Raw genomic sequence first — 285,698 nt, forward strand, 5'->3', positions numbered from 1 at the left:
GACCATAAAGGGATTTATTTAATTTGCATACCAAACCTTCAGCGGCGTCTATGCCTTCAGGGACACGCATAAAAATTTGTTCTTTTAAATCTGCAAACAAATTGCAGTTTTTATATCTAGGTGATAAACGGAATGTCCACGTTGTGATGCATCTTTTAACAAAAGCTTAACTGTTTCATATTTTACACTTGGTGAACAACACAAATCATAATCTTCGCCTGGAATTTGTTGAAAACCCTTAGCAACTAATCTTGCTTTGTACCTTACAACTTCATTTTTGTCATTCATTTTAACTCTATAAACCCATTTTGAATCAATAAGTCTCATATCTGGGGTTTGTGGTACAAGAGACCAAGTGTTATGCTCTTTTAAAGAAGCTATCTCAGAGTTCATAGCTTTATACCAATTTACAGCTTGGTGCTTAGGTAAATTCCGAACATCATTGTAGCTTTTTGGCTCAAAAACTGCCTTATTGGCATACAGAGTATTAAAATGTTCATCTGCAAAACGTTGTGGCTTCTGCCTCTTTCTATCTGAACGTCTCAGTCCAGAAGGAGAATCAGACTCCTCAGACTTAATGGGACTAAGTGAACTACTAGTTTCAGGTTGTAAATCATCATTGTCAGACTGAAGAGGTGCCTGTAGGCTAAGCTCATGGTCAGAAAAATCAAGAGAATCTAACCTCCCCTTGGGTACCTGTGACTTTAAATCATCAAGCAAATTATCAGATTCAACAGGCTTTTTGTCTTTTTCCATTAATTCAGAAGCACCATTTCCGGCTGCTGCTGCTGCTTCCTCTTCATCCTCAGTACTATCTATACCGTCAGTATCTTGGAAAACAGCAACTCCATTCCAATTTACAGTTTGTATCATGCTTCTGGTAATATGAAATTTGCCAGTTGCTGGTATGTAAATTCTGTACGCCCCCTGCTGGTAGCCCATTAATTTTTCCTGAACACTACGCTCACCCAATTTTTGCTTAGCGGGATAATGCATAATTACATCTGAACCCCAAAATGCGTAGGTATTTCAGATTAGGACGTTTTTTAAACAGCTTCTCATAGGGGGTGACATCTAAACCAGAATGATAACTGCGATTTCTAACATAACAAAACGCATTAAGCGCTTCAGCTCAAAAGTCTTTGGGCAGATTAGCATCATGCAGATACGTTTTAACCCCTGCCTGTAAGTCACGCTGCACAACTTCAACAAGCCCATTTTGCCAGGGACTTCGGGGGCAAGATAACTCATGAGTAGTCCCCTGCGCTTCCAGGAATTTCTCAAAATCCTCAGAAACAAATTCTCTGCCCCGGTCAGAAAACAGGTTCTTAATTGGTTTGTTAAAGTGCGTTTTTACCCAGTTGCAAAAAACTTTGTACTTCTCAAATGCTTGGGACTTCTCAGCTATTGTATAAGTCCAACAATATCTACTATACTGGTCTATGAGGGTGAGCCAGTACTTTGAACCTCCTAATGATGGTGGGAGTGGCCCAACTAAGTCACAATGTACGCGCTCAAATGGCTCAGTTACTTTCCTATCTGAGCACCTACCCTTGCGTGCAACCTTAATCTTATTCTTGCAACAAGATAGACATTGCATAAAGAATTTACATGGTTTTAAGTTGAGGCCATTAACAATATTCTTTGTCTTAATTACATCAGCAAAATTCAGGTGTCCTAGAATTCTGTGCGCCTCGTGGACACACCCGGAATGAGGCCTTACATTCCTCAACCCCTGGCTTGACTGTGCTGCTCTGCAATTTATAGGCGATTGGGAGTAGGTGCGAAAATACAGTCTATATAAACCATCAGAGTCCCGGGCATACAATAGACGTTTGTTCCCCTCAAAAAACTCACACATTGAATTTAAGAAACGCACACTTATGCCTTGACGAGCAAAACACCTTACTGATAATAAATTGTCCACTGATGGGCAGTATATGCAGTTTGCTATTTTAATGTTTAAAGAGTCAAGTTTAACAGTACCCCTGCCAAGTGACTGCAAGACTTGTGAATTGGCTAAATGTACATTACGAATTTCCTCTTCGAAATAAACAAGCTTCAATCATTGCAAATATGCTGAGATGCTCCTGAGTCCACAATAAAAGACTTCCACTTGGCACCTTTAATTCTTTTATGATCTGCAGTCCGAGCGTGAAAAGCTCGTGGCTTGTTTCTGTCTTTACGGTACGATGTCGACTGCTGGGCTGACAACCGTGACTGACGAACAGAAACAGGCTTAGGAGTACTTTGCTTTCTTTTGGATCTGCAGTCCTTTGCAAAATGTCCTTGCTTATTGCAGAACCAACAACGCTTGGCAGCTTTAAATGCAGTTGTATCACCACAAGTTTGCATATGGCGTTCCTCATTCTTTCTGGAAATAGGAGTGCTTATGGCACAAGCCTCCCTTCTATCCAACTCGCCCATTAATCTTGCCGTTACCCCTTCCACAGTTAATTGTGCTGGTGGAACGGCAGATATCTGGCTAGCTATACCATCAAAGTCCTCGTTAAGGGAACAAAGAATGATAAAAACATACTGAATATCAGGTATGTCCATGTCCCTTCGAATTAATTTGCCGCGTATTCCCTCCAGACGTCTCAAGTGTGCTGCCAAATCACCACCAGGCTGCAACTTCGTCTGGTACAACTGCTTGAAAAACGTCAATGCAGACGCTGACTCTTTTCTAACATGCACTGCTGCAAGACTGTCCCACATTTCTTTGGCAGTTTTCTTATTCCTTAGGTAGACTACTTGCTGGTCGCTGACTGGCAAATTAATTATCGCCCTGGCTTTCGCATCTCCTTTCGACCAAGCATTTGTTACAGAGTCAGGAGGGTCATCAGTTACATAGGTCCATACTTCTCTAGAGGTCAAAAGTGCCTCCACCCAAAAAGACCATAAACTATAGTTCTCATCTGTTAGCTGTGGAAAGACCAGAGCCTTCTCAGCTTCTGGATCCCGGTCAACCATTCTGGAACTCTTCCAGACCCACAGAACTACACTAACAGGAGAAGGAGTTTTCAAACCTTTCTCAGAGTCCAAAAATATGCAGTCATCCACTCAGCAGCTGGGCCCATAACCAAAGATGTTGGCTTTTTGCAGTATAGTAGTGCTGCAGAGAGCTTGCTGGGGAGACCATGCATTAAAAAGGGACTCAAAAATAACTTAAACAAGGTTTTAATTACAAAAACAAAAACTCCTTATACACTAAATACATCAACAACAAACCAGACCCAACCACCAACCCAACCCCCAGGGTCATGGGAGAGCTAGGTGCTGCTCCTTATATACTACACCCAAATGCTGACACACCTTAATCAGTACAACTCAGCAGCACCTGCTATGTTTCACAGCTGTAAAGCTGGGTCTCGTTATCTTGCTCTGGCCCTTGCTCTGGCCCCTTAAAGACATACACATCGAGTGGAACAATGATGAACCTTTACATTTAAAGAAACCATTCAACAATTGTAAGGAGTCTATTGTATGGGAGTATATTGTATTTAATAATGGGGTATCAGAGTTTTTAGGGCTAACCAGGCTGGGATAGCTGGCTTGTTGGTTTTTGAATGTCTTGTGCAGATTTTTCAATTTCGTTGTTCTGTATGGGACAATGACAATAAAGATTATTGTATCGTATCGTATGTACAAACTGATGGGGTCGGAATGCCTCCTTCTGCCTGTTGAAGTGAGGTTGGACAGCTATCTGCCAGAGGTTCTTTAGCTGTGGTTCCTGCATTGCCAGGATGTGACTCAATTGATACCTGGGTCCCTTCCAACTCTACAGTTATATGAATCTATTATTCTAACTCCTACTGGACACTAAATGGCTTATCACATCTTCTCACTCCTTCTCCTGTTGCATGTAGGACTTCGGAATATAATAGAATGTAATACAGAACAGAGATAATAGTGATATATGAATGATGCTAAACTCACTGCTTTTCTTTTCAGATGCAGACCACTGCACCAAATGTCCAGAAGATCAGCATCCAAACAAAGATCAAGATCAATGTGTCCCTAAGATTATCACCTTCCTGTCCTATGAAGAGTCTTTGGGGACCCTCCTGACCTCCTTCACCCTATTCTTGTCCTTAACCACAGGGATTGTGTTAGGAATCTTCATTAAATTCCTAGACACTCCCATAGTCAAAGCAAACAACCAGGACCTCACCTATATCCTTCTTGTCTCCCTCCTGTTTTCCTTTTTGTCCTCCTTCCTGTTCATTGGGCGGCCAAGGAAGATGACCTGCCTTCTCCGACAATCTGCCTTCAGTGTCATCTTCTCAGTTGCCGTCTCTTCCGTGTTGGCCAAAACCATCACAGTGGTCTTGGCTTTCCTAGCCACAAAGCCAGGGAACAGGATGAGGAGATGGCTGGGGAAGAGTTTGGCCAACTCCATTGTCATTTCCTGTTCCACTGTCCAAGTTCTCATCTGCACCATCTGGCTTGGAATGTTTCCACCATTCCCAGATTCCGACATGCACTCCCAGCCTGGAGAGATCACCCTGCAATGCAACGAAGGGTCTGTTGCCATGTTTTACATTGCCCTTGGCTACATGGGCTTCCTGGCTGCCATCAGCTTCACAGTAGCTTTTTTTGCCAGGAATCTGCCTGGGGCCTTCAATGAAGCCAAGCTGATCACCTTCAGCATGCTGGTCTTCTGCAGTGTTTGGGTGTCCTTTGTGCCCACCTACCTGAGCACCAAGGGGAAATACATGGTGGCCGTGCAGATCTTCTCTATCTTCGCTTCCAGTGCCGGGCTCCTGGGCTGCATCTTCATGCCCAAATGCTACATTATTGTATTCAGACCTGAACTGAATACAAAAGAACATCTAATGATGCAAACATCTGACAATAGGAACTAGAAATGGAAACCAGTTCTGTCCCCACTGATATCTAGACTAGAACCATAGCTTCTGATAAGGCCAAATCTTTATCCAGGATGGTTCCAAGACGATATTCCTTTTGTGAAATTAACAAGGCTTTGGTGTAGGGTCTCCTCTGCAGTGGCTCCAGTGTTATGGAATATCTTCTGCAAGGAGGTCCACTAGAACTCAATGTTCCAGTGAATCTATTAAAACCTGCCTCACTCACACTGAAGCTCCTTCCACACTCCGTGCATTTATATGGTTTCTCCCCTGTGTGGATTCTGCAATGACTATTTAATTCTGATGTGTCTAAATGTGTGTTTTAAAAAATATTTTTATTAAGAATTTAAACAAAAATACTATCTTAAAACATATCATCCTTGATTTCCCCACACTTCCCCCTCCCCTCCATAAAATGACCCACCCTCCCCTCCCCCCCAACTTCCCTCAGCTCCAGTCTCTGATTTCTCTACAAATGCATGTTACAGAATTGTATGAATCCTTAATTTATCTGACTGGTTATTGTCAATAAAAAGTTTGTGAGTGCTTATTCAAAACCTGCCAAGGAGTCCGATTCACTTTGTTGTTTCTTTAAGTACTTTGTAAAAGGTTCCCATTCATCTTTAAAGTCACAGTTGTCCTTGTCCCGTACTTTATGTGTCAATTTTGCCAATTCTGCGTAGTCCATCAGTTTCTCTTTAGTCGGGGTTGTGTCTGAGTGTTTTAATATACACTGGACTCATTTTTGTTCTGTTTCTGTCATCCGCACCCTGAGAAGTAGAGGATTTCTTCTGCCCATTCTTTGACTGTTTCCTCTCATGCCTGCCTGGTTTTTTTTGATTTCCAAACATCTTTCTTCCTGCTTCCTTCTTGCCTGTTTCTGACGACATCATCAGATGCTTCATATAATCCGCATTGTTCTTCCCATCATCTCCTGGAGAGGGTGGACCAGGAGAAGAAAATCTATAATGCTCAGGTCCTGCTTGTGGGTTTCCTAGAGGCGTCTGGTTGCCCACTGTGAGATCAGGATGCTGGACTATAAGGGCCATGGGCCTGATCCACCAGGATTCTTCTTATGTTCTTTCATCTGCTCCATCTGAAGCTACACACACACACACACACACACACACACACACACACACACCGCATGCACCCTTCAGCAGCAACCTGCTTTATGAGTTTGCTGCTAAACTGGCTGCTCAACCCTAATGCTGTTTGATTTTGGCCAGTTGGGAAACTAAAATGCATCAGAGAATATAAAACACCAAAAATAAATGGTTGGATTTGCACCACATCCCACCCCAGAAATGCCCGCAGAGATATGCTTGAGACATGACTGGAATCAAAAATAGAGTTCTCTTTTATTTTATCCTGTAGAGGGAAATTGAAGCCACACAGAAGGATCTCAAAATGAAAACAAAAAACAACAAAGGAGGTGCTGAGTTTGTAGTGATCCCCTCTTCTTCCTTTTGTTATTCCGGGTCTTGCCAGAGCAGGTTGCAGTTCAGACCTTTGGGACTATCAAGGGGTGGAATAAGCAAATTGGGCCACACACTTCTGCTTGTCCCGTTCTTAGAAAAAAATTCCTTTACTATTTCCCTTGGACAACCCTCTCTTGAGCGCTAAATCAGAGCAAACCTCAATATGGAGAAAACCCAATCAATGTTTGCTCCGACTCAGCGGTAGAAAGTGGCTTTTTCCCAGGGGAAAGCAGAGATGTGGATGAGCCTTGCATTTGTAGAAATCTTTCTTCCCTCTTCACAGCCACTGCTCTGTCCCAGCTGCTCTGTCCCCCCTCCTTATCCAGTGGAAGGAAGATAATACTAATAATAATAATAATTTTTTATTTATACCCCGCCCTTCCCGGTTCAGAAAACTAGGCTCAGGGCAGCTAACAACAAATTTAAAACACTTAACTGATGCAACAAAAAACAGCATAAAATGCAGTATAAAACGTGGGTAACAATAAATTCAGAATTAAAAAATCAATTTGGGGGGAAATCCATCCAGTACACATTAGACGATCACCAGGGCTAGCTGGCTAAATTAGCCCTATTTGGGTCAGCGATGAGACCAGATGCCAGCGGAGTCCGCCTGAGAAGCGATGGGCTGCATTCTTCATCATTCATTCCCCTGTTTAGTTTCGGCTGCAGTGGAGGAAAGAGCATAAGAATCTCCTTTGGCCAAGCATTCACCCACAAGTGTCCCAATATGCTCTGGGGAAACAGAGGCAGGAGATCCGGATGGCAACCCCCTCCAACCCCCCCCCCCATGCCCAACTACTGCCATTTCATGCCCTTCCCCAAACCTAGCAGCCCAGGTGGGGCCCCTCAACCTGCCCAACAGGAGGCCTGGCCTCCATTTAAGTTGCTATAATCCAGGACGCTAAATCAGTGGTTCCCAAAATGGGCAGTACCATGCCCTGGGGGGCAGTGGGATTACTTGGGGCAGTGCTAAGAGGCAAGTGGGCAGCGGGGGTGGTGGTGGTGCTGGAAGTGTAAATGACTATCAGGCTTTAAAAATCTGGCAGCACTGCATCAAACTCATCCGTTTTGTTGAGTCAATTAAAGAGCTGAATTGGGTTTTGAATTAACATGCAATTAATTGCCACTGTTTTGAATTTTATTGTGTTATTGCCTTCATTCGTGGGTCGTGAAAACTGCTGTTTTGAATAATGCTTTTTATAGGGTAGGGTAGGACATAGCTGTCAACTTTTCTTGTGAGGAATCCTATTCGGAATAAGGGAATTTTCCTTTTAAAAAGGGAAACATTGACAACTATGAGGGGAGGATGATTTTTGGGGAGCCAAGGGGGCAGAGGCCCTAAAAGGTTTGGAAACCACTCCCCTATATCATGTCCTGCCCCCCGAAGAAAGCTGGATTATGGTCTGGGATGGCCTTTGGTACTTTTGAGCCACTTCAGATTTGCACAAGGCAATCTCTGTTCATACTCTACCTGTACTGCAGGGGGCGCTGTACTCTGCATCAGCACCATCATCTGGAAAGAGAGGGAAGCAAGAGAGAAAGGTGGTCAGGCCAGACTCTGCCCCCCCCCCCCGAGCTTTCTCCATCACCACTTTTAGACTAGTGGGTGGTTTTTAAGGGGGTTGGTTGCAGAATGCTGATAAATGCATCTACTGCATGGTGGTTCTAAATTTTGCTTTGGGAGTTAACTAAGAAGTGGGATATGTGAACCTTAATGGTCTTCATTTGTGGGGGCCTTTCTTACCTGTTTCATAGTAATCATAGACTCTTGCCACAGCCGGCTTTAAGTTCTGGACAGGCACGTCCTGCTCCACAGTGAAGGTGTAGCTCTGGGTCATGTTGGTCACCTGTGGACAAGCAGGTGGGATCATCACTTGAGATACAGAATCACAAGACGGCTGAGATTCTGTGTCCAGGGCAGCTGTCTACTCGTTCCATCTGGTGCGCAGGCTGAGACCCTCCTTGCCCACAGACTGACTCGCCAGAGTGGTGCATGCTCTGGTTATCTCCCACTTGGACTACTGCAATGCGCTCTATGTGGGGCTACCTTTTAGGTGATCCAGAAACTACAACTAATCCAGAACGTGGCAGCTAGACTGGTGACTGGGAGTGGCCGCGGAGACCATATAACACCAGTCCTGGAAAACCTTCCTTGGCTCCCAGTACGTTTCCGAGCACAATTCAAAGTGTTGGTGCTGACCTTTAGAGCTAACCGGCCTTGGCCCAGTATACCTGAAGGAGCTGGACCTCAGTGTCTGGGCGGAACGATGGGGGTGGAGATGCTCCTTCAGATATACTGGACCAAAGGAGAGATTCTCCTGCCTCCTGTCTCTGCCCTCTTTTGTCAGGGACTGGACAGACGAGGAGGGCTAGGGATCGCCTCCTCTTTCTCCTCTGCATCCATTGGAGGAGGAGGGGGTGGGGGGTTGCCCCCCCTTTCTCCAGCAGTTTCAGGAGAAGAGAGAAACAGGATTGAATTACAGCAGAACGCAGAGCTGCCAAGTTATGAGGTGTTAGGAGAAGGAGGGGGAGAACTCGCAACAGAGTCATCCTTGGAGAGCACAGAAGCACCACCATCCCCCTGGACTCTCCGCTCAATTAGAATTCAAGAGCAAAGGGCTCAACGACAGTTGTCTTCTGAGGCCCTCCATGGAGCCAGGTACTGTTGTGGGGGAAAGATGGGGAGGAGCTCAAAGTGAGCAACGTCACAGTGGAGTTCAGGGCTGGGTTCTCTGTCTTGCAACACAATGACTGAATAAAACCATAAATATGAACTTTCTTGTTTCTTCCTTGGTGCTACTGGGGGAGGAGAGAATTGTGCAAGCCTGACATCTTTGCTCACCTTCTCCAAATACAGCAGGACGTGACTGGTGCTCACTTCCGTGCGCTGGACCAGATTGTGCCTTTCCAGCTGGTGGGCGCAAAATGAAGATTGTTGTTGTTTCTTTCTTTCATAAAATTCGTACACTTATTGACTGTAAAAAAGCAACCTCAAAGTGGTTCGTGAAAAAAATTAAATTATAAATCTCTGAATAAGAAACATCAACAACAATAATTTGAAACTTTCAAAAAATTAATATAGCAGTAGACTGCTATAACAGATTAAAACAGATTAAAGCTAAAACAGATTAAAACTCGCATTAGCTTCCTAAGCACCTGGGTTGGCTTGTCAAAACAAGAATGTTTTTAACAGTTGCCTGGTGTCAAGAGGCAGGGAGTTCCACAGTGCAGGTGCTGCCACACTAGAAGATCAAGTTCTTACAAATGCAGAACGGGTATTATGCAGCAAATGTAACAATGCCAGTTCCACCAATTGAAGGGGTCGAGTGGGCATATATGGAGAAAGGCGATCTCTGAAGCCTCAGGGAGTGCAGCATAGTCTACCTTAAGGTGAGGGCAAGGAGAGGCTTCTCTGTAGTCCTGGCAGATGAGGTTGAGCTGTGTGGTGTCCTTGGCTTATATTCATTCATTCATTCATTCATTCATTCATTCATTCATTCATTCGACTTATTAGTCACTTGTCACCAGAAGGTCTCCAAGTGACTTAACTAGTGGCTAGTGGACATTGCAAGCTAGTACAACATTCGCAGCCCCAAGATATGATTATGCCCGTTAGGTCACCTGACTTTAAAACCAAGACGGGATTGGACAATCCCATGGCCAATTACTGTATCCATCAGCTGCGAAAGCTCACTGGCGCCTCTGTGAACAAAGGTTGCAGGCCTCAGAGTAGCAAAATTTGGAGACAGACTAACAAACACAAGGAGAAGTCCCGCTTGTGAGACACCCAGAGGGATCCTCGTGGCTGTTTTTGGAGAGAGGATGCCTGGGGTAGGTAGGCAAAATGGCAAAGGCAGCTCTTTTCTTCTCAAGTCTCATACAGCCAACAAAGTAGGCTGTGGCGGGGCCTTCACACACAAATGAAGCTCTTACCCGCTTTACGGATGATTTCACCGGGATGAATCCCGAGAGCATCTTAACATCGACGATGGCCATGTTGGAGGCCGGTCGGTTGCCGGTGTAACTGAGAAGCCAAAGAGAGAGGGGAAATAATCGCACCACTCTTCTCCCCTGACAGCCCACCCCGTAACCATCTATCCATCTTCTAATACAGCCTTTGTGGATCCCCCACAACTCCCATCACCCCTAGCTAGCAAGGCCAGAGCTCAGGGGTGATGGGAGTTGTAGTCCAACAACTGGGGACCCACAGGATGAGAACTGCTGTTCTAATACATCCTGATTGTGGGATGGTCCAGATTCCCAAATAGCTTTGGCCAATGAAGGGGACTACCTGACATTGATGGCAACGTCAAAGGTTTGGTGGGCTTTGGGTCCAGCGCAGGCCTCTGGAACTGTGCGCACCTCCAGCATGAACGGCGCCTCTTCCTGGTGTGGCTGCACGTTGTATTTCAAAGTGGTCTGGAAAAGAAACAAGGCTCTAATAATAACTAGTAATTTTATTATTTATACCCCACCCACCAGGCTGGGCTTCCCCATCCACTCTGGGTGGCTTCCAGCACATATAAAACCATAGTAAAACATCAAACATTTAAAAATTTCCTGATACAGGGCTGCCTTCAGATGTCTTCTAAAAGTTGTGTAGTTCTTTTATCTCCTTGACATCTGATGGGAGGGTCTCTCTCTCTCTCTCTCTCTCTGTGCATCAGGCATGTCCTTGGTTTCCAACAGTGACTTAGACACCAACTCAGAGGGTAAGCGGCCTCTGGAACCAGGAGGGCAGTAGGACAGCCAACCAAGGTGTCAGGTGTGCGTTCAAGAGCCAGGCCCTGTGACCAATAGGACTTTGCAGGACTTGTTCTGAAGAGGCAAGGCGCGGCCGCACAGGTGAGGCCGACTGGTAACTCACAGCACCTGGTGGCAAGAGCTGGGAAGGGATATAAGGTCAACATTTCCCTTCGGCTCTTTGCCACAGTGACACGCTTCCTGCCTTGCTGCGTTTGGCTTTTTGCTTCCTGATCCTTGAACCATGGCTTCTTGACTTCCTGCTTCTTGATCCTCGGACCCTTGACTTCGTGTCTCCTGGTTCTCTGACCCTCGGACTCTTGGCTTCCTGGCTCCTGGCTTCTGGACTCCCGTTCCTGCTCCCACCCCGCCACCTTGCCCCTGGTCCTGATGTCCCCTGCCAGGATTTCGATCACCTGTGAACCGGACTGTGACACAAGGGGCTAATATGGATCTTGACATCACTGAGCTCATCAGCCAATGCAGCCCCCTAGCCAATGCTGGCCCCCTGGGCCAGAATCCTCACACCTGAGGGCTGTATGAGAGTTAGCAGAGAGAGGACACAGGCCCCAGCTTCAGGCTGGAGGTCTGCCCCTTTAAGGTCTTAGTGTCTTAGAGGCAATATAATGGTTCAGTTAGCATCTAGCCTTTGCTGGAACAACTTATCCCTTCCTTGGCACATCTCTGGGATTCTGAATGACCTATTTCCACTCCCTGGCTTGCTAGGTTGCCATACAGCCCTTGGTTACTGGTCATAGAACCATAGTAGAGTTGGAAGGGATCCCAAGTAGAGTTGATCCTCCCAAGGATCATTTGTCCAACCCCATGAAATGCAGGAATCCTAGCTAAATAATCCCTTACGGATGGCCATCCCACCTCCGTTTAAAATCTCCAGTGAAGGATTGCCCACTACCCTCCAAACAGCTCTTACTGTCAGAAAGTTCTTCCCAATGATTAGTTGGAATCTCTTTTATTGTATTTTGAACCCATTGGTCCTCCCACTGGAGCAGCAGAAAACAAGCTTGCTCCATCCTCCATGTGACAGCCCTTCAGTTTGTTTGAAGTTGACTATCATGTCACCCCTCAGTCTTCTCTTCTCCAGACCAAACATACCCAACTCCCTCAATTGTTCCTCATAAGGCTTGGTCTCCAGACCCTTGATCATCTTGGTGGCCCTCCTCTGCACACATTCCAGCTTTTCAATACCTTTCTTAAACTTTGGTGCCCATAATTAGACACAATACTCCAGGCAGTGGTACTATTACTTTTCTTGATCTGGACACAATACTTCCACTGATGCAGTCTAGAACTGCATTAGCTTCTTGGCTAACACAATGTTGACCCCTAGATCATTTCCAAACATACTGCTGCCCAGACCGGGGTCCCCCTATCCTTTTGTTCTTGCTACCTGCTCGGGGCCACTGCCCCAACTTGGTTTCTCCATACTCCACCAGAAGGAGCTGATCATTTTTAGGGAAGGGCAATGTCTTCCAAAGCAAAGCTGCCACCACCTTGTGCAACCTCAACAGTCTCGTGGGCCACCCGATCTTTGCGCCAGGCAGTTGTGTTGCTGGGATCCAGAACACCACACGTCACACTTTCTCTTTCCCAGGCACCCATCCTGGGTGGGACACTCACTCACCTGGACGTGGACACAGCCTTCCCCCGTGGCCGTGCTGTCATAGTCCCCTGGCACTCTGGGCAGAGCCTGGCACTGGAGAAGCAGGCGGTTGGTGCTGTCCACCTGGAACTGCCTCAGGATGCCCCCTGTGGAGCTCAGGGTCACTTCTGTGCCCGTGCTCCTCTTGGAGTAGGTAAAGGCACCGTAGAGGGAGAGGGCCTGGAGGGCAACCACAGTGTCCTGCAACACAGACCAAGGAGAAGGTGGGCATGGACCTTGTTGTAGAGAGGATAGTCCTCAGTTTGAAGTTGTCCCCTGGTTGAAGTCCAATTATCATAGACTAGTAGAACTGCAGAGTTGGAAGGGCCCCCTAATTGTCATCCATCTAGTCATAAATTCTACTCCTTTTGATCCAGAGCAGATTCCAATGTATAGTTAGCAACTTAAACACGTTGCCACTTTTGCCATCTAGGCCGCGTCGCTGGGCAGGGCCCCGCCCAGGGGTAGCTCCACCGACCAATTAGTGTCAGCAGGAGGCATGGCCATGGGAAATTTAAATCGTGGCGTGGCCAGAGAGCCCTCCTCTCGCGCCCTTCACACCAGCCATTTGGTATACACCTACCTTGTAGCAATCGTCACAACTTTGTGAGGTTAGGCATTGAGTAAGCCTTTGTTTGGATGGAGGGAGGTTACTATCCCCTAGGGAACTGCGGGTCACCGGGCCTTGGCACACAAGAGTTGCCCATCGGGACAGCATAGGCAGGCACAAAGGTCACAGTCCTCCTTGCTCTAGTCTTGCATTTCTATACATTACAGCAATCATTTCCACATTTCCATCTCTTTCTCTGCACAAGTCTGTTGTCCTCTTTTGTTGGGAATGCATTTCCACTTTGTGGAGTAATAATAATAATAATAATAATAATAATAATTATTATTATTATTATTATTTATACCCTGCCCATCTGACTGGGTCTCCCCAGCCTTTCTGGGCGGCTTCCAACCAAATATCAAAAACAATACAGAGTCAGACATTAAAAACCTCCCTAAGCAGGGCCGCCTTTGGGTGTCTTTTAAAAGTAAAATAGTTGTTTGTTGCTTTGACATCTGCTGGGAGGGCGTTCCACAGGGCAGGCGCCACTACTGAGAAGGCTCTCTGTCTGGTTCCCTGTAACCTCACAGCAAGGGAACTGCCAGGAGGCCCTCGGAACTGGACCTCAGTGTCCAGGCAGAACGATGGGGGTAGAGATGCTCCTTCTGGTATACAGGACTGAGGCCATTTAGGACTTTAAAGGTCAGCACCAACAATTTGAATTGTGCTCGGAAACGTACTGGGAGCCAATGAAGATCTTTCAGGACCGGTGTTATATGGTCTTGGTGGCCACTCCCAGTCACCAGTCTAGCTGCCGCATTCTGGATTAATTGCAGTTTCTGAGTCACCTTCAAAGGTAGCCCCACATGGAGGATGTATAAGTGGCCCCAATGAGCAAGGGAGTTTTCCCTAGGGATGTGGACATCATATGGTATACCCCAGTCTGCCAGGGAAGAAGCTGACCGAGGGGGACATCAATGGTCACCTCAAAGTTACTGTGAGAATTTGGGTTCCTTGGGGTTTGCATTCTCAGCCAAGGTATCCAAACTTTGGCAACATCCTCAACGGGCCCTGGACTTTCCATTACCATACCCCAATTTCCTATGATTGAGAGATCTTTTTTTTTATTGACTTTAAATATATATATATACAGACAGCAAAACAAAGAAGTCTAAATTAACATTGCCTTCTACCGATAAGAAATAATAATAACTATTACAATAATGAAAAAACAAAAAGTACATTTACTTCCACTTTTAAACTTCTATTCTGGTTACAATATATTACTATTCTATAAGAATCTATTATATCCTTTGCTGTCCCATATATTATTTTATTCCCCAATTTCAACCTAACCCTCCCCTCCTCCCCACTGCTTCCCTTCACCTGTGTGAGATCTTCCCATCATAATATATTTTTTTCTAGTTGCTTTGATAAAATAGAGTAACTTGAAACTGTTAAATTATAATTACTTCTCTTGTCCTTACTCGCTTAACAATTGCCTATTAAGAGTTCTGCTTTAACACCATGTTTCTTCGTGTATTCTCCTATGCATTCCCATTCTGTATAGAATTTTTGATTGGAATTTTTGATTGGATTTCAGGGGTTTGCAGCAGCCCTGACAGCTGGCTGTGCCTTCCCTTCACTCCTAGCAAACTTGGGTCTGGATCTCAGGAAGGAGAGAATGGCAGGGAAGGAAGGAAGGAAGGAAGGAAGGAAGGAAGGAAGGAAGGAAGGAAGGAAGGAAGGAAGGAAGGAAGGAGAGAATGGCAGGGAAGGAAGGAAGGAAGGAAGGAAGGAAGGAGGCTTACCTGAGTGGAGGAGAAGCCCCCAGTGGGGTTCTGTTGCCGGCTGAGCCACTTGACAACGCGGGTGGCTGTCTCCAGCTCTTCCTGGGATGGGGCTGGCTGTTTGGTCAGGTAACTCAGGAGGATGTAGGCTGTCATCTCCACCTCCGCAGACGGAGCCCGGGGAGGACCAAAGAATGAAAGGTACGTGTCCACCTCTTTCTTTCCAGGCCGCTGCCAGTGAAGGGAGCCATCCTCTTCAGGGAGGGAGGGAGGGAGTCGTTAATGTTTGGGTCGAGCAACCCAGGCACCCCTAACAATGTCGGTGCTGTGGAATGTGGGAAGAGGGCCAGCAAACTGTTTGGATCCTGAGAAGAAGGCGGATCTTTGGACTGGTGGTTTTGTCTGCATTGCCAACTATTCATTCCCACCAGGGAATGAGGAGCCAGATATTCAAGGGGAGAATAATAATAATAATAGTAATAATAATAATAATAATTATGGGCAGCTCCTAATCGAGTGTTAAAAACAATACAGCATTAAATATTAAAAACTTCCCTAAACAGGGCTGCCTTCAGATGTCTTTTAAGGATAGGATAGCTACTTATTTCCTTCACATCTGGTGGGAGGGCGTTCCACAGGGCGGGCGCCACCACTGAGAAGGCCCTCTGTCTGGTTCCCTGTAACCTTACTTCACTGTTTGGATCCTGAGAAGAAGGTGGATCTTTGGACTGGTGGTTTTGTCTGCATTGCCAACTATTCATTCCCACTAGGGAATGAGGAGCCAGATTTTCAAGGGGAGAATAATAATAATAATAATAATAATAATAATAATAATAATAATAATTTATTATTTATCCCATCTGGCTGTTTCCCCAGCCACTCTGGGCATCTCCCGATCGAGTGTTACAAACAATACAGCATTAAATATGAAAAACTTCCCTAAACAGGGCTGCCTTCAGATGTCTTTTAAAGATAAGATAGCTGCTTATTTCCTTCACATCTGAAGGATGTTCCACAGGGCGGGCGCCACCACCGAGAAGGCCCTCTGTCTGGTTCCCTGTAACCTCGCTTCTCGCAATGAGGGAACCGCCAGAAGGCCCTCGGAGCTGAAGAAGGGTTGAGTACTACACCCTTCCCTTCCACCCAGAGATCCGTTCTCACCTTCTTGCACGGCTTCCTCGTGGAGTAACTGCAGCATTTTCTGCCTCTGCTCCTCCTTCCCTGCCAGGGCAAAGGAATAAGCCAGCAAGGCCAGGCTGTAAACGTGGATCTCTTTCGCCTGAGCCGCCGTCTCCAGGCAGAACAGGGCATTACGCACGGTGGGATGCTGTGGAGAGAAGGGAGGGAGGAGAGGCTTATCCCAAGCCATTGTAGCTGTTTCAGAAGGCCTGGGGGGAACCCCTAAGTGGTGGCTGGAATAGCAGAGTCAGGACCACGCGCTGCAGGAAGCTGGGCAGGGCAAAGACACAAGAACATCACAAGAGCGCCTTAGATCACACAAAGGGCCCATCTAGTCTGGCACCCTGTTCTCACAACCAGGTGCCTCTGGAAAACCCCTTTCATTTTTATTCATTTATTAAATTTCTTTACCTTTTCTATGCTTTCCCAGCGGCACTGGCTCCCGGTGGAGTACGGGGTCAGACTTAAGGTGCTGCTTTTGACCTTTAAAGCCCTTCACAGCCTAGGACCCTCGTACCTACGGGACCGCCTCTCCCGGTATGCCCCACAGAGAGCCTCAAGGTCCATAAATAGCAACACCCTAGTGGTCCCAGGCCCTAAGGAAGTTAGATTAGCCTCAACCAGAGCCAGGGCCTTTTCAACACTGGCTCCGGCCTGGTGGAACGCTCTGCCTCATGAGACCAGGGCCCGGCAGGATCTGACTTCTTTCCGCAGGGCCTGTAAGACAGACTTGTTCCGCCTGGCCTTGGGCTTGGAATCTGTGAATGGTTTCAGAACTCACAGGGTTAAAGAGTTCTGGGTGACGTCTCTCCATTCCTGAGGCGGACTTCCCTATTTGGGGACTTCCCTGGCTTTTTTCTGGCCCACGTAGGACCAGTCTGGAAAGTTAGCCTTGGTGAAGACTTGATTTTTCATCCCCCCAAAAGTTTTTGATTTGAGTTTCCATTGAAAGGAGGCTGTATTTTAATGTTTTAATGTTGTATTTTAATCTTGTTTTTAAGCTGTATTTCAATCAATTTGTTTTTACATCGGGTGTTAGCCGCCCTGATCCTGGTCTTGGCTGGGGAGGGTGGGGTATAAATAAAAATTATGATGATGATGATGATGATGATGATGATTACCACCTTTCATCCACTGGAATGAAGAAAACCCATCTTAATCAAACCAGGAAAATTCTCAGCTCTGCCAGGATAGTGGAACAAATTCCCGCCACAGAACGCATGAAGGCCACTTGCTAGACTTGAGTTAGAGAACATCTGTGGTTGACTACGTAGCCCGTCATCCCTGAGCATTAGCCATGTTGGCTGGGGCTGGAAGTTGTAGTCCGACAAGATCTGGAGGGTCATGGGTTCTCCTGCCCTCTGCACGAGAAAGAAGGCTGGTTGCTTTGCTTGAGAAGGAAACAGGGACCCCACTTGTTTGTTGATTTGGAATTTGCCGAGAGACATTCAGCTGTGATTGTGGGGGGCACCTCCTGCCTGCCCTGCATGGCTGTTTGTTCCACAATGGGCTTTGGGAAGGAGAAGACAGACACTTACATCGAGAGGCAGATGGCTCTCCAGCAAAGCAGCAGTGATGTAGGCAGAGAGACTGATCTCGTCATCCACCCCACCCTGTAGGAAAGAAAGCGGAAAAGGCAGCGCCATGGGGTATGTGAAGGTCCTTCTCCATCTCCCAAGATCCACCTTCTCCAAAACCCACCTGATACTAGGATGCACTTCTTCTGGCTGTCCACCATACTTAGAGCTCCGGTCCACATGGGTCTCCTATCATGGATGGTTTCCATGCAAATGGTCCCAGTCTTACTCTCCACTCCAGTTCTGCACTGCTTCCCGCCCAGGTGCACTGGGTTCCGCCCCACATTGGGGGTGCCTGTCGTGTATGTATGATGTCACACATTGCTGGGCCTTCCAGAGAGTGTTATGGTCCTCCCACAGCTGTGATGAACCCCATTGGGCCTCGTCACACCATGTGATGTCACATGTGCAATGCATTGGGTCACCCGGCCGGGCACCCCAACTGTAATGTGCTCTACGTGGGGCTACCTTTAAAGGCCTAAATGGCTTTGGCCCAGTATACCTGAAGGAGCATCTCCACCCCATCGTCCAGCCCGGACACTGAGGTCCAGCGCTGAGGGCCTTCTGGCGGTTCCCTCACTGAAGGAAGTGCGATTACAAGGAACCAGGCAGAGGGCCTTCTTAGTAGTGGTGCCCGCCCTATGGAACACCCTTCCATCAGATGTCAGGGAGATAAAGGACTATCTGACTTTTAGAAGGCATCTGAAGGCAGCCCTGTTTTTAATGCTTGATGTTTTGTCGTGTTTTTAATATTCTGTTGGGAGCCGCCCAGAGTGGCTGGGGAAACCCAACCAGATGGGTGGGGTATAAATAATAAATTATTATTATTATTATTATTATTATTATTATTATTATTATTATTATTATGGCACCCCAGAGATGGGATCTATGTTCCCACCTATCTTCTCTTTTCATGGTATCTTCCACACTACAATTTCCTCAGTCTAGAGGCCTCAGAAAGAGCTCAAGAGAACAGCATAATATAATCACACCATGACCATTTCCAACTTAATTCAGCCCAAAAGGCCAACACAAACCACACTGGTGAATTTTTGTTTCTGAGGTTTCCCCAGCATCTGGTTCTGACTGCATTCTCTCCCTCTCTCTGTACCTTCAGAGCGTTGTTCCACAGGGTCCCAACACTTCTGAAGCAGCCATTCTCTCTCTGCCTATAAGCCAGATACGCCTGAGCGTCCTGGATGTGTTTTTCTTCCACAAAGATGTAGGGTCTGGCTCGGGAAAAGGACTTGAGCGTAAACGCCGTCAGCCTGCAAGAAAGCCACCGAGCACAGCAGAGTCAGGCACCAGTGCCAATGCATTTGGGGAAATTTGAAAGGTAGAAGCCCAGAAATGTGCCCTTTGATAGGACCTCAGAATGAATAATATTGGATGCAACACCAGGAAAGCATTTTCAGGTATGAGACAAAAAATTGACAGCTTAAGCTAAGGAATACAGAATTGTATTAAGATAGAATATATCCTGGGGTAGGGATTGTGGAAATTACAGGCTGGTTAGCTTAACATCTGTCCCAGGAAAGAATTGTCAAGGATAAAATTACCAAGCATATAGAAGAACAAGCCTTGCTGACGTAGAACCAGCATGGCTTCTGCAAGGACAAGTCTTGTCCCACAAACCTATAGAGCCCTATGAGAGTGTCAACAAGCATATAGATAAGGGTGAGCCAGCTGACATAGTGTATTTGGACTCTCAAGGCAATTCAACCAGGTAACCTCCCCCTGCTCAACATGTATGTATATGCCTTGCATAAATGAGGCAGCCTCTGTCAATCTCACCAGGTGTTCCCTGGGCTCCGGTTATCTTGTCCAAAGGTGCTATAGGAGCCATCAGAGTGCTTGTAGTTCAGTTGCCTCTGGTAGCCTGAAATGGAAGGAGAATCGGGGTGGGGGGTTTTGCCCTTTTTTAATCTTCTTGATAAAATTTGCAACTGACCCAAAACTCAACAGAGGCATCTTCTATGGAAAGAAGCAGTAATGCAACAAAAAAGCACAAGGTTGAATATTTTCTTGAGACTTACAATTCTGAAACCTGATAAACAAGGACTAGTTTTCTATTTTGCACCTATCATTTTGTGAATTATGTCTGTTGTTGTTTAGTCGTGTCCGACTCTTCGTGACCCCATGGACCAGAGCACGCCAGGCACTCCTGTCTTCCACTGCCTCCCGCAGTTTGGTCAAACCCATGCTGGTAACTTCGACAACACTGTTTCACCATCTCGTCCTCTGTCGTCCCCTTCTCTTCTCATGACGTGGCCAAAGTATTAGTCTCAGCTTCAGGATCTGTCCTTCCAGTGAGCACTCAGGGCTGATTTCCTTAAGAATGGAGAATAATTCCTCCATTCTTAAGGAAATCCATTCTTAAGGAATTATGTCTACTTCTGCAATAATAGGAGAGGAGCGTGCTCCTTATGGCAATGCTACATTCAGTGTTTTCCTAAATGCTACCCCAAACTCGTCAGATATGCCATTTTGGGGAAAGGAAGTAGTAAGATAGCATATCATTTAACATTTATTTTTTTCTTGCAAGAAGCCCAGGGCAAGAAGCCCAGAATAAAATTTAAAATACTTACTGATGCAAAGGACAGAGGTGGATTTGCCCTGCCGGACTTTAAGTTGTATTATGAATCAGCAGCTTTTTGCTGGCTGAAAGAATGGCTGCTTCTTGAGAACACAGACATTTTGGACCTAGAAGGTTTTGACAATGCTTTTGGGTGGCATGCATATCTGTGGTATGACAAGGTTAAAGTGCATAAGGCTTTTAAAAATCATATTGTCAGAAGAACATTGTTTAATGTCTGGACAAGATATAAAGACTTACTTGAAAATAAAACCCCAAGGTGGTTATTGCCTATGGAAGTGAAGGCTCTGAAAAAACTCAATATGGAGGCCAATTGGCCAAAATATTGGGAGATTTTGGAACAGGAAGGTGACAAATTGAAATTGCAGAGTTTTGAGAAATTAAAGGATAAAGTGCGAGATTGGCTTCACTATTTTCAAATAAGGGAGGCTTATAATCTAGATAAAAAAATTGGTTTCCAGGTGGAAAAATCAAAACTAGAAACAGAATTGTTAGAACCCAAAGCTAAGACATTATCAAAAATGTACAACCTGCTGCTGAAATGGAATACTGAGGATGAAACGGTAAAATCTGCTATGATAAAATGGGCACAAGATATTGGTCATAACATTATGTTTACTGACTGGGAAAAGTTGTGGACCACAGGTATGAAATTCACGGCATGTAATGCCTTAAGAGAGAATATTATGAAAATGATATACAGGTGGTACATGACCCCAGTCAAGCTTGCAAAAATCTATCATCTGCCCGATAATAAATGTTGGAAATGTAAAGAGACTGAAGGTACATTCTTTCACCTCTGGTGGACGTGCCCAAGGATTAAGGCTTTCTGGGAAATGATCTATAATGAATTGAAAAAGGTATTTAAATATACCTTCTTGAAGAAACCAGAGGCCTTTCTCCTGGGTATGGTGGCCAAGTGGTGCCAAAGAAGGACAGAACTTTTTTTATGTATGCTACAGCAGCAGCAAGAATACTCATTGCAAAGCATTGGAAGACACAAGACCTACCCAGCCTGGAAGAATGGCAGATGCAAGTAATGGACTATATGGAATTGGCTGAAATGACCGGCGGAATCCGAGACCAGGGAGAAGAGTCGGTGGAAGAAGATTGGAAGAAATTTAAAATCTATCTACAGAAACACTGTAAAATTATTGAATGTTAAAGACGTTGGAATAAAATGAAGTGGTTCTAGTAATAAGGTAAAATAAGAATATGCAAGAAGGGATGGATACCAGATGAAAATTTGAAGCTAGAATATGTGAAGATAAATAATTAAGGGTAAAATATGAGGTTATGAATTTGCTGAATAAATTTTTAAATGGAATACAAAAAAGGGAGGTGTGAGGAAGTCACGAAAATAAGTAAATGAATGTAAGATATTATAAAAGAGGGATTTTTAGTTTTTTTTTACTTTTTTCTCTTTATGTTAAATTTTTGGTTTTTGTATCTTTATATTTTTTTTCTCTTGCGTGTTATTATTTTGTAACTCTTTTTTGTTAAAAATCTAATAAATATTATTTTAAAAAACCATTTATTTTTTATCCATTTTTTTAAAAAATAAATTTGTATACCGCCCTTCACCCAAAGATCCCTTGGCTGCTCCCTCGGCCAATAAAGCGGGATGAGCGCCGCAACCCCAGAGTCGTCTGTGACTGGACCTAACGGTCAGGGGTCCCTTTACCTTTACCTTTACTTTTCAGGGGAGGAAAGGTTACTCAGCCACACAACCAAGGGGGCGGTGATGGATGCTCAGAGGCTATGTGGGCATCAAGAGAAGACACGCCACCCTCAGTTTCTCAATAGTTTCAAAGTGTGTCCTGAACTCAAAGCCCCTGTGATTAAAATTGGTCGCTACTAGCAATCCAACAACTAGTGTGGTAGTTAATTAATGTATTGATTTCAGTCCAGTAAAGCCATGCTTATAAATATGTTCTGAGTGAATCCACATTGTTCCTCCCGCCCTGCAGGAAACAACAAATGTAGAATTCTCCCCGTACATCCTCTCCTCACAAGTTTTTCTCACCAGCCACTAAGTATCCGATGGCCTTGGACTTCACCTCCTCAGTCAGCTGCTCAGTCTTATTCAGGTACTCCAGGATATAGATGTTGGGGGCAAAGAGGGCCAAGTTCTGCTCCCCACAGCCGTAGGGCATCTGAAGAAGCTGGTGGAGGTTCTCTATAGCTGTTCCGAGGATGTCCCCTGGGATGTGGGAAGAGGAGGGGAGGGAAAAGATTGGTTGGAATACGAGGGGATGGTGCAGAGCCACCAAGTGAAATGCATGACAAAAGAAAACATCAAAGCAATGCAAATTTCCATAAGGAATAATAATAACAATAATAATTTATTTATACCCCGCCCATCTGGCTGGGTTTCCCCAGCCACTCTGGGCGGCTCCCAATTGAGTGTTAAAAACAATACAGCATTAAATATTAAAAACTTCCATAAACACAGATCAGGAAATCACAGATCAGGGAGGGGGAGGGGGAAATAGTTCAGGTGGAAATGTACATAATGAAAATGCTGTGGAGGAGAGAATGGCCAGATGGAAGCAGATAAATATTAAGTGCTAATAAGATACAAATCTATGCAATGTGTATTAGCAACATAACACCTGCCTGCCTTGTATGTTTAATCTAACAAGTGCAAGTACAGCCGTACCTCAGAAGTCGAACAGAATCCATTCCGGAAGTCCGTTTGACTTCCCAAATGTTCGACTTCCAAAGCGCAGCTTCTGTTTAGCTGCAGTCAATCTGAAACCGCGGACGCCCCATTGGACATTCCGCTTCCGAAAGAACATTTGAAAACCGGACCACTTACTTCCGGTTTTCAATCATTTGGGAGCCAGAATGTTTGACTCCCAAGGCATTCGGGAGCCGAGGTACGATTGTACACTGATTAAAAGCTATTTGTTATTTAAACTTTAAAAAGAGAGTGTGTTTTGCGTAATTTTTATAGAACGGAAAAGGGAACTAGTTAAAGGGTTAAACAACCCAGTCTCCTCCCTTCACATAGTTCTGTAAATGGGAACTAGAGTCTAATTCCCACATATTATCAGTGCCAGATTACATGAGAAATGACTGGGCTCAGATGGAGGCATAATTAAGGAGGCAAGGAGAGGCCAGGCCAAGAAAGAATGTGCTAGAATAAGGGAAAAGACAAGAAGAAAATAAGCGCAAATATTTACAGCATGTAGCACTGAGTTCCAGAAAGATACATTCTTTTCCAGCATACTCCATTTCATTACCCCTGCCACTTGATTTCCCTTCCCAAAAGTTTGCTAGCATCCCATGTCAATGGTGCATGCTCAATCCTCATTGAGCTGTTCCATTCCACCCCAGCTCTAGCCTTTAGCTCTCCTTCCACAACTTTGTTTGCTACTTCTGCAAATCTTGGGTCTCCTCCAAGCCTGCTGACTGCCGGAGCCTCTATACGACCCAGCTGTAAAGGCTACTCCTTCGGCTCTCCTCTGACGGTGATTAACGACCTAAGCCTTTGAATGAGACTTCAGGCATGCTCCCCTTTAAGCAGAGTACCCAGACAGCAGCAGAAGGAGACATGAAGTGTGTGCTACATTGCTGCTTTATTTCTGACTACGCAGGACAGAAAAGAATATGCATCTGCTCTCTGTGAGAGACAGAAAACAACAGGAACAAAGAAACAGGAAACCAGTAACTTCAACATCCGTCTCCCGTGAGACTTCCAACAGTCTGGAATGTCAACAGAGTCTTGTGACTCCAAGAACTGCACAGTGGCATAACAGAAACCTAACACTGACATCTATGTGGTCGGTGCTGTCTTGACTTCATAAGCGACTGCACTCAGCCCAGGACGTTGGAACTGGAGAGAGCTATTCACATGCGGAAGGGTGAAGACTGGGCCAGATGGTGTGGAATAGAGAGCATTTACGCAGGGTCTCTGAGAAGCCCGAGTCCCGGGAAGTTTTCATGACTTACCCAGCACACAGAAGGAGGCCCTGGCCGAGCCCTCCACCACATTGCCTGGCAGCTTTAAAGAAACAGGTCCTGATGACTTCGACTTCTCTGCAAGCAGAACAGAGGGAGTTTTGATCATTCCTGTTGCCTGATATTACAGCCTCTCTTCCAGTTAGCGGGAACATTTGCACGCCTACTCTTTGTTCCCTTCCAGGTTTGAGGAGCTATGGGCTGATAATTTATGGTCGGCTTCAAAGGAGTTTTGGAAGCAAGAAACAAGAAGACCCTCTCTTGGGCTCAAGGGAGAGGGATGCATTGTATTTGACCTGATACGCATAAATATTATTGCTTGTAATAGTTGCCATCCTGCAAGTAAAGAGTCGTCTTCAAAATCTTGTGTGTGGAGTCTACTTCATCACTAGGGCTTTGAGGGTGAAAGCACTGAATCACTCTACATGACTCAGAAAAATAGCTAACAAAGGGTGTGTAATTACTACTATAAATAATAATAATAATAATAATAATAATCACTTTGCTTCACTCTGTGAGAAAAGCAACTACTTTGTTTTTTTTTTAATATTTATTAAGGTTTTTTTATAAAAGAAATGCACAAATAGACAACATTAGTTATGTCATAACAAAATCTCATAACTTCTTTGGACTTCCTCACGTCTCCTGCTCCCACTTACATCGTTGAATAATTAGCAACTACTTTGTTAACATTTTTTTTTACCAACGAATGGAAATGGTTTATTGAATATTTACAGATAAATTATAAAACAGATAAAAACATTGCCAAGATTATTGTAATAACCTGCAGTTTTATAAGAGTATATATTTAAAGAAGATGAATAAATGAGTAAATTAAGTTAATTTGGACATGCAGAAGTTATTAAAAACTAATTTAATTTAAGGAACCGCAGAAAGAGGGGGAAGGAAGTCAAGTTTTGAAGTGTCAAAATGATTGTAAAATCAGTGAAATGTATAAATAGAAAAGTATAAATAAATAAGAGAAAAGCAACTGATGATGATGATGATGTTTCTGTTGTGCCCTTTCCAGTTCTGTGAGATTCATACAGAGAAATGGGTAGGGAGGCCTCCATTAGCAGACACTTACCAGCTGCACATAGCAGGTTGCTGAAGACCACATCCTTCTCAACGCCTTCCGGCTTCATGAGAGGAGAGAAAAGAAAAGGAGAAAAGGAGAATGAAATAAATTCTGCATTCCAGCAGTGTGCAGAAAGAAATACAGTCATACCTCGGGTTGAATGTGCTTCGGGTTGAGCGCTTCCGGGTTGCGCTCCACAGCAATCTGGAAGTAACGGAGCACGTTACTTCCGGGTTATGCCACTTGCGCATGCGCAGACGCTCAAAATGACATCGCGCGCATGCGTGGAAGCAGCAAAACGCGACCCGCGCACATGCAGACACACAGTCACATCTTACGTTCTATTCAGGATGCGAACGGGGCTCTGGAACTGATCCCATTCGCATCCCGAGGTACCACTGTAGTCTGGTTGGAAGGATAAAGAAAACATAATGTGTATTCCTCATGGCAAACAAAGCCATTCTAAATGTTATTTGGTTATTACAAACCCTAAGGTCCCTGTATATGAATTTTACATGCAGCCAAGATGGAGCCAATAAGTCAATACACTGGCACATGCTAGCTCACATTGACTGAAACTTGGAAAAGAAGCAGGAAACAGACCCTGAAAGGAAATAGTTTACCTTACTATTAAGAAATCAATATTTTAAACATCAAACAGAACAACTCTGAGCTTTTTTTGAGGGAAGCTGACCAAAGTTATTGAGCTTTTTTGGGTTGCCTTATTTCAAGAGCCCAAGCCAAGTGTATAAAACGACCCCAAATTTTGGACTACTTTTTTTTTTTTTAGTAAAATCATTGTCTTATACACAGGAGAGTACAGTAAATGATGAAAGAGAAGGAACCAATAAGGAGGAAGAGCAAGTTCCCGTTCTCTCTTTATTCCCCAATGATTCAGGCAATTTATTGCAAAAGATGTTGCTCTGCCCATGCCCTCCAGCATTCCTCCAATAACAATGGGAGGGAGTGGAACAGGACATTCCAGAATCAAATCAGAAACCGGGACTGCTTCTGTAAATCCAGGACTGTCCTTGGAAAATAGGGACACTTGGAGGGTCTGCTTTACTCCCCACAAAATCACACTTATGCAACCCCAAATCAAGATTAAAGCAGCCCTCGTACCCAGGGGCACAGGAAGGGGGTGGACTGCCCTGGGTGCCTTGACTGAGGGGGGTGACATTCGGCGTGCGGCCTGCCTGTGACTCCCAAGCCTACCCTGAGCAGTTGGGGTAAGGGGGGAGTTGCGCCGCTTTGCCGGTGGTGTTTCCCCCTTCCCCCTTTGTTTTGACAACTTGGGGGAGGCTTGGGAATCACGGGTGGGTGGAATGCCAAATGTCCACCATGAGTGGCTTGGTCTGCACCCAACTGCAGGGCACACACGCTGTTCCAGGCACCCGAGCAGCGATCCTGTCCCTGGGAGGGCATCCTCCGCACCACGCCCCCCTCGGGAGCGCCCCCACCCTGGGCAGTGCAGGCATATGCTCTGCCATCATTTATACCTCGACCAAAAGGGATTTGATCACAGTGTCCTTCTGCCCTTTGTGGGGCATCTCCACTATTTCGTTCCCACAGAGCTGTTCAGAGTTCAGGGCTTCAGCGCTCACTGTGAAGTTTATTTCCCCTAGAAGAGAAAAAAGGGCCGCCCTCATTCTATTTTGTTAATAGCATGATTCACTTGCAATCCTTTCCATTGTTATCATAGAGCCAGTGTGGTGTAGTGGTTAAGAGCGGTGGACTCGTAATCTGGTGAACCGGGTTCGCGTCTCCGCTCCTCCACATGCAGCTGCTGGGTGACCTTGGGCTAGTCACACTTCTCTGAAGTCTCTCAGCCCCACTCACCTCACAGAGTGTTTGTTGTGGGGGAGGAAGGGAAAGGAGAATGTTAGCTGCTTTGAGACTCCTTAAAGGTAAAGGGACCCCTGACCATTAGGTCCAGTCGTGACCGCCTCTGGGGTTGTGGTGCTCATCTCGCTTTACTGGCCGAGGGAGCTGGCGTACAGCTTCTGGGTCATGTGGCCAGCATGACAAAGCTGCTTCTGGCGAACCAGAGCAGCGCATGGAAACGCCGTTTACCTTCCCGACAGAGTGGTACCTATTTATCTACTTGCACTTTGATGTGCTTTCGAACTGCTAGGTTAGCAGGAGCAGGGACCGAGCAACGGGAGCTCACGCCGTCACGGGGATTCGAACCGCCAACCTTCTGATTGGCAAGTCCTAGGCTCTGTGGTTTAACCCACAGCGCCACCCGCATCCCTTTGAGACTCCTTAGGGTAGTGATAAAGTGGGATATCAAATCCAAACTCTTCTTCTTCTATCAGGCTATTTAAAGTTGGGAGAGAAATCTATGCATACCCAAAATGTAGGCAGTAGCCAAATTTGCTACAGTACAGTCATACCTCGAGTTGCGTTTGCTACACGTTGCATTTTTTCTGGTTACGAACGCAGCAAACCCGGAAGTGTTTACTTCCAGGTTCACCGCTTCGGACATGCACAGAAGCGATCTGCACACTTTGCGCATGCGCACTCTATCGCATCACATGCACGTGCAGCACTCTACTTATGGACTTTTTGGGGTGCAAACGGCACCCCGGAATGGATCACGTCTGTAAGTAGAGGTACCACTGTATTTGATCAAGTTGATGGACTATGCCGAAATGGCTAAAATGACTAAAAAAATCAGAAATCAGGAAGACCAAAATTCTAACAAGGAATGGGGGAAATTTATAGTTTATCTTAAAAACCGTTGTAAATAGTTAAAATCGTTAGTAGGATTGGAATAACACTTGTAGTTTAATGGTGAATTTTGGACACAATGGAGATGTAAAAGATTTGGATTATCATAAAAGATGCAGGAGGAAATGATTAACAATAGGACCGACAAAGGGGAGGAGGGAAGTCCAGGAGATTCTTTGGAATCTTGTTTCTATGTTGTATGTATGTTGGATATCTGACTGTAAATATTTAATCTGAGAAATATATATATTGTATTTACATGCCGGAAGTGCACACACACACTTTCACTGCAGACTAAGGGAGATAACTCTGTAGGAGGAATCAGGACTCCTTGCATTTATACATACCCCTGATCTAAGAGTTTGGTCAAGGACCCCTAGACAGTTAAGTCCAGTCAAAGGCAACTATGTGGTTGCGGCGCTCATCTCGCTTTCAGGCAGTGGTGATTACGCAGTTCCTAGTATTGCTGCTTACCCAGAGATTTGGGAGTTACCGTCCAAGAGACCGTTTTCCTTTCACTGGCACACAGGCAGTAAGATCCCTCCTCCTTCTCCACAGGGGAAGCCACAAACTCAGCAGAGGGGGCCAGCGAGATACTGACCTGTCCGTGAACAGAAAGGTGTTAGCAGGGAGGAAACAAAAGTCTCTTGCCGCTCAAGAGACTGGGGTGCTGGCAGAAATATGATTCTGTGCTTAGGCGATCCAAATTCTACGCCAAGGAAAAGAGGGCGAGGAGTTTTCGGGAATCGGGAGCCAAGCTAGGGCGTTCCTCACCCTGACGCAGCGCTGCATGTAGGTGAAGACGGTGGCCTTCAGGGTGAACGCTTCGCCCCGCACCACAGAGTAGGGCAAGGTCAGATCCAGGAAGAATGGCTGGAAGGCCTTGAGGGAGGCAGTCTGGGCCAGGCCAAAGCCCACATCCGGGGACAAGCAGAAAGCTCCAGCCTTCCACTCGGTGATGGTGTCCGGAATGGTCACGGGGATGTCAATCTCGCCTTGGGACTCGCTGCTGAGGGACAGAGAAGAACAGGAATCAAAGAATCATAGAGTTTGAAGGGGTCCCAAGGGTTTTATATATATGTATATACATATACATATACATATCTTTTCAGATATACACATTCCATTGATTTTACAGTCATTTTGACATTTTAAAACTTGACTTCCTTCCCCCTCTTTCTGCGGTTCCTTAACTTTGTTTTTAATACCTTTTGCATATCCAAATTAACTTAACTTATTTATTTCTCTTACTCTTACGTACCGTAACTGCAGGTTATTACAATAACCCTGCCAGTGTTTTTATCTGTTTACAATTTGTCTGTAAATGTTCAATAAACCATTTCCATTCTTTTATTAAAAGTTTGTTATCTTGATTTCTTATTCTTCCGGTAAGTTTTGCCTTTTTTGCATATTCCATACAGTTTCATATCCATTCTTCCTTTGCTGGGACTTCTGCTTCTTTCCATTTTGGGGCAAGTACCACTCTTGCTGCTGTAGTCGTATACATGAATAAATTTCTATACAATTTAAGTAGTTCTGTCCCTATAATTCCCAAGAGAAAGGCTTCTGGTATTTTTTTACAAACGTTATTTTAAACATCCTTTTCATTTCATTGTATATCATTTCCCAGTAAGGTAAGTAAGGTTACCACATGAGTTTGGATTTGATATCCCACATTATCCCTACCCTAAAGAGTCTCAAAGCGGCTAACAATCTCCTTTCCCTTCCTCCCCGACAACAAACACTCTGTGAGGTGCATGTGGAGGAGCGGAGACGCGAACTCGGTTCACCAGATTACGAGTCTACTGCTCTTAACCACTGCAGCACACTGGCTTTTGCTTTCCCCCCTTCTCTCTGAGACAACATGAGAGACGACATGTTTCTTTGTCCTGATTTATGATTAATAGATCTGTAGTTGTAGTATGACTTCACAAGCCTCACGCCTATTCTGTGTGTGCAGTTCTATCTGCTGATAGCGTGCCCTGGTTCTGAAGCCCGGGTCGCTGATTTACATCAGAGCAGAGGTCGATGGAAGGAGTCGGCTGAGCTGAGGATTGCCAGCTGGCCTCGCGGCCCTCTGCATGTCGACAAAGCCCCAGCAATGTTTGATCCATCTTCAATGTGACAGGCCTTTATTTTTCTGAAGATGGTCGTGCAGGGTGAGGAACATTTTCATAGCTCCCTTCATTTCCCATCACCAGGGAAATCCTGTAAAATGCACACCACTTCCAAGTATTCAAGGTGCTATCAAGAGCCTTGTCCTTCATTAATTTGCCTAATTCTCCCTAGGGTTATGGCTCGTAATAGGGCAGAGATTTTGTGGGGTGGGGGCTGTGTGGCCTTCCCATTGTTGTTGGGCTCCAACTCCCATCACCCCCGGGCTGGATGGCCTGTGAACAGGTATGATGGAGGTTGTATGGCAGTAACACCTGGAAGGCCACAGGTTCTCAGCATTTCTTTCAAGGGATTTTCGCTACGGACTCCCCCAGCACCACCACTGCCCTATTGATTATAATGGTTTTAATTGACACCGAAATGGGAATGCTTATGTGTAATGGTGAAAGGGTTTAATGCTGGAAAATTCCACTGCCGTACTCTAAGGGACTCTGAGCCTTAACTGAGTTGATAATGGAATGTTGTTTTCTGCAATCTAACATATGAGTGTTTAACCTTAGATCACATGAGAGGTATTGAATTGAATTGCAACTTCGCCATCTTGGAAGGGTGATGGCTGGAGTCCTTTGTTCCTGGGCTCTGTGAGAGTGAGGATGTAGATGAAGCTTTCCAGATAAACAGCCCCAGGCAGGATGCAGGTTGTGGGGAGAGACAGACCTCTGTTTCTAGGTCTGTTGAAATTGCTTGACATTTTGTAAGATGCTGAGCCTATGCCTTGGACTGGCATATGTCTTATGGAGTTGTTTGGATGTTTTTGTTTTGTTTTGAAGAAAGTTCCGCAAGCAAAGCTTTCGGTAAACAGTGCTTCATTTCCAAAGGAGCCCGTTTTTATGCATCCACTCGCTTCAAACTGCATAATATTAATATCTGCAATATGCGCACCCCACAAAGTCTGAAAACCACTACAGTGGTACCTCGCAAGACGAAATTAATTCGTTCTGCGAGTTTTTTTGTCTTGCGATTTTTTCGTCTTGCGAAGCACGGACTTTGGAAAAGCTTCAAAAATCACCAAAGTCTTCAAAAACCTCAAAAAAGGCTACCACACCGCGTGCTATGAGTTGCTCCTCGAAGTCAAGTCGCAACTGCACCCCCTGAATGCACGGTTTTAAGAAAAAGGAAACAAACTTGCAAGACAAAGGAAACAAACTTGCAAGACGTTTTCGTCTTGCGAAGCAAGCCCATAGGGAAATTCGTCTTGCAAAGCAACTCAAAAAATGAAAAACTCTTTCGTCTTGCGAGTTTTTCGTCTTACAAGGCATTCGTCTTGAGAGGTACCACTGTACTTACTTCACTATCCACGTGTTCCAGAGCCACGTCTCGGGAAAGTAGCTCCTAACAGTCTCCTGCTGTCTTCCTGTTCTTGCAGCTTCTCGTGCAGGAATGCTTGGAGCTCCTGGCAGTCCACTCTCAGTTTGAATCCGTTGCTCAACTTGAAGGAAGACAGAGCATAGATGATGGCCATTGTTATTCGGACTCAATGAACAGAAAGCCCTCTTGATTTCAGTAGGTACACTCTGAGTGGGACTGTTGGATATTGCCCTAAATTATGTACTTTATTTCCACAGTGGTGACCAGAGGAGAAATGACCACTGGGAGGAGAGCAGAGATAAGTAACACCACAGGGCATCTGTAACAGCAAAACCGAGACCTTCCTCTGCTCCAGCTGCAATTAAACATGTCTCTCCCATACAGCCACAGCAAGTGCTCTAACTCACCAACGGTTTGACTTTACCCCTAAGGCCGCACTCTTACATTATCTCTTGAGACAGATGCCAACTAATTTATTTATTTAATTTCATTTTGTTTTTCTTTGTACTTTCTATCTCTCTCTCTTTGTGTATGTGCGTGTGTGTCATAAATTGTGTTTCATACACAGCTGTCTTGTGTGTATGTGTCTGTGTTTACAATCTAACCCCCAACCTGCATTGAAGAACCCAATTTCTATTTGGTTCCACTTAACTTTTAAGCCATTTCACTTTTTAAAACAAAAGTTAGAATTCTGCAAATCACCATGTGGTACCTCAGGTTAAGTACTTAATTCGTTCCGGAGGTCTGTACTTAACCTGAAACTGTTCTTAACCTGAAGCACCACTTTAGCTAATGGGGCCTCCTGCTGCCGCCGCGCTGCCAGAATCCGATTTCTGTTCTTATCCTGAAGCAAAGTTCTTAACCTGAAGCACTATTTCTGGCTTAGTGGAGTGTGTAACCTGAAGTGTATGTAACCCGAGGTACCACTGTAACCATGTTCTATTGCTGCTGACTGACTAATTAATCTATGCCATTTAAATAGCACGATATTTTACCATAACGATAACGGTGGCAAATTCATAAGCACGCAATAGAACAAAATACACTCTGAATCTATCTTTGGGCAAATACTGGTACATTGGACCCTCGGTTCCCAAATGCCTCTGTTCTTGTATGTTTTGGTTCCCGAATGCTGAAAACCCAGAAGTAAATGCTTCCATTAACTTGAACGACACGACTTCTGCGGATTGCAAGAAGCTCTTGCAACCAATGGGAAGCCATGCCTCGGTTTTCGAACATTTCGCAGGCTGAATGGGCTTCCGGAATGGATTTCGTTCTGGAACCGAGGTTCCACTGTAAACTTTCTATTTACAGCATGCAATTGCCGGAAGGGATGAGGCAAGTGAAACTCTTCCTGAAAACCCTTCTGCCAAGTATCTTAATATTTTTTTAAAAAATATAGGGCTGTAGAACTAGGCACTCAGCAAAAGTTTTAGTCAAGGCCCTTAGAGACGTAGAGCGTAGCTGGATGTACATTTTCTGGTTTCCCACAAGCAACCCTTCAGCCAATGTGAGAACAGGATGCTAGAGAATATTTGCCATTGGCTCTTCTTAAGCTGTTATCGTTCCTCTTAAATTTGCAGAGCTTATAAATCTTGTGATTTTGAGGGCATTATGAAGATGGAAGATCCAACCTCTCCATCCTTAAGGAAATCAGCCCTGAGTGGTCACTGGAAGGACAGATCGTGAAGCTGAGGCTCCAATACTTTGGCCACCTCATGAGAAGAGAAGACACCCTGGAAAAGACCCTGATGCTGGGAAAGATGGAGGGCACAAGGAGAAGGGGATGACAGAGGACGAGATGGTTGGACAGTGTTGTCGAAGCTACAAACATGAGTCTGACCAAACTGCGGGAGGCAGTGGAAGACAGGAGTGCCTGGTGTGCTTTGGTCCATGGGGTCACGAAGAGTAGGACACGACTAAATGACTAAACAACAACATGAAGATGGAACGAAGGCTAACTGGAGGAAATCCCACCCCTACTCCCACAATTGCCACCAACATTGCCACCAGGTTCTTACTGGCAATTGCTGGTGTCTCTTCTCTGCAAAGGTTAGGCTTCTGTATCTTGGTGCTGGTAAAAACTTTCAAGCCAAAGTCCTGCAAAATGAGAAAATGAGCCAGTATGAAGCCTTCTCCAGAGCGTTATGCCTTCCCAAACAGCATATGTGTCTCTGTTCCCGAATACCTGACCAGGAGAGTCTCTACCTAGTCTGGATTAACCCTTCAGGAGCTGAACATCCTCCTCTGCCCACTGCCGGGTGGTCTGGAAGGATACAGGGGGATAGAGAAACATTTTTCTCCCTCTCTCATAGAATCAAAGAATTGCAGAGTTGTAAGGGTGTGCGGTGTGCGACAGGGTGAGCTCCTGTTGCTCGGTCCCTGCTCCTGCCAGCCTAGCAGTTCGAAAGCACGTCAAAGTGCAAGTAGATAAATAGGTTCCCCTCCAGCAGGAAGGTAAACGGCATTTCCGTGCGCTTCTCTGGTTCGCCAGAAGCGGCTTAGTCATGCTGGCCACATGACCCGGAAGCTGTCTGCAGACAAACGCCGGCTCCCTTGGCCTAAAGAGCAAGATGAGCACTGCAACCCCAGTTGTCCATGACTGGACCTAATGGTCAGGGGTCCCTTTACCTTTACCTAAGGGAACCCAAGGATAATCAAGTGGCCATCCAACCGCCTGCAACACAGGAATCTCAGCTAAAGCGTCCAGGACAGGTGGCTACCCAAACTTTGCTTAAAAACCTCCAAGGAAGAAGAGTCTACCACCTCTCATGGGAGTCCGTTCCACTGCCAAACAACTCTTACTGTCAGAAAGTTCTTCCTAATGATTAGTCGGAATCTCCTTTCTTGAAGCCATTGGTCCAGTCCCTACGCTCCAGAGGAGGAGAAAACAAGCTTGTTCCCTCTTTCATGTGACAGCCCTTGAAATATTTGAAGGTCAGCCTCTTTTCCAGGCTAAACATGCCCAGCTCCTTCAACCGTTCCTCATAAGGCTTGGCTTCCAGACCCTTGAAATATAGTTTAAAAATAAAATAAAAAAATAGTCCAGTAGCACCTTAGAGACCAACTAAGTTTGTTCTTGGTATAAGCTTTCATGTGCATGCACACTTCTTCAGATACACTGAAACAGAAGTCACCAGACCCTTATATATAGTGGGAGGGTGGGGAGGGGCTTTTCTCAGGAGGGTAGTAGGAGATGGGTGACTGACTCAATGGGTATGGTAAACCTGGTGTGTGTGTGTGTGTGTGTGTGTGTGTGTGTGTGTGTGTGTGTGTATTTCGACTGCTTTAGACCAACATGGCTACCTACCTGTTTCTAGACCCTTGATCATCTTGGTTGCCCTCCTCTGTACATGTTCCAGCTTGTTGACATCTCCTTAAATTGTGGTGCCCAGAACTGGACACAGTACTCTCATGACATTAGAACTCATGGGCATCCAGTGAAACTGAATGTTGAAAGATTCAGGGCGGATTCAAAAAGCAGTTATTCACATGGTGCCTAGCTCAACTGTAAGGATGCAGGTGGCGCTGTGGTCTAAACCACAGAGCCTCTTGGGCTTGCCGATCAGAATGTCGGTGGTTTGAATCCCCGCGACGGGGTGAGCTCCCGTTGCTGTGTCCCAGCTCCTGCCCACCTAGCAGTTCGAAAGCACGCCAGTGCAAGCAGATAAATAGGTACCAGTCCGGTGGGAAGGAAAACAGCATTTCCATGTGCTCTGGCCTCCATCTCATTGTGCCAGAAGTGGTTTAGTCCTGCTGGCCACATGACCTGGAAAGCTTTCTGTGGACAAACGCCATCTCCCTCGGCCTGAAAGCAAGATGAGCGCCACAACCCCATAATCACCTTTGACTGGACTTAACCATCCAGGGGTCCTTTACCTTTACCTTTTATCTAGTTCAACACTGAAACTCGCTTCCACAGGAGGGAGTGATGGCCACGAATGTGGATGGCTCAGAGGATCAGACAAATTAGGGGGAAAGGCTATCAGTGGCTACGAGCCATGATGGTGATGGTTTGCCTCCCCAGTTGGAGGCAGTGATGCTTCTGAATACCAGTCGCTGAAAACCACAGGAGGGGGAAAAGGGCTCTTGCGCTCGGATCCTGTTTGCAGGCTTCCCACAGGCATTTGGTTGAGCAATGTGAGAACACTGGACTGAACGCATTGGCCTGAGCCAGCAGGCTCTTCTTAAGGCTACATAATCTCTCTGCAGAGGACAATAGCTTTTGGTGGAAAACGAACTGCAGGGGAATGGAAACATTGCTGCGTGCGACGTATGCGGGGTGGAATGCAACACCGTGCTTCCTTACAGCCCTAGATTTTGGCTGGCTGAGCTGCCACTGTCACGCGGTGGGTCCCTACAATGTGCCCTCCTCTTCCTGGCAGACATTTCACTCCCCGACAAATCACAGAATCATAGAATTGCAGAGTTGGTGTGGACCACAAGGAACACCTAGCCCAAACTCCTGCAATGAAGGACTCTCTCGCCCACATGGGGCTCATACCCATGACCCTGAGATTAAGGGTCTCATGCCAATGCAGTGGGTCCTTTGGCACTCACCTTGAGAATGTCATAGGCATCACCTTCACTCTGCTGAAAAGATTCATATCTGTAGCTGATGCCTCCCACAACAATATTTTTCCTAACTGTGCAGCGACCAAGGGACGGGTCAAGCAGGTAGTGGTGCCTGTAGACGTAACCTCGGAGGTCCTTCACAGGGAGCAGATCATAAATCTGACCACAAAAGTAGCCACAGTTAAGCATGTCCTAAAATGCCCCTGCTATTTTTTATTTTTTCTATATATTTTTTACAAAGTAATAATCATAAATAAGTAAGAATAAAAATGTGCACCTCGCCACGGAGACCATTCCATTGTTACTGTCCAACCACACACAATTTCAACACCTCTTGCGATGGTTTGACCCCTTTCCGTTTTAACAGTACAAATTCTACAAACGCCTTCCATATCTCCTCTAAATCACCTCTCCTCTAAAATGTCCCTGCATGGCCACTGCAGAACAGCTCTGACCACCAGAAAGTTATTCCCAATATTTAGTTGGAATCTCTTTCCTTGTAATTTGACTCGGGTCCCACCCTCTGGCACAGCAGAAAACAAGCTTGCCCTGTCTTCAGCCTTGAAGGTAGCCATCAGATCACCTCTCAGCCTTCTCTTTCCCCCAGGCTAAACATACTCAACTGTGCCTCACGAGACTTGGTTTCCAGGACACAGTTTGGACAGAAAGGAATGAGTCCATTCAACACTTTGCCAAACCGTTTCAAAAGTGGATACAGATGTTCTATGCATCCCTGGTCCTCAGTTTATCAGTCCGGCATATAACTGGAATGAAACTTAGTTTTTTAAAATTGTTGTATGCACCCCAGTCTCTGAAAAATGAGAGACTCCAGAGGTTCTAGTGGTTATCCAGAGTCTGGCTTCCTTGAGAAAGGAAGTGTTTTGGAGATATATGGCCTTGCCCCTGAGATTGAGGGGGCCAGGGCCATACAACGTCAATGTTAAGATAGTCCGTTCCACCTTAAGAGGAACAGGCTGTTGTGTGTCACATGTCTGTTTACTTTCCAGCACAGCTTGCTGGGAACTTCCATTTGTGTATAGCTTTTGCTTATGCTGTTTGCTTGGACACGAAGGGGAGCAGACATGTTTTTCCTTTTGTCCTGATGCTGAATAAAATGCCTGTAAATATGTTTTACACAGCCTCTAATCTGCCCTTCTGTTGCGAAGAGTTCTTATCTCTGCTGAGTTGCGTGCCCCGCTTCTGAAGCTCTGGGTCGCAGATTCATGCTGCACCAAGGACCGGAGATCGCCCGGCTGCCGGCCAGTGGGCTGGAGCCAGCTGGGGGCCTGCCAATTGCCCCCGTTCCCTTGGATGCATCCCAACAGTCAGCACACCGGACATACATGCCACCTGGCTCGTGTACATGACATCAGCACACCCCATGGCACAGAAGCGCAAAAGTGGCTCTAGGAATGTTACACTTGAAGACAGCTCCAAAAGCAGATTTGACTCACAGTCTTAGGGGACATCTCAACTTCGGGCTTCAAGAGAAAGACACTCTTATCGACAGCATGGACAGCACAAAGGGAGCCTTTGGAGGCAGCAAGATGGAGGTGAGTTTTGCTGGTAGGGAGGCCTTCAGCATCAGAGAACCACAGATTCACCTGGAGGCATAAAGGGCATTTGAAAAAACTGTGAAAACAGGTTATTTATTGGGACGGAGTGATTTTTGAAGCTGTTGTTAAAGTTGCAAAACAGCAAAGCACGGGACGGAGCAATGCATAATTTCTGAAACAACAAGGGGATATCAACCCCGCCCAAGGCATGGTGGAGAACAGCAACAACTGGGAAAAGGCAGACATAACATTTTACAAGGACAGGAAGAAACACCACAGAATAATTGCCACACACAGAAAGAACAAGGGTATAGTCAGGGGGCCTCACTTGTAGATCTATAAATCATTTACTGTGTCACCACAAATGGAAGTTATTAATATTGCAGTTGATGAATAAGGGATTATTATTTTGACCGGAATGTAATTGAAATTAATAAGATTTTGGAACACAGAAGTAAAGAAAATCATCAAACCATCAAATCTTGCACGCAGGGGGCCACCTAAATTATATAATTACTATTATTGCTTTTAGTAATTGTATTGCAATTTGGTATTGTTATAATGAGGCTATTATTGGATTGTAATTAAAAAATTAATAAAAATTATTATAGAAAGGGCATTTGAAGAGTTCATTCTATTACATGACAGCACAGAGATAATCCCTTCTGGGATTTGTTTTCTCATCTTGGGTTGCCCTCCTCAGCTGCCAACAAGTTAATATTCTGCTGGTCCAGCTGGAAAAAATGGTGCTCTATGGACTACCAAGTGAGAACTTTGGCAAAGATTTATGCCAGAGAGGGAACAGAGAGCCTCATGGCCATGTCTGCCCTGGGCCTCAGAGAGTCCCCACAACCTTACCTTGTTTGCGAAGCAGTTCTCCACGGTGAATTCTGCTGAATGGACCACTAGTTCTTTATTGGGCAAAATCGTGTAGAGAAGCAAACGGGCCAATGGAGCAGTGTCCATGTCAACAGAGAGGTCCAGAGAAAACACCCCTTTGGCTGGTAGATAACGAAATGTTAGTGGAAGTCTAAAAACAGACTTGAAATGATCCTTGCATAGTTTTGCCCCAAACAACAAATCTGCCCCTAGCAACAAGCTTTCTGCTAGCAACAGGTCTTCCCCACAACAGGGTTTCCTTAGCAACAGACTTCTTTATTAGACAGGCTCTGAAGGAGGAGGTGTCGTTGCTACTCTGCTCAGATGGCTGCAGAGCAGGGAGGAGGAATGATTCTCTGTACAGTGGTACCGCGGGTTAAGTACTTAATTCATTCCGGGGGGTCCGTACTTAACCTGAAACTGTTCTTAACCTGAAGACCACTTTAGCTAATGGGGCCTCCTGCTGCTGCCGCGCCACCGGAGCATGATTTCTGTTCTCATCCTGAAGCAAAATTCTTAACCTGAAGCACTATTTCTGGGTTAGCGGAGTCTATAACCTGAAGCATACGTAACGTGAAGCGTATGTAACCCGGGGTACCACTGTACGTAGTTTTACTTTATTTTCCTTAGGCCAGCAGTTGTATAAGTTGTAATGTTAATTCTTCCATCAATACTTAAAGCAGAACTGGAATGTGTTTATTCCCACAGGTGAGCTGAACTGAGGAAGTATATTCTGGGAGACTTTCTGAGTGACATTGCTGACTGAAAAGGGAACCCCAAATGATTGGCATAGCACACTGACACAAAATTCCCAAGGAGGAAGAGAGGGAGGAAGAGAACGATTACAATTCATGAGTGTAAAATTATATTGTCTATGAGTATAAAATTGAGGAAACTCTGAAACATGCCATGCAGGAACCGCAAGGGCACATGGACGCATATGTGGTGGCACTGTACTAAGGTGTGGGTTTACATCATGGGTAGGCAAACTAAGGCCCAGGGGCCGGATCCGGCCCAATCACCTTCTAAATCTGGCCCGTGGATGGTCCAGGAATCAGCATGCTTTTACAAGAGTAGAATGTGTCCTTTTATTTAAATTGCATCTCTGGGTTATTTGTGGGGCATAGGAATTCGTTCATTATTTTTTTCCAAAATATGGTCCGTCCCCCCACAAGATCTGAGGGACAGTGGAGTGACCCCCTGCTGAAAAATTTTGCTGACCCCTGGTTTACGTTATCACCTGGGTTTATAAAAAATTGGAAAGGTCACCAAGAATCAAGGGAGGAATGGAGTGCCACTTACCGGTACCTCCTCTGTGCTCCACAGGCAGAACATGGGTCCCTGATCGCACAATGACCCCCTTAGCCATCACCTGCGTGGAAGGCAGAAAATGCCTGATAAAAGCATAAGAACACAACAGCCTGCTAGGTCAGGCCAGTGGTCCATCTAGTTCAGCATCCTTCTCTCACTGTGGCCACCCATTTGCCTATAAGCTGGAGGAGGATGGAGGGGGCAAAATATATGGTTACACTGATAGGCCAGCAGTTCTTACACACAGGGAGTGTTCTGGCGTCCAGAAACAATCTCTCTCCTGGTAGTACAACATGAATTGCCATTACGCTTGAGCCTATCTTTGCAATTAGAAATCAAACATAGTTTGGCAGCTGAAAATGGACTATTCAAAGTCCTTTCCTTAAAAAAAACAAGAAACAGTCAGTTCACAAAGGCCTGTCAGAATAAAACAGCTGGCAGACAGATGACAAGGGAGCCAGTCTAACTTCTCTATGAAGAGTAATAATAATAATAATAACTGTCAGGTGCGGGTGGTGGTTGCTCGTGAGTAACCAGGCAGGACTCCGACCTGTCTTTTACAGGTTTTATTGTGCAAACTATTTACAATGCAGATCCACAAAGTTCATGTCCGTCTTAGTCACTTGCAGAAGCCGGGAGTGGCCCCTTCTGGCTTCTCCCCCAGCATAAGAACTTTGGTACCCCAAGCCTCCGCCTCCCCTCTTTGCGTTTCACCCCTCTGTGCAAGCTGGGCGACGGAAGGGGCGTGCGTCCCTCCTGCCCAGCCTGGCTAGGTGAGGTGCTGGGGCTCTCAGCAGCATCCTCAAGCCCTTTCCTCGCTTGGCTGGCCCCTTCCCCTTGTTCTCCACTGGAGGTGTGGCTTTTCCCACCACTGAAGGAGGAACTGCTCCTCAGGAGTTTCGGAAGCTCTCTGTATCCCTGCGGCCTCCCGGCTTCCCTCCCCTGTTCCGATGGCAGTCCCCTGATGATGATGATGATGATAATAGTAATAATAATAATATTCATACCCTGCCCAACTGGCTGGGTTTCCCCAGCCACTCTGGGTGACTTCCAACAGAATATTAAAAATACGATAAAACATCAAACATTAAAAACTTCCCTAAACAGGGTTCCAAAGTTTGGGAGCAGCCACTGAGAAGGCCCACTCCCAAGTCCCTACCAAAGAAAGGCCACTCTGTCCAGGCTTACCAAATAGTAAAAGACCATTTCCTCCTCTTTTACGACAGCTGAATTCAGAATATAATGGACCCGGAGCGTCTGAGTCTGACCACAGCTTAAGGTCCCAGGAACACGCTCAATGTGGAGGTAGCTTTGGCTTGGTGAGTAAAAACGCCCCGCTGAATAAGATGCGCCCTGGTGTTGGGGACTGATCCAGCCTTGTTCACACGCAGAGTTCGATTTATAAGTTGCCTGGCAAACAGAAAGAAAGAAGAAAATGGCAGGTGCTCAGGGACTGGAGAAAATAAATCCTTGTTGTTCCTGTATTAGGGAATCATTGGTGCCTTGGTGACTATGAGATCAACTTTGTGATATTACACCAGTTCGAGATTCATCTCAGACCTATTTGCATGCCCAGCAACCAACACACACCTTTAGGAGACAATAAGAGTCAGACATATCAACCCAACAGCCATTTCTGCTATCACATACACAGTCCCAGCCCTTGGGGGTCTTTTTCTAGTCCCAATACATTTCCTGGATTCAGAAATGGAATTGAAATTAACGGGAAATGACAAACCCAGAAAAGGTGATGAAGGAGAAAGAGAAAAGAAAAAAGTAGGAGCCACAGGAAACTGAATCTCAAAGCATTTTTTAAAATTTCAACCGATCCAATTGATATTGGAGATTCCTGCATTGCAGGGGGTTGGACTAGATGACCCCTGGGTCCCTTCCAACTTTAAGACTCTTACGATTCTATGATATTCCCATGTTTTGTGCTTGCAAAGAATAAATTGCCTTATTTAGTTCTCAATCCCCTTGAACACTCACATGGATCCGGAGTTCAGGAGCTGTGAAGTTATCAGTGTCTATGGAAAACTGGGCTCGTCCCTGGTCATCAGTTACGTATTTGGTGCTGGTTCCAGTTAGATGTACCCTAATCTGAATTGTTTCATTGGCAATTGGCACTTTGGCAGCATCCAAAAGCTTCACCTAGCAGGGCAAAAACAATACATATAGCAGTTTGGTCTGATGATGATGATGATGATGATGATGATGAAGATGATGTTGATGATTACAGTGGGACCTCTGGTTGCGAACAGGATCCGTTCCAGAGCCCCATTCGCAACATGAGCAGAACGCAACCCGCGTCTGCACGTGCACGGGTTGTGATTCTCCGCTTCCACGCATGCGCATGATGTCATTTTGAGCGCCTGCGCATGCGCTAACAGCGAAACCCGGGAGTAACCCTTTCCAGTACTTCCGGGTCGCTATGGGGCGCAACCTGAAAAGACATAACCTGAACCGAATGTAAGAAGAGGTAAGGTAATGGTAAAGGGACCGCTGACCATTAGGTCCAGTCGTGACCGACTCTGGGATTGCGGCGCTCATCTCGCTTTATTGGCTGAGGGAGCCGGAGTATGGCTAAGCCGCTTCTGGCGAACCAGAGCAGCGCACGGAAACGCCGTTTACCTTCCCGCTGAAGCGGTACCTATTTATCTACTTGCACTTTGACGTGCTTTCAAACTGCTAGGTTGGCAGGAGCAGGGACAGAGCAACGGGAGCTCACCCCGTCGCAGGGATTTGAACCGCCCACCTTCTGATTGGCAAGTCCTAGGCTCTGTGGTTTAACCCACAGTGCCACCCGCATCCCAAGAAGAGGTATGACTGTATAAAAGTTTATTTATACCCCGCCCTCCCTGGCCAGGGCCGGGCTCAGAGCAGCTAACACCAAATATGAATTTCAATAAAACATAACAGAAAAAAATACAACAACAAACAGTTAATTAAAATACGGCTTAAAATACAGCTTAAAATGCAGCCTCATTTTAGCAGTAGCCCATATGAATTGGGAGGGAGATGAGTGGCGGAGCTAGCTGCCCAGAGTGGTGTGCACATGGGGGCGGGGCTACCCGCCCATGTGGGTGAGGTAAATGTCCCGGGGGATGACTGTCTGTAGGGGGCGTTCTATAAGTTCAGGTGGGTGAGGATGGAGAAGGTTGAGGACACACAAATTGCATCAGGATTCCAGAGGTGGCACCTCAGAGGTCGGAACTGGAGCTGAGGGGTGGGGGGTGAATTGCTAACCACCCTGGCCCATCCATCCTCCTCTTCCAGTGCGTACAGGGAACATTTGTCTTTAAAACAAACATTCAGCTGTGGGGTCATGCGCAGTGGGGATCTCTCAGCCTGCCTTACCTGCCCAGTAAAGGGGATCCCAGGCTTGTAGTAAGAGTCCACATTCTCAAAGGTGATTGTGCTGAGAGTCGTAATGATCATGGTGGAAGCCGTGCCTGTCAATTCCACCCCTGCCAAATAGGCAAAGAGAGGTAGGTACATATAAGCACACATGGTGGGACTGCTCAAAGGTGGCTGAATTGTGGAATAAGGCATTTGCTGAGAACTCTTTGGTAAAAAACAAACAAACTGTTACTCTATCTTTCCACCTGGCAATTTTGAACCTATATGGAAACAGAATGGGATTTGAAAAGTAAATAACTTATTTCTCATCTCTTAAGAGCAGCTCAGGGCTGTGTTGCCAAATCCTAGAATATCCTTAATCTTAATATTTGGGATTGCTGGTGTTCAAGGGTTTCACAAATTGCCCATCTTGAAAAAGTACCCAAAGGGCAGAGCTTGAATCAATAATTTCTTTCCGAATTTCTTTTCAATATGTGGCATGATTTTCTTATGCAAATATTCTTATACAAATATTGAGGCACATGGTTGGTGCCGTTTGCATATGCAAATGTCTGGTCTATATGGAACCTTTATTCTCAGTAAAGATGGAACTCACAGGTGGAGAATACTTTTATTTTTATAAATCTTTATTATTGTAAAGGGTATCCGTATAGGAGATAAAACTTTGTTATCCTTTTTGGAGATGTGCTGTATCTTTGCATTTCACCCTTCTAGGCTGTGACGCTTCATGGTTTGCGTTACCAATTCTTAGTTTTCTTTCTTTTTGTTATGTTTGCACTCATTTTGTTAACAAATCAATAAAAAAGTAAAAGGGGGGGGGGAAGGAAGGTGGGTAAACGAGGGAATGTTCTGTCCCTCCTGTCTGCCCTCACAAGCTCCATTGCCGGCTTCTGCTTTGCTTAAAATGCTGCCCTTCTTTTGTCAGGCTAGACAATTTCTCCCTTTCGGCCAGTAGCATTGTCTACCCATAGTGGCAGGAGCCTGATCCTTTCAATGGGAGAGGCCAGGGACCATAATAAGCCCCTGGACCTAGGTCCTTCCTTGGTTCACACATACCTGTGCCTAAAAGTACATGAAAGAGCACCTTTCCCAATATCAACCATCTCGGGCCCTACTTATGAGCAGAAGAGGCCCTCCTGATTAGGCCGAACGCTGAGGGTGTCTGTTTTTTGGTGACTCGTGACAGGGTCCACTCTGTGGTGGCTCCCTGATGATGAAATGCCTTCCTAGGGAGGTGTATCAGTCTCCTTCATTAGTAACTTATAGGCAGTGCTTTTTTTCTTTAAAAAAAATGTTTAGGGGTACTCTCATTTTGGCTGCTCCCCCTCACCCCGTCGCCTCCACCACTGTGATGGTCACGTGGGGTTGCTATGAGGAATTATGAAAAAATGAAGCAAGCCATTGTGTCAGCCATTGTTTTGACTGGGTTTGAGTCATGAGACATGATTTCTGATCAATCCAAGCCTCTGCCTCTCTGCCCCGTTTTCTCTATGCCTGCCAGTCACATACACAGACCAGGCATCCTGAGTACATAAAGATAGGAGGTAGCTTTGATGTAACTTTTGTTAAGCTTAGGGTCAGGAAACAGAGTTCACATGGAGGTGATAAAAATGCCTGTCTTTCCTGTTTACTGCCTGTTTATGACCTACGGGGTTTGCTAAATGCATTCCTCCTTGGTTCCTGTTTTATGTAGCCTAAACATGTGTGCATGCTCAAGTAGTTCTTTGTAGTTAAGAAGCTTCCTCTGATCTGTTTTTTTAAATGATTTGGTATTTTTATTTTCTTATTATTATTATAAATTTTATTAGTATTTTCCACACAACAACAACAACAAGAAAAATATCGAAAAATAACAATACACAAAACACAAAAACTGACATTCAAAAAACAACAACAAAAAACACAAATCCATATCTTACAAGTTAATAATATAAACACTAAAAAGAAAAACAAACATTAATTTCCACCGATCCCACAGCACCTCCTTTACCTCTCATTGCCTCTTTCTGTTTTCCTTTTCAGCTTCCTCTGATCTGACTTTGTTCCCACATGGGGATTTTTTGAAATGCTCAGAGGAAAGCTGATTGCTTCTTACAAATGCTGTGTTAAAGTTCTTTTGTTAATAAAAACGGCCTGGGCCAGGGAGTGGCTATCGCATTTGCTCCCAGAGTCTTGCTGGTCAAGTCTAGTGTCTATTGAATTAATCAGGGTCCAGTCCTTCCTTTACCTTCAGAACGCAACCTACTATGGCCGCCCCAGACTCCCCTCCCTGGGCACCAGCAGGGAGAATGACAGAGCTCCAGTCTGCCCTGCTACCGCAAAGACAGCTGGCATGTCGGTTGGTCCATCGGTCGGTCAGGGCAACACAAAATGTTTAGGGGCATGCGTCCTGCTGCATCCCCGCAGCTTATTAGAGACATTGCAAAACCAACCCTGTTTTTCCTAAGCATTTGATGGCTGAAAGACCTTCCCCTGAAATTGTTAGGTTTTCAGAGCGGGTGTGAAATATACTCTGAATCGAGACTGGATTTCATGCTCTTTATTCAGCTCATAGTGGTGAGGAGGAATGGAAGTTCCCCCAGAATGTCTGCTTTATATACATTGTTTACACAATGGGCCCCACGTGTTTGGCTAATTCCGGGATTCACCTGTAGGCCAATCAGGTTGCGGATTCACTTCCACCTGGAGATGGATTGGGTGGCTCCTGTGGACCAATCAGACTGCTGCATTCTGGACTCTATTGTTCTAGGACCAATCAGACTGCTGCATTCTGAATCCTATTGTTCTAGGACCAATCAGACTGCTACATTCTGAATCCTATTGTTCTAGGACCAATCAGACTGCTACATTCTGAATCCTATTGTTCTAGGGCCAATCAGACTGCTGCCTTTTGGATCCTATTCCACTCAGTACATAACAGGGTGATTGCTTTTAGGAGTTTTGAAACGTTTCCAGAAGGTTTTTCTTAGCTGAATGGTTTTAAAACTGACATGCTGGGCTCCTTTGGAGGACTGGTGGGAGATTAATTTAATAAATAAAATAAAATACCTGTGCCTTCCTCTTCGATCTTGCCTTCCACCTTGAGGTTCATCGCATATCCCTCCCGCTTCAGATGAAAAATCTTGGTTTTCACCACCTGAGAGAAGCAGCCATGTCCATTTGCCTGCACCGGAAGACAGAGAGTTGTAGCAGCTACCAATGAGAATTGCGTCATTACACAAAACAAGGTGTTTGAGGTCAAGACAGTCAGGTTCACACAATAGCCACTGATCTCGGCACACTCATTCATTTATATCTGTCCGTTTATACAAGGCTGGCAATATTTCAAGAGGAAAAATCCAGACATTGGTTGAGCTTTCCTTGGTGATCGCCAAAAAAGTTGACAATCACTCGCTCCCCCCCCAGTTATCCACCATCACCAAGCAGCCCATGGCAGATCGAAAGCCATTGATGAAGATGATTATCCAAATGCCATAGACCAAATGGAGCAAACAGCACGCAGACCTAGTGGTGGGAGGAAAAAATCCTTAAATAAGAGACACGGGGGAATGATTAATGGACTCAGTGTCTGTACACTAATGCGCAAAGCATGGGAAATAAACAAGATGAGCTTGAGCTCTTGGTACAGCAAACTAAATATGACATAATAGGTCACTGACCGTATTAAAGATATTATATTATGACATAATAGGCATCACTGAAACCTGGTGCGATAAGTCCCACGATTGGAATGTAATAATGGAGGGATACAATCTATTTCAGAGAGATCCAAGATTTAGAACCTCAAAGCCAAAGTGAGAGCATTTGGGTCAAAATTAAGGGAGAGAAGAATAACAGAGACCTTGTTGTGGGAGTTTACTATAGATCCCCAAGCCAAACGGAGGACATAGATGATGCCTTCCTGGAACAGATGGCCAAGCATGCAAAGGGAAGGGAGATAGTAGTAATGGGGGACTTCAATTACCCAGATATTTGTTGGATGTCAAACTCAGCCAAGAGCATAAGCTCAAACAGATTCCTCACTGGCCTTGCAGACAACTTCATTGTCCAGAAAGTGGGAGAAGCAACAAGAGGAACAGCCATTTTAGATCTGGTCCTAACCAATGTTGATGACCTGGTTAGTGGGGTAGAAGTGGAAGGATCATTAGGCGCGAGTGATCATGCTCTTCAGAAGTTTACTACACAGAGGAAAGGAGCAGCCAAGCATACTAGGACTCAATTTCTTGACTTTAAGAAAGCCGACTTCATAAAACTTAGGGAAGTGCTGGGTGAGATCCCATGGACAGTAATACTAAAAGGAAAGGGAGTTCATGATGGCTGGGAGTTTGTTAAGAGGGAGATAGTAAAAGCACAACTTCAGGCAATACCAATGAGAAGGAAACATGGAAGGTGCCTAAAGAAGCCAGGGTGGCTATCTAAAGAACTTTTAACTGAGTTAAGATTAAAAAAGGATGTGTACAAAAAATGGAAAAAGGGGGAAACCACCAAAGAGGAATTCAAACAAATAGCCAGCACGTGTAGACACAAAGTCAGAAAAGCTAAAGCACAGAATGAACTCAGGCTTGCTAGAGAGGTTAAAAGCAACAAAAAAGGCTTTCATGGGTATGTTCGTAGCAAAAGGAAGAACAAAGAAACAGTGGGGTCACTCAGAGGAGAAGATGGTGAAATGCAAATAGGGGACACAGAAAGGGCTGAACTCCTCAATGCCTTCTTTGCCTCAGTCTTCTCCGATAAAGAAAACAATGCCCGACCTGAAGAATTTGGAGCAAATGATTCAGCAGAGGAAACACAGCCCAGAATAACTAAGGAGATAGTACAAGAATACTTGGCTAGTTTAGATGTATTCAAGTCTCCAGGGCCAGATGAACTGCATCCAAGAGTATTAAAAGAACTGGCAGATGTGATCTCAGAACCACTGGCAGTCATCTTCGAGAATTCCTGGAGAACAGGCGAAGTCCCGGCAGACTGGAGGAGGGCAAATGTCCCTATTTTCAAAAAGGGGAAAAGAGAGGACCCAAATAATTATCGGCCAGTCAGTCTGACATCAATACCAGGGAAGATTCTGGAGCAGATCGTTAAGCAAACAGTCTGTGAGCACCTAGAAAGGAATGCTGTGATCACCAATAGTCAGCATGGATTTCTGAAAAATAAGTCATGTCAGACTAACCTGATCTCGTTTTTTGACAGAATTTCAAGCCTGGTAGATGAAGGGAATGCAGTGGATGTAGCCTACCTTGATTTCAGCAAGGCATTTGACAAGGTGCCCCATGATATTCTTGTAAAGAAGCTGGTAAAATGCGGTCTTGACTATGTTACCACTCAGTGGATTTGTAACTGGCTGACTGACCGAACCCAAAGGGTGCTCATCACTGGTTCCTCTTCATCCTGGAGAAGAGTGACTAGTGGGGTGCCACAGGGTTCTGTCTTGGGCCCGGTCTTATTCAACATCTTTATCAACGACTTGGATGATGGACTCAAGGGCATCCTGATCAAATTTGCAGATGACACCAAACTGGGAGGGGTGGCTAACACCCCAGAGGACAGGATCACACTTCAAAACGACCTTGACAGATTAGAGTACTGGGCCAAAACAAACAAGATGAACTTTAACAGGGAGAAATGTAAAGTATTGCACTTGGGCAAAAAAATGAGAGGCACAAATACAAGATGGGTGACACCTGGCTTGAGAGCAGTACATGTGAAAAGGATCTAGGAGTCTTGGTTGACCACAAACTTGACATGAGCCAACAGTGTGACGCGGCAGCTAAAAAAGCCAATGCAATTCTGGGCTGCATCAATAGGAGTATGGCATCTAGATCAAGGAAAGTAATAGTGCCACTGTATTCTGCTCTGGTCAGACCTCACCTGGAGTACTGTGTCCAGTTCTGGGCACCACAGTTCAAGAAGGACACTGACAAACTGGAACGTGTCCAGAGGAGGGCAACCAAAATGGTCAAAGGACTGGAAACGATGCCTTATGAGGAACGGCTAAGGGAGCTGGGCATGTTTAGCCTGGAGAAGAGGAGGTTAAGGGGTGATATGATAGCCATGTTCAAAGATATAAAAGGATGTCACATAGAGGAGGGAGAAAGGTTGTTTTCTGCTGCTCCAGAGAAGCGGACACGGAGCAATGGATCCAAACTACAAGAAAGAAGATTCCACCTAAACATTAGGAAGAACTTCCTGACAGTAAGAGCTGTTTGACAGTGGAATTTGCTGCCAAGGAGTGTGGTGGAGTCTCCTTCTTTGGAGGTCTTTAAGCAGAGGCTTGACAACCATATGTCAAGAGTGCTCTGATGGTGTTTCCTGCTTGGCAGGGGGTTGGACTCGATGGCCCTTGTGGTCTCTTCCAACTCTATGATTCTATGATTCTTTGAGTACACGAAAAAATTTGTAAAAATTTAACCCCCCCCCAAACTAGGACATTTGCTTTTATTTATTTTTAAATCCCCCCAGATGGGCATGTAGGCCCCCCAGATACTTTCTGGACAAAGGGATCAAATGTTCCTCAGGTTTTTGAAGAGACTTCAGTGAGGAACAACAGGCACCAACAAAATGAGCAAATATATATTCCTGCAGCCATATCCACCATTTCAATCATTTTGGCTTGTCTGATGGGATGACGCTTCCCTCGTTTCCTGCTGAATGCCATTCTGGGGTTTCTCCCAGAGCCTTGGGACTCCCCTTGAGTAAATCAGGATGAATGTCCAATTATAACAGGTCACCCGGGAGGGCCGGCTCCCCAGCAGTGCTTTACATTTCATTTTCAGCTTCCGCTTTGGGTCTCACCTCTCCACTGAACTCTTCACATATTCCTTCCAACGCTTCTCTGTTACAGCCCCCTCCGGAACTGGAATAAACATGCCAGCCTCTGTGTTCATTATATTTCCGGCAAACACGGACCTTCACCTGCCCAGCCACAGGCTTCCCGTACGTGTACCTGTAGTCAGGAAACAGCCACAGCATCGCTTGAAAGATGACATCATTATACAGTGGTACCTTGGAAGTTAAACGGAATCTGTTCTGGAAGTCAAATGGAATCTGTTCTGGAAGTCCGTTTGACTTCCAAAACTGATCTCGTTTTTTGACAGAATTTCAAGCCTGGTAGATAAAGGGAACGGAGTGGATGTAGCCTACCTTGATTTCAGCAAGGCATTTGACAAGGTGCCCCATGATATTCTTGTAAAGAAGCTGGTAAAATGCGGTCTTGACTATGCTACCACTCAGTGGATTTGTAACTGGCTGACTGACCGAACCCAAAGGGTGCTCATCACTGGTTCCTCTTCATCCTGGAGAAGAGTGACTAGTGGGGTGCCACAGGGTTCTGTCTTGGGCCCGGTCTTATTCAACATCTTTATCAACAACTTGGATGATGGACTCAAGGGCATCCTGATCAAATTTGCAGATGACATCAAACTGGGAGGGGTGGCTAACACCCCAGAGGACAGGATCACACTTCAAAACGACCTTGACAGATTAGAGAACTGGGCCAAAACAAACAAGATGAATTTTAACAGGGAGAAATGTAAAGTATTGCACTTGGGCAAAAAAAAATGAGAGGCACAAATACAAGATGGGTGACACCTGGCTTGAGAGCAGTACATGTGAAAAGGATCTAGGAGTCTTGGTTGACCACAAACTTGACATGAGCCAACAGTGTGACGCGGCAGCTAAAAAAGCCAATGCAATTCTGGGCTGCATCAATAGGAGTATGGCATCTAGATCAAGGAAAGTAATAGTGCCACTGTATTCTGCTCTGGTCAGACCTCACCTGGAGTACTGTGTCCAGTTCTGGGCACCACAGTTCAAGAAGGACACTGACAAACTGGAACGTGTCCAGAGGAGGGCAACCAAAATGGTCAAAGGCCTGGAAACGATGCCTTATGAGGAACGGCTAAGGGAGCTGGGCATGTTTAGCCTGGAGAAGAGGAGGTTAAGGGGTGATATGATAGCCATGTTCAAATATATAAAAGGATGTCACATAGAGGAGGGAGGAAGGTTGTTTTCTGCTGCTCCAGAGAAGTGGACACGGAGCAATGGATCCAAACTACAAGAAAGAAGATTCCACCTAAACATTAGGAAGAACTTCCTGACAGTAAGAGCTGTTTGACAGTGGAATTTGCTGCCAAGGAGTGTGGTGGAGTCTCCTTCTTTGGAGGTCTTTAAGCAGAGGCTTGACAACCATATGTCAAGAGTGCTCTGATGGTGTTTCCTGCTTGGCAGGGGGTTGGACTCGATGGCCCTTGTGGTCTCTTCCAACTCTATGATTCTATGAGTACACGAAAAAATTTGTAAAAATTTAACCCCCCCCAAACTAGGACATTTGCTTTTATTTATTTTTAAATCCCCCCAGATGGGCATGTAGGCCCCCCAGATACTTTCTGGACAAAGGGATCAAATGTTCCTCAGGTTTTTGAAGAGACCACAGTGTGGTCTCTTCCAACTCTATGATTCTATGAGTTCTAAGTAGCAAAAACAGTACAAAAATGTCTGGAAACCAAGGTTCTCTTATGGTGGCAATGGTGCCCACCTGAGAGGTTCTGGAATGGAGTTCAAGTGAGTTCTGGGTGAAATAAGCCCTGAATAAGTGGCCCAACATTGTGAGGAATTCAGTGCAGCTATGACAATCATTCCATCAGAGCTAGGGTGGTGCGGCCAAGGCTGGATTGGAGGCCTAGCTGTCAAGCATCCCTTATTTGGAGGGACAGTCCCTTATCCCAGCGCCATGTCCCGCTGCTGTCCCTTATTGATGGATGTCCCTTAAATTTCACAGGTTTCAAAGGAAGCAGCTCCTCTCCCTCCCTCCCTGCCAGCCAGGGAGGAGGGAGGCTCCAAGTGTGTTGCTTGGCTGCCCGGTCCGCCCCCCTCTGGCCTCCTCTCAGCAGCCTCGGCCCCTGGGAGCCCCTCCCCGCTGGGACTGGTGGGAGCCTCAGGCCCTTCCGCCGCCATCCTCCTCGTGGCCGCCGAACTGAGCGTCTCTGCCTGGGGCCTCCCCTCTGCCCGTCACCGCCGCTCCTGCTAGGCCGTACTGCGGCTGTGCCGCCGAAGGACCCGAATGAGATGGGCAGCCTGGCATGGCCTATGAATTGATGAGGAGCCTTGAGAGGAGAGCGAGGGCAACCATAGAGAAAGCAGTTCAGAGAGAGGAGGAAGAGGAGGAGGCGGAGGCGCGGGCAGGTGTTCCAAGGGCTAGAAAGGAAGGACCGCAAGTGCTTCTCCCATAGATTTGAATTGGTAGACTAGCATAGATGGTCTGATCTGCGGGTTTACTTTGGGCGCTATTCCCCCCCCCTTCCTCCCGCCCCGCCTGATGGAACTGAGAGCTGCAGATGGAGCACGAGAGAAAAGATACAGAACTGCCACAGCATCTTCGTAGCTTGGACTTCGTTTTACGTGAAAAGTGGTTGCTGCTGGTAGTTATTTAATTGCAGTGTTTCATCGGCTGGTGTCTTGAGCAGCAACCTCTGGAAACGAAGGGCTCTCCAAAATTATCTGGTCCCTTTTAACTGGTTGACTAAAATCCCTTATTTTGGCTGCTGGTCCCTTATTTTCAAGGCTGCTGGTCCCTTATTTTCAAATCTGTAAGTTGACAGCTATGATTGGAGGAGAGGTTAGCTGGTGCTAGCAACATCACCCAAGTTCTCAATTCACGTGGTCCCACATCTCTGGGAGAGAAGTCCAGGTTGCTCTCACTTACAGGCCACACACGGTCACTTCGAGTTCCTCAGCCACAAATGTTATCTCCTTGGGTGCCTTCACCAAAACTTCGAACCTGGGCAGCACTGTAAGAAGGAAAGGAACATGGGGATGAAAGACAACATAATCAGCCTGAGCACAGAAAGGAGGCAAATGCGTGCAGCATTAACACCCCACAACAGATTTTTTTTCCCCATTAGGTTTCCAGGGAAGCCCCCAAATCAGAGGTGGCATTTTCTCAAGATTGGGGGGCCCAACGCGACATTCTGACATCAAGCGGGCGATGTCACAAGGAGCCAGGGGCAGAGCCAAACACCCTCTGAACACCGAGGGAGTTCGCCCCCCTCAAAAAATCCCACACATCTGGGGGGGGGGCGACGAAAGTGCCTCAGTCCCTAGGAGCTGGCGCATGTGCCCCGAACTAAGTTTTGGATCCAGCACAGAGCAAGACCTGTTCCTGTCTCCAGCCTCCAGGATCCGCCCTACTCACACAGGCAACTCTCCCATACCCAGCCACCATGCGAACCAGTGTGCCAGTGTGCAAGAAAACACCCCCTTCCACATGCTGTCCTTGACACCACATTCCCCAGACCAAGCGATTCCTCTCCTTCCTTCCTCACCGTATTCCTTCACTTCAAAGAGACGTTCCGCCTTGCTCCCGGAGGCTTTTTGCACCACCACTTTGTAGGGGCCTTGCGGGGGCTCAGAGGAAAGGGGGAAAGAGAGCTGGACCAGGCCCATTGACTGCTCCACGTTGGTCCACTGCAGCAAGCGGTTCCTCTTGGGGTCCTGGGAGCCACAAGAGAAGAGGGGGGTCACGGAAGAAGCAGTTTGTCAGGGAATGGTCTGAAGCAGAGTATGGGGGAGTGCATTCGCAGGCAGATCAGCTTTCCTCAGAAGAGGAGCTGGAGTGGGAAGATTCACGTGCCCCCCCCCCTTGTTTCCAGCGGGCTCAGAAGCAGGGAGAAGAAGAAGAAGAAGAAGAAGAAGAAGAAGAAGAAGAAGAAGAAGAAGAAGGAGGAGGAGGATTTGATATCCCACTTTATCACTACCCTAAGGAGTCTCAAAGCAGCTGACATTCTCCTTTCCCTTCCTCCCCCACAACAAACGCTCTGTGAGGTGAGTGGGGCTGAGAGACTTCAGAGAAGTGTGACTAATCCAAGGTCACCCAGCAGCTGCATGTGGAGGAGCAGAGACGCGAACCCAGTTCACCAGATTAACCACTACACCACACTGGCTCTCACTGGGAGAAATACAGAGCAGCTTTGGCAGGAGTTACCTAGCTACAAGATAACAGCCAGAGAAACAGAAGGGAGGGGATAGATAGCAGAGACATCATTAGAGATTGTGGGGGGCCCTCCCTCCCCACGAACTAGGAGATCCAAACGTATTTGAGAACAAAGGATGCAGAGAGGAGGATGAGGAACTTCCTGTTGGCGCCTATTTCGGGAGACAGAAGGGAGAAGATTTAGAGTAGCCAACTGCCCTTCTTGGAGAGGGATGTGGGTTTTTGCTTACAACCTGATGCCTGAATAAAAAGGACTATAAAATATTAAGTGCTCATTAATTATTATCTGTGAAGTTACCGAAGGGTGAGGCGGACTCTCCATGCATGACACTGCTCAGGTTGAAAGCAGGGACGGGGTCTAAGCTGCAGCTGCCCCAAAATGGGACCGTGCTGAGCCATATCAGTGTTGATATTTTCACCCCTCCCACTGACAGAATCTCCTGATCTGATGTTTTGAGAAAGGAGGGGGTGGAAACTGCTCTTCACTTCTTCCACTCCTGACTGCCAGACTCTGTGTGTGGAGAGAGTCTTATCTACATAGTGACCAGATGGCTGAGTGGGAGATGTAACACTTAGGCAAGCCAGTAGTTCGTTAGTTTGTAGTAGCTATTAGAAATAAAGGGACGCTGGTGGCGCTGTGGGTTAAACCACAGAGCCTAGGACTTGCCGATCAGAAGGTTGGCGGTTCAAATCCCTGCAACGGGGTGAGCTCCCGTTGCTCGGTCCCAGCTCCTGCTAACCTAGCAGTCTGAAAGCACGTCAAAGTGCAAGTAGATAAATAGGTACCCCTCCAGCGGGAAGGTAAACAGTGTTTCTGTGCGCTGCTCTGGTTCGCCAGAAGCGGCTTAGTCATGCTGGCCATATGACCCGGAACCTGTACGCCGGCTCCCTCGGCCAATAAAGCGAGATGAGCGCCACAACCCCAGAGTCGGCCACGACTGGACCTAATGGTCAGGAGTCCCTTTACCTTTATTAGAAATAAAAGGGGTTATGCTTCACAGCTAGCTTCCGCATTATTTATACTCTGCATGAGTCTGGTGCTCACAATGCACCGCTGGGACCTGTTTTCCAGGATTGGAAGGTCTCTGAAAGTGCTCCAGTCCAGTCGGGCCGGAACCAGTTATTGAGCCAAGTCGCTGACATCTGTTGAAAGGCGTTCTGACAATCAGTGGTCAAGAAAACCTGTGGCTCCTGCAAAGGCTTCCTGGGCTATTGGTATCTGGATGGATGTTTAAACACTCTTAAGGGGGTGGGGGCATTGCTAACCAAGGATGGCAACAGACTGAGGTCTATTTGAGGAGCCATGAAAACTAATTAATTCCCCGGGAGAGGGGGAAATGGGCAGGAAAAGATGCTCTTCTAATGTCTTCTAAGCAGTTTGCAAGTACAAAATCAATTTTAAAAGTATACAATCAATTCCAAAAGCCACACATAATTTAAAATACACGCTAAAGCAGTTCCATCAACAGCACTAACAATATCCATCAGGGTTACACCCCAGAGATTATAGTTCCATGTTTTAGTCTCATAAATCTGTTATGGGGTGTTAACGCATCCACAGGAAACAGTAGCAGGAGACCCTTTCAGGTTCGCAATCTAACGGAACCACCTTCACCATCAGAGCCTGGTAAGGAACCCAAGATCTCCTGCAATGATTTTGCAAAGTTGCTCAGATTCGGAAAGAGGTAGACTCCACCGTGGGAACAGGGCCGGGGCAGGAGAGTGCTAGAGTCCTGTCTAGCCAATTTGCATGGGTTCAATTCCAATCTGTGACCTCCGAGGATGTCGACAGGCTGCTTGGATGAGTGAAATATTTAAAAAAAAAAAAAAAAAGAGGAGGAGGAGGAGGAGGAGGAGGAGGAGGCACAGGAGAAGGTCGTAGCTATTTCCCTCATGGGCCAAATAGTCTTTTCAGCCACACTTAATGGTCCCCCCAAAACTGTAGCCTCGTTTTTTCTTTTGAAGAACCCCACAAAGGGGTTGCAGGAAGGGATGAACTTAGGCACGTAACACTTGTTAGAGATGGCAAAATTAAAACCCTCGGGAGATGTGAGCGGCTTATGAGGAAGCTAGGGAATGAAGCAGCCTCTGGATATTAGGAAAGGTGGTCTGAGTGGGGCAATGTAACAGCCGCTCTGGTGTGATGATGAGAGGTGGTGGAGCAGAGGCGGGGAATTAGACACTTACCTGGATGTAAACCAAAGGAAACTGTGGAGTAAAAAAAAGAGGGGGGGTTCAGAGACAGCAATGAATGGTGTTACCCCTCCCAGCACCACACAAACCTGCTCCCACCTTGATTTGTTTGTTTCTAATATCTCTAAGATGGGATGCGGGTGGCGCTGTGGGTAAAACCTCAGTGCCTAGGACTTGCCGATCGTATGGTCGGCGGTTCAAATCCCCGCGGCGGGGTGAGCTCCCGTCTTTCGGTCCCAGCTCCTGCCCACCTAGCAGTTCGAAAGCACCCCTAAGTGCAAGCAGATAAATAGGTACCGCTTTATAGCGGGAAGGTAAACGGCGTCTCCGTGTGCTGCGCTGGTGCCGGCTCGCCAGAGCAGCTTCGTCACGCTGACCACGTGACCCGGAAGTGTCTTCGGACAGTGCTGGCTCCCGGCCTCTTAAGTGAGATGAGCGCACAACCCTAGAGTCGGACACGACTGGCCCGTACGGGCAGGGGTACCTTTACTTTTAATATCTCTAAGCTCCTTCACCATAATGGTCCCAGTTAATAATGCAGGATACCCAGCTGAAGTCTAGTTTATGCACAAAGGGGTTAATGTCATAGAGTAAACTGTCCTGCCAGGCCTAGGTAAGTCACTCCACTTCACTTTGGGAGGAAGTCTTTCTGTCCTATTGTTTCCTTCAGTCTACCATGTGAATCCTGGCCTGTAAAAAGGTCTGAGCTGGTTGCTCCAAGCGCACACTGAATGACTTTTTTTAAAAAAAAACAAAGCCATCCTTGTATTCCTATACAAATAATTTAGGAATTTTCATCACTTTGGAACTAGCCTGTAATAATAACAATAATTTTATTATTTGTACCCCGCCCATCTGACTGGGTTGCCCCTGCCACTCTGGGCGGCTTCCAACATATATAAAAACACAATAAAACATTGCACGTTAAAAGGTAAGTCCTACTGTCTATGTTTTCTGAAAGCTGTATGGAAAAACACATGAACCAGACCTTTGAAGAGTTTGTAAGTAAACCATTTCTAAATGACCAAAAGCGTTGTCTTTTTCTACACTAGGGGAAGTGGAAAACTTTGGAAGGAACTTAGAAGGGCATATTTAAAGCTCTAGCAGCTTATATTTCCATGCCTTGAATTGTGTTGTGATTTTAAATCTCTGCAGGGGTTCCCTCATCAAAGAGTACTTGCTCCTAACCTGGATCTTTGCATAAAGGAATTCTCCTGCTTGTACTCATTTTTCCTTGCCAATCAACAAATAAAACAACTCATCAATAAAAACAGCATAGTGCTTAAAAGAAACAAAGGCCACAGGTCAGAGCATATACATTCCCATCAGGTAGGCAAGTCCAGTAGAGAAGGTCTTGCTCTCCCCAACTGGGGAAGAGTAAAATGCCCCCCTGGGGTATGTCAAGCAATCTCTACCCTCCAGCCCTGATGCTGCCAGGCCTGGTTCTGGCAAGAACCCTACAGAAGGGGTTCGTGTGAGATGGGTGGGGAGGAAAGATGGAAATAAGCCCAAGCATCCTTGCATTACGAAAGTCCTTCCTCTGCAAACATGCAATGTTCCATAACAGCAGCCACCCCATCCCAACCTTATGATTCAGTTCTTGGAGATGTGATAGACTTCTCCAAACCTTGAAGTTCCTCATAAGCTGCTAGTCGCCACCCCTTCCTGCGCATGCATGTTGCTGTTTCGAGCTTTATGAAGATCAGCACTTGCAGCTTGAACATCAGAAACAGAGAGGTGGATACGGGGGGTGCCATGTTTGTCTGTCTGTTTGTCTGTTTAACTAACTGAAGGGCAAAGTGTCCCATCCCTCTTTGTAGGCCCCAAAAGTGTGCATGGATCGAAAGAGGTTCCAGAGAACAGCATGGCGCACGTGATGACGAAACTCACCGTCTCGTTCAAGGGTCGGAAATCTTCGTCCACAGACATGATGCGGAACCGAACTGTGAAAGGAAGAGGGAGGGGAAGGATTTCCATGTGACTCTGCTACTCTGTGTGTCACAGCTCAGGAGCAGAGCACATGGAGATGGTACTCGGTTCAAACCCCCTGAAAATCTCTGGTCAAAAGAGGAATGTTTGGCAGCTGATGCCCTGCAAAGTGTGGGATGTATCATCGCTGAAGCAGTCAAACACAACATTTCCTGTTGCCTAGAGTGGACACACAGGGGAATGTTGCTTCAGACAGGGAGGACTTCCTGTCATACCTGCTCTGGAGCATCCTCCCCCTGTGTGTGAACAAGTATAGAATCATAGAATAGAATAGAATAGAATAGAATAGAATAGAATAGAATAGAATAGAATAGAATAGAGTTGGAATGGACCACAAGGGCCATCGAGTCCAACCCCCTGCCAAGCAGGAAACACCATCAGAGCACTCCTGACATATGGTTGTCAAGCCTCTGCTTAAAGACCCCCAAAGAAGGAGACTCCACCACACTCCTTGGCAGCAAATTCCACTGTCGAACAGCTCTTACTGTCAGGAAGTTCTTCCTAATGTTTAGGTGGAATCTTGTTTCTTGTAGTTTGGAACCATTGCTCCGGGTCCACTTCTCTGGAGCAGCAGAAAACAACCTTTCTCCCTCCTCTATGTGACATCCTTTTATATATTTGAACATGGCTATCATATCACCCCTTAACCTCCTCTTCTCCAGGCTAAACATGCCCAGCTCCCTTAGCCGTTCCTCATAAGGCATCGTTTCCAGGCCTTTGACCATTTTGGTTGCCCTCCTCTGGACACGTTCCAGTTTGTCAGTGTCTTTCTTGAACTGGGGTGCCCAGAACTGGACACAGTACTCCAGGTGAGGTCTGACCAGAGCAGAATACAGTGGCACTATTACTTCCCTTGATCTAGATGCTATGCTCCTATTGATAGCATGGGTAGATGGGTGTGACCCTAGCAGACCCTATAAAAGGGCCAGCCACGCAGCCATCTTTGGCTTTTTGGCTCTTTTGCCATCTTCCTCTCTGTTGGCTCTTTTGCCATCTTCCTCTCTGTTGGCTCTTTTGCCATCTTTCTCTCTGCTGGCTCTTGGCCAGCAGCACACGGCTCATCCTTACAAAGGATGGAAGCCACGAGGTAGAAAGTCTGAGGCCTAGCTCAGAGACTTCTTTTCTCTACAAATGTAACTGTAACCACAAGATAAAGCCTGCCTTCAGATTACTGCTGTGAACTGAATGTAAGTACAGTCATACCTCAGGTTACAAACACTTCATGTTGCGCGTTTTCGGGTTTCGCACCATGCTGAACCCGGAAGTACCGGAACGGGTTTCTTCTGGGTTTCAGCGCTCAAGCATGCGCAGAAACACTAAATTGCACTTTGCGCATGTGCTGCGGGTTGCGAACGTGCCTCCCACACCAATCACGTTCGCAACCCGAGTGTCCACTGTAAACCTTACTCTTACTTTTAAAGAAGACTGCCGTGTTATTATTATTTTAAGAGGGGAAACTTACCAGGAGCCATTCAGACCGGATTGCTTAACTAATGAATCCATCAACTTGCTTCCAACAATCTGCAAGGGAATGTGCTTTGCTGCTTGGCCACTAGTGTGAGTCAGGATGGGTACTATTTAATCAATATATCCTCTCCTACTTTCTTCAACATTCCCACAGCAAGAAGGGTCCGCTAAATAAAAAGTATTTGGAAAAGGGAAGCGTGATCTGTAGGGGATTCTCCCACTGTCACTGCTGCCACTGCAGCCTCTCACTTACCTTCCTGCCCTGGCTTGTAGATGGGCTTGTCTGTCTGGACGAAGACCAGGCTCTCTGGGTTCCTGACCAGCACCTGTTTCCGGTCGTGGCCTATCATCAGCATCGTCTCCACCTCCACCGCCACCTCCACGGTGAGGGTGGCCTCAGAAGCACCGGAAGAGTTACTCAATCTGGGGACCTTGAAGAAGAGGGAGAAGGGGGAAGGCAGCAGCATTAGAGAAGAAAAGTCACTCGATCCAGGGACAGTCCACATACATATTGGCCTATTCCGACCTCTTTTTACTGAATGGTGACACAGACCATTCAGAATGTACGAAGATTCTTCACAACCGTGAGCAGGGCAGTGGGGTAGGGCAGAGGTCAGCAAACTTTTTCAGCAGGGGGCCGGTCCACTGTCCCTCAGACCTTGTGGGGGGCCGGACTATATTTTGAAAAATAATAATGAACAAGTTCCTATGCCCCACAAATAACCCAGAGATGCATTTTAAACAAAAGCACACATTCTACTCATGTAAAAACATGCTGATTCCCAGACCGTCCGTGGGCCGGATTTAGAAGGCGAATGGGCCAGATCCGGCCCCCGGGCCTTAGTTTGCCTACCCATGGGTAACAGTAACATTGTTCACGCTCTTGCTCAGGCTGCACAGAAAAAGCATATTGCTTCCTGAAATTCATTCTGATTGTACAGATAAAATATAACGGATAGAATTCTACAGGATGTGTTGCTCGTGTGTGAAGTCAGCCACAATCCAAGGATCCCCATGTTGGTGCGTGAGCTCATGGGTTTTCTTTTCTTTCTGCAGCAGAGTTCCTTTTACAGAAAAATTTTCCTGCATCTTTTACTTAGTGGAATTCCCATTACAGGAATACTGTCATACCTCAGGTTAAAGACGCTTCGGGTTACGCGATTTCAGGTTGTGCACTGCACCGAACCCAGAAGTACCGGAACTGGTTACTTCCAGGTTTTGGGGCTTGCGCCTGCACAGAAGCACTAAATCGTGCTTTGCACATGCGCAGAAGCGCCAAATCGCGGGTTGCGAACGCTGCGGGTTGCACACATGCTTCCCGCACGGATCACGTTCGCAACCCGAGCGTCCACCATACACACCATTTGGTTCTGTTTCTCAGAGCCTTTATTATTTACAAAACTTTACACCGGTCAAAAACAAATAAAACAACATGATCCTTTTCTCTTTTACCCATCCGGCCAGAGACCTAACGCTGACTCATTCACATACCCATTTACACTGACCCAGACTTAGTTGATCACATGCCCTAATAAGGACACCTGTTGCTGGGGAAATATTCCGTTGCCTAGCAACTTGTTCAAGACCATTTTCAAGTTTCTTCTAGAACATTCCAACACCCCAGGCATGCACCTCCAGGTGGTGGAGATGTCAGGCGCCATTGTGGCCCCCAGGCATCTTCATTTGGTCGTGAGGGGCCAACAGCCTGGCTAACTTCCAACACCGGCCCAACTCCAATGGGAGTTGCAGTCCAAAGCCTGGTGGAAATCTGCTAAATTCCTATGCCCCACAAATAACCCAGAGATGCGTTTTAAATAAAAGGACACATTCTACTCATGTAAAAACCCTTAGATTCCTGGACCGTCTGCGGGCCGGATTTAGAAGGCGATTGGGCCAGATCCGGTCCCCGGGCCTTAGTTTGCCTACCCATGGCATAGATCAGTGGGTTAGTGCATCCAGCTGTCAACCAGAAGGTTGGTTGTTCGAGCCCACCTTGGGGCGGCTGTGGGCGGGAGAAGAGGACTGCAGCATTGATTTACAGCAGGGGGTTGAGGGAGGTCACAGTTCAGAGATAGATGAACGAAAGAGTTGGGAAGTATTAGAAGAAGGGGGAGAGGAGGCAGAGGCAGAGGCAGAGCTGACACGTTGTCACTGGAGAGTATTTCTGACCCTCCCCCTTCTTCCAGAACGCAGCATTCATTAAGAGCGCAGGAACAACAGAATCAGAGACATTTGGCCACATGCGGCCACCGTAAAGGGAGATGCTGTTGCTCAGAAGGAGGAGCCCAGTTGGAGCAACGCCATTGTCAGGGCTTGTTGCATTCTTTTGTCTCTCGCTATTATGAATGAATAAACTCATTTAAAAAGTCTATGCATTTGTTTTCTTTGGCAAGTCTTGTCCTACAATGCCTCTGGGTTGTTGTTTTTTTACAAATGTCAAATTTATTCATGTATGCCACAACAGCGGCAAGAGTCTTGATAGCACAAAGATGGAAGAATGAGGAAACCCCGACAAAGGAACAGTGGCAAGAGAAATTGATGAACTATGCAGAACTGGCGAAGTTGACATCCAAATTGCGAGACAAGGACAACTGTGACTTTAAAGAAGAATGGGAACTTTATGCAAAGGATTTAAAAAGACAACAAAACGAATTGGACTCCTTGGCAGGTTTTCAATAAACATACACAAATTTATTGATTGACAACATGGTAGATAGGTAATATAAGGACTGATATAATTTTATAACATGCAGAGAATAACATGTGCTGAGAAATCAGAGAGAGGAGCTGAGGGAAGTCTTGGGGGAGAGGGAGGGTTTGATGGGGAGTGGGGAAAAAGGGGGGAAATAATGAATATGATATGTTTTGATATGTTGTTATGTTGAAATTGTGTGTGTGTGTGTGTGTGTGTATATATATATATATATATATATATATATATGCAGGTTTTGGTGTCCTCGGGTGTCTTCCCGTGTAAAAGTTGGGGTGTCTAGGCGACGTTTCGACGAGGTCTCACTCGTCATCTTCAGGCTGGTGCTTTCGGCTTCTTGTTACTGGAACAGAGCAGGATCTCAGTGTTTGAGTTCCTATAAATACTGTAGAGGGGGTGTGGTGTATAGCCTCCAATGTTCTGGGCAGAGAGGAAGTTCCCAGGCTAGTGTGCCTTTTCTTCTTTTGTTCCTTAATTACTTGAGAGATATCTTGAGTGATTTCTTGAGTGATATCCTGAGTACCACTTAGGTGGGTCATTAGGTGTGGATTAGTTGTTAAAGTCTTTGTGTCTTGACCTCTTGAACTTTGTGAAGAGTTTTCCTGAGAAGATGGCTGAACTGTACTTAGTTGTGCTCTGGCTTGGCTTCGTGTATAGGGGCGAGCTGTGGTTTTGTGGCTTGTGTCAGCCAGATCTGTGTAGGGATTGCAGGGGGGTGCAGCATCCGGAGGTGCCACCATGGATTGGCTACTGGATGGTGTCTGTAATTCATCTGTGGAGAGGGTCTTGGTTTGGGTCCAGTTGGAAAACCAAGGGATCTATGAAATACCCTGCAAAGTCTGCCCAGCCACGTACATTGGACAAACAAACAGACGAATAAATGCACGTATCGCAGAACACAAGAATGCCGTCAAAAAAGAAGAAAAAACTTCCTCTCTTTTCCAACACATGAAAGAAACAGGACACGAAATTAATTTTGCAGATTCCAAATTGCTCTTTAACACGGAACATCACCACAAGAGAATAATCATGGAAGCCATCGAGATAGAGAAACACCCTCACAACATGAACAAGCGTGACGACACATCCCGCTTGCCAGACATCTGGAAATTAGCCCTCCCCACAAAAACTGACACCAGATCCAGAGGCACACAGAACGCCAACACCAATCAACCACACCAGACCCAAACCAAGACCCTCTCCACAGATGAATTACAGACACCATCCAGTAGCCAATCCATGGTGGCACCTCCGGATGCTGCACCCCCCTGCAATCCCTACACAGATCTGGCTGACACAAGCCACAAAACCACAGCTCGCCCCTATACACGAAGCCAAGCCAGAGCACAACTAAGTACAGTTCAGCCATCTTCTCAGGAAAACTCTTCACAAAGTTCAAGAGGTCAAGACACAAAGACTTTAACAACTAATCCACACCTAATGACCCACCTAAGTGGTACTCAGGATATCACTCAAGAAATCACTCAAGATATCTCTCAAGTAATTAAGGAACAAAAGAAGAAAAGGCACACTAGCCTGGGAACTTCCTCTCTGCCCAGAACATTGGAGGCTATACACCACACCCCCTCTACAGTATTTATAGGAACTCAAACACTGAGATCCTGCTCTGTTCCAGTAACAAGAAGCCGAAAGCACCAGCCTGAAGATGACGAGTGAGACCTCGTCGAAACGTCGCCTAGACACCCCAACTTTTACACGGGAAGACACCCGAGGACACCAAAACCTGCATTCCTGTACCCGTGAAAATCTACGAAAGCAAATATATATATATATATATATATGAGAGACTCTGCCTTGTTTTCTCTGCTCTTGCTGCAGCTGAGGGAGGAATAGCTTTCCTTTTTTTAAAAAATAATTTTTATTAACAGGCCAATCACATCACATTATTCAAATCACATTAGTTCCAGATTATACGGCCAAATTTTAAATTTTGTTAAGGGTACCCATACATCAAGCTCGGCACGAGTCCAAAATTCCGGATAGCTCCAGGCATCACATATTTTACTGCTTTAAATTAGACAGTTCTATCCAGTTCGATCTGGATAGTCCTTTATTACTTTCTTTCTCATCTTGTTGTTATCATATATTCCTTTCTTTGCGATCTCGGATGGTTCTCACAAGCAGACTGGAAACTGGCATCTCTGTGTGGGTTTTGTACTCTTCAAAAACTATCTCACTCAGGGACAGCCTCTGTTCGTCTCTTCCATAAACAAAGTTAACCTTCGGTCTGTCCTTTATTTTTCCTCAGGCTAGCCAGATATATCAAACAGATCGGGGGGCTCTGTCAGGTCAAATTTGCATTCCAACACTCCTTCTCTTTCAAACGATCCTGATTCTCCTCCCCCCTGTTCTTCTTTCTCCGGCAAGCCTGTCTTGGCGAGACGCCATTTTTTAACTGCGTCATAAAATTTTTCCTCTTCCTCACCGTTCACCAGTCTTCTCTTCTGTTGTAATCCATCCCCACACAGTTCTTAAAATCTTGCTTATGATTGATAAAAACGCGACGATCTTATTTCTTTCTGGGGTGAAGGGTTATTAATATCACATCGTGTAAAGAAAAAAAGGTTTTTTCCTCCACCCACCCCCTTCGTTCCAAACATACAGTCTCCTAGTGGTGATTCATCAAAAGATTTCCTTATCCATCCGTCACTCCCGGTCACAGAGATCCATTAATCAGCAGCCTTATCTCGAGCTTTACTTGATGTATGTGCTTCAGCTTCCTTTCCAATCGTATGTTTCCAATTATAATTCCGAGCTGAAGCAACCAGCACGCGCTAATTGGAATCGACGTCAGGAAGAGCTGACTTCACCGAGGGCTCGTGCCAAGTGTTCGACACCCCCATCTCTTGGATCAGGGGGTGCATTGTGAACACCGCTGGCAAGACAGGGTCCCCCACATCCTGGGGGGGGGAGGGAAGGCTGCATACTTCCCATAGCAGCCCCTTAATTACCTTGTATGGGTCAGAGAGATGTTATTGTCGGCCATCTTCCAACGCGCCACCTAGTGGCCCCCGGGAGGAATAGCTTTCCTGAAGCCTTGACACCCAGCTAGTTTGGGACTGAATTCAGGGAGGGATAGGTAATCCTTGGGTTGACCAAGAGCAGGGCAACCAGGTTGGAGGGCTTCGGATCAAAGGCCACAGGTGGGGATGGGCATGGTCCTCCTTAGGATGGAGTCCAAAATCCTGGAGAGCTGCTGCTAAGTCAGTTCCGAGCTGGACAGGCCCGTGTTCTGACTTGGGATAAGGCAGCTTCCTACGAGACCACAACAATCCTGCTTTTCCTTGGGAAAATGCCCAGACATCTTGATCAGTAACAGAAAACAAAATGGTTGCGCCTCGAGGTCCCCAAGCCACCCCTAAATAAATTCACACTTCACACCATAATTTTTGTTTAAGGTTTTTGTTTTTGTTTTTGTTTTTATTTTTATAATTTTTTTATTAAGGTTTTTACATTACAAAAAATAAAAAGAGAAAAGAGAAAAAAGAGAAAAAGAAAAAATACAAATTAAAAATTGTTAAAAACAGTCAATCTTTCCATCACATTATTTTTCATTAACATGTTTCTCAGACCTCCTCATACCTCCCTTTTTTGTATTCCAAATCAAATTATTAATTCAACAATTTCTTTCCCTCTTTACGCTACCCAAATCTTATTTTTAAATTATTACAATCTTGAATTTTTACTTGTATAAACTCATTTTTTCATATTCTTTTAACCCATTACAGCTAGAAACCACTTAGTTCCAATCCAACATTGTTCTAACATTCATTAATTTTGTAATGTCTCTGTAAGTAGTCTTTAAATTTCTTCCAGTCTTCTTCCACTGACTCTTCTCCCTGATCTCGAATCCTGCCAGTCATTTCCGCTAATTCCATGTAGTCTGTCACCTTCATCTGCCATTCTTCCAAAGTGGGTAGATCTTGTGTCTTCCAATATTTTGCGATAAGTATTCTTGCTGCTGTTGTGGCATACATAAAGAAAGTTCTATCCTTCTTTAACACCGATTGGTCGACTATGCCCAGAAGAAAGGCCTCTGGTTTCTTCAAAGGGGTATATTTAAATACCTTTTCCGGTTCATTATATATCACCTCCCAGAAAGACCTTAATCCTTGGGCACGTCCACCAAAGGTGAAAAAATGTGCCTTCATTTTCTCTACATTTCCAACATTTATTATCGGGCCAATGATAAATTTTTGCAAGCTTGACTGGGGTCATGTACCACCTATAGATCATTTTCATAATATTCTCTCTTAGGGCATTACATGCCGTAAATTTCAAGCCAGTGTTCCACAACTGTTCCCAGTCAGCAAACATAATATTATGTCCAACATCTTGTGCCCATTTAATCATAGCGGATTTAACCGTTTCATCCTGAGTGTTCCATTTCAACAGCAAGTTATACATCCTTGACAAATTCTTAGTTTTGGGTTCTAACAATTCTGTTTCTAATTTTGATTTTTCCACCTGGAAGCCAATTTTCTTATCCAAATTATATGCCTCCATTATCTGATAATAGTGAAACCAGTCTCGCACTTTATCTTTTAATTTCTCAAAACTCTGCAATTTCAATTTATCTCCTTCTTGTTCCAAAATTTCCCAATATTTCGGCCACTTGGCCTCCATATTGAGCCTTTTCAGAGCTTTCGCTTCCATCGGTGACAGCCACTTTGGGGTTTTGTTTTCCAATAAATCCTTATATCTAATCCAAACATTAAACAATGCTTTCCTAACAATATGGTTTTTAAATGCTTTATGCGCTTTGATCTTATCATACCACAGATATGCATGCCATCCAAATACATTGTTAAAACCTTCCAAATCCAAAGTGTCTGTGTTTTCAAAAAGTAGCCAATCCTTCAGCCAGCAGAAAGCTGCTGATTCATAATAAAGTTTAAAGTCTGGCAGGGCAAACCCACCTCTTTCCTTTGCATCCGTTAATATTTTAAATTTTATTTGCCCTGCCAGACAAATCTTGAAATATCTCCGTGCCACTTCTTGAAACAATCCATCTTGTCCACAATTTGCAATGCCTGAAACAAAAACAACATTCTAGGCAATACATTCATTTTTATAGCAGCAATACGGCCCAACAAAGAAAGCTTCAAATTTGACCATATTTCTAAATCTTTTTTCACTTCACCCCAGCATTTTTCATAGTTATCTTTAAATAAGTTCCCATTTTTTGCTGTCATATTGATTCCCAAGTATTTAACTTTCTTAACCACTTTTAAATCTGTCATATTCTGAAACCTCTCTCTCTCAATTTGTGTTAATTTTTTCTCTAAAACCTTGGTTTTGGACTTATTCAATTTAAACCCAGCGACCTGACCAAATTCTTGAATCAGTTCTAAAACCCTTTTAGTACTAGATTCTGGCTCCTGTAACGTCAATACTAAGTCATCTGCAAATGCTCTCAGTTTGTACTGTCTAGCTCCGACCTGTATACCTTTAACCAACTGGTCCCTTCTAATCATGTTCAGCAAAACCTCCAGAACTGATATAAAAAGCAATGGGGAAATTGGGCAACCTTGTCGTGTCCCTTTTTCTATTTTAAATTCTTCCGTCACCACATTGTTCACAATTAATTTTGCCTTTTGTTCTGAATATATTGCATTTATACCATTTTCAAAACCTTGGCCTACCCCCATACCCTGTAAATTCTTTTTCATAAAAGTCCAAGAAATGTTGTCAAAGGCTTTCTCCGCATCCACAAATATCAAAACTGCCTTTGTATTTATATCCTCTTGCAATTTCTCTAGGATATTAATTATATTTCTCACATTATCAGAAAGGTGTCTTCCTGGGAGAAAGCCCGCTTGGTCTTTATGTATCTCTTCCACTAATACTCTTTTTAGTCTTTTAGCTAAAATGTCCGCAAAAAATTTGTAATCCACATTAAGCAGTGATATGGGGCGATAGTTCTTAAGCTGAGTCTTTTCAGTCTCTGTTTTCGGTACAAGTGTAATGTATGCTTCCTTCCACGACTCTGGTGCCAATCTCCCCTGCATTATTTCATTACAGACTTCTTTCAAGGGTTGCACTAACCATTCCTTCAAAGATCTGTAATATCTAGAAGTCAGTCCATCCGGTCCTGGAGATTTACCCAATTGCATATTCTGGATGGCACCTTCTATCTCCTGTTCAATTATTTTATCACTCAGCATTAATTTATTTCCTTGAGAGATTTTTTGTAATCCGTTTTTCTTCAAAAATCGGTCTAAGTCAATTTCTCTCTGTGGCCCTTGTGTATATAGTTGTTTAAAGTACCTCTGGAAACAATTTCTGATCTCGGCTGGGTTCTGTATATTCCTTCCTTCCACTTCTAAATTTATAATTGTATTTTGTTTTTGTCTTTTTTTCATTTGCCAAGCCAACAGTTTCCCACATTTGTTAGCTGACTCAAATGTCTTTTGTCTCATTTGTTTAATTTTCCATTCAGTCTCTTGGTTTGTCATTTTCATGAGTTCCACTTGATATAACTTTATTTCTCTCAAAATCTCCTGCGACTTGGGTTTTGCTCTCAATTTTTTTTCACCTTCCTTTATTTTCTCCAAATTTTTTTCCTTCTTCTCATTCTGGATTCTCTTTTTTAGTGCATTCTGTTGTATCAAGAACCCTCTCATAACCGCCTTGCTAGCATCCCAGATTAATTTTTGTTTAAGGTTTTTGGCATAATTTTAGCCACAACTTTATTAAAATGCAAACAATGTGAGTGGTTGCTTAGGCATTGGTTACGACTACCTGTCCCTGCCCAGGGACAGAACTGACATCCGCGAGCCTGCAAAGTCAGTAAGGGGAAACATTTTATGGGGAGTAGACGGAGTTGGGTGCCAGACCCCCCACCTCTCCCCAAATGCTCCCAGGGGCTCTTGCGTGGCCCTATCCCCCTTGACAGGGGTGCGGACAAAAGCGTGGTGAGCCCCTGGATTCCTTTAATGGAAACCCTTGCAGCAACAGCACTGGAGGGGCAGGCACAGCCAATCCATACCCCTTCACCAACCAGTTTTTCCTAAAACCAATGCCTAACCGCAACCTTGCAAGTTGTGACAATTTGCTACGCAGTAGGCAAAAACCAAACGGCACCAGCCAATCAGCCAAATGGACAAAATTCCTACCAGGCCCCTGCCCCAAAAGCAGACGACCCATGACAGGCATAGCCCTATACGGCCTAGGACCCTCGTACCTACGGGACCGCCTCTCCTGGTATGCCCTACAGAGAAACCTACGGTCTGCAAATAATAACATCCTCAAGGTCCCAGGCCTCAGAGAGGTTAGGCTGGCCTCAACTAGAGCCAGGGCCTTCTCGGCTGCGGCTCCAATCTGGTGGAACGCTCTGTCACAAGAGACTAGGGCCCTGCGGGACCTGACATCCTTCCGCAGGGCCTGCAAGACAGAGTTGTTCCACCAGGCCTTTGGTCAGGGCGCAGCCTGACTCCCTCCTCTGGCAACCTGCTTAGAATCTTGCTTAATTAGTTGCCATTAATTTGATTTTAATTGATTTTTATAATGTAATATTTTTAGAATGTGTGAATATTTGATTGTTTGATTGTTGATTGTTGTTAGCCGCCCTGAGCCCGGCTTCGGCTGGGGAGGGCGGGATATAAATAAAATTTATTATTATTATTATTATTATTATTATAGCAAGGTCAAACGCAAAAAACACCCTAAAATTAGGGAGGGTGGGCAGGTGATCCGATGCTCGCAGCGAAAAGAGGAAGCAGTGAATATATTCAACCCAGGCTGTCACTCAAAGGCAACATTAAACTCTCCAAAGCAACCTGAGGAGTCCAATCACACTTTGGGCCGACCCAACCCACTTGCCCAGCAACAGGGGTGTCTGGTTAACCCCACCGCAACCCGTGCTCTCCATGAAGGAGAACATGCTTGAGTGAGGAGCAACTCACCCGGAATGGGATGCACTGGAACAGATCTGTCTTGGACACCACATGGCTGGTGCGAGTCTCTGCTAGATTTCCCAGGGTGATGCTCACTGTCACTGGCTTGTTCAGGTCACTCACATGGACACAGATCTTCTCGGTGGTTTCTGCCTGGATGACGAAGGGTACCAGCACCAAGTGGTGCCTGGGGGGGAAAGGGGAATGAGGAACATAGAATCATAGAATCTTAGATATATTTTTAATCTTTGTTGGAAGCTGCCCAGAGTGGCTGGGGAAGCCCAGCCAGATGGGTGGGGTACAAATAATAAATTATTATAATAAATTATGAATATTAGAGTTTGAAGGGACCCCGAGGGTCCTCTGGTCCAACCCCATGCATTACAGAATCTCATCTAAAGACTCCATGACAGGTGGCCATCCAATCTCTGCTTAAAAACCTCCAAAGAAGGACAGTTCCCCAGGGAGACCATTCCACTGCCCAACAGCTCTTGCTGTCAGAAAGCTCTTCCTGATGTTTCGTTGGAATCTCCTTGAAGCCATGGGTTCGAGTCCTACCCTCCAGAGCAGGAGAAAACAAGCCTGTTCCTTCTTCCATGTGACAGCGCTTAAGATAGCTGAAGAGGGCTATGGCTCATCACAGGTGGCTACAACCCATGTTGTTTTGTTTAAGATGAGACTTTTATGTCCCTTCCAAAATAATAGAAATGCAATACCGCACAGAGTAGCACCAAATACAGCAAAAGTACTATTAGCCCAGAAATGGAAGCAAGAAGAAATTCCGACGAAAGAAGAATGGCAGACGAAATTAATGGACTATGCAGAATTGGACAAAATGACAGAAAGAGTTTGAAACCTGCGGGACCAGAGATTTACAGAAGATTGGAAGAAGTATATGAATTATTTGAAGAGCAACTGTAATCAACAAATTATGCTAGTTTTGTAAGGAGAAATATACAAAGTGTTACAAAGTAGAAAAAGATAGAGATACTGGTTATAAGTTTGAAATGTAATAGGGAAAATAAGAAATGCACGCTAAGATTGGAAAATTTTCAGACAGGGCTGATGGAAGTCAAAAACATTGAATAAGATGTAAAAGTATGTTTAATTATTGTTGAAAATGGGATGTTAAAAAACTAATAAAAAGAGAAAGAGTAGTGCCAAATAGAAAAGAAATTTGGTCCCTTTCCAACTCTACAATTCCATGGCTCTAATTTATATAATTAAGCGAATTTTCTCTCGAGAAGTTTGTGGAAAGCACAGGGAGAGAAGGGGAAGGGGAAGATGTCTAGGCAAGCAGCTTACGGTAATGTGCTAGGTGCCGAGGTGTCCCCCAGAAGAAGGAACAGCAGGAAGAGAAAGGTGCTGGGTCCTCCAAGGATCTGGCCCTTCTCCATCATTCAGCCGTGGGCAAGCGAGATGGTGGCGGCGGAGGCTGGCTCTCGGCTGCTGCTGTTGCTGCTCCCACATCGACCTTCATACTGGCTCTCTTTGCAAGGCGGAGGAGATAAAAGAGGCCAGGGGGCTGGGACTGTGCTGGAGCAACGGGGAAGGGAAGCTGCAACACCCCACAGAAGGGGCCTGTGCCAAGCAAACAGAGTAAAGAGGTCACTGGCAGGGCCTCCTACGCAAGGCAATGGCCTGCATTTCAACCAGGTGCAGGGAAAGCAACGCCAAGTGCCTGGAAGAAGATTTGTTTGGCCCCAGATTTATCTTTCTGCAGAGTCATGGAATTGTAGGGTTGGAAGAGACCGAAAGGCTCATCTGGTTCATTTATTACCACAGTGGAATCTCGGTTTTCAAGCATCTTGGAAGCCGGATGTTTAGGAACCCAAACGCCGACAACCCGGAAGTAAAGGCTTCTGTTTTCAAACGCGCCTCAGAAGTCAAACGGCTTCCAAGGCGAGTTTTTCAATTTTCTCAGTGAAAATTGCCGGCAGACCTTTGTGTCTTGGTTGTCGAACGTTTCGGAAGTTGAACGGTCTTCTAGAATGGATTATGTTTGACAACCGAGGTTCCACTGTATAATAATAATAATAATAATAATAATAATAATAATAATAATAATGAATTATTTATATCCCGCCCTCCTCAGCTGAAGCCGGGCTCATTATTATTATTACCTTTTATTTTGACAAAGCAATAATAATAAAAAAATAAAAATAAAAATGTGCACCCCACCACTGAAACCATTCCATTGTAACTATCCAACCTCCCAAAATTTCAGCACCTCTTTGCGATGGTTTGACCCCTTTTCGTTTTAACAGTACAAATTCTACAAATACCTTCCTCAAAATAATTTATCCTGCATATTCCCCGTCTTACCTTAATAGCACATATTAATTTCTCATGAATGGCCAAATCCCACACCTCTTTATACCATTCTTCCGTTTTATATTGACTTTCTGCTTTCTAGCTATAATAAGTCGTGCAGCTGTCAGTAAATGTCTGAGCAAGTCCTTCCTAGACTGCAAACCTTCCACTCCATGGTAAATTGATAATAATGCTACCTCTGGACTTTTGGTCAGCTTTAACCCAGTGCATCTAGCCCACTTTTATGTGTTTTATGAGAGCCAGTGTGGTGCAGTGGTTAAGAGCGGTGGACTCAAAATCTGGGGAACTGGGTTCGTGTCTCCACTCCTCCACATGCAGCTGCTGGGTGACCTTGGGCCAGTCACACTTCTCTGAAGTCTCTCAGCCCCACTCACCCCAAAGAGTATTTGTTGTGGGGGAGGAAGGGAAAGGAGATTGTTAGCCGCTTTGAGACTCCTTAAAGGGAGTGAAAGGCGGGATATCAAATCCAAACTCTGTTTCAAGCGCTCTATTTCTCCAAATATCTGGCACAATGGAACGAGGAAATTTATGCAGTACCAGACTCCCTCCATCATCAAACTCACTCTGAAAATGGGCTATTTGCAGTAAGGAAAGTGATGAGGAAATACAGCGGGAAATGTGGGGCAACCATTGCTTGACTCAACGCTGTATTGCCTTCTCACAAAGAAGTGAACGCTCAATAAACAGGTAGTACGGAAACAGCTCTCCTCTTAAGGTGTTCAGTGACGCTTTTGTAAGGGCCTTTTCACCCTCTTCCAGGATGGAGAGGTGGGGCTGTTCACTGAAGCAAGGAAGCGGAAGCGTCAGAGTTTAGAAATATCTAAAAAATATATATCTGCATGGTGCCTGGGGAACAACTTGCACCTTAATATCAGCAAGACAAAGGAGATGGTGTTGGACTTTCAGAGGAAGAGAGGAGAACTAGCCCCCCTGTACATCGGGGAGGGCTGTGTGGAGAGAGTCTCTTCCTTTAAATTCCTAGGAGTTTATCTCAGTGAAAATCTTACTTGGAAAATAAATACAACCCAGGTGGTTAAGAAAGCCCAACAGAGACTCCATCTCCTCAGAGTATTGCGAAAGAACGATGTCAATCAACATCTGATGATCTCCTTCTACCGGTCCACAACAGAAAGTGTCCTTTCATACTGCATCACAGAGTGGTACTCTGGTTTGACATCATCTGATAGGAAGTGCCTACAGAGGGTGGTGAATACAGCACAAGATATTATGGGCTGTCCCGTGAATCTGCTGGATAAAATAGCGGAAGAACGTTGCCTCAGGAGAGTGAGGAAAATTCTCAGGGATGATTCACACCCTGGCCGGCACTTTCTTGATCTCCTGCCCTCAGGCAGAAGATATAGAAGCATGACTAGTCGCACCAACAGGGTAAAGAACAGCTTCTATCCGTGGGCTGTTAGGCTGCTGAGTGAAAAGATAACAACAGGGCAACTGACTTTTGGGTTTGGTGGGTGTGCGTCAGTAAATGAGGGGAATTAAGACTAAGAGGTGAGTGGGGGGTGCTCGTGTAATCTCACTGTATACAAGTTGTACAAGGGACAATAAAGTGTAAAGTATAGGTGAGAAAGTCCACTGGGATCAGCTCTTCCCTCTCCCCTGCCCCATGGAGGGCTATAGGTCACTTCTAGAGAGTATATACCAAGTTGGTTTCTGAGGGAAGAGCAAAAGCATTGCGTTGGAAGATTCAGGACAGATAAAGTACTTCGCACGGGACAAAGTTAATCTGTGGAACTCACTCCCACAGGAGGCGGTGATGGAAGAGGTTAGACATTTCATGGAGGAGCGGGCTATTGATGGCTATAGAGGGAACTGAGGGGAGAGAGACTTTCTGCTGGTCATCAGGCAATGGCTTTTCCACCTGCCTTGCCCCCCCCCAGCCCAGGGAGCCTTTCCCAGACTATGACTTCAAGAACAGAAGAAGCAGCTGGCAGAGAGAGGAGTTCAGGGATGTTTTTTAAGAAATAATTTTATAAGTTCTAAATATGGAAACAATGAGGAGAGGCAGGACTGAGATTTGGAGATATGCTTCAAGGTCCAGACTATGGGAGGTCCCAAAAATTAATAATTATAATTTGGATGATAATTTGGCCTTTTTTATTTTAGTTTTTTATTTTAATTGGATTATGATTTGATATGTTAATTGGATGTTTTTTATTGGAAAGTTAATAAAAATGATTTAACAACAAAAAAGAAAGAAAGAATTTTATATGTTCTATGTCCTTGTTTCTCCATTTGATCTTTTTACATGTTTTGCGGCATTTATTTTTTCTCTCATATATTTTACTTAAATCTTACATTACTACAATGTTACAATTAAAAGAAAACCATCATTTAACATTTTTGCATTACATTCTGTATATATATATATATATATCCAATTATCCTTGATCGATTTCACCCTTTTATATCCCTGTGGTATTTCATGCATTGTGATTTGCAGGTATTTTCATTGAATAGATTAGTAATTCTTTACTGTAACTGATAAGCACAAACTGTTTAATTATTATTTGCTGATGTTTAATTTCACTGTTTACTATTGGATTCTAATGGATTATTGAATGTTGCTTTGATTAACAAGTTGTTTATTTTAAAGTTATTGTGACTTTATTGGATCAGATTGCTGCTATTAATGTTTTATCATTTTTATATGTGTTGGAAGCCGCCTAGATTGGCTGGAGCAAGCCAGCCAGATGTGCGGGGTATAAACAAACAAACAAACAAACAAACAAACAAACAAACAACAAGCCATGGTGGCTCTGCTCTCCCTGCATGGTCATAAACGCTCCTGCGTACCAGTCGCCGCTTGGGCCAGTTCCAGCAAGGCTCTTCCTATGTATTTTCTTCTTTCACAATTCTCTTTTTTAAATATTAATATTAAACAATACATATTCAAACATAGAAAAAAACAATAGAGTTGACTTCCCCCATTCCCTTCCTCGGTTCTATTGTTTATCATATTGCATGTCTATTTTAAATTATAAAATCATTAAAATTACTTATCGTCCAGTCATAATATCTCAAAATCCTTCTAATGTATTAACCTGTGTACATTGCTTCTGTATATATGCAGTAAAGGCCTTCCAATCTTCTTTAAATTCTCTGTCGTCTCTTCCTCTTAGTTTCATTGTCATTTTTGCCATTTCAGCATATTCCATTAATTTCACTTGCCAATCTTCTTTAGATGGGACACCTTTTTCTTTCCAATATTGTGCTAATACAGTGGTACCTCGGGTTAAGTACTTAATTCGTTCAAGAGGTCCGTTCTTAACCAGAAACTGTTCTTAACCTGAAGCACCACTTTAGCTAATGGGGCCTCCTGCTGCCGCTGCGCCGCTGGAGCCCGATTTCTGTACTTATCCTGAAGCAAAGTTCTTAACCTGAAGCACTATTTCTGGGTTAGCAGAGTGTGTAACCTGAAGCGTATGTAACCTGAAGTGTATGTAACCCGAGGTACCACTGTAGTATTTGTGTGGCTGTTGTTGCATATTTGAATAAGAATTTTTGCAGTCTTGGTATATCCACTACTGTAATACCAAGTAGGAAAGCTCCTGGTTTTTAAACAAATGTTATTTTAAACATCTTCTTCAATTCATTATAAATCATTTCCCAGTACTTCTTAGCAATTTTGCAATCCCACCACATATGAAAAAATGTCCCTTCTGCTGATTTACATTTCCAACACTTTCTTTATTTTTATACATTTTTTTCTAATTTTACTGGAGTTAGATATCTGTACATCATTTTCATATACAGTGGTGCCTCGCAAGACGAAATTAATTCGTTCCGTGAATTTTTTCATCTTGCGATTTTTTCGTCTTGCGAAGCACGGACTTTGGAAAAGCTTCAAAAATCACCAAAGTCTTCAAAAACCTCAAAAAAGGCTACCACACCGCGTGCTATGAGTTGCTCCTCGAAGTGAATGCACGGTTTTAAGAAAAAGGAAACTTGCAAGACTTTCCTTTAATCGCCACACATGCAGTAAATTTTATTTCAGTCTTCCACCTGTATATTGTGTCCCACATCTTGTGTCCTTCATTCACAATTCTCAGTGAAGTGTAAGTGGATTCCCACGAGGCAAGACACAGTGATAACAGCAAGAACCTTTATTGAACTACATAACTGGGAAACAGGGGCCAAGCAACTGCTTATATACAATCCTGAAAGCGTGGGCCACTCCCACTCCCAACGTGATTGGCTGTCTAAACTTCCAAGCTGCGAATCATGACTCAGAGTTCAAGGGCCAATGGCAGAGGCCCAAATCCTGAAATGTTCTGTGATTGGACATCATGTGTTGAATCAGAACACAGGAGCTCAGAATCCTTAGTCCAGACTCAAGCTCAGGCAAGGACAGAACACTGAATACACAACACTCAACACCTTCCCTCTCCTTATCAAATAGAGAAAAGCCTGCAGAGCTTTCCTGAGTGGCTGCAATTCCTACACTGCAGGGGGCTGGACTGGATGACCATTTAGGTCCCTTCCAGCTGCACAATTTTATGATTCTGCGGTACCGTTTCTCAGTTGAGCAGGGCCTGCACTTCACACGAGGGGAGTGGCGATGGTCACAGAGGCCGGTGGGGAGCAATGCAGCGGCAAAAAGGGCTGAGTAATGTTTGCCAATGGAAGGAGGTATAATAATAATAATAATTTATTATTTATACCCCGCCCATCTGGCTGGGTTTCTCCAGCCACTCTGGGCGGCTTCCAACGGAATATTAAAATACAATAACCTACTAAACATTAAAAGCTTCTCTAAACAGGGCTGCCTTCAGATATCTTCTAAAAATATGGTAGTTGTTTTTCTCTTTCACATCTGGTGGGAGGGTGTTCCACAGAGCAGGTGCCACTACCGAGAAGGCCCTCTGCCTGGTTCCCTGTAACTTGGCTTCTCGCAGTGAGGCAACCGCCAGAAGGCCCTCGGCGCTGGACCTCAGTGTACGGGCAGAACGATGGGGGAAGAGACGCTCCTTCAGGTATACTGGACCGAGGCTGTTTAGGGCTTTAAAGGTCAGCACCAACACTTTGAATTATGCTCGGAAACGTACTGGGAGCCAATGTAGGTCTTCCAGGACTGGTGTTATATGGTCTTGGCGGCCGCTCCCAGTTACCAGTCTAGCTGTCGCATTCTGGATTAGTTGTAGTTTCCGGGTCACCTTCAAAGGTAGCCCCACATAGAGCGCATTGCAGTAGTCCAAGCGAGAGATAACTAGAGCATGCACCAGTCTGGAGAGACAGTATATGGGCAGGTAGGGTCTCAGCCTGCATACCAGGTGGAGCTGATACTGCAACAACATGTTAATGGATCATTAGCGCCTTGGCCCAAAGTTAGTAATTGCAAAAAGTCAAAAGGCAACCCCCCCTTCTTTTTTGTTTTTGTTTCTGTGTAGATTCTGTTTGTTTCTTTCAACCGTGTTGGAAGAGATGGAACAATGAAACAAAAGGCAAGAAACGTACCATCTAGGTAAACTTTCTCCAGCGTCAACATCTCTAAACCTAGTTTGAAGTGGCATGCAGTGGTGGAGCTTCCGGGGGGCGAAGGGCAGGTGGGGGCAGGCTCCCAGCGCGCGGGGGGGGGGGGCAGCTGCAATGGCACCCTACTGGGATCATGCCGCCGGGGGCGGTGCGCTTCCCCCGCACTCCTCTTCCTCCGCCAGTGGTGGCATGGATTCTTTTATTTTAAAAAATGTATAAAACGCCCACAGATAAACATGCCCTCTGTCCAACTTCCAGGGGCTGAGGAGCAGTTGGCAAGCCTCCCTTCAAAGACAAGACAGTTGGCATAGACCATGAGTAGGCAAACTAAGGCCTGGGGGCCGGATCTGGCCCAATCGCCCTTTAAATCCGGCCAGCGGACGGTCCGGGAATCAGCGTGATTTTACATGAGTAGAATGTGTCCTTTTATTTAAAATGCACCTCTGGGTTATTTGTGGGGCCTGCCTGGTGTTTTTGCAGGAGTTGAATGTGTGCTTTTATTTAAAATGTATCTCTGGGTTATTTGTGGGGCATAGGAATTTGTTCATCCCCCCCCCTCAAATATAGTCTGGCCCCCTACAAGGTCTGAGGGACAGTGGACCAGCCACCTGCTGAAAAAGTTTGCTGACCCCTGGCACAGACCTACCTGCTTCCAGTAAATAAGCAGCCAAATAAAAGATTATTTGCGCAATTTTCTCTGGGAGGTAGCTCAGCCTTCACCCGTTGTCTGGAACAAAAGGGCAAGCAAATATGAATGGGGCACATCATTTTGATTCAGGTTCTCGTGAGGAAAGACTGTAATCATTTACCCAGCCTGCCTTCCCTCTCTTTGCAAGGCCTTGCGGCTTTGTGTCTCAAACAAGTCACCGTGCTCAGTCACAGTGAAAATAGGGAAGTGGACTGTATATTATCCATCCTTCACCCTATGGGCGTAGCTGGGGGGGGGGCAGCTGCTCCCCCCCCCAAAAAAATCAAGTCAATAAATAAAAATACTTAACTAAAAGTAGAAATAATCAGAATATTTGAAATTGAAATGCTCGCTGAGATACCACAATCTCCCTTCCTGGCGAGAATTTTCCTAGAAAAAGGCAGCGCTTGCTTTTATTACATGTATAATAATAATAATAATATTAATATAATTTATTATTTATACCCTGCTCATCTGGCTGAGTTTCCCCAGCCACTCTGGGCGGCTCCCAATCAAGTGTTAAAGACAATACAGCATTAAAGATTTAAAACTTCCCTAAACAGGGAATGCATGCAGCCTATTGTTTCATCCTTCGTTGAAATGTGTGGGGCGTTCTCTGCCGAACGCCAGAATTTAGGATGCTACAGCAGTGGGTCTAACTGGCCATCTCTCTTGCTCAGCCATGTGCCAATTGTACCGCAGAGCAGTCATTCAGGACCTAGCAGCATAAAAAGACCCAGCTAAGGTCAACAATTACATGGGCTTTGCTTACTGAGCGTGCACAGGAAAACTGCACTGGAAATTGAGAAGGAAGTGTTGAAAAAGTTTCTCTCTTTTAAATTTAACTTCTTAGGTTTCAAATGAAAATTTTGACAGGGTTTTTTTCCTGAGCACTTGGGGTCAAAAGAAAGTACCACATTTTTCTATGTTTAAGACGCTCCCATGTGTTTTGAGGGACTCCAAATTAAGAAAGGAGGCAGGTGGCGCTGTGGTCTAAACCACTGAGCCTCTTGGTCTTGCCGATCGGAAGGTCGGCGGTTCGAATCCCCACGATGGGGTGAGCTCCCGTTGCTCGGTCCCAGCTCCTGCCAACCTAGCAGTTTGAAAGCACCCTAAAAAGTGCAAGTAGATAAATAGGTCCCGCTCTGACGGGAAGGTAAAAGGCGTTTCCATGCGCTGCTCTGGTTCGCCAGAAGCGGCTTAGTTGTAGCAGGAAACACCCCCCCCCCCAATCATTCTGTTATGTACTGAGTAGAATAGGATCCAAACTGCAGCAGTCTGATTGGTCCTAGAACAATAGGATTCAGAATGCAGCAGTCTGATTGGTCCTAGAACAATGCAGCAGTATGATTGGTTGGCAGGAACCACCCAATCATGCTCCAGATAGAAGTGAATCCACAACCTGATTGGCTTACAGTAGAATTCCGGAATTAGCCAATCATGTGCAGCCCATTGTGTAAATAATGTATATAAAGCAGATACTTTGAGGGGACATTCATTCATTCCTCCTCACCACTATGAGCTGAATAAAGAGCATGAAATCACTTTGTGACTCTGAGTATATTTCACTGGCGACGAAGGTGGGATCCCGCTGAGCTGACTGCCACACACAGCACCGCAGCACCGCCACCTGCCGCACCGCTGCCTCGCACCGTGTATCCAGGCTTCAGCTCCGGGACACAAGGAACTCAGAATGGCAACCGACAGCAGCTTCTCGCCGTTCAACCCAGCATCTGGAGACTGGGAAGCGTACACCTCCCGTTTTACCTTCCTCCTAGAAGCCAAAGGGGTCACCGATGACGAAGACGCCAAGAAGAGGGCAATATTCTTCAGCGTCTGCGGAGAGGAGACCTTTGAAATCGCCCGGGCTCTCCTTGCGCCTGAAGACGTTGCTACTGTTCCATACAAAACAATAATGGAACAGCTGAAGGGGCACTTTTCGCCACAGCCCTCAGTGGTGGCTCATCGAAATGCCTTCTACGCAAAGCGGCAAGCCCCTGGGGAAAGCATGACTGGGTTTGTGACCTCTCTCCGCCAAGCCGCCCGGTTCTGCAACTTCTCAGAGCTGGAGAACATGCTTCGTGACCGCCTCGTCGGTGGCCTGAAGGATGAGAAGCTGCAACGATGCCTCTACGCTAAGAAGGACCTAACATTCCAGGTCGCTCTGGAGGAGGCCCTGGCAACGGAAGCTGCCGAGAGGTCGACGCAAGAGGCAGAGCCGAGCCTGCCATCCCAACCGAGGGTCCACCACGAAGACCTCACCGACGACTCAGGATCTGACAGGGAGGAGGTGCACCGAGTACAGCAGCACACTCAAGCAGCCCACATACCACAGCTGCCTCGACGAGAAGGAGGGAACTGCGCAAGCTGTGGAGAAAGTCATGAGAGGAGGACCTGCCGTTTCCGCAACGCAGAGTGCAGGCAGTGCAGAAAATCGGGACACATCGCCCGGGTGTGTCGGGCTCGGCCCACCCGACGCCAGGCATCAGATGACCAATCCAAGAACCCCAGGTCCCGGGGCCCAACGCACCAAGGCAACTCGACGGAGCTCACGGACTTCCAGGTATACCAGTTGCCCCACCCCAACGTAGAGAAAATTTATGTAGAGGTACAGATAGAGGGGGCCCCATGCCGCATGGAGCTTGACACGGGTTCAACTCTATCCATAATCTTGGCAAAGACCTTAAGGAAACTGTGTCCTACTGGGGGTCCCAAACTCAGGCTGGCCCCATTCACCCTCCGGGACTTCCAGAAACGTAAGGTCCCCACAATGGGAATGGGGACCTTCAGGGTGCAATACCGAGGGCGGACGCGGCAACTGGACTTGCTTGTGGTCAAGGGCCCCTACATTAGCTTACTGGGATTGGCATGGTTTGGACCACTGGGGCTAGCTGTCACCGGGGTGAACCACACTAGCTTACAAGTGGACGTGGACGCCATATGCAAGGAATTTCCGGGGGTTTTCGATGGGAAATTGGGACAGTATACGGGCCCCTCCATTGCTCTACAGCTTGACCCCGCAGTACGACCGGTCAGGCTCAAGGCCCGCCGGGTCCCATTCGCCCTGAAACCCCGTATAGACAAGGAATTGGACCGGCTCATGGAACTGTTAGAATTCAGGCTCGGTCAGAGGTATGTGCCTATCTCTCCAGGCACCGGCTGAATTCTTTAGACCTCCCTCCGGCGACTCCCGGCAGGAAAACACACGAGGTCCGTTCCGGCGATTTTCCTCAGGCTGTGAGAAAAACACACCAACTGCTTCTCCTCCTTCTCCTCCTCCCTGCATATCCCCAGGGAGGGGAATCAGACACAGACAGAAATGTATCTACATTGCTTTTATTCCTGTCTATAGCAGTCATATAGTAAAGATGTCTGCTCTCTTCAACTAACAGAGAGAAACTCCAAACTCCACCCATGTACATCCTGTACAGGTCATATAACACACACTGAGCTCATATCCTGTGCTCAATAAGGATAGACTGCCCCTTTGTTTCCATGGCAGCAGTCACACACATCCTGTCTGGCTTCCCAGCCACTAGCAGCTGTCTGAGCTGTTAGAGCCTTTGCTTGCTGCAGCATTGCTGCTTTAGAATAACAGGAACAAGGAGTGCTGGAACCGGTGCCTAATGCCCCCTGGGAAACCCCAATCGTCACACCCGTCAAGCCTAATGGTTCAGTCCGCATCTGCGCAGACTACAAATGTACCATAAACAAGGCCCTCACGGCCCATGCATACCCAGTGCCAGTGGTCAACCATGTCCTTGCCACCCTGGCTGGGTCGAAAATTTTTGGCAAGCTGAACTTGGCCCAAGCATATCAACAGCTGCCAGTAGATGAGGCCACAGCAGAGGCACAGACAATTGTGACGCACAGAGGAGCATTCAGGGTAAAGCGGCTGCAATTCGGTGTCAGCGTGGCACCAGGCATATTCCAGAATCTAATGGACTCTCTCCTTAAAGGGATTCCTGGCATCACCCCCTTCTTCGATGATGTGTTGATTGCCGGGCCCACACCAGAGGAGTTTGAGGACCGCCTCCGCACCGTTCTGCACCGTTTCCAGACGGCGGGTCTCAAGGTGAAGCGGGAAAAATGTCTACTAGGAGTGCCTCAGGTGGACTTTCTGGGATTTATGGTGGACGCAGAAGGGGTCCACCCGACTGGGGACAAGGTACGGGCCATTTGTGATGCCCCAGTGCCCAAGAACAAGACTGAACTTCAGGCCTTCTTGGGACTATTGAACTTTTACCATTCCTTCCTTCCCCACAAGGCGGCGGTAGCGGAGCCCCTACACAGACTTCTGGACAAGCGGGCCCTTTGGGTGTGGGGCCAGCGCCAGGAGGACACATTCCAGGCAGTCAAGGACTTGCTTGTCTCAAACTCGGTCTTGGCACACTTCGACGAGAGGCTGCCGGTCGTGCTAGCATGCGACGCCTCGCCCTATGGCATTGGCGCTGTCCTGGGACACCAACTCCCGGATGGAAGAGAGGTACCGGTGGCATACTTTTCCCAGACACTCAACACAACCGAGCGGAACTACTCACAAATCGACAAGGAGGGTCTGGCAATCGTGAAGGGAGTAAAAAAATTCCATGATTTCTTGTACGGGCGGCCCTTCAGCGTGGTGACTGACCACAAGCCGTTGCTTGGCTTGTTTGCCCCCGAAAAGCAGACCCCCCAAGTGCTGTCTCCTCGCGTCCTCAGGTGGTCAATTTTCCTTGCCAGCTACCAGTATGCACTGATTCACCGCCCTGGGAAGGCGATGGGCCATGCGGACGCCCTCAGCAGGCTACCACTACTGGAAACAGGCCCCGACCCAGCACCTGCACAAGAGGTTATGAGCCTGGAGCTGCTTCCCGACCGCCCCATTCAGGCACAAGAAGTTGCACACCATTCCAAGAAAGATAGGGTCATCTCCCGGGTCCTGGACTGGGTGTGGAGGGGATGGCCCAGCAGCAGCCCCGGGCCAGAATTCGCCGGCTACACAACCCGCAAACATGAACTGTCAGCCCACAAGGGGTGCCTGTTATGGGGAAGCAGGGTTGTTGTTCCCCAGCCCCTCCACAAAAGGGTCCTCACAGCCCTACACGAGACACACCCAGGGGTAGTAAGAATGAAGGCCCTTGCCAGGAGTTATGTGTGGTGGCCGGGGATTGATGGAGAGATAGAGGCCTGGGTCAAACACTGCCAGGCCTGCCAAGAATCCCACCCAGATCCCCCAAGGGCCCCAGTCCAGTCCTGGGAGTCCGCCCGAGCACCATGGTCACGCCTGCATGTGGACTTCGCTGGCCCCTTTCAGGGAAAACATTCTTCATAGTGGTGGACTCCTACACCAAATGGCTGTAAGTCGCACTGGTACCGTCCACTTCTACGTCCGCAGCCATTCGGGTACTACGCAGGCTGTTTGCAACCCACGGGCTCCCTGACACTCTCGTCTCAGACAACGGGACTGCATTTACGTCAGGAGAATTCCAAACCTTCACAGCGCAGAACGCCATCCGCCACATCCGTTCGGCGCCATTCCACCCTGCCACCAACGGCCAAGCAGAACGCATGGTGCGGACCACCAAGGAAACCCTTCGCCGCATGACGCAAGGGGATTGGGAGTACAGCCTTGCCACATTCCTTCTAGCACAGCACAGCACCCCCAGCTCAACAACTGGCCGGAGCCCCGCTGAACTACTAATGGGTCGGCGCCTTGCAATCAGATTGGACCGCCTTCACCCCGATAGAGCTCAGGATGAGGTAGTGGTGGGGGAAGGCAGGAACCCCCGGACCTTCGAGGCCCAGGACCCAGTGTACGCAAAGAATTTTGGGGCAGGCCCTGCATGGGTACCCGCCACAGTCACCAGGGTGACTGGCCCCGTGTCGTACGAGGTGCTAACAGATGGGGGGCAATGCTGGCGCCGCCACTGCGACCAGATACGGCGACGATTCCCGGGAGAAAACCAGGAGGAGGAGGACAGGTCAGAGGAGTCCCAAGGGAACAGTGGGGCAGTGAGGCCCATAGAGCAGGAGGGGCCAGCAGGAGAGGCAGAATCAGTAAATACAGAGAGGACCTGTGAGGCCGAAAGGACACCGGAACCAGAACCACGACTGAGCGAGCCGGATGCGCCAGACCAAACAGTCCCATCACAGCCAGCATCCTTGGAAGACGAGCCAGAACCTGAACCCCGGACCAGGGAACACCCCAGGCCGCAACGTACACGTAGGCCACCGGCGTACCTCAAGGACTATGAATGCGACCTCCCGGGCAGGACTGGAACTTAGAGGGGAGGGGTGTTATGTACTGAGTCGAATAGGATCCAAACTGCAACAGTCTGATTGGTCCTAGAACAATGCAGCAGTATGATTGGTTGGCAGGAACCACCCAATCATGCTCCAGATAGAAGTGAATCCACAACCTGATTGGCTTACAGTAGAATTCCGGAATTAGCCAATCATGTGCAGCCCATTGTGTAAATAATGTATATAAAGCAGATACTTTGAGGGGACATTCATTCATTCCTCCTCACCACTATGAGCTGAATAAAGAGCATGAAATCACTTTGCGACTCTGAGTATATTTCACATTCAGTTTCTACAAACTTCACACACACTCACACTCACACAATACATACACTAGGCTTCTGTTATAAATTCATAGAAAGTCAACCATACATCAGATTTGCACTGTTCCACTTTTATTTTACTCCGTGTAGGAAGGACTACAAAATGGGGAAGGTTTGATACAGGGCAGCCATAATCCTTGAGCATGCCAGTACATCCACAGGAGCCCTGCCCAGTTGCTATGCCAACCCTGATGGTCTCAGACAGAAGACCATCAACAACACAACGGACTGCATACACGAGTGGATTCAACACAACTACTGTATAACAAAAGAACAGTGATTGGATTCCCCCTCAGGGGGCAGGAAACTGCGACTACCATTTGTCTTCTGAAAATGACTCATGGGGAGGGGGAGAGAAGGGAACCAGCCAGGTGACAGGACACTCAGGTTACCACTGCAACCCCTCCCTCAAACCCTCCTTTCTGCGGTGTATGCATGATGTTTCTGGGGGTGGGCTTGACCTACAGGATGGGAATTCTAAAAGTTTTTATAAGGCCTTGCACACCATTTTTCTGGGTCTTTCCTCTCACCTGCAAGTGAGGGGGGCACCCTGTTGCAACAGTCAATAAAGGCCAAGCCTACAGGCTGCTGATTTGCTCCAATTTACTCTGGTTGGTGTCTTTACTTTTTGTCCAAGGGAGCCCTCAGATTTTTCCGGTAACAGTACTGAACCCGGCTAATCCTACACTGACCACAACACTCTGGCGCATTTCCTCTCTCTCCTTCGAAGTTAAAGCATACCCTTATCCGCATTCCTTCAGAAGTCCTGCTATGACTCCCTAAATAAAGAAGGAGCGAAAATCAGATGCAACAGGTCATATTTAGGAGGCCCCTCTAGGCAGCGCCTGGCACCAGCCCCCTCCCTCCCTCCCTCCGCGCATGTAGACTGCCCCTGGCAGCGGGAGCTCCACCGGAGGCCCCCGCTCACTCGCCCTCCCCTCACCGTGTGCATGTTGGTGGAAGAAGATTGGAAGAAATTTAAAGACTATCTACAGAAACATTGTAAAATTAAGGAATGTTAGAAAGATGTTGGAATGAAGTTACATGGTTTTAGCAGAAATGCTATAAAGAATTAAGTACAATAAATTGTAAAGGGATTAAAGGGAAATTAAGGTTAGAACCTATTAAGATAAATTATAGGACAAAGAATTGAGAAAGATGGAAAGGATTTGCTGAAACAACTAATTGAAGTGGGATACAAAAAAAGGGAGGTGCGAGGAAGTCGCTGAAACAAGTTAAGGAAAGATAATAATATTGAAAGTATTGAATGTGTTTTTAATTGTTTTTCTTTTTGATTTGTTATATTTATGTAGTGTTTTTGTTTTTGTGCTGTATTGTATTGTTTTGTTGTGTTTGATTCTTTTCTTTTCTTCTTTTTGTAATTTCCAAATCCTTAATAAATATCATTTTTTTAAAAAACAAAAAATTAAGCAGCTCCATTAATCAGAGTGACTGACTCACCACCTATCTTGTGACACGGGTATGATGTTCAGGAACCACCATACCATGTTCTATAAAGAGATGCTTGCAAAGCCACAACTTTTTCTTCTGGATCTAGGTTTAAAGCATGCTTGTCTGAAACAACCTACAATTAGATTTTCACACTTCTCTTCCACTCTCTCATGCCTAACTATGAGGACCATAAGTAGACCAGACAAACATTCATTCAAGCCAAACACCAACTCAAGGAGGTATTTGTTGCTCAGGCTGTCTGACTGCCTCCACCCAACCCTTCAAGAGTGGATACTACTTCTCACCCAGAGATACGCCAATCTTTACACCAAAAGTTGTCCTAAACAGCATGCAAACCATTGCAATGTGGCCACTCCCTATACCTCTTGTCAGAGTTGAAGGAAAATACAGTGGTGCCTCGCAAGACGAAATTAATCCGTTCCATGAGGCTCTTCGTATAGCGTTTTTTTCGTCTTGTGAAGCAAGCCCATTGACAGCTTAGCGGATTAGCGCTATTAGCGGCTTTTAGTGGCTTTTAGCGGATCAGCTGATAAGCGGCTTAGGGCTTAGGAAAAGGGGGGGGGGAAGGGAGAAAACCCCGCAGGAACTCGCAAGACATTTTCGTCTTGCGAAGCAAGCCCATAGGGAAATTCGTTTTGCGAAGCGCCTCCAAAACGGAAAACCCTTTCGTCTAGCGGGTTTTCCGTCTTGCGAGGCGTTCGTCTTGTCATTTGCCTTCAGTAGCAAGTAAAAGCTCTGCTGAATGATGTACAATTGCCTCTGGTCTATTTTTTGGGGAGTTCTGCTACGTGTTTAAGTTTTTTTTCTTTCCCAGAAGAGGAAGGGCAACAGTTGTTGTTGTTGCTCATGAAACCTCATGAAAACCTCATGAAAATTCTTCAGCAATTTAGTGTGAATTTCTTCTAATCAACACATTTTTTTGTATGCGGTTTTGATTAATGTACACATATTTGGAAGCAAGTGCTCCTAAAACAACATGCTGTATGCTATTTTCTTGGATATGACACATTTCCCCCTAATATACAAATGTTCGTGAATGTTGTTTAGTTGGAAGAACCGCATTGCGAAATTGGGCTTAGTGCAGATTTGGAAGGCTGGCTCTGCTCCAGTTCTCTTATTGTTTTGGAACGTGCAAATCTGATAAATTCAGCTTTGATCACAAACTGAAATTGAATTTCTCTTCCATCCCCAATAGGCTGAGAGTTAGTGAGGGTCCAAAGTTCTTCCAATGAGCATCATTTCCTCCTTAGCTGTGGTCATTGGCCCTCATAAGGCAGGAGGCAGGGGGGTAAATGACAGGCATAGTCAAATGAATGTTTCATTCCCATCCTCTTCCTTGATGAGTTCTACGAATGCAACATTCCAAAGAGGAGGAAGCTGACAGGCAATGCCAGCCATTGGACTGGTTAAAAGTAAGGAGGCGGGCAGGGAGCCTGGCCGAAGCTTGCCCATTTGCCCTAACTTACCAGCCTCCATTGGTGTCTGTGGCACTGCATTCCAAAGGCTGCCCCTTGGACGCTTGGCTGGACCAAGAAGTTCTCGCCAGTTCACTGTGCCCTTCTCTGCATGATGGGAAGGGCCACGGGCCATGCTGGGAGAGTCAGGACAGACAAAAGAAAGCACTCCTTCATGCAACAAATAGTTAATCAATGGAACCCACTCCCACAGAAGGCAGTGATGGCCACCAATTGGAATGGCTTCAAAAGAAAAACAGACAAGTCCACAGGGAAGCCTATCAATGGCTACTAAGCCATGATGACCCTGTTCTGCTCCTAAATACCTGCTGCGGAGAGCATTGCAGGTGCGCTCCGGTCCTGTTTGTGAGGAGAATCAGATCTTACAGGGTTAAACTGTTATGTACTGAAGTTCTCACCCCGGGCCAGCAGGGGGATACTGTAGATAGTTATGCAAATAAGGGATCGAAAGTGACGTTCAGTGATTGGATAGTTTTAGAAAGTTGTTACAGTAACGTTGTACTGGAGCTCTATATAAGCAGGCTGACTGAACCCTTCAGTTCAGTTCTGTCCTGGCTTGTGAATAAACAAGAGCTGTTTGAAGAATCGCAGTCTTGTCTGATATGTTCGCCACAACTTAACATAAACAGCTCAGAGTAAGCGCCCTGCCCAATGGGGAGTGGTTTCCCTCATCTGGGAATCTGTTCTTGTGTTCAGTCTCCTTTCGGTTTTGACTGAGATGGGAGACAAGATGCCGTCTCTGGAGTTTCTGATTTATTGCTGCTGTACATAATAAAGCTTCTTAGATTAGTGAAGAAGCTGCATACAGACTCTGTTTTCCTGCATGCTCAAACACAAAGCACATGGTGTGCCTACACTCTGCTACGGTCCAGAGAAGCTGAGCAGTGGCAGTGGAAGCGTACCAGACCTCATTACTTCACACTGTTTGTGGGTTTCCGACAGGCTTGGTTTGGCCAATGGGAGAACAGGATGCTGGGCTGTTCATATTCTAGGACAGTGTTTCCCAAACTTGGGTCTCCAGCTGTTGTTGGACTACAACACCCATCATCCCTAGCTAGCAGGACCAGTGGTTATGGATGATGGGCATTGTAGTCCAAAAGCTGCTGGAGACCCAAGTTTGGGAAACGCTGTTCCAGAACATGCTTGCTTATCTATGCACAGAAATTTTGGAGGTCCAACAAGGCAGGTTTGCAATATCCGACTTCCATTTCTAAATGCTGCTGTTTTCTTTGCCATAATAGCTTCACCCTTTCCTGAGAAACTTCCACTTTGACAATACTTCCGTAGACGGGCTGCACTTGGACGAGAACGGACACCTGGCAGCTGCCTTCGATGTTGTGAACGTGTTAGTGCTCCCCAATAAATCAATTGAGAAAGTGAAGGTTGGGAGTGCAGAGAGGCACAGCCCCTCAACAATAACGTTTGCTATAGATCCAGATGCCATTGTGTGGCCTGGGTGGTGTAACCAGGTGAGACCTACTTAATTTTCTTTCTTTTTTTACTAGAAACTCAAAGCCAACAAGTGAAGGGGACAATGACAGACACAATAGTGTCCCTATTTCCCAGGGACAGTCCTGGATTTACAGAAGCCATCCCGGTTTCTGATTTGTTTAAAATTTAAAATAATTATAAATTTTAAAAATTTTAAATTTTAAATTGCCCAAGTTCTATTGTTATAAGATAAAAACTTTTCTCTGTTCACTTTCTCCACCCACTTCCTTCCTTTTATGAACAGACCCTGCCTCATTCAAGGTGCAGCGAAAGCTGTCGCCAGGGATACACCAAGGTAATTCATGAAGGCCAACCCTTTTGCTGCTACAGTTGCTCACGGTGCATGAAAGGGACAATCTCTGCTCTGGAAGGTAAGAGGGCAGACCTTGGAGCAGGCAAAGAAAAGGAATTTATATGTCGGTGCCAGTGTTCCTTAGAAACAGTTTCTACCCTGCAATGGTTCTAAGGGGGTTGCTCATGCGTAAGTTGCCGCCACTCTTGGCTTGGTTGCCTGGTTGAACCCTTTCTGTCTGGACAGCCCTTCACTTCATGGCTGTCTCAGTCGCTGGCAGAATCCGTCAGTGGGCATTTCTTAAACTTCTTCCAGCAAAAAAGTTCTTTGACGCCAAGTCTCCTCCTACTCTCCCTGCGCGGAAGTCTTCTGCGCAGGGAGGGTGTGGGCAGCGGAGTACCCGTGCTCTCCCCACTAGTCTCCGGTGAAGAGTCCTGGAGCCTTTTCTCCGATTCCCCCATCTGCCCCCCTTCTCTCCTGGTGTTATGCTGATTTCCTTCCCCAGCAGATGGGCTGCCTTTCTCCCTGCTGGGACCCTCTCTGGCATCCCTCTGGAGCCTTCCCTCCACCTCTGGCTCTGATGGCAGTTCCCTGACATACCCCAATGTGATTTTGGTTTTAAACACATTGTTGTTGGCTTTTTGCAGTATAGTAGCGCTGCAGAGAGCTTGCTGGGGAGACCATGCATTAAAAAGGGACTCAAAAATAACTTAAACAAGGTTTTAATTACAAAAACAAAAACTCCTTATACACTAAATACATCAACAACAAACCAGACCCAACCACCAACCCATCCCCCAGGGTAATGGGAGAGCTAGGTGCTGCTCCTTATATACTACACCCAATTGCTGACACAGCTTAATCAGTACAACTCAGCAGCACCTGCTATGTTTCACAGCTGTAAAGCTGGGTCTCGTTATTTTGCTCTGGCCCTTTCACTGGCCCCTTAAAGACATACACATCGGGTGGAACAATGATGAACCTTTACATTTAAAGAAACCATTCAACAGCTTCATGCCCTGTACAGTGGTACCTCAGGTTACAGACGCTTCAGGTTACAGACTCCGCTAACCCAGAAATAGTACCTCGGGTTAAGAACTTTGCTTCAGGGTGAGAACAGAAATTGCGAGGGAGCAGTGTGGCAGCAGTGGGAGGCACCATTAGCTAAAGTGGTGCTTCAGGTTAAGAAGAGTTTCAGGTTGGAATTGACCAAGAAAGATGTTAATCTATTTTTGTATGCCACAACTGCGGCTTGTATTTTGTTAGCTAAAAAGTGGAAAACTCAAGAATTACCAAGAGTAGAAGAATGGCAGATGAAGATGATGGATTTTATGGAGCTAGCCGTCCGCGACCAGAAGGAGGAGGAACACCACGAAGAATGGAAGAAATTTAATGATTATTTAGCTAAATTTGTTAAGCTAAAATAACTGGAAATAGCGTCCAGATACTTAATGGGCTTAGGATTGTATTTATGTTAAGTGATAAAATGATATGTTTAATACAAGAAGGAAAAGATTTAAAGATGTTAATGTTTAATTTAAAGGGTATTAAAATTGGGATTTGGAAAACCGTTATAAGGATATGCAATGAAATTCAACTAAGGGGAAACGAGGAAGTCGTTTTACAAAGTAAATAACTGTTATTTTCAATAAGGTTATGATTTATGTTATGTTTTTTTTTATGTTTTTGTTTGTCGTTGATATTGTAAAAACTAATAACATTTTTGAAAGAAAAAAAAGTTTCAGGTTAAGAATCAACCTCCAGAACTAATTAAGTTCTTAACCTAAGGTACCACTGTATGAGTTCTTTGATGGCGGGTGAGACCTGCCCTCTTTCTGAAGCTCTTCCCACATTCCAAGCATTGATATGGTTTCTCCCCTGTATGAATTCTTTCATGGGAAGTGAGACTGCTCCTCTGACTGAAGCTCTTCCCACATTCCAAGCACTGATAGGGTTTCTCCCCTGTATGAATTCTTCGGTGGGAAGTGAGATCCCCACTCACACGAAAACTCTTTCCACATTCCAAGTACTGATGGGATTTCTCCCCTGTATGGATTCTTTGATGGGAAGTGAGATTGCTGCTGTGACTGAAGCTCTTTCCACATTCCAAGCACTGATGGGGTTTCACCCCTGTATGAATTATTTGATGGGAAGTGAGACTCTGCCTGTGACTGAAGCTCTTTCCACATTCCAAGCACTGATAGGGTTTCACCCCTGTATGAATTATTTGATGGGAAGCGAGACTGCTGCTCTGACTGAAGTTCTTTCCACATTCTAAGCACTGATAGGGTTTCACACCTGTACAAATTATTTGATGGGAAATGAGATGGGTTCTCTGACTGAAGCTATTTCCACATTCCAAGCACTGGTAGGGTTTCACCCCTGTATGAATTCTTTGATGGGAAGCGAGACTGCTCCTCTGACTGAAGTGCTTTCCACAGTCCAAGCAGTGATGGGGTTTCACCCCTGTATGAATTCTTTGATGGGAAGCGAGACTGTCCTTCCGACTGAAGCTCTTCCCACTTTCTGAGCACTGATAGGGTTTCTCTCCAGTATGAATTCTTTGGTGCGAAGTGAGACCCCCACTCTGACGAAACCTCTTTCCACATTCCAAGCACTGATAGGGTTTCTCCCCTGTATGAATTATTTGATGGGACATGAGATGGATGCTCTGACTGAAGCTCTTTCCACATTCAAAGCACTGATAGGGTTTCTCTCCTGTATGAATTCTTTGGTGGGAAGTGAGATGGGTGCTGAGACTAAAGCTCTTCCCACATTCCAAGCACTGATAGGGTTTCTCTCCAGTATGAATTCTTTGATGGGAAGTGAGATTGTCCTTCCGACTGAAGCTCTTCCCACATTCCAAGCACTGATAGCATTTCTTCTCACTGTGAGTTCTTTGATGGGAACGGGAACTCTGACTGGAGCTCTCTCCATACTCCCAATTTTGATATGGCTTCTCCACTGTGTGGATTTTCTCATGGTCTCCCCCATTCTGCATTTCGAATTCATCACCACCTACAACAAAGACAGAAACTTATTAGATCCTCAGGAAGAAACGGAGCCCCCAATCATGGAACAATGCTAATGAGTATTTGTGAAAGAGGAAGAACAGAAGATGTGAGGTCTTTCTACAGAGGTCATGGCCTTTGTCAACCAGCATTCACAGACGTATTTTTGAGAAGCAGAGGTCCAGAAATTCTGGCTCTTTTCTAGGACGGATTTTTGTTGCCACAATCATGAAATCCACTCATCATAGGAGGAGAGGATTTCTTAAATTGTGGTGCCCAGAACTGGACACAATATTCTAGGTGTGGTCTGACCAAGGCTGAATAGTACTGCTCTATTTAGCCTCGGTTAGCAGACACATGGAATACTGTGTCCGGTTCTGGGCACCACAATTTAAGAAGAATATATGTGCAGAGAAGGGTGACCAAGATGATCAAGGGTCTGGAAACCAAACCTTATGCAGAACAGTTGAAGGAGTTGGGTATGTTTAGCCTGGAAAAGAGGAAACTGAGAGGAGATGTGATAGAGCACCTTCAAATGTCTAAAAGTCTGTCCCATGGAAGATGGAGCAAGCTTGGTTTCTCTTGCTCTGGAAGGTAGGATCAGATCCAATGGATTCAAGTTCCAAGGCAGGAGATTCTGAGTAAATGTCAGGAAGAACTTTCCAACAGTAAGAGATGTTTGACAGTGGAACGGACTCCCTCACCTCCTTCCTTGGAGTGTTGGACAGCCACCTGTCATGAATGAGTTAAGATTCTCCCATTGCAGGGGTTTGGACTAGATTACCATCCAGGCCCTTCCAACTCTACGATTCCCCAATTGCCTGTACAAACGAAGTCCACGAAGGATGGGAAAAAGTTTCAGTGATAAACAGAAATCCTACTAGAGAGGAAGAAATCTTCAGAAGGATGTTAGCATAGAAAATGATTGTTCAGATAGAAAACTCATCATAGGGACATCAGTGTAGATAGAAAAGATGCCGGACTTCCGGGTTAGTGCCATCGGCAATGGCGGAATTCCTCTGATTCAGAGGAACCCACTCCGCCAAAATCGGGTCTGGCCGCCGCGGCGAAGGCGGAGACCCTCTAAAAATCCCAGGCGGAGGAAGCCTGGGAACGTGGGATTTGGCTCACACCAGGAGCGCCCCCCCACTCACACGGAAACCCCTTTTTGGGGGTTCCGAAGTGACGTGGGGTGAGTGGCGTGGGGTCTCGAATCGACTGCTATTTTTGCGGAGTGAAGCCGCACAGCCGTTGTCGGAGAGCGCTGACTTCTTTTTGTGGACATTCGGATTTCAAACAACAACCCGTGAGTAGTACGGAAATTGGATTTTTAAAAATATTTTTAAATTCGGCACGATCGGGGAAGGTCCAAACAGGAAGTCCGCCTCCCCTTTCTGTAAATAATTTAAAGCAAAGAACCTGCCAACTAAGGTCGTGGAGAGATTTTTTCTCTCTTTTTTTTGTAAAGGACTTTAATTCTACGGATTGACACTATAAGAAATTCTATCTGGAAGCAGGGGAGCCTGCAGGAAAAGAATTAAATCTGGGAATTGATGTGCCCCCCCCCCCGGACCCGGGAGTGGTCCGTGAGAGCCCGTTGATGAAGTATAGAACAATTTGACAGCTGTCAAGCTAGCTGTCAAGACGCAAAAAAGAGGACTTTGTTTCCGTTGTCTACATTTGTTACAAGCTTGCTTTTGAAAAGAAGGATGGACTGTTACAATTTAACGGGACTTTTGGATCTGTGCTGAAAGGAGTAAAAAGAAACTTAAATTCCCCTAGAGGGAGCTTTGGGATATTGCAGAGAATGGCTGTTGGAAAGAAAATCCAGTCTGAACTGAATAGGACATTCTTTCTCTTGGGAAAGTTGCAAGGTCAAATTGGTGTTTTGACTACAAATGTTACAACTTTGGACACAAGAGTGAGTGCCATCATTGAACTTGATAAGAACTCGGCACAGGAATTTTATTCAACTGAACAAACAGGGAAATTTGAGAAGGAGAATTATGTTGTCTCTGAAGAGAAGAAAGGGGGAGCCGTAACCCTGCAGATGCAAAAGGAGAGCTGCAATTTGAGGCCTGACATGATGGCAACAAGGGGAAATAAATTTTTGAAGATGGAAGCTTGGCCTGAATTGGAAAGTGAAAGATGGAGAGATCTCCTTACGTGGAGATCAGATGACCCTAGGATTATAAATTTGATTCAGTTGGAAGTTGGAGCTTTGGGGACATTTGGATCTGAAGGGAGAATGAAACAAGATTTGGAATACCCCATAGGCCTTACTTTTAAGTACAGAGGTTTGGCTGGAAGGAATGTGGATGCTGCTGGGTTGGAGCTTCCCCGAGATTTGGCTTTCAATACTAAGGACTATCAAAAAGACTGGCAGAGGGGACATGAGAGAGACTTAAGAGCCTCGGATGTAAGATCTCCGGATTAATGGCTTTTTGAGATTGATGGACTTATGTTGGGGACTGAAACCGGGAAGGGGGTATGGGTGGAATGGAAATTGGGGACTCAAAGGGTATACAATATAATTTGCTTTTTTGTTTTTTATGAGAGTTGGGAAATTCGTGGAAGGGAATCTTTTTCGACCTTAGAGAAACGTCTCAAGAATAAGTATTGATATATAGGTTTGAATGAGAGTTAAGATTGTGTAAAGTAAAAGCGGTTTTTAAAATAAATTCAATTACTTAAATGAAAATAAGGTTGGAAGGATTTGCAGAAATAACGATTTGAACTAGAATACAAAAATGGGAGGTGTGAGGAGGTCAAGGAAATAAGTAAAGGAAGAAAGTTTTGCAAAGGTTTAATCTGTTTTTCTTTTCTTTTTTTCAAGTGAGTGTATTTTCTTTTTTGTTGTATTTTTTTGTTGTATTTTGTATTTTTCTTTTTTTCTTTCTGTAACTCTTAAACTTTGAATAAATATTATTAAAAATAAATAAATAAAACAGACTTTGATGAAAAGGAAAAAAAGAAAAAAAAAGAAAAGATGCCTTACTTATACATCGTTAATAATAATAATAATAATAATAATAATAATAATAATTTATTTATACCCCGCCCATCTGGCTGAGTTTCGCCAGCCACTCTGGGCGGCTTCCAATCGAGTGTTAAAAACAATACAGCGTTAAATATTAAAAACTTTCCTAAACAGGGCTGCCTTCAGATGTCTTTTAAAGATAAGATAGCTGCTTATTTCCTTCACATCTGAAGGGAGGGCGTTCCACACGGCGGGCGCCACTACCGAGAAGGCCCTCTGTCTGGTTCCAGCAGTGGCTCCCTGTCTGTGGAATGCTCTTGCCAGGGAAGTTTGCCTGGCGCCTTCATTATACACCGGGCAAAAACCTTCCTCTTTAACCAGGCCTTTGGTTGACCTGACTGACATCCGATACCATTTTAAAATGTGGCTCCTTTCGGGGGGTGAGTGTTATTGGGTTGTTGATTTTATTCTGGTTATATATGTTCTGATCTTCTCTGTGAACTGAAATAATATATTGGTCCTGACCCCAACGAAGGTGCATTGCTATTTACAATCCAAGCTGACCTTTCCACCATAGGCTGGCCCACGTCAAAACAGGGCAGCTGCTTCTCTGTGTTCTTGCAAACATGTTTTCTCCAGCTCTGCATCTGCTCCTCAAGCCACAGAGAGACTCCAGAAGGTTGCTAGGGCGATGCTTCCCTGCTTCATAAATATTCTTATTTTTCTACAGCAATTTCTCCAGAAATTCATAATTTCTTGCCCTGAGTCTGAAAAGTTTGGTGCCTACATCACAAATGAAAAGTGGCTGTGCTCTTCCTTCTTTCCCTCCTGCTTTTAGGACACCCCAAATGGGGTAGTTTTAAAAGTCACCACAAACATATTTTTGAGGGTGGCAGGTTGTGCACAACCATCTCATCCCCCTGCAATCCCAAGGGATGTGTTAGAGCCCCCCAACCTTCCAGGTGCCCCTGAAATCCTATTTTGGTTTAAGAGAGGGATGAACCTAATATTGTTTTCAGGGTGGGTTGCTTGAACCCCCTATGTGAATTGTCCCCCTGACATATGTGGCCTCTTCAGCCCCCATTTTGGATTAAGGGCCCAATGAACCTGAACGTTTTGCTTGGGATGGGCTGTGAGCACTCAACACAACCAACTCATCAATTCTTTTCTTTTAATAGTTTTTATTTGATTTTGCAAGTATAAGATTATAACAATACAACCCGACATATCTATATTTAAAGATCTCTCCAAATCTTTGGACTTCTCACCTTCCCCTCCATGGGTTTTCAACTGCATAGTGTTCAATAGTCCATATTTTACATCACTCCGTTTCCTCCATAGCAATTGCTACATTACAAGTGTTATTGCAATCCTGCTAATGTTTTCATCTGCTTACAGTGGTCATCAACTCATCAGTTCTGATCAGGAGGAATGGGTTTTGATTTCCCCCAATCTTCCACATGCTCCATGAAACTCCTCCCTTTTTTAAAATTAAGGGCCCAGTGGAGCTAAACATTTTTATGGGTTTCATGCAAACTCTCTATAAGCGTGGTCTGTTGCATGTCCCCACAGCCATCTATGGGTCCCAGAAACACAAGGGTCCTGAACACAAGGACCATAAAGTTCCCGCACCATTTTGATTGCGCAACACACCCTGATTGCTTCTTGGTGTCTGGAGTATGGATGGCTCCCGCCTCCTGTGATTCTCCAATAGAGTTTGTGGAAATTCCAGGCAGCTGTAAAAGTTCTAAACAGTTCTATAAAGTTTATAAAAGTGAAATCTTAGTCTGCTTCAACAGAAGTATAGTGTCCAGATCAAGGGACGTAATAGTCCCACTCTATTCTGCCTTGGTCAGACCACACCTGGAATACCGTATTCAGTTCTGGGCACCATAAATTAAGGAAGATATTGATGAGTTTGCAGGCATGGGATGGAGAGTGACCAAGATGACCAAGGGCCAGGGAGGAATGGGGGAGACCCCCTCTCCATCCTGACCCTCCCAGGGAGGAGGAAGAGGAAGAAGACAGTATAGATTTACAACAGGGGTTTGAGGGAAGTCACAGCTCAGAGGCAGATGAGGGGGAAAGTTGGGAAATCATGAGAGAGCCAGAGCAACATCTGGCTGAAAATGTCATTAGAAACCATTCTAGACCCACCATGTCCCAGAACCCGGCAAGCCTTGAAAGTAGGAGAGCAAAGAGCTCAAAGACAGAGGGCACTTAGCAGCACCAGCAGAGGAGGTGATGATGAATGAGGAAGTGAGAGAGCCGGGGGCTGGAGATTCACTTGGAGAAATAACAGGAGTGACAGTGGACATCCTTGTTCTGTTCCACGACTAATTACAAAATGTTGGTAATGTGAATTCCCTGTGATCTATGTGATCTATATCTTCCAAAGTATTAACAAATTTTCAGCCAAATCCAAATTTCATAACTACTTCCATTAAGTTGGATGGTTCTACATGATCAAATAAGGGTAATGATTATTTAAATTGAAACATCATTTTTCAAGAACATCACTTCTCTATCTTCTTGAAAAATAATATTTTAAGAATCAGATGCTATCTTTAGCTTTTGCTGTTAGGTGCTCCTTTGTGTTCAGATCAGGTCTCAACAAAATAATGTAGCATTTGGGAATGAAGATGCAGCCCAGGAGCCCAGCACTGGAGGCCAAGATGGAGAAAACCTGCACGGCTACCATGTATTTCCCTTTGGTGCTCAGGTAGGTGGGCACAAAGGACACCCAAACACTGCAGAAGACCAGCATGCTGAAGGTGATCAGCTTGGCTTCATTGAAGGCTCCAGGCAGCTTCCTGGCTAGGAAAGCTACCGTGAAGCAGATGGCCGCCAGGAAGCCCATGTAGCCGAGGACACCATAGAACATGGCCACAGACCCTTCGTTGCATTGCAGGATGATCTCCCCAGGCTGGGAGTGCATGTCAGAGTCTGGGAATGGTGGCGAGATCCCCAGCCAGATCATGCAGATGACAACTTGGACACAGGAACAGGAAATGACAATGGAGTTGGCCAGACTCTTCCCCAGCCATCTCCTCACTGAGTTCCCTGGCTTGGTGGCCAGGAAGGCCAGCACCACAGTGATGGTTTTTGCCAACAAAGAAGAAACAGCAACAGAGAAGATGATGCTGAAGGCTGTTTGTCGGAGAAGGCAGGCCCCTTTCCTTGGCCTCCCAATGAACAGGAAGGAGGACAAAAAGGAAAGCAGGAGGGAGACGAGGAGGATGTAGGAGAGATCCCGGTTGTTGGCTTTGACTATGGGAGTTTCGCTGTACTTAATAAAGATTCCTAAAACAAAGCTTGTGGCTAAGGACCCCAGTAGGGCAAGGGAAAGTAGGACAACCCCCAGAGATTCTTCATAGGCTAGGAAGGTGATATGCTTGAACACACATTGATCTCGGTTCATGTTTGGATGCTGGTTTTCTGGGCATTTTTTGCAATGGTCTGCATCTGAGAGAGAGAGAGAGAGAGAGAGAGAGAGAGAGAGAGAGAGTAATGTCTACTACTCTGGATTCAGCCAAGCCCTGAGCAATATCCAGCCTCTTGGGAGAGATTCAGTTGTAGACCAAGTCAGTCTGGGACAGCCACAGATCACTTATAGGTATTTAATTAGGTTTTTTCTAAACATCAGCTCTACCCCGAAGAAATTTGGGACAAATTCCAGGGCTGAAGATCCCTTGCTTTGCCTCTGGCAGGTTGGGCTGCTTGGAGCCCCCTATACCAGGGCCAAAAGGAGGATCAGGGGTCTGTGCAGAAGTCTAATATCTACCCTAGGTCCATAACAATCTCCCTCCTTAAGGACCCCGGGACAGTTAAGTCTAGTCAAAGGCAACTATGGGGTGCAGCGTTCATCTTGCTTCAGGCCAAGGGAGCTGGTGTTTGTCCACAGACAGCTTTCTGGGTCATGTGGCCAGCATGACTAAACCGCTTCTGGTGCAAAGGGGCACCATGACGAATGCCAGAGCGCATGGAAACACCGTTTATCTTCCCGCTGCAGTGACACCTATCCATCTACTTGCACTGGTGTGCTTTCGAACTGCTAGGATGGAAGAAGCTCAGAGAGAAACGGGACCTCAGCCCATCGCGTAGTTTCAAACTGCTGCCCTTCCGATCAGCAAGACCAAGAGGCTTTGTGGTTTAGACCTCCCTCCTTCACATTTGATCATATTTATATATATATGATGTTGTTGATGATGATGATGATACATTTTAGAACAATATCGTAAACTATAATCATAAAAAGAGATTGATGATGATGATGATTTGAACCACCCAGTTCTCTCCCACACATGAAGCATACCAGCCTTGTCCTGCCCAGTGGCGTAGCGTGGGTTGTCAGCACCCGGGGCAAGGCAAGTAATTTGCGCCCCCTAACCCATGGATTTGCGCCCCCAACCCGTGGATTTGCGCCCCCTAACCCGTGGATTTGCCCTAACCCCAGATGTTGCGCCCGGTGCGGCCGGCCCCCCCTGCACCCCCCACGCTACGCCACTGGTCCTGCCCAGAATTGGTTTTGAGAGATTTCTGACGGAACCCTTCTCTCTTCCCCAAGGCCAGACTTTCCCTTGGAATCGCCCACCTTCCTGAGTGGAGATGGTCCCTTCTGCACAGGGAAGACATTCATAACAGCAAAGAGGCTTCCCTTCCTGAATCACCTTGACGGATCCAGGGCAACAGCTTTCCACACACCTGGAAGTAGGAAGGGTCTAGGCACAAAGACGAAGAGCGTCAGTGAGAATTGTTCTTTGAGGCATAGTATGTTGTCATCTGCTGTAGCATCTAGACTATAGCTTGAAACTCAGCATTCCCCATCACTTTCCAAGGAACCCCCCTTTCCCCATTCACACAGTTTAGCAGGAAGCCTTCTTTGGCACCCAGCTGAGCAGAGGAGCTGTAGGAACTATCTGGAACAACAGCCCAGTGCTGGAGTTGACAGGCAACTGAGGGCAGCAGCCCACAGAACAGGGAGCACTTATTAGAGCTCATAGAAAAGACAGCAAAATGACAGGCATCATTCCCACTCCCCGTCACCTGATTGAGCCACTTGGGCCACACAATGGCCTCCTGGTCGATGGTGCACTTCAGGTCTGGGGATCCCTGTCTGTCGATACTCCCAAACTTCACTCTGAGGACGGATTTATTGGGGAACACCACCCAGTTCACAATGTCCAAGTCGGCTGCCAGCTCCCCGTTCTCATCCAAATACACTCTGTCCATGGAAGAATTGTAGAACTGGGTGCTTCCTAGGAAAGGGTGAAGCTGGAACAGAAGCAAAGATGAGAGCATTTAGAATAAAGGGAAGCATAGGCCCCTGTTTTGCTAGCCCAGAAATGGAAAGTCAGCGAGGTCCCAGCTAAAGAGGATTGGCAGCTTACGTGGACAGAATATGGAGAACGTGCAGATTTAACATACAGAATAAGAGAGCAAGAAGAACATACCTTGAAAGAAGAGTGGAAAGCATTTATTGAATATATGGAAAAAGCAGTATACAGCTGAAAATGGTGGCAGCATTAAGATAAACTCAACCACATAAATAATGTTTGATGGATGTAAAAGTAGAAAACTGATTTGAATGGTTATAGCAAAATATACAGGGATGTATAAATGAACCATGGAAAGAGAAGAAGGGAAGTCATCGGACATTTCAGAGTTTGTAAAATGTTTATTTGGAATTGTTAGATTGAAAATTTAATAAAAATGATCTAATAATAATAATAATGGAAGCATACTGACAATTCACTTCCCCTTTGCTTAGGGCTGGTTGCAGACTCAAATAGTAATGGAGAGATCTTGTCACTTTTGGTTCATACTGTTTTCTCTCTCACACACAAACCCCAATATTAAATTCAGTTCTCCACATTTCTGAAGCATTTTTTAAATAATAATAATAGAAACTCATCAGAATTCTTCAGCATTTCTGTGTCATTTTCTCCTAGTAAGCATGGATTTTGAAGGATGCTGCCCCCTTGGATTCTTTCAGAAAGAGTGAATTAGGTTCGTTTTTCCTTTCAAGGCAAACTGAATGAAATCTCTAATATGGGCTTCAGCAGGGAAAGGCAGGAGCTTGGTGGAGGGAGCAGAGCCAGAGCAGAGTCAAGCGGGTGTCAAAGGAATAGAGATTAGAGACAGCCTGGTCAATGTCATCTCCCCTGCCAAAAATAATTCCAACTTGCGGGGAAAGGAGAATTGGACACATGATGGGAGCAGTTGCTCGGGGGGCTGTGCAATGAGGCAAGAATAAGAATAGCAAAAAGAAATGAAAAAAGTATATGTATTAAGGAAGGTTTAAAATGGAAAATGGCTAATGTGTTTTGCAAACTTTGGGTTATTTCCATAGTAGTTTTTTTTCTAAAGGGCTCTGGTCTCTTCCTGAGATTAAGATTAACTAACTGGTTGCTGTTCTCTGCTAGCTAACATGTGAGTGTTGTAACCTTAGATCATGTGATGAAGGTATTGGATTGCAATATCTCCTTTTTGAAGGGAGTTGCCTTTTTGTCTTTGGCTCCAAAACTCAATAGAGTCAATATGTAAAGGAAGCTCTCCAGAAGGTAAAGCAAACAGCCTGGAGGCTGAAAGGCAGGAGAAAGAGAGAGATGGAGAGAGAGAGAGAGAGAGAGAGAGAGAGAGAGAGAGAGAGAGATGATAGATAGATAGATAGATAGATAGATAGATAGATAGATAGATAGATAGATAGATGATAGATAGATAGATAGATAGATAGATAGATAGATAGAGATCCCGAACCTGTGCTGGACAGAATGATGTTCTCATAAAGAGTTCTGCGAGTAAAGAGTGAATAATATTTCTATGCGCCTGGACAATAATTCATTTCCAAAGGAAATGAATGCTTCCAGTTCTTATGCTTCCAATCGTTTCAAACTGCACAATATTCAATATCTGCAACACTACAATTGATTGTCATGCTCAGTTGGGATGTCTATGAAGGGAAAGAAAATACCTGCCATGGCTGTAGCCTTTGAAGTCCCATTCTCTCAGTTCCCCTCTGCTTAGATCTAGATGAATATGCAGCATTTAAGGCACGAGCCACGGCTTGCAGAGTGTTGTAGATCCTGTAGCTGTCTAGAGAGAGGATTCTTTCCAGATCATCTTGGGGAAGCCTCTCCAGTTTCTCTCTCTCTCTGCATCTTGTCCGGCCTTTCACTGAGAATGCATGCTTTGAATAGGAGCAATTAAAAGCATCCTCCCAAAACTTCTTAATACCAGAGAAAAAGGGTGGAAAATCAACGTATTTTGCCCCTTTACTTGTCTCAGTGAAGAAGGAAAATATACCATGGATGTGTTGGAAAGATATGTCATTATACATCAGCTCCAGGGCGACATCCCACAAAACTGTTGTGATGAAGATTTTCCCAACAATGGATTTCATCAGTATGTCAAAAAACTGTTGTATAATGAGTAGTCCATCTAAGAAATAAGTCATTTCCCCATAGTAAACAAATACACGCACTTGCCTCCACTTGCGGAATGGAAGACGAGGAATGTATACTCCATTTGTATTCAGTCCTGGGATGCTTTGTGAGATGACAACACAGACACCGCTCTTGATGAGCACGGGTGTCAAGCTCTTCAGGAACCTCTCTCCATTGTTGGTGTCTGGTGCAAGGAGGCCAATCAAGGTCCATCGGAAGTGCTGGAGCAGCTTGACAATCCCTGGGTACAGGGCTTCTTCTTTGGGGACCATCCGGTAGAAAAAAGGGAAATGCCTCTTATCATTCAGAACATGAGAGACAAAAGCATAAGTGACCTGGGAAGAGAAGGAAGATTTGTATCTTGTTTGATTTCAGATCAAAGCCTAAATATTTCTAAGCCCAACATGAGATTGGGAAGGTCTTAGGAAGGAGGAAGGTCTATTGCAAGGACCCTTTGGTGGGAACAGTGATTTCCTTGAAGGTTGTGGCAGCCGTAAAGAAGGCAAATTTGATGCTAGGGATCAACAGGAGGGTAGTTGAAAATAAGACTGCCAGTATCATAATGCTATTATACCTCCCTCCATTCCTACCTGTGGGATTTTATAGATGCCCAACACGTTTGAAATCTGGATGGAGTTTTGAGAGTCGGACCCTTCGAGAACAGCCAGTAAGTTAGTCTGTTTACCACAGCTGTAGTTTGGAAAGTTCAGCTGCGCAATTGACAACATGTCTAGCAAAGCATCATAGGTCACCCTTCCATCAAAAAAGTTCTCATGGATGCTGTAGCCCAGGGTGATGTTGGGTAACAGCTTTTGATTCTGGTTGATCTCTTGAATGGCATACAAGAAGGAGATGAGCTGCCAGTACTTTGTGGGTCCTTTCCTGGGGGGAGAAATTATATACATGCCAGTACTGACCAAGTAATATTTCTGTTCTACCTCTAATATTCAGCTCTATCTCTCTTTCAAATCAGAACCAGTGAAGGCAGTGAAGGTCCTGTGTGAGTGTCTGGAGGCGGTTGGAGGATGGATGGTGGCTAACAGATTGAGGTTGAATCCTGACAAGACAGAAGCACTGTTTAGGGGGAACAAGAGGCAGGCAGGTGTGGAGTAACTGTGCCCCTGAAGGACCCGGTGCACAGCCTAGGAGACATTTTGGACTCACAGCTGTCCATGGAGGCGCAGGTCAATTCTGTGTCCAAGGCAGCTGCTTACCAGCTCCATCTGGTACGCAGGCTGAGACCCTACCCGCCCGCAGACTGTCTCGCCAGAGTGGTGCATGCTTTAGTTATCTCTCACTTGGATTACTGCAATGCGCTCTATGTGGGGCTACCTTTGAAGGTGACCAGTAAACTACAACTAATCCAGAATGCAGCAGCTAGACTGGTGACTGGGAGCGGCCGCCGAGACCACATAACACCGGTCTTGAAAGATCTACATTGTCTCCCAGTACGTTTCCAAGCTCAGTTCAAAGTGTTGGTGCTGACGTTTAAAGCCCTAAACGGCCTTGGTCCAGTATACCTGAAAGAGTGTCTCCACCCCCATCGTTCAGCCCGGACACTGAGGTCCAGCGCCGAGGGCCTTCTGGCAGTTCCCTCACTTCAAGATGCCAAGTTGCAGGGAACAAGGCAGAGGGCCTTCTCGGTAGTGGCACCCACCTTCCCACCAGGTGTAAAAGAGAAGAACAACTTCCAGACTTTTAGAAGCAGGCAGCCATGTTTAGGGAAGCTTTTAATGTTTAACAGACCACTGTATTTTAATATTTTGTTGGAAGCTGCCCAGAGTGGCTGGGAAAACCCAGCCAGATGAGTGCGGTATAACATTCTTCTTCTTCTTCTTCTTCTTCTTCTTCTTCTTCTTCTTCTTCTTCTTCTTCTTCTTCTTCTTCTTCTTTTAATTTTAATTAAAAGGGATCTAAGACAGTGATTAAAAGATCCAGAAAGCACTATCATAATTCCGCTTTGAGAAAGTAGATTTTCCCCCATGTATATTAAACCTAAGACAAAAAGACACCCTTCTCCTACCATCATTTTTCAGAAAAATCCTGCAGAATCAGCCCAAAGGATCTGTTCCAGCATTTTCAAGGCGGCCAACCAGATGCACATGGAAAACTGAGAAGCACAAGAACTCTTCCCCTACTTGAGATTCTCAGTTACTGGTACCCAGAGGCATAGTGCCTGCGACAGTGAATATAGAACATAGCCATTGTGACTGGTAGCCGCTGAGAGCCTAATCGCCCCCAAATTTATCTGCCATAGGGGTCTTCTTATGTTCTTAAAGGCAGGTACCAGATAATGAGAAAGGCCCCAGAAAGTAACTGGAGATGAGTTGGATCTCATGGAAATGGTAGCAAGTGGAACACCAGGAACTTCCATCCCCACAAAGCGTCTTACCAATAAAAGCTGGTGGAAGGACATTGGCTAAAGATATGAGGATGAAACACAGTGTTTGTGGCAGAGATGACCCCACTGATGAGGTGGTCTCCTGGCCTGAAATAATTAGGTGAATCTATCTCATCCCTTTCCAAAGACAAGAGGCATTTTGTCTTCAGTTTCCCACAGTCCCCATAAGGCAGTAGAAGTAGCAGAATGAGGACCATCTTTTTCCTCCCAGGAACGAGCACCTCCCTTACAAAGAATTACAAGTCTTTTCTTTTGGTCCTTGCAAGATGCAGTAACTTTCTTCTCACTAACGGAGCCCTACAGAGGGGTCACATCTGAAGTGGAGAGAAGTCAAGCCAACCTCATTCTGGTGCAGTTATCATCTGTCCTAAATCTCAGCCCCCCCCCCCAAGTTTTGGGTGGCTCAGGAGGCATATATCTGCCAGACATTTCTGCCTCAGATCCATAACATCACGTTTAGTGGACTCAAATGTGATCTTTGGAAGCAAAAAAACAACACACACTATCATTTTGATAATTATATGGAGAAGAAGTACCACCTCTGCAAGTTCCTAGACACTTTATGCAGCTTCACCTGCAACTGCAGGGCTGAAGAAAAACATGTTTGCGAAAACTCCAAGATCTGCCTCCAAACTGTGAGATGCAAATGCCAAAGATTGGTGGAAAAAGAGTTAGAAGTTACCTGAACTATCCTACGTGAACTCTGGCAGAATCCCCCCCCCGCCCATGATGCTAACACAGGATAGGGCTATTCTGATGAATTTGAGAGGTGAACAAGGGAACTGAAATGGCACGTAAAGACAGAGACTATTCAGTAGATTTTTTTTGTAGGTTTCTTGTTTTGTTTTTGTTCTTGTTTTTATTATATACTTTTTGGTCTTATCATGTATTTTTATGCTGTGAACCACCTTAAGATCATTGAGGGAAGGGCAGTGTAAAAATTTAATAAAGAAACAGACAAAGCAACACTTGGAATTCCAAAAAAAGCATTCAACAAGGTGCCTCCTAGGTAAGCTTAGTAGTCATGGAATAAGAGAAGAGGTCTTCTGGTGGCATCAGGAATGGAAGTTGCAGGAAGCAGAAAACAGGTTTAAATGGATAGTCCTTCAAATGGGGGTGTGTGTGTGGTGCCAGATGTTCTTGACCAAAATCTCGCAAGGACATTCTGGCTACATCATTTGGTACCAACTAGAGATTCTGCACCAGACCCAAGGGCAGCCCCAGAAAGAGTGCATTGCAGTAGTCCAGCTCCATGTTTTCCAGTGCTCCAGTGGTCAGGCTATTCCTGGTCACAAACAGCCCACTCCAAGACAGGTGCACTGTGGTTTAACCGTAATTGCAAACAAGCCAAACAACATCTTTGTGCTATTTATAATGATTACAAATCCTCAGGGGCGACTATGCTTCCCAAGGAGTACTATCAGGCAAAATCAGCTTACAAATATGTGCAAAAAAAGGCCAAACAGGAATGGCAACTGAACTGCTGGCATGCACTTATAGCTGCCTCAAATACCCGTAATTCCCGAAAATTCTGGCTGCTGGTTAACAGAAAATCTAAAAGTTACCCACTAACCGTTATTCCTGCCCCAGTTTGGGAATCATTTCTAAGGAACTATTTTGCCTTACCAGACCTTAATATTAATAAAATCGATGGATTCTATGAGCAGCTCCCTCTTTGGCCACCCACTGACCCGGAAGAAATCCACGGACTCATTTCCAATCTCAAAGTTGGAAAAGCCCCCGGTCCCGACCTAGTCCCGGTGGAAGCTATAAAACTTCATGCACACTGGTGGGCGAAAATCCTGGCCGTTACTTTTGATGCCGTAAACAACAGTGGGAAGGTCCCAAGAATATGGAAGGATGCGATTATTATTCCAATTCATAAAAAGGGCTCAACAGATGACCCGGGAAATTACAGGAATATCAGTTTATTGTCAATAATTGGGAAAATATATGCACGGTTCTTGTTAACTAAGCTTACTAAGTGGGCCGAAGAGAACAACCTGATTGGGCCTGAACAGGCTGGTTTTAGACCGAATCAGTCAGCGGTTGATCATGTCTTAGTTTTATACCACCTTGCCCGGAAATATTCCGCCCCAAATAGAGGCCAACTTTGTGCAGCCTTTATTGATTTAAAGGCCGCTTTTGACAGCATCCCCAGGGGATTACTTTGGGGAAAATTAGCACGATGGGGAATAGACAAAAGACTTTCGTGGCTAATAACTAAATTGCATGACGGATCAGCCGCAAGGGTGAGAATCACTCCGGCCGGCGACCTCTTAAATTCAGTAACCATCAATAGAGGTGTCCGTCAAGGATGTATCCTTGCTCCGACCCTTTTTAATCTATTTATAAGTGATATGAGGGCGCCTCTGATAGATTCTCAAGAAACGATCCATGCCCCCCGCCTTGCCCAATATCGTTGCCCCCTTCTACTCTACGCAGACGACGCAGTGATCCTATCTTTCTCAAGAGTAGGCCTTAGGAGGGCACTGAAAATTTTTGATGCTTATTGCAAATCAAATTTTCTTACAATTAATCATGCCAAGTCCAAAGTTCTAATTTTCACCAAGAGTCGAAAAACCTATAATTGGAGAATAGACGGAAAAGCCATTGACCAAGTCTTTAAATTTCAGTACTTGGGAGTCCTTCTCCAACACAACATGGGCTGGAAGGTCCATCTGGCATATGTATTAAATAGAGCTAAAGCCCTTTCCTTTGCGCTACTGCGTTTTTTCTTTTCAGATGGGGCTTTCCATATTCCATCAGTGTTAAAAGTTTTCAAGGCAAAGGTGATTGCAACAATAGCATATGCAATCCCAATATGGGGGTCCTTTGTTAATCTAACCCAATTGGAGGTAATCCAAAACCAGCTGCTAAGAAGGTTGCTAAAATTACCCAGGTGTGTAGGCAATACTGCTATACGTCTCGAACTAAATGTTACATCTCTAGAAACCACATTATGGAAATGCATCCTCTGTTACTGGCTGGCATTATGGCATAAACTTCCAAATCTCCACTTGATACAGTGTCTCTGGAGAGATGACTTCCCTAGCCCTTGGGCAAAAATAATACATGGGAAACTTGTGTCCTTAGGACTATCTCCATCTGAACTACTAAAATTGGATTTAATTTCTGCCAAGAGAATTATAACTCACAAATTAGAGGAGATGGATTTACAATTTAATATTGCGACAGGTGGTGGCACCTGTTCGCCGATAAACCTTGGCTTAACACCACCAACAAAGCTTCCATCTTATTTAACTACCTTATCTGTGGTGATGCACAGGTACGCCTTTATAAAGGCTAGATTCAATGTTTTCCCATCAAATGTGTTGGGTAACAGACTCTCCAACGGACAGATCTCACTCCTCTGTGACTGTAAAAGTGGATCTACAGAATCGTTATATCATATAATCTTCTGTTGTCCTATACATTCGGCTTCACGGTCCAAGTTTTTGGCCCCATATTTATCAAGAATAGCTGACAGACCTCAGGAAGCCCAAATAATATACTTATTAAACGACGAAGACTCAAGTAGATCCCTTGCAGTCGCTAGATACCTGATAAATGTCTTATTTCATAAGAGGAGAAATGGATCACTGTATGACTCTGACAGCTTAGCCAAACTTAAGAACCATCAATAAGTGCCAGAACTAAGACGCATATCCCCCAAAAGCTGAGGGATTTGAATTGCGGTTGACATAGAGGGAGCTTATTGTGTATAGTTTACTTAATTGAAGTAAAATTGGTTTTATAGGGGTGTTTTAACTTGGAACTGTTTAAATTGTATTGTTTATGGATAAATTTTGATGTATTGTTTTTAGATATGGGCCAATGGCTGTAATAAACCAATCAATCAGCCATAGAGGACACGTGGGTCTCTAGTGACAAAGGTGTATCCAAGAGTACCCCCAAACTATGCACTTGCTCCGCCCTCCATAATACACTCTGCCCTCCATAATACACTCCCTTCTTACTACATTCAGTGGAAACATTCGAGCCATCTCCTCACTGAGTTCTTGGCTAGTTTAGATGTATTCAAGTCTCCAGGGCCAGATGAACTGCATCCAAGAGTATTAAAAGAACTGGCAGATGTGATCTCAGAACCACTGGCAGTCATCTTTGAGAATTCCTGGAGAACAGGCGAAGTCCCGGCAGACTGGAGGAGGGCAAATGTTGTCCCTATTTTCAAAAAGGGGGAAAGTGAGGACCCAAATAATTACCGCCCAGTCAGTCTGACATCAATACCAGGGAAGATTCTGGAGCAGATCATTAAGCAAACAGTCTGTGAGCACCTAGAAAGGAATGCTGTGATCACCAATAGTCAGCATGGATTTCTGAAAAATAAGTCATGTCAGACTAACCTGATCTCATTTTTTGACAGAATTACAAGCCTGGTAGATGAAGGGAACGCAGTGGATGTAGCCTACATTGATTTCAGCAAGGCATTTGACAAGGTGCCCCATGATATTCGTGTAAAGAAGCTGGTAAAATGCGGTCTTGACTCAGTGGATTTGTAACTGGCTGACTGACCGAACCCAAAGGGTGCTCATCAATGGTTCCTCTTCATCCTGGAGAAGAGTGACTAGTGGGGTGCCACAGGACACCAAACTGGGAGGGGATGCTAACACCCCAGAGGACACGGCCTTGACAGATTAGAGATCTGGGCCAAAACAAACAAGATGAATTTTAACAGGGAGAAATGTAAAGTATTGCACTTGGGCAAAAAAAAATGAGAGGCACAAATACAAGATGGGTGACACCTGGCTTGAGAGCAGTACATGTGAAAAGGATCTAGGAGTCTTGGTAGACCACAAACTTGACATGAGCCAACAGTGTGATGCGGCAGCTAAAAAAGCCAATGCAATTCTGGGCTGCATCAATAGGAGTATAGCATCTAGATCAAGGGAAGTAATAGTGCCACTGCATACAAATCAATATGGCTAACCTGATCCAAAACACCCACCCACCCCACTCACCCATGAAAACGAAGACCACCACAGCCAACCACAAATGAACAACCACACCCTAGGCCAACCCCAACCTCCCTCACCACCAAAGAAACACAAGTGAACAGCAAGGAACCTGCACAAGCAATGCTGACACCAAACCCTACATATAGTAAGTAAAACAGAAACATCGCCACCCAACCACACCCCCAATCGTCTTCCCCCCTCCACCCCTCTCCCCCTTTTCTTTATAATGTCTCAACAAATGAAACTGAATTGTAAAAATGTTACATGGGAAAAAAAATACGAGAGACATTGCACACTTTTGTAAATCATCAAATTTATAATAAAAAAAACGCCAAAACATTCCCACCACTGTGGAAATGTTCGCCTGGAGCTCCGCCCTCCATAATACACTCCCTTCTTACTACATTCAGTGGAAACATTCGAGGATTTTTCTGAGGAAGTGAAATGAAACAGGGGGAGGTGGGGGGGGATGACAGTTGAGCAGGTAAGATTCTGGCCAAATGTGGACCTAGGTCCCTGTGTATATGGTCTGAAGGCGTACAATGTTAACAACACCTTTGCTGAGGCTGAAGAGAATAAGCAGAGGCCTAAATATAGGACAAGTGGCTTATTACACCAGAAGCTTAACATGAGTCAACAGTGTGATGCAGCCACTTTTTAATATATATTAAATAATAATATTGATTACCCATCCTCACTGTAAGGTCCCTGCATGGCTCACAACATTTTAAAATACAGCATTGAAAGGTGTTGGTTTATTAATTATACAAATAGGGGGGAAAGATAACAAATTTTAACTCTAATAAAAATAATGTTGAAATCTTAGTCTGCTTCAACAGAAGTATAGTGTCCGGATCAAGGGAAGTAATAGTCCCACTCTATTCTGCCTTGGTCAGACCACACCTGGAATACTGTGTCCAGTTCTGGGCACCGTAAATTAAGGAAGATATTGATGAGTTTGCAGGTATGGGGTGGAGAGTGACCAATATGACCAAGGGCCAGGGAGGAATGGGGGAGACCCCCTCTTCATCCTGACCCTCCCAGGGAGGAGGAAGAGGAAGAAGACAGTATAGATTTACAACAGGGCTTTGAGGGAAGTCACAGCTCAGAGGCAGATGAGGGGGAAAGTTGGGAAATCATGAGAGAGGCAGAGCAACACCTGGCTGACACGTCATTAGAAACCATTCTAGACCCACCATTTCCCAGAACCCAGCGAGCCTTGAAAGTAGGAGAGCAAAGAGCTCAAAGACAGAGGGCACTTAGCAGCACCCGCAGAGGAGGTGATGATGATGATGACGAGTAAGGAAGTGGGAGAGACTGGGGGTGGAGATTCACTCAGGACAACACCATTATCCAGGAGGCTGGGTTCTATGGCCTCTCTCTGTAAGCTTGGGGAGGGGAGGGGAAAGGACTGTAAGAAACTTTTCCTTGTCTTTATAATTTCCTGGGCAGTCAACCAGGAACCGTTGATAGCACCCTAACATTGGGTATGTTTAGTCTGCATAGAGGCCTACATTTTTTATTTTCATTTATACTCACTCGCATGCCAGAAAGGCCATTGTATAATTGGAGGGATATTTCTCTAAAATTAAGAAAAATAAGAGGAGTGACAGTGGACATCCTTGTTCTGTTCCACGACTAATTACAAAATGTTGGTAATGTGAATTCCCTGTGATCTATGTGATCTATATCTTCCAAAGTATTAACAAATTTTCAACCAAATACAAATTTTATAACTACTTCCATTAAGTTGGTTGGTTCTACATGATCAAATGAGGGTAACGGTTTTTTAAACTGAAACATCATTTTTTAAGAATCTCACTTCCCTGCCTTCTTGAAAAATAATATTTTAAGAATCAGATGCTATCTTTAGTTTTTGCTGTCAGGTGCTCCTTCGTGTTCAGATCAGGTCTCAGCAAAATAATGTAGCATTTGGGAATGAAGATGCAGCCCAGGAGCCCAGCACTGGAGGCCAAGATGGAGAAAACCTGCACGGCTACCATGTATTTCCCTTTGGTGCTCAGGTAGGTGGGCACAAAGGACACCCAAACACTGCAGAAGACCAGCATGCTGAAGGTAATCAGCTTGGCTTCATTGAAGGCCCCAGGCAGCTTCCTGGCTAGGAAAGCCACCGTGAAGCAGATGGCAGCCAGGAAGCCCATGTAGCTGAGGGCAACATAAAACATGGTCACAGACCCTTCGTTGCATTGCAGGATGATCTCCTCAGGCTGGGAGTGCATGTCAGAGTCTGGGAATGGTGGCGAGATCCCCAGCCAGATCATGCAGATGACAACTTGGACACAGGAACAGGAAATGACAATGGAGTTGGCCAGACTCTTCCCCAGCCATCTCCTCACTGAGTTCCCTGGCTTGGTGGCCAGGAAGGCCAGAACCACAGTGATGGTTTTTGCCAAGACAGAAGAAACAGCAACAGAGAAGATGATGCTGAAGGCTGTTTGTCGGAGAAGGCAGGTCCCTTTCCTTGGCCTCCCAATGAACAGGAAGGAGGACAAAAAGGAAAGCAGGAGGGAGACGAGGAGGATGTAGGAGAGGTCCCGGTTGTTGGCTTTGACTATGGGAGTTTCGTTGTATTTAATAAAGATTCCTAAATCAAAGCTTGTGGCTAAGGACCCCAGTAGGGCAAGGGAAAGTAGGACAACCCCCAGAGATTCTTCATAGGCTAGAAAGGTGATATGCTTGAACACACATTGATCTCGGTTCTTGTTTGGATGCTGATTTTCTGGGCATTTTTGGCAATGGTCTGCATCTGCAAGAGAGAGAGAGTAAGTAATGTCTAATACGCTGGATTTGGCCAAGCCCTGAGCAGTATCTAGCCTCTTGGGAGAGATTCAGTTGTAGAAGAAGTCAGTCTTAGACAGCCACAGATCACTACAGGTATTTAATTAGGTTTTTCTAAACATTAACTCTACCCCGAAGAAATATGGGACAGATTCCAGGGCTGAAGATCCCAAGCTTGGCCTCTGGCAGGTTGGGCTGCTTGGAGCCCCCTATACCAGGGCCAAAAGGAGGATCAGCGGTCTGTGCAGAAGTCTAATATCTACCCTAGGTCCATAACAATCTCCCTCCTTAAGGACCCCGGGACAGTTAAATCTAGTCAAAGGCAACTATGGGGTGCAGCGTTCATCTTGCTTCAGGCCAAGGGAGCTGGTGTTTGTCCACAGACAGCTTTCTGGGTCATGTGGCCAGCATGACTAAACCGCTTCTGGTGCAAAGGGGCACCATGACGAATGCCAGAGCGCATGGAAACACCGTTTACCTTCCTGCTGCAGTGACACCTATCCATCTACTTGCACTGGTGTGCTTTCGAACTGCTAGGATGGAAGAAGCTGAGACAGAGAAACGGGACCTCAGCCCGTCGCGTGGTTTTAAACTGCTGCCCTTCCGATCAGCAATACCAAGAGGCTCCGTGGTTTAGACCTCCCTCCTTCACATTTGACCAAAGGTATTTTTTGGAGTAAGGATGAATAGTAGGGCTAAGAAGTGGGAAATGGGTGGGCAGGCATTTAGTGATTGACATGTTTATATCCTCCTTTCCCAATCAGCTTAATATATTTATATATATGATGATGATACATTTTAGAACAATATCGTAAACTATAATCATAAAAAGAGATTGATGATGATGATGATTTGAACCACCCAGTTCTCTCCCACACATGAAGCATACCAGCCTGATCCTGCCCAGAAATGGTTTGGAGAGATTCCTGACGGAACCCTTCTCTCTTCCCCAAGGCCAGCCTTCCCCTTGGAGTCACCCACCTTCCTGAGTGGAGATGGTCCCTTCTGCACAGGGAAGACATTCATAACAGCAAAGAGGCTTCCCTTCTTGAATCACCTTGACGGATCCAGGGCGACAGCTTTCCACACACCTGGAAGTAGGAAGGGTCTAGGCACAAAGACGAAGAGCGTCAATGAGAATTGTTCTTTGAGGCATAGTATGTTGTCATCTGCTGTAGCATCTAGGCTATAGCTTGAAACTCAGCATTTCCCATCACTGTCCATTACATGACAGTTGACAGGCAACTGAGGGCAGCAGTCCACAGAACAGGGAGCACTTATTAGAGCTCATAGAAAAGACAGCAAAATGACAGGCATGATTCCCACTCCCCGTCACCTGATTGAGCCACTTGGGCCACACAATGGCCTCCTGGTCGATGGTGCACTTCAGGTCTGGGGATCCCTGTCTGTCGATACTCCCAAACTTCACTCTGAGGACGGATTTATTGGGGAACACCACCCAGTTCACAATGTCCAAGTCGGCTGCCAGCTCCCCGTTCTCATCCAAATACACTCTGTCCATGGAAGAATTGTAGAATTCGGTGCTTCCTAGGAAAGGGTGGAGCTGGAACAGAAGCAAAGATGAGAGCATTTAGAATAAAGGGAAGCATAGGCCCCTGTTTTGCTAGCCCAGAAATGGAAAGTCAGCGAGGTCCCAGCTAAAGAGGATTGGCAACTTAAGTGGACAGAATATGCAGAAATTGGAGATTTAACATACAGAATAAGAGAGCAAGAAGAAGATACATTGAAAGAAGAGTGGAAAGCATTTATTGAATATATGGAAAAAGCTGTATACAGCTGAAAATGGTGGCAGCATTAAGATAAACTCAACCACATAAATAATGTTTGATGGATGTAAAAGTAGAAAACTGATTTGAATGGTTACAGCAAAATATACAGGGATGTATAAATGAACCATGGAAAGAGAAGAAGGGAAGTCATGGGATATTTCAGAGTTTGTAAAATGTTTATTTGGAATTGTTAGATTGAAAATTTAATAAAAATTATCTAATAATAATAATAATGGAAGCATACTGACAATCCACTTCCCCTTTGCTTAGGGCTGGTTGCATACTGTTTTCTCTCTCACACACAAACCCCAATCTTAAATTCAGTTCTCCACATTTTGAAGCATTTTTTAAATAATAATAATAGAAACTCATCAGAATTTTTCAGCATTTCTGTGTCATTTTCTCCTAGTAAGCATGTTTTTTGAAGGATGCTGCCCCCTTGGATTCTTTCAGAAAGTGTGAATTAGGTTCGTTTTTCCTTTCACGGCAAACTGAATGAAATCTCCAATATGGGCTTCAGCAGGGAAAGGCAGGAGCTTGGTGGAGGGAGCAGAGAGCCAGAGCAGAGTCAAGCGGGTGTCAAAGGAATAGAGACTAGAGACAGCCTGATCAATGTCATCTCCCCTGCCAAAAATAATTCCAACTTGTGGGGAAAGGAGAATTGGGCACATGATGGGAGCAGTTGCTCGGGGGGCTGTGCAGTGAGGCAAGAATAAGAATAGCAAACAGATATAAAAAATGTATATGTATCAAGGAAGGTTTAAAATGGAAAATGGGTAATGTGTTTTGCAAACTTTGGGTTTTTTCCATAGTAGTTTTTTTCTAAAGGGCTCTGGATTCTTGCTGAGATTAAGATTAATTAACTGGTTGCTGTTCTCTGCTAGCTAACAGTGTTGTAACCTTAGATCATGTGACGAAGGTATTGGATTGCAATATCTCCTTTTTGAAGGGAGTTGCCTTTTTGTCTTTGGCTCCAAAACTCAATAGAGTCAATATGTAAAGGAAGCTCTCCTGAAGGTAAAGCAAACAGCCTGGAGGCTGAAAGGCAGGAGAGAGAGAGAGGGAGAGAGAGAGAGAGAGAGAGAGAGAGAGAGAGAGAGAGAGATCCCGAGCCAGTGCTGGAATGAATGATGTTCTCATTCTGTTATAAAGAGTTTGTGAGTAAAGAGTGAATAATATTTCTATGCGCCTGGACAATAATTCATTTCCTAAAGGAAATGAATGCTTCCAGTTCTTATGCTTCAAATCATTTCAAACTGCACAATATTCAATATCTGTAACACTACAATTGATTGTCATGCTCAATTGAGATGTCTATGAAGGGAAAGAAAATACCTGCCATGGCTCTAGTCTTTGAAGTCCCATTCTCTCAGTTCCCCTCTGCTTAGATCTAGATGAATATGCAGCATTTAAGGCACGAGCCACGGCTTGCAGAGTGTTGTAGATCCTGTAGCTGTCTAGAGAGAGGATTCTTTCCAGATCATCTTGGGGAAGCCTCTCCAGTTTCTCTCTCTCTCTGCATCTTGTCTGGCCTTTCACTGAGAATGCATGCTTTAAATAGAAACAATTAAAAGCATCCTCCCAAAACTTCTTAATATCAAAGAAAAAGGGTAGAAAATCACTGTATTTTGCCCCTTTACTTTTCTCAGTGAAGAAGGAAAATATACCATGGATGTGTTGGAAAGATATGTCATTATACATCAGCTCCAGGGCGACATCCCACAAAACAGTTGTGATGAAGATTTTCCCAAAAATGGATTTCATCAATATGTCCAAAAACAGTTGTATAAATTGTAGTCCATTTAAGAAAAAAGACATTTCCCCATAGTAAACAAATACACGCACTTGCCTCCACTTGCGGAATGGAAGACGAGGAATGTATACTCCATTTGTATTCGGTCCTGGGATGCTTTGTGAGATGACAACACAGACACCGCTCTTGATGAGCACGGGTGTCAAGCTCTTCAGGAACCTCTCTCCATTGTCGGTGTCTGGTGCAAGGAGGCCAATCAAGGTCCATCGGAAGTGCTGGAGCAGCTTGACAATCCCTGGGTACAGGGTTTCTTCTTTGGGGAGCATCCGGTAGAAAAAAGGGAAATGCCTCTTATCATTCAGAACATGAGAGACAAACGCATAAGTGACCTGGGAAGAGAAGGAAGATTTGTATCTGGTTTGATTTCAGATCAAAGCCTAAATATTTCTAAGCCCAACATGAGATTGGGAAGGTCTTAGGAAGGAGGAAGGTCTATTGCAAGGACCCTTTGGTGGGAACAGTGATTTCCTTGAAGGTTGTGGCAGCCGTAAGGAAGGCAAATTTGATGCTAGGGATCAACAGGAGGGTAGTTGAAAATATGCCTGCCAATATCATAATGCTATTATACCTCTCTCCATTCCTACCTGTGGGATTTTATAGATGCCCAACACGTTTGAAATCTGGATGGACTTTTGAGAGTCGGACCCTTCGAGAACAGCCAGTAAGTTAGTCTGTTTACCACAGCTGTAGTTTGGAAAGTTCAGCTGCCCAATTGACAACATGTCTAGCAAAGCATCATAGGTCACTCTTCCATCAAAAAAGTTCTCATGGATGCTGTAGCCCAGGGTGATGTTGGGTAACAGCTTTTGATTCTGGTTGATCGCTTGAATGGCATACAAGAAGGAGAGGAGTTGCCAGTACTTTGTGGGTCCTTTCCTGGAGGGAGAAATTATATACATGCCAACACTGTCCAAGTAATATTTCTGTTCTACCTCTAATATTCAGCTCTACCTCTCTTTCAAAAAAAATCCTGCAGAAACAGCCCCAAGGCTCATCTGTTCCAGCATTCTCAAGACAGCCAACCAGATGCACATGCAAAACTGAGAAGCACAAGAACTCTTCCCCTACTTGAGATTCTCAGTTACTGGTACCCAGAGGCATAGTGCCTGTGACAGTGAATGGAGAACATAGCCATTGTGACTGGTAGCCGCTGAGAGCCTAATCACCCCCAAATTTATCTGCCATTGGGATCTCCTTATGTTCTTAAAGGCAGGTACCAGATCATGAGAAAGGCCCCTGAAAGTAACTGGAGATGAGTTGGATCTCATGGAAATGGTAGCAAGTGGAACACCAGGATCTCCATCCCCACAAATGTCTTACCAATAAAAGCTGGTGGAAGGACATTGGCTAAAGATATAACGATGAAACAGAGTGTTTGTGGCAGAGATGACCCCACTGATGAGGTGGTCTCCTGGCCTGAAATAATTAGGTGAATCTATCTCATCCCTTTCCAAAGACAAGAGGCATTTTGTCTTCAGTTTCCCACAGTCCCCATAAGGCAGTAGAAGCAGTAGAATGAGGACCATCTTTTTCCTCCCAGGAACGAGCACCTTCCTTACAAAGAATTACAAGTCTTTTGTTGTGGTCCTTGCAAGATGCAGTAACTTTCTTCTCACTAACGGAGCCCTACAGAGGGGTCACATCTGAAGTGGAGAGAAGTCAAGCCAACCTCATTCTGGTGCAGTTATCATCTGTCCTAAATCTCAGCCCACCCAAGTTTTGGGTGGCTCAGGAGGCATATATCTGCCAGACCTTTCTGCCTCAGATCCATAACATCACGCTTAGTGGACTCAAATGTGATCTTTGGAAGCAAAAAAACAACACACACTATCATTTTGATAATTATATGGAGAAGAAGTACCACCTCTGCAAGTTCCTAGACACTTTATGCAGCTCCACCTGCAACTGCGGGGCTGAAGAAAAACATGTTTGCGAAAACTCCAAGATCTGCCTCCAAACTGTGAGATGCAAATGCCAAAGATTGGTGAAAAATCCCAAGATTAAGAGTTAGAAGTTACCTGAACTATTCTACATGAGCTCTGGCAGAATCCGCCCCCCCCCCCCCCGTGATGCTAACACAGGATAGGGCTATTCTGATGAACTTGAGAGGTGAACAAGGGAACTGAAATTGCACGTAAAGACAGAGACGAATGAGCAGATTTTTTGTAGGTTTCTTGTTTTGTTTTTGTTTTTGTTCTTGTTGTTATTATATACTTTTTGGTCTTATCCTGTATTTTTATGCTGTGAACCACCCTGAGATCGGGTGAAGGGCGGTGTAGAAATTTAATAAAGAAACAGACAAAGCAACACTTGGAATTCCAAAAAAAGCATTCAACAAGGTGCCTCCTGGGTAAGCTTAGTAGTCATGGAATAAGAGAAGAGGTCCTCTGGTGGATCAGGAATGGAAGTTGCAGGAAGCAGAAAATAGGTTTAGGTGGATAGTCCTTCAAATGGGGTGTGTGGTGCCAGATGTTCTTGACCAAAATCTCACAAGGACAATCTGGCTACATCATTTGGCACCAACTAGAGATTCTGCACCAGACCCAAGGGCAGCCCCAGAAAGAGTGCCTTGCAGTAGTCCAGCTCCACGTTTTCCATTACTCCAGTGGACAGGCTATTCCTGTTCACCAACAGCCATAGAGGACACGTGGGTCTCTAGTGACAAAGGTGTATCCAAGAGTACCCCCAAACTATGCACTTGCTCCTTTAGAAGTGGGAATCATCCAAAGAGCCTACAAATTGTGTGTCAAGCTCCTGTGTTCCTGTCACTCCCTAAGTGATGAAAAACCAGACAAGACAACAGCATAACATTGGGTCCAAATGAGCCACAACTCTATTGATTACAGATGTGAATGGTTTGGCATAGCAATTTATTCCACCCCAGTCCACCTGCTGGGGGTGCATGTAAGGGTAATCCACACCGGGCCCCACTGACCTACATCAAGTAGGGGTAACCACCAAGGGGCCCCTGTTGGAGGAGTGCTATGGCCGTAGCCCCCTGCTGGGCATCCAGACAGAAGCAACTCCTCACAGATCCCTTTGACAGGATACCCTTAACCAAGGAAGGGCGGAGAGAGGCTATAACCTCCCCAACAGCCAAGACTAAGGCTTACCCAGTGCCTAATCTCAGAAAGTTGTGAGGATTGCTATGAGGAAGTCGAAAATCAAATGGCCAGGGCCAAGTTGCCAAGTGGAAAATTTCCTGACAGGTGTTTGATTTCTGTTTATGCCATTGTGCAGATTTTGGAGTCACAAGACTCTGTTTACATTCCAGACTGTTGGAAGTCTCACGGGAGACGGATGTTGTTATTACTCATTTCCTGTTTCTTTGTTCCAGTTGGTTCTCTGCCTTCACAGAGAGCAGATGTGTATTCTTTTCTGTCCTGCGTTGTTAGAAATAAAACGTAGCAATGTAGCTCATATATTTCTCGTCCTTCTGCTGATGTTTGTATACTCTGGGGAATGAGAACGTGCTTAGAGCCTCATCAAAGGCTTAGGTCGTTAATCACCATCAGAGCAGATGACGAAGAATGTCCGCAGAGGAGTAGCTCGGTTGTGCAGAGTTCCGACACCAGGCCCCAAATATGGCAGCTGACAATGTTCATAGGAAATAAGACATATGAAAAGGGGGCGGAGGGTGGGAGATCCAACGACAAACTGGGGAGGAGGCCTGGGCAGGCCCCTAGTTATCCCTCCAGGGAGTGGGGCCAAGCAATGCCTATTGGCTGGTAGGGCCCACCCCCTGTGGAATGCCTGCACCTAAGCCTGGCACAATTGGTCAATCTGCAGGCAGGCTGCAAACCTCCCCAGCAGGGCACCAAATTGCGGGTGTGGACTTGGTTGGCTGCAACACCGCCTGACCATTAAAGGTAAGTGGACTTTGAAGGATTTGAACACAGTTTATTGGACCTTATGGAGTCCACTGCTGCATCCAGACACTGGTCACAAGCCTTCACAGACTCTCCTGTTATGGAGAAGGAGAGCTGTGTGTTAATGTAAAGGTGTAAAGACCCCTGGATGGTTCAGTCTCGTCAAATGCGACTAAGGGGAGTGGCGCTCATCTCGCTATCAGGCCGAGGGATCAGGTGTTTATCCACAGACAACTTTCCGGGTCATGTGGCCAACAGGACTAAACCGCTTCTGGCGCGATGGGACACCATGATGGAAGCCAGAGCTTGGGACTTGGGACACAATATACAAATGGCAGATTGGGAGAGGTTATGGAAAACAGATTTGAAATTTATGGAACCTTGTTCACTGACATAAAATTATATGAAAATGATGTACTGGTGGTATTTGGCTCCAAATAGAATGAGTTCAAATACCTGCTGGAAATGTAAAGAAAAAGAAGGTACCTTTTCTCATATGTGGTGGATGTGCAAATTCATCAGCAAATCTCTTTGGAGATTTCGTGGCTCTTTCAGACCTGCAAATTAGTCATAAGTCTTCAACACTCTCCTCTTCTTTCTTAGGAGAAAAGTGGCCTATAGTGAACAGTGGTTCCTCCAATTCTCGATCAGAGCCTTCAGAGGGTCGCATAGAGGCCGTAGAACTCTTGAAATCCTCTGAATCATCAGATTCAGAATCAGAACCTTCATTAGTGGGTGTGGGCCTTTGCTGTTGTTTATCCTCAGTCTCTTCACTGTCATCAGGATAACATTGGAAAATTCCCACATTCTCCCTCCACTTGGCTATAAAGTAAATAAAAATTTATGGGAGATGATATATAATGAATTGGAAAAAATGTTTTAAAAAAACCTTTTGTTTAAAAAAACTAGAAGCCTTCTTATTAGGGATTATAGGTACCGACATACCAAAGGACCAGAAAAGATTGTTTATGTATGCAACAACAGCCGCACGGATGCTACTAGCCCAGAGATGGAAGAAACAACCCTGAGCAGAGAAGAATGGCAAACCAAGTTGATGAACTATGCTGAAATGGCAAAAATAACTGGGAAGCTCAGAAAGCAAGACCATTGTAAGCAGGTTAAAACATTAGCAGGATTTTAACCACACTTGTAAATTAATGGAAAGTATGGACAATTTGGAAAGACAAAATTTGGAGAGTTTTGATTTGCAGGTGTAAATATTACCACTAGGACCCATAGAAAAGATGGGGGGAAGTCAGGAGATTCAGCGTAAGTTTGGCATTTGAATCTTGTATTGCTTTTTGTTGTATGTTTCTTTATTTATTTTAATCAAATAAAAAAATGAAAAAACAACATCTTTTTTTTTTTTTATAAATATTTATTAAAGTTTTTAAATATAAATGCACAAATAATAAACAATCTTACTTCTATCACAGACATAATTTCATGACTTCTTTGGACTCCCTCGCGTCTCCCGCTCCCATTTACATCGTTAAAAGTTTTTTCCAAACAAATTATCAACTTGTTTACAATCTCATGTCCACACATTCAAATATAATCTAGCACTTCTTCCAAAAAGTTTTATATTTTCTTTAGTCTCACTTATCATCAAATTTCAAATCTAATTTAGTGGTGGCCAATTTTTTATAATCTAGCATCCTTCTTAACATTCAACCAAATTACAATGTTTTTGTAGATACTTCTTGAATTTCTCCCAGTCTTCCTCCATCTTCTCTTCTCCCAGGTCACGGATTCTGCCAGTCATCTCGGCCAGTTGCATATAGTCCATCAGTTGCATCTGCCACTCTTCCAGTGTGGGTAGATCTTGAGTTTTCCATTTTTTTGCGATGAGTATCCTTGCTGCCGTTGTTGCATACATAAAGAATGTTCGGTCCTTCTTTAACACCTTCTGGCCGACAATACCCAGAAGGAAGGCCTCTGGTTTCTTAGTGAAGGTATACTTAAATACCTTTTTCAGCTCATTATATATCATTTCCCAGAATACCTTCACCTTAGGGCATGTCCACCAGAGGTGAAAGAATGTTCCTTCGTTTTCTTTACATTTCCAACATTTATTATCAGACGAATGGTATATTTTGGCAAGTTTAACTGGGGTCATGTACCATCTATATATCATTTTCATAACATTTTCCTTCAGAGCATTACATGCGGTGAAGTTCAGCCCAGTGGTCCACAACCTTTCCCAGTCCTCAAACATGATGTTATGCCCAATGTCCTGTGCCCATTTTATCATAGCCGATTTAACCATTTCGTCTTGTGTATTCCATTTTAACAGCAAGTTATACATTCTAGATAATACCTTAGTCTTTGGTTCTAACAATTCAGTTTCTAACTTCGATTTCTCCACCTGGAACCCTAACTTTTTATCATTTTTAAAAACTTCTTTAATCTGAGCATAATGTAACCAGTCTCGCACCTTATCCTTCATTTTCTCTAAACTCTGCAATTTCCAATTGTCTCCATCTTTTTCTAATATTTCCCAATATTTTGGCCATTTGGCCTCCATATTGGGTCTTTTTAGGGCCTTAGCCTCCAGAGGTGAGAGCCACCTTGGAGTTTTATTTTCCAGTAAGTCTTTGTATTTTGTCCAGACATTAAACACTGCTTTCCTGACAATATGGTTCTTAAAGGCCTTATTGATCTTAACTTTATCATACCATAAGTATGCATGCCAACCAAAAGCATTGTTAAAACCTTCCAAGTCCAACACGTCAGTGTCTTCGAGAAGTAGCCAGTCTTTTAGCCAGCAAAAAGCTGCGGCTTCATAGTACAACTTTAAGTCTGGCAGGGCAAAGCCCCCTCTTTCTTTCGCATCTGTTAATATCTTAAACTTAATTCTGGGCTTTTTGCCCTGCCAGACAAATCTGGATATATCTTTCTGCCACTTCCGGAAGCACTCCGTTTTGTCCACAATCTGTAATGTTTGAAACAAAAACAACATTTTTGGCAATACATTCATCTTGATAGCAGCAATTCAGCCTAACAAAGAAAGCTTCAATTTTGTCCAACTATCCAAGTCTCTCTTAATTTCAGACCAACATTTTTCATAATTATCCTTAAATAGACTCAGGTTTTTTGCTGTTATGTTTACCCCTAGGTATTTTACTTTTTTAACCATAGTTAGTTCTGTTTCTCTCTGAAACCGTTCCGACTCTATATCTGTCAAATTTTTTCCCAACACTTTAGTTTTCTGTTTATTTAATTTAAATCCTGCCACCCGACCAAAATCCTGTATCAGTTGTAATACTCTTTTCGTACTAGATTCTGGCTCCTGCAGAGTCAAAACTAAGTCATCTGCGAAAGCTTTCAATTTGTATTGTTTCGCTCCGACCTGAATCCCTTCCACCAACCGGTCCCCTCTGATTAAGTTCAAGAGCACCTCCAGAACCGAAATAAATAACAAAGGGGAAATCGGGCAGCCTTGTCGTGTTCCTTTTTCAATTTTGAACTCTTCTGTAACCACATTGTTAACTATTAGTTTAGCCTTTTGTTCTGAATATATTGCGTCAATCCCATTCTCAAATCCCCGTCCCACTCCCATTTCATTCAAATTTCCCTTCATAAATTTCCAAGAAATATTGTCAAAGGCCTTCTCCGCGTCTATAAAAATTAACACTGCTTTTGTATTTATATCTGTTTGCAAAAGTTCCAAAACGTCAATAATGTTCCTAGTATTTGCAAACATATGTCTGCCTGGGAGAAAGCCTGCCTGGTCTTTATGAATTACTTCATTAAGAACTCTTTTAAATCTACTTGCCAAAATGTCTGCAAATATTTTGTAATCCACATTCAGAAGGGAGATGGGACGATAGTTTTTAAGTTGTGTCTTTTCAGCTTCAGATTTTGGTATCAATGTGATAAAAGCTTCCTTCCACGATTCCGGCGCCTTCTTCCCTTCCATAATTTCATTACAGACCTCCATCAATGGTTGGATCAGATAGTCTTTTAATGTCTTATAATACTTGGAGGTCAGGCCGTCTGGTCCTGGAGATTTGCCCAATTGCATGTTCTGGATAGCTTGTTCAATCTCTTGCTGTGTTATTTTGTTATTCAGGATTAATCTGTTTTTTTGTGACAACTTTGTTAGTCCATTTCTTTCCAAAAATTGTTTAATCTCAACCTCATCTTGCGGCCCTTGAGTGTATAATTTTTTAAAGTATCTCTGGAAGCACTTTCTAATTTCCATGGGGTTCTGGATATTTCTTCCTTCAATTTCTAGGTTTGTAACTGTATTTAGTTTCTGTCTCTTCTTCAACTGCCAGGCTAGCAGTTTCCCACATTTATTTGCCGATTCAAAAGTTTTTTGTTTCATTAATTTAATCTTCCATTCTATTTCTTGGTTTATCAATTTGGAATATTGAGCTTGATATAGTTTAATTTCTCTCAGAATCGGCTGTGACTTCGGATTTGATCTTAATTTCTTCTCCAATTCTTTGATTTTCTGCAAAATCTTATCTTTCCTTTCATTTTGTGTTCTTTTCTTTACAGTGTTCTGTTGTATCAAGAACCCCCTCATCACAGCTTTGCTTGCGTCCCAGATAGTTCTTTTTTCCACCGTAGTGTTCATATTTATTTCAAAATAGTCCTTCAGAGTTTTTTGGGCCTTCTTAACGATCTCCTGATCTCCAAACAAGCTATCATTCATCTTCCATCTAAAGGAGCCGGTTGGCAAAAGTGTCATATCCATCTTCAGCGCATTATGGTCGGAGCAGGTCTTTGGGCAGATTTCCACTTTTCTGACCTTGGGTGCCAGACCTCTAGATATCCATATTTGGTTGATTCTTGTCCAAGTCAGTTGGGCTTCAGAGAAGAATGTTCCCTCTCTTCCCAGGGGGTTCTTAGTTCTCCAAATGTCAATCCAGTCCATATTGTCAGCCATTTCAAAAAAGGTCTTTGGCAGTCTGCCATCTTTTGTGACATTTTGATTTTGTGACTTATCCATGTTTGTCGATACGACCCCATTCATATCTCCCATCATAATGATGTTGTTGTAGTCCAGATAGTCCAGCATGATCTCATGCAACTTCTTGTAAAATTCCGATTTCCCGTCATTTGGTGCATAAATTCCTAATATCAGAATCTTTTCTCCTTGATGTTGTATCTCAATTCCTAATATTCTTCCATGTTCGTCTTTGAATAAGAATTTAGGTGACAGGCTCTCTTTTGCATATATCACCACTCCTCGCTTCTTTACTCTGTCCGAAGATATAAATTCTTGACCAAGTCTTTTGTTTATTAACACCTTTCTATGGAGCCTAGTCACATGTGTTTCTTGTAAGCAGATAATATCCAATTGTTCTTTTTTTAATATATGAAAAATTTTCCTCCTTTTTTCCGGGATGTTGCAGCCATTAATGTTCCAACTCATAAGTTGCAGAGACATCCTGAATAAATCTGGTTATTTTTCAAGGGGTGGTATCTTATTCAGAAGATCTTCAGGGTCCAAGGGTGCAGGTTCCTCTGGTGTTTCAGGCCCTGGAAGTTGGTCAATTCCTTTGTGAAGGTCCTCTCCGTATACGTTCAGAAATTTATCTCTATCTTCCGATGTTCTGATTTTGATCTTCTTCCCTCTAAAAGTAAAAGATAGTCCTTGAGGAAATTCCCACCTAAAGATGATTGAATTCTTCCTTAGCAGTCTTGTCAACTCCAAATAGTTAGATCTAAGATCTAGCAGTTGTTTAGGAATATCCTTGTAGATCTCAATTCTTTTGTCCAAAATATCCAGTGACTTTCCGTAGTGTAGGCCCAAAATCTTATCCCTTTCCTCCTTTGACCTCAGTATTATCAAACAGTCTCTGGGCTTCTCTTTCTTTAGAAGTCTTCCGAGCCTAAAAGCCGAGACGATTTTAAAGTCCTTTTCCTCCAAACTCCAAAATTTGGAAAATTCTTTAGTCAAAAACTCAGCTAGGTTGCCTTCTTCCACTTCTGGTATTGCTCTTATCCTTAAATTGCTCTCCCTGTTCCGCAGTTCAAGCATGGACAAATAGGTCTGATGTTCACCTACTTGTTTACAGAGTGGTCTTACCTCTTGTTCTAAGTTTTCAAGTTTTTGGCTGGTATCTTCAGCCAATTTCCGATTTTCCCCTGCAGCCTCCTTCAATTCTCCGATTGCTTGAGTATTCTGTGCAACTTGTCCAGATAATTTATTTAAACATTCTATGTTCTGCTCAATTTTATATGTTTGCTCATCGGCTTTCTTGTCCAAAGATTCTACTTTCTTATCCAAAGATTCTAATTTTTCGAAAATTTTCTCTAAGATAGCAGTGCTTGCCCCTGAGGCCATATCTTCCAGTTGTAATTCCTCAGTTTCTCCCTCCCCTGCCCGAGGCAGAGAAACAGCTTCCACCTCAGAAGGCAAAGTAGGCACAGATGATCTACGTGCCTGTGAGGCTGCGGTTAAAGTTGTCAAAGTTGTTTGTTTAGTTCTTCCTCTCCTTCTTGTACCACTCATTCCAAAGTTATCTAAAAGTCAAGGTCAAGCTGAGTTGTTCCCATGAGAAAGCCACGGCCCAGATGGTAACAGTCAACAGAGGGCCGGGAAAAGGAAAGTAAAATAAAAGTCACTGTTATAAGTCCCAAATCCTCTAGGGGGAGTTTAAAATATTTCAGGAAAGAAGTCAATTTCAATTAAAATAAAGTCAGATTTTTAAGTCCAGGAACCTTCAATAAAAAGATTTTTCAGCAGAGTTGAGGTTCAGTACAGCAACAGTGTTTCTAATGGTGCAAGCTGGTAATCCAAATGCCTTAAAGTAACAAGTTCAAACTCTCTCAGATTGTTTCAAAGTTCAGATTCAAAGTATCCAAACTGCAAACTGCAAGCTGACAGCTCAGTTTCTCAGGCAGCTCCAGCGCCTGGGGTTTTTAGTTAGAGTGTAGCTCCAAAGGGAGAAAGATATCCCCGTGTAATTAAAATTCATAAGAGTCCAACACATAGAGTAATTGTTCCACTTAAAATAAAGTTCAATGGGTGCTCAGATCAAATAGTTTAAAAGATCTCTCTTTGCCTCCACTCCTCCAGCTCTTTGCGTTCAAGTTCAATGGGAGCGGAAGACGGACTTCCTGTTTTTCGTCACTCCGCTTTCAGCCAAATTCAATATTTTAAAGTCCCAAATTGCATAGAGTCAGATGTTTACTCACGGGTTGTTGTTTTCAAGGCATAAATTTCAGGAAGAAAGGTCAGCGCTCACTGGCAACAGCTACGCGGCTTCACTCCGCCGATTGCGGAACGACCCACAGCGCCGCAGCCTCCTCCGCGATCCGGAGCCCCTTACGGGGTTCCTTCAACGTTTCGGTGGCCGCTACAGGCGCCCGCCGGGTCCCAGGACCGCAGGCTTCTGCTGCCTGCGGTTTTCCGTTTTGGGTCTCCGCTGCGCCGTAGCGGACGACCCTTCTCATGCGGAGCTTCCCTTCCCCGTTAGGAAAGGGCAGCCATTACCCTTCGCGCCGCCTCCGGAAGGAGATTCAGCGTAATTTCGGCATTTGAATCTTGTATTGCTTTTTGTTGTATGTTTTTTTATGTTTTAAAATAAAAAATATATATATTAAAAAAAAACAACAACATCAAACTGCTAGGTTGGCAGGAGCTTAGACAGAGCAATGGGAGATTGCCACCGTCACATGGATTCAAACCGCCGACCTTCCAACCAGCAAGCCCAAGAAGCTCAGTAGGTCACAGTGCCACCCATGTCCCTAGAGCTGTGTGTTATCAGCATACTGGTAGCCCCTTGCTCCAAGACTCCTCATGACCGCACCCCATGACTTCATATAGATTTTAAATAGCATATAGATCTTATATAGCGCTGGGGAGAGAACAGTACCTTCCAGGACCCCATAGCACAAATGCCGGGGTGGGGGTGAGGAGCAGTCATTGAGTGCTATTTTCTGGACGTGACATTGAAGATATGAACAGAACCACTGTAATATGGTGCCTCTGACACCCATCTCACTAAGTCAGTTCAGGAGGATACCATGATTGACGGCATCAAAATTTAAAAAAGGGCAACCCAAATGATCTCAACATGTCAGGGAATAGTCTAAGGACGACGACTGGGGAATGCATTCTATGGCAGACCAGTTTCCTCTCCGATGGAGAGATGGAGGGGAAAAGTCACACACACACCCTTGTTCACTCTGCATAATGGGGAAACGTGCTTGGAGCCTCATCAAAGCTCAGGTCGTTAATCACAGACTCGACCGGAAGAGTCGCTCGGTCGAACACAAGTCCGACAGTCCACAGTGTGTTCAGAGAGAGACAGAAGCTGAACAGCTGAGGGAGGAGTTGCCTAGGTACGAGATAATGACAAGGGAACCCGAAAGGAGGGGGGCAGCTAGTTCAGATGTCACTTGAGAGTGTGGGGAACCCCCCTCATCACAGACTCGGAGGTCTGAACATATCAGAGAGCAAAGAAGTCAGTGGGAGGGAGGAACTTCCCATTGGCACCTAAAATGCTACGGAAGTCGGAAGGAGGATTTAGAGCAGCCAACTCTCCACGCCTGACACAACATCACTCTTCCCCCTTCCCCTTACCTTTCCTTCTCATGAAAACTCAAGGGATTTCTCCAAAGTTCTCCTTTGGGTCCACTAAAATGGACCCCATTTTTGAGAGGAACGTGAGGTGACATCCTGCTTCTGATTCAGTCAATGAATAATTCAAGCAAACAAACAATAATGCTCTCCACCTGATTCAAGGCTTCTCCAGACACCCTGCTGATTCAGCATCCATCCTGATTTACTTGATTATGTGGTGCTTTTTTAAAATAATAATAATAATAATAATAATAATAATAATAATAATAATAATAAATTTATTTCTATTGCTAACAAGCAATAATATAAACAAGTTGAATGAATACAACTTAAAAACAAGATTAAATACAACATTAAAACCTTAAAACCTTAAAATGCAGCCTCATCACAGGAGGAGAAAGGAAAAAGAAAGAGGGAGGGAGGGAATAAATTTTTTTTATTCAAACTTATAACAAAACATATTTTCCAAAAACATATCCTTATTCCCCCCCCATTTTTCCTCCCCCCACAAAACCCATACCTCCACCCCACCCCCCGACTTCCCTCAGTTCCAGTCTTTGGTTTCTCCAATAATGCTATTTTCTGCATCTTACAGAGTTGTATAGATCCTCCAACTGTTTATCTAATTCTTATCAGTAAAATTTTTTTTAAAAAAAGATTGTGGATGTTTATTCAAAACCTGCCAAAGAGTCCAGTTCGCTTTGCTGCGTCTTCAAATACTTTGTGAAAGGTTCCCATTCATCCTTAAAATCACAGTTATCCTTGTCCCGTAGCTTATGAGTCAATTTTGCCAGTTCTGCATAATCCATCAATTTTTCTTGCCATAATTCTTTAGTTGGGATTTCTTCAGTCTTCCATCCTTGTGCTACCAGCACTCTCGCGGCCGTTGTCGCATACATGAAGATGTTTTTCAACTTTTTTGGCAGCTAACAAGCAATAATAGCTCAGGGCAGCTAACAAGCAATAATAAAAACAAGTTGAATGAATACAACTTAAAAACAAGATTAAAATACAACATTAAAACCATAAAACCTTAAAATGCAGCCTCATCACAGGAGGAGAAAGGGGAAGAAAAGAGGGGGAGGGAATCAAATTGAATCCAAGCCAAAGGCCAGGCGGAAGAACTCTGTCTTACACGCCCTGCGGAAAGAAATCGGATCCTGCAGGGCACTGGTCTCATGAGACAGAGCTTTCCACCAGGCCAGAGGCAGTGTTGAAAAAGCCCTGGCTCTGGTTGAGCCTAATCTAACTTCCTTAGGGCTTGGGACCTCTAGGGTGTTGCTATTTATGCACCTTAAGGTCCTCCGTGGGCCATACTGTGAGAGGCAGTCCCATAGGTACGAGGGTCCTAGGCCATGAAGGGCTTTAAGGTTCAAAACCAGCACCTTAAATCTGACCCTGTACTCCACCGGGAGCCAGTGCAGCTGGAAAAGCACTGGGTGAATATGCTCCCATGGCAGAGACCCCGTGAGGAGCCTCACTGAAGCATTCTGCACCCGCTGGAGTTTCTGGAACAGCTTCAAGGGCAGCCCCGCATAGAACAAATTACTGTAGTCAAGCCTGGAGGTGGCCGTCGCATGGATCACTGTGGCCAGGTCGGGGCGGGAAAGGTAAGGGACCAACTGCTTGAATCCTTCCTGCAAAATATTGACTGTCTGGAGGCACACTCTGATTTCATAGGTTCCAGTTGCCCCCATAGGCCAGGACCATGAACTTAGGTGCTTCTCAGTTGAAGGTGCAGCAGCAGCTGATGCTGAAGTCCTGACTGAAAATGAGTATGCTGCAATTGAGAATGTTATGATTGTGGAAAGTGGCATTTAAAAATCCAAACCTACAAGGGGGTAAATATTGCAGCTGATCGTAAACGCAGCTGAAACTCAATCTCATGAAATGTTCATGATGGTGAAAGTTGTGGTCACAGTTTCACTATGGTGTCAGTCCACCTTCAGTGAGGCTGATGGGCCTTTCCTCTCTCCTACAGGTCGCTAATGGAAGGTATTTGAGCATCTCAGGGTGGACTCGTTTTCTTTTCTGTGCTAGAAACAGCTGAGAGTTTAGATACAGCAAGGATTAGAAACGTTTTCATTCAATGTAGGGCACTTTTCCATTCCAGTGGCTATCGTGGGAAATTCTGGAATGTCCTGTCCTTCATGGCTGCCATTTGTGAAATCAATCAGGACCCCAGGCTCTTACCCAACGTCACCATTATTCTAATGCAAGGATGACTTCTGATGCCCTGCTAGACCTGCTCTCTACTGGACACGCAGACATTCCAAACTATGACTGTGGGAAGAGGAATAACCTGTTGGCTGTTCTTGAAGATGCTGAACCTGATATTTCTAGACATATGTCACCTGTGTCAAGCATCTACAAAATCCCACAGGTATGGCTGGTTTGGTGTTAAGACGGAGTTGTGCCTCTGCCATGGGCTTTTCATTCTTTCCTTTTTGGACTCTCCCAAAGGTGAGGGTGGGATGGAACCTGGAACCAGGAACACTCAACAATGGTGTCAGATGCCCTATGACACCCCACCACTGCTTTTAAAAAACCATGTTGCGTGTTTATAATGCATTCAAAACACTGTTTTTTGAGTAACGTAGCTGAGTCCCTAGTCTAATACTCTGGGATGTGAATCAGTCCCACAAAATATTGAGAGTCTGGAGGCATTCCTGGAAGACCTCCTCCCATTCTACACGGACAGCATTTTGTCTTGTTCTTTGTGTGCGTGTGTGTGGGACTGTAGTTGGTCAACTGTCTGAGATTTGTCCTGGAACCACAGCAAAGCACTCACCTCTCCCTTTGCGTCCTGGGCAAGTTATGGATACACTGTTCCTACTATTCAGGATAAAACCCAGATCCCCTTTTTCTACCAGATGGCCCCAAATGGAGATCCCCAGAATCTGGGGATTGTCCAACTGCTCCTGAATTTCAGATGGATGTGGATTATCATATTGCATGGGAAAGTGCTTAAAACAATAACAATAGCAATAGTTTATTTATACCCCATCCATCTGGCTGGGTTTCTCCAACCACTCTGGGTGGCTTCCAGCAAATTTTTAAAATACAATAATTCATCACATATTAAAAGCTTCCCTAAACAGGGCTCCCTCGAGATGTCTTCTCAAAGTCAGACAGTTGTTTATTTCTTTGACATCTGGTAGGAGGGCATTCCACAGGGTGGGTGCCACTACCGAGAAGGCCCTGTAATTTCACTTCTCGCAGTGAGGGAGCCAGCAGAAGACCCTGGGAGTTGGACCTCAGTGTACAGACATAGGGCTGGGGGTGGAGACACTCCTTCAGGTATACTGGGCCAAGGCGGTTAAGGGCTTTAAAGATGAGCACCAACACTGAATCGTGTCCAGAAACGTACTGGGAGCCAATGTAGGTCTTTCAAGACCGGTGTTATGTGCTCTCTTCAAAGATAACCCCTTTCTGGATTAGTTGTAGTTTCCAGGTCACCTTCAAAGGGAGCCCCACATAGAATGTGTTGCAGTAGCCCAAGCAAGTTCTCAACACCAGCCTGCCCCCTGTCACCCAAGAACAGCACTTCTGTCTTGTCAGGATTCAACCACAATCAATTACCTGCCATCTATCCTCCAAATGCCTCCAGACACTCACACATGACCTTCACCGCTTTCACTGGTTCCGATTTAAAAGAGAGTTAGACCAGGGTATCATCCGCATACTGATGAACACCCAGCCCAAACCCCCTGATGATCTCTCCCAGGAGCTTCATGTAGATGTTAAAAAGCATGAGGGAGAGGATGGAACCCTGAGGCACCCCACATGTGAGAGCCCAGGGGTCTGAACACTCACCCCCCCCCCCACTTTCTGAACACGGCCCAGGAGGAAGGAGTGGAACCACTGTATAACCCTCAGCTCCCAGCTCCTCTAGACGGTCCAGAAGGATGTCGTGGTCGATGGTGTCAAAGGCCACTGAGAGCTCCAGCAGAACCAGGAAACAGCTTTCACCTTTGTCCCTAGCGTGCCGAAGATCATCGACCAGCACAACCAGGCATCCCTGGAGCTCTTCAGCAACCACCTGCTCAATCACATGAAATTCTTCATGGGAAGCTAGGAGCATCTTGGAAGAGAAGCTCTTTCCACATTTCTAATATGCTTCATGCCCTGTACAGTGTTACCTCAGGTTACAGACGCTTCAGGTTACAGACTCCGCTAACCCAGAAATAGTACCTCGGGTTAAGAACTTTGCTTCAGGGTGAGAACAGAAATTGCGAGGGAGCAGCGTGGCAGCAGTGGGAGGCACCATGTTTTTTTTTTTTAAAAAAAATAATTTTTATTAATTTTACAACATAAACAAAATACAAACAAACATAGCACGACTTCCCCATACCTCCCCTTCACTGCATCCTTGTTTTAAAATTTTTTAGCAATCCTTCATCCATTTTTATATTTAATTCTCTTTAAAATTTTCTTAAGCTTAGATTTTAACAGCTGTAATTCTTTATATCAAATCCCTTGACATCTTAACATTCCGAAATTTTACAACAATTTTTAAGATAAATTTTAAATTTTTTCCAGTCCTCTTCCACTGTCTCTCTCCTCTGGTCACGAATTCTGCTGGTCATCTCTGCCAATCCCATAAATTCAGTCACCTTGGTCTGCCATTCTTCCAGAGTAGGTAGTTCTTGACCAAGAAAGATGTTAATCTATTTTTGTATGCCACAACTGCGGCTTGTATTTTGTTAGCTAAAAAGTGGAAAACTCAAGAATTACCAAGAGTAGAAGAATGGCAGATGAAGATGATGGATTTTATGGAGCTAGCCGTCCACGACCAGAAGGAGGAGGAACACCATGAAGAATGGAAGAAATTTAATGATTTAGCTAAATTTGTTAAGCTAAAATAACTGGAAATAGCGTCCAGAAACTTAATGGGCTTAGGATTGTATTTATGTTAACTGATAAAATAATATGTTTAATACAAGAAGGAGAAGATTTTAAGATGTTAATGTTTAATTTAAAGGGTATTAAAATTGGGATTTGGAAAACCGTTATAAGGATATGCAATGAAATTCAACTAAGGGGAAACTAGGAAGTCGTTTTACAAAGTAAATAACTGTTATTTTCAATAAGGTTATGATTTATGTTTGTTATGCTTTGTTTGTTTTATGTTTTTGTTTGTCGTTGATATTATAAAAACTAATAAAATTTTTGAAAGAAAAAAAAAGTTTCAGGTTAAGAATCGACCTCCAGAACTAATTAAGTTCTTAACCTAAGGTACCACTGTATGAGTTCTTTGATGGCGGGTGAGACCTGCCCTCTTTCTGAAGCTCTTCCCACATTCCAAGCATTGATATGGTTTCTCCCCTGTATGAATTCTTTCATGGGAAGTGAGACTGCTCCTCTGACTGAAGCTCTTCCCACATTCCAAGCACTGATACGGTTTCTCCCCTGTATGGATTCTTCGGTGGGAAGTGAGATCCCCACTCACACGAAAACTCTTTCCACATTCCAAGCACTGATGGGGTTTCTCCCCTATATGAATTCTTTGGTGGGAAGTGAGACTGTCCTTCCGACTGAAGCTCTTTCCACATTCCACGCACTGATAGGGTTTCTCTCCAGTATGAATTCTTTTGTGGGAAGTGAGACCCTGCCTGTGACTGAAGCTCTTTCCACATTCAAAGCACTGATAGGTTTCTCCCCTGTATGAATTCTATGATGGGAAGCGAGACTGTCCTTCCGACTGAAGCTCTTCCCACATTCAAAGCACTGATAGGGTTTCTCCCCTGTATGAATTCTTTGATGGGAAGTGAAATCCCCACTCAGACGAAAACTCTTTCCACATTCCAAGCATTGATAGGGTTTCTCTCCTGTATGAATTCTTTTGTGGGATGTGAGATGGGTGCTGTGACTGAAGCTCTTTCCACATTCAAAGCACTGATGGGGTTTCACCCCTGTATGAATTATTTGGTGGGAAGCGAGACTGCTCTTCTGACTGAAGCTATTTCCACATTCTAAGCACTGATAGGGTTTCTCCGCTGTATGAATTCTTTGATGGGAAGCGAGCCTGCTCCTCTGACTAAAGTTCTTTCCACATTCCAAGCACTGATGGGGTTTCACCCCTGTATGAATTTTTTGATGGGAAGTGAGACCCTGCCTGTGACTGAAGCTCTTTCCACATTCCAAGCACTGATAGGGTTTCTCCCCTATATGAATTCTTTGGTGGGAAGTGAGACTGTCCTTCCGACTGAAGCTCTTTCCACATTCCACGCACTGATAGGGTTTCTCTCCAGTATGAATTCTTTTGTGGGAAGTGAGACCCCCACTCTGACAAAAGCTCTTTCCACATTCCAAGCACTGATAGGGTTTCTCCCCTGTATGAATTATTTGATGGGACATGAGATGGGTGCTCTGACTGAAGCTCTTTCCACATTCCAAGCACTGATAGGGTTTCTCTCCTGTATGAATTCTTTTGTGGGAAGTGAGATGGGTGCTGTAACTGAAGCTCTTTCCACATTCAAAGCACTGATAGGGTTTCTCCCCTGTATGAATTCTGTGATGGGAAGCGAGACTGTCCTTCCGACTGAAGCTCTTCCCACATTCCAAGCATTGATAGGGTTTCTCCCCTGTATGGATTCTTTGATGGGAAGCGAGACTCTGCCTGTGACTGAAGCCCTTTCCACATTCCAAGCACTGATGGGGTTTCACCCCTGTATGAATTATTTGGTGGGAAGCGAGACTGCTCCTCTGACTGAAGCTATTTCCACATTCCAAGCACTGATAGGGTTTCTCCCCTGTATGAATTCTTTGATGGGAAGCGAGACTGCTCCTCTGACTGAAGTTCTTTCCACATTCCAAGCACTGATGGGGTTTCACCCCTGTATGAATTCTTTGATGGGAAGTGAGACCCTGCCTGTGACTGAAGCTCTTTCCACATTCCAAGCACTGATAGGGTTTCTCCCCTATATGAATTCTTTGGTGGGAAGTGAGACTGTCCTTCCAACTGAAGCTCTTTCCACATTCCACGCACTGATAGGGTTTCTCTCCAGTATGAATTCTTTTGTGGGAAGTGAGATGGGTGCTGTGACTGAAGCTCTTTCCACATTCAAAGCACTGATAGGGTTTCTCCCCTGTATGAATTATTTGATGGGACATGAGATGGGTGCTCTGACTGAAGCTCTTTCCACATTCCAAGCACTGATAGGGTTTCTCTCCTGTATGAATTCTTTTGTGGGAAGTGAGATGGGTGCTGTGACTTAAGCTCTTTCCACATTCAAAGGGTTTCTCCCCTGTATGAATTCTGTGATGGGAAGCGAGACTGTCCTTCCGACTGAAGCTCTTCCCACATTCAAAGCATTGATAGGGTTTCTCCCCTGTATGGATTCTTTGATGGGAAGTGAAATCCCCACTCAGACGAAAACTCTTTCCACATTCCAAGCACTGATGGGGTTTCACCCCTGTATGAATTCTTTGGTGGGAAGCGAGACTGCTCCCCTGACTGAAGCTCTTTCCACATTCCAAGCACTGATAGGGTTTCTCTCCAGTATGAATTCTTTTGTGGGAAGTGAGAACCCCACTCTGACGAAACCTCTTTCCACATTCCAAGCACTGATAGGGTTTCTCACCTGTATGAATTCTTCGATGAGAAGCGAGTTTTCCCCTCTCACGAAACCTCTTCCCACATTCCAAGCACTGATAGGGTTTCTCTCTTGTATGAATTCTGTGATGAGAAGTGAGATGGGTGCTCCGACTGAAGCTCTTCCCACATTCTGAGCACTGATAGCCTTTCTTCCCACTGTGAGTTCTTTGATGGGAACAGGAACTCTGACTGGAGCTCTCTCCATACTCCCAATTTTGATATGGCTTCTCCACTGTGCAGATTTTGTCATGGTCTCCCCCATTCTGCATTTCCAATTCATCACCACCTACAAAAAAGACAGAAACTAATTAGATCCTCAGGAAGAAATGGAGCCCCCAATCATGGAACAATGCTAATGAACATTTGTGAAAGAGGAAGAACAGAAGATGTGAGGTCTTTCTACAGAGGTCATGGCCTTTGTCGACCATCATTCACAGACATATTTTTGAGAACCAGAGGTTCAGAAAGTCTGGCTCTTTTCTAGGACGGATTTTTGTTGCCACAATCATGAAATCCACTACAACTTAACATTGGTCTTCTCTTTAAAAAACGGGCAGAGGCTAAAACAGAAACCCAAACCGGACAGAAATTACCTCAACTTCCCTAGCAACTCGGTGTGTGAATGTTGCCTCCAAGTTGCTATGGAAAGGCTGACTGTCACTCCAGAAGGCCGTTTTTTCAGTTAAGTCTGTTCTCAACTGTCGAGTGAGAGAGAGGTTTTCTGTGAGAGCACCTGCTGCCTGTTTTATGCTGCTATGGGCCTCAGAAAAAGTCTGTAAAGTCTCATATAGATAGAAGCACTTGTAATTCACTCTTCATACCTAATGTAGCAGTATTATTTGATGTTGAACTATTTTGGTTTTTTGAGTGTAGCTTATTGTCTTGAATAATGAATAGGATAAATGTAGAAATAATCTAAATCAGTAAAGAATAGATATATAGATCTATTAGATATAAGCACATGTAAACATGTTTTAGTATATCAAGTAATGTAATGTGTTCTGTATAAACTCTAAACAGAGAATCTTGTGGAGCCTTTTGTAGAAGAAAAAAAGCTATGTTTTTCAAGGGTCAAACAACCTCCACACATATAAATACCACAGAAAATGGGTTTGGGGTCCACAAAATCCAGAAAACCACGAATAATCCAGAAAGACAGGTGCAGAGTTGTAAAGTGACACGTTTTACCTCAAAAACTGACATTAACATTTTGACCACTTTGCCAGTGCACTCTTAATTATCCTCTCAGAAACAAATTTTAAAGGCAGATTGAAAAGTAGAAAGAATTTTTTAGGATGCATAGAAGAGATTTTACACAGTGGAATAGGAGAATGAGAATAGTGTTATACAGATTTGAAGTGATACAGTGTATTGAGGCAGATGTCTTACTGCCAGAGAAATTCTTCACAATTTAGAGAAAGTTTATAAATTTAGAAGATGTCATTGCAATTTAATAAGAAACTTTTTTGGTCTAAGACATGAAGAAAAGAAAGATTACCAGAGTCATGTGACAGAATTTTAACTATCATTGAAAAGTTAAAGCTGGCAGAATATTCTATGTCTGAAGAACAGAAAGGGAGCTATATTCTAGGATCTCTTGGGGGGAAATTTGACGTTTTCATATCCAAATTTAACACTCTGAATTAGCAGAGGAACACATTGAAGTTACTGGGCAGTTCAGACAAACCTGGTCATTGTTTAAAAAGGCATGACTAGACAAAGAACATTCACAGTTGATCTCCTTCTATTCAGGGTTCACGGTGTGGATGTGAGAATCCCAGATGCTGTTGGTCTCCATCCAAACAGTGGAGGTTCAGCACATAGAGGTATGTATGGAATTTCAAAACTGATCTTATGATCCAACGGGGAGCTTTACCGAGAGGGTCCATGATCCCACGATTCTCCTCCTTGACTTCCTTACGCAGAGTTTGTTGCTTCTACTGCTGTGTGATGGAGCAGTAAGTTTTTTGACACTGGTAGGGCATTCAGGTCACGGCACTGGCATTAGACATTTTGAGCTGCCGATACATTGTGGTGGCCGGGGAGCTGTGATGTATTCCTAGCTCAAATTGCCTGCAGATAGCAAAGGCGCAGGCAGGCAGGTGGTGGAGCCAAAAGAGGTTCTCACCTTCTCAATCTCCACCCGCCTGCCTGCCTCCCCCCACCCCCAGGCTGAGCAAGCCCCAATACCTCTCTGGCTCCATCCCTCCATGTCGCCATCTCCACTCCCCTGGAACTCACCAGATCTCTCTGAGAGCCCTAGAGAGGAACGCTCAGAGGCTGTGAGGAGAGATGTAGGAGGCAACCTGACCAGGTCAACCATCCATCTTCCCCCTTCCATCCTCGCTAGCTTTGCAGGATCCATCCCTTTCATCCTTCCTGAAGAGTCAAGGAGCCAAAACAAGCTGCAGGGTCCCAGGAGAGAGGAAGAAGCAAAGGGAGCCTCAAAGACCCTGCAGGGAAGAAGAAGAGAAGAAGAGTTTGGATTTGATATCCCGCTTTATCACTACCCGAAGGAGTCTCAAAGCGGCTAACATTCTCCTTGCCTTCCTCCCCCACAACAAACACTCTGTGAGCTGAGTGGGGCTGAGATACTTCAGAGAAGTGTGACTGGCCCAAGGTCACCCAGCAGCTGCATGTGGAGGAGCGGAGACGCGAACCCGGTTCACCAGATTACGAGTCTACCGCTCTTAACCACTACACCACACTGGCTCTCACTGGATTCTCCTGCCCCTGGAAAAGCACAAATGGGGCAGCCCCTTCCCAACAGAAACCCCATTTATAAACCTTTCCAGTGGTTCCAATTTCCTCTGTTTACTCCTCTCCCCACTTTGTAAGGCCGGCATGGTCTGCTCACTAGTGACCTGAGAATAGATCCCATTGAACTCAGTGGGGCTTATGGATAGAACTTGGTGCAAAAACCAGGCACCATCTTGTCCCCAAGCCTGAAGACTGCAACCCCAGGCATGCTTATCTATGGTATCATAAGGCAAAAGTTCACGAAAGCTTTCATAGTCATAATAAGAAACTCAATTCTCAAAGTTTGGGGGGAAATATAAAGATTTATTTGAAAAGAAAACAGCATGGTGACTTTCCCCATTAGAAGCAATATTTTTGAAAAAGTACATATGAGGATAAATTGGCCAACACATAAAGAGCTGTTAACAGAAACTGACAACCAATTAAAATTAAAGGACTTCGAAGAAGTAAGAGAAAATGTAATAGACTGGTTACAATATTTACAACTAAATGAAACTTTTAAAAATCATGAAAAGAAAGGATTTAGTTATCAAGTGTCAAGATTTCAGAGAGGAATAGTAGAAGGTAGTACAAAACTGCTGTCAAAAATGAACGATCTGCTTTTGGAATAGGACACTAAAGAGGACCAGGTAAATTGCATTATGATAAAATTGGCGAAAGATGTGGACCATAATATATTAATGACGGACTGGAAAAGGCTTTGGACGTTAGATTTGCAAGTTAGGCCACCGGGACCACCTAACACCGGTCTTGAAAGACCTACACTGGCTCCCAGTATGTTTCCGAGCACAATTCAAAGTGTTGGTGCTGACCTTTAAAGCCCCAAACGGCCTCGGCCCAGTATACCTGAAGGAGCGTCTCCACCCCCATCATTCTGTAATTTAATATTCTGTTGGAAGCCGCCCAGAGTGGATGGGGAAACCCATCCAGATGGGCGGAATATAAATAATGAATTATTATTATTATTATTATTATTATTATTATTATTATTATTATTGATTTGAAATTTTCTGCATGTACTTTACTGAAAGAGAACTACGTGAAAATGGTGTATAGGTGGTATTTGACACCCTGGTTAAATTAGGAAAAATGTACTTCTCACTCGCTGGGTCAACACCTTGATGTGGTGAGTGGGCTTGCACGTTCCTATGACCCTTGTGAGCGAAGCCATCGGGAATCTTGTACTCCCAGCAGGGTCACCCTAGTACTTTACTAATAATAGTGGAAGTGATGCAGAGAGTGACTCTTCTGAATATTCCTTGTATACCAGTAGTTGAGCTGTTACTCAACGGATTTCATTCATTCTCAACTGGGGCAGATCTAGGGGTAAAGCGTGGAAGAGTGAGAGGGGGCCTGGGGGTCCTAGTCCCCACTACCCTACGTGCCATTTCAAGCCCTCTCCCCTCATTCAAGTCATAAGCCAGGGCAGTGTTAATCCAATTCAGCCACCAGGCCCTGTTGGTAATTAACGCTGATGTGACCCCAATGAGGCAGAAATCTCAGATCAGAGGCTTGTGGGTTGAAAGGGAAATTTATACCACTGACCTTATTTTGCTGAACCCAAAGGCATCTGTAGTTTTAGGAGGGGATCTCAATGCCAGATTGGGCCCTTATTATCATGCCCTTTTTGCACAGCACAAATGGTCTCCTCCCAACCGTGAAGCCAGTGGATTCCTCCTCACCCGTTGTTCCAAAGATCAGAAATCAAACTTTGCAGGCATCTGCTTGGCTCAAACAGCATTCAGGCTAAACCTCTACATCTTAAATGGTGCCCTGGAAAGTGACTATCCTCTCTGGCTCCAGAAGGAGAGCTATAGACCAGGGGTCAGCAACCTTTTTCAGCCATGGGCTGGTCCACCATCCCTCAGACCATGTGGTGGGCCGGGCTATATTTTGAAGAGAGAAAAAAATGAACGAATTCCTATGCCCCACAAATAACCCAGAGATGCATTTTAAATAAAAGGACATACAGTGGTACCTCAGATTACATACGCTTCAGGTTACAAATGCTTCTGGTTACAGACTGCGCTAACCCAGAAATAGTACCTCAGGTTAAGAACTTTGCTTCAGGATGAGAACAGAAATCGTGCTCCGGCGGCACGGCAGCAGCGGGAGGCCCCATTATTATTATTAGCTAATGAGGTCCTTCAGGTTAAGAACAGTTTCAGGTTAAGAATGGACCTCCGGAACGAATTAAGTACTTAACCCAAGGTACCACTGTATTCTAATCATGGAAAAACCAGGCTTATTCCTGGACCGTCTGTGGGCCGGATTTAGAAGGCGATTGGGCCGCATCCGGCCCCCGGGCCTCAGTTTGCCTCGCCCTGCTCCTGACAATGTACTCCAAACCTGCCTGGTGTTTTTACATGAGCAGAATGTGTGCTTTTATTGAAAATGCATCTCTGGGTTATTTGTGGAGCATAGTTCCCTAGACCAGATATAGTTTCCTATATAGTTTGGTATACAAAGTACGTCCTGGAGGCTGACCTCAGTATAAACGGCCAAACTGATTAATGAAAGAAAAAAGCTGAGCTACGTTAGAAAAGCGATCCAATCATAAGAGATCTGGCTCTCATCGCCCTGCTAAAAATGTAGCAGTTTCTGCTTGGAGAAAAGACACAGTAGCGATGCTGGCCAAGAGGAAGACCCCCCTTCCTCCTCCTCCTCCTCCTCCTCCTCCTCCTCCTCTCTTTCTCGAGACCCCAGGGCTCTCTCTGCAGGCTCCCCCCTCCAAGACCCCCTCCCCCCCATCTGGCGCCCCCCAGGCCTGATCTGGCCAGCCCCCCCCCCCGCATCCTCCCCCGCAGCCCCTTCTCCCCATTGCACCAGCCTCACCCCCAGGCAGCTCTGGCAAGAGAGAGAGGGGGGGAGGCGGAAGCAGCCCCTCCGCTTGCAGGCGGGAATGGCGAGGGAGGGGCTTTGCCCGGGAGGACCTTGCCCCCCCCTCGCCTCCCCTTCCCGTCCTCTCTAGAAACCCAGCTCTGTGCCTTTTAACCCTTGGCAAGCCGAGCCCAAGCGGAGCCCCGCTCTCTCCTCCCCCAAGGCAGGAGCCCAGGAGGCAGCGGCGTAGCGTGGGTTGTCAGCACCCGGGGCAAGGCAAGTAATTTGCGCCCCCTAACCCGGGGCAAGGCAAGTAATTTGCGCCCCTAACCCCTAACCTGCCGCCGCTGCCAGCTTCTGGCTGCTGCCTGGGCTGGGGTATTCACAGTTCTACAAATCTTTGGCACTGGCTTGATCCATTAGTTTAACTTGGGGGGGGGAGAGAGATTGCAATCGTGCTATGTGCACCGAGAGGGGGGGCACGGTTGCAACGCAGTGGGGGGGAGAGAAGAAGAGAAACTAGCAGGAGAACCTGGATTTCCCTCTGCAGCTCTGTGGGGAAGGAGGGCGCAGACTGGGCTCCTTCCTCGCCACAAGATCCTGGCTGCGGGGCGCAATTCGGGAGGCTCGGCTGGCCGGGCCCAGGCCCCGCGGGGCTCCTCCGCGCTCCCCTCCCCCGGCCGGGCGGGCGGCACCTGCCAAGGCTGTGGGTTCCGCTGCGCCTCCGTCTCTCTTTCCACTGGTAGCGAGAGCGGGTGGGAGGAGGCCACCCGGGAGCCGGAAACGGGCGCCAAATAAGGAGAGCGGGGCGGGCCTGGATCCTGGCCTTGTTTGGCGCTTACCCTCGGCCGGCGGCCCAGCCTAGCCCGCGGCGGCGGCGAGGCGATGCCCGCGCAGGGGGGCGCCCACCCCTCGGCCCCTGCCCGGCGCTGCCGCCCCAGCACCTGCCCGCTCCTCCCAAGGGGCCTCCTCTCCCTCCCGCCTCTTCGCAGCAGTCCTCGCGGGGGGGACAGGCTCGCCTCTCCCCTCCCTCTTGCGCCCCGTCCCGCGCGCGATCCTGGCCAGGCTCCGGCTCCGGACCTCCTTGCTGGCGCCTGCTGCTCCCCCTGGTTGCCCAGCCCGACCCCTCCTCCCAAAGGAGCTGAGCCCCGAGGCTCTTCGGCGACTCTGGAGGCGGCGAGTGCGCCCCCCCAGATGTTGCGCCCGGTGCGGCTGGCCCCCCCTGCACCCCCCACGCTACGCCACTGCCAGGAGGAGCCGCTAACCCAGAAATATTACCTCTCGTTAAGAACTTTGCTTCAGGATGAGAACAGAAATGGCCTTGGATCCTAAGCCTATGTATGTAGCAAGTGCATAGTTTGGGGTACTCTTAGATACGCCTTTGTCACTAGGGAGCCACGTGTCCTCTAGGGCTGTTTGTGAACAGGAATAGCCGGACCACTGGAGCCCATGCATTGGGGAACTTGGAGCTGGACTGCTGCACTGCACTCTTTCTGGGGCTGCCCTTGGGTCTGGTGCAGAATCTCTAGTTGGCGAAAAATGATGTGGCCAGATTGTTCTTGTGAGCTTTTGGTCAAGAACATGTGGCACCACAGCCCCCCATTTGGAGGACTATCCACTTAATACTATTTTGTGCTTCCTTTAACTTCCATTCCTGATCCCACCAGAGGACCTCTTCTCTTATTCCATGGCTACTAAGCTTATTCAATACAACTGTAAACTCCCCCTGATGTCACCGGGGGTCATTCCATGGCCCTAGCCACCAGCAAGGGCGTCGGACAGGATCCACGACCGCCAGATTCCTTTACTGGAATACCCATAAAGTGGAGAGGTAGGTGATGGCCACACCCTGCCCTCCAATACACAAACATATTCCAATGCCTAACCGCCAATACCCAAAAAGTTGTGACGATTTGCTAAGAGGTAGGCGAAAAACCAAGTGGCTGATGCCAATCTGCCAGTTGGATAAAAATTCCTACCAGGCCCCTTGGGCGACCAGGGCGACCAACCACAGGTCCATAGCAAGGTCAAGAACCAAGCTATGGAGGTGGGTGATCTGACGAAAACCAGCAGCGCAATGAAAGATGACCCAGAACGGAACCCCCATGCAAATGGCGAGTTGCCTGTATTTAAGTTGTGTTGTATTGCAGAAATAAAGTTCTGTTTGGTGGGGATGATAGCAAATGCTTGGAGTTCTTTGTAAACCTCAGAGAATGCGCAAAGAGACAAATCTTTTGTGATAATTCAGATGGTTCAGTTAGTGAAGAATGTGTCTGGAAAGGGGGAAGATGGCCTTGAGGATGTGGAGAACCAAGCATGTCAGTGTGATCTCAGGACTGCAATACCTCAAGGACGGCCTCTTCCCATATAAACCTACCTGGACCCTGAGATCATCATGTGAGGTCCTCCTTCGTGTGCCTCCTCCTCGAGAGGTCCGTAGGGCGGCAACACGAGAACGGGGCCTTCTCTGCAGTGGCTCCCTGTCTGTGGAATGCTCTTGCCAGGGAAGTTCGCCTGGCGCCTTCATTATACACCTTTAGACACCGGGCAAAAACCTTCCCCTTTAACCAGGCCTTTGGTTGACCTGACTGACATCCTATACCCTTTTAAAATGTGGCTCCTTTCGGGGGGGGGGTTGTTATTGGGTTGTTGTTTTTATTCTGGTTATATATGTTGTGATCTTTTCTGTGAACTCCCTTGAAACCTCTATGTATAAAACTGTAAATAAACCCCATAAATTAATAATAATAATAATAATAATAATAATAATAATAATAATAATCTTGTAAAGGGAGTGGGTTTCATGAATTCACAGTGTCCAGATGAAGGTACTCTATGTAGAGCGTGTAAATATTTGCACACTTCCTGAAATAATATATTGGTCCTGACCCCAACGAAGGTGCATTGCTATTTAAAATCCAAGCTGACCTTTCCACCCTAGGGTGGCCCATGTCAAAACAGGGCAGCTGCTTCTCTGTGTTCTTGCAAACATGTTTTCTCCAGCTCTGCATCTGCTCCTCAAGGCACAGAGAGACTCCAGAAGGTTGCCAGGGCGATGCTTCCCCGCCTCATAAACTTATTTTTCCTGGGGATTTCTCCAGGGATTTCTCCAGAGATTCATAATTTCTCGCACTGAGTCTGAAAAGTCTGGTGCATAAAATATCCCCTGTCTTGTCAATTCCCCAAACAGCTGCAGCCGGTGAGAGGGATAGAGCAAAAAGCCTACATCACAAATGAAAAGTGGCTGTGCTCTTCCTTCTTTCCCACACACTAGTGCTTTTAGGACACCCAAAACAGGCTAGTTTTAAATGTCACCACAAACATATTTTTCAGGGTGACAGGTTGTGCACAACCATCTCATCCCCCTGCAATCCCAAGGGATGTGTTAGAGCGCCCCAACCTTCCAGGTGGCCCCTGAAATCCTATTTTGGTATAAGAGAGGGATGAAGCTAAATATTGTTTTCGGGGTGGGTTGCTTGGACACCCTATGTGAATTTCCTCTTGTTCTTGATCACAAGGAATGGGTTTCAAGTCCCCCTGACCTGTGTGGCCCCTTCAGCCCCCATTTTGGTTTAAGGGCCCAATGAACCTGAACGTTTTGCTTGGGATGGGCTGTGAGCACTCAACACAACCAACTCATCAATTCTTTTCTTTTAATAGTTTTTATTTGATTTTACAAGTATAAGATTATAACAATACAGCCATACATATCTATATTTAAAGATCTCTCCAAATCTTTGGACTTCTCACTTTCCCCTTCTTGGGTTTTCAACTGCATACTGTTCAATAGTCCATATTTTACATCACTCCGTTTTCTCCATAGCAATTGCTACATTACAAGTCTTATTGCAATCCTGCTAATGTTTTCATCTGCTTACAGTGGTCATCAACTCATCAATTCTGATCAGGAGGAATGGGTTTTGATTTCCCCCAATCTTCCACATGCTCCCTGAAACTCCCCCCTATTTAAAATTAAGGGCCCAATGGAGCTAAACATTTTTGTGGGTTTCATGCTCTCTATAAGCGTCATCTGTTGCATGTCCCCACAACCATCTATGGGTCCCAGAAACACAAGGGTCCTGAACACAAGGCCCATAAAGTTCCCGCACCACTTTGATTGCGCTACACACCCTGATTGCTTCTTGGTGTCTGGAGTATGGATGGCTCCCGCCTCCTGTGATTCTCCAATAGAGTTTGTGGAAATTCCAGGCAGCTGTAAAAGTTCTAAACAGTTCTATAAAGTTTATAAAAGTGAAATCTTAGTCTGCTTCAACAGAAGTATAGTGTCCAGATCAAGGGACGTAATAGTCCCACTCTATTCCGCCTTGGTCAGACCACACCTGGAATACCGTATCCAGTTCTGGGCACCATATATTAAGGTAGATATTGATGAGTTGGCAGGTATGGGGTGGAGGGTGACCAAGATGACCAAGGGCCAGGGAGGAATGGGGGAGACCCCCTCTCCATCCTGACCCTCCCAGGGAGGAGGAAGAGGAAGAAGACAGTATAGATTTACAACAGGGGTTTGAGGGAAGTCACAGCTCAGAGGCAGATGAGGGGGAAAGTTGGGAAATCATGAGAGAGCCAGAGCAACACCTGGCTGACATGTCATTAGAAACCATTCTAGACCCACCATCTCCCAGAACCCGGCAAGCCTTAAAAGTAGGAGAGCAAAGAGCTCAAAGACAGATGGTACTTAGCAGCACCAGCGGAGGAGGTGATGATGAATGAGGAAGTGAGAGAGCCGGGGGCTGGAGATTCACTTGGAGAAATAACAGGAGTGACAGTGGACATCCTTGTTCCGTTCAACAACTAATTACAAAATTTTGGTAATGTGAATTCCCTGTGATCTATATCTTCCAATATTTTAACAAATTTTCAGCCAAATCCAAATTTCATAACTACTTCCATTAAGTTGGTTGGTTCTACATGATCAAATGAGGGTAACGGTTTTTTAAACTGAAACATCCTTTTTCAAGAATCTCACTTCCCTACCTTCTTGAAAAATAATATTTTAAGAATCAGATGCTATCTTTAGTTTTTGCTGTCAGGTGCTCCTTTGCGTTCAGATCAGGTCTCAGCAAAATAATGTAGCATTTGGGAATGAAGATGCAGCCCAGGAGCCCAGCACTGGAGGCCAAGATGGAGAAAACCTGAACGGCTACCATGTATTTCCCTTTGGTGCTCAGGTAGGTGGGCACAAAGGACACCCAAACACTGCAGAAGACCAGCATGCTGAAGGTGATCAGCTTGGCTTCATTGAAGGCCCCAGGCAGCTTCCTGGCCAGGAAAGCCACCGTAAAGCAGATGGCCGCCAGGAAGCCCATGTAGCCGAGGGCACCATAGAACATGGCCACAGACCCTTCATTGCATTGCAGGATGATCTCTCCAGGCTGGGAGTGCATGTCAGAGTCTGGGAATGGTGGCCAGATTCCCAGCCAGATCATGCAGATGACAACTTGGACACAGGAACAGGAAATGACAATGGAGTTGGCCAGACTCTTCCCCAGCCATCTCCTCACTGAGTTCCCTGGCTTGGTGGCCAGGAAGGCCAGAACCACAGTGATGGTTTTTGCCAACACAGAAGAAACAGCAACAGAGAAGATGATGCTGAAGGCCGTTTGTCGGAGAAGGCAGGTCCCTTTCCTTGGCCTCCCAATGAAGAGGAAGGAGGACAAAAAGGAAAGCAGGAGGGAGACGAGGAGGATGTAGGAGAGGTCCCGGTTGTTGGCTTTGACTATGGGAGTTTCGTTGTATTTAATAAAGATTCCTAAAACAAAGCTTGTGGCTAAGGACCCCAGTAGGGCAAGGGAAAGTAGGACAACCCCCAGAGATTCTTCATAGGCTAGGAAGGTGATATGCTTGAACACACATTGATCTCGGTTCATGTTTGGATGCTGATTTTCTGGGCATTTTTGGCAATGGTCTGCATCTGCAAGAGAGAGAGAGAGAGAGAGAGAGAGAGAGAGAGAGAGAGAGAGTAATGTCTACTACTCTGGATTCAGCCAAGCCCTGAGCAATATCCAGCCTCTTGGGAGAGATTCACAGGGGCGCCGACTTATAAAAAATATTGGGGGGGCCCATACCGGGGTCCTGCCCCGGGAAGTTTTCTAAGTTTTAGATGAAAATTAGTGAGTTTTAAAGTTTTTTAAAAGTATTTTAGAGTCATATGATCAACATTAGAACCCCGAAAACTCGACTCTGTATAACTCCACACTCCGGGAAACTCGACAAGCCTGAAACACTTTTTGGCTTTGAAAAAAGAAACAAAACATAAACACGCACGGTATTTTCGTAAAAAGCTAATTTAATTTACAGTAATAATTATGCTTATAGACTATTACAGAGCAGTGAATATATAGCTCTGAAAAGACTGAAATGATATTTAAATAAATCCTAAACTATCATTAAACTATCATTAAAAGAATAAAACATAAAATATTGCTGTCGCACAGTAATAGCACTTTGATTAGAAGAGTTTGGATTTGATATCCCGCCTTTCACTCCCCTTCAGGAGTCTCAAAGCGGCTAACATTCTCCTTTCCTTTCCTCCCCACAACAAACACTCTGTGAGGTGAGTGGGGCTGAGAGACGTCAGAGAAGTGTGACTAGCCCAAGGTCACCCAGGAGCTGCATGTGGAGGAGCGGAGACTCGAACCCGGTTCCCCAGATTACAAGACTACCGCTCTTAACCACTGCACCACACTGGCTCTCTTTGATTCTGTATGTATTTAATTCTCTATTTTATAAAGATTTTCAATATTGCTCTAAATACCATTATTAGGGCTAGAGTGTCTTTAGAAAGGTGCAAATGTTGACCGTCTGACTGGATTACTGAATATGAAGTCGTTGATGACTGGTCGGATATCCAATTCATCCAAAACATCTCGATGGGCTTGAAGAACAGCCAAGTTGTTCAATCGCTTCTGTCCCATTGTTGATCGGAGATATGACTTCAGACGTCTAAGGGCGCTAAATGACCGTTCTGCTGTTGCTGTCGTGATTGGAACTACTTGGAGAAGCTTAATGCACTTCACTACTTCACATAACATTTCTCCAACTGCAGGCTCTTGTGTAATGTACTTTCTCACATCACGCATGTTTTTTAAGACCAGTTGTTTTTTATTAGCGATATCGGCTAACGTATTCAAGTGTAAGCGCAGTCTCTCAATGTCTAGGTCATTTTTGAAAAACTCAGTTGATTTTTCAAAATTTGTTTCACCTCTGTTTACTAAAAGCAAGCACTCTTGTTCAACTGCAATGACCTGTGTGAATCCAGTTGATGCAAACCGCTCAGTAATGCAAGATTGCACCGTTTCACAAACTTCAATGTAAATAGCTTTGTAGTATTCCTTTGGGGTTTTGAAAGTGTGCGGTGAGCTGGCTTCATTGTTTTCATACTTCTTTGGTATACGTCGATTCCGAGGAAGCGAAGGATCATCAACTTGTGAAGGTTTTTCTTTTAAACACAATTCCCAAAAATGTTCAAAACTATCACGCCTTCCATTCAATATACAAATCAAGCCCTCATATATTTTTTCCAGATCAGCAACACTTAGATGAGGGCATTGAATTTTTTCATTGACATCCTCTACTGGGTTCATTGCATGGCAATAAAGACGTAAAAAGAAATAAGTTTTGAATTGTAACATTGACTCAAGGTAGCCTGCACATTTATAACCTGCCTCTGTTATGTCCTCTGCTGAAAATGTTTCAAAAAACTCTAGAAGTTCTTCAAAGTTTTTCAATATTCTCAAGATACTAGAAGCTCGCATAGTCCATCGAGTCGGGCAAAGGGGTCGTAGACCAGCTTGGTCGTTGGCGCTATCACAGCGTATGCTTCTGAAAAGTTCCATCCTTTTGTTGGATTCCCTTACGGTGTTTATTAAGTCCTTGGCTAAGGCCATAATATCCCTCATAGACGTAAGATGGCGGAGACTGTCTACAACTGCCAAGTTTAAACTGTGAGCAGTGCAGTGCACATAACGTGCTTTTGGTTGTATATCCAAAACTAACTTTTTTAGTCCTTTGAACTTGCCTCTCATATTCGAGGCACCATCATAGCACTGTCCTCTTAAGTTATCCATTGACAAATCAAGACGAGCAAATACGTCTTTTAAAATACTAAACAGAGTTTGTGATTCAGTGTTGGGGGTCTCGTATAAGCCAATAAAGTCTTCGTTGATAATTAAGGAATCATCATCGACAGTACGAATACAAAATGACACTTGTTCGTGAAGCGAAGAATCACTTGTTTCGTCAACAATAATAGAAAAATGTTCAGCCTTCTTGATTGAAGCTAATACTTTTCTCAACACAGACTTTCCTAGTAGATCAATGATCTCGTTTTGAATATCGTGGGACGTCCACTTATACCCCGAACGCCCTAACCAATCTTTTAACTCAGGTACGTCATTCTTTCGGAGTTCCAACAATTGAAAAAAAATTGAGTTTACATCTTCGTGCCCTCTAATTGCTAGTCCTTGTTGGCATAAAAATAGCACGGTAGTAAAAATTGTCTCAAGAGCTAAACGGCCTTTCTTCATATCACTATGTAACTGTTCATTCAATTGGGAGGCCACACTTCGGTTAGTGATGGAATTTAGTTTCAGAACACCTTCTTTATGCGTGAACGTATTTTCATGAAGACGGAATTTTTCCAAAGCCTTTTTCCAGTTAGAAAACCCTACGGAAATAAATGCATCTTCTTTTTTTGAAGAAAATTGTAATAGATTTTTAGCAGCTGCCTCTTTGCAGGTTTTGCAAAAAACTTTTTTGGTACATGCTTCATATTCTAGCCATGTATATTTGATCAACCAAGACTTCTGAAATGATCTTCCCTTACCGGATTGTCCAGGTTTCGGCTGTGAACGGTTCTCGCATGAAGACAATGAAGCAATTGACGACACAATTATTGTCGGAGGTTGACTTGCAGTATCATCAACTTCCAAGCGCGCCTTTTTGGTAACAAATTTATCCATTGCAAACTTAATTCACAATACACTGAGACTAAAGTAAACGAATAAAATATAGGGGACGGGGACGGCCACAACGTAGAAGCTGGCTAGGCTGGATGGCCAAGCTCAGTATTATCTACACTGACCCACTGTTCCTAAACTGTGGCACCGGCCAAGCCAGCTCAGAATTGTCAGCACTGGGTAAGGTTCCACTTAAAATTAAAATTGCTGGCTGTGACAGCTGAGTCAATCTCGCCCTGACTTAGCTGTAACCTTACTCTTTAGGATTAAACAGCGCCTATTCCAATAAAACGTACCCCGGTAGCTGTGACTCAAATCCCGTCAATGCTAGCTGAGGCCCAGATTTATTATTATTATTTATTTATGAATATGCTATTATTAGTTCTCTAACTATATCTAGAATTGTGTTTCTATCCAAAAGGCTCAACTTAAAATTTCCCCAAATCAATTAATGAAGGCAACAAATTCCTAGTGAAAGAGAACCCTTATTTGTTAATTAAGGCAACAAATTCCCAGAGAAAGAACCCTTATTTGCTTGCAGGCTATAATTTTTTAGCTAGAGGGAGGAATGAGAGGCTTAGTAGCCAGTGCCAAGAATCACCGCTAAACCAGGCACTGTGCCCCCTCAGCATTCAAATTGCAGCATTCAAATTGCAGTCCCAAACCTCCACTCTACTCGGCACTGAGGCAAAGCAGGACAAATTCCTCCAATAAGAACCACGAAAGCGAATTAATTGCAATAATCTATATGGCCTCTACCTTATGCAGAACCTTATGCAATTAAAATCCCCAGCAATTAAATCACTTATGCACTTAAATCCCTTGATTCCTTCTGAAATTAAATCCAACTAGCAAAATTGAAACACTCTTTAAATCACTAATGAATTACCTCTGCGCTAAATTAGAATTAAATTAGAATATTATTTAAAAGGAACAGAGCTGGCTTGTCTGAGTTGAATTAAAATATTATTTAAAGGAACAGGAAGATGAGGTGCCTTGTGAATGAATTGACGAAAAAATTATATCTCCCAACCAATTACTTTAAATAAATTGTCTTCCCCAAGTCAAGCAATTTAAATAGCAGCACTATCGCTTAATTAAATTTCCTGTTTAAACGTGGTAGCACAGTAGACGTAATTCTTGTTGCTCTATAATAACAGGCTGTTGCTCTATAGCAACGGAGCTAGCAGAGGCCACCCTTCTCACGAAGCCTTGCCTGCTTTAAAATGGCGTCCGCCTCAGCCCCTGTGGGGAAATTTAATGGGGGCCGCGGATGAACTACCGCCGCTGAAAACTATCCCCTCGATAAAAGGGGTGCCTACTGTGGGAGGGGGTACCAAAGTGCGGCTACCAAGCAGTCAACTCCCAAACTCCGCTACTTTGCTTATTTAAAACAATGAATTTAAACCAAGGCTTATTTCCCACGTGGCTTGCCTCTCCTAAAATGGCCGCCGCCAAAAAGTCACGTGGTCATCCAAAATGGCTGCCGCAAAGCTATCCCGTTGCCTAGCGACGGCGCTAAATCTCCCAGTGGTAGCCATTTGCTGCGAAAACCAGCAACCCCATAGCAACCGCTCCCAAAGCGAAACGAGCCCATGCCCTGAATGCTAGTGCTGAATCAGGGACCCCCGCAGGAACGGACGCAACAGCACGGAAAAGGACCCACGCACCCCTTAGACTTGCAGGCTTGACCCCCGGTAAGCTCCACGGCAATACGACCTGATCGAAGAGGTGAGGACTCCTCCTCCCGGAATCTCAGCAGAGCCGCGTGGCTGAAGAGGTGAAGCGATTCGGAGAGGTGATGCTGTTCCTGCGTGAAGTAGCGATGTCCCGGGCAAAGGAGCCTCTCAGTGGCTTCCCGGGCGGTCAGCTCCCTTAAGCAAGGCAATAGCAGCAGCAAGCAGAAGGCGCTCAAACGTGGGGGCTAGCCGGAGAAGAGAGGGCGAGCCCCCTCTGCTCCGGCCCTAAATAGGGCAAGCCACGCCCCCCCAGCCAGCCGATTGGCTGGCTGGGAGGCGTGGCCGGTCGGGATTCCCCTGTTCTCGCGGGGGCTGAAACCGCCAGGAGGAAGGAAATTCCCCCCGGCAGTGGTGCTGCGAAGCGGCGAAGCAGCGAGGATTCCCTAATCTCGCGGGGGACAGCCGGGGCTCTCCGGCAAGGGCGCGCGGCTGGCTGGCTGGCTGGCGAGGGAGCAGGTGGGGAGGAGGCGGGGAACGGCAGCGGCGCTCTGCTGGAGGGGCGCCCGAGATTATTGGGGGGGCTGAGCCCCCCCAAAAAAATTATTGAGGGGGCTCGGGCCCCCTCAGGCCCCATGGAGTCGGCGCCTATGGAGATTCAGTCATAGAAGAAGTCAGTCTTAGACAGCCACAGATCACTACAGGTATTTAATTAGGTTTTTCTAAACATTAGCTCTACCCCGAAGAAATTTTGAACAGATTCCAGGGCTGGAGATCCCCTGCTTTCTCTCTGGCAGGTTGGGCTGCTTGGAGCCCCCTATACCAGGGCCAAAAGGAGGATCAGGGGTCTGTGCAGAAGTCTAATATCTACCCTAGGTCCATAAAAATCTCCCTCCTCAAGGACCCCAGGACAGCTAAGTCTAGTCAAAGGCAACTATGGGGTGCAGCGTTCATCTTGCTTCAGGCCGAGGGAGCTGGTGTTTGTCCACAGACAGCTTTCTGGGTCATGTGGCCAGCATGACTAAACCGCTTCTGGTGCAAAGGGACACCATGATGGATGCCAGAGCGCACGGAAACACCATTTGCGTGGCAAGTCCCTCCCTGTGAAATGAAGACTAATAACACATTATGTAAGGTTAATGGGCGTAAAAGGCCACAACTTTATTGATTACAGGAATTGGAAGGTATTGGCCTTAGGCATTGGCTCCTATTGAGTACACGGCATGGTGACCGGGAAGGGTTATCCACCAGCCGTGGGAGTCCTGTTGAAGTACGCCAACTAGGATCCCACGGGTGTCACCACTCGGGGGCGTGCCGTAGGCCCTCACCTCCCTAGGTTTCGGACAGGGCAACTGGACTACCCTTTTCATTGGGGGAAGGTGATGGCGCTTCCTCCCCCCTCATTTGCATAACAATTACCCCTGCCAATGCCTAACCGCCAATACCGAGGGAGTTGTGACGTTTTGCTATGAGGTAGGCGAAAAAAACAAATGGCTGAAGTGCGCCAAGTGGAAAAATTCCTACCAGGCCCCTTGCGGCGACCAACCGAAGTCCATACCAAGGTCAAAGCTAGCTAAGCCTAAAGGGTGGGTGGGATGGGAAAAACCGGTCAGCTGGAACGGGGCAAAGAGGGCGGTCCCCAGGTGCGCTGGCCTTAAATGGGTTAGGCCACGCCTCCACAGCCCGCCGATTGGCGGGACAGGTCGTAGACACGCCCGGGGATTCCCTCGATCTCGCGGGGGCTAAGAGCCAGCCCCCGCGTGTGTGGGAGGGGGTGGGCCCGCAACCCTACCTCCTTCCCAGCTCGGAAGTAGCTTTACTTCCCGCTGCAGTGACATCTATCCTTCTATTTGCACTGGTGTCCTTTCGAACTGCTAGGATGGAAAAAGCGGAGACAGAGAAATGGGACCTCAGCTTGTTGCATGGTTTCGAACTGCTGACCTTCCGATCAGCAAGATGAAGAGGCTCCGTGGTTTAGACCTCCCTACTTCATATTTGATCAAAGGTATTTTTTGGAGTGAGATTGGGTAGTAGGACTGAGGAGTGGGATATGGGTGGGCAGGCATTTAGTGATTGACATGTTTATATCCTTCTTTACTATATTTATATATATATAATGTTGATGATACATTTTAGAACAATATCACAAACTATAATAATCAAAACAGATTGATGATGATGATAATTTGGACCACCCAGTTCCCTCCCACACATGAACCATACCAGCCTTGTCCTGCCCAGAATTGGTTTTGAGAGATTCCTGACGGAACCCTTCTCTCTTCCCCAAGGCCAGACTTTCCCTTGGAATCGCCCACCTTCCTGAGTGGAGATGGTCCCTTCTGCACAGGGAAGACATTCATAACAGCAAAGAGGCTTCCCTTCCTGAATCACCTTGACGGATCCAGGGCGACAGCTTTCCACACACCTGGAAGTAGGAAGGGCCTAGGCACAAAGACGAAGAGCGTCAGTGAGAATTGTTCTTTGACGCATAGTATGTTGTCATCTGCTGTAGCATCTAGACTATAGCTTGAAACTCAGCATTTCCCATCACTGTCCATTACATGAATTATTCATGATTAAATTCAGGAAAAAACAAAGGACCTCCATTAAATAAAGTTCTGTATATGGGCCATTCACTACTGATAGAAATTCATGTAACAACTGAAAAGCATGGAACCCCCCTTTCCCCATACACACAGTTTAGCAGGAAGCCTCCTTCAGCACCCAGCTGAGCAGAGGAGCTGTAGGAACTATCTGGAAGAACAGCCCAGTGCTGGAGTTGACAGGCAACTGAGGGCAGCAGCCCACAGAACAGGGAGCACTTATTAGAGCTCACAGAAAAGACAGCAAAATGACAGGCATCATTCCCACTCCCCGTCACCTGATTGAGCCACTTGGGCCACACAATGGCCTCCTGGTCGATGGTGCACTTCAGGTCTGGGGATCCCTGTCTGTCGATACTCCCAAACTTCACTCTGAGGACGGATTTATTGGGGAACACCACCCAGTTCACAATGTCCAAGTCGGCTGCCAGCTCCCCGTTCTCATCCAAATACACTCTGTCCATGGAAGAATTGTAGAACTGGGTGCTTCCTAGGAAAGGGTGGAGCTGGAACAGAAGCAAAGATGAGAGCATTTAGAATAAAGGGAAGCATAGGCCCCTGTTTTGCTATCCCAGAAATGGAAAGTGAGCGAGGTTCCAGCTAAAGAGGATTGGCAACTTAAGTGGACAGAATATGCAGAAATTGCAGATTTAACATGCAGAATAAGAGAGCAAGAAGAACATACATTGAAAGAAGAGTGGAAAGCATTTATTGAATATATGGAAAAAGCAGCATACAGCTGAAAATGGTGGCAGCAGTAAGATAAACTCAACCACATAAATAATGTTTGATGGATGTAAACGTAGAAAACTGATTTGAATGGTTATAGCAAAATATACAGGGATGTATAAATGAACCATGGAAAGAGAAGAAGGGAAGTCATGGGATATTTCAGAGTTTGTAAAATGTTTATTTGGAATTGTTAGATTGAAAATTTAATAAAAATTATCTAATAATAATGGAAGCATACTGACAATTCACTTCCCCTTTGCTTAGGGCTGGTTGCAGACTCAAATAGTAATGGAGAGATCTTGTCACTTTTGGTTCATACTGTTTTCTCTCACACACAAACCCCAATCTTAAATTTAGTTCTCTACATTTCTGAAGCATTTTTAAAATAATAATAATAGAAACTCATCAGAACTCTTCAGCATTTCTGTGTGATTTTCTCCTAGTAAGCATGTTTTTGAAGGATGCTCCCCCCTTGGATTCTTTCAGAAAGAGTGAGTTAGGTTCGTTTTTCCTTTCAAGGCAAACTGAATGAGATCTCCAATATGGGCTTCAGCAGGGAAAGGCAGGAGCTTGGTGGAGGGAGCAGAGAGCCAGAGCAGAGTCAAGCGGGTGTCAAAGGAATAGAGACTACAGACAGCCTGATCAATGTCATCTCCCCTGCCAAAAATAATTCCAACTTGCGGGAAAAGGAGAATTGGGCACATGATGGGAGCAGTTGCTCGGGGGGCTGTGCAATGAGGCAAGAATAAGAATAGCAAACAGAAATGAAAGATGTATATGTATTAAGGAAGGTTTAAAATGGAAAATGGGCAATGTGTTTTGCAAACTGAGTTTTTTCCATAGTAGTTTTTTTCTAAAGGGCTCCGGGCTCTTGCTGAGATTAAGATTAACTAACTGGATGCTGTTCTCTGCTAGCTAACATGTGAGTGTTGTAACCTTAGATCATGTGATGAAGGTGTTGGATTGCAATATCTCCTTTTTGAAGGGAGTTGCCTTTTTTTCTTTGGCTCCAAAACTCAGTAGAGTCAATATATAAAGGAAGCTCTCCTGAAGGTAAAGCAAACAGCCTGGAGGCAGAAAGGCAGGAGAGAGAGAGAGATGGAGAGAGAGAGAGAGAGAGAGAGATCCCGAGCCTGTGCTGGAAAGAATGATGTTCTCATTCTGTTATAAAGAGTTTGTGAGTAAAGAGTGAATAATATTTCTATGCGCCTGGACAATAATTCATTTCCAAAGGAAATGAATGCTTCCAGTTCTTATGCTTCAAATAGTTTCAAACTGCACAATATTCAATATCTGCAACACTACAATCGATTGTCATGCTCAGTTGAGATGTCTATGAAGGGAAAGAAAATACCTGCCATGGCTGTAGCCTTTGAAGTCCCATTCTCTCAGTTCCCCTCTGCTTAGATCTAGATGAATATGCAGCATTTAAGGCACGAGCCACGGCTTGCAGAGTGTTGTAGATCCTGTAGCTGTCTAGAGAGAGGATTCTTTCCAGATCATCTTGGGGAAGCCTCTCCAGTTTCCCTCTCTCTCTGCATCTTGTCCGGCCTTTCACTGAGAATGCATGCTTTGAATAGGAGCAATTAAAAGCATCCTCCCAAAACTTCTTAATACCAGAGAAAAAGGGTGGAAAATCAACGTATTTTGCCCCTTTACTTGTCTCAGTGAAGAAGGAAAATATACCATGGATGTGTTGGAAAGATATGTCATTATACATCAGCTCCAGGGCAACATCCCACAAAACTGTTGTGATGAAGATTTTCCCAACAATATACTTCATCACTATGTCAAAAAACAGTTGTATAAATTGTAGTCCATCTAAGAAATAAGTCATTTCCCCGTAGTAAACAAATACACGCACTTGCCTCCACTTGCGGAATGGAAGACGAGGAATGTAGACTCCATTTGTATTCGGTCCTGGGATGCTTTGTGAGATGACAACACAGACACCGCTCTTGATGAGCACGGGTGTCAAGCTCTTCAGGAACCTCTCTCCATTGTCGGTGTCTGGTGCAAGGAGGCCAATCAAGGTCCATTGGAAGTGCTGGAGCAGCTTGACAATCCCTGGGTACAGGGCTTCTTCTTTGGGGACCATCCGGTAGAAAAAAGGGAAATGCCTCTTATCATTCAGAACATGAGAGACAAAAGCATAAGTGACCTGGGAAGAGAAGGAAGATTTGTATCTTGTTTGATTTCAGATAAAGCCTAAATATTTCTAAGCCCAACATGAGATTGGGAAGGTCTTAGGAAGGAGGAAGGTCTATTGCAAGGACCCTTTGGTGGGAACAGTGATTTCCTTGAAGGTTGTGGCAGCCGTAAAGAAGGCAAATTTGATGCTAGGGGTCAACAGGAGGGTAGTTGAAAATAAGACTGCCAATATCATAATGCTATTATACCTCTCTCCATTCCTACCTGTGGGATTTTATAGATGCCCAACACGTTTGAAATCCGGATGGAGTTTTGAGAGTCGGACCCTTCAAGAACAGCCAGTAAGTTAGTCTGTTTACCACAGCTGTAGTTTGGAAAGTTCAGCTGCCCAATTGACAACATGTCTAGCAAAGCATCATAGGTCACCCTTCCATTAAAAAAGTTCTCATGGATGCTGTAGCCCAGGGTGATGTTGGGTAACAGCTTTTGATTCTGGTTGATCTCTTGAATGGCATACAAGAAGGAGAGGAGCTGCCAGTACTTTGTGGGTCCTTTCCTGGGGGGAGAAATTATATACATGCCAACACTGTCCAAGTGATATTTCTGTTCTACCTCTAATATTCAACTCTACCTCTTTCAAATCAGAACCAGTGAAGGCAGTGAAGGTCCTGTGTGAGTGTCTGGGGGCAGTTGGAGGCTGGATGGCGGCTAACAGATTGAGGCTGAATCCTGACAAGACAGAAGTACTGTTTAGGGGGGACAGGAAGCAGGCAGGTGTGGAGGACTCCCTGGTCCTGAATGGGGTAACTGTGCCCCTGAAGGAACAGATGCGCAGCCTCGGAGTCATTTTGGACTCACAGCTGTCCATGGAGGCCCAGGTCACTTCTGTGTCCAGGGCAGCTGTCTACCAGCTCCACCTGGTATGCAGGCTGAGACCCTACCTGCCCACAGACTGTCTCGCCAGAGTGGTGCATGCTCTAGATATCTCTTGCTTGGATTACTGCAATGCGCTCTATGTGGGGCTACCTTTAAAGGTGACCCGGAAACTACAACTAATCTAGAATGCCGTAGCTAGACTGGTGACTGGGAGCGGCCGCCGAGACCACATAACACCAATCTTGAAAGATCTACATTGGTTCTCAGTACGTTTACAAGCTTTTGGAATGGGACACTAAAGAGGACCAGGTAAATTGCGTTATTATAAAATGGGCGAAGGATGTGGGACATAATATATTCAAAGTGTTGGTGCTGATGTTTAAACGGCCTGAAGAAGCGTCTCCACTCACATCGTTCAGCCCGGACACTGAGGTCCAGCACTGAGGGCCTTCTGGAGGTTTCCTCACTCCAAGAAGCCAAGTTAAAGGAATCCAGGCAGAGGCCCTTCTTGGTAGTGGCACCTGCCCTGTGGAACACCCTCCCACCAGATGCCAAAGAGAAGAACAACTTCTACACTTTTAGAAGACAACTGAAGGCAGCCCTGTTTAGGGAAGCTTTTAATGTTTAACAGACCACTGTAGTTTAATATTTTATTTTAATATTTAATATCCATCCCCATAAAACGTCTTACCAATAAAAGCTGGTGGAAGGACATTGGCTAAAGATATGAGGATGAAACACAGTGTTTGTGGCAGAGATGACCCCACTGATGAGGTGGTCTCCTGGCCTGAAATAATTAGGTGAATCTCTCTCATCCCTTTCCAAAGACAAGAGGCATTTTGTCTTCAGTTTCCCACAGTCCCCATAAGGCAGTAGAAGCAGTAGAATGAGGACCATCTTTTTTCCTCCCAGGAACGAGCACCTCCCTTACAAAGAATTAGAAGTCCTTTGTTGTGGTCCTTGCAAGATGCAGTAACTTTCTTCTCACTAACGGAGCCCTACAGAGGGGTCACATGTGAAGTGGAGAGAAGTCAAGCCAACCTCATTCTGGTGCAGTTATCATCTGTCCTAAATCTCAGCCCCCCCCCCCAAGTTTTGGGTGGCTCAGGAGGCATATATCTGCCAGACCTTTCTGCCTCAGATCCATAACATCACGTTTAGTGGACTCAAATGTAATTTTTGGAAGCAAAATGACACGCACTGTCATTTTGATAATTATACGGAGAAGAAGTACCACCTCTGCAAGTTCCTAAACACTTTATGCAGCTCCACCTGCAACTGAGGAGCTGAAGAAAAACATGTTTGCGAAAACTCCAAGATCTACCTCCAAACTGTGAGATGCAAATGCCAAAGATTGGTGAAAAGTACCAAGATGAAGAGTTAGAAGTTCCCTGAACTATCATACTTGAGCCCTGGCAGAATCCCCCCCCCCCCATGCTAACACAGGATAGGGCTATTCTGATGAACTTGAGAGGTGAACAAGGGAACTGAAATTTCACGTAAAGACAGAAGCGATACAGCAGATTTTTTTGTAGGATTTTTTTTGTTTTGTTCTTGTTTTTATTATATACTTTTTGGTCTTATCCTGTATTTTTATGCTGTGAACCACCTTAAGATCATTGAGTGAAGGGCAGTGTAAAAATTTAATAAAGAAACAGACAAACCAACACTTGGAATTCCAAAAAAGCTTTCAACAAGGTGCCTCCTGAGTAAGCTTAGTAGTCATGGAATAAGAGAAGAGGTGCTCTGGTGGATCAGGAATGGAAGTTGCAGGAAGCCAAAAATAGGTTTAAGTGGATAGTCCTTCAAATGGGGGGGGGGGGGTGTGCCAGATGTTCTTGACCAAAATCTCGCAAGGACAATCTGGCCACATCACGTTGCACCAACTAGAGATTCTGCACCAGACCCAAGGGCAGCCCCAGAAAGAGTGCATTGCAGTAGTCCAGCTCCAAGTTTTCCAGTGCTCCAGTGGTCACAAACAGCCATAGAGGACATGTGGGTCTCTAGTGACAAAGGTGTATCCAAGAGTACCCCCGAATTATGCACTTGCTCCTTTAGAGGTGGAATCATCCAAAGAGCCTACAAATTGTGTGTCAAGCTCCTGTGTTCCTGTCGCTCCCTAAGTGATGAAAACCAGACAAGACAACAGCATAACATTGGGTCCAAATGAGCCACAACTCTATTGATTACAGATGTGAATGGTTTGGCATTGGCATTGCGTATAGCCACTTATTCCACCCCAGTCCATCTGCTAGGGGTGCATCTAAGGGTAATCCACAACTGCCCCCCCATGACCTACATCAAGTAGGGGTAACCACCAATGGGCCCCTGTTGGAGGAGTGCTACGGCCCTAGCCCCCTGCTGGGCATCCAGACAGAAGCAACTCCTCACAGATCCCTTTGACAGGATACCCTTAACCAAGAAGGGGCGGACATGGGAAACCAAGTTGATGGACTATGCTGAAATGGTAAAAATAACTGGGAAGCTCAGAAAGCAAGAACATTGTAAGCAGGTTAAAACATTAGCAGAATTTTAACTACACTTGTAAATTAATGGAAAGTATGGACAATTTGGAAAGACAAAATTTGGACAGTTTTGATATGCAGGTGTAAATATTACTACTAGGACCCATAGAAGGGATGGGGGAAAGTCAGGAGATTCAGCGTAATTTCGGCATTTGAATCTTGTATTGCTTTTTGTTGTATGTTTTTTTATGTTTTAAAATAAAAAATATATATATTAAAAAAAACAACAACATCAAACTGCTAGGTTGGCAGGAGCTGGGACAGAGCAATGTGAGCTTGCCACTGTTGCACGGATTTGAACTGCCAACCTTCCAACCAGCAAGCCCAAGAAGCTCAGTAGATCACAGTGCCACCTATGTCCCTAGAGCTATGTGTTATCGGCATACTATTATAGTTAATAATAATAATAATAATAATAATAATAATAATAATAATAATAATTTATTTGTACCCAGCCCTCAGAGCTGGACCTCAGTGTGGAGGTGGAGATGCTCCTTCAGATATACAGGGCCGAGCCCATTTAGGGCTTTAAAGGTCAACACCAATACTTTGAATTGTGCTCGGAAACGTACTGGAAGCCAATGTAGGTCTTTCAAAACCAGTGCTATGTGGTCTCGGCAGCCGCTCCCAGTCACCAGTCTAGCTGCCGCATTCTGGATTAGTTGTAGTTTCTGGATCACCTTCAAAGGTAGCCCCACGTACAGCACAGTGCAGTAGTCCAAACAAGAGATAACCAGAGCATGCACCACTCTGTGGACACAGTCCCCAGGCAGGTAGGGTCTCAGCCTGCGTACCAGATTCAGCTGGTAGACACTGCCCTGGACACAGAATAAACCTGCACCTCCATGGACAGCTGTGAGTCCAAAATGACTCCCGGACTGCGCACCTGGTCCTTCAGGGGCACAGTTACACCATTCAGGACCAGAGAGTCCTCCACACCAGCCCACCCCCTGTCCCCCAAGAACAGTACGTCTATCTTGTCAGCATTCAACCTCAATCCATTAGCCGCCATCCATCCTCCAACTGCCTGGTGGCCCCTTGCTCCAAAACTCCTCAGGACCGCACCCCATGACTTCATATAGATTTTAAAGAGCGTATAGATCTTAAATAGTGCTGGAGAGAGAATACCTTGCAGCACCCCATAGCAAGAATGCTGGGGTGGGGGTGAGGAGCAGTCATCAAGCGCTTCTTTCTGGACATGACATTGAAGATATGGACAGAACCACTGTAATATGGTGCCTCTGACACCCATCTCACTAAGTCAGTTCTAAGTCAGGAGGATACCATGATTGACGGCATCAAAATTTAAAAAAGGGCAACCCAAATGATCTCAGCATGTCTAAGGACGAGGACTGGGGAATGCATTCTATGGCAGACTAGTTTCCTCTCCGATGGAGAGATGGAGGGGAAAAGTCACCCCCCACCTTGTCCATGTCAGTTTCTGTTTGTTGCCACTGTGCAGTGCTTGGAGTCACAAGACTCTGCCTTGCATTCCAGAGATTCCATACTGTTGGAAGTCTCACGGAAGATGGGAGACGGAGGTGATGTTTACTGGTTTCCTGTTCCTTTGTTCAGTTGCTCTCTGCTTCCACAGAGAGAGCATGTATATTTCTTTTCTGTCTGCATAGTTAGAAATAAAATGTTCTTTGCAATGTAGCACATACTATCTCGGCTCCTTCCCTGCGTGCTGGATACTCTGCGTAATGGGGGAACGTGCTTGGAGCCTCATCAAAGGCTCAGGTTGTTAATCACAGACTCGACCGGAAGAGTTGCTTGGTCAAATGCAAGTCCGACAGTCCACAGCATGTTCAGAAGCAGAGAGAGAGAGAGAGAGAGGAGCTGAACAGCTGAGGGAGGAGTTGCCCAGGTACGAGATAATGACAAGGGAACCTGAAGGGAGGAGGCAGCTAGTTGAAACGTCACTTGAGAGTGGGGAACCCCCCTCACCACAGACTCGGAGGTCTGAACATATCAGAGAGCAAAGAAGTCAGAGGGAGGGAGGAACTTCCCATTGGCACCTAAAATGCTACAGAAGTCGGAAGGAGGATTTAGAGCAGCCAACAGCCCCCCTTGCGGAGAGCTGTGTATTTCTGCTTGCAACATGATGCTGTAATAAAAGGACTTCTTATCTGTGATGTTACCAAAGGGAGAGAACTCTCCACGCCTGACACAACATCACTCTTCCCCCTTCCCCTTCCCTTTACTTCTCATGAAAACTCAAGGGATTTGTCCAAAGTTCTCCTCTGGGTCCACTAAAATGGACCCCATCTTTGAGAGGAACGTGAGGTGACATCCTGCTTCTGATTCAGTCAATGAATCAGTCATGCAAACAATAATGCTCTCCACCTGATTCAAGGCTTCTCCACAGACCCTGCTGATTCAGCATTCATCCTGATTTACTTGATTATGTGGTGCTCTTTAAGAACAACAACAACAACACAAACAACAACATCAACAACAACAATTAATTTTATTTATACCCTGCCCTCCCCAGCCAAGGCCGGGCTCAGGGCAGCTAACAAGCAATAATAAAAACAAGTTGAATGAATACAACTTAAAAACAATATTAAAATACAACATTAAAACGTTAAAATGCAGCCTCATCACAGGAGAAAAGAAAAAGAAAGAGGGGGAGGGAATCAAATTGACTCAAAGCCAAAGGCCAGGCGGAACAACTCTGTCTTACACACCCTGTGGAAAGAAATCAGATCCTGCAGGGCCTTGGTCTCATGAGACAGAGCGTTCCACCAGGCCAGAGCCAGTGTTGAAAAAGCCCTGGCTCTGGTTGAGGCTAATCTAACTTCCTTAGGGCCCGGGACCTCTAGGGTGTTGCTATTTATGCACCTTAAGGTCCTCTGTGGGCCATACCGGGAGAGGCGGTCCCATTGGTACGAGGGTCCTAGGCCGTGAAGGGTTCTAAAGGTCAAAACCAGCACCTTAAATCTGACCCTGTACTACACCGGGAGCCAGTGCAGCTGGAAAAGCACTGGGTGAATATGCTCCCATGGCAGAGACCCCATGAGGAGCCTCACTGAAGCATTTTGCAACTGGTGGAATTTCTGGAACAGCTTCAAGGGTAGCCCCACGTAGAGCGAATTACAGTAGTCAAGCCTGGAGGTGGCGGTTGCATGGATCACTGTGGCCAGGTTGGGGCGGTAAAGGTAAGGGAATCAACTGCTTGAATCCCTCCTGCAAAATATTGACTGTCTGGAGGCACACTCTGATTTCATAGGTTCCAGTTGCCCCCATATGCCAGGACCATGAACTTAGGTGCTTCTCAGCTGAAGGTGCAGCAGCTGTTACCAAAAAGGAGCAATGCAGCAGCGAGCAGCAGCTTCGTCAGCTGCAGGTGGCTGGAAAGCCAAACAGGATGTTGATGTTTGTGACTGTTACCATGGCAAGAAAGGGGCAGTCCATTCACTGTACTGAGCACTGGATGTTAGCTCAGTGTGTGTCATCTGACCTGTACAGGATGTACATGGGTGGAGTTTTTTCTCTCTGCTGTTGTTGTGAGTGCAGACATGTTTATCTGTACGGCTGCAAAAGACAGAAATAAGAGCATGTAGATACATTTCTGTCTGTCTGTTTCCCCTCCCTGGGGATAGCAGGGAGGAGAGTGAAGGAGTGGTGTGTTCTTCTCACGTCTGGGAAGGACCTCCGATTACAGACCTCGCCTGTTTGCCTGCCGGGAGTGGCAGGGGGGAGGTCAACAAGGAATTCAGCCGGTGCCTGGAGCGTGGCACATTCCTCTGACTGAGGCAGGATTCCAACAGCAGCAGCTGATGCTTAAGTCCTGATTGAACATGAGTATGCTGCATTTGAGAATGTTACGATTGTGCAAAGTGACATTTAAAAACTCAAACCTAAAAGGGGTAAATATTGCAGCTGACTGTAAACACAGCTGAAACGCAATCTCATGAAATGTTCATGATGGTGAACGTTGTGGTCACAGTTTCACTATGGTGTCAGTCCACCGTCAGTGAGGCTGATGGGCCTTTCCTCTCTCCTACAGGTCGCTAATGGAAGGTATTTAAGCATCTCAGGGTGGACTCGTTTTCTTTTCTGTGCTAGAAACAGCTGAGAGTTTAGATACAGCAAGGATTAGAAACGTTTTCATTCAATGTAGGGCACTTTTCCATTCCAGTGGCTATCGTGGGAAATTCTGGAATGTCCTGTCCATGGCTGCCATTTGTGAAATCAATCAGGACCCCAAGCTCTTACCCAACGTCACCATTATTCTAATGCAAGGATGACTTCTGATGCCCTGCTAGACCTGCTCTCTACTGGGCACGCAGACATTCCAAACTATGACTGTGGGAAGAGGAATAACCTGTTGGCTGTTCTTGAAGATGCTGAACCTGATATTTCTAGACATATGTCACCTGTGTCAAGCATCTACAAAATCCCACAGGTATGGCTGGTTTGGTGTTAAGACGGAGTTGTGCCTCTGCCATGGGCTTTTCATTCTTTCCTTTTTGGACTCTCCCAAAGGTGAGGGTGGGATGGAACCTGGAACCAGGAACACTCAACAATGGTGTCAGATGCCCTATGACACCCCACCACTGCTTTTAAAAAACCATGTTGCGTGTTTATAATGCATTCAAAACACTGTTTTTTGAGTAATGTAGCTGAGTCCCTAGTCTAATACTCTGGGATGTGAATCAGTCCCACAAAATATTGAGAGTCTGGAGGCATTCCTGGAAGACCTCCTCCCGTTCTGCACGGTCAGCATTTTGTCTTGTTCTTTGTGTGCACGTGTGTGGGGGACTGTAGTTGGTCAACTGTCTGAGATTTGTCCTGGAACCACAGCAAAGCACTCACCTCTCCCTTTGCGTCCTGGGCAAGTTATGGATACAATGTTCCTACTATTCAGGATAAAACCCAGTTCCCCTTTTTCTACCAGATGGCCACAAAAGTAGATCCCCAGCATCTGGGGATTGTCCAACTGCTCCTGAATTTCAGATGGATGTGGATTCCCATATTACATGGGAAAGTGCTTAAAACAATAACAATAGCAATAGTTTACTTATACCCCATCTGGCTGGATTTCTCCAACCACTCTTGGTGGCTTCCAGCAAATTTTTAAAATACAATAATTCATCACATATTAAAAGCTTCCCTAAACAGGGCTCCCTTGAGATGTCTTCTCAAAGTCAGACAGTTGTTTATTTCTTTGACATCTGGTAGGAGGGCATTCCACAGGGTGGGTGCCACTACCGAGAAGGCCCTGTAATTTCACTTCTCGCAGTGAGGGAGCCAGCAGAAGACCCTGGGAGTTGGACCTCATTGTACAGACATAGGGATGGGGGTGGAGACACTCCTTCAGGTATACTGGGCCAAGGTGGTTAAGGGCTTTAAAGATGAGCACCAACACTTTGAATTGTGTCCAGAAACGTACTGGGAGCCAATGTAGGTCTTTCAGGACGGTGTTATGTGGTCTCGGCAGCTACTCCCAGTCACCAGTCTAGCTGCCGCATTCTGGCTTAGTTGTAGTTTCCAGGTCACCTTCAAAGGTAGCCCCACATAGAATGTGTTGCAGTAGCCCAAGCGAGTCCTCAACACCAGCCCGCCCCCTGTCACCCAAGAACAGCACTTCTGTCTTGTCAGGATTCAACCACAATCACTTACCTGCCATCTATCCTCCAAATGCCTCCAGACACTCACACATGACCTTCACTGCTTTCACTGGTTCCGATTTAAAAGAGAGTTAGAGCTGGGTATCATCCGCATACTGATGAACACCCAGCCCAAACCCCCTGATGATCTCTCCCAGGAGCTTCATGTAGATGTTAAAAAGCATGGGGGAGAGGATGGAACCCTGAGGCACCCCACAAGTGAGAGCCCAGGGGTCTGAACACTCATCCCCCCCACCACTTTCTGAACATGGCCCAGGAGGAAGGAGTGGAACCACTGTATAACCCTAAGCTCCCAGCTCCACTAGACAGTCCAGAAGGATGTCGTGGTCGATGGTGTCAAAGGCGACTGAGAGCTCCAGCAGAACCAGGAAACAGCTTTCACCTTTGTCCCTAGCGTGCCGGAGATCATGGACCAACACAACCAAGGCAGTTTCAGTCCCAATATGAGGCCTGATTCCCGATTGGAAGGGATCCAAATGCTCCCCATCCTCCAGGCATCCCTGGAGCTCTTCAGCAACCACCTGCTCAATCACATGAAATTCTTCATGGGAAGCTAGGAGCATCTTGGAAGAGAAGCTCTTTCCACATTTCTAATATGCTTCATGCCCTGTACAGTGGTACCTCAGGTTACAGACGCTTCAGGTTACAGACTCCACTAACCCAGAAATAGTACCTCGGGTTAAGAACTTTGCTTCAGGGTGAGAACAGAAATTGCGAGGGAGCAGCGTGGCAGCAGTGGGAGGCACCATTAGCTAAAGTGGTGCTTCAGGTTAAGAAGAGTTTCAGGTTGGAATTGACCAAGAAAGATGTTAATCTATTTTTGTATGCCACAACTGCGGCTTGTATTTTGTTAGCTAAAAAGTGGAAAACTCAAGAATTACCAAGAGTAGAAGAATGGCAGATGAAGATGATGGATTTTATGGAGCTAGCCATCCGCGACCAGAAGGAGGAGGAACACCACAAAGAATGGAAGAAATTTAATGATTATTTAGCTAAATTTGTTAAGCTAAAATAACTGGAAATAGCGTCCAGATACTTAATGGGCTTAGGATTGTATTTATGTTAACTGATAAAATAATATGTTTAAGACAAGAAGGAGAAGATTTAAAGATGTTAATGTTTAATTTAAAGGGTATTAAAATTGGGATTTGGAAAACCGTTATAAGGATATGCAATGAAATTCAACTAAGGGGAAACAAGGAAGTCGTTTTACAAAGTAAATAACTGTTATTTTCAATAAGGTTATGATTTATGTTTGTTATGTTTTGTTTGTTTTATATTTTTGTTTGTCGTTGATATTGTAAAAACTAATAAAATTTTTGAAAGAAAAAAAAAGTTTCAGGTTAAGAATCGACCTCCAGAACTAATTAAGTTCTTAACCTAAGGTACCACTGTATGAGTTCTTTGATGGCGGGTGAGACCTGCCCTCTTTCTGAAGCTCTTCCCACATTCCAAGCACTGGTAGGGTTTCACCCCTGTATGAATTCTTTGATGGGAAGCGAGACTGCTCCTCTGACTGAAGTGCTTTCCACATTCCAAGCACTGGTAGGGTTTCACCCCTGTATGAATTCTTTGATGGGAAGTGAGACTGTCCTTCCAACTGAAGCTCTTTCCACATTCCAAGCACTGATAGGGTTTCTCCCCTGTATGAATTCTTTCATGGAAAGTGAGATCCCCACTCCGACGAAAACTCTTTCCACATTCCAAGCATTGATAGGGTTTCTCCCCTGTATGAATTCTTTCATGGGAAGCGAGATTGCTCCTCTGACTGAAGCGCTTTCCACATTCCAAGCATTGATAGGGTTTCTCCCCTGTATGAATTATTTGATGGTAAGTGAGACTCTGCCGGTAACTGAAGCTCCTTCCACATTCCAAGCACTGGTAGGGTTTCACCCCTGTATGAATTCTTTGATGGGAAGTGAGACTGCTCCTCTGACTGAAGCTCTTTCCACATTCCAAGCACTGGAAGGGTTTCTCTCCTGTATGAATTCTTTGATGGTAAGTGAGACTCTGCCTGTGACTGAAGCTATTTCCACATTCCAAGCACTGGTAGGGTTTCACCCCTGTATGAATTCTTTGATGGGAAGTGAGACGGATCCTCTGACTGAAGTGCTTTCCACAGTCCAAGCAGTGATAGGGTTTCTCCCCTATATGATTTCTTTGATGGGAAGCGAGACTGTCCTTCCGACTGAAGCTCTTCCCACATTCCACGCACTGATAGGGTTTCTCTCCAGTATGAATTCTTTTGTGGGAAGTGAGACGCCCACTCTGACAAAAGCTCTTTCCACATTCCAAGCACTGATAGGGTTTCTCCCCTGTATGAATTATTTGATGGGACATGAGATGGATGCTCTGACTGAAGCTCTTCCCACATTCAAAGCACTGATAGGGTTTCTCTCCTCTATGAATTCTTTGGTGGGAAGTGAGATTGGTGCTGTGACTGAAGCTCTTTCCACATTCCAAGCACTGATAGGGTTTCTCTCCAGTATGAATTCTTTTGTGGGAAGTGAGAGCCCCACTCTGACGAAACCTCTTTCCACATTCCAAGCACTGATAGGGTTTCTCTCCTGTATGAATTCTGTGATGAGAAGTAAGATTGTCCTTCCCACTGAAGCTCTTCCCACATTCTGAGCACTGATAGCCTTTCTTCCCACTGTGAGTTCTTTCATGGGAACGGAAACTCTGACTGGAGCTCTCTCCATACTCCCAATTTTGATATGGCTTCTCCACTGTATGGATTTTGTCATGGTCTCCCCCATTCTGCATTTCCAATTTATCACCACCTACAAAAAAGACAGAAACTAATTAGATCCTCAGGAAGAAATGGAGCCCCCAATTATTGAACAATGCTAATGAACATTTGTCAAAGAGGAAGAACAGAAGATGTGAGGTCTTTCTACAGAGGCCTTTGTCGACCAGCATTCACAGACGTATTTTTGAGTACCAGAGGTTCAGAAAGTCTGGCTCTTTTCTAGGACGGATTTTTGTTGCCACAATCATGAAATCCACTCCAATTCTAACATTGGTCAAATTTTAAAGGCAGACTGAAAAGTAGAAAGAAATTTTTAGGATGCATAGAGGAAATTTTACACAGTGGAATAGTAGAATGAGAATAGTGTTATACAGATTTGAAGTGATACAATGTATTTAGGCAGATGTCTTACTGCCAGCCCCTTCATGGATCACTGCCTTGCCGTGGCGAAGGGGCTTGAAGAACTCAGAGAAGCTATGAACTATGCCGAGCAGGGCACCCAAGATGAACAGGTCATAGTGGAGAGTTTTGACCAAACGTGATCCACCTGGAGGAGGAACCGGCAAGCCACTCCAGTATCCCTGCCAAGAAAACTCCATGGACAAAGACAACAGGCATATAAAAGATATGACGCTGGAAGATGAGCCCCTCAGGTCGGAAGGCGTCCAACATGCTACTGGGGAAGAGCGGAGGGCAAGTACAAGTAGATCCAGAGCTGATGAAGTGGCTGGGCCAAAGCCGAAAGGACGCTCAGTTGCGGATATGCCTGGAAGCGAAAGGAAAGTCCAATGCTGTAAAGAAAAATATTGCATAGGAACCTGGAATGTAAGAACCATGAACCTGGGTAAGTTGGAGGTGGTCAAAAATGAGATGGCAAGAATAAATATTGACATCCTGGGCATCAGTGAACTAAAATGGACGGGAATGGGTGAATTCAGTTTGGATGACCATCATATCTACTACTGTGGGCAAGAAACCCGTAAAAGAAATGGAGTGGCCCTCATAGTCAACAAAAGAGTGGCGAAAGCTGTACTGGGATGCAATCTCAAAAATGATAGAATGATCTCGATACGAATCCAAGGCAGACCTTTTAACATCACAGTAATCCAAGTTTATGCACCAACTACTTGTGCTGAAGAAACTGAAATTGACCAATTCTATGAAGACTTACAAGACCTTATAGAAGTGACACCAAAGAAGGATGTTCTTCTCATTATAGGGGATTGGAATGCTAAAGTAGGGAGTCAAGAGATAAAAGGAACAACTGGCAAGTTTGGCCTTGGAGATCAAAACGAAGCAGGGCAAAGGCTAATAGAGTTCTGTCAAGAAAACAAGCTGGTCATCACAAACACGCTTTTCCAACAACACAAGAGACGACTCTACACATGGACATCACCAGATGGGCAGCATCGAAATCAGATTGATTATATTCTCTGCAGCCAAAGATGGAGAAGCTCTATACAGTCAGCAAAAACAAGACCTGGAGCTGACTGTGGCTCAGATCATCAGCTTCTTATAGCAAAATTCAAGCTTAAACTGAAGAAAGTAGGAAAAACCACTGGGCCGGTAAGATACAATCTAAGTCAAATCCCTTATGAATACACAGTGGAAGTGAGGAACAGGTTTAAGGATTTAGATTTGGTGGACAGAATGCCTGAAGAACTATGGATGGAGGCTCGTAACATTATACAGGAGGCAGCAACGAAAACCATCCCAATGAAAAGGAAATGCAAGAAAGCAAAGTGGCTGTCCAATGAGGCCTTACAAATAGCGGGGGAGAGAAGGCAAGCAAAATGCGAGGGAGATGGTGAAAGATACAGGAAATTGAATGCAGATTTCCAAAGAATAGCAAGGAGAGACAAGAAGACCTTCTTAAACGAGCAATGCAAAGAAATAGAGGAAAGCAATAGAATGGGAAGAACCAGAGATCTGTTCAAGAAAATTGGAGATATGAAAGGAACATTTCGTACAAAGATTTCCATAATAAAGGACAAAAGTGGAAAGGACCTAACAGAAGCAGAAGACATCAAGAAGAGGTGGCAAGAATACACAGAGGAATTATACCAGAAAGAAATGGATGTCTCGTATACCCCAGGTAGTGTGGTTGCTGACCTTGAGCCAGACATCCTGGAAAGTGAAGTCAAATGGGCCTTAGAAAGCACTGCTAATAACAAGGCCAGTGGAAGTGATGATATTCCAGCTGAACTATTTAAAATTTTAAAAGATGATGCTGTTAAGGTGCTACACTCAATATGGCAGCAAGTTTGGAAAACTCAGCAGTGGCCGGAGGATTGGAGAAGATCAGTCTACATCCCAATCCCAAAGAAGGGCAGTGCCAAAGAATGCTCCAACTACCGCACAATTGCACTCATTTCACACGCTAGCAAGGTTATGCTTAAAATTCTACAAGGAAGGCTCAAGCAGTATGTGGACCGAGAACTCCCAGAAGTGCAAGCTGGATTTAGAAGAGGCAGAGGAACCAGAGACCAAATTGCAAACATGCGCTGGATTATGGAGAAAGCTAGAGAGTTCCAGAAAGACATCTACTTCTGCTTCATTGACTATGCAAAAGCCTTTGACTGTGTCGACCACGGCAAACTATGGCAAGTTCTTAAAGAAATGGGAGTGCCAGATCACCTCATCTGTCTCCTGAGAAATCTCTATGTGGGACAAGAAGCTACAGTTAGAACTGGATATGGAACAACTGATTGGTTCAAAATTGGGAAAGGAGTATGACAAGGCTGTATTTTGTCTCCCTGCTTATTTAACTTATATGCAGAATTCATCATGCGAAAGGCTGGGCTGGATGAATCCCTAGCCGGAATTAAGATTACCGGAAGAAATATCAACAACCTCAGATATGCAGATGACACAACCTTGATGGCAGAAAGTGAGGAGGAATTAAAGAACCTTTTAATGAGGGTGAAAGAGGAGAGCGCAAAATATGGTCTGAAGCTCAACATCAAAAAAACGAAGATCATGGCCACTGGTCCCATCACCTCCTGGCAAATAGAAGGGGAAGAAATGGAGGTAGTGAGAGATTTTACTTTCTTGGGCTCAATGGTCACTGCAGATGGTGACAGCAGCCACGAAATTAAAAGACGCCTGCTTCTTGGGAGAAGGGCAATGACAGGCCTAGACAGCATCTTGAGAAGTAGAGACATCACCTTGCCAACAAAGGTTCGTATAGTTAAAGCTATGGTTTTCCCAGTAGTGATGTATGGAAGTGAGAGCTGGACCATAAAGAAGGCTGATCGCCGAAGAATTGATGCTTTTGAATTCTGGTGCTGGAGGAGACTCTTGAGAGTCCCATGGACTGCAAGAAGATCAAACCTCTCCATACTGAAGGAAATCAACCCTGAGTGCTCACTGGAAGGACAGATTGTGAAGCTGAGGCTCCAGTACTTTGGCCACCTCATGAGAAGAGAAGACTCCCTGGAGAAGACCCTGATGTTGGGAAAGATGGAGGGCATAAGGAGAAGGGGACGGCAGAGGACGAGATGGTTGGATAGTGTTTTCGAGGTTACCAGCATGAGTTTGACCAAACTGCGGGAGGCAGTGGAGGACAGAGGTGCCTGGCGTTCTCTGGTCCATGGGGTCACGAAGAGTCGGACACGACTAAACGACTAAACAACAACAACAACAACTTACTGCCAGAGAAATTCTTCACAATTTAAAGAAAGTTTATGAATTTAGAAGATAACATCACAATTTAATAAGAACCCTTTTTTTTGTCTAAAACATGAAGAAAAGAAAGATTGCCAGAGTCATGTGACAGAATTTTAACTATCATTGAAAAGTTAAAGGTGGCAGAATATTCTATGTCTGAAGAACAGAAAGGGAGCTATATATCTCTTGCGGGGGGGGGGAATTGATGTTTTCATATCCCAATTTAACACTCTGAATTAGCAGAGGAACACATTGAAGTTACTGGTCAGTTCAGACAAACCTGGTCATTGTTTAAAAACAAAATAAAAAAATTCCTTCCAGTAGCACCTTAAAGACCAACTAAGTTAGTTCTTGGTATGAGCTTTCATGTGCATGCACACTTCTTCAGATACACACTTCTTCAGATACACTGCATTTAAGGTGCTACTGGAAGGAATTTTTTTATTTTGTTTTGACTATGGCAGACCAACATGGCTACCTATCTGTAATTGTTTAAAAAGGCATGACTAGACAAAGAACATTCACAGTTGATCTCCTTCTATTCAGGGTTCACGGTGTGGATGTGAGAATCCCAGATGCTGTTGGTCTCCATCCAAACAGTGGAGGTTCAGCACATAGAGGTATGTATGGAATTTCAAAACTGATCTTATGATCCAACGGGGAGCTTTACCGAGAGGGTCCATGATCCCACGATTCTCCTCCTTGACTTCCTTATGCAGAGTTTGTTGCTTCTACTGCTGTGTGATGGAGCAGTAAGTTTTTTGACACTGGTAGGGCATTCAGGTCACGGCACTGGCATTAGACATTTTGAGCTGCCGATACATTGTGGTGGCCGGGGAGCTGTGATGTATTCCTAGCTCAAATTGCCTGCAGATAACAAAGGCGCAGGCAGGCAGGTGGGGGAGCCCAGAAAGGTGCTCACCTTCTCAATCTCCACCTGCCTGCCTGCCTGCCTCCCTCCACTCCCAGGCTGAGCAAGCCCCAATACCTCTCTGGCTCCATCCCTCCATGTCCCCATCTCCCCTCCCCTGGAACTCACCAGATCTCTCTGAGAGCCCTAGAGAGGAACGCTCAGAGGCTGTGAGGAGGGATGTAGGAGGCAACCTGACCAGGTCAACCGTCCATCTTCCCCCTTCCATCCTCGCTAGCTTTGCAGGATCCAACTCTTTCATCCTTCCTGAAGAGTCAAGGAGCCAAAACAAGCTGCAGGGTCCTGGGAGACAGGAAGAAGCAAAGGGAGCCTCAAAGACCCTGCAGGGAAGAAGAAGAGAAGAAGAGTTTGGATTTGATATCCCGCTTTATCACTACCCGAAGGAGTCTCAAAGCGGCTAACATTCTCCTTGCCTTCCTCCCCCACAAAAAACACTCTGTCAGGTGAGTGGGGCTGAGAGACTTCAGAGAAGTGTGACTGGCCCAAGGTCACCCAGCAGCTGCATGTGGAGGAGCGGAGATGAGAACCCGGTTCACCAGATTACGAGTCTACCGCTCTTAACCACTGCACCACACTGGCTCTCACTGGATTCTTCTGCCCCTGGAAAAGCACAAATGGGGCAGCCCCTTCCCAACAGAAACCCCATTTATAAACCTTTCCAGTGGTTCCAATTTCCTCTGTTTACTCCTCTGCCCACTTCGTAAGGCTGGCATGGTCTGCTCACTAGTGACCTGAGAATAGATCCCATTGAACTCAGTGGGGCTTATGGATAGAACTTGGTGCAAAAACCAGGCACCATCTTGTCCCCAAGCCTGAAGACTGCAACCCCAGGCATGCTTATCTATGGTATCATAAGGCAAAAGTTCACGAAAGCTTTCATAGTCATAATAAGAAACTCAATTCTCAAAGTTTGGGGGGAAATATAAAGATTTATTTGAAAAGAAAACAGCATGGTGACTTTTTGAAAAAGTACATATGAGGATAAATTGGCCAACACATAAAGAGCTGTTAACAGAAACTGACAACTAATTAAAATTAAAGGACTTTGAAGAAGTAAGAGAAAATGTAATAGACTGGTTACAATATTTACAACTAAATGAAACTTTTAAAAATCATGAAAAGAAAGGATTTAGTTATCAAGTGTCAAGATTTCAGAGAGGAATAGTAGAAGGTAGTACAAAACTGCTGTCAAAAATGAACGATCTGCTTTTGGAATGGGACACTAAAGAAGACCAGGTTAAATGCGTTATGATAAAATGGGCGAAGGATTTGGGATATAATAACTTTATGACGGACTGGGAAAGGCTTTGGAAGTTAGATTTGGAAGTTAGGCTGCTGAGTCCACCTAACACCGGTCTTGAAAGACCTACACTGGCTCCCAGTACGTTTCCGAGCATGATTCAAAGTGTTGGTGCTGACCTTTAAAGCCCTAAACGGCCTCAGCCCAGTATACCTGAAAGAGCGCCTCCACCCCCATCGTTCTGCCCAGACACTGAGGTCCAGCGCCGAGGGCCTTCTGGTGGTTCCCTCCCTGCGAGAAGCCAAGTTACAGGGAACCAGGCAGAGGGCCTTCTCGGTAGTGGCACCTGCCCTGTGGAATGTTCTCCCACCAGATGTCAAAGAGAAAAACAACTACCAGACTTTTAAAAGACATCTGAAGGCAGCCCTGCTTAGGGAAGCTTTTAATGTTTAATAGATAATTGTATTTTAATATTCTGTTGGAAGCCGCCCAGAGTGGATGGGGAAACCCAGACAGATGGGTAGGGTAGAAATAATAAATTATTATTATCATAGAGTTGAAATTTTCTGCATGTACTTTACTGAAGGAGAACTACATGAAAACAATGTATAGGTGGTATTTAACACCGGTTAAATTAGTAAAAATGTACTTCTCACTCGCTGGATCAACACCTTGTTGTGGTGAGTGAGTTTGCACGTTCCTATGACCCTTGTGAGCGAAGCCATTGGGAATCTTGTACTCCCAGCAGGGTCACCCTAGTACTTTACTAATAATATTGGAAGTGATGCAGAGAGTGACTCTTCTGAATATTCCGTGTATACCAGTAGTATACAAGGAATCTTTACAACCCCAGTAGCTGATTCCCCAAAGAATCTGCCCTGCAAGCAAAAGAAACCTCTTGCAAGCACTTTTAAATAAAAGGACATACAGTGGTACCTCGGATTACATACGCTTCAGGCTACATACGCTTCAGGTTAAAGACTCCGCTAACCCAGAAATAGTACCTCAGGTTAAGAACTTTGCTTCAGGATGAGAACAGAAATCGTACAGCGGTGGCTGGAGGCCCCATTAGCTAAAATGGTGCTTCAGGTGATGAACAGTTTCAGATTAAAAACAGACCTCTGGAACGAATTAAGTACTTAACCCGAGCTACCACTGTATTCTACTCATGGAAAAACACACCAATTTCTGGACCGTCCCTGGGCTGGATTTAGAAGGTGATTGGGCCGCATCTGGCCCCCGGGTCTCAGTTTGCCTCGCCCTGCTCCTGACAATGTACTCCAAACCTGCCTGGTGTTTTCACATGAGCAGAATGTGTGCTTTTATTGAAAATGCATCTCTGGGTTATTTGTGGGGCACAGTTCCCTAGACCAGATATAGTTTCCTATATAGTTTGGTATACAAAGTACGTCCTGGAGGCTGACATCCGTATGAACGACCAAACTGATTAAAGAAAGAAAAAAGCTGAGCTACGTTAGAAAAGCGATCCAATAATAAGAGATCTGGCTCTCATCGCCCTGCTAAAAATGTAGCAGTTTCTGCTTGGAGAAAAGACACAGTAGCGATGCTGGCCAAGAGGAAGACCCCCCTTCCTCCTCCTCCTCCTCCTCCTCCTCCTCCTCTCTTTCTCGAGACCCCAGGGCTCTCTCTGCAGGCTCCCCCCTCCAAGACCCCCTCCCCCCCATCTGGCGCCCCCCAGGCCTGATCTGGCCAGCCCCCCCCGCACCCTCCCCCGCAGCCCCTTCTCCCCATTGCACCAGCCTCACCCCCAGGCAGCTCTGGCAAGAGAGAGAGGGGGGGAGGCGGAAGCAGCCCCTCCGCTTGCAGGCGGGAATGGCGAGGGAGGGGCTTTGCCCGGGAGGACCTTGCCCCCCCCACGCCTCCCCTTCCCGTCCTCTCTAGAAACCCAGCTCTGTGCCTTTTAACCCTTGGCAAGCCGAGCCCAAGCGGAGCCCCGCTCTCTCCTCCCCCAAGGCAGGAGCCCAGGAGGAGCCGCTAACCCAGAAATATTACCTCGTGTTAAGAACTTTGCTTCAGGATGAGAACAGAAGTCGCGTGGTGTCTCAGGTTAAGAACAGTTTCAGGTGAAGAACGGACCTCCGGAATGAATAAAGCTCTTAACCCGAGGTACCACTGCGTATGCAACCTGAGCATAGGTAGCGGGGCTTCACCGCATTAATACTCCACGGAGCATCAGCACTGCATTAGTCACGGCTTTGAATCCAGCACAGAGCATGCATGTCTTTGTGCGTCCCACTTCCATCCTGCTTCCAGCTCCACCCACTCAGCCACCTCTGGCTTTCGTTCTCCTACCTGGCGGCTAGGTGGAGGCAGGGAGGCCCACTCATATGTTCTACGGCACAGGGCAACTTCTTTGGTTGTGCCAGCCATGGCACCACTCAAAATCAGTCTCATTCACACATTAGCATGACTAAAAAGGTAAAATAAAATACTCAGGAGTCCGACTGGTACAGAAAAAGGGTTCTTTACTTACGATTAATTCATTTTAACAATAATGGCCTTGGATCCTAAGCCTATGTAGCAAATGCATAGTTTGGGGTTACTCTTGGATACGCCTTTGTCACTAGAGACCCACGTGTCCTCTAGGGCTGTTTGTGACCACTGGAGCACTGGAAAACCTGGAGCTGGACTGCTGCAATGCACTCTTTCTGGGGCTGCCTTTGGGTCTGGTCCAGAATCTCGTTGGTGCATCATGATGTGGCCAGATTGTTCTCGCAAGCTTTTGGCCAAGAACATCTGGCACCACAGCCCCCCATTTGAAGGAACTATCCACTTAATACTATTTTCTGCTTCCTGCAACTTCCATTCCTGATCCACAAGAGGACCTCTTCTCTTATTCCAGGGCTACTAAGCTTACCCAGGAGGCACCTTGATGAAAGTGTCAGGATGCGGTGTCTCTCCCCCACACAACATGACTCCAGCAGTTAATTGTGGTGGTCAGGTGGGATTGCTATGAGGAATTATGGAAAATGTAGCAAGCCATTGTGTCAGCAATGAACGCATTGCTTTGACTGGGCTTGAGCCATTTGACATGATTCTGATCGAATCCCACAAGCCTCTGCACCTCTGCCATTTTCTCTCTGCCTGACAGTCATGTATAGCATGCTAAAACACAAACCAGTTGCTTCACCGGGCGTCTTCAGTACATAAAGATAGAAAGATAGAAAGTAGCTTTGATGTAGATTTTGTTAATCTTTAGGTTCATCTTAAAGGCCGGGAAGAGAGTTCACAAGGAGATGGTGAATACTATCTTTCTTTCCTATAGGTTTATGACCTCTGGGTTTCCTAAATGCATTCCTCCTTGGTTCCTGTTTATTTAGCTTAACCACGTAGGCAAGTAGGAAATAGTTTTTTGAAATGCTCAGAGGAAATCTGATTGGTTCTTACAAACGCTGTGTTAAGAGTTCTTTTGTTAATACAGTGGTACCTCGGGTTACATACGCTTCAGGTTATAGACGCTTCAGGTTACAGACTCCACTAACCCAGAAATAGTACCTCAGGTTAAGAACTTTGCTTCAGGATAAGAACAGAAATCGTGCTCCGGTGGTGCGGCAGCAGCACGAGGCCCCATTAGCGAAAGTGGTGCTTCAGGTTAAGAACAGTTTCAGGTTAAGAACGCACCTCCGGAACGAATTAAGTACTTAACCCGAGGTACCACTGTAAAAGGGACCTGGGTCAGGTGTGGCAGATTATTATTGGCACTTCCTCCCAAAGTCTTCTGAGTAAATGTCAGGCCGCATTTGAGCGGCTAAACCCCGTCCCCAAGCCTCCACCTGACTGGTTGGCTACCTGGGAGCGTGTCAGCATCGCCCTTGAGCCAGTGTACCAACTGGACTCATGCACTACAGCCCCGACTGGGCTAGGCGAGCTGGGTAGCACTGCCAGAGACCTCCTTTCCCACAGGAACAGGTCACAGTGCTGTGGACTCACAGCTTGGAGCTGAGAGCACCGGATTCACTGTCTCAATTATACAGTCGTTGCGCAGCAGCGTTTTGCAGAGTCTTGCAGAGTATAAACCACTCGGAGAGCAGCTCTGTAAAATATCTTCCTTTATTCTACTACTACAGCTATAATACAAGACTATATACAGAGCTAAATATTCTGAGCATAAATCAATGCTATACTCTGAGTGCCTGCAGCTGCTCCTAGCAGCAATCTTATCTATAAACACGATCTCTTGCACTCTCTCTCCGACACACTGACTGACTCTCTCTCTCACACACTGACTGACTCACTTGACTAATTAAGTAGAGAGCAGTACATTGCTCCTCCTCTCTGTAGAGTCAGCAGAGACCTCAGGAGATTCTCAGGAGATTCTTGGGTATGGGAGGGGTGAAATCTCCTCATCCTCCCCCATTTCATCCGACCATTCAAGAATCTTTAACATAACTGCAATTTGCACACACATTCCAAAAGTTGTTCTCTGCTTACAACCTTGGTAACATATTTGCAGGTATCTCTCTCCCCCCTTATCTAAGACACTTTATCACATCATTAAACAGTTACTTCAACCACTCTGTGTCTATCAGGGAAGAGTTAAAACATAAATCTCAACCTGTAGTTTACACAAAATACACATTGTGAACACACAAAAGAATAAGCAGCTTCTGGAAAAATCTTCATACACATTTCTTCCTCAAATACAAATTTACATTTCTAATTAGGCAGATTTGAACAAACCACTTTAAACACATGCTTGCTCCTTCAATCCTGATCCTTCAAATGTCAGGTAAGGAAATAAATGCAGCGTTTTGTGCCACTACTCTCAGCACACTTCATGCCAGGTTTAAAAACCCCACCAGAGTTGCATGTGACCGCAGCCTTTGCAAACTCTTCAGAAAACCTTTTCGGTGGTACCCCCTTGGTTGTTCTCTCAGATCTGCGCAAAACTCTCTGATCCTCTCGTTCTGGTGCTTCCTCCTCTTCAGGAGAATGGGGAGCTAAAGTATATGAAGCTGCTAAGTCTGAATCAGCGTCAGACTCACCTGAGGCTTTTGGGCTCTGATAATCTGTGCCACCATCCGGAACTACACTGGCATCAGAATTATCAATCACATCAGAACTTGCCTCCCTCTTAACTTTCTTTGCCCCTCTTGCACCATCATCACAAATGGGATGGCACTGAAAAACACCAACTCTGTCCCATTGTGGATTGTCGTCAGTGCTCCTGGTCAGCCTTATGGTTTTCGTGTCTGTGACCAGGACACGATAAGACCCTTTCTCATATCCTAGGAAAACACCATGTTCTCCACGCTTACTCAGTTTGTCACCCTGCGAGGTGTGCACCCAAACCTGCGACCCAAAAATTTTAAAGTGCTTCACACATGGCTTCCTTCCGTGAAGCATCTCATATGGGGTGCAATTTATACTAGACTGGTACCTCCTGTTATACACGTGACAGAAAAACGAAAGAGCTTCGGCCCAAAAGGGATTGGGCAGCCCCGAATCATGTAACAGTGTTCTAATTCCTTGCTGCAGGGTCTGGTTCAATCTCTCACATAAACCATTCTGCCAGGGCGATCTGGGCATGGCAGTCCTATGCTCAATGCCCTGTTCAGAAAGAAAAGCCTCAAACTCTTCTGAACAAAACTCTCCACCCCTGTCAGTGAAAAAACAATGTACATTCTCATTATGTACATTCCTCAGCCATTTACAAAACTGACGAAACTTCAGACTTCTTCTGCAGCACATAGACCCATGCATATTTAGAGTAGGAGTCTATCAAAACCATGAAAAATCTTGAATTGCCTCTAGAGAGCGCTAGAGGCCCCACTAAGTCTGCATGAATGACTTCGTATGGTTTCTTGGCCTCTCTCCCAGACTCTGTACCTTTGGGAGCTTGCCTTGCCTTACTCTCAGCACAAGAAACACATTTCATGTGGTAGGGACATTCAGCTTCATACCCTGAACCATATCAGGCATTTTTGCCACAGCCTGGAAATTCAAATGACCATAAACGCGGTGGTGAAATCTCCTCAGAGCGTAGTGTGGCAGCCGGGCCAGCTGGGCAGGGGCCGGGACGCCCCCTGCCGACACGGGAAATGGCTCCCGCTCACAACTCCTCCCCTCTGTAAGGAGGAGAGGCTTTCTTAAATTGTGGTGCCCAGAACTGGGCACAATATTCTAGGTGTGGTCTGACCAAGGCTGAATAGTACTGCTCTATTTAGCCTTGGTCAGCAGACACATGGAATACTGTGTCCAGTTCTGGGCACCACAATTGAAGAAGATTGTATGCGCAGAGAGCGACCGAGATGATCAAGGGTCTGGAAACAAGTCTCAGGAATGGTTGAAGGAGTTGGGTATGTTTAGCCTGGAAAAGAGGAAACTGAGAGGAGATGTGATAGAGCACCTTCACATATCTAAAAGTCTGTCCCATGGGAGATGGAGCAAGCTTGTTTTCTCTTGCTCTGGAAGGTAGGATCAGGTCCAATGGATTCAAGTTCCAAGGAAGGAGATTCTGAGTAAATGTCAGGAAGAACTTTCCAACAGTAAAAGCTGTTTGACAGTGGAACGGACTCCCTCACCTCGGAAGATTGTGGACTCTCCTTCCTTGGAGTGTTGGACAGCCACCTGTCATGAATGAGTTAAGATTCTCCCATTGCAGGGGTTTGGACTAGATTACTCTCCTGGCCCTTCCAACTCTACGATTCCCTGAACAAACTAAGCCCAGGAAGGATGGAAAAAAGCTTCAGTGATAAACAGAAATCCTACAAGAGAGGAAGAAACCTTCAGAAGGATGTTAGCGTAGAAAATGTGGAAGATTGTTCAGGTAGAGAGCTCATCATAGGGACATCAGTGTAGAGAGAAAAGATGATTTACTTGCACACCTTTTTTTAAAGGATGTACTTTAAATACTTCGTCATTGATTACCGCACCCCTTTTCCTTCCAAGCTGTTGCTGTTACAGATGCATTTTTGTTACGGCTGTATGGGAGATAAGCAGGTATTAACTTATGTTAGGAAGCATTTTTTCTTACACAGGTGGGAACCATTGTGCGAGCGATAGATTGACGTGCGTGTGCAACCCACACATCGTTTTTGGCCGCAGAAGAGGGGGGACGACATGGGCTTTTGCACGACTGCTGCTGTGCAATGACCCAGAATGCAACCCCCGTGCAAATGGAGAGTTGCCTGTACAGTGGTACCTCTGGTTGCAAACAGGATCCGTTCCAGAGGCCCATTCACAACATGAAAAGAGCGCAACCCGCAGCATCGTGTCTGCGCATGCACGAGCAGCGGAAACCAGAAATAACCCTCTCCGGTACTTCTAGGTCGCCGCAGGATGTAACCTGAAAGAATGTAACATGAAGCGGACATAACATAAGGTATGACTGCACTTAAGTTGTGTTGTATTGCAGAAATAAAGTTATGTTGGGTGTGGATGACTGCAATATAAAAGAATATATTGGTCCTGACCCCAACGAAAGGTGCATTGCTATTTAAAATCCAAGCTGACCTTTCCACCCTATGCTGGCCCACGTCAAAACAGGGCAGCTGCTTCTCTGTGTTCTTGCAAACATGTTTTCTCCAGCTCTGCATCTGCTTCTCAAGCCACAGAGAGACTCCAGAAGGTTGCCAGGGCGATGCTTCCCCGACTCATAAATATTCTTATTTTTCCCAGGGATTTCTCCAGAGATTCATAATTTCTCGCACTGAGTCTGAAAAGTTTGGTGCATAAAATATCCCCTGTCTTGTCAATTCCCTAAACAGCTGCAGACGGTGAGAGGGATAGAGCAAAAAGCCTACATCACAACTGAAAAGTGGCTGTGCTCTTACTTCTTTCCCTCGTGCTTTTAGGACACCCCAAACGGGCTAGTTTTAAATGTCACCACAAACATATTTTTGAGGGTGGCAGGTTGTGCACAACCATCTCATCCCCCTGCAATCCCAAGGGATGTGTTAGAGCGCCCCAACCTTCCAGGTGGCCCCTGAAATCCTATTTTGGTATAAGAGAGGGATGAAGCTAAATATTGTTTTCAGGGTGGGTTGCTTGAACCCCCTGTGTGAATTTCCTCTTGTTCTTGATCACAAGGAATGGATTTCAAGTCCCCCTGACCTATGTGGCCCCTTCAGCCCCCATTTTGGTTTAAGGGCCCAATGAACCTGAATGTTTTGCTTGGGATGGGCTGTGAGCACTCAACACAACCAACTCATCAATTCTTTTCTTTTAATAGTTTTTATTTGATTTTACAAGTATAAGATTATAACAGTACAACCATACATATCTATATTTAAAGATCTCTCCAAATCTTTGGACTTCTCACCTTCCCCTCCAGTGGTTTTCAACTGCATACTGTTCAATAGTCCATATTTTACATCACTCCATAGCAATTGAAATCTTCTGTTTCAGTGTATCTGAAGAAGTGTGCATGCACACGAAAGCTCATACCAAGAACTAACTTAGTTGGTCTTTAAGGTGCTACTAGAAGGAATTTTTTTGTTTTGACTATGGCAGACCAACACGACTACCTATCTGTAACTGGATCCATAGCAATTGCAATCCTGCTAATGTTTTCATCTGCTTACAGTGATAATCAACTCATCAATTCTGATCAGGAGAAATGGGTTTTGATTTCCCCCAATCTTCCACATGCTCCCTGAAACTCCCCCCTTTTCTAAAGTTAAGGGCCCAATGGAGCTAAACATTTTTGTGGGTTTCATGCTCTCTATAAGCGTGGTCTGTTGCATGTCCCCACAGCCATCTATGGGTCCCAGACACACAAGGGTCCTGAACACAAGGACCATAACGTTCCCTAGGTCCCTGTGTATATGGTCTGAAGGAGCAAAATGTTAACAACACCTTTGCTGAGGCTGAAGAGAATAAGCAGAGGCCTAAATATAGGACAAGTGGCTTATTACACCAGAAGCTTAACATGAGTCAACATGAGTGTGATGCAGCAACTTTTTAATATATTAAATAATAATATTGATTACCAGGCCTCACTGTAAGGTCCCTGCATGGCTCACAACATATTAAAATACAGCATTGATTTTTATACAATTAGGGGGAAAAGGTAACAAATTTTAACTCTAATAAAAATAATGTTGAAATCCTGGTCTGCTTCAAGAGAAGTATAGTGTCCAGATCAAGGGACGTAATAGTCCCACTCTATTCTGCCTTGGTCAGACCACACCTGGAATACTGTGTCCAATTCTGGGCACCATAAATTAAGGAAGATATTGATGAGTTGACAGGCATGGGGTGAAGGGTGACCAAGATGACCAAGGGCCAGGGAGGAATTGGGGAGACCCCCTCTCCATCCTGACCCTCCCAGGGAGGAGGAAGAGGAAGAAGACCGTATACACTGACAACAGGGGTTTGAGGGAAGTCACAGCTCAGAGGCAGATGAGGGGGAAAGATGGGAAATCATGGGAGAGCCAGAGCAACATCTGGCTGAAAATGTCATTAGAAAGCATTCTAGACCCACCATGTCCCAGAACCCAGCAAGCCTTAAAAGTAGGAGAGCAAAGAGCTCAAAGACAGATGGTACTTAGCAGCACCAGCAGAGGAGGTGATGATGAATGAGGAAGTGAAAGAGCCGGGGGCTGGAGATTCACTTGGAGAAATAACAGGAGTGACAGTGGACATCCTTGTTCCGTTCCACAACTAATTACAAAATTTTGGTAATGTGAATTCCCTGTGATTTATATCTTCCAAAGGATTAACAAATTTTCAGCCAAATTTCATAACTATTTCCATTAAGTTGGTTTGTTCTACATGATCAAATGAGGGTAATCATTTTTTAAATTGAAACATTATTTTTCAACAACATCACTTCTCTACCTTCCTGAAAAATAATATTTTAAGAATCAGATGCTATCTTTTGTTTTTGCTGTCAGGTGCTCCTTTGTGTTCAGATCAGGTCTCAACAAAATAATGTAGCATTTGGGAATAAAGATGCAGCCCAGGAGCCCAGCACTGGAGGCCAAGATGGAGAAAACCTGAACGGCTACCATGTATTTCCCTTTGGTGCTCAGGTAGGTGGGCACAAAGGACACCCAAACACTGCAGAAGACCAGCATGCTGAAGGTGATCAGCTTGGCTTCATTGAAGGCCCCAGGCAGCTTCCTGGCTAGGAAAGCCACCGTGAAGCAGATGGCCGCCAAGAAGCCCATGTAGCCGAGGGCACCATAGAACAAGGCCACAGACCCTTCGTTGCATTGCAGGATGATCTCCCCAGGCTGGGAGTGCATGTCAGAGTCTGGGAATGGTGGCGAGATCCCCAGCCAGATCATGCAGATGACAACTTGGACACAGGAACAGGAAATGACAATGGAGTTGGCCAAACCCTTCCCCAGGCATCTCCTCACCCTGTTCCCTGGCTTAGTGGCCAGGAAGGCCAGAACCACAGTGATGGTTTTTGCCAACACAGAAGAAACAGCAACAGAGAAGATGGTGCTGAAGGCCGTTTGTCGGAGAAGGCAGGTCCCTTTCCTTGGCCTCCCAATGAAGAGGAAGGAGGACAAAAAGGAAAGCAGGAGGGAGACGAGGAGGATGTAGGAGAGGTCCCGGTTGTTGGCTTTGACTAGGGGAGTTTCGTTGTATTTAATCAAGATTCCTAAAAGAAAGCTTGTGGCTAAGGACCCCAGTAGGGCAAGGGAAAGTAGGACAACCCCCAGAGATTCTTCATAGGCTAGGAAGGTGATATGCTTGAACACACATTGATCTTGATCCTTGTTTGGATGCTGATTTTCTGGGCATTTTTGGCAATGGTCTGCATCTGCAAGAGAGAGAGAGAGAGTAATGTCTGGATTCAGCCAAGCCCTGAGCAATATCCAGCGTCTTGGGAGAGATTCAGTTGTCGACCAAGTCAGTCTGAGACAGCCACAGATCACTACAGGTATTTAATTAGCTCTACCCCAAAGAAATTTGGAATGGATTCCAGGGCTAGAGATCCCCAGCTTGGCCTCTGGCAGGTTGGGCTGCTTGGAGCCCCCTATACCAGGGCCAAAAGGAGGATCAGGGGTCTGTGCAGAAGTCTAATATCCACCCTAGGTCCATAACAATCTCTCTCCTTAAAGACCCCGGGACAGTTAAGTCTAATCAAAGGCAACCATGGGGTGCAGTGTTCATCTCGCTTCAGGCCGAGGGAGAATTGGTTTTGAGAGATTCCTGACTGAACCCTTCTCTCTTCCCCAAGGCCAGCCTTCCCCTTGGAGTCACCCACCTTCCTGAGCAGATATGGTCCCTTCTGCACAGGGAAGACATTCATAACAGCAAAGAGGCTTCCCTTCCTGAATCACCTTGACGGATCCAGGGCGACAGCTTTCCACACACCTGGAAGTAGGAAGGGTCTAGGCACAAAGACGAAGAGTGTCAGTGAGAATTGTTCTTTGAGGCATAGTATGTTGTCATCTGCTGAAACTCAGCATTTCCCATCACTGTCCATTACATGAATTATTCATGATTAAATTCAGGAAAAAACAAAGGACCTCCATTAAATAAAGTTCTGTATATGGGCCATTCACTACTGATAGAAATTCATGTAACAACCGAAAAGCAAGGAACCCCCCTTTCCCCATACACACAGTTTAGCAGGAAGCCTTCTTTGGCCCCCAGCTGAGCAGAGGAGCTGTAGGAACTATCTGGAACAACAGCCCAGTGCTGGAGTTGACAGGCAAGTGAGGGCAGCAGCCCACAGAACAGGGAGCACTTATTAGAGCTCATAGAAAAGACAGCAAAATGACAAGCATGATTCCCACTCCCCGTCACCTGATTGAGCCACTTGGGCCACACAATGGCCTCCTGGTCGATGGAGCACTTCAGGTCTGGGGATCCCTGTCTGTCGATACTCCCAAACTTCACTCTGAGGACGGATTTATTGGGGAACACCACCCAGTTCACAATGTCCAAGTCGGCTGCCAGCTCCCCGTTCTCATCCAAATACACTCTGTCCATGGAAGAATTGTAGAACTGGGTGTTTCCTAGGAAAGGGTGGAGCTGGAACAGAAGCAAAGATGAGAGCATTTAGAATAAAGGGAAGCAGAGGCCCCTGTTTTCCTAGCCCAGAAATGGAAAGTCAGCGAGGTCCCAGCTAAAGAGGATTGGCAGCTTAAGTGGACAGAATATGGAGAACGTGCAGATTTAACATACAGAGTAAGAGAGCAAGAAGAAGATACATTGAAAGAAGAGTGGAAAGCATTTATTGAATATATGGAAAAAGCAGTATACAGCTGAAAATGGTGGCAGCATTAAGATAAACTCAACCACATAAATAAGGTTTGATGGAGGTAAAAGTAGAAAACTGATTTGAATGGTTATAGCAAAATATACAGGGGTGTATAAGATGTAAAATGAACCAAGGAAAGAGAAGAAGGGAAGTCATCGGATATTTTAGAGTTTGTAAAATGTTTATCTGGAATTGTTAGATTGAAAATTTAATTAAAATTATATAATAATAATAATAATAATAATAATAATAATAATAATAATAATACTGGAAGCATACTGAAAATCCACTTCCCCTTTGCTTAGAGCTGGTTGCAAACTCAAATAGTCATGGAGGGATTTTGTCACTTTTGGTCCATACTCTTTTCTCTCTCACACAAACCCCAATCTTAAATTCAGTTCTCCACATTTCTGAACCATTTTTTAAATAATAATAGAAACTCATGACAATTCTTCAGCATTTCTGTGTGATTTTCTCCTAGTAAGCATGTTTTTGAAGGATGCTGCCCCCTTGGATTGTTTCAGCAATTAGGTTTGTTTTTCCTTTCAAGGCAAACTGAATGAAATCTCCAATATGGGCTTCAGCAGGGAAAGGCAGGAGCTTGGTGGAGGGAGCAGAGCCAGAGCAGAGTCAAGCAGGTGTCAAAGGAATAGAGACTAGAGACAGCCTGATCAATGTCATCTCCCCTGCCAAAAATAATTCCAACTTGCGGGGAAATGAGAACTGGGCACATGATGGGAGCAGTTGCTCGGGGGGCTGTGCAATGAGGCAAGAATAAGAATAGCAAACAGAAATGAAAAATGTATATGTATTAAGGAAGGTTGAAAATGGAAAATGGCTAATGTGTTTTGCAAACTTTGGCTTTTTTCCATAGTATTTTTTTTCCCTGAAAGGCTCCAGGCTCTTGCTGAGATTAAGATTAACTAACTGGTTGTTGTTCTCTGCTAGCTAACGTGAGTGTTGTAACCTTAGATCATGTGACGAAGGTATTGGATTGCAATATCTCCTTTTTGAAGGGAGTTGCCTTTTAGTCTTTGGCTCCAAAACTCAATAGAGTCAATATGTAAAGGAAGCTCTCCAGATGGTAAAGCAAACAGCCTGGAGGCTGAAAGGCAGGAGAGAGAGAGAGAGAGAGAGAGAGAGAGATGGAGAGAGAGAGAGAGAGAGAGAGAGAGAGAGAGAGATCCCGAACCTGTGCTGGAAAGAATAATGTTTTCATTCTGTTATAAAGAGTTCTGTGAGTAAAAAGTGAATAATATTTCTATGGGCCTGGACAATAATTCGTCTCCAAAAGGAAATGAATGCTTCCAGTTCTTATGCTTCCAATCATTTCAAACTGCACAATATTGAATATCTGCAACACTACAATCGATTGTCATGCTCTGCAACACATACAATCGATTGTCAGTTGAGATGTCTATGAAGGGAAAGAAAATACCTGCCATGGCTGTAGCCTTTGAAATCCCATTCTCTCAGTTCCCCTCTGCTTAGATCTAGATGAATATGCAGCATTTAAGGCACGAGCCACGGCTTGCAGAGTGTTGTAGATCCTGTAGCTGTCTAGAGAGAGGATTCTTTCCAGATCATCTTGGGGAAGCCTCTCCATTTTCTATCTCTCTCTGCATCTTGTCCGGCCTTTCACTGAGAATGCATGCTTTGAATAGAAACAATTAAAAGCACCCTCCCAAAACTTCTTAATACCAGAGAAAAAGGGTGGAAAATCACCGTATTTTGCCCCTTTACTTGTCTCAGTGAAGAAGGAAAATATACCATGGATGTGTTGGAAAGATATCTCATTATACATCAGTTCCAGGGCGACATCCCACAAAACTGTTGTGATGAAGATTTTCCCAAAAATGGATTTCATCCCTATGTCAAAAAACTGTTGTATAATGAGTAGTCCATCTAAGAAATAAGTCATTTCCCCATAGTAAACAAATACACGCACTTGCCTCCACTTGCGGAATGGAAGACGAGGAATGTATACTCCATTTGTATTCGGTCCTGGGATGCTTTGTGAGATGACAACACAGACACCGCTCTTGATGAGCACGGGTGTCAAGCTCTTCAGGAACCTCTCTCCATTGTCGGTGTCTGGTGCAAGGAGGCCAATCAAGGTCCATCGGAAGTGCTGGAGCAGCTTGACAATCCCTGGGTACAGGGCTTCTTCTTTGGGGACCATCCGGTAGAAAAAAGGGAAATGCCTCTTATCATTCAGAACATGAGAGACAAAAGCATAAGTGACCTGGGAAGAGAAGGAAGATTTGTATCTTGTTTGATTTCAGATCAAAGCCTAAATATTTCTAAGCCCAACATGAGATTGGGAAGGTCTTAGGAAGGAGGAAGGTCTATTGCAAGGACCCTTTGGTGGGAACAGTGATTTCCTTGAAGGTTGTGGCAGCCGTAAAGAAGGCAAATTTGATGCTAGGGATCAACAGGAGTGTAGCTGAAAATAAGACTGCCAATATAATAATGCTATTATACCTCTCTCCATTCCTACCTGTGGGATTTTGTAGATGCCAAACACGTTTGAAATCTGGATGGAGTTTTGAGAGTCGGACCCTTCGAGAGCAGCCAGTAAGTTAGTCTGTTTACCACAGCTGTAGTTTGGAAAGTTCAGCTGCCCAATGGACAGCATGTCTAGCAAAGCATCATAGGTCACCCTTCCATCAAAAAAGTTCTCATGGATGCTGTAGCCCAGGGTGATGTTGGGTAGCAGCTTTTGATTCTGGTTGATCTCTTGAATGGTATACAAGAAGGAGAGGAGCTGCCAGTACTTTGTGGATCCTTTCCTGGGGGGAGAAATTATATACATGCCAGTACTGACCAAGTAATATTTCTGTTCTACCTCTAATATTCAGCTCTATCTCTCTTTTAAACCAGAACCAGTGAAGGCAGTGAAGGTCCTGTGTGAGTGTCTGGAGGCGGATGGAGGATGGATGGCAGCTAACAGATTGAGGTTGAATCCTGACAAGACAGAAGTACTGTTTAGGGGGGACAGGAGGCAGGCAGGTGTGGAGGACTCCTTGGTCCTGAATGGGGTAACTGTGCCCCTGAAGGACCAGGTGCACACCCTAGGAGACATTTTGGACTCACAGCTGTTCATGGAGGTGCTGGTCAATTCTGTGTCCAGGGCAGCTGTCTACCAGCTCCACCTGGTACGCAGGCTGAGACCCTACCTGCCCGCAGACTGTCCCGCCAGAGTGGTGCATGCTTTAGTTATCTCTCGCTTGGATTACTGCAATGCGCTCTATGTGGGGCTACCTTTGAAGGTGACCAGTAAACTACAACTAATCCAGAATGCAGCAGACTGGTGACTGGGAGCAGCCGCCGAGACCAAATAACACCGGTCTTGAAAGATCTACATTGGCTCCCAGTACGTTTCCAAGCTCTATTCAAAGTGTTGGTGCTGACGTTTAAAGCCCTAAACGGCCTTGGTCCAGTATACCTGAAAGAGCGCCTCCACCCCCATCGTTCTGCCCGGACACTGAGGTCCAGCGCCGAGGGCCTTCTGGCAGTTCCCTCACTTCAAAATGCCAAGTTACAGGGAACAAGGCAGAGGGCCTTCTCGGTAGTGGCACCCACCTTCCCACCAGGTGTAAAAGAGAATAACAACTTCCAGACTTTTAGAAACAGGCAGCCATGTTTAGGGAAGCTTTTAATGTTTAACAGACCACTGTATTTTAATATTTTGTTGGAAGCTGCCCAGAGTGGCTGCGGAAACCCAGCCAGGTGGGTGGGGTATAAATTTATCATCATCATCATCATCATCATCATCATCATCATCATCATTATGGATCTTTGACAGTGATTAAAAGATCCAGAAAGCACTATCATAATTCTGCTTTGAGAAAGTAGATTTCCCCTTCATGTATATTAAACCTAAGTCAAAAAGACACCCTTCAGAAAAATCCTGCAGAAACAGCCCCAAGGCTCATCTGTTCCAGCATTCTCAAGGCGGCCAACCAGATGCACATGGAAAACTGAGAAGCACAAGAACTCGTCCCCTACTTGAGATTCTCAGTTACTGGTACCCAGAGGAATAGTGTCTGTGACAGTGAATGGAGAACATAGCCATTGTGACTGGTAGCCGCTGAGAGCCTCATCGCCCCCAAATTTATCTGCCATTGGGATCTTCTTATGTTCTTAAAGGCAGGTACCAGATCATGAGAAAGGCCCCAGAAAGTAACTGGAGATGAGTTGGATCTCATGGAAATAGTAGCAAGTGGAACACCAGGAACTCCATCCCCACAAAAGGTCTTACCAATAAAAGCTGGTGGAAGGACATTGGCTAAAGATATGACGATGAAACAGAGTGTTTGTGGCAGAGATGACCCCACTGATGAGGTGGTCTCCTGGCCTGAAATAATTAGGTGAATCTATCTCATCCCTTTCCAAAGACAAGAGGCATTTTGTCTTCAGTTTCCCACAGTCCCCATAAGGCAGTAGAAGCAGTAGAATGAGGACCATCTTTTTCCTCCCAGGAACGAGCACCTCCCTTACAAAGAATTAGAAGTCTTTTGTTGTGGTCCTTGCAAGATGCAGTAACTTTCTTCTCACTAACGGAGCCCTACAGAGGGGTCACATCTGAAGTGGAGAGAAGTCAGGCCAAGCTCATTCTGGTGCAGTTATCATCTGTCCTAAATCTCAGCCCCCCCAAGTTTTGGGTGGCTCAGGAGGCATATATCTGCCAGACCTTTCTGCCTCAGATCCATAACATCACGTTTTGTGGACTCAAATGTGATCTTTGGAAGCAAAAAACACACACACACACACTATCATTTTGATAATTATACGGAGAAGAAGTACCACCTCTGCAAGTTCCTAGACACTTTATGCAGCTCCACCTGCAACTGCAGGGCTGAAGAAAAACATGTTTGCGAAAACTCCAAGATCTGCCTCCAAACTGAGATTCAAATGCGAAAGACTGGTGAAAAGTACCAAGATTAAGAGTGAGAAGTTCCCTGAACTATCATACGTGAACTCTGGCAGAATCCTGTTGGTTTTCTGGTTCTTTCAACAAATTTCCCCCCACTGATGCCAGCTCAGGATAGGGCAACTCTGATGAATTTGAGAGGTGGAAAAGGGAACCGAAATTGCAAGTAAAGACAGAGGCGATTCAGCAGATGTTGTTTCGTGGGTTTATTATTATTATATGTTTTGTGGTTTTATCCTGTATTTTTATGCTGTGAACTGCCCTGAGATCATTGGGTGAAGGACAAATGTAATAAACACCCACCCCCCACCCCCACCCCCTGGGTTTCCCCAAAAACTTTCTGTCAGAGAAGTTCCCTCACTGACAAGGGTAGATCAAACAGGCACAGAGGCGGAGGGAAGAGCTGGCCTCCTCCTCAGAGAGGAGGGAGAAGTATGGTTACCAGATTTTTTTCAATGAATCCGGGGACACTTTTTTTTTTATTAAAAAAAAAGGCGAGTAGCAACAGGGAGTCAGTAGTGGGGATGGTGAGGCGAAAGACCCTGGGCCCAAGCACACATGCACGTTGTATAAAGGTGCAAAGCCCTTCTTTTGCACCCTGCGAAACATAAATGCGCAACATAAATGCGAAACATAAACTGGGCAACACTGCGCCACCCACCCGTGACTCCCAAGCCTTCCCTGATCTCCTGCCCCCTTCTCTCTTTGTTTTGACAGATCAGGGAGGCTCGGGAGTCACGGGCAGGCGGCCGATGCCCAGGAGGGGACAGCCTGGTAGTGCAGTTGGCTCTGGCTGGGTTCAGGAGCACCTCGCTGCTCGCTGCTGTGGTGCAGGAAAAATGGTGGGCGCCTGTGGGAGCCATAAAGCCATGGCAGAGGCTTGTAGTGCTGCCTGGTGCCTCGCTGACCTCAGTGACCGGCATGTCCGTGCTTTGCAGTGTATTGAGTGTATTGACCTTATATGGAGCTATGTTCCCTCTGAGCCATAGAGTAATACCATATATGGTGATGAGTGTTGTAAAGCCATGATCGGGCGATGTAACGTGAGACTTTGTCAGATGGCCACGGAGGCTGATAGAGAGAGGTAGAGTATAATAAAAAATACGGGAGAGGAGGAACGTTCAAGCAGAGCTGCCTCGACCCTGAAAATACTTGCTGTCTCTCTGTGTCTTTTTTCTATGCTGTGCACCACTTTTTGACGGCTGGTTTCCGTCAGGCGCCATGGCAGCGAGCAACTCCTGAAGCCAGCCAGAGCCACCTGTGTTAACAGGCTGGCTCTGGGCTGCTGAGGCTGCTGCTGCCATGTTTCCCAGGGACAGATTTGCAAATCTGGGGACATTCCGTGGACAGAATTTGTCCGGGTACAGATTTGGAAATCTGGGGACGCCTGGCAACCCTGGAGTAACAGGAATGTGACCTCTGTACAGAGTGAGGTACAGTGAACTGGAATGCAATTTACAGGCTCCAATGAAGACACAAGAGAAGGGGAGATATGAGGGGTGGAATTGCCCAGAAACAGGAGACTTTCGAAGCTAGCTGAGAAGAGGGGGGCTGGAAGGAGGAAAAGGTGGGGGATTTCTTGTTGGGGCAGGAAAGGGAGAAATTGCCATGTTTCGGCAACTGGATCATCATTGGAGGATTGATAAAGCTTAGCTCTTACCAGAGCTCCTTGTAATATAGTAATAAATCTGCATTAATTAATGTTGTGTTCTGAAGGCGAAGGAAAGGATTGGGCCCTGATTAATAAAATACACACGAGGCTTGGCTAGCAAGACCCTGGGAGGAAGTGTCAATAATAATCTGCCACACCCTGGCCCAGGTCCCTTTTATTAACAAAAGAACTCTTAACACAGCTATTGTAAGAACCAATCAGATTTCCTCTGAGCATTTCAAAAAATCCCCCACGTGGGACGAAGTCAGATCAGAGTAATCCTTTTAACTACAAAGAAACTATTTCCTACTTGAGCATGCACATGTGGTTAAGCTAAATACAGTGGTGCCTTGCAAGACGAAATTAATCCGTTCCGTGAGGCTCTTCATATAGCAGTTTCTTCGTCTTGCGAAGCAAGCCCTTTGACAGCTTAGCGGATTAGCGCTATTAGCGGTTTAGCGGCTTTTAGCGGATCAGCTGATAAGCGGCTTAGCGGCTTAGGAAAAGGGGGGGAAAGGGGGGGGAACCCGCAGGAACTCGCAAGACATTTCGTCTTGCGAAGAAAGCCCATAGGGAAATTTGTTTTGCGAAGCGCCTCCAAAACGGAAAACCCTTTCGTCTAGTGGGTTTTCCGTCTTGCGAGGCGTTCGTCTTGCGGGGCACCACTGTAAACAGGAACCAAGGAGAAATGCATTTAGGAAACCCAGAGGTCATAAACCTATAGGAAAGAAAAATATTATTTACCATCTCCTTGTGGACTCTCTTCCTGGCCCTTAAGATTTACCTAAAGATTAACAAAATCTACATCAAAGCTACTTTCTGTCTTTATGTACTGAGGATGCCCTGTGAAGCAACTGGTTTGTTTTAGAATGCTATACATGACTGTCAGGCAGAGAGAAAATGGCAGAGGTGCAGAGGCTTGTGGGATCCGATCAGAATCATGTCAAATGGCTGAAGCCCAGTCAAAGCAATGCGTTCATTGCTGACACAATGGCTTGCTACCTTTTCCATAATTCCTCATAGCTATCCCACCTGACCACCACAATTAACTGCTGGAGTCATGTTGTGTGGGGGAGAGACACCGCATCCTGACACTTTCATCAAGGTGCCTCCTGGGTAAGCTTAGTAGCCCTGGAATAAGAGAAGAGGTCCTCCTGTGGATCAGGAATGGAAGTTGCAGGAGGCAGAAAATAGTATTAAGTGGATAGTCCTCCAAATGGGGGGCTGTGGTGCCAGATGTTCTTGACCAAAATCTCACAAGGACAATCTGGCTACATCATTTGGCACCAACTAGAGATTCTGCACCAGACCCAAGGGCAGCCCCAGAAAGAGTGCAGTGCAGCAGTCCAGCTCCAAGTTTTCCAGTGCTCCAGTGGTCAGGCTATTCCTGTTCACAAACAGCCATAGAGGACACGTGGGTCTACATAAAACTCTAATAAATATTTTATATATAAAAAAATAGAGGACACATGGGTCTCTAGTGACAAAGGCGTATCCAAGAGTAACCTCAAACTATGCATTTGCTACATAGGCTTAGGATCCAAGGCCATTATTGTTAAAATGAATTAATTGTAAGTAAAGAACCCTTTTTCTGTACCAGTCAGACTCCTGAGTATTTTATTTTACCTTTTTAGTCATGCTAATGTGTGAATGAGACTGATTTGGAGTGGTGCCATGGCTGGCACAACCAAAGAAGTTGCCCTGTGCCGTAGAACATATGAGTGGGCCTCCCTGCCTCCACCTAGCCGCCAGGTAGGAGAACGAAAGCCAGAGTTGTCTGAGTGGGTGGAGCTGGAAGCAGGATGGAAGTGGGACGCACTTCCAGGATGGAAGTGGGAAGCAGGATGGAAGTGGGATGCATGCTCTGTGCTGGATTCAAAGCCGTGACTAATGCAGTGCTGATGCTCCGTGGAGTATTAATGCGGTGAAGCCCCGCTACCTATGCTCAGGTTGCATACGCAGTGGTACCTCGGGTTAAGAGCTTTATTCATTCCGGAGGTCCGTTCTTCACCTGAAACTGTTCTTAACCTGAGACACCACGCGACTTCTGTTCTCATCCTGAAGCAAAGTTCTTAACACGAGGTAATATTTCTGGGTTAGCGGCTCCTCCTGGGCTCCTGCCTTGGGGGAGGAGAGAGCGGGGCTCCGCTTGGGCTCGGCTTGCCAAGGGTTAAAAGGCACAGAGCTGGCTTTCTAGAGAGGACGGGAAGGGGAGGCGTGGGGGGGGCAAGGTCCTCCCGGGCAAAGCCCCTCCCTCGCCATTCCCGCCTGCAAGCGGAGGGGCTGCTTCCGCCTCCCCCCCTCTCTCTCTTGCCAGAGCTGCCTGGGGGTGAGGCTGGTGCAATGGGGAGAAGGGGCTGCGGGGGAGGGTGCCGGGGGGGGGTGGCCAGATCAGGCCTGGGGGGCGCCAGATGGGGGGGGCGAGGGGGTCTTGGAGGGGGGAGCCTGCAGAGAGAGCCCTGGGGTCTGGAGAAAGAGAGGAGGAGGAGGAGGAAGGGGGGGTCTTCCTCTTGGCCAGCATCGCTACTGTGTCTTTTCTCCAAGCAGAAACTGCTACATTTTTAGCAGGGCGATGAGAGCCAGATCTCTTATAATTGGATCGCTTTCCTAACGTAGCTCAGCTTTTTTCTTTCTTTAATCAGTTTGGTCGTTCATACGGATGTCAGCCTCCAGGACGTACTTTGTATACCAAACTATATAGGAAACTATATCTGGTCTAGGGAACTGTGCCCCACAAATAACCCAGAGATGCATTTTCAATAAAAGCACACATTCTGCTCATGTGAAAACACCAGGCAGGTTTGGAGTACATTGTCAGGAGCAGGGCGAGGCAAACTGAGACCCGGGGGCCGGATGCGGCCCAATCGCCTTCTAAATCCGGCCCAGGGACGGTCCAGAAATTGGTGTGTTTTCCATGAGTAGAATACAGTGGTAGCTCGGGTTAAGTACTTAATTCGTTCCAGAGGTCTGTTTTTAATCTGAAACTGTTCATCACCTGAAGCACCATTTTAGCTAATGGGGCCTCCAGCCACCGCTGTACGATTTCTGTTCTCATCCTGAAGCAAAGTTCTTAACCTGAGGTACTATTTCTGGGTTAGCGGAGTCTTTAACCTGAAGCGTATGTAACCCAAGGTACCACTGTATGTCCTTTTATTTAAAATGCATCTCTGGGTTATTTGTGGGGCATAGGAATTCGTTCATTTTTTTCTCTCTTCAAAATATAGTCCGGCCCACCACATGGTCTGAGGGATGGTGGACGACCCACAGCTGAAAAAGGTTGCTGACCCCTGGTCTATAGCTCTCCTTCTGGAGCCAGAGAGGATAGTCACTTTCCAGGGCACCATTTAAGATGTAGAGGTTTAGCCTGAATGCTGTTTGAGCCAAGCAGATGCCTGCAAAGTTTGATTTCTGATCTTTGGAACAACGGGTGAGGAGGAATCCACTGGCTTCACGGTTGGGAGGAGACCATTTGTGCTGTGCATAAAGGGCATGATGATTAGGGCCCAATCTGGCATTGAGATCCCCTCCTAAAACTACAGATGCCTTTGGGTCCAGCAAAATAAGGTCAGTGGTATAAATTTCCCTTTCAACCCACAAGTCTCTGATCTGAGATTTCTGCCTCATTGGGGTCACAGCAGCATTAATTACCAACAGGGCCTGGTGGCTGAATTGGATTAACACTGCCCTGGCTTATGACTTGAATGAGGGGAGAGGGCTTGAAATGGCACGTAGGGTAGTGGAGACTAGGACCCCCAGGCCCCCTTTCGCTCTTCCACACTTTACCCCTAGATCTGCCCCAGTTGAGAATGAATGAAATCCGTTGAGCAAGAGCTCATCTGCTGTCCATGTTTCCAGGATCATTATGACGCAATGGTGGGAGAGATAGTCTTTAAAACAAGGATCTCTGCTGGATGAGGACCACCCGGCCACATTCCAGGATAAAAGCTAGGTCACTTGATTGTCACGCAGTTGCATTGTGGGTAATTTTTGCAGGAGCAAGAGCTTCGCATTGGTTTTAGATGGTTGTAACTGCGTTTCCTTCTCTGACGAGGGAGAAGGTCCTGTACCATCATGTTCCCGCTCCTCTGTTCTAGCGAGGAGACTGGGAGAATCAGTGCAGCGTGGTCAGTAAAATGTGAATTCCAGGCAAGCAGGGCTGTCATCTCTTCAGCAGGGGAGACTTCCTTTCACTTGTCCGAGGAGAGGAGAGGGGAACTGTTTCTCCTGCGAATCAAGGTCCCTCAGCGCCAGGTGGGACTTCTGAGATGGGGAAGCACATGGGGCTCCATTTCCAGGTTGGGCTTCTTCAAGTGCTTGTCAGAGGTTTCTTTTGCTTGCAGGGCAGATTCTTTGGGGAATCAGCTACTTGGGGTTATAAAGATCCTTGTATACTATTGGTATACACGGAATATTCAGAAGAGTCACACTCTGCATCACTTCCACTATTATTAGTAAAGTACCAGGGTGATCCTGCTGGGAGTACAAGATTCCCGATGGCTTTGCTCACAAGGGTCATAGGAACATGCAAGCCCACTCACCACAACAAGGTGTTGATCCAGCGAGTGAGAAGTACATTTTTGCTAATTTAACTGGGGTTAAATACCACCTATACATCATTTTTATGTAGTTCTCCTTCAGTAAAGTACCTGCAGAAAATTTCAAATCTATAATAATAATAATAATAATAATAATAATAATAATAATAATAATTTATTAATTATACCCCACCCATCTGGCTGGGTTTCCCCACCCTCTCTTTATGGCTACCAACAGAATATTAAAATACAATAATCTATTAAACATTAAAAGCTTCCCTAAACAGGGCTGCCTTCAGATGTCTTCTGAAAGTCTGGTAGTTGTTCTTCACTTTGACATCTGGGCAGGTGCCACTAACAAGAAGGCGCTCTGCCTGGTTCCCTGTAACTTGGCTTCTCGCAGGGAGGGAACCGCCAGAAGGCCCCTGGAACTGGACCTCAGTGTCTGGGCAGAACGATGGGGGTGGAGACGCTCATCAGGTATACTGGGCCGAGGCCGTTTAGGGCTTTAAAGGTCAGCACCAACATTTTGATTTGTGCTTGGAAACGTACTGGGAGCCAGTGTAGGTCTTTCAAGACCGGTGTTAGGTGGTCTCAGTGGCCTAACTTCCAAATCTAACTTCCAAAGCCTTTCCCAGTCTGTCATTCATATATTATGTCCCACACCCTTTGCCCATTTTATCATAATGCATTTGACCTGGCCCTCTTTAGTTTCCCATTCCAAAAGCTGTTCGTTCATTTTTGACAGCAGTTTTGTACTACTTTCTACTATTTCTCTCTGAAATCTTGACACTTGATAACTAAATCCTTTCTTTTTATTATTTTTAAAAATTTCATTTAGTTGTAAATATTGTAACCAGTCTATTACATTTTCTCTTACTTCTTTAAAGTCCTTTAATTTTAATTGGTTGTCAGTTTCTGTTCACAGCTCTTTATATGTCGGCCAATTTATCCTCATATGTACTTTTTTCAAAAATATTGCTTCTAATGGGAAAAGTCACCATGCTGTTTTCTTTTCAAATAAATCTTTATATTTCCCCCCAAACTTTGAGAATTGAGATTCTTATTATGACTATGAAAACCTTCCTGAACTTTTGCCTTATGATACCATAGATAAGCATGCCTGGGGTTGCAGTCTTCAGGCTTGGGGACAAGATGGTGCCTGGTTTTTGCACCAAGTTCTATCCATAAGCCCCACTGAGTTCAATGGGATCTATTCTCAGGTCACTAGTGAGCAGACCATGCCGGCCTTACGAAGTGGGGAGAGGAGTAAACAGAGGAAATTCGAACCACTGGAAAGGTTTATAAATGGGGTTTGTGTTGGGAAGGGGCTGTCCCATTTGTGCATTTCCAGGGGCAGGAGAATCCAGTGAGAGCCAGTGTGGAGTAGTGGTTAAGAGCGGTAGATTCATAATCTGGTGAACCGGGTTCGCATCTCCGCTCCTCCACATGCACCTGCTGGGTGACCTTGGGCTAGTCACACTTCTCTGAAGTCTCTCAGCCCCACTCACCTCACAGAGTGTTTGTTGTGGGGGAGGAAGGGAAAGGAGAATGTTAGCCGCTTTGAGACTCCTTCGGGTAGTGATAAAGCGGGATATCAAATCCAAACTCTTCTTTTTCTCTCCTTCTTCTTCCCTGCAGGGCCTTTGAGGCTCCCTTTGCTTCTTCCTGTCTCCCAGGACCCTGCAGGATGAAAGAGATGGATCCTGCAAAGCTAGCGAGGATGGAAGGGGGAAGATGGACAGTTGACCTGGTCAGGTTGTCTCCTGCATCCCTCCTCACAGCCTCTGAGCGTTCCTCTCTAGGGCTCTCAGAGAGATCTGGTGAGTTCCAAGGGAGGGGAGATGGGGACATGGAGGGATGGAGCCAGAGAGGTATTGGGGCTTGCTCAGGGGGGCACCATTTTTGGGCTCCTCCACCTGCCTGCCTGCGCCTTTGTGATCTGCAGGGAATTTGAGCCAGGAATTCATCACAGCTCCCCGGCCACCACGATGTATTGGCAGCTCAAAATGTCTAATACCGGTGCCATGACCCGAATGCCCTACCAATGTCAAAAAACTTACCGCTCCGTCACACAGCAGTAGAAGCCACGACTCTTTAAAGTAACGTGATGCTGCTTTGCAGTTTGAATGCAGATGGGGCCTATGCTGTGTGTCACCCTTTTCTTTTTGGAATAATTTTTTATTTCCTTTTAAAAACAAGGAACATATGAATAATAAATGATACAAACATGTAGACCGGGTCTTCTCATGTCATTTGTATATCTCAAAACTAGCAAAATAAATTTGCAGGAATGTCTATAACATATGGTTCATCATTAATGGTCAGTGTATGAGTTCTGGGTTCATGAATTGGTTTAAACTGGAAAACAAAAACGGGAAGCAGGAGAGAACAGAGAGCATTCAACATCACATAGCTGGTTGTCTATTCAGGAGCTCTTTGTGGTTGTTGTACTTAGATTAAGATTAAGGAGAGCCAGTGTGGTGCAGTGGTTAAGAGCGGTGGACTCGTAATCTGGTGAACCGGATTCGCATGTCCGCTCCTCCACATGCAGCTGCTATCAATGTTAGTTTCTGAGGTAAAACGTTTCATTTTACACCTCTGCACCTGTCTTTCTGGATTATTCGTGGTTTTCTGGATTTTGTGGGACCCAAACCCATTTTCTGTAGTATTTATCTGTGTGGAAATTGCCCCGGGTTGTTTGACCCTTGAGAAACATAGCTTTTTTCTCCTAGAAAAGACTCCACAAGATTCTCTGTTTAGAGTTTAAACAGAACACATTTCATTACTTGATATACTAAAAGACGTTTACATTTGCTTATATCAAGTATATCTATATCTATATATATTCTTTATTGATTTATATTATTTCTACATTTATCCCATTCATTATTCAAGACAATAAGCTACACTCAAAAAACCAAAATAATTCAACATCAAATAATACTGCTACATGAGGTATGAAGAGTGAATTAAAAGTGCTTCTATATATATGGGACTTTACAGACTTTTTCTGAGGCACATAGCAGCATAAAACAGGCAGCAGGTGCTCTCACGGAAAATCTCTCTTTCACTCGACAGCTGAGAACAGACCTAACTGAAAAAACGGCCTTCTGGAGTGACAGTCACCCTTTCCATAGCAACTTGGGGGCAACATTCACATACAGAGTTGTTAGGGAAGCTGAGGTAATTTCTGTCAGGTTTGGGTTTCTGTTTTAGCCTCTGCCCGTTTTTTAAAGAGAAGACCACTGTTAAGTTGGAGTGGATTTCATGACTGTGGCAACAAAAATCCGTCCTAGAAAAGAGCCAGAATTTCTGAACCTCTGCTTCTCAAAAATACGTCTGTGAATGCTGGTCGACAAAGGCCATGACCTCTGTAGACCTTCTGTTCTTCCTCTTTCACAAATGTTCATTAGCATTGTTCCATGATTGGGGGCTCCATTTCTTCCTGAGGATCTAATTAGTTTCTGTCTTTGTTGTAGGTGGTGATGAATTGGAAATGAAGAATGGGGGAGACCATGACAAAATCCGCACAGTGGAGAAGCCATATCAAAATTGGGAGTATGGAGTGAGCTCCAGTCAGAGTTCCCGTTCCCATCAAAGAACTCACAGTGGGAAGAAAGGCTATCAGTGCTCAGAATGTGGAAAGAGCTTCAGTCAGAAGAGCAATCTCACTTCTCATCACAGAATTCATACAGGAGAGAAACCCTACCAGTGCTTGGAATGTGGAAAGAGGTTTCGTCAGAGTGGGGTTCTCACTTCCCACAAAAGAATTCATACTGGAGAGAAACCCTATCAGTGCTTGGAATGTGGAAAGAGCTTCAGTCACAGCACCCATCTCACTTCCCACCAAAGAATTCATACAGGAGAGAAACCTTATCAGTGCTTTGAATGTGGAAAGAGCTTCAGTCACAGCCACAGTCTCACTTCCCACCAAAGAATTCATACAGGGGAGAAACCCTATCAGTGCTTGGAATGTGGAAAGAGCTTCAGTCACAGCCACAATCTCACTTCTCATCAAAGAATTCATACAGGGGTGAAACCCCATCAGTGCTTGGAATGTAGAAAGAGCTTCAGTCACAGCTACAATCTCACTTCCCATCAAAGAATTCATACAGGAGAGAAACCCTATCAGTGCTTGGATTGTGGAAATAGCTTCAGTCAGAGAACCCATCTCATTTCCCATCAAATAATTCATACAGGAGAGAAATCCTATCAGTGCTTGGAATGCGGAAAGAGCTTCAGTCACAGGCAGAGTCTCACTTCCCATCAAAGAATTCATACAGGGGTGAAACCCCATCAGTGCTTTGAATGTGGGAAGAGCTTCAGTCGGAAGGACAGCCTCGCTTCCCATCAAAGAATCCATACAGGGGAGAAACCGTATCAGTGCTTGGAATGTGGAAAGAATTTTCGTCTGAGTGGGGATCTCACTTCCCATCAAAGAATTCATACAGCGGAGAAACCGTATCAGTGCTTGGAATGTGGAAAGCGCTTCAGTCACAGCAGCCATCTCACTTCCCATCACAGAATTCATACAGGGGAGAAACCCTATCAGTGCTTGGAATGTGGAAAGAGCTTCAGAAAGAGCACCCATCTCACTTCCCATGAAAGAATTCATACAGGGGAGAAACCATATCAGTGCTTGGAATGTGGGAAGAGCTTCAGAAAGAGGGCAGGTCTCAACCGCCATCAAAGAACTCATACAGTGGTACCTTAGGTTAATAACTTTATTTGTTCTGGAGGTCCATTCTTAACCTGAAACTGTTCTTAACCTGAAGCACCACTTTAGCTAACGGGGCTGGTGTTGAGAACTTGCTTGGGCTACTGCAACACATTCTATGTGGGGCTCCCTTTGAAGGTGACCTGGAAACTAAAACTAATCCAGAAAGCGGCAGCTAGATTGGTGACTGGGACTAGCTGCTGACACCACATAACACCAGTTCTGAAAGACCTACAATGGCTCCCAGTACGTTTCTGGAGAGAATTCAAAGTATTGGTGCTCACCTTTAAAGCCCTTAACAGCCTCGGCCCATTATACCTGAAGGAGTGTCTCCACCCCCATCCTTCTGTCTGCACACTGAGGTCCAACTCCCAGGGTCTTCTGCTGGCTCCCTCACTGCGGGAAGTGAAGTTACAGGGCCTTCTCGGTAGTTTCACCCGCCCTGTGGAATGCCCTCCTACCAGATGTCAAAGAAATAAACAACTATCTGACTTTGAGAAGACAATCTCAAGGGAGCCCTGTTTAGGGAAGATTTTAATATATGATGAATTATTGTATTTTAATATTTTGCTGGAAGCCACCAAGAGTGGTTGGAGAAACCCAGCCAGATGGATGGGGTATAACTCAATTATTCTTATTGTTTTAAGGACTTTCCCATGCAATATGGGAATCCACATCCATCTGAAGTTCAGGAGCAGTTGGACAGGAGCAGTTGGACAGATTCTGGGGATCTACTTTTGTGGCCATCTGGGAGAAAAAAGGGGAACTGGGTTTTATCATGAAGAGTCGGAACAGTGTATCCATAACTTGCCCAGGATGCAAAGGGAGAGGTGAGTGCTTTGCTGTGGTTCCAGGACAAATCTCAGACAATTGAACAACTACAGTCCCCCACACGTGCACACAGAGAACAAGACAAAATGCTGGCCGTGTAGAATGGGAGGAGGTCTTCCAGGAATGCCTCCAGACTCTCAATATTTTGTGGGACTGAATCACATCCCAGAATATTAGACTAGGGACTCGGCTACATTACTCAAAAAACAGTGTTTTGAATGCATTATAAACAAGCAGCATGGTTTTAAAAAGCCGTGGTGGGGTGGCAAAGGGTAAAAAGCAGCAAGCATCTGACACCAGTGTTGAGTGTTCCTGCTTCCATGTTCCATCCCACCCTCAACTTTGGGAAAGTCCAAAAAGGAAAGAATGAAAAGCCCATGGCAGAGGCACAACTCCGTCTTAACACCTAACCAGCCATACCTGTGGGATTTTGTAGATGCTTGACACAGGTGACTTATGTCTAGAAATATCAGCTTCAGCATCTTCAAGAACAGCCAACAGGTTATTCCTCTTCCCACAGTCATAGTTTGGAATGTCTGCGTGCCCAGTAGAGAGCAGGTCTAGCAGGGCATCAGAAGTCCTCCTTCCTTTAGAATAATGATGATGTTGGGTAAGAGCCTGGGGTCCTGATTGATTTCACGAATGGCAGCCAGGAAGGACAGGACATTCCAGAATTTCCCACGATAGCCACTGGGATGAAAAAGTGCCCTACATTGAATGAAAACGTTTCTAATTCATTCTGCATCTAAACTCTCAGCTGTTTCCAGCACAGAAAATAAAACGAGTCCACCCTGAGATGCTTAAATACCTTCCATTAGTGGCCTGTGGGAGAGAGGAAAGGCCCATCAGCCTCACTGAAGGTGGACTGACACCATAGTGAAACTGACCACAACTTTCACCATCATGAACATTTCATGAGATTGCGTTTCAGCTGTGTTTACGGTCAGCTGCATTATTTATCCTCTTGTAGGTTTGGATTTTTAAATGCCACTTTGCAAAATCATAACATTCTCAATTGCAGCATACTCATGTTCAGTCAGGACTTCAGCATCAGCTGCTGCTACACCTTCAACTGAGAAGCACCTAAGTTCATGGTCCTGGCATATGGGGGCAACTGGAACCTATGAAATCAGAGTGTGCCTCCAGACAGTCAATATTTTGCAGGAAGTATTCAAGCAGTTGGTCCCTTACCTTTCCCGCCCCGACCTGGCCACAGTGATCCATGCGACGGCCACCTCCAGGCTTGACTACAGTAATTTGTTCTACGTGGGGCTGCCCTTGAAGCTGTTCCAGAAACTCCAGCGGCTGCAGAATGCTGCAGTGAGGCTCCTCACCGGGTCTCTTGCATGGGAGCATATTCACCCAGTGCTTTTCCAGCTGCACTGGCTCCCGGTGGAGTACTGGGTCGGATTTAAGGTGCTGGTTTTGACCTTTAAAGCCCTTCACAGCCTAGGACCGTCGTACCTATGGGACCGCCTCTCCAGGTAGGCCCCACGGAGGACCTTAAGGTCCATAAATAGCAACACCCTAGAGGTCCCGGTCTCTAAGGAGGTTAGATTAGGCTCAACCAGAGCCAGGGCCTTTTCAACACTGGCTCCGGCCTGGTGGAACGCTCTATGTCATGAGACCAGGGCCCTGCAGGATCTGATTTCTTTCCGCAGGGCGTGTAAGACAGAGTTCTTCCGCCTGGCCTTTGGCTTGGAGTCAATTTGAATCCCTCCCCCTCTTTCTTTTTCCTTTCTCCTCCTGTGATAAGGCTGCATTTTAAGGTTTTAAGGTTTTAATGTTGTATTTTTATCTTGTTTTTAAGTTGTATTCATTCAACTTGTTTTTATTATTGCTTGTTAGCTGCCAAAAAAGTTGGAAAACATCTTCATGTATGCGACAACGGCCGCGAGAGTTCTGGTAGCACAAGGATGGAAGACTGAAGAAATCCCAACTAAAGAATTATGGCAAGAAAAATTGATGGATTGTGCAGAACTGGTAAAATTGACATATAAGCTATGGGACAAGGACAACTGTGACTTTAAGGATGAATGGGAACCTTTCACAAAGTATTTGAAGACGCACCAAAGCAAACTGGACTCTTTGGCAGGTTTTGAATAAACATCCACAATTTTTATTTTATTTTTACTGATAATAATGAGCTAAACAGTTGGAGGATCTATACAACTCTGTAACATGCAGAAAATAGCATTATTGGAGAAACCAAAGACTGGAACTGAGGGAAGTTGGGTGGGGTGGGGTGGGGGGATGGGTTTTGTGGGGGGAGGAAAAATGGGGGCGGAATAAGGATATGTTTTTGGAAAATATGTTTTCTTATAACTTTGAATAAATTGTTTTTTTAAACAAAAATTGATTCCCTCCCCCTCTTTCTTTTCCCTTTCTCCTCCTGTGACGAGGCTGAATTTTAAGGTTTTAAGGTTTTAATGTTGTATTTTTATCTTGTTTTTAAGTTGTATTCATTCAACTTGTTTTTATAATTGCTTGTTAGCTGCCCTGAGCCCGGCCTTGCTGGGGAGGGTGGGGTATAAATAAATTTATTATTATTATTATTAAAGAGCACCACATAATCAAGTAAATCAGGATGAATGCTGAATCAGCAGGGTTTCTGGAGAAGCCTTGAATCAGGTGGAGAGCATTTTTTTTTTTTTTTGGTTGACTGATTCATTGACTGAATCAGAAGCAGAATGTCACCTCACTTCCCTCTCAAAAATGGGGTCCATTTTAATGGACCCAAAGGAGAACTTTGGGCAAATCCCTTGAGTTTTCATGAGAAGTAAAGGGAAGGGGAAGTGGGAAGAGTGATGTGTCAGGCGTGGAGAGTTCTCCTCTCCCTTTGGTAACATCACAGATAAGAAGTCCTTTTATTATAGCATCATGTTGCAAGCAGAAATACACAGCTCTCCGCAAGGGGGGCAGTTGGCTGCTCTAAATCCTCCTTCCGACTTCCGTAGCATTTTAAGTGCCAATGGGAAGTTCCTCCCTCCCACTGACTTCTTTGCTCTCTGATATGTTCAGACCTCCGAGTCTGTGGTGAGGGGGGTTCCACACTCTCAAGTGACATCTCAACTAGCTGCCCCCTACTTTCGGGTTCCCTTGTCATTATCTCGTACCTGGGCAATTCCTCCCTTAGCTGTTCAGCTCCTGTCTCTCTCTCTGCTTCTGAACATGCTGTGGACTGTCAGACTTGCATTCGACCAAGCAACTCTTCCAGTTGAGTCTTTGATGAGGCTCCAAGCACGTTACCCCATTACGCAGAGTATCCACCACGTAGGGAAGGAGCCGAGATAGTATGTGCTACATTGCAAAGAGCGTTTTATTTCTAACTACGAAGACAGAAAAGAAATATACATGCTCTCTCTGTGAAAGCAGAGAGCAACTGAACAGCAAAGGAAGAGGAAACCAGTAAACATCACCTCCGTCTCCCATCTTCCGTGAGACTTCCAACAGTATGGAATCTCTGGGATGCAAAACAGAGTCTTGTGACTCCAAGCACTGCACAGTGGCAACAAGTAGAAACTGACATGGACAAGATGGGGGTGACTTTTCTCCTCCATCTCTCCATCGGAGGGAAGCTGGTCTGCCATAGAATGCATTCCCCAGTCCTCGTCTTTAGACTATTCCCTGACATGTTGCGATCATTTGGGTTGCCCTTTTTAAAATTTTGATGCCGTCAATCATGGTATCCTCCTGACTTAGAACTGACTTAGTGAGATGGATGTCCGAGGCACCATATTACAGTGGTTCTGTTCATATCTTCAATGTCACGTCCAGAAAATAGCACTCAATGACTGCTCCTCACCCCCACCATTTGTGCTATGGGGTGCTGGAAGGTACTGTTCTCTCCCCAGCGCTATATAAGATCTATATGCTATTTAAAATCTATATGAAGTCATGGGGTGCGGTCATGAGGAGTTTTGGAGTAAGGGGCCACCAGTATGCCGATAACACACAGCTCTAGGGACATGGGTGGCACTGTGACCTACTGAGCTTCTTGGGCTTGCTGGTTGGACGGTTGGAGTTTTGAATCCATGTGACGGTGGCAATCTCCCATTGCTCTGTCTAAGCGCCTGCCAACCTAGCAGTTTGATGTTGTTTTTTAATTTTTTTATTTGATTAAAATAAATAAAGAAATATACAACAAAAAGCAATACAAGATTCAAATGCCAAACTTACGCTGAATCTCCTGACTTCCCCCCATCCTTTCTATGGGTCCTAGTGGTAATATTTACACCTGCAAATCAAAACTGTCCAAATTTTGTCTTTCCAAATTGTCCATACTTTCCATTAATTTACAAGTGTGCTTATTTTTTTAAAAATGATATTTATTGAAGTTTCCATTTATACACATAAGCACATACCAACATACAAGCATACACAAACAAAAAAAGAAAAAACAGGTATAATTACAATCCCTTTCTTTCTTAAACCTTATTTCCCCGACCTCCTCACACCTCCCCCTTCTGCATTATAATTTCATTATATCCGCTCAACAAGTTCTTATCTTATTTCTTAACCTTAACTAAATAAATTAATTAAATCATGCTGTTATTTTCCTTTTCTTCTTTCTTTCCTTCCTCAATTTATTTTTAAATCCTTATGTCTATTTAATTTTTAAAAACCCAATTTTAACTTAATCTTAAACCTTTTTCTAAAGTCGACCCAAATTTCCCTTCCGCGATTTTCCCACCTTCCATAAAAATTACAAAAAATAAACATATAGACAAGATCTAAACATATTTTATTTTAACGCCCTTTGGATTCCCAAATCCCCCCTCCCTTTCCCGGTTTTGATCCCCAAACCAATGTCCATCAGTACATCTATTTTCAGCCTGGATCCCAAACACCTGAGGCTTTTAACCCTCTCGCAGTCTCTGCCGGTCTTTTTGACAGTCCTTTATTTTCAACACCAACTCTCGAAGAAGCCCTGTCCCAATAATGTCCATTTTTCTTCCAAACAGGCCTCTGTATTTAGAAGTGGAGCTCAAATTTTGTTTCTTAAATCTCTTAAATCTATATGACCCGAAAGCTCCAATTTCCATCTTAAACAAATTTATGTTACCAGGCCTCTGGTCTAGCTTGATCTTCCGCAACATTGTGGCTTCACCTTCAATTTCCAGCAAGTCCTCATGTGTCTCTTGGGATTTATCAAACTTCATTTCCTCAGCTGCAGCTGCTTCTATTCCAACTTCAAGGGCTTTTGGTTCAGAAACAAAAAAATGTATCAAGTCTCTTCCTGTTCCCATAAGATTGTTTACTGTATCATTCAATACTGTTGCCCTTGTTGTCAAGATATCACTCTGGTCCTGGAGCTTTCCCAGGAGATAGAAAGTCCTATTCAGCTCAGCGAGTATTTTTCCACTTACAGCCATTTCTTGCAATATCTCAAAAGTCCCCTCTAGGGGGACTCTGTTTACTTAGTGTCTTTCCAGTTTCAATCCAATAGACCAAATGTAACTTATTTTCCTTTACTCCCGACAATTTGTATCCAAAAAAGAAAATCTAGCCAGCAGAGTCACCAAAAACAACGTTTCCTTTTATTTCCCAGCTTTGACAGCTAGTTTGACAGCTGTCAAAGTCCGTATCTTTTCAGCAGGCTCTCTCACAGATCACTCCCGGGTCCCGGGGGGGGGGGGGTTGCACTTTAGCTTAAGCTGATTCTTATCCTCCAGCAAAATCAATTGTACTGTCCAATCGCGAAAATATTAATTTTCCTTCCAAAAAGGCAAAGATGTTTCTCCCAACTTTAGTTATCTGGTCCTTGCTTTAGAGTATCTGCAAGGTGGGGGGGCGGACTTCCTTTTTACACCTCCCCCGATCGTACCGAATTTAAAGAAAGAATTTCCCTTTTAAGTCCAATTTCCGTATTACTCACGGGTTGTTGCTTTTAGTCCGAATGTTTAAAGGAAAAAGTCAGTGCTCTCCGTCCATGGCATGCGGCTTTGCTCAGCAGGGGAAGCAGAGGACTCTCAGCACCGCGCCTCTCCCCGTCCCCCGTTCCGTAGCCTTTAAAAAGGCTCCTTTGCGGGTCGGGGGGCGCTAATGGTGCCCGCCGAGTCACCACATCCACAGGCATCCACACCTGTGGTTTTTAAGGGTCCCTGCGTCGTCGGCGCGGCAGAACCCGATCCCTACTGAGCCGATTCCCTCCGGAGATCGGACGGAATCCGCCATTAGATGTTGGCGCTAAGCCGGAAGTCTCAATTTACAAGTGTGCTTAAAATCCTGCTAATGTTTTAACCTGCTTACAATGGTCTTGCTTTCTGAGCTTCCCAGTTATTTTTGCCATTTCAGCATAGTCCATCAACTTGGTTTGCCATTCTTCTCTGGTCAGGGTTGTTTCTTCCTTCCATCTCTGGGCTAGTAGCATCAGTGCGGCTGTTGTTGCATACATAAACAATTTTTCTGGTCCTTTGGTATGTCGGTACCTATAATTCCTAATAAGAAGGCTTCTAGTTTTTTTAAAACAAAAGTTTTTTAAAAACATTTTTTCCAATTCATTATATATCATCTCGCATAAATTTTTATTTACTTTATAGCCAAGTGGAGGGAGAATGTGGGAATTTTCCAATGTTATCCTGAGGACAGTGAAGAGACTGAGGATAAACAACAGCTAAGGCCCACACCCACTAATGAAGGTTCTGAATCTGAATCTGAAACTGAATTGGATGATTCAGAGGATTTGAAGAGTGCTACGGCCTCTATGCAACCCTCTGAAGGCTCTGATCGAGATTTGGAGGAACCACTGTTCACTATAGGCCACTTTTCTCCTAAGAAAGAAGAGGAGAGTGTTGAAGACTAATTCGCAGGTCTGAAACAGCCACGAAAGGTAGACCTCCAAAGAGATTTGCTGATTTCAGCATAGTCCATCAACTTGGTTTGCCATTCTTCTCTGGTCAGGGGTCTTCCTTCCATCTCTGGGCTCGTAGCATCCGTGCAGCTGTTGTCGCATACATAAACAATCTTTTCTGGTCCTTTGGTATCTCAGTAACTGTAATTCCTAATAAGAAGGCTTCTGGTTTTTTAAACAATAGTTATTTTAAACATTTTTTCTAATTCATTATATATCATCTCCCAGAAAATTTTAAGTTACTTTACACATCCACCACATATGAGAAAAGGTACCTTCTTTTTCTTTACATTTCCAGCAGGTATTTGAACTCGTTCTATTTGGAGCCAAATACCACCAGTACATCATTTTCATATAATTTTATGTCAGTGAACAAGGTTCCATAAATTTCAAATCTGTTTTCCATAACCTCTCCCAATCTGCCATTTGTATATTGTGTCCCAAGTCCCAAACTCTGGCTTCCATCAAGGTGTCCCATCGCGCCAGAAGCGGTTTAGTCATGTTGGCCACATGACCTGGAAAGTTGTCTGTGGATAAACACCCGATCCATCATCCTGATAGTGAGATGAGTGCCACTCCCCATAGTCGCATTTGACGAGGATGAACCATCCAGGGGTCTTTACACCTTTAGATTAACACACAGCTCTCCTTCTCCATAACAGGAGAATCTGTGAAGGCTTGTGACCAGTGTCTGGATGCAGCAGTGGACTCAATAAGGTCCAATAAACTGTGTTCAAATCCTGGAAAGTCTACTTACCTTTAATGGTCAGGCGGCGTTGCACCCAACCAAGTCCACGCCCGCAATTTGGTGCCCTGCTGGGGAGGGTTGCAGCCTGCCTGCGGATTGACCAATTGTGCCAGGCTTTGGTGCAGGCATTCCGAAGGGGGTGGGCCCAACCAGCCACTAGGCATTGCTTGGCCCCGCTCCCTGGAGGGATAACTAGGGGCCTGCCCAGGCCTCCTCCCCAGTTTGTCGTTGGATCTCCCACCCTCCGCCCCCTTTTTCATATGTCTTATTTTCATACTAAGACTTTCCTATGAACACTGTCAGCAGCCATATTTGGGGCCTGGTGTCGGACCTCCGCATGACCGAGCTACTCCTCCTCGGACATTCTCCGTCATCTCCTCCGACGGTGATTAACGACCTAAGCCTTTGATGAGGCTCCAGGCACATTCCCATTCCGCAGAGTATACAAACATCCACAGAAGGATGAGAAATATATGAGCTACATTGCTACGTTTTATTTCTAACTAAGCAGGACAGAGAAGAATACACTTCTGCTCTCTGTGAAGGCAGAGAACCATCTGGAACAAAGAAACAGGAAACCAGTAATAAAAAATCTGTCTCCCATCTCCCGTGATATTTCCAACAGTCTGGAATGTAAACGGAGTCTTGTGACTCCAAAATCTGCACAGTGGCATAAACAGAAATCTAACAACTGGCAGGAATTTTTCCATTTGGCAACTTGGCCCTGGCCATTTGATTTTTGCCTTCCTCATAGCATTCCTCACAACTTTGTGAGGTTAGGCATTGGGTAAGCCTTAGTCTTGGCTGGAGGGGAGGTTACAGCCTCTGTCTGCCCTTTTTTGGTTAAGGGTATCCTGTCAAAGGGATCTGTGAGGAGTTGCTTCTGTCTGGATGCCCAGCAGGGGGCTAGGGCCATAGCACTCCTCCAACAGGGGCCACTTGGTGGTTACCCCTCCTTGATGTAGGTCATGGGGGCCCGGTGTGGATTACCCTTAGATGCACCCCTAGCAGATGGACTGGGGTGGAATAAGTGGTTATACGCAATGCCGATGCCAAACCATTCACATCTGTAATCAATAGAGTTGTGGCTCATTTGGACCCAATATTATGCTGTTGTCTTGTCTGGTTTTTCATCACTTAGGGAGTGACAGGAACACAGGAGCTTGGAACACAGTTTGTAGGCTCTTTGGATGATTCCCACTTCTAAAGGAGCAAGTGCATAGTTTGGGGGTACTCTTGGATACACCTTTGTCACTAGAGACCCACGTGTCCTCTATGGCTGTTTGTGACCACTGGAGTAATGGAAAACTTGGAGCTGGACTACTGCAATGCACCCTTTCTGGGGCTGCCCTTGGGTCTGGTGCAGAATCTCTAGTTGATGCCAAATGATGTAGCCAAATTATCCTTGCGAGATTTTGGTCAAGAACATCTGGCACCACCCCCCCCCCCATTTGAAGGACTATCCATATAAACCTATTTTTTGCTTCCTGCAACTTCCATTCCTGATCCACCAGAGGACCTCTTCTCTTATTCCATGACTACTAAGCTTACTCAGGAGGCACCTTGTGGAACGCTTTTTTGGAAATCCAAGTGTTGGTTTGTCTGTTTCTTTATTAAATTTGTACACCACCCTTCACCCGATGATTTCAAAACAAGAAACCTACAAAAAAATCTGCTGAATTGTCTCTGTCTTTACGTGCCATTTCAGTTCCCTTGTTCACCTCTCAAATTCATCAGAATAGCCCTATCCTGTCTTTGCATCATGGGGGGGGGGGGGCGGATTCTGCCAGAGCTCACGTAGAATAGTTCAGGTAACTTCTAACTCTTAATCTTGGTACTTTTCACCAATCTTTGGCATTTTGGCATTTGCATCTCACAGTTTTGAGGCAGATCTTGGAGTTTTCGCAAACATGTTTTTCTTCAGCCCTGCAGTTGCAGGTGGAGCTGCATAAAGTGTTTAGGAACTTGCAGAGGTGGTACTTCTTCTCTGTATAATTATCAAAATGATAGTATGTGTGGTTTTTTTGCTTCCAAAGATACATTTGAGTCCACTAAACGTGATGTTATGGATCTGAGGCAGAAAGGTCTGGCAGATATATGCCTCCTGAGCCACCCAAAACTTGGGGGGGGGGGCTGAGATTTAGGACAGATTATAATTGTACCAGAATGAGGTTGGCTTGACTTCTCTGCACTTCAGATGTGACCCCTCTGTAGGGCTCCGTTAGTAAGAAGAAAGTTACTGCATCTTGCAAGGACCACAACAAAAGACTTGTAATTCTTTGTAAGGGAGGTGCTCGTTCCTGGGAGGAAAAAGATGGTCCTCATTCTACTGCTTCTACTGCCTTATGGGGACTGTGGGAAACTGAAGACAAAATGCCTCTTGTCTTTGGAAAGGGATGAGATAGATTCACCTAATTATTTCAGGCCAGGAGACCACCTCATCAGTGGGGTCATCTCTGCCACAAACACTATGTTTCATCCTCATATCTTTAGCCAATGTCCTTCCACCAGCTTTTATTGGTAAGACCTTTTGTGGGGATGGAGTTCCTGGTGTTCCACTTGCTACCATTTCCATGAGATCCAACTCATCTCCAGTTACTTTCTGGGGCCTTTCTCATTATCTGGTACCTGCCTTTAAGAACATAAGAAGATCCCTATGACAGATAAATTTGGGGGTGATGAGGCTCTCAGCGGCTACCAGTCACAATGGCTATGTTCTCCATTCACTGTCACAGGCACTATGCCTCTGGGTACCAGTAACTGAGAATCTCAAGTAGGGGAAGAGTTCTTGTGCTTCTCAGTTTTGCATGTGCATCTGGTTGGCTGCCTTGAGAATGCTGGAACAGACGAGCCTTTGGGCTGATTCTATGATGGTAGGAGAAGGTGTATTTTTGCCTTAGGTTTAATATACATGGAGGGGAAGTCTACTTTCTCAAAGCGGAATTTTGATAGTGCTTTCTGGATCTTTTAATCACTATCTTAGATTGCGAAGAAGAAGAAGAAGAAGAAGAAGAAGAAGAAGAAGAAGAAGAAGAATGTTATACCCCACCCATCTGGCTGGGTTTTCCCAGCCACTCTGGGCAGCTTCCAACAAAATATTAAAATACAGTGGTCTGTTAAACATTAAAAGCTTCCCTAAACATGGCTGCCTGCTTCTAAAAGTCTGGAAGTTGTTCTTCTCTTTTACATCTGGTGGGAGGGTGTTCCAAAGGGCGGGTGCCACTACCGAGAAGGCCCTCTGCCTTGTTCCCTGTAACTTGGCTTCTTGCAATGAGGGAACCGCCAGAAGCCCCTCAGTGCTGGACCTCAGTGTCCGGGCTGAACAAAGGGGGTGGAGATGCTCTTTCAGAGGCTATTTAGGGCTTTAAACATCAGCACCAACACTTTGAACTGAGCTTGGAAACGTAGAATCATAGAATCATAGAGTTGGAAGAGACCACAAGGGCCATCGAGTCCAACCCCCTGCCAAGCGGGAAACACCATCAGAGCACTCCTGACATAATAATAATAATAATAATAATAATAATAATAATAATAATAATAATAATAATAATTTATTATTTATACCCCGCCCATCTGGCTGAGTTTCCCCAGCCACTCTGGGCGGCTCCCAATCAGTATTAAAAACAATACAGCATTACATATTAAAATACAGCATTACATATGGTTGTCAAGCCTCTGCTTCAAGACCTCCAAAGAAGGAGACTCCACCACACTCCTGGGCAGCAAATTCCACTGTCGAACAGCTCTTACTGTCAGGAAGTTCTTCCTAATGTTTAGGTGGAATCATCTTTCTTGTAGTTTGGAACCATTGCTCCGTGTCCGCTTCTCTGGAGCAGCAGAAAACAACCTTTCTCCCTCCTCTATGTGACATTTGAACTATGTGACTCTATTTGAACATGGCTATCATATCACCCCTTAACCTCCTCTTCTCCAGGCTAAACATGCCCAGCTCCCTTAGCCGTTCCTCATAAGGCATCGTACTGGGAGACAATGTAGATCAAAGTGGTCTCGGCAGCCACTCCCAGTCACCAGTCTAGCTGCTGCATTCTCGATTAGTTGTAGTTTACTGGTCACCTTCAAAGGTAGCCCCACATAGAGCGCATTGCAGTAATCCAAGCGAGAGATAACTAAAGCATGCACCACTTTGGCGAGACAGTCTGCGGGTGGGTAGGGTCTCAGCTTGCGTACCAGATGGAGCTGGTAGACAGCTGCCCTGGACACAGAATTGACCTGCACCTCCATGGACAGCTGTGAGTCCAAAATGTCTCCTAGGGTGTGCACCTGGTCCTTCAGGGGCACAGTTACCCCATTGAGGACCAAGGAGTCCTCCACACCTGCCTGCCTCCTGTCCCCCCAAAACACTACTTCTGTCTTGTCAGGATTCAGCCTCAATCTGTTAGCCGCCATCCATCCTCCAACTGCCTCCAGACACTCACACAGGACCTTCACTGCCTTCACTGGTTCTGATTTGAAAGAGAGATAGAGCTGAATGTTAGAGGTAGAACAGAAATATCACTTGGACAGTGTTGGCATGTATATAATTTCTCCCCCCAGGAAAGGACCCACAAAGTACTGGCAGCTCCTCTCCTTCTTGTATGCCATTCAAGAGATCAACCAGAATCAAAAGCTGTTACCCAACATCACCCTGGGCTACAGCATCCATGAGAACTTTTTTGATGGAAGGGTGACCTATGATGCTTTGCTAGACATGCTGTCCATTGGGCAGCTGCACTTTCCAAACTACAGCTGTGGTAAACAGACTAACTTACTGGCTGCTCTCGAAGGGTCCGACTCTCAAAACTCCATCCAGATTTCAAACGTGTTGGGCATCTATAAAATCCCACAGGTAGGAATGGAGAGAGATATAGTAGCATTATGATATTGGCAGGCATATTTTCAACTACCCTCCTGTTGATCCCTAGCATCAAATTTGCCTTCTTTACGGCTGCCACAACCTTCAAGGAAATCACTGTTCCCACCAAAGGGTCCTTGCAATAGACCTTCCTCCTTCCTAAGACCTTCCCAATCTCATGTTGGGCTTAGAAATATTTAGGCTTTATCTGAAATCAAACAAGATACAAATCTTCCTTCTCTTCCCAGGTCACTTATGCTTTTGTCTCTCATGTTCTGAATGATAAGAGGCATTTCCCTTTTTTCTACCGGATGGTCCCCAAAGAAGAAGCCCTGTACCCAGGGATTGTCAAGGTGCTCCAGCACTTCCGATGGACCTTGATTGGCCTCCTTGCACCAGACACCGACAATGGAGAGAGGTTCCTGAAGAGCTTGACACCCGTGCTCATCAAGAGCGGTGTCTGTGTTGTCATCTCACAAAGCATCCCAGGACCGAATACAAATGGAGTATACATTCCTCGTCTTCCATTCCGCAAGTGGAGGCAAGTGCGTGTATTTGTTTACTATGGGGAAATGACGTTTTTCTTAAATGGACTACTCATTATACAACAGTTTTTTGACATAGGGATGAAATCCATTGTTGGGAAAATCTTCATCACAACAGTTTTGTGGGATGTCGCCCTGGAGCTGATGTATAATGACATATCTTTCCAACACATCCATGGTATATTTTCCTTCTTCACTGAGACAAGTAAAGGGGCAAAATACGGTGATTTTCTACCCTTTTTCTTTGGTATTAAGAAGTTTTGGGAGGATGCTTTTAATTGTTCCTATTCAAAGCATGCATTCTCAGTGAAAGGCCGGACAAGATGCAGAGAGAGAGAAAAACTGGAGAGGCTTCCCCAAGATGATCTGGACAGAATCCTCTCTCTAGACAGCTACAGGATCTACAACACTCTGCAAGCCGTGGCTCGTGCCTTAAATGCTGCATATTCATCTAGATCTAAGCAGAGGGGAACTGAGAGAATGGGACTTCAAAGGCTACAGCCATGGCAGGTATTTTCTTTCCCTTCATAGACATCTCAACTGAGCATGACAATTGATTGTAGTGTTGCAGATATTGAATATTGTGCAGTTTGAAATGATTAGAAGCATAAGAACTGGAAGCATTCATTTCCTTTTGGAAATGAATTATTGTCCAGGCGCATAGAAATATTATTCACTCTTTACTCGCAGAACTCTTTATAACAGAATGAGAACATCATTCTGTCCAACACTGGCTTGGGATATCTCTCTCTCTCTCTCTCTCTCTCTCTCTCTCTCTCTCTCTCTCTCTCTCCCCCTCCCTCCCTCCCTCCCTCCCTCCCTCTCCCTCTCCCTCTCCCTCTCCCTCTCCCTCTCCCTCTCCCTCTCTCCTGCCTTTCAGCCTCCAGGCTGTTTGCTTTACCATCTGGACAGCTTACTTTACATATTGACCCTGCTGAGTTTTGGAGCCAAAGACTAAAAGGCAACTCCCTTCAAAAAGGAGATATTGCAGTCCAATACCTTCGTCACATGATCTAAGGTTACAACACTCACGTTAGCTAGCAGAGAACAACAACCAGTTAGTTAATCTTAATCTCAGCAAGAGCCTGGAGCCCTTCAGAAAAAAAAAATACTATGGAAAAAAGCCAAAGTTTGCAAAACACATTAGCCATTTTCCATTTTAAACCTTCCTTAATACATATACATTTTTCATTTCTGTTTGCTATTCTTATTCTTGCCTCATTGCACAGCCCCCCAAGCAACTGCTCCCATCATGTGCCCAATTCTCCTTTCCCCGCAAGTTGGAATTATTTTTGGCAGGGGAGATGACATTGATCAGGCTGTCTCTAGTCTCTATTCCTTTGACACCCGCTTGACTCTGCTCTGGCTCTCTGCTCCCTCCACCAAGCTCCTGCCTTTCTCTGCTGAAGCCCATATTAGAGATTTCATTCAGTTTGCCTTGAAAGGAAAAACAAACCTAATTTCTGAAACAATCCAAGGGGGCAGCATCCTTCAGAAACACGCTTACTAGGAGAAAATCACACAGAAATGCTGAAGAATTGTGATGAGTTTCTATTATTATTTTAAAAATGGTTCAGAAATGTGGAGAACTGAATTTAAGATTGGGGTTTATGTGAGAGAGAAAAGAGTATGAACCAAAAGTGACAAGATCCCTCCATGACTATTTGAGTTTGCCACCAGCTCTAAGCAAAGGGGAAGTGGATTGTCAGTATGCTTCCATTATTATTATTATTATTATTATTATTATTATTATTATTATTAGATAATTTTAATTAAATTTTCAATATAACAATTCCAAATAAACATTTTACAAATATCCAGTGACTTCCCTTCTTCTCTTTCCTTGGTCCATTGGTACATCTTATACACCCCTGCATATTTTACTATAACCATTCAAATCAGTTTTCTACTTTTACATCCATCAAACATTATTTACGGGGTTCAATTTGTCTTAATGCTGCCACCATTTTCAGCTGTATACAGTTATTTCCCATATATTCAATAAATGCTTTCCACTCTTCTTTCAATGTATGTTCTTCTTGCTCTCTTATTCTGCATGTTAAATCTGCACGTTCTCCATATTCTGTCCACTTAAGTTGCCAATCCTCTTTAGCTGGGACCTCGCTGACTTTCCATTTCTGGGCTAGCAAAACAGGCGCCTCTGCTTCCCTTTATTCTAAATGCTCTCATCTTTGCTTCTGTTCCAGCTCCACCCTTTCCTAGGAAGCACCCAGTTCTACAATTCTTCCATGGACAGAGTGTATTTGGATGAGAACGGGGAGCTGGCAGCCGACTTGGACATTGTGAACTGGGTGGTGTTCCCCAATAAATCCGTCCTCAGAGTGAAGTTTGGGAGTATCGACAGACAGGGATCCCCAGACCTGAAGTGCTCCATCGACCAGGAGGCCATTGTGTGGCCCAAGTGGCTCAATCAGGTGACGGGGAGTGGGAATCATGCCTGTCATTTTGCTGTCTTTTCTATGAGCTCTAATAAGTGCTCCCTGTTCTGTGGGCTGCTGCCCTCAGTTGCCTGTCAACTCCAGCACTGGGCTGTTGTTCCAGATAGTTCCTACAGCTCCTCTGCTCAGCTGGGGGCCAAAGGAGGCTTCTTGCTAAACTGTGTGTATGGGGAAAGGGGGGGTTCCTTGCTTTTCGGTTGTTACATGAATTTCTATCAGTAGTGAATAGCTCATGGCCCATATACAGAACTTTATTTAATGGAGGTCCTTTGTTTTTTCCTGAATTTAATCATGAATAATTCATGTAATGGACAGTGATGGGAAATGCTGAGTTTCAGCAGATGACAACATACTATGCCTCAAAGAACAATTCTCATGGACGCTCTTCGTCTTTGTGCCTAGACCCTTCCTACTTCCAGGTGTGTGGAAAGCTGTCGCCCTGGATCCGTCAAGGTGATTCAGGAAGGGAAGCCTCTTTGCTGTTATGAATGTCTTCCCTGTGCAGAAGGGACCATCTCCGCTCAGGAAGGTGGGTGACTCCAAGGGGAAGGCTGGCCTTGGGGAAGAGAGAAGGGTTCAGTCAGGAATCTCTCAAAACCAATTCTCCCTCGGCCTGAAGCGAGATGAACACTGCACCCCATGGTTGCCTTTGATTAGACTTAACTGTCCCGGGGTCTTTAAGGAGAGAGATTGTTATGGACCTAGGGTGGATATTAGACTTCTGCACAGACCCCTGATCCTCCTTTTGGCCCTGGTATAGGGGGCTCCAAGCAGCCCAACCTGCCAGAGGCCAAGCTGGGGATCTCTAGCCCTGGAATCCATTCCAAATTTCTTTGGGGTAGAGCTAATTAAATACCTGTAGTGCTCTGTGGCTGTCTCAGACTGACTTGGTCGACAACTGAATCTCTCCCAAGACGCTGGATATTGCTCAGGGCTTGGCTGAATCCAGAGTAGTAGACATTACTCTCTCTCTCTCTCTTGCAGATGCAGACCATTGCCAAAAATGCCCAGAAAATCAGCATCCAAACAAGGACCGAGATCAATGTGTGTTCAAGCATATCACCTTCCTAGCCTATGAAGAATCTCTGGGGGTTGTCCTACTTTCCCTTGCCCTACTGGGGTCCTTAGCCACAAGCTTTCTTTTAGGAATCTTTATTAAATACAACGAAACTCCCATAGTCAAAGCCAACAACCTGGACCTCTCCTACATCCTCCTCGTCTCCCTTCTGCTTTCCTTTTTGTCCTCCTTCCTCTTCATTGGGAGGCCAAGGGGAGGGACCTGCCTTCTCCGACAAACAGCCTTCAGCACCATCTTCTCTGTTGCTGTTTCTTCTGTGTTGGCAAAAACCATCACTGTGGTTCTGGCCTTCCTGGCCACTAAGCCAGGGAACAGGGTGAGGAGATGGCTGGGGAAGGGTTTGGCCAACTCCATTGTCATTTCCTGTTCCTGTGTCCAAGTTGTCATCTGCATGATCTGGCTGGGGATCTCGCCACCATTCCCAGACTCTGACATGCACTCCCAGCCTGGGGAGATCATCCTGCGATGCAACGAAGGGTCTGTGGCCATGTTCTATGGTGCCCTTGGCTACATGGGCTTCCTGGCGGCCATCTGCTTCACGGTGGCTTTCCTAGCCAGGAAGCTGCCTGGGGCCTTCAATGAAGCCAAGCTGATCACCTTCAGCATGCTGGTCTTCTGCAGTGTTTGGGTGTCCTTTGTTCCCACCTACCTGAGCACCAAAGGGAAATACATGGTAGCCGTTCAGGTATTCTCCATCTTGGCCTCCAGTGCTGGGCTCCTGGGCTGCATCTTCATTCCCAAATGCTACATTATTTTGCTGAGACCTGATCTGAACGCGAAGGAGCACCTGACAGCAAAAGCTAAAGATAGCATCTGATTCTTAAAATATTATTTTTCAAGAAGATAGAGAAGTGATGTTCTTGAAAAATAATGTTTCAATTTAAAAAACCATTACCCTCATTTGATCATGTAGAACCAACCAACTTAATGGAAGTAGTTATGAAATTTGTATTTGGCTGAAAAATTGTTAATACTTTGGAAGATATAGATCACATAGATCACAGGGAATTCACATTACCAACATTTTGTAATTAGTCGTGGAACAGAACAAGGATGTCCACTGTCACTCCTGTTATTTCTCCAAGTGAATCTCCAGCCCCCGGCTCTCTCACTTCCTCATTCATCATCACCTCCTCTGCAGGTGCTGCTAAGTACCATCTGTCTTTGAGCTCTTTGCTCTCCTACTTTCAAGGCTCGCCGGGTTCTGGAAGATGGTGGGTCTAGAATGGTTTCTAATGACGTGTCAGCCAGGTGTTGCTCTGGCTCTCCCATGATTTCCCAACTTTCCCCCTCATCTGCCTCTGAACTGTGACTTCCCTCAAACCCCTGTTGTAAATCTATACTGTCTTCTTCCTCTTCCTCCTCCCTGGGAGGGTCAGGATGGAGAGGTGGTCTCCCCCATTCCGCCCTGGCCCTTGGTCATCTTGGTCACTCTCCACCCCATACCTGCCAACTCATCAATATCTTCCTTAATTTACGGTGCCCAGAACTGGACACAGTATTCCAGGTGTGGTCTGACCAAGGCAGAATAGAGTGGGACTATTACTTCCCTTGATCTGGACACTATACTTCTGTTGAAGCAGACTAAGATTTCAACATTATTTTTATTAGAGTTAAAATTTGTTATCTTTCCCCCCTATTTGTATAATTAAAAAAAACACACCTTTCGATGCTGTATTTTAAAATGTTGTGAGCCATGCAGGGACCTTATACTGAGGGCTGGTAATCAATATTATTATTTAATATATACAAATGTTGCTGCATCACACTGTTGACTCATGTTAAGCTTCTGGTGTAATAAGCCAGTTGTCCTATATTTAGGCCTCTGCTTATTCTCTTCAGCCTCAGCAAAGGTGTTGCTAACATTGTACGCCTTCAGACCATATACACAGGGACCTAGGTCCACATTTGGCCAGAATCTTACCTGCTCAACTGTCATCCCCCCCACCTCCCCCTGTTTCATTTCACTTCCTGAGAAGAATCCTCGAATGTTTCCACTGAATGCAGTAAGAAGTAAGAAGGGAGCGTATTATGGAGGGCGGAGCTCCAGGCGAACATTTCCACCGTGGTGGGAATGTTTTGGCGGTTTTTTTATTAAAAATTTGATGATTTACAAAAGTGTGCCTCTCTCGTATTTTTTTTCCCCATGTAACATTTTTACAAATCAGTTTCATTTGTTGAGACATTAGGAAGAAAAGGGGGAGAGGGGTGGAGGGGGGAAGATGATTGGGGGTGTGGTTGGGTGGCGATGTTTCTGTTTTACTTACTATATGTGGGGTTTGGTGTCAGCGTTGCTTGTGCAGGTTCTCTGCTGTTCACTTGTGTTCCTTTGGTGGGGAGAGAGGTTGGGGTTGGCCTAGGGTGTGGTTGTTCATTTGTGGTTGGCTGTGGTGGTCTTTGTTTTCATGGGTGAGTGGGGTGGGTGTTTTGGATCAGGTTAGCCATATTGATTTGTATGCTGTTGGTGGGTTTTTGTCATTGTCTTGTTGGGCTGTGTGTGTGATACAGGGAAGCCATACAGGGGTGAAGGTGTCTTCTTCTATTTGTCCCCATGTCAGTTTCAGTTTATTGGTTAATTTTCCCAGTAGGGCTGTTTCCCATACTATTTGGTACCATTGGCCCATGCTTATTCCTGACAGGTCTCTCCAGTGGTGGGAATATTGTGGGAAAGCGAATGACAATGAAACAGAGGAGGAGGAGGAGGAGGAGGAGGAGGAGGAGGAGGAGGGAGAGGAGGAAAGGAAAGGGTGAAGGCTTGTTGCTTGGGGAGTGGGGTAGATAAAAGAGTGAAAGACAAGGCAGTTCTGGGCAGCCTGGGCAACTGCTGCTTAGGTCGACCAGAAAGCAAAGAAAATGACCTTTGCTGCAGTTAGGCCAAAGGAGAGCAAAATAGGGAAGGGAGGGCTAGCCAGGAAGAAGAGTGGGAGCTGCCCTTGTTGCTGCATATAAGAAAGAAAAATAGAATATGCACTAGAGTTATAACTTTTTGACTTCAAAAACAAACAAAAAAACCCCACTCCCTGTATTATAATGGGATGAACTTTTGCTTAGAAATACTGAAAAGGGGACTAATTCTTCTCAGTTGTGAAAAAAGGTCACCCCGAAATGTAAAGTTGGAATCACTGTATCTGTAACATTACTACTCATAAGTATTAGCACTTTTTGAAACTTTATGGAACTGTTTAGAACTTTTACAGCTGCCTGGGACTTCCGAAAAATGTATTGGCGAATCACGGGAGGTGGGAGCCATCCGTACTCCAGACACCAAGAAGCAATAAGGGTGTGTTGCGCAATCAAAGTGGTGCGGGAACTTTATGGTCCTTGTGTTCAGGCCCCTTGTGTGTCTGGGACCCATAGATGGCTGTGGGGACATGCAACAGACCACGCTTATAGAGAGCATGAAACCCACAAAAATGTTTAGCTCCATTGGGCCCTTAACTTTAGAAAAGGGGGGAGTTTCAGGGAGGATGTGGAAGATTGGGGGAAATCAAAACCCATTTCTCCTGATCAGAACTGATGAGTTGATGACCACTGTAAGCAGATGAAAACATTAGCAGGATTGCAATAAGACTTGTAATGTAGCAGTTGCTACGTAGAAAATGGAATGAGGGATGAGATGGTTGTGCACAACCTGCCACCCTCAAAAGTATGTTTGTGGTGACATTTAAAACTACCCTGTTTGGGGTGTCCTAAAAGCACGAGGGAAAGAAGGAAGAGCACAGCCACTTTTCATTTGTGATGTAGGCTTTTTGCTCTATCCCTCTCACCGGCTGCAGCTGTTTAGGGAATTGACAAGACAGGGGATATTTTATGCACCAAACCTTTCAGACTCAGTGTGAGAAATTATGAATCTCTGGAGAAATCCCTGGAGAAATCCCCGGGAAAAATAAGAATATTTATGAGGCGGGGAAGCATCGCCCTGGCAACCTTCTGGAGTCTCTCTGTGGCTTGAGGAGCAGATGCAGAGCTGCAGAAAACATGTTTGCAAGAACACAGAGAAGCAGCTGCCCTGTTTTGACATGGGCCAGCATAGGGTGGAAAGGTCAGCTTGGATTGTAAATGGCAATGCACCTTCGTTGGGGTCAGGACCAATATATTATTTCAGGAAGTCTGCAAATATATACACGCTCTACATAGAGTACCTACATCTGGACACTGTGAACTCATGAAACCCACTCCCTTTACAATATTCTTATTATTATTATGATTATTAATAATAATTTATGGGTTTTATTTACCGTTGTATACATAGAGTTCTCAGCGGAGTTCACAGAAAAGATCACAACATATATAACCAGAATAAAAAGAACAACCCAATAACACCCACCCCCTGAAAGGAGCCACATTTTAAAAGGGTATAGGATGTCAGTCAGGTCAACCAAAGGCCTGGTTAAAGGGGAAGGTTTTTGCCCGGTGCCTAAAGGTGTATAATGAAGGCGCCAGGCGAACTTCCCTGGCAAGAGCATTCCACAGACAGGGAGCCACTGCAGAGAAGGCCCTGTTCTTGTGTTGCCGCTCTACGGACCTCTCAAGGAGGAGGCACACGAAGGAGGGCCTCAGAAGATGATCTCAGGGTCCAGGTAGGTTTATATGGGAAGAGGCGGTCCTTGAGGTATTGCAGTCCTGAGATCACGCTGACATGCTTGGTTCTCCACATCACCAAGGCCATCTTCCCTCTTACCAGACACATTCTCCACTAACTGAACCATCTGAATTATCACAAAAGATTTGTCTCTTTGCGCGTTCTCTGAGGTTTACAAAGAACTCCAAGCATTTGCTATCATCCCCACCAAACAGAACTTTATTTCTGCAATACAACACAACTTAAATACAGGCAACTCGCCGTTTGCATGGGGGTTCCGTTCTGGGTCATCTTTCATTGCGCTGCTGGTGTTCGTCAGATCACCCACCACCATAACTTGGTTCTTGATCTTGCTATGGACCTGTGGCTTGTCGCCTTGGTCGCCCAAGGGGCCTGGTAGGAATTTTTATCCAAAAGGCAGATTGGCATCGGCCACTTGGTTTTTCGCCTACCTCTTAGCAAATCGTCACAACTTTTTGGGTATTGGCGGTTAGGCATTGGAATATGTTTGTGTATTGGAGGGCAGGGTGTGGTCATCGCCTACCTCTCCACTTTATGGGTGTTCTGGTAAAGGAATCTGGCGGTCGTGGATCCTGTCCGACGCCCTTGCTGGTAGCTAGGGCCATGGAATGACCCCCGGTGACATCAGGGGGAGCTTACAGTTGTATTGAATAAGCTTAGTAGCCATGGAATAAGAGAAGAGGTCCTCTTGTGGATCAGGAATGGAAGTTGCAGGAGGCAGAAAATAGTATTAAGTGGATAGTCCTCCAAATGGGGGGCTGTGGTGCCAGATGTTCTTGACCAAAAGCTCACAAGAACAATCTGGCCACATCATTTTGCACCAACTAGAGATTCTGCACCAGACCCAAGGGCAGCCCCAGAAAAAGTGCACTGCAGCAGTCCAGCTCCACGTTTCCCAATGCATGGGCTCCAGTGGTCCGGCTATTCCTGTTCACAAACAGCCCTAGAGGACACGTGGCTCTCTAGTGACAAAGGTGTATCCAAAAGTACCCCCAAACTATGCATTTGCTACATAGGCTTAGGATCCAAGGCCATTTCTGTTCTCATCCTGAAGCAAAGTTCTTAACGAGAGGTAATATTTCTGGGTTAGCGGCTCCTCCTGGGCTCCTGCCTTGGGGGAGGAGAGAGCGGGGCTCCGCTTGGGCTCGGCTTGCCAAGGGTTAAAAGGCACCGAGCTGGGTTTCTAGAGAGGACGGGAAGTGGAGGCGGGGGGGGGGCAAGGTCCTCCCGGGCAAAGCCCCTCCCTCGCCATTCCCGCCTGCAAGCGGAGGGGCTGCTTCCGCCTCCCCCCCTCTCTCTTGCCAGAGCTGCCTGGGGGTGAGGCTGGTGCAATGGGGAGAAGGGGCTGCGGGGGGGGGGCTGGCCAGATCAGGCCTGGGGGGCGAGGGGGCCAGGGCCCCGGGGGGGAGGGGGAGGGGGTCTTGGAGGGGGGAGCCTGCAGAGAGAGCCCTGGGGTCTCGAGAAAGAGAGGAGGAGGAGGAGGAGGAGGAGGAGGAGGAGGAGGAAGGGGGGTCTTCCTCTTGGCCAGCATCGCTACTGTGTCTTTTCTCCAAGCAGAAACTGCTACATTTTTAGCAGGGCGATGAGAGCCAGATCTCTTATGATTCGATCGCTTTTCTAACGTAGCTCAGCTTTTTTCTTTCATTAATCAGTTTGGCCGTTTATACTGAGGTCAGCCTCCAGGACGTACTTTGTATACCAAACTATATAGGAAACTATATCTGGTCTAGGGAACTATGCTCCACAAATAACCCAGAGATGCATTTTCAATAAAAGCACACATTCTGCTCATGTGAAAACACCAGGCAGGTTTGGAGTACATTGTCAGGAGCAGGGCGAGGCAAACTGAGACCCGGGGGCCGGATGCGGCCCAATCGCCTTCTAAATCCGGCCCAGGGACGGTCCAGGAATCAGCCTGGTTTTTCCATGAGTAGAATACAGTGGTACCTTGGGTTAAGTATTAAATTCGTTCCGGAGGTCCATTCTTAACCTGAAACTGTTCTTAATCTGAAGGACCTCATTAGCTAAATAATAGTAATGGGGCCTCCCACTGCTGCCGTGCTGCCGGAGCACAATTTCTGTTCTCATCCTGAAGCAAAGTTCTTAACCTGAGGTACTATTTCTGGGTTAGCGGAGTATTTAACCTGAAGCGTATGTAACCCAAGGTACCACTGTATGTCCTTTTATTTAAAATGCATCTCTGGGTTATTTGTGGGGCATAGGAATTCGTTCATTTTTTTCTCTCTTCAAAATATAGTCCGGCCCACCACAAGGTCTGAGGGATGGTGGACCGGCCCATGGCTGAAAAAGGTTGCTGACCCCTGGTCTATAGCTCTCCTTCTGGAGCCAGAGAGGATAGTCACTTTCCAGGGCACCATTTAAGATGTAGAGGTTTAGCCTGAATGCTGTTTGAGCCAAGCAGATGCCTGCAAAGTTTGATTTCTGATCTTTGGAACAACGGGTGAGGAGGAATCCACTGGCTTCACGGTTGGGAGGAGACCATTTGTGCTGTGCATAAAGGGCATGATCATTAGGGCCCAATCTGGCATTGAGATCCCCTCCTAAAACTACAGATGCCTTTGGGTCCAGCAAAATAAGGTCAGTGGTATAAATTTCCCTTTCAACCCACAAGTCTCTGATCTGAGATTTCTGCCTCATTGGGGTCACAGCAGCATTAATTACCAACAGGGCCTGGTGGCTGAATTGGATTAACACTGCCCTGGCTTATGACTTCAATGAGGGGAGAGGGCTTGAAATGGCACGTAGGGTAGTGGGGACTAGGACCCCCAGGCCCCCGTTCGCTCTTCCACGCTTTACCCCTAGATCTGCCCCAGTTGAGAATGAATGAAATCCGTTGAGTAACAGCTCAACTACTGGTATACAAGGAATATTCAGAAGAGTCACTCTCTGCATCACTTCCACTATTATTAGTAAAGTACTAGGGTGACCCTGCTGGGAGTACAAGATTCCCGATGGCTTCGCTCACAAGGGTCATAGGAACGTGCAAGTCCACTCACCACAACAAGGTGTTGATCCAGCGAGTGAGAAGTACATTTTTCCTAATTTAACCAGGGTGTCAAATACCACCTATACACCATTTTCATGTAGTTCTCTTTCAGTAAAGTACATGCAGAAAATTTCAAATCTATAATAATAATAATAATAATAATAATAATAATAATAATAATAATAATAATAATAATAATTCATTATTTATACTCCGCCCATCTGGCTGGGTTTCCCCATCCACTCTGGATGGCTTCCAACAGAATATTAAATTACAGAATGATGGGGGTGGAGACGCTCCTTCAGGTATACTGGGCCGAGGCCGTTTGGGGCTTTAAAGGTCAGCACCAACACTTTGAATTCTGCTCGGAAACATACTGGGAGCCAGTGTAGGTCTTTCAAGACCGGTGTTAGGTGGTCCCGGTGGCCTAACTTGCAAATCTAACGTCCAAAGCCTTTTCCAGTCCGTCATTAATATATTATGGTCCACATCTTTCACCAATTTTATCATAATGCAATTTATCTGGTCCTCTTTAGTGTCCTATTCCAAAATCGTTCATTTTTGACAGCAGTTTTGTACTACCTTCTACTATTCCTCTCTGAAATCTTGACACTTGATAACTAAATCCTTTCTTTTTGTGATTTTTAAAAGTTTCATTTAGTTGTAAATATTGTAACCAGTCCATTACTTTTTCTCTTACTTCTTCAAAGTCCTTTAATTTTAATTGGTTGTCAGTTTCTGTTCACAGCGCTTTATATGTTGGCCAATTTATCCTCATATGTACTTTTTTCAAAAATATTGCTTCTAATGGGGAAAGTCACCATGCTGTTTTCTTTTCAAATAAATATTTCCCCCCAAACTTTGAGAATTGAGTTTCTTATTATGACTATGAAAACTTTTATGAACTTTTGCCTTATGATACCATAGATAAGCATGCCTGGGGTTGCAGTCTTCAGGCTTGGGGACAAGATGGTGCCTGGTTTTTGCACCAAGTTCTATCCATAAGCCCCACTGAGTTCAATGGGATCTATTCTCAGGTCACTAGTGAGCAGACCATGCCGGCCTTACGAAGTGGGCAGAGGAGTAAACAGAGGAAATTGGAACCACTGGAAAGGTTTATAAATGGGGTTTGTGTTGGGAAGGGGCTGCCCAATTTGTGCTTTTCCAGGGACAGGAGAATCCAGTGAGAGCCAGTGTGGAGTAGTGGTTAAGAGCGGTAGACTCATAATCTGGTGAACCGGGTTCGCGTCTCCGCTCCTCCACATGCAGCTGCTGGGTGACCTTGGGCTAGTTACACTTCTCTGAAGTCTCTCAGCCCCACTCACCTCACAGAGTGTTGTTGTGGGGGAGGAAGGCAAGGAGAAAGTTAGCTGCTTTGAGACTCCTTAGGGTAGTGCAAAAGCGGTATATCAAATCCAAACTCTTCTTTTTCTCTCCTTCTTCTTCCCTGCAGGGTCTTTGAGGCTCCCTTTGCTTCTTCCTGTCTCCCAGGACCCTGCAGCTTGTTTTGGCTCCTTGACTCTTCAGGAAGGATGAAAGAGATGGATCCTGCAAAGCTAGCGAGGATGGAAGGGGGAAGATGGACGGTTGACCTGGTCCGGTTGTCTCCTGCATCCCTCCTCACAACCTCTGAGCGTTCCTCTCTAGGGCTCTCAGAGAGATCTGGTGAGTTCCAGGGGAGGGGAGATGGGGACATGGAGGGATGGAGCCAGAGAGGTATTGGGGCTTGCTCAGCCTGGGGGTGGGGGGAGGCAGGCAGGCGGGTGGAGATTGAGAAGGTGAGAACCTCTTTTGGCTCCACCACCTGCCTGCCTGCGCCTTTGCTATCTGCAGGGAATTTGAGCTAGGAATACATCACAGCTCCCTGGCCACCACAATGTATTGGCAGCTCAAAAGGTCTAATACCGGTGCCATGATCTGAATGCCCTACCAATGTCAAAAAACTTACCGCTCCATCACACAGCAGTAGAAGCCATGACTCTTTAAAGTAATGTGATGCTGCTTTGCAGTTTGAATGCAGATAGGGCCTATGCTGTGTGTCGCCCCTTTCCTTTCTCTTTGGAATAACTTTTTATTTCCTTTTAAAAACAAGGAATATATGAATAATAAATGACACAAACATGTAGACCAGGTCGTCTCATGTCATTTGTATATCTCAAAACTAGCAGAATAAATTTGCTGGAATGGCTATAACATATGGTTCATCATTAATGGTCAGTGTATGAGTTCTTGGTTCATGAATTGGTTTAAACTGGAAAACAAAAACGGGAAGCAGGAGAGAACAGAGAGCATTCAACATCACATAGCTGGTTGTCTATTCAGGAGCTCTTTGTGGTTGTTGTACTTAGATTAAGATTAAGGAGAGCCAGTGTGGTGCAGTGGTTAAGAGCGGTAGACTCGTAATCTGGTGAACCGGGTTCGCATGTCCGCTCCTCCACATGCAGCTGCTATTAATGTTAGTTTCTGAGGTAAAACGTTTCATTTTAAAACTCTGCACCTGTCTTTCTAGATTATCCGTAGTTTTCTGGATTTTGTGGGACCCAAACCCATTTTCTGTAGTATTTATATGTGTGGAAATTGCCCCGGGTTGTTTGACCCTTGAGAAACATAGCTATTTTCTCATAGGAAAGACTCCACAAGATTCTCTGTTTAGAGTTTAAACAGAACACATTATATTACTTGATATACTAAAAGATGTTTACATTTGCTTATATCGAATATATCTATATTTATATCTATTCTTTATTGATTTAGATTATTTCTACATTTATCCCATTCGTTATTCAAGACAATAAGCTACACTCAAAAAACCAAAATAATTCAACATCAAATAATACTGCTACATGAGGTATGAAGAGTGAATTACAAGTGCTTCTATCTATATGAGACTTTACAAACTTTTCTGAGGCCCATAGCAGCATAAAACAGGCAGCAGGTGCTCTCACAAAAAATCTCTCACTTGACAGTTGAGAACAGACCTAACTGAAAAAACGGCCTTCTGGAGTGACAGTCACCCTTTCCATAGCAACTTGGAAGCAGCATTCACACACAGAGTTGTTAGGGAAGTTGAGGTAATTTCTGTAAGGTTTGGGTTTCTGTTTTAGCCTCTGCCCGTTTTTTAAAGAGAAGACCAATGTTAGAACTGGAGTGGATTTCATGATTGTTGCAACAAAAATCCATCCTAGAAAAGAGCCAGACTTTCTGAACCTCTGGTTCTCAAAAATACATCTGTGAATGCTGGTCGACAAAGGCCATGACCTCTGTAGAAAGACCTCACACCTTCTGTTCTTCCTCTTTCACAAATGTTCATTAGCATTGTTCAGTAATTGGGGGCTCCATTTCTTCCTGAGGATCTAATTAGTTTCTGTCTTTTTTGTAGGTGGTGATGAATTGGAAATGCAGAATGGGGGAGACCATGACAAAATCCACACAGTGGAGAAGCCATATCAAAATTGGGGGTATGGAGAGAGCTCCAGTCAGAGTTCCCGTTCCCATCAAAGAACTCACAGTGGGAAGAAAGGCTATCAGTGCTCAGAATGTGGGAAGAGCTTCAGTCGGAAGGACAATCTCACTTCTCATCAAAGAATTCATACAGGGGAGAAACCCTATCAGTGCTTTGAATGTGGAAAGAGCTTCAGTAGGAGCACCCATCTCACTTCTCATCAAAGAATTCATACAGGAGAGAAACCCTATCAGTGCTTTGAATGTGGAAAGAGCTTCAGTCAGAACACCCATCTCATGTCCCATCAAATAATTCATACAAGGGAGAAACCCTATCAGTGCTTTGAATGTGGAAAGAGCTTCAGTAAGAGCAGCTATCTCACTTCGCATCAAAGAATTCATACTGGAGAGAAACCCTATCAGTGCGTGGAATGTGGGAAGAGCTTCAGTCGGAAGGACAGTCTCACTTCCCACCAAAGAATTCATATAGGGGAGAAACCCTATCACTGCTTGGAATGTGGAAAGAGCTTCAGTCAGAGGAACTGTCTCGCTTCCCATCAAAGAATTCATACAGGCGTGAAATCCTATCAGTGCTTGGAATGTGGAAAGGGCTTCAGTCACAGCCACAATCTCGCTTCCCATCACAGAATTCATACAGGGGAGAAACCCTATCAGTGCTTGGAATGTGGAAAGAAATTCAGTCACAGCCACAATCTCGCTTCTCATCAAAGAATCCATAAAGGGGAGAAACCGTATCAGTGCTTGGAATGTGGAAAGAATTTTCGTCTGAGTGGGGATCTCACTTCCCATCAAAGAATTCATACAGGGGAGAAACCATATCAGTGCTTGGAATGTGGAAAGCGCTTCAGTCACAGCAGCAGTCTCACTTCCCATCACAGAATTCATACAGGGGAGAAACCCTATCAGTGCTTGGAATGTGGAAAGCGCTTCAGTCACAGCAGCACTCTTACTTCCCATGAAATAATTCATACAGGGGAGAAACCATATCAGTGCTTGGAATGTGGAAAGAGCTTCAGAAAGAGGGCAGGTCTCACCCGCCATCAAAGAACTCATACAGAGGTACCTTAGGTTAAGAACTTAATTTGTTCTGGAGGTCCATTCTTAACCCGAAACTGTTCTTAACCTGAAGCACCATTTTAGCTAACGGGGCCTCACACTGTTGTCTCGCAATTTCTGTTCTCACCCTGAAGCAAAGTTCTTAACCCATGGTATTATTTCTGGGTTAGCGGAGTGTGTAACCTGAAGCGTCTATAACCTGAAGTACCACTGTACTGAAGCATATTAGAAATGTGGAAACAGCTTCTCTTCCAAGAGGCGTCTAGCTTCCCATGAAGAAATTCATGTGATTGAGCAGGTGGTTGTTGAAGAACTTCAGGCATGCCTGGAGGATGTGACCATTTGGATCCCTTCCAATCGGAAATCAGGCCTCATATTCGGACTGTAAGGGAATATGGCGTCTGGCACGTTTCTGCTGCGCCACTGTGCTTCCGTGCCGATAGAAAACCTGAGCTCTCATTAGCTCTCTTAGCATAGTCCTAGCAGAGTTCAGCAGCGGGAGAAACTGTTGCCGTGTGTTGGTAATAAATCAGACTTTACCCAGGCTTCTGGCTTATCTCCAACAGTCTTTAATGCGTAGAAAAACAACGTAAATCAGCCCGGCGAAAGAGCAGGCATCCCTTTCGCCTCTCAGTCAAAACCGAAAGAGAACTCACACACAGAGAAAGCTTCCCGTATGTGAACATAACCACGCCTCTGAATGTGAGACGTCACACAGAACTTTTAACCCTGTAAGTTCTGATTCTCCTCACAGGGACTGAAACTGCCTTGGTTGTGCTGGTCCATGATCTCCGGCACTCTAGGGACAACTGTGAAAGCTGTTTCCTGCTTCTGCTGGAGCTCTCAGTGGCCTTTGATACCATTGACCACAACATCCTTCTGGACTGTCTAGAGGAGCTGGCACCTGAGGGTTATACAGTGGTTCCACTCCTTCCTCCTGGGCCGTGTTCAGAAAGTGGTGGGGGGGGATGAGTGTTCAGACCCCTGGGCTCTCACTTGTGGGGTGCCTCAGGGTTCTGCCCTCTCCCCCATGCTTTTTAACATCTACATGAAACTGCTGGGAGAGATCATCAGGGGGTTAGGGCTGGGTGTTCATCAGTATGCGGATGATACCCAGCTCTAACTCTCTTTTAAATCGGAACCAGTGAAAGCACTGAAGTTCCTGTGTGAGTGTCTGGAGGCGGTTGGAGGATAGATGGCAGGTAACTGATTGTGGTTGAATCCTGACAAGACAGAAGTGCTGTTCTTGGGTGACAGGGGGCGGGCTGGTGTTGAGAACTTGCTTGGGCTACTGCAACACATTCTATGTGGGGCTCCCTTTGAAGGTGACCTGGAAACTACAACTAATCCAGAAAGTGGCTGCTAGATTGGTGACTGGGACTAGCTGTTGAGACCACATAACACCGGTTCTGAAAGACCTACATTGGCTCCCAGTACGTTTCTGGACAGAATTCAAAGTATTGGTGCTCACCTTTAAAGCCCTTAACAGCCTTGGCCCAGTATACCTGAAGGAGTGTCTCCACCGCCATCCCTATGTCTGTACACTGAGGTCCAACTCCCAGGGTCTTCTGTTGGCTCCCTCACTGTGGGAAGTGAAGTTACAGGGCCTTCTCGGTAGTGGCACCCGCCCTGTGGAATGCCCTTCTACCAGATGTCAAAGAAATAAACAACTGTCTGACTTTGAGAAGACAATCTCAAGGGAGCCCTGTTTAGGGAAGCTTTTAATATATGATGAATTATTGTATTTTAATATTTTGCTGGAGGCCACCCAGAGTGGTTGGAGAAACCCAGCCAGATGGATGGGGTATAAATAAACTATTGCTATTGTTATTGTTTTAAGGACTTTCCCATGCAATATGGGAATCCACATCCATCTGAAATTCAGGAGCAGTTGGACCACCCCCAGATTCAGGGGATCTCCATTTGTGGCCATCTGGAAGAAAAAGGGGAACTGGGTTTTATCATGAATAGGAGGAACAGTATATCCATAACTTGCCCAGGACGCAAAGGGAGAGGTGAGAGCTTTGCTGTGGTTCCAGGACAAATCTCAGACAGTTGACCAACTACAGTCCCCCACACATGCACACAAAGAACAAGACAAAATGCTGACCGTGTAGAACGGGAGGAGGTCTTCCAGGAATGCCTCCAGACTCTCAATGTTTTGTGGGACTGATTCACATCCCAGAGTATTAGACTAGGGACTCAGCTACATTACTCAAAAAACAGTGTTTTGAATGCATTATAAACACGCAACATGATTTTTCTAAAGCCGTGGTGGGGTGTCATAGGGCATGTGACACCAGTGTTGAGTGTTCCTGGTTCCAGGTTCCATCCCACCCTCACCTTTGGGAGAGTCCAAAAAGGAAAGAATGAAAAGCCCATGGCAGAGGCACAATTCCATCTTAACACCAAACCAGCCATACCTGTGGGATTTTGTAGATGCTTGACACAGGTGACATATGTCTAGAAATATCAGGTTCAGCATCTTCAAGAACAGCCAACAGGTTATTCCTCTTCCCACAGTCATAGTTTGGAATGTCTGCGTGCCCAGTAGAGAGCAGGTCTAGCAGGGCATCAGAAGTCCTCCTTGCATTAGAATAATGGTGATGTTGGGTAAGAGCCTGGGGTCCTGATTGATTTCATGAATGGCAGCCAGGAAGGACAGGACATTCCACAATTTCCCATGATAGCCACTGTGAGGAAAAAGTGCCCCCTCCACTGAATGAAAACAACGTTTCTAATTCTTGCTGTATCTAAACTCTCAGCTGTTTCCAGCACAGAAAATAAAACAAGTCCACCCTGAGATGCTTAAATACCTTCCATTAGTGGCCTGTGGGAGAGAGGAAAGGCCCATCAGCCTCACTGACGGTGGACTGACACCATAGTGAAACTGTGACCACAACTTTCACCATCATGAACATTTCATGAGATTGCGTTCAGCTGCGTTTACGATCAGCTGCAATATTTACCCCCTTGTAGGTTTGGATTTTTAAATGCCACTTTCCACAATCATAACATTCTCAAACGCAGCATACTCATTTTCAGTCAGGACTTCAGCATCAGCTGCTGCTGCACCTTCAACTGAGAAGCACCTAAGTTCATGGTCCTGGCCTATGGGGGCAACTGGAACCTATGAAATCAGAGTGTGCCTCCAGACAGTCAATATTTTGCAGGAAGGATTCAAGCAGTTGGTCCCTTACCTTTCCCGCCCCGACCTGGCCACAATGATCCATGCGACGGCCACCTCCAGGCTTGACTACAGTAATTTGTTCTATGCGGGGCTGCCCTTGAAGCTGTTCCAGAAACTCCAGCGGGTGCAGAATGCTGCAGTGAGGCTCCTCACGGGGTCTCTGCCATGGGAGCATATTCACCCAGTGCTTTTCCAGCTGCACTGGCTCCCGGTGGAGTACAGGGTCAGATTTAAGGTGCTGGTTTTGAACCTTAAAGCCCTTCACGGCCTAGGACCCTCGTACCTACGGGACCACCTCTCCCGGTATGCCCCACGGAGAGCCTCAAGGTCCATAAATAGCAACACCCTAGAGGTCCCGGGCCCTAAGGAAGTTAGATTAGGCTCAACCAGAGCCAGGGCTTTTTCAACACTGCCTCTGGCCTGGTGGAAAGCTCTGTCTTACGAGACCAGGGCCCTGCAGGATCTGATTTCTTTCCGCTGGGCCTGTAATACAGAGTTGTTTCGCCTGGCCTTTGGCTTGGAGTCAATTTGATTCCCTCCCCCTCTTTTTTTCCCTTTCTCCTCCTGTGATGAGGCTGCATTTTAATGTTTTAATGTTGTATTTTAATCTTGTTTTTAAGTTGTATTCATTCAACTTGTTTATATTATTGCTTCTTAGCCTCCCTGAGCCCAGCCTTGGCTGGGGAGGGCGGGGTAGAAATAAATTTATTCTTATTCTTATTCTTATTCTTATTCTTATTCTTATTCTTATTATTTTAAAAAAGCACCACATAAACAAGTAAATCAGGATGAATGCTGAATCAGCAGGGTGTCTGGAGAAGCCTTGAATCAGGTGGAGAGCATTATTGTTTGTTTGGTTGAATTATTCATTGACTGAATCAGAAGCAGAATGTCACCTCACGTTCCTCTCAAAAATGGGGTCCATTTTAGTGGACCCAAAGGAGAACTTTGGAGAAATCCCTTTAGTTTTCATGAGAAGTAAAGGTAAGAGGAAGGGGGAAGAGTGATGTTGTGTCAGGCGTGGAGAGTTGGCTGCTCTAAATCCTCCTTCCGACTTCCGTAGCATTTTAGGTGCCAATGGGAAGTTCCTCCCTCCCTCTGATTTCTTTGCTCTCTGATATGTTCAGACCTCCGAGTCTGTGGTGAGGGGGGTTCCCCACACTCTCAAGAGACATCTGAACTAGCTGCCCCCTCCTTTCGGGTTCCCTTGTCATTGTCTCGTACCTGGGCAACTCCTCCCTCAACTGTTCAGCTTCTGTCTCTCTCTGAACACACTGTGGACTGTTGGACTTGTGTTCGACCGAGCGACTCTTCCGGTTGAGTCTGTGATTAACGACCTGAGCCTTTGATGAGGCTCCAAGCACGTTTCCCCATTATGCAGAGTGAACAAGGGTGTGTGTGTGACTTTTCCCCTCCATCTCTCCATCGGAGAGGAAACTAGAATGCATTCCCCAGTCGTTGTCTTTAGACTATTCCCTGACATGTTGTGATCATTTGGGTTGCCCTTTTTTAAATTTTGATGCCGTCAATCATGGTATCCTCCTGAACTGACTTAGTGAGATGGGTGTCAGAGGCACCATATTACAATGGTTCTGTTCATATCTTCAGTGTCACGTCCAGAAAGTAGCACTCAATGACTGCTCCTCACGCACACCCCGGTATTTGTGCTATGGAGTTCTGCAAGGTACTATTCTCTCCCCAGCGCTATTTAAGATCTATACGCTATATAAAATCTATATGAAGTCATAGGGTGCGGTCCTGAGGAGTTTTGGAGCAAAGGGCCACCAGTATGCCGATAACACACAGCTCTAGGGACATGGGTGGCAGTGTGATCTACTGAGCTTCTTGGGCTTGCTGGTTGGAAGGTTGGCGGTTTGAATCCAAGTGACGGTGGCCAGCTCCCATTGCTCTGTCCCAGCTCCTGCCAACCTAGCAGTTTGATGTTTTTGAAAAAAAATTATTTGATTAAAATAAAGAACGAAACATACAACAAAAAGCAATATAACATTCAAATGCCAAAATTACGCTGAATCTCCTGACTTCTCCCCATCTCTTCCATGGGTCCTAGTGGTAATATTTACACCTGCATATCAAGACTGTCCAAATTTTGTCTTTCCAAATTGTCCATACTTTCCATTAATTTACAAGTGTGGTTAAAATCCTGCTAATGTTTTAACCTGCTTACAATGGTCTTGCTTTCTGAGCTTCCCAGTTAATTTTGCCATTTCAGCATAGTCCATCAACTTGGTTTGCCATTCTTCTCTGGTCAGGGTTGTTTCTGTTATTCTAAAGCAGCAATGCTGCAGCAAGCAAAGGCTCTAACAGCTCAGACAGCTGCTTGTGGCTGGAAAGCCAAACAGGATGTGTGTGACTGCTGCCATGGAAACAAAGGGGCAGTCCATCCTTATTGAGCACAGGATATGAGCTCAGTGTGTGTGTCATATGACCTGTACAGGATGTACATAGGTGGAGTTAGGAGTCTCTCTCTGTTTTTTGAAGAGAGCAGACATCTTTGACTGTATGACTGCTATAGACAGGAATAAAAGCAATGTAGTTACATTTCTGTCTGTGTCTGATTCCCCTCCCTGGGATATGCAGGGAGGAGGAGAAGGAGGAGAAGCAGTTGGTGTGTTTTTCTCACAGCCTGAGGAAAATCGCCGGAACGGACCTCGTGTGTTTTTTCCTGCCGGGAGTCGCCGGAGGGAGGTCAATGGAATTCAGCCGGTGCCTGCTGATAGGCACATACCTCTGACCGAGCCTGAATTCCAACAGTTTCTTCCATCTCTGGGCCAGTAGCATCCGAGCAGCTGTTGTCGCATACATAAACAATCTTTTCTGGTCCTTTGGTATGTCGGTACCTGTTATTCCTAATAAGAAGGCTTCTGGTTTTTTAAACAAAAGTTATTTTAAACATTTTTTCCAATTCATTATATATCATCTCCCAGAAAATTTTAAGTTACTTTACACATCCACCACATATGATAAAAGGTACCTTCTTTTTCTTTACACTTCCAGCAGGTATTTGAACTCATTCTATACATTATTGCTAATTTAACTGGGGTCAAATACCACCAGTACATCATATTCATATAATTTTATGTCACTGAACAACGTGCCATAAATTTCAAATCTGTTTTCCATAACCTCTCCCAATCTGCTATTTGTATATTGTGTCCCAAGTCCCAAGCTCTGGCTTCCATCACGGTGTCCCATTGTGCCAGAAGTGGTTTAGTCATGTTGGCCACATGACCCGGAAAGTTGTCTGTGGAAAAACACCTGATCCCTCGGCCTGATAGCGAGATGAGCGCCACTCCCCATAGTCGCATTTGACGAGACTGAACCATCCAGGGGTCTTTACACCTTTACATTAACACACAGCTCTCCTTCTCCACAACAGGAGAGTCTGTGAAGGCTTGTGACCAGTGTCTGGATGCAGCAGTGGACTCAATAAGGTCCAATAAACTGTGTTCAAATCCTGGAAAGTCCACTTACCTTTAATGGTCAGGTGGTGTTGCAGCCAACCAAGTCCACGCCCGCAATTTGGTGCCCTGCTGGGGAGGGTTGCATCCTGCCTGTGGATTGACCAATTGTGCCAGGCTTAGGTGCAGGCATTCTGCAGGGGGTGGACCCAAACAGCCAATAGGCATTGCTTGGCCCTGCTCCCTGGGGGGATAACTTGGGGCCTGCCCAGGCCTCCTCCCCACTGTGTCGTTGGATCTCCCACCCTCCGTCCCCTTTTCATATGTCTTACTAAGACCTTCCTTTGAACATTGTCAACTGCCATATTTGGGGCCTGGTGTCGGAACTCCGCACGACCGAGCTACTCCTCCTCGGACGTTCTCTGTCATCTCCACCGACAGTGATTAATGACCTAAGCCTTTGATGAGGCTCTAAGCACGTTCTCATTCCCCAGAGTATACAAACATCAGCAGAAGGACGAGAAATATATGAGCTACATTGCTACGTTTTATTTCTAACTACGCAGGACAGAAAAGAATACACATCTGCTCTCTGTGAAGGCAGAGAACCAACTGGAACAAAGAAACAGGAAACCAGTAATAAAAAATCTGTCTCCCATCTCCCGTGAGACTTCCAACAGTCTGGAATGTAAACAGAGTCTTGTGACTCCAAAATCTGCACAGTGGCATAAACAGAAATCTAACACCTGGCAAGAATTTTTCCACTTGGCAACTTGGCCCTGGCCATTTGATTTTCGCCTTCCTCATAGCAATCCTCACAACTTTGTGAGGTTAGGCATTGGGTAAGCCTTAGTCTTGGCTGGAGGGGAGGTTACAGCCTCTCTCCGCCCTTCCTTGGTTAAGGGTATCCTGTCAAAGGGATCTGTGAGGAGTTGCTTCTGTCTGGATGCCCAGGTGGGGGCTAGGGCCATAGCACTCCTCCAACAGGGGCCCCTTGGTGGTTATCCCTGCTTGATGTAGGTCATGGGGGGCAGGTGTGGATTACCCTTAGATGCACCCCCAGCAGGTGGACTGGGGTGGAATAAGTGGCTATACGCAATGCCGATGCCAAACCATTCACATCTGTAATCAATAGAGTTGTGGCTTATTTGGACCCAATGTTATGCTGTTGTCTTGTCTGGTTTTTCATCCCTGGGGGGGGTGACAGGAACACAGGAGCTTGGCACACAATTTGTGGGCTCTTTGGATAATTCCCTCTTCTAGGTGGAGTTGCACTTCCTCTAAAGGAGCAAGTGCATAGTTTGGGGGTACTCTTGGATACACCTTTGTCACTAGAGACCCACGTGTCCTCTATGGCTGTTTGTGAACAGGAATAGCCTGACCACTGGAGCACTGGAAAACTTGGAGCTGGACTGCTGCAATGCACTCTTTCTGGGGCTGCCCTTGGGTCTGGTGCAGAATCTCTAGTTGGTGCCAAATGATGTAGCCAGATTGTCCTTGCGAGATTTTGGTCAAGAACATCTGGCACCACCTCCCACCCCCCCATTTGAAGGACTATCCATTTAAACCTATTTTCTGCTTCCTGCAACTTCCATTCCTGATGCTTACCTAGGAGGCACCTTGTTGAAAGCTTTTTTGGAATTCCAAGTGTTGGTTTGTCTGTTTCTTTATTAAATTTGTACACCACCCTTCACCCAATGATTTCAGGGTTTCATTCCCTTGTTCACCTCTCAAATTCATCAGAATAGCCCTATCCTGTGTTAGCATCAGTGCGCGCGGGGGGGGGGGGGATTCTGCCAGGGCTCACGTAGGATAGTTCAGGTAACTTCTAACTCTTAATTTTGGTATTTTCCACCAATCTTTGGCATTTGCATCTCACAGTTTGGAGGCAGATCTTGGAGTTTTCATAAACATGTTTTTCTTCAGCTCCTGCAGTTGCAGGTGGAGCTGCATAAAGTGTTTAGGAACTTGCAGAGGTGTTACTTCTTCTCCGTATAATTATCAAAATGATAGTGTGTGTGGTTTTTTTGCTTCCAAAGATCACATTTGAGTCCACTAAACGTGATGTTATGGATCTGAGGCAGAAAGGTCTGGCAGATATATGCCTCCTGAGCCACCCAAAACTTGGGGGGGGGGCCCTGAGATTTAGGACAGATGATAACTGCACCAGAATGAGGTTGGCTTGACTTCTCTCCACTTCACATGTGACCCCTCTGTAGGGCTCCGTTAGTGAGAAGAAAGTTACTGCATCTTGCAAGGACCACAACAAAGGACTTCTAATTCTTTGTAAGGGAGGTGCTCGTTCCTGGGAGGAAAAAGATGGTCCTCATTCTACTGCTTCTACTGCCTTATGGGGACTGTGGGAAACTGAAGACAAAATGCCTCTTGTCTTTGGAAAGGGATGAGAGAGATTCACCTAATTATTTCAGGCCAGGAGACCACCTCATCAGTGGGGTCATCTCTGCCACAAACACTCTGTTTCATCCTCATATCTTTAGCCAATGTCCTTCCACCAGCTTTTATTGGTAAGACCTTTTGTGGGGATGGAGTTCCTGCTGTTCCACTCGATATCTATCTACCTTATCGGCTGCGTCGCATAGATTCACATTTGTTAGAGCCAGATTTAATGTGTTCCCCTCAAATGTGCTGAGCAATAGATTTTCTAACGGTAAAACCTCTGTTTTATGTGCATGTGACAACAAATCAATAGAATCCCTTTATCATATCTTGTTTTATTGCCCCTTATACATTGTTCCCCGATCAAGGACTCTGAGTTCAATCATTCTGGAAATTGTTGCTAAACCACCTGAATTACATCTAGCTTACCTACTCCAGCACATTGACTCTTATAGAACATTACAGGTTGCCAGATTCCTGATTTCAGTTCTTTCATATAAAAGACTATTAAAAATTTAGTAAACTCTAAGGTGTATGAAAATAAGATTATGAAATTATACATGTTTAAATGTTTTGTATGTTTTTGTCTTGTGTTTTGTTTGTTTTTATTATGTGTTTGAAAAATGAATAAAAATTATTTAAAAAAAAAATTAGTAAACTCTATGCACCATCTTTATCTTAAAGGCCATAATACGGTACATCTAGAGATTGTAAGTAATGTGAAGGAGATTATGCGTTGAAATATTTTAGTTGATGTTTTAGATTGTAAAATGCTATTTTATTTGTTGATTTGTTTTACCTTGTGGGCTTATAGCCGAATAAAGTATTATCTATCTATCTTTGTGGGGATGGAGTTCCTGGTGTTCCACTTGCTACCATTTCCATGAGATCCAACTCATCTCCAGTTACTTTCTGGGGCCTTTCTCATGATCTGGTACCTGCCTTTAAGAACATATGAAGATCCCAATGGCAGATAAATTGGGGGATGATTAGGCTCTCAGCAGCTACCAGTCAGAATGGCTATGTTCTCCATTCACTGTCACAGGCACTATGCCTCTGGGTACCAGTAACTGAGAATCTCAAGTAGGGGAAGTGTTATTGGCTTCTCAGTTTTCCATGTGCATCTGGTTGGCTGCCTTGAGAATGCTGGAACAGATGAGCGTTGGGGCTGATTCTGCAGGATTTTTTTTGAAAAAGAGGTAGAGCTGAATATTAGCGGTAGAACAGAAATATCACTTGGACAGTGTTGGCATGTATATAATTTCTCCCCCCAGGAAAGGACCCACAAAGTACTGGCAGCTCCTCTCCTTCTTGTATGCCATTCAAGAGATCAACCAGAATCAAAAGCTGTTAGCCAACATCACCCTGGGCTACAGGATCCATGAGAACTTTTTTGATGGAAGGGTGACCTATGATGCTTTGCTAGACATGCTGTCCATTGGGCAGCTGAACTTTCCAAACTACAGCTGTGGTAAACAGACTAACTTACTGGCTGTTCTCGAAGGGTCCGACTCTCAAAACTCCATCCAGATTTCAAACGTGTTGGGCATCTATAAAATCCCACAGGTAGGAATGGAGAGAGATATAGTAGCATTATGATATTGCCAGTCTTATTTTCAACTACCCTCCTGTTGACCCCTAGCATCAAATTAGCCTTCTTTACGGCTGCCACAACCTTCAAGGAAATCACTGTTCCCACCAAAGGAACAATAGACCTTCGTCCTTCCTAAGACCTTCCCAATCTCATGTTGGGCTTAGAAATATTTAGGCTTTATCTGAAATCAAACAAGATACAAATCTTCCTTCTCTTCCCAGGTCACTTATGCTTTTGTCTCTCATGTTCTGAATGATAAGAGGCATTTCCCTTTTTTCTACCGGATGGTCCCCAAAGAAGAAGCCCTGTACCCAGGGATTGTCAAGCTGCTCCAGCACTTCCGATGGACCTTGATTGGCCTCCTTGCACCAGACACCGACAATGGAGAGAGGTTCCTGAAGAGCTTGACACCCGTGCTCATCAAGAGCGGTGTCTGTGTTGTCATCTCACAAAGCATCCCAGGACCGAATACAAATGGAGTCTACATTCCTCGTCTTCCATTCCGCAAGTGGAGGCAAGTGCGTGTATTTGTTTACTACGGGGAAATGACTTATTTCTTAAATGGACTACAATTTATACAACAGTTTTTTGACATACTGATGAAATCCATTTTTGGGAAAATCTTCATCACAACAGTTTTGTGGGATGTCGCCCTGGAGCTGATGTATAATAAGATATCTTTCCAACACATCCATGGTATATTTTCCTTCCTCACTGAGACAAGTAAAGGGGCAAAATACGGTGATTTTCTACCCTTTTTCTATGGTATTAAGAAGTTTTGGGAGGATGCTTTTAATTGTTTCTATTCAAAGCATGCATTCTCAGTGAAAGGCCGGACAAGATGCAGAGAGAGAGAGAAACTGGAGAGGCTTCCCCAAGATGATCTGGAAAGAATCCTCTCTCTAGACAGCTACAGGATCTACAACACTCTGCAAGCCTTGGCTCGTGCCTTAAATGCTGCATATTCATCTAGATCTAAGCAGAGGGGAATTGAGAGAATGGGACTTCAAAGGCTACAGCCATGGCAGGTATTTTCTTTCCCTTCATAGACATCTCAACTGAGCATGAGAATTGATTGTAGTGTTGCAGATATTGAATATTGTGCAGTTTGAAATGACTGGAAGCATAGGAACTGGAAGTATTCATTTCCTTTGGAAATGAATTATTGTCCAGGCGCATAGAAATATTATTCACTCTTTACTCGCAAAACACTCTCTCTCTCTCTCTCTCTCTCTCTCTCTCTCTCTCTCCTGCCTTTCAGCCTCCAGGATGTTTGCTTTACCTTCAGGAGAGCTTCCTTTACATATTGACTCTATTGAGTTTTGGAGCCAAAGACAAAAAGGCAGCTCCCTTCAAAAAGGAGATATTGCAATCCAATACCTTCATCACATGATCTAAGGTTACAACACTCACATGTTAGCTAGCAGAGAACAGCATCCAGTTAGTTAATCTTAATCTCAACAAGAGACCGGAGCCCTTTAGAAAAAAACTACGATGGAAAAAACCCAAAGTTTGCAAAACACATTAGCCATTTTCCATTTTAAACCTTCCTTAATACATATACTTTTTTCATTTCTTTTTGCTATTCTTATTCTTGCCTCATTGCACAGCCCCCCGAGCAACTGCTCCCATCATGTGCCCAATTCTCCTTTCCCCGCAAGTTGGAATTATTTTTGGCAGGGGAGATGACATTGATCAGGCTGTCTCTAATCTCTATTCCTTTGACACCCGCTTGACTCTGCTCTGGCTCTCTGCTCCCTCCACCAAGCTCCTGCCTTTCCCTGCTGAAGCCCATATTGGAGATTTCATTCAGTTTGCCTTGAAAGGAAAAACGAACCTAATTTCTGAAACAATCCAAGGGGGCAGCATCCTTCAAAAACATGCTTACTAGGAGAAAATCACACAGAAATGCTGAAGAATTGTGATGAGTTTCTATTATTATTTAAAAAATGCTTCAGAAATGTGGAGAACTGAATTTAAGATTGGGGTTTGTGTGAGAGAGAAAACAGTATGAACCAAAAGTGACAAGATCACTCCATGACTATTTGAGTTTGCAACCAGCCCTAAGCAAAGGGGAAGTGGATTGTCAGTATGCTTCCATCATCATCATCATCATCATCATCATCATCATTATATAATTTTTATTAAATTTTAAATTGAACAATTCCAAATAAATATTTTACAAACTCTAAAATATCCAATGACTTCCCTTCTTCTCTTTCCTTGGTTCATTTTACATCTTATACACCCCTGTATATTTTGCTATAACCATTCAAATCAGTTTTCTACTTTTACATCCATCAAACATTATTTACGTGGTTGAATTTATCTTAATGCTGCCACTGTTTTCAGCTGTATAGTGTTATTTTTCATATATTCAGTAAATGCTTTCCACTCTTCTTTCAATGTATGTTCTTCTTGCTCTCTTATTCTGCATGTTAAATCTGCACGTTCTCCATATTCTGTCCACTTAAGTTGCCAATCCTCTTTAGCTGGGACCTCGCTGACTTTCCATTTCTGGGCTAGCAAAACAGGCGCCTCTGCTTCCCTTTATTCTAAATGCTCTCATCTTTGCTTCTGTTCCAGCTCCACCCTTTCCTAGGAAGCACCCAGTTCTACAATTCTTCCATGGACAGAGTGTATTTGGATGAGAACGGGGAGCTGGCAGCCGACTTGGACATTGTGAACTGGGTGGTGTTCCCCAATAAATCCGTCCTCAGAGTGAAGTTTGGGAGTATCGACAGACAGGGATCCCCAGACCTGAAGTGCTCCATCGACCAGGAGGCCATTGTGTGGCCCAAGTGGCTCAATCAGGTGACGGGGAGTGGAAATCATGCCTGTCATTTTGCTGTCTTTTCTATGAGCTCTAATAAGTGCTCCCTGTTCTGTGGGCTGCTGCCCTCAGTTGCCTGTCAACTCCAGCACTGGGCTGTTGTTCCAGATAGTTCCTACAGCTCCTCTGCTCAGCTGGGTGCCAAAGGAGGCTTCCTGCTAAACTGTGTGAATGGGGAAAGGGGGGTTGTTACATGTATTTCTATCAGTAGTGAATAGCTCATGGCCCATATACAGAACTTTATTTAATGGAGGTCCTTTGTTTTTTTTCTGAATTTAATCATGAATCATTTGTGTAATGGACAGAGATGGGAAATGCTGAGTTTCAAGCTATAGTCTAGATGCTACAGCAGATGACAACATACTATGCCTCAAAGAACAATTCTCATTGACGCTCTTCGTCTTTGTGCCTAGACCCTTCCTACTTCCAGGTGTGTGGAAAGCTGTCGCCCTGGATCCGTCAAGGTGATTCAGGAAGGGAAGCCTCTTTGCTGTTATGAATGTCTTCCCTGTGCAGAAGGGACCATCTCCACTCAGGAAGGTGGGTGACTCCAAGGGAAAGGCTGGCCTTGGGGAAGAGAGAAGGGTTCCGTCAGAAATCTCTCAAAACCAATTCTGGGCAGGACAAGGCTGGTATGGTTCATGTGTGGGAGGGAACTGGGTGGTTCAAATCATCATCATCATCAATCTGTTTTGATTATTATAGTTTGTGATATTGTTCTAAAATGTATCATCAACATTATATATATATAAATATAGTAAAGGAGGATATAAACATGTCAATCACTAAATGCCTGCCCACCCATTTCCCACTTCTTAGCCCTACTATTCATCCTTACTCCAAAAAATACCTTTGGTCAAATGTGAAGGAGTCTAAACCACGGAGCCTCTTGGTCTTGCTGATCGGAAGGTCAGCAGTTTGAAACCATGCGATGAGCTGAGGTCCCATTTCTCTGTCTCAGCTTCTTCCATCCTAGCAGTTTGAAAGCACAACAGTGCAAGTAAATGGATAGATGTCACTGCAGCGGGTAGTAAAGCTACTTCTGAGCTGGGAAGGAGGTAGGGTTGCGGGCCCACCCCCTCCCACACACGCGGGGGCTGGGTCTTAGCCCCCGCAAGATCGAGGGAATCCCCGGGCGTGTCTACGACCTGGCCCGCCAATCGGTGGGCTGTGGAGGCATGGCCTAACCCATTTAAGGCTGGCGCACCCGGGGACCGCCCTCTTTGCCCTGTTCCAGCTGACCGGTTTTTCCCATCCCACCCACCCTTTAGGCTTAGCTAGCTTTGACCTTGGTATGGACTTCGGTTGGTCGCCGCGAGGGGCCTTGTAGGAATTTTTCTACTTGGCGCACTTTAGCCATTTGGTTTTTTCGCCTACCTCATAGCAAAACCTCACAACTTCCTCAGTATTGGCGGTTAGGCATTGGCAGGGGTAATTGTTATGCAAATGAGGGGGGAGGAAGCGCCATAACTTTCCCCCAATGAAAAGGGTAGTCCAGTTGCCCTGTCCGAAACCTAGGGAGGTGAGGGCCTACGGCACGCCCCCGAGCGGTGACACCCATGGGATCCTAGTTGGTGTACTTCAATAGGACTCCCACGGCTGGTGGATAACCCTTCCCGGTCACCATGCCGTGTACTCAATAGGAGCCAATGCCTAAGGCCAATACCTTCCAATTCCTGTAATCAATAAAGTTGTGGCCTTTTACGCCCATTAACCTTACAGAATGTGTTATTAGTCTTCATTTCACAGGGAGGGACTTGCCACGCAAACGGTGTTTCCGTGCACTCTGGCATCCGTCATGGTGCCCCTTTGCACCAGAAGCGGTTTAGTCATGCTGGCCACATGACCCAGAAAGCTGCCTGTGGACAAACATCAGCTCCCTCAGCCTGAAGCGAGATGAACGCTGCACCCTATAGTTGCCTTTGACTAGACTTAACTATCCCGGGGTCCTTAAGGAGGGAGATTGTTATGGACCTAGGGTAGATATTAGACTTCTGCACAGACCTCTGGTCCTCCTTTTGGCCCTGGTATAGGGGGCTCCAAGCAGCCCAACCTGCCAGAGAGAAAGCAGGGGATCTCCAGCCCTGGAATCTGTTCAAAATTTCTTCGGGGTAGAGCTAATGTTTAGAAAAACCTAATTAAATACCTGTAGTGATCTGTGGCTGTCTAAGACTGACTTCTTCTACGACTGAATCTCTCCCAAGACGCTGGATATTGCTCAGGGCTTGGCTGAATCCAGAGTAGTAGACATTACTCTCTCTCTCTCTCTTGCAGATGCAGACCATTGCCAAAAATGCCCAGAAAATCAGCATCCAAACAAGGACCGAGATCAATGTGTGTTCAAGCATATCACCTTCCTAGCCTATGAAGAATCTCTGGGGGTTGTCCTACTTTCCCTTGCCCTACTGGGGTCCTTAGCCACAAGCTTTGTTTTAGGAATCTTTATTAAGTACAACGAAACTCCCTTAGTCAAAGCCAACAACCGGGACCTCTCCTACATCCTCCTCATCTCCCTCCTGCTTTCCTTTTTGTCCTCCTTCCTGTTCATTGGGAGGCCAAGGAAACGGGCCTGCCTTCTCCAACAAACAGCCTTCAGCATCATCTTCTCTGTTGCTGTTTCTTCTGTGTTGGCAAAAACCATCACTGTGGTTCTGGCCTTCCTGGCCACCAAGCCAGGGAACTCAGTGAGGAGATGGCTGGGGAAGAGTCTGGCCAACTCCATTGTCATTTCCTGTTCCTGTGTCCAAGTTGTCATCTGCACCATCTGGCTGGGGATCTCGCCACCATTCCCAGACTCTGACATGCACTCCCAGCCTGGGGAGATCATCCTGCAATGCAACGAAGGGTCTGTGACCATGTTCTATGGTGCCCTTGGCTACATGGGCTTCTTGGCTGCCATCTGCTTCACGGTGGCTTTCCTAGCCAGGAAGCTGCCTGGGGCCTTCAATGAAGCCAAGCTGATCACCTTCAGCATGCTTGTCTTCTGCAGTGTTTGGGTCTCCTTTGTGCCCACCTACCTGAGCACCAAGGGGAAATACATGGTAGCAGTGCAGGTTTTCTCCATCTTGGCCTCCAGTGCTGGGCTCCTGGGCTGCATCTTCATTCCCAAATGCTACATTATTTTGCTGAGACCAGATCTGAATGCAAAGGAGCACCTGACAACAAAAACTAAAGATAGCATCTGATTCTAAAAATATTATTTTTCAAGAAGGTAGGGAAGTGAGATTCTTGAAAAATGATGTTTCAGTTTAAAAAATCTTTACCCTCATTTGATCATGTAGAACCAGCCAACTTAATGGAAGTAGTTATGAAATTTGGATTTGGCTGAAAATTTGTTAAAACATTGGAAGATATAGATCACAGGGAATTCACATTACCAAAATTTTGTAATTATTCTTGGAACAGAACAAGGATGTCCACTGTCACTCCTGTTATTTCTCCAAGTGAATCTCCAGCCCCCGGCTCTCTCACTTCCTCATTCATCATCACCTCCTCCGCTGGTGCTTCTAAGTACCCTCTGTCTTTGAGCTCTTTGCTCTCCTACTTTTAAGGCTTGCCGGGTTCTGGGACATGGTGGGTCTAGAATGGTTTCTAATGACGTGTCAGCCAGATGTTGCTCTGGCTCTCTCATGATTTCCCAACTTTTATCCTCATCTGCCTCTGAACTGTGACTTCCCTTTGTACTGTCTTTGAAATATACTCGGAGTCCCGTCGAGGCAGCTGTGGTATGTGGGCTGCTTGAGTGCGCTGCTGTACTCGGTGCACCTCCTCCCTGTCAGATCCTGAGTCGTCGGTGAGGTCTTCATGGTGGACCCTCGGTTGGGACGGCTGGCTCGGCCGTGCCTCTTGTGTCGACCTCTCGGCAGCTTCCGTTGCCAGGGCCTCCTCCAGAGCGACCTGGAACGTTAGGTTCTTCTTAGCGTAGAGGCGTCGTTGCAGCTTCTCATCCCTCAGGCCACCGACGAGGCGGTCACGAAGCATGTTCTCCAGCTCTGAGAAGTTGCAGAACCGGGCGGCTTGGCGGAGAGAGGTCACAAACCCAGTTATGGTTTCCCCAGGGGCTTGCCGCTTTGCGTAGAAGGCATTTCGACGAGCCACCACTGAGGGCTGTGGCGAAAAGTGCCCCTTCAGCTGTTCCATTATTGTTTTGTATGGAACAGTAGCAACGTCTTCAGGCGCAAGGAGAGCCCGGGCGATTTCAAATGTCTCCTCTCCGCAGACGCTGAAGAATATTGCCCTCTTCTTGGCGTCTTCATCATCGGTGACCCCTTTGGCTTCTAGGAGGAAGGTGAAACGGGAGGCGTACGCTTCCCAGTCTCCAGATGCTGGGTTGAACGGTGAGAAGTTGCTGTCAGTTGCCATTCTGAGTTCCTTGTGTCCCGGAGCTGAAGCCTGGATACACGGTGCGAGGCAGCGGTGCGGCAGGTGGCGGTGCTGCGGTGCTGTGTGTGGCAGTCAGCTCAGCGGGATCCCATCCTCGTCGCCAGTGAAATATGCTCGGAGTCGCAAAGTGATTTCATGCTCTTTATTCAGCTCATAGTGGTGGGGAGGAATGAATGAAAGTCCCCTCAAAGTATCTGCCTTATATACATTATTTACACAATGGGCTGCACATGATTGGCTAATTCCCAATCATGCTGCTGCATTGTTCTTGGACCAATCAGACTGCTGCATTCTGAATCCTATTGTTCTAGGACCAATCAGACTGCTGCCTTTTGGATCCTATTGTTCTAGGACCAATCAGACTGCTGCAGTTTGGATCCTATTCGACTCAGTACATAACAGTCTTCCTCTTCCTCCTCCCTGGGAGGGTCAGGATGGAGAGGTGGTCTCCCCCATTCCTCCCTGGCCCTTGGTCATCTTTGTCAACCTTCACCCCATACCTGCCAACTCATCAATATCTACCTTAATATATGGTGCCCAGAACTGGACACCGTATTCCAGGTGTGGTCTGACCAAGGCAGAATAGAGTGGGACTATTACGTCCCTTGATCTGGACACTATACTTCTGTTGAAGCAGACTAAGATTTCACTTTTATAAACTTTATAGAACTGTTTAGAACTTTTACAGCTGCCTGGAACTTCCAAAACTGTATTGGAGAATCACGGGAGGCGGGAGCCATCCGTACTCCAGACACCAAGAAGCAATCAGGGTGCGTAGCGCAATCAAAGTGGTGCGGGAACTTTATGGTCCTTGTGTTCAGGACCCTTGTGTTTCTGGGACCCATAGATGGTTGTGGGGACATGCAACAGATGACGCTTATAGAGAGCATGAAACCCACAAAAATGTTTAGCTCCATTGGGCCCATAATTTTAAATAGGGGGGAGTTTCAGGGAGCATGTGGAAGATTGGGGGAAATCAAAACCCATTCCTCCTGATCAGAACTGATGAGTTGATGACCACTGTAAGCAGATGAAAACATTAGCAGGATTGCAATAACACTTGTAATGTAGCAATTGCTATGGAGGAAACGGAGTGATGTAAAATATGGACTATTGAACACTATGCAGTTGAAAACCCATGGAGGGGAAGGTGAGAAGTCCAAAGATTTGGAGAGATCTTTAAATATAGATATGTATGGTTGTATTGTTATAATCTTATACTTGCAAAATCAAATAAAAACTATTAAAAGAAAAGAATTGATGAGTTGGTTGTGTTGAGTGCTCACAGCCCATCCCAAGCAAAACGTTCAGGTTCATTGGGCCCTTAAACCAAAATGGGGGCTGAAGGGGCCACATAGGTCAGGGGGACAATTCACATAGGGGGTTCAAGCAACCCACCCTGAAAACAACATTAGGTTCATCCCTCTCTTAAACCAAAATAGGATTTCAGGGGCCACCTGGAAGGTTGGGGCGCTCTAACACATCCCTTGGGATTGCAGGGGGATGAGATGGTTGTGCACAACCTGCCACCCTCAAAAATATGTTTGTGGTGACATTTACAACTACCCCGTTTGGGGTGTCCTAAAAGCAGGAGGGAAAGAAGGAAGAGCACAGCCACTTTTCATTTGTGATGTAGGCTTTTTGCTCTATCCCTCTCACCGTCTGCAGCTGTTTAGGGAATTGACAAGACAGAGGATATTTTATGTACCAAACCTTTCAGACTCGTGCGAGAAATTATGAATCTCTGGAGAAATCCCCTGGAAAAATAAGGATATTTATGAGGCGGGGAAGCATCGCCCTGGCAACCTTCTGGAGTCTCTCTGTGGCTTGAGGAGCAGATGCAGAGCTGGAGAAAACATGTTTGCAAGAACACAGAGAAGCAGCTGCCCTGTTTTGACGTGGGCCAGCATAGGGTGGAAAGGTCAGCTTGGATTTTAAATGGCAATGCATCTTCGTTGGGGTCAGGACCAATATATTATTTTAGGAAGTATGCAAATATATACACGCTCTACATAGAGTACCTACATCTGGACACTGTGAACTCATGAAACCCACTCCCTTTACAAGAATATTCTTATTCTTATTCTTTATTCTTTATTGAGTTTATTTACTGTTGTATACATAGAGTTCTCAGCGAAGTTCACAGAGAAGATCACAACATATATAACCAGAATAAAAACAACAACCCAATAACACCCACACACTGAAAGAAGCCACATTTTAAACGGGTACAGGATGTCAGTCAGGTCAACCAAAGGCCTGGTTAAAGAGGAAGGTTTTTGCCTGGTGCCTAAAGGTGTATAATGAAGGCGCCAGACAAACTTCCCTGTCGAGCCACTGCAGAGAAGGCCCTGTTCTTGTGTTGCCGCTCTACGGACCTCTCAAGGAGGAGGCACACGAAGGAGGGCCTCAGAAGATGACCTCAGGGTCCAGGTAGGTTTATATGGGAAGAGGCGGTCCTTGAGGTATTGCAGTCCTGAGATCACGCTGACATGCCTGGATCTCCACATGCCCAAGGCCATCTTCCCCCTTATCAGACACATTCTTTACTAACTGAACCTTCTGGACAATCTGAATTATCACAAAAGCTTTGTCTCCTTGTGCATTCTCTGAGGTTTACAAAGAACTCTAAGTAATAATAATAATAATAATAATAATAATAATAATAATAATAATAGTTACAGATAGGTAGCCGTGTTGGTCTGCCATAGTCAAAACAAAATAAAAAAATTCCTTCCAGTAGCACCTTAAAGACCAACTAAGTTAGTTCTAGGTATGAGCTTTCGTGTGCATGCACACTTCTTCAGATAATATATAAGATATATAAGATAAGATATCTGAAGAAGTGTGCATGCACACGAAAGCTCATACCTAGAACTAACTTAGTTGGTCTTTAAGGTGCTACTGGAAGGAATTTTTTTATTTTGTTTTGAATAATAATAATAATAATAATAATAATAATAATAATAATAATAATAATAATTTATTATATATACCCCGCCCATCTGCCATCTGGCTGAGCTTCCCCAGCCACTCTCAGCGGCTTCCAATCAAATGTTAAAAACAATGCAGCATTAAATATTAAAAACATCCCTAAACAGGGCTGCCTTCAGATGTCTTTTAAAGACAAGATAGCTACTTATTTCCTTCACATCTGAAGGGAGGGCGTTCCACAGGGCGGGCGCCACTACCGAGAAGGCCCTCTGTCTGGTTCCCTGTAACCTCACTTCTCGCAATGAGAGAACCGCCAGAAGGCCCTTGGCGCTGGATCTCAGTATCCAGGCTGAATAATGGGGGTGGAGACGCTCCTTCAGGTATACTGGGCCAAGGCCTTTTAGGGCTTTCAAGGTCAACACCAACACTTTGAATTGTGCTTGGAAACGTACTGGGAGCCAATGCAGATCTCTCAGGACCGGTGTTATGTGGTCCCGATGGCCACTTCCAGTCACCAGTCTAGTTGCCACATTCTGGATTAATCTCAGTTTCTGGGTCACCTTCAAAGGTAGCCCCACGTAGAACACAGTCATCCCCACCAAACAGAACTTTATTTCTCCAATACAACACAACTTAAGTACAGGCAACTCGTCGTTTGCACAGGGGTTGCATTCTGGGTCATCGCACAGCAGCAGTTGCGCAAAAGCCCATTTCGCACGCACACCCCCATCTTCTAGGGCCGAAAATGACGTGTGGGTTGCACACGCACGTCAATCTATCGCTCGCATGATGTTCCCCAGCTGCATAAGAAAAAATGCTTACTAAAATACAAGTTTCATAACATAAGTTATGTCCTGCTTATCTCCCATACAGCTGTAACATATAATGCATCTCTAACAGCAACAGCTTGGAAGGAAAAGGGGGGGGGGGAATCAACGATGAAGTATTTAAAGTACATCTTTTAAATAAGGCATCTTTTCTATCTACACTGATGTCCCTATGATGAGTTTTCTATCTGAACAATCATTTTCTACGCTAACATCCTGCTGAAGATTTCTTCTTCTCTAGTAGGATTTCTGTTTATCACTGAAACTTTTTTCCATGGTTCGTGGACTACGTTCGTTCAGGCAATCGGGGAATCGTAGAGTTGGAAGGGCCAGGAGAGTAATCTAGTCCAAACCCCTGCAATGGGAGAATCTTAACTCATTCATGGCAGCTGGCTGTCCAACACTCCAAGGAAGGAGAGTCCACAATCTTCCGAGGTGAGGGAGTCCGTTCCACTGTCAAACAAGTGGAATACTGTTGGAAAGTTCTTCCTGACATTTAGTCAGAATCTCCTGCCTCGGAACTTGAATCCATTGGATTTGGTCCTACCTTCCAGAGCAGGAGAAAACAAGCTTGCTCCATCTTCCATGGAACAGACGTTCAGATATTTGAAGGTACTCTATCACATCTCCTCTCAGTTTCCTCTTTTCCAGGCTAAATGCACCCAACTCCTTCAACTGTTCCTCATAAGGCTTGGTTTCCAGACCCTTGATCATCTTGGTCCCCCTTCTCTGCACATACAATCTTCTTAAATTGTGGTGCCCAGAACTGCACACAGTATTCCATGTGTCTGCTGACAGAGGCTAAATAGAGCGGTACTATTCAGCCTTGGTCAGACCACACCTAGAATATTGTGTCCAGTTCTCGGCACCACAATTTAAGAACATTATATTTGCAGAAGAGGGCGACCAAGACCAGTACCAGCACTTTTTCTCTAGAAAAAAGGGTGCCAGAACTGATCCCTCATTAACCCCTTCACCGTTGCCCCCCCCCCCCCCCCCGTTCTGTGAGTACTTCTGTGACAGGCTGTTGTGCTCACAGCATTCAATTTCTAATCATGGCAGGTTCAACTAAGACCGCTAGATCCTTTTCACAAGTACTACTGGCTAGCTAAGTGTCTTATACACTTATACACATCTTATACATGTGGAGCTGGTTATTCCTGCCTGAGCTTACATTTGTCCCTACTGAAATTCATTTCATGATTCTAAGCTCACATCCTTCTGGGAGTTTCTCTATTTATCACCGAAACTTCAATCCACGCTTCATGTGCTGGGTTCTTTCGTGCTCCATAAATTCTGCAAATGAGCCAACTCATGGCTTCTTCAATGTGAAGACAGTTGGGTCCATGGAGGCTCTTTCCACACACTTATGTGGCTTCTTTGGTGCACTTTAAGGTTTCCGCTTACAGGGAAGCATTTCCCACAGACTTTGCATTCATACGGTTTCTCCCCTGTGTGGATGCGCCGGTGAACCTTAAGATGCGACGACAAACAAAAACTCTTTCCACATTCCTAACATGTAAACGGCTTCTCCCCCGTGGGAGTTCTCAGATGAAAACTGAGACCATGGGCCTCCACAAAGCCCTTTCCACATTCCATACACTTGTATGGCTTCTCCCAGGTGGATTCTCTGATGTTTAGTAAGGGTCCCGTAATTGCTGAAACTCTTTCCGCACTCCAGGCATCAGGTGTGGGTCCTTTTGGATCCCCCACCCATCATTCACTGCAACCCCCCTTGCTTTCCCCAACAGGAGCCAACTCCTAGGGGCTGAGGGGTCTCTGCCCTCCTCCAATAAAAAATTTGAGGGGACAGCCTCACCACCCTCACCCTGAAGTTGATGGGCATTGCCATTCAAACGGTGTGCATGCATGGGGTTGATTATGCGGGTTGGGGCTGGTGTGCCCCCCTAATTTCCTTTCTCTCTGCACCTCCCGGCTTTTGCATTTGCTAAAGCTGAAGGTGTGTCTCCACCCTTATCATTCAGCCCAGACATTGAGGTCCAGCGCCGAGGGCCTTCTGGCAGTTCCCTCACTGCGAGAAGCCAAGTTACAGGGAACCAGGCAGAGGGCCTTCTCGGTAGTGGCGCCCTCCCTGTGGAACACCCTCCCACCAGATGTCAAAGAGAACAACAACTACCAGACTTTTAGAAGACATCTGAAGGCAGCCCTCTTTATGGAAGCATTTAATGTTTAATAGGTTATTGTATTTTAATATTCTGCTGGAAGCCACCGAGAGTGGCTGGAGAAACCCAGCCAGAAGGGTGGGGTATAAATAATAAATTAAATTATTCTGTCATGGATGCTTAAGCTGAGGTTCCTGCATTGCACGGGGGGGGGGGGGGGAGGGCAGTTTGGACTAGAAGTTCCATGGGGTCTCTTCCAACTCTTACGATTCAGCCCTGTTTAGGAAAGTTTTTAATGTCTGGTGTTTTTATTAATTAATTTATTATCATCATCATCATCATCATCATCATCATCATCATCACTATCAATTCTGTGTGGTTTGGCGCAAACATGTTTCTCTCCACTTGTGCCACCTGTAGTTGGAGCCACAGAGTCCAGGTTGTCGCAGAGGTACTGGCGCTGATTCTCTCCCCCCTTGTAATTATCAAAATCACTGTGATTTATTCTCTCGCTCTCTGCAACACTCCATGGTTGTTTCCCTGCCTTCGAGTCCAACAGCAACGAAAAGCAGAATCAAGTCACATCTCGAACAGAGCCCCAGGGAAATTGGTGCAAAGTTGGTGCATAAAGGGGTCGTTTGCCACTGAGAGCCTGGGTGGAGGTTTAGGGTAGTTGCAGGGCAGCAGACTCTGTTGGAGCGAGAAGAGAGCTGCAACTCAGAGGTAGAGCATCTGCTTTGCATGCAGAAGGTCGCAGGTTCAATCCCTGGCATTTCCAGGTACCTCTGGGGAGAGACCCTCTGCCTGAAAGCCTGTAGAGCTGACTGCCAGTCAGAATAGGCAGTAGTGATGTAAATGAACAGATTTGGTATAAGGCATTTATCCAGGTTCCTGATCCTACCATCATACACTTGGTCTCTGAATTTCTAGCTGGGCTCCTGGCTGAGTGAAGACCCTGCAGTTGAGGGCAGTCTCAGGGGAGGTAGCAGGCAGAGCCAACATGATCATCCTCATTCTGCTGCTCCTGCTAATGCCCCGCGACGTCTATGGGGCAGCAAAGGAAAAATGCCCCTTGAATCTGATCCCAGATGAAAACGAAGCTGTGAATTACTACATGCCAGGAGACCACCTCATTGGCGGAGTCCTATCTCCAAAAAGGGGTTTCTTTGAACCATTCCTGTTTTCCAAACCTCCATTGTCTAAGACTATAGCGTAAGTCCCGGAATGAATGTTTTGAATAAATTCTTTTATGCAACTGACAGATGGAAAAGTATTTCCCCCCTTTCTTTTCTTCCTTTCCCCTCCTTTTTAAGCTTTTAGGAAGAACTTCCTGACAGTAAGAGCTGCTTGACAGTGGAATTTGCTGCCAAGGAGTGTGGTGGAGTCTCCTTCTTTGGAGGTCTTTAAGCAGAGGCTTGACAACCATATGTCAGGAGTGCTCTGATGGTGTTTCCTGCTTGGCAGGGGGTTGGACTCGATGGCCCTTGTGGTCTCTTCCAACTCTATGATTCTATGATTCTATGATTCTAAGCTTTCCCTTCAACTTCAGTGTCCTCTGCTCTGGGCCATTGTTGGGGTCCACACACACACACACACATTAGGGGGCTGAGGGATTGATAGAAGGACCCTGTGTGAGAGGCAAGGAAGATCTCCCAGGGTGAGAGACTGGGAGAAGCTCCCAGCTGAGAACTGGGAGGGTCCACCACTTTCTGTTAATGACAAGGGCTAAGAGCTACCTTTGAGAGAGGACTCTGTGAGAACTTGTTCTCTGTTTTTGTGTTAATTTAAATTTGTTTCTTTATGCTTGCGGAACACCATTTGCCACTTTAATGCTCATTTGTCCAGTTTGGGTGAATCATTTGCAGAGTGTCCATAACGAGGTACTGGCATGTCTTCTCTTTCCTGATCGCCATTCGTGAGGTCAACCAGAACCCCAAGCTCTTACCCAACGTGACCCTGGGATACAGCTTCTACGAGAACCTTTTCAATGAAAGAATCACTTCCGATGCCATGATAGACCTGCTTGCAGGTGGCGAAAGCAGCAACATCCCAAACTACCAGTGTGGGAAACGGAATAACCTGCTGGCTGTTCTTGAAGGGGCCAATTCGGACATCTCCAGACAGATTTCAACCATGCTGAGCATGTACAAAATCCCACAGGTATCTACTCTCTGAGTAAATCAAGAACGAGCCTTTTCTTGAAGCCCATTCTCGAGATTCCACCACAATTGAGGGTGCCCCCCAAAAGAAGAGCTTGGGGGTGGATGAAATCTCCCTTTATAGAGATAAAATAGAAAAGATTCAAACTTGAAACTTGAGATGTATATTTTCAGGATGATTGTAATTTTTGTAATTTTTAAAACTGCATTTTAAATCATTGTAATCTGGGAAGTGAAGGGTGAAGGGCAGGTGAATCACCATAAACATAATACAATAAAACCATCTGTGTACACACACGCACCATAATGTTGTTGTTGTTGTCACCCATCTGTCTTGAGAGACAGTGGACTGTTATCATGATGACACTTGTCTTTTCCTCTTTCCTCATTAGCTCAGCTATGGCTTTGCTCTTGATGACAAAGCCCAGTTCCCTTTTGTCTACCGGATGTTCCAAAACGAAGAAGCCCAGTGCCTGGGGATTGTCAAACTGCTCCTGCATTTCGGGTGGATGTGGGTCGGCCTCTTTACCCCAGACAATGACAACGGAGAAAGGTTCAGGAGGGCTTTGACATCTCAGCTCATCGGGAACAACATCTGCATTGCCTTCTCCCAAAGGCCGTATGAAACATGGTTCCAGAGCGACTCTCCAGACATGTGGAGACGAGTCAATGTATTTGTTTGCTATGCAGACTCTGGCTTTGCTTTTGGTCCTGTTGTCACGGTGCAACAAATGCTGGAAGAGAAGCTGACAGCAGCTGCGGGGAAAGTCTGGATCACCACAGCTGTGCAGGACATCAACATGATCTTGTATTATGATTTTGCCTTGTTCCGGCACATTCTCGGCTCGTTCTCATTCACGAAGACAAGCAAGCAGATGAAGCAAGACTTCTACGAACCATATTCCTCCTTTCTCGAGTCACTTTGGAAGAGCGCATTTGACTGCTCCAAGCACGAGTTGTCTGTGAAAGGCTGGACAAGATGCACAGCGCATGAGGAAATGGATCTCCTGCCACAACGTGAGCGTGAAAGGATCCTGTCCCAGGACAGCTACAGGAACTATGACATTGTCCAGGTCCTGGCCCATGCTTTGAATGCTGTTTATTCACATAGGTCCAAGCACAAAGTCACAGGGGAAGGCGCTAGGTTGGAACTTGAAAGGCTGCATCCATGCCAGGTAGGGATGAAAATGTCCATTTCAGTCTCTTCCCTCTGCCACAACCCTGAATTCATTCCTCCAGATTTCTGAGCAATTTCTGAGTTATTTTTGTTTGTTTTTTTTAAAACCCTCACGAAAATTCTTCTGCACTTTAGTGCAAATTTATGCATGCATCTTTGACCCATGTACACATCTTTGCAAGCCATTTCTCCTAACAAAAAAAAAGAATGCAGCATAAATCCTCTTTGAAAGACATCCAAGCTGTTGGACATCACTGTGGGAGAGAGTTCCACAGGTTAACTAAGCACTGCATGAATAAGTACTTCGTTTTATCTATCCTCAGTCTTTAGCGAAGGATGCGTAAGAAGCCTTATAAATGCAATAAATAAATAAATAAATAGATAAATAAATAACAACTCCAGTCATCCCCAGAAAGAGGTGATTCATGCATTGGGAGTGGGGTGGAGTGTTAACCCCGGAACCCCGGTAAGGGGAACTCCAGTCGTAGGAATATGACATATGTCCTCTTTTTGTAGGACATGTCCTCTTTTTCATGGGTAGAGTCATCATAGAGATCCATAGTTAAAAGCAGATGCCATCAATGCGTCCTCTTTTTTTGCCCTTCGAAATATGGCAGCCCTGGAGCTCACAGGGAACACGGATGAGATACTGTGTTGAACCCAAGTTGAACTGTTCCTGAAGCTCTTTGCAAATGCCATCCTGGCAGTCAAGACGACCCCACAATTAATTGGCAGTTGTTGCAGCAGTGAGCTCCTTTATGCTTGCTTTGATAATAAGCTAATTGGCTTGCTTTGATGTGATCCTTACCTAAAATCATAGAATCATAGAATCCTAGAGTTGGAAGAGACCACAAGGGCCATCGAGTCCAACCCCCTGCCAAGCAGGAAACACCATCAGAGCACTCCTGACATATGGTTGTCAAGCCTCTGCTTAAAGACCTCCAAAGAAGGAGACTCCACCACACTCCTTGGCAGCAAATTCCACTGTCAAACAGCTCTTACTGTCAGGAAGTTCTTCCTAATGTTTAGGTGGAACCTGTGGGCTTGGGGTGCTGGGCTCTGAGCCCAGAAAGGGGAACTATCAGCAAGATGTGGGTACTTGCCACCTGTGCCCTCATCTGGTCAGGCGAAGTGATGGGAAGTCCTGGTGAAAGTGACCTTTGCCACTTTGTGGATACTCAATGTTTGCTTGGGCGCGGACAAGCCATCTCCTTGCGGTTATGTACATGCTAAGTCTATAAAGGTTGAGAGACCCGACCGGCTGATTTGCTGCAAGTCTACACCTTTCTTTTTAATAAAGCACTAGAACTAATCGCTCTGGCATTTTTGACATCCTTCCTTGGTGTCACTGCACCCAAACATTCCCAGGCGCCCTCCTTTGGGCCTGATCTTCGGGAGAGATATCCAACACTGTTTCTGAATGTTTTCCAAATGCTGGCGTTTCCTCTATCATTCTAGTTTATCACTTTCTTAAGAGACACCCACCTTGTTAATACTACTTCTGTCGATGGGAAGGAGGAGCCGGCAGCCGACTTCGACATCATAAATTGGGTGCGGTTTCCCAACAAGTCTCACGGGAGAGTGAAAGTTGGGAGCGTCGGAGGACAGCATTCCCAACAATTCACCATCAATCCAGGCGCTGTGGAGTGGCCCTTTCCATTTAACAAGGTAGGGGAAATGGCTTGTTTCTATTTCGTCCATTTGCTGTCTCTAACACGGACTCACGTCCATTAAGTTAAAACCTTTTCCGCACAGCCAAGTATACAGAGCCTGTGGTCGGACCGCTATGAAAGTGGCAGCTAGACCGTGAAAGGGCCCTGGGCGAGAGGCAAGGAACTGGAGAGTCCGCAGTGTGAGCGACTGGGAGAGGAAAGCAAATCTCCCAGGTGAGATCTGGGAGGGCCAGTCCTTTTCTGTGGGGGTGGCAGGATTGAGAACTAGTTTTTGTCAGTACGCCTTTCAACCGATGTCACCGACTGGGCTCAATAACTGGTTCTGCCCTGACTGGGCTAGGCGACTGGAGCACTTTCAGAAGACCTTCCAATCCTGGAAAACAGGTCCCAGTGCAGTGGACCCACAACTATGCATTGTGAGCACCAGACTCATGCAGAGTATAAATAATGCAGAAGCTAGCTGTGAAGCATGTTGTTGTTGTTGTTTAGTCGTTTAGTCGTGTCCGACTCCTCGTGACCCCATGGACCAGAGCACGCCATGTACTCCTGTCTTCCACTGCCTCCTGCAGTTTGGTCAAACTCATGCTGGTAGCTTCCAGAACACTATCTAACCATCTTGTCCTCTGTCGTCCCCTTCTCCTTGTGCCCTCCCATCTTTCCAAGCATCAGGGTCTTTTCCAGAGTGTCTTCTCTTCTCATGAGATGGCCAAAGTATTGGAGCCTCAGCTTCAGGATCTGTCCTTCCAGTGAGCACACAGGGCTGATTTCCTTCAGAATGGATAGGTTTGATCTTCTTGCAGTCCATGGGACTCTCAAGAGTCTCCTCCAGCACCATAATTCAAAAGCATAAATTCTTCAGCGATCAGCCTTCTTTATGGTCCGGCTCTCACTTCCATACATCACTACTGGGAAAACCATAGCTCCCTTCAGGGATCACTGCCTTGCCGTGGCAAAGGGACTTTCAGAGAAGCTATGAACTATGCCGAGCAGGGCACCCAAGATGGACAGGTCATAGTGGAGAGTTTTGACCAAACATGATCCACCTGGAGGAGGAACCGGCAAGCCACTCCAGTATCCCTGCCAAGAAAACTCCACGGACAAAGACAACAGGCTGTGAAGCATAACTCCTTTTATTTCTAATAGCTACTGCAAACTAACAAACTACTGGCTTGCATGAGTGTTACATCTCCCACTCAGCCATCTGTTCACTACATAGATAAGACTCTCTCCACACACAGAGCCAGGTGGTCAGTCAGGAGCGGAAGAGGAGAAGAGCAGTTTCCGCCCCCTCCTTTCTCAAAACATCAGATCAGGAGATTCTAGCAATGGGAGGGGTGAAAATATCAACAGTTTTGTATATGCACTTTTTACATACGATGCTGCTGGTCCCCCCCCCTTAATTTTCAGAGGGCTGTTGTTATTAGGAAGCCATTATGCAATACAGTGGTACCTCGGGTTAAGTACTTAATTCATTCCGGAGGTCCGTACTTAACTTGAAACTGTTCTTAACCTGAAGCACCACTTTAGCTAATGGGGCCTCCTGCTGCTGCCGCACCGCTGGAGCACAATTTCTGTTCTCATCCTGAAGCAAAGTTCTTAACCTGAAGCACTATTTCTGTATTTATGTAACCCGAGGTACCACTTTATAGTTGCCCCTGAGACAACAATATGGCCCATCTGTTTCAGTACCCTGTTCTCCCAGTAGCCAGCCACCTTGTGGGAAGCCTGTAGGCAGGACCTGAGCATAACAGCGCTCTGGCCCCCTGCAATTCCCAACAACTGCCGTGAGTCAGAGGCACATTGCCTCAGACAGTGGAGGCAGGACATAGCATTGTACTCCGTCCAAGTTGATGACCATCACTGTTTCCTGTGTGAGAGAGTTCCAAAGTTTAACTATGCGCAGAAAAGCCAATTATGGGTTCCACAGCCGTGCGATTATAATGTATATTCTACAAGAAATGTTTTTTCCTCTTGATGCTTCCTTTCTTTCAGACTGTACCCCGTTCCAGGTGCGCCAATAGCTGTCGCCCCGGATACGCCAAAGAGATCCAGGAAGGGCAGCCGGTTTGCTGCTATTCTTGTGCTCCTTGTGCGGAAGGGACCATCTCCGCTCAGGAAGGTGAGCGACTCTGAAGGAAAGATGCTCTTGGGTTTGGGCACTTTCATTTCCCACCATCAATTCCATGAAGCTCTGGCGGGGCACCTAATTAGGCTCACCAGTTTTCCCCGTTGGAACGACCTTTCTGGTGAAGCCATGCTACATATAAAGCTTTGTATTTTTCTCTATAAACCTTCATAAAATTTATTAAAAATTAAAAAATTTAAATAAGATAATGTTTGTTTATAGAAAGTGGCTTTGTTGGGTGTTATATTAGATTGAACAAAGTGAATATTGTTATTTATAGCAAACAGATGAAGAATCGGTTCTTTATTTTCTGGATCTTTTTCCCATCTTTCTCTTTTTTCTTTTCCTATCCCCCCCCCCTTTTGTGTGTGTATGTGTCTGAATTGCATCTAGGTAAAAGTCTTGGTTTGGTTTTTTAAAAAGGGGGAAAGATATTAAGTTTAATTATTTAATAATAATAATAATAATAATAATAATAATAATAATAATAATAATAATAATATATGTACCCCGCCCAGTGACTGGGTTGCCCCAGCCATTCTGGATGGCTTCCTTCATATATAAAAACATTAAACCTTAAAAAGCTTCCCTATACTGGGCTACCTTCAGATGTTTCCTAAATGTTATATAATTACTCATCTACTCATCTGATGGGAGGGCATTCCACAGGGTGGGTGCCATTACCGAAAAGGCCCTCTGCCTGGTTCATCACAAGAGCATCTGGTTTGCCTACAAAAGGCTCCACATTCAGTCCCTGCCATTTCCACATAGGCATGTGCGATACCCTTGTCTGAAATCCTGGAAAGCCACGGCGAGCAAGTATGGACAATACAGGGAAGACTGTATTGCCTATCAACACCTTAAAGACCAACTAAGTTAGTTCTAGGTATGAGCTTTCGTGTGCATGCACACTTCGTCAGATTTCGTGCATGCACACGAAAGCTCATACCTAGAACTAACTTAGTTGGTCTTTAAGGTGCTACTGGAAGGAATTTTTTTTATTTTGCTTTGACTATGGCAGACCAACACGGCTACCTATCTGTAACTTGCCTAGCAACGGTAATGATGTCACAATGGACAATGGCAACCCCTCTTCCATGCTGCTGGTTCTGTTCTAAGCATTGGTGCTGGTGGTAGAAAAATCACTTTTTATTTTTCAGATGCAGACCATTGCAAGAAATGCCCAGAAAATCAGCACCCAAACAAGGACCGAAGTCAATGTGTGCCCAAGATTATCACCTTCCTGGCCTATGTAGAATCCTTGGGGATCCTCCTGACTTCTTTTGCTCTCTTATTGTCCTTGATCACAGGGATTGTGTTAGGAATCTTCATCAAATACCTTGACACTCCCCTAGTTAAAGCCAACAACCGGGACCTCTCCTACATCCTCCTTGTCTCCCTCCTGCTTTCCTTTTTGTCCTCCTTCCTCTTCATTGGCCAGCCAAGAAAAGCGACCTGCATTCTCCAACAAACAGTTTTCAGCATCATCTTCTCAGTTGCTATCTCTTCTGTCTTGGCAAAAACCATCACTGTGGTTCTGGCCTTCCTGGCCACAAAGCCAGGGAACTCAGTGAGGAGATGGCTGGGGAAGAGTCTGGCCAACTCCATCGTCATTTCCAGTTCCTGTGTCCAAGTTGTCATCTCCAGTCTCTGGCTGGGAGTGTCTCCCCCTTTCCCAGAATCCGACATGCACTCCCAGTCTGGAGAGATCATCCTGCAATGTAATGAAGGGTCTGTGGCGATGTTCTACACTGCCCTTGGCTACATGGGCTTCCTGGCTGCTATCTGCTTCACGGTGGCTTTCCTAGCCAGGAATCTGCCAGCAGCCTTCAATGAAGCCAAGCTGATCACCTTCAGCATGCTGGTCTTCTGCAGTGTTTGGGTCTCCTTTGTGCCCACCTACCTGAGCACCAAGGGGAAGTACATGGTAGCCGTGCAGGTCTTCTCTATATTGGCCTCCAGTGCTGGGCTTCTGGGCTGCATCTTCCTTCCCAAGTGCTACATTATTGTACTGAAGCCTCATCTGAACACAAAGGAGCACCTCACAATGAAGACAAAAGCTTCTATCTGATCTTTCCACTAGTGTTAGGGAAATAAGCAACTTACAGCGAATGTGAAGATAGCCATTTAAGAAAACCATGCTCAAGGTTATGTGTAATCATATTCCTCTAGGCTGCTACAGCCTCGGGAGAGGCCAGTCATCATATTCTGTCTATAGAAGTCCACTGTAGCATTGATGTATTTGAACCTGCAGCCACATAACACCCAGCCCACATTTTTAAGAACTCAATATTTTAGTGTGGCAGCAGCCACATTTCAGAACTTCTTGCCAGCTGAGATCAAGCTGTTCCCTTCACTGTACAGTTTTTGGCTCCTACTAAAACCATTTTTCTTTAGAGGAGGCTACCCAGCTGTACAGAAAGTTGATGGAAGTTTTAATCTGTTTTTAATCTGCTGTTATATTAACTTCTTGAAAGTCTTAAATTATGGATATTAGCTTTTCTTGTTGATAATTTTCTTGTTTCGTCTTTTTTTGTCAATAGCTTTGAGGAGTTTTTTTAAAGCAACCATATGGTGTATAGGTTTTATGAAATAAATAAATAATAAATTATTAAACCGTTGTTGTTAAATTTACATCCTGCTCTTTATCCCAGGATAACAGATGCATAAGTGATAAAACCATTAAAAACTTTATGACTTAACTCAGTTTTTGCTATGGCTACTTTTTCTGGTTTAGATAGATAGATAGATAGATAGATAGATAGATAGATAATCTGCCAGTTCTGTGACGCACACCAAGGTTTGATTTGCTAGCCAAGAGATTTTCCATGGCAGGGGGCTGGATTCCTTTGTGCTCCCGCCAGCCTGCTTTTCTTTGTGAATTCCTTTGTTTGGTTGGAATCCTATGGAAAGGAGTGCCTTCGGAAGCAGCAGTTTTCTTCTTGTAGTTCTGATAATCTTTGGTTTCCATGCTCACGGGTTCCCTCCCCCTTTCACTTTCCCTCCAGCCACCTGCTGGAATAAAGAGAAGGATGATGAGTAGGAGACTCAGATCGAGAACCAACCCTAATTAATTAAGGTAAAGGTAGAATCATAGAATCATAGAATCATAGAGTTGGAAGAGACCACAAGGGCCATTGAGTCCTCCAAAGAAGGAGACTCCATCACACTCCTTGGCAGCAAATTCCACTGTCGAACAGCCCTTACTGTCAGGAAGTTCTTCCTAATGTTTAGGTGGAATCTTCTTTCTTGTAGTTTGGAGCCATTGCTCCGTGTCCGCTTCTCTGGAGCAGCAAAAAACAACCTTTCTCCCTCCTCTATGTGACATCCTTTTATATATTTGAACATGGCTATCATATCACCCCTTAACCTCCTCTTCTCCAGGCTAAACATGCCCAGCTCCCTTAGCCGTTCCTCATAAGGCATCGTTTCCAGGCCTTTGACCATTTTGGTTGCCCTCCTCTGGACACGTTCCAGTTTGTCAGTGTCCTTCTTGAACTGTGGTGCCCAGAACTGGACACAGTACTCCAGGTGAGGTCTGACCAGAGCAGAATACAGTGGCACTATTACTTCCCTTGATCTAGATGCTATACTCCTACTGATGTAGCCCAGAATTGCATTGGCTTTTTTAGCTGCCGTGTCACACTGTTGACTCAGGTAAAGAAGAAAGGTTCGAAAGCACCTTCGGGTGCAAGTAGATAAATAGGGACTGCTTACCAGCGGGAAGGTAAACGGCGTTCTGTGTGCTGCACTGGCTCGCCAAATGCAGCTTGTCACGCTGGCCACGTGACCCGGAAGTGTCTGCGGACAGCGCTGGCTCCCGGCCTATAGAGTGAGATGAGCGCACAACCCTAGAGTCTGGCAAGACTGGCCCGTACGGGCAGGGGTACCTTTACCTTTACTAAAGAAGAATAAAAGTTTGGATTTCATATCCCGCCTTTCACTCCCCTTAAGGAGTCTCAAAGCGGCTAACATTCTCCTTTCCCTTCCTCCCCCACAACAAACACTCTGTGAGGTGAGTGGGGCTGAGAGACTTCAGAGAAGTGTGACTGGCCCAAGGTCACCCAGCAGCTGCATGTGGAGGAGCGGAGACGCGAACCCGGTTCACCAGATTACGAGTCCACCGCTCTTAACCACTACACTACACTGGACCCATTGGACGGTTAAGTCCAGTCAAAGGCAACTATGGGTTGTGGCGCTCATCTTGCTTTCAGGCCAAGGGAGCAAGCATTTGTCCACAGACAGCTTTCCAGGTCATGTGGCCAGCATGACTAGACTGCTTCTGGCGCAAGGGAGGACAGTGAAGGAAGCCAGAGTACATGGAAAAGCTGTTTAACCTTGCCATCACAGCAGTACCTATTAATTCACTTGCACTGGTATGCTTTTGAAATGCTAGGTCGACAGAAGCAGGGACAGAGCAACGGGAGCTCACCCCATCGAATGAATTCGAATCACCAACCTTCTGACTGGCAAACCCAAGAGGCTCAATAGATCACAGAACTGCCCACATTCCTAGAGCTGTGTGTTATCGGCATACTGGAAACCCCTTGATCTCAAACTCCTCAGGAGCACACCCCATGACTTCATATAGATGTTAAATAGTGTATTGATCTTAAATAGCTCTGGGGAGAAAATAGCATGTTGCAGAACCCCATAGCACAAAAACTGGGGGGTGGGGGTGAGGAACAATATTCCAGCTTTACTTTCTGGACACGACATTGAAGATACAAACATAATCAACAACAGCAGCAAGAGTACTATTGGCACAGAAATGGAAACAAGAAGAACTATCGACGAAAGAAGAATGGCAGACGAAATTAATGGACTATGCAGAATTAGATAAAATGACAGGAAGAATTCGAAACCTGTAGGATCAGAGATTTTCAGAGGACTGGAGTAAATATGTGAACTATTTGAAAAGCAATTGTAATAAACAGATTACGCTAGTAGGACTACGTTACAAGAAGTTTTGTAAGGAGGGCTATGTGAAATATTGCAGAGAAAAGCATGAAGAGAATTATTAGTGAAGGACTATTAAAAGTAATAGTGAAACTAATGAAATGCAGATTAAGTGATAAAGACTGAAAAATCTTCAGACCTGGTTGATGGAAGTCCAAAACATTGTATAAGATAAGAAAATATGTTGTATGTTTTTTGGAAACTTTACATAAAAAATAATAATAATATATTTTTAAAAAGAAGATATGAACAGAATCACTGTAATACAATGCCTCTGACATCCACCTCACTAAGCCAGTCCAGTAGGATACCATGATTAATGGCATAAAAATAATAAATTATCATTCTTAGGATAAAAATAATAAATTATTACCTCTGCACCAGCCCCCTCCCATGGCCCTTGGCGCACGCGGGAAGCCAACACGCCTCGAAATGTCCAATTCCCCCCGTATACCAGATGAAGAGCTCCGTGGGGAAGAGGAGTAAATGCAGCTACGCTGGAGCTGGAAAGGTGGGGAAAGTTTAGCATCCACACAGAACTAGGACGTAGAGGGTGTTTTCTTTCCATGGGAACCGGCAGGAGGGGAGAGAGGGAGGAGGGGCGTCATTCTCTCTCATGTGCCCCCCTTCCCACGGCTCCCTCCACGCACCTCGTCTTGCCCCCTTCGCCATCTTCCTGCCCCAGGACTGCGGCTTGCAAGGGGTGGAGACAGGCACCTCACGCCTTTCTGGGACTGGCCAGCTGTCTTATTACAAAAGAATTTCAGAACTAGACTGGAAAGAGAAGTTGCTGAATTGCAACTTGTTGTTGTTGTTGTTGTTGTTAAGTCGTGTCCGACTCTTCGTGACCCCCTGGACCAGAGCACGCCAGGCACTCCTGTCTTCCACTGCCTCCCACAGTTTGGTCAAACTCATGCTGGTAGCTTTGAGAACACTGTCCAACCATCTTGTCCTCTGTCGTCCCCTTCTCCTTGTGCCCTCCATCTTTCCCAACATCAGGGTCTTTTCCAGGGAGTCTTCTCTTCTCATGAGGTGGCCAAAGTATTGGAGCCTCAGCTTCAACTTATTACCAAACTTAAAACCATGGAGAGACCTGGTCTGAATAGAGACATTGGATTCTTATCTCATTATACACGGTATAGCTATTTTTTGCCATCTCACCCCTTGCTTTTTCCTGTAAGTCCAATTGCAGTCATCAACGGGTTTTACCATACCTATCAGCCAGTCACCCATTCCCACCACCCTTCTGAGTAATCCCCCTCCCCACCCTCTCACTATAGATAAGGGTCTGGTGACTTCTGTTTCAGTGTATCTGAAGAAGTGTGCATGCACACGAAAGCTCATACCAATAACAGACTTAGTTGGACTCTAAGGTGCTACTGGAAGGAATTTTTTAAATTTTGTTTCGACTAAAGGATATTGTTGAAATTAAAAAGGGGCAGCCCAAATTATCATGACATCACTCTGCCCCCCTCCCACTTCCTCTACTTCTCATGAAAACTCAAAGGATTTGTCCAAAGTTCTCCTCCTCATCAGGTATGATGGGAACTGTAGTCCCAAAACCTCTTCCCTTGGAGTCTTCTTCCCTCGGAGTTTTTCCCCAGCTGGTTCCTCCCACCATTCCTCTGCATCAAAACCAGTCCATGACACTTACCTCGCAGGAAAAAGCACATACACAAGAGTCATGGTCAAGGCTTCCTTTTTGGGCAGTGGCGAGAACTTCCAGCCCATGAGCCACCTTAGGTAAAATGTAAAGGTAAAGGACCCCTAGATGGTTAAGTCCAGTCAAAGGCGACTATGGGGTTGTGGCACTCATCTTGCTTTCAGGCCGAGGGAGCTGGCGTTTGTCCACAGACAGCTTTCCAGGTCATGTGGCCAGCAGGACTAAACCGCTTCTGGCGCAATGGAACACCGTGACGGAAACCAGAGCACACAGAAACACCGTTTACCTTCCTGCCGCAGCGGTACCTATTTATCTACTTGCACATTGACGTGCTTTTGAAATGCTAGGTGGGCAGGAACTGGGACAGAGCAACAGGAGCTCACCCCGTTGCGGGGATTCGAACTGCCAATCTCCTGATCAGCAAGCCCAAGAGGCTCAGTGGTTTAGACCACAGCGCCATCCGTGTCCTTGTAGCCACCTTAGGGCTGCCAGGAACTCCCCATTTGACCCACAGGGCTGCTGTTTTGGTCAATCCATACCCACCTGCTCTATACTTGACATGTTTTTATGGTTTGGATGCCCTCTCAGAGCAGTCCAAACTCACTGCCAAAGGTTTGCTTCTATACCACAACCCTCACCATGAATGTAGATTCCCCTCCCCCATATTTGTTGACCTCTCGAGATGAAAAGGCGGGGAAACCTGTTCTCTGCCAATGACAAAGCAGAGAGCCAATGGGATGGAGCAGAGGGGGGAGAGCCAATCCGGGAGATGGAGCCTAAGGCCCACCCTCCACACTCTGAAGAAAGGTTTCAGAGGGACTATCCAGAGGGAAGAAAGGAGTACAGCTGGTGGAAAGGAAAAGGGGAAAGCGACTGCTGAACCCATTTTTAAATTCAAAACGTAGCTGCAAAAGGAAACATGGTACGTGGAAGGTTGTGCTCCAATCTTGCCCTCTGGAAGTGTGTGTTTTGAAGCACCCTCCTCTCACGGCATGTCACGGTCCGGTTCACGGACGATCGAAGTCCTGGCTGGGGACATCGGGACCAGGGGCAAGATGGCGGGGTGGGAGGAGGAACAAGAGTCCAGAAGCCAAGAGTCCAAGGGTCAGAGAACCAGGAGTCACGAAGTCAAGGGTCCAAGGATCAAGAAGCAAGGAGTCACAAAGTCAGGGGTCCAAGGATCAAGAAGCAAGGAATCAAGGAACCAAACTCAGCAAGGCAGGGAACGTGTTGCTGTGACAAAGAGCCGAAGGGAAATGCTGACCTTATATCCCTTCCCGGCTCTTGCCACCAGGTGCTGGGAGTTACCAATCGGCCTCACCTGTGCGACCTCGCCTTGCCTCTCCAGAACAAACTTAGGAAGGCCCCAGTCCTGCGAAGTCCTACTGGTCACAGGGCCTGGCTCCTGTACACACTCATGACACGGCAGGTATCAGGTGAGGCAAAGGCCAACAGGGGCTCTGCCTCGGGCCCATGTTCCCTCAGCCTTACCGTACACACAGGATTATCTGCACCTATGCCTCTTTATGCAATTTCTATCAGAATGCTTCAAAGCCTCCCAGTATGGCGTTTATTAGGCTTGGACATGGAGTAACTTAAACTGGTTTATTAAGTGGATTCTTTATATATAACTCAAAGGTGAGTTTGGGCAGTTTCCACGGGCTTACCTATTTATTTGTTACCTGCCCCTCTCGATAAGGTCCCAAGGCAAATTCCAATGGCATAGGTAAAGGTAAAGGGACCCCTGACCATTAGGTCCAGTCGTGGCCGACTCTGGGGTTGCGGCGCTCATCTCGCTTTATTGGCCGAGGGAGCCGGCGTACAGCTTCCGGGTCATGTGGCCAGCAGGACTAAGCCGCTTCTGGCGAACCAGAGCAGCGCACGGAAACGCCATTTACCTTCCCGCCAGAGCGGTACCTATTTATCTACTTGCACTTTGACGTGCTTTCGAACTGCTAGGTTGGCAGGAGCAGGGACCGAGCAATGGGAGCTCACCCCGTTGCGGGGATTCGAACCGTCAATTCTGATCAGCAAGCCCTAGGCTCTGTGGTTTAACTCACAGTGCCACCCGCATCCCTTGTGCCACCCGCGCCCCTTGTTATTTGGCAAATCTCCAGTGTCACTCTTAAGTAACTCTTAGCCTTCTCTCTTCGTGTAACTACTTGTTGGAACTGGTTCCATGCGGTGGAAGCGATGCCCCTCGCCCGTTCTGCTGCAGCCAGCACAAACAGCAGGACTTATCTGCTCTGTTCCTCCCCAGCCAGGGCTAAGACCACTCGGCGCAGTCGTCCGGTCTTCTGCCTTCCCACCAAAGGAAATATCACCAGCACCCACATAGCACAATGTATACATTTCATCATAAAGACAATCTCCCTAAGCTGGTTTGTCCCAAGGAAGGATATGGTGGATTTTCAGGGAAAAGAATGGCGTGGGGGCTGCCTGTTGCAAAGATCCCCGAGACAAAAACACCTTGCAGCATTTGAGGAACTTCAGTAATAGTTGCAAGGCAGATATAAGAAGTAGATATATTAAGAAAAAGTTTAATTATGATAAAAGTGTGTATGGCAATAATATGAAATCGAAATATGGAATAGATGGGAGGTTGGGTCTTTAGCGTTAAGACCAATTCATGTTTTATTGTTTGTTAAGAAAATTATGTTTCTATGGTTATTCCTGTGTGTAATTTGGTATTCGTGTTTTTCCTTTTTTCTCGGTACAAGTTGGGCATGTTTAGCCTGGAAAAGAGGAGACAGAGAGGAGATAGGGTAGTCATCTTCAAATATCTCCAGAGCTGTCACATGGAAGAGGGAACATGCTTCTTATCTCCTGCTCCAGAGGGTAGGACTCGAACCCATGGCTTCAAGGAGATTCCAACGAAAGATCAGGAAGAGCTTTCTGACAGTAAGAGCTGTTCAACAGTGAAACGGACTCCCTTGGCAGGTTGTGGACTTGCTTTCCTTGGAGGTTTTTAAGCAGAGGCTGGATGGCCGTCCATCATGGATGCTTTAGCTGAGATTCCTGCATTGCAGGGGGTTAGACTAGATGACCCTCAGGGGTCCCTTCCAACTCTAAGATTCTATGTCCTCCAACCACTAGCCATTCTTTTGCACCAGGTTCCGCTTGGTGGACCTGGGGGCTTAAGCGAGAAATAAAGCAGTTCCTGCAAGTCTGAAGTCTGCTCAATTTGTTTATTTGACTGCTTCCCTACCCTTCACCACAAGTTCCTAGGGCAAGATACAACAATATAAACGTACAAAATTATATATAAAAAAACAAACAAAACTTTTCATACAGTTATAAAAAAGTAAAGCAATAGAGCAGTTCTAAGCAGAAGCAGAGCTGCATAGATTAAACAAAACTGAAAAGGGAGGGGGTCCCAACAAACATACTTTTAACTCATCAGACGCAACCGTGAAGGAGGAATTCCACAATTTAGGGCAAACTTGGGTCCCCCCAGATGTTGGACTACAACTACCACTATTTACGGGACTGCCTCTCCTGGTATGCCCCGCAGAGGAGCTTAAGGTCCATGAATAACCACAGTTTATAGGTCCCGGGCCCTAAGGAAGTCAGATTATCCTCCACCAGGGCCTTCTCAGTGATGGCTCCGACCTGGCGGAATGCTCTGTCCCATGAGACCAGGGCCCTGCAGGATTTAACCTCCTTCCGCAGGGCCTGAAAGACAGAGCTATTCCACCTGGCTTTCAACTTGAACTTAGCCTGATCTATTATTCCCCTTCCTTCCCTCTCCCTCCCCTTTTTATGAAGATTACCTGCTCTGGGATCCCACAGCTAATTCTCCCCTGGTCTCCTCGCTGGCCCATATGGGACTAATTTAGCCAGCTAGCCCTGATAATCATCTAATGTTTATTGGATGGATTTTCCCCCTAAATTGATTTTTGAATTCTGAATTTATTGTTATTCACGTTTTATACTGTATTTTATGCTGTTTTTTGTTGCACCAATTAAGTGTTTTAAATTTGTTGATAGCTGCCCTGAGCCCGGTTTTCTGAACCAGGAAGGGCGGGGTATAAATTTAAAAAATATTTATTTATTTATCCCTGAAAACAGGTCCTGTAGTCCAACACCACCTGGTGAGAAAGGTTGTTGTAGGGGCTACCCTGGAGAAAACTCTCCTCTGAGCCTTCTCCATAACTAAAGTCTTCAAACTAAGCTATTTCTTAACATGGCCATTGCATTGATGACGCTTCAAGTCCCTTACAACTCTTCAGTTCTATGACTCTTATGAACCAGTCTCCCACCGTAGGCCAGCGCTACTCTAAAATAGCAAGGCTTCTTTCGCCAACCGCTCAGGTGGGATGGATTCTGCTTGCATCTGAGCAACAAGCAGGGTCTGCCGAGTGGCATGTCTACACTTGCTGTTTCCAAATGTGAATATTTACAGTTACTTATTTAAGGCGGAGGTGGGGGACATTTTTCCAGCCCAAGAGCCACATTTCCTTCTGGGCAAACTTTCAGAGGTGAGAGACCAGTGATGGAGGAAGAAGAAGAGGAGGAGTCTGGATTTGATATCCCGCTTTATCACTACCCGAAGGAGTCTCAAAGCGGCTAACATTCTCCTTTCTCTTCCTCCCCCACAACAAACTGTGAGGTGAGTGAGGCTGAGAGACTTCAGAGAAGTGTGACTGGCCCAAGGTCACCCAGCAGCTGCATGTGGAGGAGCAGGGAAGCGAACCTGGTTCACCAGATTACGAGTCTACTGTTCTTAACCACTACACCACACTGGCCCTGTGGCCAGAGGTGAAAGTGGGAAGATCAGGAAACGAACATTTTAGCTTTTGTACAGTAGGCTGGTTTCTGCACAAGCCCCGCTCTGCCTTTCATCTAAGCCAAGAAGAGGCATTATCAGAATTCAAAACACACCCAAGTGTGGCAAAAACACTCAAGGAAGAGTGTGAAACAGGAGCATGCGCTGTGGGAGTTTCCCACAGATCGGACAGAGTGCTTTCAGCTCTTGTACCAGAGGCTCCCACTCCCAAGGGTTCTTGGGACAGGCTACATCAAATATAACATCAAACTAATAATGAAATAATAATAATAATAAACATTAAAACCGTATTAAATCAATCTCCATAACCTCCTTCCTACAAAAATAAAGAGCCTGGAGCTCAGCGCCTGAAACTTCTACCTTCTCAGAAAAGAAATGCCACAATGTCATGAAGTTATCAGATTAAAATGGCACAGGACAGTATGGGAACCATCTTTGCAAATGCAGATGTACAGAGGGATCTTTCTCCATGGTAGAGGGGACTCAGGTGATCACTTGGAAGAATTAGGAAAGTTTATTCTGCCCAGGTGGCCAGAGGAGCCTTTAATCAGAGGACGTCATGGAAGATGTTGGCTCCTGTAGATACTTGCTCACCATAGTCATCCTCTCATTAGCAATGCTGGGGAGCCAACATATAATCTGTCGTATTGTGAGCATTTATACGGTTTCTCTGTATTTCCTCTCAAAAATCGCAAATTTGATTAGACAGATAAGCTCTCGAGTCATTCAGATTCCATATCCGATGTACGGATCCTCTACTTTGAAGGCCTGTTCCGTAACTGAAATTCTTTCCAAATTACAGGCATCGGCAGAATTGACAGCAACCACCCCTTTATGAATTCTTTCGTGTACGTTAAGGTTTGACCTCTGGCTGCAGCTTTTCCCGCACACCGAGCACGTATATGGTTTCTCCCCCGTGTGGATTCTTCGGTGTACATTAAGGCTCGAGCTCTGGCTGAATCGCTTTCCACATTCCGAACATTTATATGGTTTCTCTCCTGTGTGGGTTCTTTGATGGCTTGTAAGGTGTAGTCTCCGAATGAAAGTCTTCCCGCACTCTGAACATATATATGGCCTCACCCCTGTGTGGATTTTCTGATGTTCGGTAAGGCTAGAGTTGTGACTGAAACTCTTCCCACACTCCGAACATGTGTACGGCTTCTCTCCGGTGTGCACACTTTGATGACGTATGCAGCTGATGTGGTTACGGAAGCTCCTTCCACATTCGGAGCACTTATATGGCTTCATCCCCATGTGGATCTTCTGATGCGAAGTAAAAGAGGTCCTCCAGCTGAAGCTCTTCCCGCACTCCAAACACTCATACGGCTTCTCCCCTGTATGGATTCTCTGATGTAACTTAAGGTTCATGCTGTGGTTGAAGCTCTTTCCACACTCGGAGCATTTGTACGGCTTCTCGCCTGTATGGATGGTGAGGAGATGCCGTGTGAGGCTTTTGCAGTGAGTGAAGCACTTTCCACACTCGGAGCATTTGTGTGGCTTCTCCCCTGTGTGGATTATCTGATGTGAGCTAAGGTGTATCCGCTGCCTGAAGCTCTTTCCGCACTCCAAACATTTGTACGTTTTTTCCTCGGTGTGGATTCTCTGATGCGACCGAAGGTGCGCGCTGCTGACAAAACTCTTCCCACACTTTGAGCAGTCATATGGTCTATCCCCCGTATGGAGTTTCTGATGTGAAGTAAGATACGCCCTCAGGCGGAAGCTCTTTCCACACTCGGAACAGGTATACGGTTTCACCCCAGTGTGGATCGTCAAGTGCCGTGTAAAACTCGTGCTGTGCTGGAAACTCTGTCCACAGTCCCAGCACTGATATGGCTTCTCTGCTATGTGGACTGTTAGATGTTCACTAACATGTGCACTACAGCTGAAGCTCTTCTCACAGACCGGGCATTTATACGCTTTCTCCTCCATGTGGATTCTCATGTGAGTATTAAGGCTTGATTCACAACTAAAGCTTTCCTCACACACACTACACTGAATACTTTTCTTCTCTTGGTCTTCGGCTGGGATTTCACACAAGTCGCTACACTGAGAAGCAAATGAGTTGTCCTCTTCTGGTTCAATTTCCCTTCTCTGAGCTTTCCCGTCTATACACCCAACTCCTTCCAAGGACGTGCTGTGCGCTTCGCCCTCAGTCTCACTCTCCCATTCAGCACCTGCTGTAACAAAAAGAGGAAAGTAGACATAAAGCAGAGTTGCTAATAATAATAATAATAATAATAATAATAATAATAATAATATTTGTACCCTGCCCACCTGACTAGGTTGCCGCAGCCACTTTGGGCGGCTTCCAACATATATAGATACAAAACAAAACATTGGACGGCCTCGGTCCAGTATTATCTAAAGGAGAGTCTCCACCCCCATCATTCTACCCGGACACTGAGGTCCAACACCGAGGGCCTTCTGGCGGTTCCCTCACTGCGAGAAGCCAAGTTACAGTGAACCAGCCAGAGGGCCTTCTCGGTAGTGGCACCCGCCCTGTGGAATGCGCTCCCACCAGATGTCAAAGAGAACGACAACTACCAGACTTTTAGAAGACATCTGAAGGCAGACCTGTTTAGGGAAGCTTTTAATGTTTGATGCATTACTGCATTTTAATAAATGAGTGGCTGGGTGGGGTATAAATAATAAATTATTATTATTATTATTATTATTATTATTATTATTATTACACATTGAAAAGCTTCCCTGGACAGGGCTGCCTTCAGATGTCTTCTGAAAGGTTATATCACCTCTTTGACATCTGATGGAAGGGCGTTCCACAGGGCCACTACTGAGAAGGCCCTCTACCTGGTTCCCTGTACCTGGTTCCTTCCCTGAAGGAACAAAATGATCTAGATACATTTCAGTCTGGTTTTAGGCCCAGTGTTGGCTCCGACACAGCCTTGGTTGCCTGAGGAAGAACCTTTCTTGGGACTAAAAGAGGGCTTGAACCCTGTTGGCTTTCCTTGACCCACCAATGACTTTTGAAACCATTGACCGTGGTGTTCTTCTGGAATGGCTGAAGAGGGTGCCAGATGGAGGTCCTGTTTCATAATGTTTTCACTCCTACCTGCAGGGTTGCTACCAGGAAATAGCACTAGAGACTGTTGCTTTGCTCCATGGTTGGGGGCTGCAGGGTCCCACAATGACTCTTTCTGTCTCCTGTGCTGTTTAACACCTTTATGAAACTGTTGGGAGTGGTCATCCGGCATTTTGGAGCATGATGCCAGTACACAGCTCAATCTTTCAATTCCTTTGGAATTGGGAGAGGCTGTGAAGATGTTGGACAGGTATCTGTGTGGGAAGAATTTTCTTCTCAACCACTTGGTTCAACCACTTGGGGAAACAACTGAAACAAAACATGAAGCCAAGGAATAAAAGCGAGTCCAGTATCCAGTTAGGGACCCAAGTAGTAATAATAATAATAATAATAATAATAATAATAATAATAATAATAATAAATTATTTACAGTATACCCTGCCCATCTGGCTGGGCTTGCCCAGCCACTTTGGGTGGCTTCCAACAAAATATTAAAATACAGTAATGCATCAAACATTAAAAGCTTCCCTAAACAGGTCTGCCTTCAGATGTCTTCTAAAAGTCTGGTAGTTGTTGTTCTCTTTGACCTCTGGTGGGAGGGTGTCCCACAGGGCGGGCGCCACTACCGAGAGGGCCCTCTGCCTGGTTGCCTGCAACTTGGCTTCTTGCAGTGAAGGAACCATCAGAAGGCCCTCAGTGCTGGACCTCAGTGTCTGGGCAGAACGATGGGAGTGGAGATGCTCCTTCAGGTATACTGGACCGAGATGGTTTAGGGCTTTAAAGGTCAGCACCAACACTTTGAATTGTGCTCGGAATTGTGCTGGAGGTTTGCAGAACCTCCAGTTAAGCCAAAATCTGCTGAGCAGAATTCGAAGGCATGTTACATAGGCGCACAAAGAGCCATAAAACATCAAAACATTCAACATTCTCGAGACTTAAAAAGGTATGTCTGCAGGCATCTCTGACTCCCTCAGAAGGAACCCCAGAAAAGAAGAGGATATCATTCAATAAAAGGACCTCAATCAAAATTTCAACCTTCAGCATCCGCCACACAAGGCAGAGAGGGAGCCTTACCGACAGACTCCAGGTTCCCCCAGTTCTCCTCCATGACTTCCCCGTGCAAAGCTCTCTGGGCCGGATCCAGCAGATCCCACTCCTCCTCTGTGAAGTAGACACCCACCTCGTCAAAGCTCATCGGAGCCTAGAATAAGGAAGAGAAGACAGCTTGTCCGTCTAGGTAATCCAAAAAGGAGGACCCAACAAGAAAGAGAAGGCAACATGTCTGATGGTTCTCTTGGAGAATGAAAAGCATTCAATTATTATCAATAATAATAAATAAATAATTTTTTTTTATATCCCGCCCTCCCCAGCCGAACCCAAGCTCAGAGCAGCTAACAACAGTAAAACGATAAAACATTCTAAAATCATTTCATTATAAAATTAATTCCAATCAAATGGCAACCACTGGGCTAGAAGTTCTGTGAGGATTGCCAAAGGAGGGAGTCAGGCTGTGCCCTGGCCAAAGGCCTGGTGGAACAGCTCTGTCTTGCAGCCCCTGCGGAAAGCTGTCAAGTCCCGCAGGGCCCTAGTCTCTTGTGACAGAGCCTTCCACCAGATCGGAGCTACAGCCGAAAAAGCTCTGGCTCTAGTTGAGGCCAGCCTAACCTCTCTGTGGCCTGGGACCTTCAAGATGTTTTTCTCTGAAGACCGAAAATTCCTCTGCAGGACATACCAGGAGAGGCGGTCCCGTAGGTACGAGGGTCTAGGCTGTATAGGGCTTTGAAGGTCAAAACCAGCACCTTAAAACCTGATCCTATACTCCACCGGGAGCCAGTGCAGCTGGTATAGCACCGGATGAATGTGATCTCGCCGTGGCATTCTGCACCCGCTGGAGTTTCTGGGTCAGTCTCAAGGGCAGCCCCACGTAGAGCGAGTTACAATAATCCAGTCTGGAGGTGACCGTCACATGGATCACAGTGGCTAGGTCAGGGCGAGAGAGGTAAGGAGCCAACTGCTTAGCTTGGCAAAGATGAAAAAATGCCGCCTTTGTTGTAGCTGCAATCTGCACCTCCATGGAAAGGGAGGTGTCGAAGATTACACCCAAACTCTTAACGGACGGCGTTGGCACTAATTGCGTCCCCACAAGAGATGGGAGTTGCCCCCCCAATCCCATATCGTCCCGACCCAGCCAAAGGACCTCTGTCTTTGAAGGATTTAACTTCAACCGGCTCCCACATAACCATCCAGCCACAGCTTCCAAACATCTGATCACTGTGTCTGGGGCCGAGTCAGGATGGCCATCCATCAACAGATAGAGTTGGGTCTCATCAAAGCCCACCTAGCTAACAATATTGGTTAGAACAGTGGCCAAACAGATGCCCAATATAAAAAGCAGAGAAGCAAGGAGGACCCGAGAGCAACAGGAGCAGCAACACTCTTCCCTCCCGGCAATTGGGATTATTCAGAGGCATCTGAATTGCTCGGACCATGAAGACAGAGCAAAGATATTGTGGCTGGAGGCCAAGGAAAGCCTTCTCTCTCCATGAGTTTGTCTAATCCCCTTTTAAAGTTGGCAGCCATCACGGCAACTCGTTGGAGTGAATCCCGTAACTCAGGCATAGGCAAACTCGGCCCTCCAGATGTTTTGGGACTACAACTCCCATCATCCCTAACTAACAGGACCAGTGGTCAGGGATGATGGGAACTGTAGTCCCAAAACATCTGGAGGGCTAAGTTTGCCTATGCCTGCTGTAACTATATGCTGTGTGGCTAAGCACTTTCTTTCGCCACTTTGGGAATTCCCAGCATTGAGCTTTTATTACCTTATTCGACTGGACAGCAGCTCCTTCCCCTCCACCAACCGCGGGAGAAATTGCCAAGGTTGGGCCACTTCCTGGGAGGGAGAAAAGTAGATGTGGAGATGCTTAATCTTGTTATCTTCTTGCCAATTAATTGTTATTGAATTTCACATTTAAAAAAACAAATTCCACAAGGCAGGCGCCACTACTGAGAAGGCCCTCTGCCTGGTTCCCTGTAACTTGGCTTCTCACAGTGAGGGAACCGCCAGAAGGCCCTTGGCGCTGGACCTCTGTGTTCAGGCAGAATGATGGGGCTGGTGACGCTCCTTCAGATATACTGGACTGAGGCCATTTAGGGCTTTAAAGGTCAGCACCAACACTTTGAATTGTGCTCGGAAACAACTCTCAATTATTATTGAGAGTGGGATAAAACTTTTTCTATATCCACTTAATGCTGTGCATGATTCCATAAACTTCTGTTGCATCACCTCTCACTCGCCTTTCCTGTAAACGCTGCAACCTTTCCTCCCAGGGGACTTGATCCACCCCCTTGATTTACCTCGTGGGGATAAAATGGGGAGAATCATCTACACCACCTCAAGCTCCTTGGGCGAAAGGTGAGATAGAAATGCGATAATCAATAAGCAGTATGTCAGGCGTGAAGAGTCCTCCCCTCCCTTCAGCACCTTCACAGACAATAATTAACGAGCAGTTTATGTTTTTTGGCCTTTTTTATTCAGTCATCTGGTTGCAAGCAAAAATCCACATCCCTCCACAAGGAGAGCAGTTGGCTACTCTAAATCCTCTCCCTTCTGTCCCCAGAAACATCCTCCTCTCTGCATCCTTTGTTCTCTAATACAGACGGAACCTCCTCGTTCTTGGGGAGGGAGGGTCCCCCACACTCTCTAATGATGTCTCTGCTGGCTGCTCCCTCCCTTTTGTTTCTCTTGCCATTATCTCATAACTAGGCAACTCCTGTCTAAGCTGTTCAGTGTCTGTATCTCTCTCTGCTCCTGAAATCACTAGAAACAGGAGGAGCAAATCTTCCCCCTCCTCCTCCTCTTCAAAGAGGGTCTGATCTGCCTGAGAATGCATACCCCAATCCTCTGATTCAGACCATTCCCTGACACAGTAGAATGAAAGCAACCGAGGAGGAAGAGGAGGCCAAGTTGAGCTGGGCCCCGTCATGGTCCTTACCCAGCAAGGTGGCACCTCCACTGCCCTCCTGCACGATCCACCTGTAAGGCGGCCTCAGTGTTGTGGCCGAAGGGGCTGCCTTTCCCTCTGCCAAGTTGGTAGCTGGGTCTGCCACCATTTCTTCCACCTGAAAGGGAATTTTAAGGATTCCAGACGAGGGACAGAGACAGGGATTAGGAAATGGTTTATGTGAAGGCCATCACTGTCTGGCCTGTGAATTAACCCACAGTACTAAGACAGCCTCTCCCCTCATTTGTAAAAATGGCATACCGCCCTATGCCCGCAGGTCTCAGGGCGGTTCACAACATAATAACACAAAATACATACTAAAAACAAGAATAACCCAATAATCTCCCCAACACAATTTTTAAAGGGCACTGGATGTCAATCAGCCAAAGGCCTCGTTAAAGATGAATGTTTTTGCCTGGTGCCTAAAAGTGCATCATGATATATTGGTGATACAGGTGAAACTCAAAAATTTAGAATATTGTGGAAAAGTTCATTTGTTTCAGTAATTCAATTTACAGCTGATGAAAACCCCAAATTAACAATCTCAGAAATTTAGAATATTAAATGAAATCAGCAAAACAAGGATTGCAAATAGAGTAATATTGGACCTCTGAGAAGTAGAAGCATGCATATGTACTCAGTACTTGGTTTGGGCCCCTTTTGCATCAATTACTGAACCAGACTGAGAGACCATTGAAAGGCTCAGGAACTCAATGCAGGTGTTATGGATTGAATAGCTACTGCACCTTTCCACAATATTCTAATCTTCTGAGATTGTTAATTTGGGGTTTTCATCAGCTGTATGCTATAATCATCACAATTATAACAAATAAAGGCTTGACGTATCTCGCTTTGCATGTCATGAGTCTATCTCATATATTAGTTTCACCTTTTAAGTTGAATTACTGAAATAAATGAACTTTTCCACGATATTCTAAAATTTCGAGTTTCACTTGTATATCACCAGCTAAACACCATGATATAACACGGATATATCACAATGTCTGAAATAAGGATGGAGCTATGTAGAGACATCAGCTGGCTTCAACTTTCCCCCACGTCATGGTTTTCGCATAGCACACACACATATTGTGAACGTCGTGATGTATTGCCAGGTCAAAAAACCAGTTTTGGGTGATATATCACTGTATCGCCCACGTTGAGTATTTAGCAGATTAACTGCACTGCGGAAAGCGTGCTGGGGAGACTGCACGTTCAGGAAACAATGAAGAAACGCAAAAATATCTTTTGCTTGGCTTTAATTACAAAAACAAAAAACTCCTCTTACATTAAGTATTTAAGTATGACCCATTCACCAGGGTACTGAGAGAGGAACAGTGGTGCCCCGCAAGACGAACGCCTTGCAAGACGGAAAACCCGCTAGACGAAAGGGTTTTCCGTTTTGGAGGCGCTTCGCAAAATGAATTTCCCTATGGGCTTGCTTCGCAAGACAAAATATCTTGCGAGTTCCTGCGGGTTTTTTCCCCTTTTCCCCCTTTTCCTAAGCCGCTAAGCCGCTTATCAGCTGATCCGCTAAAAGCCGCTAAACTGCTAATAGCGCTAATCCGCTAAGCTGTCAATGGGCTTGCTTCGCAAGACGAAAAAACCGCTATACGAAGAGCCTCACGGAATAGATTAATTTCGTCTTGCGAGGCACCACTGTACATACTGCTCTTAATATACTATACCCAATTGCTGACACAGCTTAATTCACACAACTTAACAGCACCTGCTATACTGCTCCACAGCTGTAAAAATAGGTCATGATATTTACTCTGTCCTTTAAAGA

At 45.5% G+C, this 285,698-nt stretch overlaps 12 protein-coding genes and 1 pseudogene across 19 annotated transcripts in view; 4 read left to right on the forward strand and 9 right to left on the reverse strand.

The window, feature by feature from the left end:
* Positions 1 to 6,208: 6,208 nt before the first annotated feature.
* Positions 6,209 to 72,130, reverse strand: LOC309335226 (alpha-2-macroglobulin-like). Its single transcript, XM_081850100.1, has 36 exons — positions 71,959 to 72,130; positions 70,663 to 70,840; positions 60,278 to 60,455; positions 58,459 to 58,511; positions 56,563 to 56,583; positions 53,708 to 53,876; positions 53,089 to 53,173; positions 50,181 to 50,331; positions 46,440 to 46,554; positions 43,389 to 43,498; positions 42,021 to 42,182; positions 41,220 to 41,441; positions 40,023 to 40,092; positions 38,700 to 38,842; positions 37,740 to 37,889; positions 36,271 to 36,444; positions 33,713 to 33,810; positions 31,690 to 31,941; positions 29,002 to 29,236; positions 28,702 to 28,828; positions 26,994 to 27,115; positions 25,504 to 25,555; positions 24,408 to 24,494; positions 22,477 to 22,653; positions 19,649 to 19,733; positions 18,966 to 19,122; positions 17,816 to 17,890; positions 16,260 to 16,425; positions 15,120 to 15,352; positions 12,741 to 12,959; positions 10,647 to 10,774; positions 10,289 to 10,379; positions 9,198 to 9,266; positions 8,100 to 8,202; positions 7,827 to 7,868; positions 6,209 to 7,018 (listed from the first exon to the last, which is right to left on the reverse strand). Exons 1-36 carry the CDS (start codon positions 72,051 to 72,053, stop codon positions 6,993 to 6,995), a joined length of 4,620 nt encoding a protein of 1,539 aa, XP_081706226.1. The 5' UTR covers positions 72,054 to 72,130; the 3' UTR covers positions 6,209 to 6,992.
* Positions 72,131 to 91,113: 18,983 nt separating this feature from the next.
* Positions 91,114 to 206,550, forward strand: LOC309336979 (uncharacterized protein). 2 transcript variants are annotated; one of them, XM_081853554.1, is made up of 3 exons: positions 91,114 to 91,525; positions 202,098 to 202,223; positions 203,883 to 206,550. In XM_081853554.1, the coding sequence occupies exons 2-3, from the start codon at positions 202,100 to 202,102 to the stop codon at positions 205,115 to 205,117; spliced, it is 1,359 nt and encodes a 452-aa protein (XP_081709680.1). In that variant the 5' UTR covers positions 91,114 to 91,525; positions 202,098 to 202,099; the 3' UTR covers positions 205,118 to 206,550. The 2 variants fall into 2 exon arrangements, with proteins under 2 accessions (XP_081709680.1, XP_081709679.1); XM_081853553.1 differs by lacking the exon at positions 91,114 to 91,525 and having other exon boundaries at positions 202,084 to 202,223.
* Positions 91,520 to 142,975, reverse strand: LOC309336889 (uncharacterized protein). The gene is made up of 3 exons (XM_081853368.1): positions 142,182 to 142,975; positions 139,981 to 140,192; positions 91,520 to 93,522 (listed from the first exon to the last, which is right to left on the reverse strand). Exons 1-3 carry the CDS (start codon positions 142,238 to 142,240, stop codon positions 92,288 to 92,290), a joined length of 1,506 nt encoding a protein of 501 aa, XP_081709494.1. The 5' UTR covers positions 142,241 to 142,975; the 3' UTR covers positions 91,520 to 92,287.
* LOC309336685 (vomeronasal type-2 receptor 26-like) lies at positions 98,653 to 105,007 on the reverse strand. The gene is made up of 4 exons (XM_081852850.1): positions 103,469 to 105,007; positions 101,542 to 101,769; positions 101,090 to 101,216; positions 98,653 to 99,960 (listed from the first exon to the last, which is right to left on the reverse strand). The coding sequence occupies exons 1-4, from the start codon at positions 104,210 to 104,212 to the stop codon at positions 99,050 to 99,052; spliced, it is 2,010 nt and encodes a 669-aa protein (XP_081708976.1). The 5' UTR covers positions 104,213 to 105,007; the 3' UTR covers positions 98,653 to 99,049.
* On the reverse strand, positions 111,656 to 115,965 carry LOC309337002 (vomeronasal type-2 receptor 26-like). Its single transcript, XM_081853601.1, has 3 exons — positions 115,456 to 115,965; positions 115,101 to 115,227; positions 111,656 to 114,087 (listed from the first exon to the last, which is right to left on the reverse strand). The coding sequence occupies exons 1-3, from the start codon at positions 115,708 to 115,710 to the stop codon at positions 113,177 to 113,179; spliced, it is 1,293 nt and encodes a 430-aa protein (XP_081709727.1). The 5' UTR covers positions 115,711 to 115,965; the 3' UTR covers positions 111,656 to 113,176.
* Positions 134,891 to 139,951, reverse strand: LOC309336350 (uncharacterized protein; the record flags this gene model as incomplete). Its single annotated transcript, XM_081851972.1, has 3 exons — positions 134,891 to 137,400; positions 137,878 to 138,025; positions 139,930 to 139,951. 3 exons carry the CDS (start codon positions 139,949 to 139,951, stop codon positions 135,636 to 135,638), a joined length of 1,935 nt encoding a protein of 644 aa, XP_081708098.1. The 3' UTR covers positions 134,891 to 135,635.
* On the reverse strand, positions 148,230 to 159,406 carry LOC309335227 (vomeronasal type-2 receptor 26-like; the record flags this gene model as incomplete). The annotated part of the gene is made up of 5 exons (XM_081850101.1): positions 148,230 to 149,251; positions 156,289 to 156,415; positions 156,855 to 157,082; positions 158,663 to 158,878; positions 159,173 to 159,406. The coding sequence occupies 5 exons, from the start codon at positions 159,404 to 159,406 to the stop codon at positions 148,341 to 148,343; spliced, it is 1,716 nt and encodes a 571-aa protein (XP_081706227.1). The 3' UTR covers positions 148,230 to 148,340.
* On the reverse strand, positions 167,096 to 176,487 carry LOC309336876 (uncharacterized protein). 3 transcript variants are annotated; one of them, XM_081853344.1, is made up of 3 exons: positions 175,957 to 176,487; positions 175,588 to 175,654; positions 167,096 to 171,279 (listed from the first exon to the last, which is right to left on the reverse strand). In XM_081853344.1, the coding sequence occupies exons 2-3, from the start codon at positions 175,598 to 175,600 to the stop codon at positions 169,877 to 169,879; spliced, it is 1,416 nt and encodes a 471-aa protein (XP_081709470.1). In that variant the 5' UTR covers positions 175,601 to 175,654; positions 175,957 to 176,487; the 3' UTR covers positions 167,096 to 169,876. The 3 variants fall into 3 exon arrangements, with proteins under 3 accessions (XP_081709470.1, XP_081709468.1, XP_081709469.1); XM_081853342.1 differs by lacking the exon at positions 175,588 to 175,654; XM_081853343.1 differs by lacking the exon at positions 175,957 to 176,487 and having other exon boundaries at positions 175,588 to 175,926.
* On the reverse strand, positions 186,646 to 218,643 carry LOC309337323 (vomeronasal type-2 receptor 26-like; annotated as a pseudogene). The gene is made up of 5 exons (XR_014161661.1): positions 218,460 to 218,643; positions 190,717 to 191,762; positions 188,822 to 189,049; positions 188,277 to 188,403; positions 186,646 to 187,829 (listed from the first exon to the last, which is right to left on the reverse strand). The product of XR_014161661.1 is annotated as a vomeronasal type-2 receptor 26-like (transcript).
* On the forward strand, positions 198,115 to 224,441 carry LOC309336684 (vomeronasal type-2 receptor 26-like). The gene is made up of 5 exons (XM_081852849.1): positions 198,115 to 198,194; positions 218,656 to 219,462; positions 221,160 to 221,387; positions 221,814 to 221,940; positions 222,396 to 224,441. Exons 2-5 carry the CDS (start codon positions 218,719 to 218,721, stop codon positions 223,304 to 223,306), a joined length of 2,010 nt encoding a protein of 669 aa, XP_081708975.1. The 5' UTR covers positions 198,115 to 198,194; positions 218,656 to 218,718; the 3' UTR covers positions 223,307 to 224,441.
* Positions 199,441 to 234,967, forward strand: LOC309336959 (uncharacterized protein). 2 transcript variants are annotated; one of them, XM_081853500.1, is made up of 3 exons: positions 199,441 to 200,116; positions 231,553 to 231,764; positions 233,479 to 234,967. In XM_081853500.1, the coding sequence occupies exons 2-3, from the start codon at positions 231,632 to 231,634 to the stop codon at positions 234,627 to 234,629; spliced, it is 1,284 nt and encodes a 427-aa protein (XP_081709626.1). In that variant the 5' UTR covers positions 199,441 to 200,116; positions 231,553 to 231,631; the 3' UTR covers positions 234,630 to 234,967. The 2 variants fall into 2 exon arrangements, with proteins under 2 accessions (XP_081709626.1, XP_081709625.1); XM_081853499.1 differs by lacking the exon at positions 199,441 to 200,116 and adding an exon at positions 229,214 to 229,553.
* Positions 234,968 to 245,501: 10,534 nt separating this feature from the next.
* On the forward strand, positions 245,502 to 251,290 carry LOC309335228 (vomeronasal type-2 receptor 26-like; the record flags this gene model as incomplete). Its single annotated transcript, XM_081850102.1, has 5 exons — positions 245,502 to 245,735; positions 246,030 to 246,245; positions 247,804 to 248,031; positions 248,464 to 248,590; positions 250,325 to 251,290. The coding sequence occupies 5 exons, from the start codon at positions 245,502 to 245,504 to the stop codon at positions 251,233 to 251,235; spliced, it is 1,716 nt and encodes a 571-aa protein (XP_081706228.1). The 3' UTR covers positions 251,236 to 251,290.
* Positions 251,291 to 274,895: 23,605 nt separating this feature from the next.
* The window catches only part of LOC309336600 (uncharacterized protein), a 21,715-nt gene continuing 10,912 nt past the window's right edge, over positions 274,896 to 285,698 (reverse strand). The window contains exons 3-6 of one of the 3 annotated variants that reach the window (XM_081852610.1): positions 283,901 to 284,027; positions 282,728 to 282,798; positions 280,980 to 281,106; positions 274,896 to 279,036 (exon numbers count right to left, since the gene is read on the reverse strand). In XM_081852610.1, coding sequence (XP_081708736.1) covers positions 277,589 to 279,036; positions 280,980 to 281,106; positions 282,728 to 282,798; positions 283,901 to 284,027 — 1,773 coding nt within the window. In that variant the 3' untranslated portion in view covers positions 274,896 to 277,588. Of the gene's footprint in view, positions 279,040 to 280,979; positions 281,107 to 282,727; positions 282,799 to 283,900; positions 284,028 to 285,698 lie in introns of all 3 variants that reach the window. The other 2 variants (XM_081852611.1, XM_081852609.1) reach the window with 2 other exon arrangements.

This window comes from Podarcis erhardii (assembly GCF_964252035.2).
Source record: "Podarcis erhardii genome assembly, chromosome: 2".
Lineage (NCBI taxonomy): Eukaryota > Metazoa > Chordata > Lepidosauria > Squamata > Lacertidae > Podarcis > Podarcis erhardii.

Excerpts from the sequence above, each read along its gene's own strand:
- LOC309335226 (XM_081850100.1), bottom strand. The coding sequence starts at position 72,053 with ATGATGGAGAAGGGCCAGATCCTTGGAGGACCCAGCACCTTTCTCTTC. Across the intron at positions 29,237-31,689 it reads TGGAACACGTGGATAGTGAA|CAGCGAGTCCCAAGGCGAGA; the intron begins GTAAGTACAGTG and ends TCTGTCCCTCAG. Across the intron at positions 7,019-7,826 it reads CAGCGCCCCCTGCAGTACAG|CCGAAACTAAACAGGGGAAT; the intron begins GTAGAGTATGAA and ends CCTCCACTGCAG.
- LOC309336685 (XM_081852850.1), bottom strand. The coding sequence starts at position 104,212 with ATGGTCCCCAAAGAAGAAGCCCTGTACCCAGGGATTGTCAAGCTGCTC. Across the intron at positions 101,770-103,468 it reads AAAGGCTACAGCCATGGCAG|CTTCACCCTTTCCTAGGAAG; the intron begins GTATTTTCTTTC and ends CTTCTGTTCCAG. Across the intron at positions 101,217-101,541 it reads GGCCCAAGTGGCTCAATCAG|ACCCTTCCTACTTCCAGGTG; the intron begins GTGACGGGGAGT and ends CTTTGTGCCTAG.
- LOC309337002 (XM_081853601.1), bottom strand. The coding sequence starts at position 115,710 with ATGCTCTCATCTTTGCTTCTGTTCCAGCTCCACCCTTTCCTAGGAAGC. Across the intron at positions 115,228-115,455 it reads GGCCCAAGTGGCTCAATCAG|ACCCTTCCTACTTCCAGGTG; the intron begins GTGACGGGGAGT and ends CTTTGTGCCTAG. Across the intron at positions 114,088-115,100 it reads GACCATCTCCACTCAGGAAG|ATGCAGACCATTGCCAAAAA; the intron begins GTGGGTGACTCC and ends TCTCTCTTGCAG.
- LOC309336889 (XM_081853368.1), bottom strand. The coding sequence starts at position 142,240 with ATGCTGTTTGAGCCAAGCAGATGCCTGCAAAGTTTGATTTCTGATCTT. Across the intron at positions 140,193-142,181 it reads TCTGATCTTTGGAACAACGG|GGTCTTTGAGGCTCCCTTTG; the intron begins GTGAGGAGGAAT and ends TCTTCCCTGCAG. Across the intron at positions 93,523-139,980 it reads AGGGCTCTCAGAGAGATCTG|GTGGTGATGAATTCGAAATG; the intron begins GTGAGTTCCAGG and ends TCTTTGTTGTAG.
- LOC309336959 (XM_081853499.1), top strand. The coding sequence starts at position 229,495 with ATGCTGTTTGAGCCAAGCAGATGCCTGCAAAGTTTGATTTCTGATCTT. Across the intron at positions 229,554-231,552 it reads TCTGATCTTTGGAACAACGG|GGTCTTTGAGGCTCCCTTTG; the intron begins GTGAGGAGGAAT and ends TCTTCCCTGCAG. Across the intron at positions 231,765-233,478 it reads AGGGCTCTCAGAGAGATCTG|GTGGTGATGAATTGGAAATG; the intron begins GTGAGTTCCAGG and ends TCTTTTTTGTAG.
- LOC309336684 (XM_081852849.1), top strand. The coding sequence starts at position 218,719 with ATGGTCCCCAAAGAAGAAGCCCTGTACCCAGGGATTGTCAAGGTGCTC. Across the intron at positions 219,463-221,159 it reads AAAGGCTACAGCCATGGCAG|CTCCACCCTTTCCTAGGAAG; the intron begins GTATTTTCTTTC and ends CTTCTGTTCCAG. Across the intron at positions 221,388-221,813 it reads GGCCCAAGTGGCTCAATCAG|ACCCTTCCTACTTCCAGGTG; the intron begins GTGACGGGGAGT and ends CTTTGTGCCTAG.
- LOC309336979 (XM_081853553.1), top strand. The coding sequence starts at position 202,091 with ATGAAAGAGATGGATCCTGCAAAGCTAGCGAGGATGGAAGGGGGAAGA. Across the intron at positions 202,224-203,882 it reads AGGGCTCTCAGAGAGATCTG|GTGGTGATGAATTGGAAATG; the intron begins GTGAGTTCCAAG and ends TCTTTGTTGTAG.
- LOC309336876 (XM_081853342.1), bottom strand. The coding sequence starts at position 176,089 with ATGAAAGAGTTGGATCCTGCAAAGCTAGCGAGGATGGAAGGGGGAAGA. Across the intron at positions 171,280-175,956 it reads AGGGCTCTCAGAGAGATCTG|GTGGTGATAAATTGGAAATG; the intron begins GTGAGTTCCAGG and ends TCTTTTTTGTAG.